General features: G+C 50.0%; 5 protein-coding genes across 15 annotated transcripts; 2 read left to right on the top strand and 3 right to left on the bottom strand.

Moving 5' to 3' along the window:
- Positions 1-34169: 34169 nt before the first annotated feature.
- On the top strand, positions 34170-45896 carry LOC107312514 (relaxin receptor 1-like). Its single transcript, XM_015860018.2, has 18 exons — positions 34170-34417; positions 36600-36743; positions 37427-37507; positions 37593-37698; positions 38020-38091; positions 38324-38395; positions 38709-38780; positions 39617-39688; positions 41063-41137; positions 41234-41305; positions 42554-42625; positions 42723-42794; positions 42950-43021; positions 43109-43180; positions 44233-44462; positions 44558-44968; positions 45133-45348; positions 45621-45896. Exons 1-18 carry the CDS (start codon positions 34207-34209, stop codon positions 45788-45790), a joined length of 2292 nt encoding a protein of 763 aa, XP_015715504.2. The 5' UTR covers positions 34170-34206; the 3' UTR covers positions 45791-45896.
- Positions 45897-46014: 118 nt separating this feature from the next.
- On the bottom strand, positions 46015-86553 carry STARD8 (StAR related lipid transfer domain containing 8). Of its 7 annotated transcripts, XM_015860009.2 has the most exons (15): positions 86234-86553; positions 83748-83781; positions 58075-58146; positions 56604-56685; positions 53963-54026; positions 51608-52965; positions 50811-50984; positions 50552-50711; positions 50104-50302; positions 49804-50014; positions 49585-49699; positions 49103-49318; positions 48525-48745; positions 48220-48396; positions 46015-47982 (listed from the first exon to the last, which is right to left on the bottom strand). In XM_015860009.2, the coding sequence occupies exons 1-15, from the start codon at positions 86276-86278 to the stop codon at positions 47865-47867; spliced, it is 3246 nt and encodes a 1081-aa protein (XP_015715495.1). In that variant the 5' UTR covers positions 86279-86553; the 3' UTR covers positions 46015-47864. The 7 variants fall into 7 exon arrangements, with proteins under 7 accessions (XP_015715495.1, XP_015715493.1, XP_015715494.1 ...); XM_015860007.2 differs by lacking the exons at positions 83748-83781; positions 86234-86553 and adding an exon at positions 80195-80448; XM_015860008.2 differs by lacking the exons at positions 83748-83781; positions 86234-86553 and adding an exon at positions 80195-80447 and having other exon boundaries at positions 48525-48742.
- A 5663-nt stretch (positions 86554-92216) lies between these two features.
- Positions 92217-98512, bottom strand: YIPF6 (Yip1 domain family member 6). 2 transcript variants are annotated; one of them, XR_001554510.2, is made up of 8 exons: positions 98096-98512; positions 97388-97516; positions 96452-96530; positions 96039-96081; positions 94956-95081; positions 94705-94862; positions 94492-94596; positions 94005-94118 (listed from the first exon to the last, which is right to left on the bottom strand). XR_001554510.2 is itself a non-coding variant. In XM_015860020.2 (7 exons), the coding sequence occupies exons 1-7, from the start codon at positions 98141-98143 to the stop codon at positions 94000-94002; spliced, it is 702 nt and encodes a 233-aa protein (XP_015715506.1). In that variant the 5' UTR covers positions 98144-98505; the 3' UTR covers positions 92217-93999. The 2 variants fall into 2 exon arrangements, 1 of the variants encoding a protein (XP_015715506.1); XM_015860020.2 differs by lacking the exon at positions 94492-94596 and having other exon boundaries at positions 92217-94118; positions 98096-98505.
- A 94-nt stretch (positions 98513-98606) lies between these two features.
- OPHN1 (oligophrenin 1) lies at positions 98607-144439 on the top strand. Of its 4 annotated transcripts, none has more exons than XM_015860014.2 (24): positions 98608-98850; positions 112565-112660; positions 115834-115895; positions 117434-117505; positions 122453-122554; positions 123283-123393; positions 124281-124385; positions 125366-125495; positions 126482-126582; positions 127718-127809; positions 127932-128010; positions 129249-129282; positions 130193-130255; positions 130469-130543; positions 132026-132110; positions 132421-132479; positions 134054-134159; positions 135836-135995; positions 138176-138323; positions 138609-138884; positions 139966-140131; positions 141363-141413; positions 142090-142140; positions 142510-144439. In XM_015860014.2, the coding sequence occupies exons 1-23, from the start codon at positions 98697-98699 to the stop codon at positions 142130-142132; spliced, it is 2370 nt and encodes a 789-aa protein (XP_015715500.1). In that variant the 5' UTR covers positions 98608-98696; the 3' UTR covers positions 142133-142140; positions 142510-144439. The 4 variants fall into 4 exon arrangements, with proteins under 4 accessions (XP_032300405.1, XP_015715503.1, XP_015715500.1 ...); XM_015860016.2 differs by having other exon boundaries at positions 98697-98850; positions 138612-138884; XM_032444514.1 differs by lacking the exon at positions 112565-112660 and having other exon boundaries at positions 98607-98850.
- A 1025-nt stretch (positions 144440-145464) lies between these two features.
- On the bottom strand, positions 145465-192576 carry AR (androgen receptor). Its single transcript, XM_015860019.1, has 8 exons — positions 191278-192576; positions 171201-171352; positions 161907-162023; positions 156085-156372; positions 152143-152287; positions 151244-151374; positions 150927-151084; positions 145465-150545 (listed from the first exon to the last, which is right to left on the bottom strand). The coding sequence occupies exons 1-8, from the start codon at positions 192240-192242 to the stop codon at positions 150390-150392; spliced, it is 2112 nt and encodes a 703-aa protein (XP_015715505.1). The 5' UTR covers positions 192243-192576; the 3' UTR covers positions 145465-150389.
- Positions 192577-252242: the final 59666 nt, after the last annotated feature.

The raw sequence follows: 252242 nt of genomic DNA, 5'->3' as shown, positions 1-252242 counted from the left end.
AAAAGAAAAGAAAAGAAAAGAAAAGAAAAGAAAAGAAAAGAAAGGAAAAGAAAAGAAAGGAAAAAAAAAGAAAAGAAAGGAAAAAAAAGAAAAGAAAGAAAAGAAAAGAAAAGAAAAGAAAAGAAAAGAAAAGAAAAGAAAAGAAAAGAAAGGAAAAAAAAAAAGAAGAAAGAAAGAAATATTTAAATCCTTTTTCTTTTTGTTTTCCCTTTCAAAACAAAGAAAATATGTGCCGTCTGCTCTGTTTTGTTTTTGCTGCAGAGCTCCAAATGCTGTTTGCCAGGTTTGTGGCCGAAAGTACTTCCATTTGAGCTGTGTCCGTGCTCCACGCATTGATACAGACTCACCCCAACTTCAGCCTTGTGCTGCCTGCAGATGCCCTGGATGCTTTGAGGAGCACCTGGGCCCCCCAAGTGCCATTGCAACACTGTGGTACAGTACAACAGTGGGGCAAAAGCTTCCCTTCCCGTGTGACAGCAGTGCCAGGTGCAGTGCCCCCAGAGCCATGGGAACTCCTCCCATCCTTCACTCACACTCTGAGTTCCCCACATTGATTCTGTCCTATATAGGAACAATTTTTTGTTCACATTTACAGTCTACATTCTCCTGAATGCTCCCCTGACACCTCTCCCTTGTTTTTACATCACAAGAAAAGATAGGGAGCAGCACACCTAATCTAAATATTTATGTTCCCTAAGTCCCCCTGATGCAGTCAATCTGTGTCACATCCCTCCCATTGAGCACACCATGGAGGTCTGCGGGCAGCCACCAAGGGTTGTGCCCTGTGGGGAGAAGCTGGGTTGGGCAGCTCAGCTCTGGGCGCACTGCTGCAGGGTTAGCATTCAGGTTGGATATTAGGAAACATTTATTCTCCAAAAGAGTGGTGATGCACCAACTCAGGCTGCCCAGGGAGTCACTGTCCTCAGAGGTATACCAGAGCCCTGGGGATGTGACACTGAGGGACATGGTGATGGGCATGGAGGGGTGGGCTGGGCTTAGGGATCTGAGAGGGCTTTTCCAGCCTTTATGATGCTGTGATGAGAAGCATTGGCTCAACGCTTGTTGTCTTCCCATAATGGAACTGGTGGTGGCCACTGTGACAGTATGTGAAGACACTGCTGTGTGCGTGGGAAATGCATGAGGAGGAGGAGGTGAGGAACCCCCAGAGGGTCAAGGAGACAAATATTTTGCCAAAAAGCAGAGGAAATTCTCCAGCTGGTTCCAGTGACATGTAGCAAAGCACTGGAGGCCTCAAGTAAATGTGTTCATTAGGGGATTTACTGGGAACACTACCATGCATGCCAGCCCCACATGGCCCACAGCTTGGGGGAGCCCCCAGCAATGCCTGGCTGCAGGATCCCATATTCCCATACATCCACTCAACCCCACATTGGAAGGAGCTGCTCCATGTGGCTCCAGCACCCCCAGCCCTATGGCCACCCCCAGCCACGTGCTGGAGCCCAGCACAGAGAAAGGTCCCAGCTGCTGCTCCTTGCTGTGGGTTGGAGGGGTAACTGGGAGGTGATGGACTCAAGATACAAGATATGGGTGCAGAGCTCTGCAGAGATAAAAACAAAAGCACTGGGATTTGCTGCAGCTGCTCAGTGAAATTTGGAGGGGGCTGCGTGATGCTGAATTTCCTTTTATTGCCATCTCTTCACTTCAAAGTCTGCCTGGCAGCTTTTCAGATCCTTGCAGGCAGTTGTTGTTGCTTCTGCTGCTGCTCATGTTGCCAGGAAGGGTCACAAATAATTTTCCCATTGAGGCTGATTGGGTATCCAAGTTGGGATTGGCACTTCTCAGCAAGAACAGGCAGGAGCTGAAGGCTCTGGAAGTTCACTTTCTTTCACTTTTCTCCCAGTTTGAGTCAATGCAGGGAGTGCAGAGCAGATCTACAACAGTGCTGTGGATCCTGAAGCCCTCAGAAAGGACATGAAATGGGCAGGGTGCACTGCAGCAATTCTGCCAGGCTTTGATCTCCCTCACCTGCATTGCTGTGGGGACATTCTGTGGTGCCCAGAACTGTTCTGTCTGACCAAACCTGTTCAATGAACAGTTCAACTGTACATTACTACACTGGCACCATTTGTGTTGCAATCTGCGTTCCTAAACACCTCCTGCACACTGGCACTGAGACATCACCTGTAGGGCCACATCCCTTCTGTGGGATCTGTGCTCATGGAGATCTGTGGGGATGCCCCCTGTGTGCCCCCACCCCCTTGCACCCAAGGGTGCCCCAGCCATATGTTTAACACAGCAGCCAGACCTGCTTCCTGAGGAGACCTCAAGCCCTTGTTGGGATCTATAGATGAGTGACTGGCACAAATTGTGCAGGGAAAACACAGCTGAAAACCAATGCATGATCAAGGGAAAGGAAACCACTTCCAAGTAGGAAGGGTGTGTGTGTAGAGGGCTGGGGAGATCTGGCACTGACCTCCACCTCAGAGTCTGTAGCTTTGTCACTGTTGCAGTTCCATGGGTGGCCAGCTTCAGGCAGTGAACAGTGCTGGGGCACCGGCACAGGTGGGGAGCAGGGGGACTCTGTGCTTCTGTTCCCTTCCCCACCCCACAGACCATGCACAGCACTGCTTCCAAACCATCCTGATGTCCTTTCTCATGTGCAAAAGGAATTCACAGGGTGATATTCTTTGATTTTTAATAATAATTCCCTTGTTCTCATTTATTATAATCCCCTTGGTCTCCTTTATGTAATAATTCCCTTCATTTCCACTATGTTATGGCTCTCCTAGTCTTCTTTATATTATAATTCTCTTGCTCTCCTTTCTGCCACACAGCCCAGGAGAGCAGCCCTGGGAATGACCCTTCCCACCCAGCACACTGCCACCAGAGCCCCCAACCAGCTGCTGGTCTGCAGCCCAGACCCAACGCAGTGCATGAGGACATGAGCACAGCTTGTATTATTTCCCATCACACACCCCGGGTCTCAGAGCAACAGAGGGACACCCCATACAGCACAGTGCAGCACTATGGGCTGATGGGGGGGAGCAGCGGGATGGGGCCATGTACCATTTCTATCTTTCAGGGTCTGGGACAGTTCTGGGCACTGGGGCTGCTGACCTGGCCCTGCAGGGGGAAGTGGCTGCACAGCAGGCTGACAGCCCCCCGGCATGCAGTGAGATTTCCATTTCCCCACACACATACATTTTTTCCCCCACAGCTTTTGTGTGTTTTCCCATCTCCCTCTCCTTTTTTCCTTCTGTGTTCCCTTCTCTTGTTGGCGAGGCACAGAGTATGGGGAACAGATGGAGGAGGGAAAGGGGAAAGGGGAGGGGGTTTCTATGTGCTGATGAAATTAGTCATGGAAATGCAGACAGCATGCACGTTTGCACGTCAGGATGAAATAAGTGTGCAATTTTATGTTTCCCAAATGAGATTGGGAAGTGGACAAATAATCATTTCAGGGTTTGCACTCCATTAATTGATTTCTTTTCTTCTCTCCTCTCAGATTCTCCCCAAGTACAGCCAGGTGGGATTGAGCTGTGGGCACCGGCACTGGGCTGCAGAGCGGGCCAGCCCTGAGCTCCCAGCACATGGGGTGTGACATGGCCATGTGTCCTGGGAACACCAGGAATGGCAGCCAGCAGTGTGGGAGGAGGAGGGCACCCAGTGGGTGAGAAGAGATCATCGTTCACTGTGATGGATGGGAGGAAAAGAAAGTGGAAAGGCGGACAAGGGAGGGAGCAGGGAGCTGATTTCCAGATAAAGTTTTCAGGGCACTTAAATAAACAGCTGGGCTCTTGGGGAGGCAGAGGGAGCGCTATATGGGCTCCGGGCGGCACGGGGAGCATTTCAGCAGGACATTTTAAATAAACAGTATGTAATAAATATGTGCCAGCCGTGGGGCTCCGACTGCTCCCTGCAGCTCCCCATGCCTGCAGCTGGGGGCCTAGGAAGGTGTGCAGTACTGCAGGGCAGCAGGCAGCAGTGCAGACCAGGCAGCCTCGTCCCACTCCAGCACATCCCTGCTGCCTCCTCTTCTTCCTCTGGAGAAAAAATAAAGAGCAAAATGGGAGAACAGAAAATGCCCGAGCCATTAAAACTGAAGATGGAAGGCCATCAATGAATTAATACAGCATTAAATGTTAATAATAAGGGGACTATAAACATTTATGGGAACAGATTAAAGCCAAGTTCTGCTCCATTAAATTGCTCACACGGCCTCTGCTTCACATCCACCCCAAGTGAGGAGGAAGGAATGTGGAAGAGTTGTTTGTCCAGAGGGGTGCCATGTCCCTCACCCTTGGTAGGGCAGTGCTCCCACACAGTGCTTCTTCATGGGTGCAGCTCTGCAGGTACAGCTCTGCGGGTACAGCTCTGTGGGTGCTGTTCTGTGAGTGCTTTGCTGCACACCAGGCTGAAGAATGGGAAACCCTTCCAGATGCATAAAATCAATCCCCACTCACACAATGCCTTCCCAGCTGCTCTGTTTATATGTGGCTGAGCAGTGTTTTGCCAGCAGCCTGGGAGATTTGCCTGCTGCAGACACTCACACACTGTCAGCACTGTGGGCACCCACAGGCAGAGCAGTGCCCACAGCAGTGTGACCACCAGTCTGCTGCACCTCTCAGTCCCTGGTTAACAAACATCCCCACCTCAGCACAGCCCCACTGCACACACTGGGATGCGCCAATCTCAGGGCACAACTGAAATGCCACACTTCCAGCAGTAATAAGGACACAATCACCCCCACAGCATCCCTTTTATTTATTTATGTTACTTAGGGAGTATTTGAAGCCAGGAGGTCAGGCTGTGTCCACACGTGCCAAGAGCAGCCAGAGCACTTCCTGAATGCCTGAATTGCTTTCTCACCTGTGCCCTCCTCTTGTTGCTGGGTGGGTCAGCTGGGCAGCAGGATGTCATAGGAAACACACAGGAAACACTGTAAAAGGTTGCACTGCAAAGGCAGCATTTTGCACTTCTGCAACAATGTTTACAAGCAGCTCTTTCTTACGTGAATGAAGGCTGCAACAGTACTGGAGTGCTGAAGAAGGTGAAAGAGAAAGCAAAATGTTGGGGGGTTTGTGCACACCATATTCCTCCCCTGTTCTTGTGGTATCATCATCATTATTGTTTTGTCCTTTACACCAGTGCTGTTTGTGCAAACCATCTATTTCTTCATAAGGACTTTTCTTTTTTGTTCCTAAGTAGACCTCTAGTTTTTATTATGCCAAACTATTTCTCCAAATATTGTTTTCAAGCACTTATCTTCATTTACCAGAAAGACAACCTGAAATGTACACAGCAAAAACTAATGATAACAATAACCGTTTCCCATATATTACTTTCTGAACAGAGAAGTGAACTCCTTTGTGAATGGAGGTGTCCTCAGGCCCCTGCCTGGGTGCTGGCAGCCCTACTCTTGATGGCTCACACCTTGTGCTCAGCTCTGTCCTGCTCCCATCACTCACTACGAGCACGACCTGTGCTCAGTGTGGGAAGGAATGCAAGGAACGTGTCAGGAATCCTACACTGCCTTGAGCACACCAGGATGGCCCTCATCAGCATATGCTGCCAGCACCAAGGCAGGGAGCAGAGTGGCAGTGCCAGCACTGTGTCCCACCAGCTAGTGCACTGGTTGCATACACATGGGCACCACACACCTATATCTTCTCCTGTGATGGGAGCAGCATTGGCCTGGTAGGCATTGCCATGGTGCCAGTGTCCTGGGCATCACTGCTACATGACCCTACCTGCTGCAATTCCCTGCTACTGCATCACCCCGCTATTGCATTGCCCTGCCCACTGCAATTCCCTGCTATTGCATCACCCTGCCCACTGCATTGCCCTGCCCACTCTATTTCCTTGCCTACTGCATTTCCCAGCCCATTCCTCCAGCCTGGTTTCAGCTTCCCCCTGCCTACAAACAAAGCTTTTCCCCACTGCTTTAGGACATCTCTATCTCCCTGCCATCCATGCAGCAGGCGCACAGGGCACACCTCTGGCAGCAGATTGGATCTGGCTGGCCAAGCACTGTCTCAGCAGAGCCCCATCTCCCCCTGCCCTGCAGAACAATGTGGCTCTGTGCTTGCAGCCCACAGCCCCGTGTTGTTCTTGGCGGCCCTGCTCGTCTCTCTGTGCTGCAGGTTGGGGCGTGGGGTCCTCGGTGGCGCGGCCCTTTGCAATCGAAAGCTTCCTGCTGAGGACCATTCAAGGGCAGCCCTTGTAGCAGATCTAATTATACAAACAATTTTGTTCTGCTTCTCCAAATAAACACAGCGAGGTCTGCGGGACACAGCACGATGGGAAATTAGAAACGAGAATGCTCGCTAATGGGCTCCTTAGCTGCAGGGGTAAACAGATTATTTGAAAAGGCCCCAGCCGCCCCTCTGACATCTCCACTGCTCCTCTCCCCTCTCTGCTCCCCACCTCCCTTCTCCCCCCCTCCCCCCTCCTCGCACCAAATATTACCAAAGCTTGCAATTTAATCAAATCTCTGAACTGTGAAAGGAGGCTTCTGTAGATTTGATTTCAAGGTTTTTTCCTGTCAAGTTTTGCATTGAGAAAATTAGATTAAAATTCTGAGTGTTAGAGGGAAGGGTCGGAGGGGAACAGGCACAGAAGGAAATGGGAAGAGGCTCCTGGATTACATCCATTGGTGGGATGGGTTGGGTGTGCCCAGCTGGGGAGCTGGAGGGGAATTCCTTGTTCATCCCCTGCAGACAAATGGCCCAGTTGGGGATGGGAATGGGTCCTGTCTGTGCTGGAGACAGGTTCATGATGAGGAAATACAGGTAACATCACACTGTGCAACCCCACACCTGGCCCCACTCCTGCACACACTACGCCCAGCTCTTCTGCCCCATGCACACACTAATGGGGCCCATCAACACCCAGCATGAGAGGAAATCTAATGCAGGGCTGAGTGCCTCGGTGGCAGCTTGTCAGGAACACACTGCTGGCCAGGGCTTTGTTTTCGTTGCTGCCTCATGTGATTTGCAATTGTATCAAAACTGAAGCAGTAACTGCAGCAGCAGTCTCACTGCTCATCCCAGCCCATGTGCAGCAGAAGGATGCACATGGGGTGAGCTGCAGATGGATGGGGAACAGTGGGCTGATCTGGCCTCTCAGCCCTGCTGGGTCAGTGATAGAGACAGGGACGGGGACAGAGATGTGTCATCTTGCTCATCTCAGTACATGTGAAGCTGCATAAAATAAAGACAGACACGATAAGCTCAGTTACCCATGATGGAGCACTCGTGTCCAGGTGTGAAGATCCATCCGCAGCGTGTAACTCACCCTGGGAATTACCTGGCACTGGGAAGTTATTCCGGTTGATTTGAGGTTTTTCTCTAAGCCAACCAAACCAGGTCTCTTCTTTCTGAATTTATTTTCTTCATACTGAGATCTTTAAATTAGGTTTTCCTTTTCCCAGATTAAGAACCCCCCTTTAACATTTCAGCAATGCAATGTGTCGATTTTTCCATCCAAAATCCTTTGCCTTTAAAGCGTCCTTCAATCCTACTTTTTAAAAACTAATGCTCCAGAACAAAACAAATATTGCGCTGCAAGTCAGATGTAACATCTCACTAAACCCAGATCAATTCTTTTCTGCTTTCTGATTCCCTAAGCTGCAGCTCCACTAAGCTCTCTGCAACGTGGGGAAGCTCTGAGGTGCTCTGAGGCTCTGAGTGTTTGGCTCTGTACTGGAAGCCAAACCTCAGATGCTTGGGTTGTGGGACAGGGTGATGAGCGGGAGTGGATCAGGGGGGACCTGGGGCTCACACTCACTTCATAGGCGGTCTGTGTTTAAAGTTTTAAATGTCTTGTCACATTAATTCATTTCCTGCCTTGCTTCTGTGCCTTTATTGAAGCTAATGCATCTTCTCTCATCAATTTTGTAGAGTTCTGGATTGCACCCAACATCACGTCCCACCTTGTCCCCACTGCCCTGGGCACTGTGCAATGCCTCCAAACCCAGATGGCAGCATCTCTGGTTATAGCACTGGGTTTTCTCCTTCACTCCCCACAACACTAAACACACCATTCCCAGCTCCCCATGCTCCTTGTTGCAGCCTCTCTCCAAGCCTTCCTCCTCTCCTTGAAGGAGGTGCCTTGGTTTCCCAGGGCTGTGACACCACTGAGCTTAAGGTGGGGGCTCAGGGACTTACTGCCCATTTGCAAGGTCCCAGTGGGTGGAGGCAGCCCTCAGTGCCTCTTGGTGCCAGCCCTCCATGCCACCAGACCACCTTGTCCTGCTGGGCACATCAGGACAGTGCAGTGCCCCTCCTGGCATCTCCTGGTGCCACAACACCATCCCCATTGGGACTGCAGCCCCTCTGCACAGACGCGTCAGCAAAATCCAGCGGAGGGAGAGGGAAGGGGAAGAAAGAAAAGAAAGAAAAGAAGGAGAGAGAAAAAAAGACTGACAGAGGGAAAGAGCAGCTCTTAAAGGAAATCCAATCCAGTGAGCAGGCCGAGCAAGCAGCCGGGCCGACTGCGTCTGGGGCTATTGAATGGCAGAGCTAAGTGGTTTCCTCTCCACCTCACTGGGGAGCGGCTTTTATGTTCCACTGAAAAGGTATCCTGCTCGAACAAGCAGAGACATAATGGGGAGAGCATCCATTAAACAGAAGGAAATGAGGGCATGTTAAACATGAAATATTCATGGGGGCTCTCTCCGGCTTGTTAATGCATTTGTGTTTGCAAAATACCTCTCACTTGAGGCCAGTGGGGAGGGGGGGTTGATCCTGGCTGCAGTATGGGGACGGAAGGAGGGACAGGAGGAGCACAGGTGATTCCCACCCAGTGTGGGAAAGATTTTCTCACAAGAGAAATATCCTGATGGATATTCCTTCAGCCCCTACATAGTGCTGACCCCCAAGGCTGACTCCAGCACTCAGTGCCCTGCTCCTAGCATTCATGGCCCTGGTGTTCTTGAGGTCTGCTAGTGCTTTTGTACCATTTCACACTATGCATCAGCCCTGGCTCTGGTGCTCTCAGCCCTAAATCCTTGCTGCAAGATCTCGCTTTCCCTGAGAGCACAGGGACTGCAGCAGGGCAGGTGGCTGTCCTAGCACTGTCCTGCTGCAGAAGGGAACAGCCCCTGGGATGCACTGAGCCTTCCCCAGCTGCACACAGTAATACCTGGTGACACTGAAGAACCCAGGTATCAAACATTGGAAACACCAGCATGGTGCTGTGACTGAGAAAGCCACATGGGCCCTCCAGAGGCATCATAGCATCGCACATCCGTGTCCTCCAGCTTCCCACAGTACAGACCTCACTACTCCCACACAACGTTCTGCTGCCTATTTACTGAGACATTACCAGAGAGCATCAATAATTAAAAATAAACTACAATTGTCAAAACAAGCGAACAAAGTGCATCTGGAGATGAATTGCCCTAGCTACGCACGATGGTGTTTGCTCTGTTGCTTGCTAAGCCGTGGATTTCATTAACTCTCAATGGGTCTCCCAGTAATTTTGTGGAAATTAGTGAAGCTCTATTGTATTATTGCTGCTGATATTGTTGGTGGTGGTGGTGCTGTTTTCCAACACGATCTCATGGGTGATTCTCTCTAGCAGGAGCTGCATTCATGCTACACTGAATTCAGAGCTGGCTGAACCCCATTAGGCAATGCCAGATACTGGGGAATTCCCCAGGGCACCAACTGGGGGTTGTTTCTCAGCCCCAAGTGGAGACAGGGTGAAAGCTGCCTCCTGAGTGTCCCCCAGTACAGCCCAGTGCCACTCAGCTCTGCCTGCACAACGGATAATTGGATGGAATGTCATCAGACAAGGACAGGAGGAAGGGAGCAGGTCTTAATGAAGAACAGTTTTTCATTATTGCTATTTTTCATTCCTAATTAACGAAAGCAGGCTTGGTGTAGGCAAACAGGAACAAGGCAGGAAGAAGATATGAGGGGATTTGCAGTGTGCATTGCTGGAATTGGTGGGGTCCAGAAGCAGGTGAGGGGAAGCATCCTGTGAGTAATGAAAGTGTGATGGGGCTGCAATGCCTCTGACTGTGAAAGTGTCACACCAAGGGAAAGAGGCTGGAGGGGATGAGGGTCCCATTGAAAAGTGGGCAGTCCTGCTGGGGGCTGGGATCTGCAGGTGAGAGATGGACATCTGGATATTACAGTAATGATATGAACTTTGAAAGCCACGAGTCCAGAGGAAACATGACCAAAGTGCTAAGGGAAGATTGCTCAGATCGGGTTTATGCTGTGCAAATACCTCCTTACCGTGGCATTTGGGAAATGCACTCACAGCTGTGGCCTGGGAGGAATTAACACCAGGTTCAAAGCAGCTCAGGCTGAGTGCTTCATCAGAAACCATCCACTTCTGCACCACCCATCGCTTTGGGGTCTGTGCAGCCCTCTGCCTTTCTTCTTTTTTCCTTCCACTCATGTTAAATAAGGCACACCTCTGCTGGTAATGTAAAACCAGGTTAACATTGCTCCACAGTGACCAGCATCCAGCTCATTTGCACTGAAATAGATTTATAACATTACATCTTCACCCTTTTCTCCCTCTGTCCCCCCAGCACAGCTGAACGCAGAGGAAGGAAACCTGCAGCATTGCCCTGCAAAGAGGGATGGAGTAGGACTGAGTGGAATGGGGTGGGATGGTGTGGGGCTGGGCTTGGGCACCTAGACTTTGCTAACAGGATGGCCTGTAAGTAGCCAGGTCTTCAGATAAATTGAAGCAAGCAGCAGAGGCCTGAGGGCACGGCTGGGTGGAGGTCTTGAGTGAGGAGATATAAGGGAGGGCTGAAGTCACTCAGGGTAAAGCCCCATGTTATGGGGGCTGGCTGAGGCATTAGAAAAGCCTCACCTGGATATGGAGTAGGAGTTTCCTGGGCAAGCTGGGGAGCCCTGAGCAGAATGCAGCTAACAACTCTTTGTTTGTATCTACATTTCAACTTTGTTTAAAGTAGAGTGGAAAATGCAAAGAAACGTGCAGAAAGCTTGCACCGTTTGAAAGGTGAGAGGGGAACAGAAGGGACTGCCTTGATCTGGGTCACCTGGTAACAAGGAAGAGCCATTAGCACTGTGGAAACCCATAGGGGGCTGCAGGGACAAGCCCTGTCCCTGGGCTGCCCCCAGCCCAATGTGTGCTGCAAGGATGCTCAGGGAGCTGCACTGGGAACTCACGGTGTGCTCTGACCACGGGTCGTTAGAGCAGCGGGATCCTTAATAAATAATGAACTGTCATTGATTGCTTTTGCCAGTAAGCACAGAGTGACCTTTATTAAAAATACACAAACGCACACTCAGGGAAAGTTGCTGCCTTTTTGCTATAGGTCGGTTTATGCAAAAGGTTGAATTGTCCCAAAGCAGCCAGAAATGTGGAATGGAGACTGGTGAGCACCGTGCTTTGAGGCTGCTCCAGCACTTTGGTGTCACTGCACCAGCAGCCTGAGCATGGTACAGCAAATACAGAGCCCTGAGTGGTTGTGGGGTGGGGCAGAGCCCAGTAGAACGTTTCCTCAAAATCTGAGCAGGACTTTCTCAAGGAATGCATGTGGGGAATGCAGCTTTGGGGTCCCCACAGCCCTGAAGAGCAGCAGCGCTCTGCTGGGAAGCTGATAGCATTGACCCCCCCCCCTCCCCCACCTGGCTGTGAGCTCCTGCAGTCTGAGGGACCCAGGCAGGGATGCTGAGATGTGTGGCTGGGGTCAGGGTTGGTTGCATGGAGTTGAAAGCCTGCCTGGGTCACAGCCAAGCAGGCTAGGTGGGATTAATTGGAGTGCATGTGGGTGAGTAGCATTGATCACTGAAGTCAGGGGAAGTACATTAGTTATGGCTTTTCAGCAAGTGCTTGTGGAGCAAACGTCTCTGGTTGCTAAATAGAGTTGGAGGTTGATTTTATTTACTCTTGGAAGTAAGTAAAAGTAAGTAAAACTCTGCAGTTTTGGGTTGGCATGGCAGGGCGCTCTGCTTTGGGTACCTGCCCTGTGCACCTCACAGTGCTTCCCACCAAAGAGCCCAGTTTATGCTGTCAGCCAGCAGCCAGCTGGGCAACAGGGGGTGCTATCAAGGCAGGGAGGTGAGGAGCTCCAGCAGACCAGAATTTGCCCTGAGAAGATGGAGCAGAGACTGAGCAGGGCAGTACAATGGCCGAGAGGACTGCCCACCTACTGACAGTGCTCCCACAGAGCCCTGCACTGCTCCTGTGCTCTGCTTTGGGAAACCCCATCTAGAGAGCAGAGAGGAGATGGGTTTAAGGGCTTGATGTTTGTTTTTCATCTGTAGAAATGCAAAATGAGAAGTAAATAGGCAGAAGGCTTTGATGATCAATAATTCATCCAATTTGCACTTGTTTTTCTACCCAACACCCTAAGGAGAGATGATGTTAATAAATATGTAACAAAATGATTGTTCTGTTCTCAAACAGCTCTGGGAGCACAGGGATACGTGGGGTCACATTTGTCTCTTCACCTCTGTGACCCACATTGCTTTGGTATTTAAAGTGGGGATAATCGAGAGATGTTTCTTGTGTTTTGAGACCTTTTCTCAACTTCCTGCAGAAGCCTCCTGGCTGAATAGCACTGATGGGGAAAATAAGATCCACCTTTTTTTCTAGAGCCCTCAAGATGTTCCATTTTGGAGCAGCCAAAAGCACATTATGAAACAAAACATGCTGCAATCACAGCCCAGGCAGGAAAGCTGGAAACAAACGGATGCGAGTATGAAATGTGATGTGCAATGAGATGAGATAAACTCCCTGTCTTATTTTGGCCCATTACGGCAAATTATTCATCAAAACACTTTGTTGAAATCAGCTAGCTCTGGGTTTTGTTCATTTTCTCTGTTTCAAAATATCAGAGTTGGGGGGAGAAGGAGCCAGAAATATACATGTAAGAGACTGCAGCCAAATGGTCCTCGAGTTCAGCCCACCTCCTCTGTTAATACTCATTGTGTCCCTGTGGCAGTCTGGGGTTGGGGCAGCACAGAGCGCTGCTGCTCCAGCACTGTGAGCACGTCTGGGACAGGAAAGTGGCAACCCCAGGGTTTCCCTGCATGATGGGGCCCACCTGCCCCACATGCAGCCATGGGGGCTGAGCTGGGCACCAACAGCATCACACAGAACCCATCAATGTGCAATTGGGGCAGAGCACTGAGAGATGATTTGAAGGTGCTGTTGATTTTCTAGTATTGGTTGCAGGCTTATTTTGTGTGACTAAGTTGGGTGCTCGCTCCTGTTTCTTAGCAACCCTAATAGGCTAATGCTTCTCATTTCTCCAGGAATTGCACAAGACAAATTAAAGCTTGGTGTTATTGTCATCCTGCCCTGTGCACATCTGTCCAGGCAGGTGAGGAATGGCAGCCCCCTGCTCTGAAGGGGCTGGGAATATCATAAGGGTAATCGGCCAGTATGTCTCCAGCACACTGCCCACCTGCATCCCCCACCTCTCCAACTCCATCTCCTTCAGGGCAGGGCACCGAGCAGGCAGCACTGTGCGGAGGGGATGGGCTTGGTGTTCCACACTGCAGACACATTCAGGTTGGAAAAGCCCTCTCAGATCCTCAACCCACACCACTATGTCCATCACCACATCCCTCAGTGTTACATCTCCTCTGTCCTGGAACACCTTTGGGGATGGTAACCCCACTGCTCCCTGGGCAGCTGTGTCTGTGCATCACTGCTCTGTTGGAGAAGAAATATTTCCCAGCTTGAATGGGTGCACCAGATTTCCTTCCTCACATGTGTGGGGCTGCATGCCTGGTGAGTCACCATTCTGTGATTTCCTATGGAGTCAATGCCCAAAGCCTAGTCAGGGCTGAGTTTGCCACTGCCCACCAGGAGCTGTGAACTGGGCAGTGCACTAGGCTGCATTTAGCCTTTCTCTGTACCTTTAAATTACTGAAGCAATGTGACTTCTCAGGGAAAAAACAAGTCTTTAAAGCCGTAAACAGCTTTTTTCTCTCTTTCTGTATAAGAGCAATTTTTAAGAACACTAAAAAATTTAACAACCTTCCTTTTTTCTGCAGTTCTTTAGTGGAGCAGGGCCATTTCAGGGGTCTGTCAAGCATACTCAGTAACAATGTGACATATCCAGTAACTACATGACCAATAACCATCTTGGCCTTCCTCTCTGCTTGGCTTTATTACAGTCCCTAAACTAGCCCAGTAGGGATTTCTGCTCCGTATTTAAATGAACTTGCAGGCAGTAAAGGAGCGTGTATAAAGGAAGGGGTGAGCATTATGTCAGTTTTGTGTATCATAACCCTTTTACTTACAGTCCCTATATCTTCCGCATTCTGGCAGGGGCAAAGGCACTAACTTATTCACTCCCACTGTCTCCATCCCATAAGTGTGCAGTTAATACCGGAGCTGAGGCTGCAATATCAGCTTTCTGTTCTAACCAGGGCAGAAAAAGAACAGAGCAGGATGGACCAGCTGTGCTTAGCGCCCCATCAGCTGAATTTCAATGGAATCATTTTGATGAATTGTTTAGGAACGGAAAAAAAAGCCCCATTTGCTGTACATTTGCTGTTAATTAATAGTCTGCTTTTTTCCTTCTCTTTGACGCAGCGCTTCCTCACAGTTGTACACTCCTCGAGCCATTCCCACCACTCCTTGAGCAGAACCAATGCCAGGAATGGGGCATCTGTGTGGGTGAGAGCCTTAAAAAGGGGAAGGGATGCAGGGTCAGAGCTGGGAGAGATGGAAGTGTGGAGGAGCAGCTGCCCACTGCACTCCTGACACCAACACAGAGCTGTTCCTGGTCCAGATCCTAATCTTGATCCTGCTCTCCTGGCTGACTGCTCAGTGTCAGCAGGGCTGCCGAGGCATTCCTCAGCTCCCCACTTTTATTATTTTTAATAACTTCTCCTTTCTTCTATTTATTTTCTGTGCACATCTTGCAAATACCTCTGGAATGCTGCTTGGAGCGGGCTGGCCACCGTCCCCAGGGAAGTAAGACCCTGCAGCACTGCCAAACCCCAACCCGGGGGGGCAGCTTTAGGTCAGTCATTCCCAATTGGCACAGTAACGTGCCTCGGGGCCACACCAGGGCTTAGGATGTGGTGCAGATGGAGCTCAGCATCAGCCTGTGACCCACAAGGAGCAGCTATGGGATGTCTGCCCGAGGGAAGATGCCCACTCTGAACAGAGACCCTCTCCGATAGCCGCCAATGAAGGCAGTACATTCAGAATGAGCAGATGGTGCTGCATCCATGCACTCAGCCCTGACCAGCCCCAGCAGCACTATTCAGAACTCCTCACACGATTCTCTGACTTTTGTGCATTTGTAGATCAGCTTTGGGTAATTAATCCAGAAACACTCATTCCAGTTCCACTCAAATTTAGGAAGGCTGTAAACATGGGCTTTTCCAACCCACATGCTTCACCTTAACTCTGCAAGGCTGGGAAATGGAGTGAGAACTTCAGGAATGGGGATTATGATCTATCTGCTTGGCAGAGACCCTACCAGTGGTGCCTGTGTCCCCAACAGTGTTTGCATTCCCATCAGTTGCCATTCGATGCCTGTATCCCCAGCAGTCTCCACCTCCATGAGCTGTTCTTAGTCCACCACTGCATCCTGGCCCCAGTCAGGGCTCACCCCAGCCCAGCACAAGGCCACGGACTGTGTTAGGGACAGGGACAGGTGGGCTCACAGCCAGGGCTCCAAGTCTCTCATCCTCTGCTGCACCAGGAGGAGGGGGTGCATTGGCAGCGGGGGCTGAAGCAGTTTGCTCACCTTCAGCAATACCTTTCCATTCTTCCAAGTGTTTGGGTTTCCTGCAATAAGCTCTGATTTCCTGGGGCTGTTTTATTCTTCTCAAGCTACCGTGGCCTCCAGCTTGTACTGGCAGATCCCTGTGCCTGCACAAAATACCCCTGATGTCAGCCAGATCTCCATGCCTGCACTGGAATCAGTACAGGCATGGGTCTGAAAGCTTCCCTGGGGGACTCTTTGCCCTCAATATGTGATGTACACTCTCAGTTTGTGCTTCTCTTTGGGAAGCCTTTGCCCAGGTACCCCAACCCAGCAGGGCACTGCCTGTCCTGTGCTCCAATACACAGCCCAGGATCGGAGCTCTGTGAGTAGGAGCTCCTGTGCTGTGCCACATGCTTCATTATCCTCACTAGAAAGAGGGACCCTGGTAACATTTGGTCCAAATTAATGATGGTTTATTTTGAAATGCAAATAGGTTTTAATCAGAGGGGGAAAGGTGGAAGTAGACAGCAATAAGTTTCTACATTCCATTTTTTTTTAATGAAGCTGTGCATCTGTGCTTTTTTTTTTTAATATATATTTCTTTTAATATGGAGAATAACTTTTGTGTGGGCCGAATTAGCTCTAAATGAAAGCAAACAAGGCATAATTAGAAACCAGCCTATACTTTTTCTTCTGTTTCTTCTCTCCTGTAAGGCAGCATTCTAATAAGGTGTGCATCTGGGAGGGCAGAGCCTTGGGGGGAGCAGAGCACTGCAGCAGTGAGGCCGGGGGCTGTGGGGCTGCAGCTGGGATGTGCCCTGGGGGTGGGGCATGGTCCCTGTGCACCCACAGCTGATGCTGCAGGCACCAGAGCTGCAAATTGGCCCTGGGAAGGAGAAGAATTTGCAGAAGTGTGAATCCGGGAAGTTCCCAGTTGGAAACTACAGGAGTTTCTCATTTAATATGGTGCCACGCTGCATTCCTTCTCTATAAAGAGACCTCATTTAACTTTAGGCGTGTTTATTCATCTAATTAAAAATTGGTCATATTTAATTGATTGCATATATCACTGCTGCTGCCGCCCTGCATATGCAAGCATGGTGCAATGGCTTTCAGCCCACAGTGGCTTCCTGAGGCCGGGCACAGCAATGCCTCAGCTGCCAGATCACTGCTCTCTGTACTGTCCCCTCTCAACCCACACCACTGGGGAGCATCTGAGCACAGCAGGGAGCTCCATGCAGACAACACTTCCCTGAGCACCCAAGGCTTCAGCACAGAATCGCCCACAGAATTCCACCCTGGGCTAGTAGCTTCCAAATCCCCACGGCCGAGGAGCTGAGACCTCTTCCCCCAGCCCTTCCTTTGTCTGGGGCAACCCTGCAGCCGTGGGGTGCTGCTCCTCCACCTCCCCTTCCTCCCTGTCACACCTCTCCTGGGTAATTGAATCAGATTGTCAGCAAAGAAGGGATGATGATTCAGCTCCCGTGAAAGGCCAGACTATTACCTAGCAGCTTAATAATGAAAACTGTCATCATTCCTGCAATAACGAAAGATAAATAAGTTATTAAATGCAAGAACCTGCCACCCTCCCCAGGCAGGGCACCGCGCCAGAGGAATATTAACTTCTGGCCCCAGCCTTCCTATTAGGGAACAGAGAGGAGGACCCTGAGTGCTAAGAGTGCTCTTTCTCCTCCAGCCAGCTTTTAGAGGTCTGCAGCTCTCTGTGTGCGTGCTCAGCAAAGAGCTGGCCCTTCCCTGTTCATCTCCAGTGGGGAGAGGAAAATATGGCCCCAAGGAGTGCAGTAATCAAAGCTTTGCTGAGCAGCTCCAGTGTGCAGCTCCAGCAGAGAGCAACCTGCATGATGCCACCAACCAATAACCTCTGTGGTGTCACCAGCCAGGGACCTGCGTGGTGTCAACGTGGCACAGAGTGAAAGGCACATCAGGTGCGGAGAGCGAGAGCTGAGAAACAGGAAAGAAAGAAGGCAGGATGAAGTGACCTCTCTTGCCCAGGTGCATTTTGCTGGGAGGAAATCCATGAGTTGTTACACATCCCACCAGGAATTAGATGGAGAGAGTCCTGGTACTGTTTAGGCAGCAGCTGTGCACGATGGAGACCCATAGGTGTGATTATGAACTGCCAGCCATAATAAATGACCTTCATAACACCTTCCCTCTAAAATTCTCCAACTTTCCCACTAATAAGCAATATGGTTGTTGAGGCAGTCCTATCGTTTTATCTAAAAATTGCTCCTTCCTTCCCTGTGGAACAACCACGGTGCCTTCCCATCAGCCCACAACCACAAGTTCTGCCCCAGCCCTCCCCCTGGGGTCAGTTCTGCTCCCATCAACCCCACCTCCTGAGCTGGGACCCCTTCCCACAGCTGTTAGCTCCTCAGGGATTAGAAAGAATATTATCTGCAGACATGGAACCTCTCTCTCTGCACCATCTCAGGGCCATATTTAGCCTCAGCACAGCCCCTGGAACCACCTTTTTTAATCACCATGTTTACATGCGCCTCCTGGAGGCTTCAGAAGTGCCCGGACAAGTCTGAAATCAAAGGCTCGGAGCTGCTCCAGGACAGGGACCAAAGCAGAGCTGTTACCCGCAGCACGGCTGGGCTGCAGGAACATGCTGTGAGGAGGCTGTGCCCAACCCCACTCACCCTGCAGCCCCCACCACCCCTCCCCACCACCCACAGTGCCGCAGGTCCCGGCACGCCGCGCTCCATCACCTGCAGCTCCAGCCCCGAGATGCCATCAGAGACCACAGGCAAGTTTCCATGCGTGGCCATAAAAGAATCCATAAAGTTAGCGAGCATCTTAAAATTAAGCATCTAATGAGCCCCATGCGGGAGCCAAGGGCTTGGCTTCAGCTTGGCACTGGCTCTGTACCATGCCCTGCCCATAACGGTAGGTGCATCTGCTCTGCTCGCGGCAGCGGGGCTGAGAGCACTGAGCACAAGGCATGAGAAACATGGGGACAGGGAGACGGGAGCTGAGTCCTCATGCTCGGGATACTTCTGCTCAGTGAATATCTGCATACCCATTCCAGACCCTGTGGTGGCTGTGTGCTCCTTCCCACACCATCTGCAGGAGGTGGCATCTGGATGAGTTCACCCAGTGCAGGGTGCTCCATGCTGTGCTACCCTTGTGCCATGGATCATTGCTGTTGCAGAACATCAGCAATGAGAGCTGCAGGCAGCAAGGAGGGGACCAGGAGCCATGCTGAGAGCATTGGGTTACAACATGCTGTGTACCCCCACTTTTCTCACGATTAATAACACAGCATTCAATGAGTGAACAAATGGACCTCTGCACTGCTGGGTGCCCCAGAAGGAGGAGATGGCCCCCTCCCCAGCTGTGTATGGCTTCCCTTGGTACACCTCCCTTGCAGCCATCCCTCACGCTCCAGTACCAGAGTCCCAGTGCTCCCCATTGCCTTGTTACCACAGCACTGCCCCAGGTACCCACACATGCTGCCCCACTGCAGGCTCCCAGCCCCACTCCCTGGACAGCCTCTGCTGCTCGCTGCCCTCTGCTTCTCTCCTGCCAGCCATGAAAGTATATAGAATATAGAACATTATTTTATGACATGCTATTAAAAAAATAAATAAAAAGACCCTGGAACTACAAGACGTGCCAAACCTCAGAAGCACATGCAGGAATGCCTTTGTTCCAGTTGTTGCTGAATTGCTGCCTGAGCTCTTCCGGGCAAAGTTTGAAGGTCTGGGGGACAGAAACCTTGTTTTCTTTATTTTACTTCTTCTGGCATGGGGCAGCAGCACGAGTTGTGGCCATGCAAATAATGTCTGTTCTTTACATACAGACCATCCAGCTCTGGGTGTGAGTCTGGCTGGGAGTGCCCACATCAGTTTTACAGGTAGTGTATGTAGAGCGTATATATTCAGTACATGCACTGAGACTGAAATTGTGAGTAGGGATATGTGAAATGGGCAGAGGTCACCGATTTCTCACTGAGGATGCTCTCCACATGCATTTCTCCTGTCCCCCTCCTACAGCAGACCCCTCCTTCCTTGCCCAGCATCCTGAGCAGGCAGCACAAAGCCCGGCAGTACAGTGCAACCTCACAGCTCTTCCTAGGGTGTCATTGCAGCTCTGGTTCCTGTTTGGCTGTTTTGGAGGAACCAGTGCACAGAAAACTGCCTGCATTTCTAATCAGGGCTGAAGAGACCCAAAGGCCACAGGGACAGGACTGCCACTCAGCAGGGCTGAGGGGCTCACTGCCCTACTCGGCCCCAGGTGACCCTGGGAGGAAAACCTTAAGGGAAATGGCACAGATCCTTCCCGGCTCTTTGGCAGAGCTTTCCTGGCCCTCAGGGCACTGCACCTCTGCTTTCTTTCTTCTTCTCCCATGAGCTCCTCAAAACAGACACAAGGTTTCATTTCCACTCTATGTGATGCTTTGAACTGAAATGAATGCCTGCTGGTTCCCACCACCACCCATGGCACAGCCCTTCTACCCTGCAGCAGGGCCCTCTGCCCCAGTCGGTCCCAGCCCCTGGTGCCAGCCCCTGCTCCTCCCTTCCTTTCCCTCCTGGGCCGGTGAAACTTTTGTATAAAACCTGCACACCGAGTTCCATAAAACCCTCAATTCATTCTGCAGATATTTCCTGCACTGGGGCTTTCAGCAGCATCTGCTGGTTTGAAGTATGCATTTTATTCATCCTAGGGGCACCATTACTTTCAGCTTTAGCAGTTTTGCCTGCTCTGTAGTCCCTGCCAGGCTCCATTTGTGGAAGAGAAAATTGGTGAAAGAATAATAATTATGATTGTTATAAGTATTTATTTCAGAGCGGTGGCCGTTTGTGCATGTGTTCATTGCTGATGAGGAAGGAGGGTGGGGAGGGGTGCCGTGCCCCGGTCTTCCTCACCACCCTTCTCCTCCTCTCGGGCACTGCCATAGGGCCCATAGCCCTATCCTGCAGGGACCCGCTGGGTCCTGAGCTAGCAGAGGAGGGAGCTGCTGAGCTCAGGAAATGCAGCGCACAGCGCAGACTCTCTCTGAGTCAAGCAAATATCTTCCTTTCTTCCCCCAGCTGAGGATGAGCACCTTCCCTCTGCACCTGAGTTGTGGGCTGGGGATGCTCCCAGGGACCCCTCAGCCACTCAACACCCTGCTTTCATTTCCTGCTGCAGAAATTGGAGATGTTTTCCTGTATCCACTTCAAATGTCCATGAGGGGTTCCTCATTCCTCCCCTGATGGGACAGCCTGGGAGCTGGGTACATGGATGGGTACATGGGAACACTTTGCATTGCTCAGCCCACTCAGAGCCCACCTCTCCTTACAGCTCAGACCATTATACATTGTCCCTCCTGGCCCTGAAGGTCCACCTATGCAATTCTATCTGTGAGTGAAGTTGTTGCCCTCAGCTCCCCACACCCACTCTCAACTCCTGCCAGGTTATTCTGTGTTGTCACCTCAACACAGAGAAGGAACAGCCCCATAGGTGCACAGCTCACCTCAAGGTACTGCTCTGCAGTAAATCCATCTGACATTTATTTTCCAGAGCGCTCAGAGCTGCTTCCCAGGGTTTGTCTTTGCCACAAAAGCAGAGAAGAGGTGGGAGAAAACTCCCCACACACACTTCACCCTAATGCTGCCCCTGCCCCACCAGAGTACAGCAGCCCAGGCAGCTGCAGCTGCAAATGCACAGAGCAAGAGATGGGGGAGCACCCAGGGAATCTTGAAAGATTGCTACGGGGACATTAACTTCTGCTGGAAATCAGTGCTGTGAGCCAGAAACTGGTTCACACAAAGGCAGAGACCTGGTGCTGGGCCTCTTGCTGACACAGGCTGTCCTGTCAAATCTGGCTGCTGCTCAGCTCTGTGCCCAGCCCCATCCCAGGGGCTCTGCTGCTCCAGCACCTCCGCCCATCTGTTTGTTGGGCCCAGCTCCTTGCCCTGCGTGCCTGGGGCCCGTCAGCTCCTTGCAGCCAGCTGCACTCAGTGCTGTGCTGGCCTAGCAGTCCTTCTGTACACCCTGATACCCATCTCCTAAAGCAAACATGCATTTCCATGGACAACCTGCAGCTTGGCTCAAGCAGCAGTGAGGGTTGTTTGCTAATGCCCAGTGTCTGCACCCAGGGAGGACTGGCACAGCCCAAAGGGGCTCAATTTCATGTTTGTACACAAGGAAGCTGTTTCTTGTGCTAATTTGTGCTTCAATAAATGTGAAACAAAATTCATTATGCCCTTTCCCAGCTGGCGTCACCACCATTCCTTTCTGTTTAGCACATCCCAGCCATCACCTCGGCAACCATGGCATATCCCAGGCAGGATGCGGGCTGCTGGCGGGTGCCACACGTAGGGAACAAAGGTCCCAGTGTCATCAGCTGTCTGTAGTGGTGTAACTGGAAGATAGGGATCCAGACAGAAACATGTGGGCCGGGGCACAGCACTTTTGAAGGGGTGCTCTGACAGGGCTGCTCTGATGGGCTGCTCTGATGGGGGATGATCTGACAGTGCCTGATCCTGATGGCACTTCAGAGCTCCCACCTGCAGCCCCATCCCTTGGAGGTGTATCCCCACAACCTGCAGACAGGGACACCCCCACAGCCTGGCTGCAGCACCGGGAGGGAACCACACAGAAATCCCACCCAGAACACAGCACCTCCCCACTGCCCACTGTCCCACAAGGTCCACAGCTCAGCCCTGTGAAACCGCAGTCAGCCCTTCATCTTCAGCTGTTGGTCTGTCTTCTTTTTTTCCCTTTTTAGCCTCGTATCGATTTGATTTCAGAAGTCACTTTGCAATGAGGTCACCGCTCTACGGTGAGCCCCAGACGCACCCGCTCGGCGGAGCAGCGCAGCGCAGAGCCCCGGGCGGCCCCCGCCTCTCCGCCGCCTCCGCGGTCTGTGTCTGCCCCCGCGCGGCAGCGCCCGGCCCCGCACCGACCCCCCCCCTCCCCCGCCATCCTCCTCCCGGGCCCCGCAGCGGTGGAGACCTGGCGACCACCGCAGCAGCTTGGAACGGGACCTTTTTACCCTTTCCCATCCATTCGTAACGCATCAGCCCATGAGAGCTCCCAGAAGGCTCCCAGATCGCCTGGAGGTGAGGAGTTAAGGAACGGGGGTGTCAGGATCCGTCCCCCCATCCCCCACCAACAGGGCGTGCAGGGGTGCACCAGGCAGCTCGGCTCACAGGGCAGAGAAATACACCCAACAAATTCTAAGAGCAGCTTGTAAGCAGTGGGGAGATAACACAGCAATCAGAACAGTCAACACAGTTTTCTCAAGAACAAATCATGTCAGACCAGCCCGTGTTTCTTTTTATGACAGAGCAGCATCCTTATGGATAGAGAGAAGCTGAAATTGTCCTATATTTTGTCTTTAGTGCCTTTTGATGTTGTCTCTCCTGGCACACTCATAAGCAAACGAGAAGAAATGAAGTGATTGGGAGCAGGGTGCTCCTCTCCTGCATCCCACGTTCCTGGTAAGAGGACTGGTGCTGGCTGTCAGGCTGCAGTGTTTCCAGTGTTACAGGGCTGGCTATGGGCTTCTGCATTCATTAATGGTTCAGTTGACAGCATGAGAGCCTGCCTGTTTATTTTGCATATGAGGGCAAGCAAGGAGGACACAGATATAGGATTAGAATTTGAAACGGTCCTGAGAAATAGAAGAAATGATCTTAGGAGAAAAGCAAAGCAAAGCCCAACAGCAACAGTTGTAATGTTCTGCCCTTTGGAACAGACACGTGCAGAAGAACGGGAGGGGAAGGACGGCATGGAGGGTGTGAGAACTGCAGTGACCTCAGGATGGACCAGTCAAACATTGCCTGGAGGATCTGCAGTGACAGTAGCAGTCCTAGGGTAGATGGAGGACAGGCTGTGAAGCCCTGAGGGCACAACAGAGAAGGCATTTTCAGGCATAGTAATTCAAGAAAGGCCTGTGAAATGGCCAAAGAATAGTGAGACAGGAGAGGGAACACAGCTGATATAGGCTGGTTTTCAGATGACACAGACTTCTTCAGTGGCATAACCCCAGGGCCTGTACCAGCCTGATGTCAGATCAGCTCCATTAACTGCAGCTCCTTGTGGCACTACAGGTGAGATGAGTCCGAATGGGAGCAGGACCCTGGGGAGCCCTCTGCCTGTCCCACACCCTGCAAAGCACTGCAGCTCCCTTCCCCATCTCCAGAATGATGCACACCCCAGCCCAGTAGCCAAGGTGAGGTCTGCATGCCAGAGTGCCCAGGGGACCCTCGTGCAAGGCTCTCGGCTGGCACAGCCTGCTGATGAAGATTAAATAGCAGTGTGAAACTGCCTTGCCTCTTATCAAAGAGCTGCTGCTCTCCCCTCCACAATGACTCATGCTCTGCTCAAGCACTTTCCCCGGACTCATCTGGGATGTATTACCACTTGGACCCCACTCCGTCTCCATACAGTTGTGGAGGCTCCTGGAATGTCTGCCCCCTCCTCCTCCCCCAGTGTTTCTGCTTCCCAAATGTCCCCTCTCCAGTGAACACAGTGAAGTCCCCCACAGCCCCCAGCTCCCCAGCACTGCCTATTTCCCAAAGGCCACACACTGGGCATTGCAGAGCATCCCTTTCCTTCCCTCTGGCCCCCAGCAATCCTGTCTGGGAATTCCCATAGTTTTTGAATCCTTCACCCTCTCCTGGACCCATTTGATTCTGAACTACCAAGGGAAGGGAGGGAGGCATTCAAATTCAGAGCAGTAAGCAAAATTCATTGGATCTTCATTACAGGCTGGCAGCTGGCATTTCAGAAAGGGTGAGCATGCACCCTTCTGTTTAGTGCTGTTTAATTTAACTGTCTCCGAAGCCCATACATCTCTCAGTGCCTGGGACAGCGGTGACTTGAGGAGGCAGCAGGGCTAAATCAGATGCCAAATACTGATTCCTCTGCACATCCCCAGGGACTGACAAGCGGAGTTACTCTCATCATCTGTCTTCCTGCATGCAGCCCCTGGAGAAGATGTGCACTCCTTTGGCTAACCATAAAGACAGCAAAAGGACAAATGCGTTCATTTCCAAGCCTATGGATTTTCTGTTCAGGTATTTCTGGAATGCACTCCATTAAGAGAACATGTTTTGTTGTCTCTGTAATGGGGCAGAGCTGCTGCACTTTGCTGCTGTAACAGGTGTTGCTGTGCCCATGGTTTACTGTGTGTCATGGATGGATGGAGTCTCCTCCATGTTCCCTGCCCACAGCATCTCCAAAGGATGTGTTTGTGCCTTGAGATACTTGGAGGAAAAATGTGCAAAATATTGTAGCTATTGTCCTTTGTGCTCCTGCACTTCTGTTGGACAAGCACAGAGATTAATGGGCCGGTCAGAGACTTGGAATGTATGATTAAAGTATTTCATTTCTGGATAGAGATGCATCTTCATGGGAATGAGTCTGGTATAAACCTGTCCACCACAAGCAAGTCCATGGTGCTAGCTCAAAAACAGTGAGGTCATGAATCACTGCAAATCTGGGACTCAGGGGTAGAAACCAGCTTGCAAAAAATGCTGGGTTAGACCAAAATCTGCAACTGAACCCTTTTTTTAAAGTCTTTATGGTTGAAACTATTTAACAGTTTAAATTCCTCACATTCTCTCTTCATTTCACACTTCCCAGAATGCTGGAGGGAAACCCCAGCACTGCAGAGCCCATCATGGTGCAACAGAGGTTTTATGGTTGTAGGGTGGGCTGATGGACCCAGCAGGGCTGGGGCTGCAGGGCTGTGGGGTTGGCTGAGCCCAGCCTGTGCCACCATCCATCCACTCATTGCTGACACACAAGTCAGAAGGGTTCCCACAGACAGAGCGAGCTGTGGTGGGAAAACAGTTCTCTCCCTCTTTGCATATTCAATGATGATGATGATGATGATGAAGATCCAGTGCCTCTCCCTCCACCTCAGCATCCTCAATACCCATCCACACTGTGCACGGCCTTTCCCCTGCAGTCTGGCTTGCAGACCACCCATAACATCACCTCACCCTCTCTCCTATCCCCTCTCCACACACCTCTCTGCTCCCCACAACCAGTGGGCCAGTGGAGCAGAACCCCTGCTCCAGGATTCCTTGCTGTGCCAGCAAAGGCCTTGATCTCCTCACTGCCCTGTGCGGTTCTGCTCCTGTTCTTCAGATGTTCTTTCCAAGCTCCATCACCCAAGACTTACTTTTCTTGCAAACTGTGAGAGATGGTAAAACCCATTGGATCCAACATTTAAGTGTCCCATTCTGCCAGTCAGTGTTTTATTCAGTGCTAACTTGCAACACTTTGCATTCAAGAAGATATTGAAGCAACTTTAATTTTCAGCAACAGTAAAGCCAAGGTTTGCACAGACCTGGAAGAAGCTCATCTACTTCCTGCCAGCTTGGCTCCCACGGCACTTTGCAAAGAGCAGAGGATAATCACACAAGGATGAGCTGAGAAGGGGCATATTCCTTCCTTTGTTTTCACTTGCATGGGTTGAAATCTCCCTCTTCCCCTGCTCCTGCAGGACTGCCATCACAATTAACTTTGCAGTGATGGGCACTGGGGGCTCCTTGGCAGTGACCTGATGGCCCCACCTGCTCCCTCTCCTGGGCACTGTGCAGCTCCATTCCCCTGCAGTGCAGGTGCTGTTCATTGGGGGGACGCTTCCTGTTGGGTTTTGTTCAATTAAACTTATGATCCCCTATTAGCTGACCCACACTCCATAGCCTCCCAGGCACCACTAAGCACTGCTGTCTCAGCTTTTCATTTACATGTTTATTTACTGCCTTTCAGATCACCGGGTTTGCACTGTGCAGCCTCTGATGAATAAATAACCAGTGCCCTTGTAGGCCAGATTGATTAAATGTATTTAATTAATGAGCTCAGTTCCCCTTGAGGACTCTCCCAACTAAAATACCAAAACCAGCCCTTTGTATATGACGCCGCCAGGACCCGTTGATTTGAAACAATATGAAAGAGGACTAATTTAGGAAGTTCATTGACACTGGAACAAGGACAGCGTGTAGGATGAGAATGGGCTGCAGGCGCTGGGGCACTGTTTGGCCATGCTGGCTCACCCCTGCACAGCTCCTGCATGCAGCAGGGAGTGAGTCCTCCAGGTTAGAAGCAATCTGATGGACTTCAGGAGCTCTTGACCCTTTGCTCAGGACATGGGTGGATAAATACTGGGAATAAGCAACATGAGGATTCTTTCTTCTCTGTCCCACAGGGTAAAGCCCATTCCACAGTGCACTGCTTCCTGAGCCCTCCTTAGAGCTCACAGCTGCACTGGAGCTGAGGGATGCTGGACTCACAGAGAGATCTTCTGAAAGCCACCAGCAATCTTCTGCCTCAGTTCTCTGTTAGCCAGCACCGTGACAGGCAGATGTCAGGAGTTCCCCAGGGCCACTGCTCATCACACATGGAGGTCTCCACAGAGACACCATAAACTGGGGCTCTGAGCAGCTCTCAATGCAGGATTTGTTGCTGTGCAACAGGGCTCACCAAATGGAACTCTCCCCCAAGAGCCCCTACTAAGCTGGGAGGGCCCAAGCAGCCCAGTGCTGAGGACAAGGTGGAGGGGACATCCCATTGCCACCATGCTTAGCAACACCCAAAAAAAAGCCTGCCTCGTGAGTTTGTTCATTAACCCATTTCATTATCACCGGAGCTAACTGAGACCCGCACATTCCCCCCCGGTCCCCTCCATACCGGCAGCCCGCAGGACAAGGGATGGCACTGTGCAGCTCATCAGCTGCTGGGAGCTGCCGTCGCATCGCCGCGTGCCCTGCGCCAGCCCCACACCGGCTGCCAGGCGTCTGGTGACGAGCGGTGGGTTTTAATTAGGCTCAGACACGATTCCTGTCACAAACACTCTGCTGGGGGTTGTTTGTTTTAATCAGGGACAGGCAGACATTGGGGGGGAGGGGGATGGGGGGGAAGGAAGGTAATTAAATTTGACTCAAAACGTCGGAACGCCGTAGATACGGTTGTCCTCTCCTGCACAACCCGGCTGATCGATGCCGGTGTGCCCCGGGGAGCGGAGCAGGAGAGCCCCGCGGCCCGCAGGGGGCGGTGAGCGGCCGGGATGTGCCGGAGCCGCGGGTCGCTGGAATGGACCCGGGGGTGGGGGGCAGCGAATCGAGCCCCCTTCGGCGCTCCGTGAAAGCTGAGTTTCCGAAGGATAGGAGCGGCTCTGGCGATGCCTCAGCAAAGCGTCACTCAAAACAAGCAAAATCCCACTGTCTTGGAGCGGGCTGGGGCTAGGTGAAGGGGATGAAGGAGATTCACCCAGACTGATTTCTCTCCACCTAGCTGGGGCTTGTAGAGAGCAAGTGTGCTAACGGTCTGCTGAGGTTCCTAGCTAGGGGCTGGTGTGGGTGTGGGAGTCCTAGCTGAGAGCCAAGAACGTGGGGAAGCAGCTCCAGTGGCATGGAGCAGCATAAGTACAAGCAGCAGGGCCCTCGAGGTGCTTTGCTGTGCCAGCAAGCCACAGCAGTTGGCTGTGGATCCAATCCCTGGCCTTAGGGAAGGCCAAATCCCCCAGAGCTTGGATCTCAGTCCCCTGCACAAGGAGCAGCAGCTTGGCACAGGGTCAAGCAAGCATGTCAGCCCTCCCTCTGAGGGCCCTCAATGAGCCCCTTTGTCTCCGGATGCTCCTGTTTCCCTGCATGCGTTTCCCTGCTTAGCATGGAGAATATGCTATTCCTAATTTCCCTGCTTGGTTGTCCATAAAGCAATTATCTGATAATTATTTCTGTTCACTGGCAAGTTAGTTCTAATGATGTTTGCTGAACGTTTGATTATTATTGCAAACACTGCATTCAGATTTGGATTGGGGCTATGATTGCTGTGGGCAGTTTCTGGAAGAGGTAATTCTTACAGGCAAGTTTTTATAGAGATATCACAGTGAGAGCTGGAATTTGTGATGCTCTTGGCTCTTTTGGTTCTATAGATAACGTAATGAAGGCGATAAGCTTACACGCAGTGATAAGCACTGGTTTGGTGACTGATAGCATTAGAAAGAAAAACTGCAGAGCAGTTTGGGAAGGATCTCTAGGGGGTGAGGGGTAGCAATGCTGGGAGTGGGTGGGCTGCTTGTGATCCTGGGCTGAGTGCTACCAGCCAGACAAGTGGGAACCAATTGACTCCCTTCCCAACATAAAGCTCTTTTCAAGCCCTGGTTTTGCCTGGAGACCTTTGTGCAGCTCTTGAGGAATTCTATTGCAGGCCTTTCTGGATGATTTTTTTGTGTGTGTGATCAGCGCCTTACACCAAGAGTCACAGGGCAGCAGAGAGGGCTCATCCCTGCACAGTTCTTCCAGCGGGGTTTTGCCTGCTTCCAGCAGCTCCCAGAAGGAATGAAAGCTTTTCTCACATCGCTCCCTTCTATTGTAGCAGCCATGGCAGCAGAAGAGTCCTGGAGGAACAGCGGAGTGGTTGGAGTGCAAAACAAACAAGAAATGGAGCAGAGATGCAGACATGCTGGGAGAGCTGGGGGTGTCAGAGCCCTCTCCTGCTGCACACACAGGATGGAAGGTGGAAGGGGTGCAGGCAGAATAAGAGTTTGAGCTGTCACTGGGGCACTGGAGGGGGAGAAAGTGATGTTGGTGACACGCAGGAGACTTTTGTCAGCAGAGGACTGTATGAATGGAAGGGCAGTGCCTGCATTACATTGTGAGCACTTACAGGACTAGGCAATGGCAAGAGGAAACTGTCTCCAGAAAGCCAGGGGGGTTACCTGGTAAAGGCCAGGTTGCCTAACTTTCATGCAGTGCTGTGGTTTTCAAGGAGAAAATTCTTCTCCTGGAGCAGAAAATCTGCATTTCTACTGCAATGGCTCCCAAACACCCTCCTGCAAGGCTCTGCAAGCTGCATCCATGAGGAAGCGTAAAGAAATAGAGGCTGTGAACCCGAAAAAAGCAGCACAGCTCAGTATTTGTGTCTACAATCCACCACAACACGGTGTGCTGATCAAACCTGTCTGCTTTAAGGCTGGCAATTTCACACCACTTCAGCGTGACAGCTAGAAAGCAAAGACCTCGATGGCCCAAATATTTTCCTGCGATTTATTCTGCAAGGCTCTGCGGAAGAAAGAAGCAGGTAAGTCTACAGACTATGGCAGAAGCTGCAGAGAATGCCAGTTGGAGCAGCTTTAGCAATTAGTTCCCCTCCCCAGCAGGTGCTGGGTTTTCTGTCTGCTGATCTGCTCCCAGACAGTGAGCCAAGAGGGTCCCTTCTTTCTGATCTGTGGGAGCTGAGATGCTGCTCTCCAGGCTGTGAAGAACACAGACCTGAATGCTCCAAGCAAAGCCCCCAGAGTAGAGTTCCAGGCTGGGGCTGCAGGGGGAATGAGGCAGGCAGAGCACCATTCCTGGCTGCAGCTCCCATCAGACCTTACCTCCTTGCTCCTGCAAGATTGGAGTTAACAATGTCCATGAGTCAGCCAGACCCTCAGCCTGAATGTCACTAAGGAGCACAGTATTACCTGCTGGTGTTCCTAGGAAGACTTTGTTTCCTCCTTCCACTCCAGGCCCTGACCAGCAAGGAGATGTGACCTCACTCCCACGAAGTCCTAGGCAGAAATGGTGACATCTCTCTTTCCAGCAAAAGTAATAATGAGTAGGAAGGGTGTGAACCAGCAGGAAGCTCTGTGTGGATTCGCATGTGAAGGGAAAGAGCTTCCTGCTGCCCATCCCCAGGCATGTCTCATGGAGAAATGCAGTGGCTGTGCAGTCTAATCGGGGCTGAAATGCTCACAGTTCTCATCTTTTCTAGCTGCAGATGTCCTTGTCTGACCAACACTGCCACATCTAAGTAGCAGTGCCCTGCTCCTGTGGGCCTTTGGTCCTTCCCAGGTTGCCAGGAATTGGCCTCCTGGCATGATTCTGGCACTGCTGGAAGAGCAACAGTGATGTAAGACAGTGCAGCCACTTCTGCAGAGCTGTGGTCTGGCCCACATGAGTGAGATGAAGGCTTGGGTCAGTATATAAAAGTATAGAGCTGAGGCTGCTCTGCTGAGATATGCATCCACAGCTTCCCAGACTGGGAGCAGGGCAGCAGGCTGTGCTGTTGTTGGATGGAGAAACACATTAATGGCCCCAGACCAACAATTACTTCCAAGCAATCCAGCCCTACTGCAGTCAGGCCAAGTGCTCTGGACAAAGGCAGGCACTGCCCAGCCTAACTCTGGACCTCACCTCATCACAGGGCAGTGAGAGGAGCCTGGCAGTGACCTGTGCCAGGGTGGGCTTCAGCCATGATCCCTGGCACACGCCCTCTGTTCTGATTTTGTGGTCGGGGCTCTTGCCCAGGAACAAGTGATTTATGGCTGTTTTGCATGGAGAAGGAAACTTCCCTCCAAACCAGCAGAGGATTTACCATCAGCCTGAGGAGGGAAGGCTGTCAGGAGCCAGGATGGGGATGCACATCAGTGAGTGCACATCAGGCAGGTGTGTGGGGCCCTGTCTCTGTGCTGCCTTGCTTCTGTGAGCAATCCATGGGTGGTGAGAAGACCGGAAGCCCCGAAGTAGCCTTTTCCATCTCTTTCTCTTCCTTTTACACCACAGCAGTGCACAAAAGGACAGAAAAAGGGGGATAAAATCTGAGAGTGAGGAATCTGTCAAGTGGTGAACCAGCAGCTAAACTCTAAAGAGGGAAAGCATCTCACATAGAGCAGAGGTGTGGGCAGTGGGGGTTTCTGATGTGCTGGGGCTCAGTGCTGTGAGAGCCTGCAAGCTGTGCTGCAAGTCCTCTTTATTACATATCATAAAATGGTATTCCAAGAACAATGCCCCGTAGCAGCACAGATATAAATAATGTGCACTGCAATGCAATTGAACCTTGTCCAGAGCCTCTGACCTGGGTGCTGGGAACTGCCTGTGGATGAGCGGCTGCCGCACAGAGCTGAGCTGCAAACCCCATCCGAGTGCACTGCTGAGAGGTGCTGGTGGGGGTGGGGGAGGAAAGGGCCTGAAAGGGGATGAGGACAGTGGGAGGACATCTGCCTGCTCAATGCCTTTATGCTGCCCCCCAGAGCCTCCCCACACACCCAGCCAGGACCTGATATGCTGCTGGGCTCTGGATGTCACTTCTGAATGTCAGATTCAGTTTGTGAACTAAAGTCCCCAGCTGTGTCCCCTCAAGCTCACATGACCTTTAAGGTCTGTAGGATGCTCCCCTGGCCCTTGGCTGCTTTGGTCCCACATCTGACACCAGGCCATGTTTGCACTGCCACTGTCCATCTCTCGGCACCCAACTGTACAGTGATGCAGTTCCTCAGCAATTTCAAACACTGAAACATCTGCTCCAGCACAGAGTAATTAATGACTTTCTGGTTCATCTGTTGAGCAGAAACACTTGGGCTTGCAGCTCTGGTGCAGACTTATTTAAAAGGTTTCTCATCAGGAGTGTTTAGGTTCCCCTAATTGCTGTGTGGCTGACAGAGAGCTCAGGGCACATTGCAGCACTGGAAACACCGTGCACCACACAGGAGCTGCAGGCAATTTGCTCCAGGAAGCTCAAGGCACAGCATCAACTCCCACGTGTGCTCATTGTGCATGGAGGAGAGTCAGGTCTTAGGCAGCACATCACAGTGTAGTGGCAAAGCAGGACTGCAGACCCCAAAGAGCCTAACCAAAAAACAGCACCCAGCACACTGAGGAGCCATTGTGGGATGAGTTTGGGCTTTCCTTTGCTGTGGCCTCTTTTGGTACCTCTGCTAACAGCATCTTTCTGGGTACCCGGGACGCAGCATCCCCAACTCCCTGCTGCTTATGGGGGCAGGGCAGGCAGCAGCTTGGCACCAGCAATGCTGGTAGTGAGAATGTGGACACAGCAGAGGCACATCTCCAGCAAATGAAGGAAATCAGTGCTGGAGAAGTCAGGCCTGAGCGAGAGGCAATGGATTTGGCTTGGGAGAAAACTCAGTGAAAAACAAAGTGGAAGGAAATCTGGCTCACTTTGCTCAGAAGTAACATTATCTGGGGAGATGACAGGGCTGCTAGCAGGACATGCTCGCTGCAAGGCTGGGCTGGAGCAGGCGCAGTGCTGCGAGGTCAGGCTTCTGACCCCGGCTGTAAATCCACGCCGTGCCATTGCGTAAGACCTCTCTGGGCCGTCTGGGAATCTGTTGTATCGTATTGCTGGGCTTTACAGAGATTTAATGCATGCACCAAAGCCTCCAGCGCCCATACATCACTTGGTGGTTAGTGGGAGGCACAGTCAAGATCTGGACAAAGATTGCTGCCAAAGGGTGTGAGGAGAAATGCTTTGGCCCATTAACAAAGCTCCTGCAAAGGAATGCAGATGTGGTGTGAGGATGCTGACAGCCTGGAGAGCCACAGGAGAGGCAAGCTGAGGGCTGGGGGGAGCGGAGGGACTGTAGGAACACCCAGCAGGATTGGTGAGAGGAGGCACCACTGCCTTTGGTGGGAAGAGGGAATTGGCCACCATCAGTTTGCAAATGCCTTTCTTGCCTTTGCCCAGTTTCTTCAGTTGCTGCTTGCTCACAGGATTTCTGTTTCCCATCCTCTATGGGGATGGCCTCCTGTCACTGGGCAGTCCTTGCTATAACTACAGCCAAGTTAAAGCACAGAAGAATTTTGTCAGACCCTGAAACACGCCTCAATCTATCCGGCTGCTGGCTTCAATGCACCCTTCGATCTTCAACAAATCAGATTTAGAACCACAAATGCTCTATGTGATCTTTCACAGTCTGCTCCCCACATCCTGGCACAGATGTCACCACGGGGCTGCATCCCACCAGACCCTTCCTGGGATTCAGTGACAGCAGTAGGAGCAGGGAGGTTTGGGGCTGTGCAGCCCCCCAGTGCAGCAGCTCAGTGTCTGGGGTCAGAGCCACGTCCTCACAGTGTTGGGCTCTGGAGGTGGAGGCAATGTGCTTTACACTCAACTGCTCAGTGCTGATAGGAACGCTTGTTGGGTTGTTTTAAAAGTGTCAGTGAGGATTTTGACAAGTTTATTGATACGTTTTAAATGTGTTAATAAGAATACTCAGATAAAGAGGGGAATGTGTTCATCATTTAATCTCATACACCTACGTCATGCAGCTGAGGAAAAGTGAGAGAGCTGCTCTAGCATCCTGAGCAGATTTGCCTTCCAGCAGCAATGGTTGTATTTGTTTCGCACTTACAGATTTTCTGGACTCATAATGAGCATTGAGAAATGCTGGGAAAGGAGATTCTGAGGAGGTTCACTACACTGATGGCAGAGGAATTGAGCATGGAGTTCACAGCTATGGTGAGGCCACCAGGCCCCCTCCCAGTAGCACAGCTGTGTCTCCTCAGGGCCCATCCTTCCTCCCAAGAGTGAGCCCAGGCTGGTGATGCAGCTCAGCCTGCTGGTTCCTGGGAGCTGAGTGAGAGCAGCAGTGACCTGAAGGTGCTGGGAGTGGTTCCCTAGCAAACAACCTCCAGTCCCGTCACATGTAGGGTCTGGGGCTGCCCTGCCCCACACTGGGGCATCCATGGAGTGGGCAGGAGCACGGGCTGCAATGCCAACTCCCTGTGCAGAGAAAGCAGCTCTCTGCCTCCTCCTCCTCCTCCTTCTCCTCCTCCTCGCCTTCCTCCTCCTCCTCAGCTCCCAGCCTCCCCGGCCAGGCAATGCACAGTGCAGCACATGGCTTTCAGAGAGCACTGACAACGTACAGCACCCCAGTGCTGGTGTGCACTGCTGGGAACTACTGGCAGGAGAGGACCGGTCGCATCTCCACTCTTCTCCTCTGTCTCCCACAGCAGCACGTTCTCAGCGTCAGGAGCCCCACGATGTGGCTGCTCCTCCTCGTGCTGCCTTCGCTGCTCTACGCTGCCACAGGTACGTGGGTGCGGTGCGGCTGCTGCTCGAAGTGGGGAGGGCCGTGGACCGTCTTCTGGGGGGCGGAGGGGGGTTTCAAGGACAGCTGTGTCCCAGGGTTTGGGTGTAGAGCCCGGCGCACTCACGGTGCTGCCTGCAGAGAGCCGAGCCGCGCGGAGGAGGAATGCTGGGTTCGAGGAGTGCTTTCTGTGCGGCTGCTGATGCTGCTCCGTGTCGTGCTCCTGCCCAGACACCCACATATTATAACCCCATAGATAGGTAACCCCAGAGACAACCACAGATTGTGCCTCTGACCCTTAGCTGGGAGAAAGCAAGCACGGAGCAGAGCAGGGGAGGTGCAGGGCAGTGCTAATGCTGCGGTCTGACTGGGGACGGAGTGGTGCACAAAGCCAAAGCCGTACAAAAACCAGGTGCTTTTGTGGGGAGCTGGGAAGGGGTACGCCAAGCACCCAGGCATACTGTGGTATTTCCGTTGAGGCTCATTTGTTGTGCTTTGCTTTTGTCGATGGCAACGCAAACTGTTCCTTCTCTAAAGGCCTGTGGGAGGGGAGGAGAGGGTCGGCCTCTGCCCGGTGCGCAGTTAATTACCGGGGCGGCTCTGACAGCAGCGCTGGGGGCACGGCTCAGCCAGCAGCAGAGCTGGGTCTCAGCCCCGGTGGGATGCTGTGATGCTCAGCATGGGGTGGCCGCATCCTGTGCAGCACCAGCAGCAATGGGCTCTCCTTGCAGATAGAGGTTATGTAGATGTAAGTCAAGCTGCTTTGCTGCGTGGGTTAGCTCCTAGAGTATTTACCTTCTGGATTTCCAGAATTTCAATACATTTCAGTACATTTCCGAGTGCAAGGAAGGCAGAGCAGGACTTTGGTTTGGTTTTGGAATGAGTGGGCTCCCCAGTGGAAAGTTCTCACCCTGTGCCTCTGGTACTCACGCTGCAGCCTCACAGAGCTGCGTGCAGACCCTGGGATGCAGCTGCACGATGAGGAAGAATGTGGTGTGTGTGGACTGGGGCTGAGCAATTGGCCTCAGCTGTGGGGCTGCCTCTCTTTGGCTTTGCACTCTATTTTGGTCACAGCCGTTTTATGGGGCTGCGTGGGCTGCGTTTACAGGCCTGTGTGGCCCTGCAGGGATGCAGCAAATGCCAAGATCAGCCCCAGCTAAATTTGGCCACTTTCTCTCATGGCTGGCTTTTCCCAGAGTTGGGCAGGGGGTGCACAAATGGTGCCTGTTGTTCTTTGTCCATTTGTTTCACCTCTTGCCCATCTCTCCCCGTTTGCCTGATTTCTCCCTCACACAGTAACTGGTTCCTCCAGCCCCAGGTTGGTTAGTGCAGAACAGAACCCAGGGCTGGGGAGCATCAGTTCCACTGCGACCTTCAGCTTCCTTCAAAAACAGCATCTGCCTCTGTTTATGTGTGTAAATATATATGTGGATAAACTCCTCTCTCTCGGTATTTACATAGCTCCGTATGCAAACACTCTCCGCAGTAGGGACTGTGAGGTCCTTCAGCCATGTCTCTGTCCTGTCAGGTCCTGTTTTGTGCCAGGTCAACACAGGAGCAGCTCCTGCACTTCACCATGGCCAGTGAGGCTGCAACCCGCTGTGGGATACTGCTGTCCCCCTCTTAGGACTTAGGTGGTGAAGGCTCAGTGTTTGCTGATGAGTGTGTGTGCACAAGTGAGACAAAGTGCTTTTAATTATAGCATGCCCCATTAGCCATTAATAGGCTGACAGCTGAAGGAAATGTTGAGTGACAGGCTGGGCCCCGCATGCAGCCCTGCTCCCTCCTGGTGCCTGCCTGCTGCCACTTCCCAGCGCCTGATCAAAGCAGGTGTGGAAACGTTTAGCTGGATCTGAGGCATGCCTCTGCCAGGGATAATTGCAGGATGCTAATGAACGGGGCCCTGGAGCTGGGTACCTCGATGGCTTTTACAGAAGGGGCTAGGCAGAAAGGAAGCCTGAGGCAGCCGTGCACTGTGGTGGGACAGAGGGCTGGGATAAGGCATTGGGAGAATGTCTGTCCATGGAGGGATGTCTGCCTGTGGGAGAGTGTCTGCTGTGGGCATCAGGGAAACCCAGAGGGAGAAGCGCCTTTGCTGAGGGTTGGAAGGCGGCACAGGGACCAGTGGGTGCATGGCAGGATGTAGACCCCCCAAATACTGAGCATCTCCTCTTCCCTCTGCAGACCCTCTTCTGACTCCCTCCAGGGATGTGTACGTGTGTCCCCTGGGGCAGTTTCCCTGTGGCAACCTCTCTGTCTGCCTGCCCCAGGCACTGCACTGCAATGGGGTGGACGACTGCGACAACGGTGCTGATGAGGAGAACTGTGGTAATTAGCAAAACCCTAGGAAGCTGGGAAGTCCTTGGGCTGGAAATGCCAAGAGCTGGGACCATGAGGGCATTAGGGCAGAACTGCAGCCTCTCCTGGGAGCAATAGCAATGGCAAGAATCATGGACAGTGGTGTCCTGATTCTGGCACTGTAATACATGCCAACATAACAGATCCCGTCTGGGACCCTCCTGGTGCAGGAGACCCATTCTGTTGCAGTCCTTGGGGTTGTGTGGGCTGTGTGCAGAGGCAGAGGAATGGGGGGTTCTGTGCCAATTGCTGGAGCACATGGCTGCAGCAGATGTAAGGAAACAAAGTGAATTTCCTTCTTTGCATGATATGCTGTGCCTTTTCTCAGGGTTGCTGGGGAGCAAAGCATAAAAGAGCCAGAGACTGGGCTAACATGCCTGCTGGGAGCTGTGGATGCAGTGCCTGGCTCAGGACAGGCTTGATGGGGTGGGAGAAAGAATGGAAGGAAAAGTTTACTGGGGTTGCATTTGGAGGTACATAGCATGGTAGGATGAAGCTCACTCTGACCCACACAGCCAGCTTGTGGCTGGAGCCAGCTTGCTGTCTTCTTCCTTTCCCACACCCTACCTGGGGCTGTGGGATTCTACTCCCATCATACAGAGCTGCCGGGCACTGTGGGAGGCAACCATGCCTGACAGCCCTCCTGCCCACAGTGGACACCACAGGCTGGCTGGGGGTGCTGGGCGACATGCTGGCTGGGAACAGTGGAACAGAGGACGAGGTGGACACATGCTGTAAGCCACCTTTGGAACTGCCATCCCTTCCCCACCACATGGTCACCCCCATTGCCCTCTCAGCATATCCCCTCTGGTCCTGCAGTGCTGGAGATGTTCCCAAAGCAGTGCCGATGCTGGGGAAGGGCCATGGACTGCACTGCACAGAACCTCAGCTCTGTGCCCTGGATGTCCCCCAATGTGACACAGCTGTGAGTACCACAGGGTTCCCCCCCATCCCAACACCACTGAGCCCCCAGTGCCTCTCACGTATGTGAAGTGAGAGCAGGGAAGGGAGAAGAGTATAGAAATCCTCACCCGGAGAACAATGAGCAGGACTGTGTTAATGAGCAGAAGCTGCCTTGCAACGCACTTGTATTTCAGGGGAAAGAGAGAGTCAGGGCTCCCTTGTCCTCCTGTGACTGAGGCTCTGAATTTGATTTCTTTAGTATTTTTATCACTGGGTCTACTTTTTGTTCTTTTTTGTTGTTGTTGTTGTTGTGGTTTTTCTTTTTCTCTCACTTTCCTGGTAGGGACCTAAAGAGAAATAAAATCCGCGTTCTGCTGGACAACCAGTTCACCAGGTTCTGGAGCCTGAGGAAGCTGTGAGTACTGCCTGCTCTGTCCCATGGGGTTGCACAGAGGAGGGAAGTAGCTTGGCTCTGCTCTGCTCTACTCTTCAGCTCCATCGTTTGCTCCCTCTGCTTTGGAGCTCTGGGTCTCCATCAGACATGGGGCACATCCCTCTTTCCCAGGGACCTGCAGAATCCCTTAAGAAGCAATTCTCTTTCAATCTGCTTTCTGTTCTGTATTATTATTATTATTATTATTTAACAGATTCTTGCAAAACAACAAGATCAGTGTGATCTCACTCAAGGCATTTGCTGGACTTTCTCAGCTTAGGATGCTGTAAGTAAGAGCAGCCTCATGATGAGGCCCGGGGGAGTGGGGTCGTGGGATGTAGAGCTCCTCACGCACAGCACAGCTGCTCCTGCAGGAATTGTACCGAGCTGCTGTAAGCTGGAGTGGAGGGGGGGGGAGAGAAAGATGAACAGAGCTGAGGCACCTCTAGCTCTAACTATGCCCTCCTCAGCCCATTATTCTCTGAGCAGGGCCCTGTGCTGGCAAAGTGACCAGGGATTGTCCCAGGCATAGGCAGTGGGGGGCCCGTGAGCTGCCCCACCAAGACAAGAGGAAAATGCTTCTCCTGCTCTGTCTGCAGGTTCCTCAGCCACAACAGGATCTCCCGGCTGCTGCCCCGCACATTTGAGGACTTGAACCGCCTTGAGTGGCTGTAAGCTCCCCTCTGCTCCAGGCTTCCTCGTGTGCATTGTGACTCCGTTTCCTTGGGGGTGGCACTGACCAGAGCAGGGGCTGCCCAAAGCCCTGAGAGTGATATGGGGTGGAGCAGAGATGCTGAGCTTGTGGCTCTGTAGTGGGAGCCAAGCAGTTCTCTCTTGTAGAGAAGAATCTGCTCCTGCTGGACTGCAGAGGGCAGTGGGTATAGAGCATGCACAGTGCTGGGCATGGTGCAGGGCACCCTCAGCACCAGAGCTCGGTGTGAGACCTTCCCTATGTGCTGTTGGTTCCGTCTCCAACCCCCACAAAGTTCTTAAACAAAAAGGACAGCCCATGTCATTCTGTCCTGTTTGCTTTCTTAGACTGCATTTGGTCAGAGCTGGGTTGCAGAGGCTGCTTTGCAGGGTGCCCCCCACAGCACGCAGTGCTGCTCCCAGCTTCCCTCCCGATGTGTCACAGGACCAGCTCAGCCGTCCCTTAAATCAAAGAGGGAAGCAGAACAACGAGCAGCTCATGCAGGGTGGTCTGTGGAGCACACAAACCAGAGGACTTCAGAGAAGTCAGGCACAGCCCTGAATTCCCTGAAGGGTGTTTAATTTATCATTGTTTCACAGCAGAAGAGAGGAAAAATCCAGCAGAGCCTGACTGTGAGGGAATCCAGGCTCTGCAGCTGGATCTAACTCTTTAGCTGGGCCAAGAGCTAAGAGGAGGGGATGGGATGTGGGGTAGCCCCCAGCCCAGGGATGGGGCCATGGGATAGGCTCCCAGCACCGCACTCTGAGCTGCCAGAGTCCCTTCCCTGCTTTCACCTTTCTTTCCTCCCACCCCCAGGATACTGGACAACAACAGGATTGCCCAGATTGCCCCTGCCACATTCTCAGGGCTGAGGTCGCTGTACTTCCTGTGAGTCCTGGAGAGCCCTTGTGGGTTACCTCAGTACCTCCTGCACCCCTTGACCATGCCCTGGCTCTGGGCTTTCTGGGATGCCCACCTCCTGCACTGCCAGAAGCTGCTGGGGGCAGCGTGGTGCTGCAAGTGGAACCCCAGCCTTGGCCAGCCATTTTCTCTTGTGCTGCGTTGTTTGTACACCAGACAGGCTCAAGCCAAGCACTGCTTATGAGGCCCACTTCCAAGAGGGAAGAACAGGATAACTGTCATGTTGTGGCTGCCATAAAAGTAATCTTGAAGTCACTTAAACATGATTGCAACACCTTCTGCACCTCCGCAGTCCACTGTGCAGATCAGGAACTCTGGCAGCAGCCTGGAGTCAGTGTTAGGGGAGAAGTTTTGGCTGTCAGAGTGGAAAAAAAAGTGCATGAATGAGCACACATGCATGTATGTATGCTCACATATAACTGGCTGCTTTAAACTGTAATCCTTGAACATGCAGCTGCAAGGGAAGAGCCACAGCTACAGCTGCTGCTGTGAGCTTGCACCATCTCTACTGGAGATGTAAGGGCTGGAGGTGGTTGTAAAAGACCAAAAGATGGGATGTGGATGTATGGTGCTGAGGTGGCTGGGAGCCACCAGAGATCCTGGGGGTCTGGTGCAGAGTGACTGGGACAGCAATCACTGCAGATGTGGAGATGGCTGGGCTACAGGGCTGGTGCAGGGTTCTGGGCAGGAGGTTCTGTGCCCCCAGAGCTCTGCAATGCCCAGTTGGCACCTGGTGTCCTGGACCTGTCCCAGATCTGTTCCCAAGGCTGTGTGTTCCCACGTTGCAGGCAGTGGAGCAGCTCAGTGACGCAGCGTGTTTATCCTTCTGCCTTTTTTTAACGAATGAAACAAACTAATAAACTGCGGTCACAAAAAGTGCACTAAGAAACACTGCACGCAGGCATGTGCAAAAGGGCTGAGAAAAATGCCAGAAGGATTCCAAGCTATAAATCCACATTTACTGCCCGTCACACTCGGCTTGTTCACTGCTGGCTTTGGGCACATTTCTCCCTGGGATGCACTAATTCACTCACTGGCTGTGACCCTTACCTTTATCCTTACATCACAAGGAAGGTCAGCAAAGCTCTGCACTGCAATTAAGCTGCATGCACCAGGTGTTTGCCTGAACTGCTTCATGCTGCAGTTCTGGGGTGCAAGGCTCCATCAGTCAGGGAGGTGCTGCCAGCTCATCTGGGTACTGCTGTGAGCAGCCTTGCAGTGTGGCCATGCACAAGCAGAAAGTCTTAATGGAGTCCTATGTGGTCCTGTGTTAGCAGCAGGCTGCATCCTATGTGGGTGGGCTGCACTGCAACTTCACTTGTCCCTGCTGCCTCTCCCCAGGTACATGCTGAACAACTCCCTGGCCAAGATACCTGATGGTTCCCTGTGCACGGAGACACCAAAGCTGAGCTGGCTGTGAGTACCTGGCTGGGGCAGCCAGGGTCTGGGTATTTCTCCTAGGGGCACTGGAATGAGGCTGGGGAAGCAGCAGTGTGATTGCATTCCCTGCAGGGAGCTGGAAGGAAATAGGATCCGGGCGGTGCGTGGGGGCATCTTCCAGCAGTGCCGTGAGCTCACTGTGCTGTGAGTACTTTAGGGATCCCCCTTCCCCCTGGGGGTGCATGGAGGTGGGAGATGGGCAGCAGTCAGCTGGGACCCCCCCTCTGTTCCAGGCTGTGTACCAGGTGAATGGTTCCACTCTGCTTTTGTTAACAGCATTAGTAGTGCAGTCAGCTTTGTGGACTTGGCCAACAGTGCTCCCCAGAGCCTTTTGCAGGGCTGGGTACTCAGTGGGGCAGGGAGCTGCAGGCAGGGGCTGTTGTGATCCATGGGGTCAGAGGCAGGGCACTGCATGGAAAATGTTTCTTGTGGTGCATGAGCAACAGGGCCTGCAGCCCTGAGCCTCCCGCTGGCATCCAAAGCCCCTAAAAATATCCCTGAGGAGCACATAAAGCTCACACACTGGCTCCGTATGTCAGACAGCAACAAGCTCTGTTTAGTCCCCTCCTGCCTGAGGCTGAGCAATGCTCCAGGCTCTCACACAGGTGCCACCCCAGCACTGATGAAGGCAAAGAATTCACCTTTGCCCCAGACCACCCCCTCCTTCTGGGTAGAGCTTTGCACAATGCTCTCGGCTCCCTTTGAGCTCCCACATGCTGCCTGCTTTCTGGTCCTGCTGTCACCATTCTCTGAAGAGGGGAAAAGCAGCTGCCTCACGGGCAAGAGAAGATGTAGGTGCAATTGAAGTCCCCGTGCATTTTGTTCAGTCGTTGGGGACAGGTCTGGGCACTCCCTGAACACCTCTTCCACATCCATGAGGGAGGTGATAGCAATAGGACAAGGGGCAATAGTTTTAATCTCAAGGAGGGAAGGTCTAGATTAGATGTCAGGGGGAAATTCTTCACAGAAGTGATGAGGTGCTGAAACCAGGATGCCCAGGGAGGCTGTGAATGCCCCAGTTCTGGGGGTGTTCAGACCAGGTAAGATGGAGCCCACCCCAAGTAATTCTATGATCCATAACTGTGAGGATGAGCACTTGGAAAGTTCTTCTGTGTCTCCCAAGACAAAGAGATCTGACTGTAATGCAGCCCTCCATAGAGAAGCCCAGACAAGCATTTAATCCCCTAGGTGCACACACCTGAGTTATTTCCCCAGTGAGAGCTTCCAATAGCAAACAGATTCCTGAAAGCCTTCTTTACTCTGACTTTATCTTCACCCATCTCCCCAGGGGGGCCCAGCAGAGCCAGATGCCCCAGAAGCACCTTGAGTGCTCACAGCCAGCCCTGTGCTGGAGTGCGGTACTGCTGCATCTGTTCTCTCTTTCTGGCTCAGGATTCTGCGTAGGAACAGACTCCGATGGATCCAGAGTGGGGCGTTCTCAGGCCTGAGCAGGCTGGTAGAGCTGTGAGTGCATGGCCATTGTGCCCCCGAGCACTGGGCTGGGGCCCTCACTCATGTGGTTGTCCCACTGCCTCCCTCAATACTTCTCTGCACCACATAGTGACCTTTCCCTCAATGGGTTGGATGAGCTCCCACCATCTCTGTTCCACGGCCTGGCTGCCCTGCAGCAGCTGTGAGTATGGAACACTGCTCCCCTGCATCAGGGCTGTGTGCTGCCCTGGGGTGGGGAGCCCTGTGGAAGAGCCAGGAACATGGCCCCTTACCCTCACTTCCAGCTCCTTTGAGCACATCCATGGGGAAGAACAGCAGCACCTTGTTTCCTTCCAGGAACATCTCCTACAATCCCCTGATAGAGGTCTGCCCCAGCCAGTTTGAGAGCCTGCCCCAGCTGCTGTCCCTGTGAGTCCCACAATGCCCCAACCCTGCAGTGCCACTGTGGCCCCGCACTCAGTGGCAGCGCCCAGCCCTGCTGCCTTCATCCCGCAGGAGTCTGGAGGGGCTGGAGATCCCCAACATCCACAACGTGACCTTCCGTGGGCTGGCCAACCTTTCCCATATGTGAGTGTGAAAGGAAGGGGCATCCCACACCAAGAAGCCCCCCTGGAGCAAAGGGGGTGGCACTGCAGAGGAGTGCATGTTGTGTGAGGGTGCTGTGCAGCCCCAGGCACAGGTGTGAAGGGTGGGCTCTGCTGGCTGAGGTGGGCACTGGGAGCCAGGGTTAAGCAATCCCATTCCAGGTCTTTTGCTTAGGCCCAAGATAACGGCCTGAGAACAGCAGAGATATGCAGGCAAGATGGGCATGGTGAAAATGCAGCCGAGGAGGCAGCTGTGAGTGCTTTGCAAGGAGAAAACAAGAAATCATTGATTTTTCTGCAGATGCACATTTTAGAGTACCTGTAATGAAAGACAACTGTACACCTTCCTTCCTGTAATTGGTCAGTTTGGACTGCAGATGTGGTACATTTTCTACCTGACTGGCTAATAAGCAATCATTTCTCTCCTTTTATCTATAATTAAGCAGAAATGAGCCTTGCGTGGCAGTTTTGTAGTCATTTTCTAATGTAGAGTTTTGCTAAGCTTATATGGAATTGCCTTTTATAAGGCTTGAAAAGATTAATCTGAAATAACATGCAGGGGAAAAAATCTGAATCCCTGCTAATGGAGGCTGAGAGACTCAAAAAAGGGATTGATTTTTAGAATGTTGGTGAGAATCACAGGCTGAAGGGAAGCACTCCGTATTTATAGCCAGCAGTGTAGAACAAGCACAGGTTTAAGTGTGTGGCACTTGATCCAGGAAAGCACCGGGGTGCCTCCAGGCTGTTTTGTGAAGGATACAGGCTTCTTTAGCATCCAAAGCAAATTGTGGTGACTGTGCAAACCACAAACCCTCTTGTGCTCTGCAAGTCCCTCTCCTGTCCCAGTTGCAGCTGCAGAAGAGTGTTCCCAGGTGCTGCTGTCCTCCAGTGGAGGTCCTGAGGCTTTTGGCTGCAGTGTGAGGGTCCTGCTGGCTCTTTTCCACCTAGATGGGGAGTAGCATCCCAGCAGGGCAGGGCTGGGAGCAGGATGGCTGTGCAACAGCCATGGCAGCAGCCAGCACCTTCCCCCTGCAGCTACTTCAAGAAGTTCCAGTACTGCAGTTCCGCGCCCCATGTGCGCAGCTGCAAACCCAACACCGACGGCATCTCCTCCTTCGAGCATCTCCTGGCCAACATCATCCTACGTGTCTTCGTCTGGGTCATTGCCTGCATCACCTGCCTGGGCAACATCTGTGTCATCTGCATGCGGTCCTGCGTGGTCACGGAGAGCAGCGCACACACCATGGCCATCAAATCCCTGTGCTGTGAGCTGGGAGGGGCCAGGGGGCGCAGGGACACTGATGCAGTGGGTGGTGCTGAGCATGGTGCCTCCTTCTCACGATGCTTTGCCTCCCTGCAGGTGCAGATGGCCTGATGGGCATCTATCTTTTTGTCATTGGTGCCTTTGACCTGAAGTACTCGGGAGAATACAACAGGCATGCACAGGGCTGGATGGCCAGCATGCCATGCCAGCTGGTGGGCAGCCTGGCCATGCTATCCTCTGAGGTGTCTGTGCTGCTCCTCACCTACATGACCCTGGAGAAATACTTCTCCATTGTGTTCCCCTTCAGCTACCGCAGAGCCGGCAGGAAGCAGACTGCCACGGTGCTGGCTGCCATCTGGCTGCTGGGCCTCTCGCTCAGCATCGTGCCGCTGTGCTGCAGGGAGTCCTTTGGCAACTACTATGGGAGGAATGGGGTGTGCTTCCCTCTGCAGTCTGAGCTGGGTGAGCGGCCCAGTGCCAGGGACTTCTCCACCACCATCTACCTGGGTGAGGCCCTGGGCAGGGATGGGGATGGGGTGTGGAGCACGGGGTCAGGGTAAGTTGAGGCTGCAGTGATGTCTCCACTCTTCTCACTGCTGGAAGTGGGCACAGCTCTGCTTTGCCTTGGCTCCATAGGACATTCTCAGAGCAAGGTTTCTCCCTCTCTCCAGGCTTGAACCTCGCAGCTTTCATCACCATTGTCTTTGCCTACACCGGCATGTTCTACTCTATCCGCATCACCACTTGCAGAACAGCAGAGAGCAGTGTCTGCCCCCGGGATGTGGCCATCGCCAAACGCTTCTTCTTCATTGTCTTCACTGATGCTCTCTGCTGGATCCCCATCTTCCTGCTCAAGCTGCTCTCTCTGCTGCAGGTGGAAATCCCAGGTGATGTCTTGCAGCAAGCCTGCTGCTGCCCACCTCTATCCCCAGCTATGGGCCTCTTGGGGTGGGTGCTGCCAACTCCCCCACCCAAATGTGGGCTGTGAGGGGAAGGGGGGGAGCGTCACTCATCCCTGGGTGGGTCCTGGCAGAGGACAGCAGTCATGAACCCCTGTAGCTGTGCCCCTGCAGGTGGCTTTGCCCCATTTTGCTGCATGCATGGGGTGTTCCCCCCTGGGGGAGGCTGGCTGCCTGATGGCATTTCCTGGTTGGAGCAGGCACCATCACATCCTGGGTGGTCATCTTCATCCTGCCCATCAACAGTGCACTCAACCCCATCCTCTACACCATCACCACGGCTCCTTTCCAGGAGAAGGTGAAGGGCTGCCTGCACACCCGGCGCTCAGAGCTGAGCTCCCGGCAGAGCTTCATGCTGGTGGTGCTATAGGCAGGCAGACTCCACCTGGCACCACCAGCAGGCCCTGGCACACCGGGCACTGCCTGCACAGCTCAGCTCTGGGGGCATCTTCACAGTTGCTCTCAGGTTCATCTGCATTCTGTGACCTAGAGATGCAACCAGATGGCTCCAACCACCGCACCCACAGCACCACATCACCGCACTGCTCAGCTCTGCACAGGGACATCAGCCCACAGCACCCACTCACCACCAGATTTCCTGCATCAGCCAGCAGCTATCGTTAGTACTTTATTAATTAACACGGATAGGAAGAAATCCAAGTCAAACAATCTGTTGCGTTGCATATTTTACAAAACGAGAAACAGCCCCTTAAATACAAAATACACATCTTTTAAGTGAGCATCACCTGGTGCTGAGCTCTACCGCTGCAGTTATATATTAATATTCCAACTGTACAAGTATTTATATAGAAAAAAAAAAAAAGAAATGTTTAAAAAAATAATAGGAGGAAAAAATCACTCCTTCAAGAAGTTACTTTTATATATATATATATATATATATAAAATACATATATAAAAACAGAATACAGGCTGGGTTTGTTTGTTTCTTTGTTTGTTTTTAACCAAAAGAGAGACAGCCATGATTTGTTATGGCAAAACCAGCACTGGGCATTGCTCCTGCCCATGGGTCGTGTTGCCTTCCAGTTGGAACGATGTCAAGTAACTTGGGTCCCTGCTTAAAGGAGAAACCAGGTCAGTTCTGGGCACTGCAGGAAAGGGGAAGGGCTGGCAGGGGGAGCCAAGCTGGTTGCAGGGTGTGCTGTGGCCGCTCCGCACACCTGTGGGGCACAAGCTCTGCTGCCTGCAGTTGCCCAGAGAGATGCAAATCCACCTCCACCATGCTCAGGAGGTGTACTCAGCCTGGCCTTTGCAGTTGGGTTATCACTATTTGCTTGCTTTAGTGGAAGCAGATGCTGTATGTTCAGCACCCCACTGGTGGGAATGCTGTGCCCCTCATCCCTCTTTAGTTGGGGTGCACTGAGACCCTCCAGCTGTCACAAGGAACTATGAGCTGCAGTGCTGGGCACATCCCTCTTCCCTGCTTCCCATCTCCTTGCACCACTGCCCCAGCCCCCTTGTATTGCTGCCCCTTCATTAGCTTCTCTGTGGCTGTTCTGGGTTTCTAGCCTTGTCCACCCCCCTCCAACTGCTTGACACTGGCATGGAAGGATGGCACCTGGCTTGGCAGCATGTCCATCCAGCCCCCACTGAAACACAGTGTAGAGGGGAGCCTTTCAGTTGAATAAAACCAAGGCATTGGATCAGACAGCTTTTTCCTTTGTCTCCTATGAAATTTAGCACCAAAGGTAATAGCAGTAGATTCCTTCCACCACTTGACAATGGCTGTCAGTAATAAATACCTATAGATACCTACATGTAGTCCCCTCCTCCAGTAAGAGCATCTTTCAACAAACATGTTCCCAGCCCAGCTTCCTGCCTGTCCCCACACTGGGTGACACTGCACATGCACACTTCTCCCCTCGCCACCCAGTCCTCACCTCCTCACACAGCACTGTGACCTCTGGCCTTGGCTCCACCCTTCCCCTTCAGCTCTCACACCTCTGCTGCCTCCTTCTTCACTCCATACACTCTCATGGAGCAGCTCCTGGTCCAGCTCACCCTGGACCATTGGGCATCACCCCAAAGCCCCCTCTTTCCTTTCCACAGGCAAGCAAGATGCTGTTTGTCCATCTCTCCTGCAGAGCCCCTGGGGTCACAGCTCCACCACTGCAGGCAGTCAGCCCTGTAGCACACATGGAACAGGACAGATGAGCAGCAGTAGGCATGGGGGATCCAGCTGCCCCTGTTCCTCTAAGGGCTGGTGGCAAATGGTCCTGCAGTGGGAACAGAGAAGGGCTTTGCACAGCTGGGGCAGCCCATGGCTCTCTGTTGGGGGTAGGGGGAGGGGCAGGCCCAGGTTAAAAGGAAGCATATAAATATGTGCCCATCCTAGTGGCTGGTTGGCTTCTCACTCCCCTCTGAGTGTCCCAGCCCCATTGGCTGCAAGTTCATGGTCTGACAGGATGCAGCATCTTCCCAGTTCCTCAAATCTTGGTCTCAGGGCCATTGGGACTCAGTGCTGGGAAAGAATCTCGGATCTTCACCAGCTCCATGGCACAGAGGTGACCAAACACTTTGTTGTACCACTCCGGTGATCGGCCCCTGGGAAAGGGAGCAAGGCAGGGCAATGGGTAAGCAGGCAGGGCAGGCCACGAGCAGCACCTTGTTGCTTGCTAGCCATGATGGCCTAGGATGAACAAGGACTATATGGCAGCAAAAGGAGCGTGTCCTTCCCCCTCATCACTACAGGCACACAGCAACATGCAGGAGCAGCTCCCACACCTCCACCACCACACATGGATGCAGAGGAACTGCAGTGATCCCAAGAGTTTCTCATACCTGAGGTCAGTCCTGCAGATGTGTGTCACTTTGGAGCGTCCCATGCCACTGGGCTCGATGAGATACTGCGAGGTCAGCACCACTGCTTTAACGCCTCCCTCCACCTGCAGCTTGTCATGTTCCACTGAGATGGAGATGAGCAGGCAGGCTCCTCGCGGCAGGTCTGTGCGCCAGCACCTGCATACAGAGCAGCACTCAGCCCTGTGCTGCACCACTCCACACAGCAGAAGGCACCACACAGGGCTGGGAGAGCCCATGCTGCCACAGCCACACCAAGCCCAAGAAAAGCCAGTGTGGGTCCTCACCTGAGCACCACACAGTCCCTGTGCGGGTGGGGTGCCATGCTGTCTGTCACATAGTGATACACCTCCATGTCCTTGTCCAGAGCCTCCAACACTTTGCTCTGAAGCAGGTCCTCGTCCCAGAGGTGACGCTCCCGCAGCACCCGCTGCAGCACAGTGGAGGGAGGAGCCTCAACCTCTGTGGAGACCTTCCACAAGCGCAGGGGGTGCCCGTCCCCAACCTGCTGGGGCCAAAGGAAGAGTCGGGCAGGCTGTCCTGGGAGCCCTTACAGCAGTCCCCAATCAGTTTCACCCACTGGGTCCCACTGCCATGGAGCAACACTGATGATGGGATGGGACAGAAGAGCAGCTTAGGGTGGTGGAGAGGGGTTAATAGTGATGTGCTGGGCTCTGAACATAGAGCACCCTCCACTTCAGAGCTGTCCCCATCCAGCCAGGACAGGGACCAGTGATTCCCACCCTGCAGAAAGGAATGGGCACCAATGGCTCATCAGGTGCCCACAGGACCTGTAGTTCACAGCGGTTACTTTGTACCCAGTTCACCTTGTAACTCCCAGAATCCCACCTGAAATAGCACTCACCTTTTTGCAGGAGAGTTCTGTGTTGAGGGGCCCTGGGCTGCTCAGCCATCCCTTGAATTTCTCTGATGACTCCTTAAGCAGGTTCCGGACACTCTGCTCAAAGTAGGAGTGTAAATCCTTGCCTTCCCCTTGACACACAAATTCAGACAGGGGCTGGGGGTAAGCATCTGCTGCCATGTAAGAGCTGCTCAGTTGGAGCAAGATGTCATGGGAGACCTACAAAGCAAGAGTGCACAGCTCGTCAGGCTGGGAGTGATCCTGGGCAGCCAGAAAACTGCAGCTCCTCATTGAAGGACATGAGAAGGACGGATGCAGCCTCCCTGGGCACACTCCCTGCAGCCTGTGACCAGCTCCATCACGAACAGTGCTCTGTTGGCCCTATGATGCCCCAGCCTGACCCACTGTGTGCCCCCCCCCACCCTGCACTGATCCCACAGACCCCAGGAAGGCAACAACAAGCTGAGAGCACTGCAGCCACCCACCTGGAAGAGCTTCTTGCAGTCGGTGATCATGTGGGAGAGCCCCTGTGTTGCAGCCATGTTCTCATTCAGGTCTTTCTGGTCAGGCTTCCCCATAGTGCCCCTCCTGTGCATCACCCTGTGAGATGGCACTAGCTGAGAATGGGCACCAATTCCCAGCCCCAACTCACACCACCCCCAGCCCTGTGGTACAAAGCAGATCAGCAGGAACAGAGCCCTTACCTTGGTGAGGTGCTTTCCTTCTTGGACACGTTGAGATGGAAGAGCGAGGGTGCCAGGCACACGGCCAGGTTTCCAGCAGTCATCTGGTTCTCCTCAGCAGAGGCAATGTCACTCAGGAAGTAGAGCAGCGTCTGCAACACCTCGCGGTTCTCATCTGGCATCAGGATGATGGCAGCCTGCACCGCCTGCAGCTGCTGCTCCTTTGGCACAACTGAGGGCAGCATTTGCAGTCAGCATCCTGTCCGCACATTAATGGACCACCACCCTCAGCAGTCCCCCAGGGCACGCCCCATGCCTTACACTGATAGATCTGCAGGAAGGTGTCGGTGAGCTTGCTGGTGAAGATGGGCTCCGGAAGGTCACGGAAATACTGCTTCAGCAGGTCTGCCACGTCATAAGCTGACTGCCCCTTGTAGTTAACATTGTCAGGGCTGGTCTCATTCATGTGCCTGAGTGCCTGGATCCGAGACTTCACCCCTGACTTACGGAAAATGCCAACCTACCAAGAAGGAGCAGAGCCATGCTGGGATGCCAGGTGAGCCTCTACGTGGCACCTCACCTCCTCACAGCGCACATAAGGGATGGCTGCAATGACCCCACTGGCATGAATATCCCACAGAGAACCCCGTTCTCCTCATTCCCTACCTCAAAGTACCACTAGCAGTTCACTTTTTCTCCCCAACCATAGCACTGCAGACAGCAGCTGCCCATGCTCAGAGCCCCCCATTGCCCACGGCTGCAGCATCACCTGGTCCAAGCACTGGCTGCGGATGTAACGCATCGCCTGCTGGATGCTCTGTGGCAGTGGCTGCCCCGTCCTCTTCACGTTGATGATGGGTGGCACCCCAAAGACCGCCTTGTCCTTGTAGTCAGGGACTTTCATCCGCTTCATGAACTTGGGCACAGTCCTGCAGGTAGGATTGACATACGGTCAGCACAATCAAACAGCTGCCTCCTCAGCAGCACTATCCCACGTGCTCCAGCCTGTATCCCCCCCAACAGCTCACCATGTCCAGACTTGCTTGTGGGGCACAGAGTACTTCTCCATGATGGCCGTGAGCCGCAGCAGGGAGCACTTCTGAAGCAGGTTGAGCTGAGCAGAGGACTGACGGTTGATCTCCAGAGAGGCAGAGTTCAGGCTGGGCCGGTGGGAGTTCTGGAAGCTGTGCCAGCGCAGCTTTCTGTGGAGAAAGGTGGGCATTCAGAGCCTTCCCTCCAGCACCTGAGGTTGCAAGCACTGCAGCAGCCAGGCTGAGCCCAGCACCAGCCCGAGTGCCACAAGGGCTGCTTCCTACCCCTCACAGAATAATCAGGGCAAGTGCCAGAGTACAGAGACACAAAGAGAGATTTTTTTATCCTCTTAAAGGACCACTCCCACCCCGACACTCGTGCCACAGCAGCATCCTCCCACCTGCATGCTGGCAGAGCTGAAGGAGGGCTGGACAGGGGGCAGGAAAGGCTCCTGCCCAGCTCCTGAGCTGCATTCTTGAGTCCAGCAGGACATAAAGGACGTTCCCAATTCATGAGAAAAGCCATCTCTATACATTCCTCTCTGCCCTGCTCACGCTGCCCTCCCACATCAACGCCACAGGACTGGGAAACACAGAACTCAGCAATGCCGAGAGATTTCTCAGAGAAAGCACGAGGGAGCGCTGCCTTCCGAGAGATGAGAGCCGAGATCAGCCAACACCAACCGCCCCGTTACGGACAGCGCCGCGCACCGGGAGCAGAAGCGCAGTGCGGCCGCCAGGGGGCAGCCGCGAGTCGCGCCCGCAGCCCGGCCCGGCCCCCTCAGCCCTGGTACCTGCACGGCCGGGTGAGCGACGCTCCCACGCCCGAGTCGCGGCGCTCCCGCATCTCCAGCTCTTCGGCCTCGTTCAGGGAGTTGCCCGTGCTGTCAAAGTCACTGGCAGAGGTGCCAACGTCTGACATGGAGCGCTCCTCAAGGTGCAGGTTGGAGGGAAAAGTGGGCTCCCCTCCAGAGTCTGTCTCCTCTTCTTCCTCCTCCTCCTCCTCGCCTCCTTCCTCCCCCACCAACTCGGGGGAGATGGCTTTATACCAGAGCTCCACTTTTTGCTGCAGTCCCCACATGTGCTGCAGGATATCGTCCAGGTTCTCGTAGGTCACCTCCTCACCTCCCTTGCAGAGATCCTCGCTGCTGCCAAACTCGGGCACGTTGTCGTACACACTCACCCGGCTGCCCAGGGAGCTGCAGGAGCCGCGGCGGCGGCAGGCGAAGCCCTGCGGGGAGGATGAGCCCTCCACACTGCTGCTGCTGTCACAGCCCCCCAAGAGCCCCCCAGGCTTGGCTCCCGGCTTCCAGCTGCTCAAGGAGCCGCTGCCCAGAGGGCACAAGCTCTCAATGGAGAGGGATTTGGGGAAGGTGCCCGGCTTGTGGTCCCTGGGAACATAGACCAGGCAGTCCCCACGGCACGCCTGCTGGTGCTGGAACTGCCCTGCAGCCCAGTCATCACTGGGCTCCGTGGCTGTCTGATAGGCCTCCAGGTAGAGCCCACTGCGTTTTGGGTCAGAGCTCACCTTGCCTGAGCCCACCAAGCGGTTAGTCCTGTATGACACTGAGAAGAAGTGTTTTTTGCCATGGAAAGAGGCAGATACTCCTCTTTTAGAGGAGCTGGACTTGGTGGCTGTGAGGTCCCCATTACCTTTTGCACAGTCCCAGCTCGGATTGGCCATGACACCACAGTGTGGGACATCCTTCTCATCTGGGCTGGCTTTTTCTTTGTCCTTCCTTCGGAGCGACTCAATCCTCTTCAGGAAGCTGCGTGACCTCCGCTTCTTTGGCTTCTCCTTGGAACCTTCGCTGTGATTCAAGGGCTGCTCAGCTAAGGAGCAGCTGCTGGGGCTGCAGGCAGGCTGGGTGACAGCAGCACTGCGACCGGGGGACTGGTCAGGTGGCGTGGCTGAGACACCGAGCGTGCTGCCCATGCTGGCACTGCTGTGAAGGGACACAGCCTCTGCGTTGGTGCTGAGGTCAGTGAGGACACTCTCATGGCTGGACGCCTGCTGCATGCTGGAGGTGGGGACCTCGGAGGCCCGGGAGAGGACATCAGCGGAGCCCACCCGGGACCACCTCTTGCTGTCCCGCTGAAATGTCCACCGGTCACTGATGGCACACAAGTCCTCGTCCTCAGAGTCTTCATTCTGTGGGTGGTAGAGCAGAGGGGGCCATCAGACCAGGGACGCTCAGAGTGTCCTTCACCCTGCTCTGTAGGGACAAGCACCTGAACAGTGAGCACAGCGTGCCCCTCATTACACACACAACAAGCCCACTCAGGGCTCAGGGAGCACAAGGAATGGTTGTGCCCAAGCTCAATAGCTAGGCTGCACACTGAAGAAGAGGTAACATTCTTGTGCTACCTCAGAACAGCTCCCTGGCAGAAATTGTACCTCTAACAGCACAACATCAGCCCATGGAAGCTCAGTGGGTATAACCCACCCCAGCAGCCCTTAGCCTCTCCCAGCAGCTGTCCATTTCCCTGCGCCTCTTCCACACTGAGCCCCACCACACCACTGCTTTTGCAACAGCTGCACCACAACCGGCTCCAGCACAGCCCCTTCCCCTTCTGCTTCTTTGTGCTCCAGAGAAGGGGATCCGGATATGGGAACAATGTCCCCACGCGGTGGTCTTCCTGCCATTCTGCAGGGCAGGTGGGGGTCCTGGGCGCAGGGCCATGGTGCCCCAGCTGTGTGTGTGTGGTGATTATGGGGACAGGGGATGGCTGCATCCACTGTGAGGGACAGCCTCTCCTCAGTGAGAGTAGCAATGGTGAAGGAGGTGCAAGGAAGGGCCAAGAAGCTCTATGACCTCAGGTCTGTGCACTGCAGGAGCCCCAGCTCCACACAGCTCCAAGGCTGCTGCCACCACCACAGCGGCAGAGGCCCAGCCCTGTGTCACCCTGCTCAATGAAACACCATTAACAGAAGCACCAGGAGCTGAGGGGCAGAGGCAGCATGGACACACATGAGGGCAGTCAGCAGCTCCCAGGGCTGCACCCATCCTTGCAGCAAGGACAAGGGGAGGGAGCACCATGAGCAGCTGTGTGCACCGACCCAGGGGCAAGCACCAGTGTGACCAAAACCAACCAGGCTTGCTGCTCCACCAGCTTGCACACATTCCCCTTGAGAGTCCTGCACTTACCTGTTTACGCTGAAAGTGGACTTCCAGCTTCATGGAGGCACATGTGTTCAGGGTCATCAGCCTCCTGCAAGAAAACAAGTAGACGCTGTACCCCAGCTGTGGCTTCCTGCACTGCTCACAGTGCTTTTCTTTCTTTTTCCTTTTTCTTCTATTTTTTGTCTCAGAGCTGTTGTTGTGCCTGGTCACCTGTCACCCAGCAGCTGTGGCTCCAGGGATCAGGCGGACGTGTAGAGTTGGAGCAACTCCAAGCACAGCACACAGCCATGGGCAGGCTCCTGAGCTGCACCCTGCCTGCAGGGAAGTCCAGAGACCCTCTGCATCTCCTTCACCCCAGCACAAGAGCCATCACATGAGCCCTTGGCACAGCAGCAGAGAAGTTTAAACCAACCACTCCAGCACGCTGGTGGCACAGGCACTTGGTTGTGGGCCAGCAGGGATTTTGCCAGCGCAGCCATCAAAGCGGCACTCAATGCTCAGCTCAGGCACCAGGACATCCCAGCCGTGCCTCGGTGCCTGCACCTCCCCGCCCCAGTACTGTGTTTGCTCTCACACAGCAGCAGCTCCAGCATCAAAGGGTGCCCAGCTCCCCCAGCTCACAGCACCCTGGGTGTGTTGGGGTGTGAAAGGACAAATGCAGGGACAGGGAGGTCACCAAGCTGAAGCCAGCAGAGCAGCTCAGAGCAAGCTGGGGAGGAATGCTGCTGCACCAGCCTGTCCTGAGCCCACCACCTCTGCCCCTCCGAGTATCTCTCAACTACAGGCTAAGGTTCCCTTTCTTTTCTTTACACAAGTGAAGGAATCTCCAGTTCATTCATTTTATTTAGCACTTTGTAAACGCTTCTTAATTAATGGCCCTTCTGTAATTCTGCTGAAAACTCCCAAACATGAACACAGTTGTGCAGCACAGCCCCCTGGGAGCAGAGGCAGCGTTGACCCTCTCAAGGCTGCTCAGCACACCCACCTGCCTCCAGGAGGGCACTCAGAGCTCTGTGAGTGATTACTCAGGGAAAAAAGTAACTTTGTGAAGCAATTACTACCCATGGGTCAAAAACATGACTTCTGTTCAGAACTCAGCCTGTGCTCAGCTCAGGGTAAAGGTGGCCTGGTGTGTCTGACAGCCACCTGAGGAGGTCTGCTGGGTACAGAAGCACCAAGGCTTTGGAGATAACATCCATCTGCTCAAGAAGAGCAGGAGCCTGAGCTGGCAGTAGAGCACTGGCATTGCCCTGTCCATGCTGTTGTTGGGAACCAACCATGCAGGACAGGGGCAACCTGCTCCCAGCCCTCAAAGCAAAATGCCCTGTGAATGCCTGCGGTCTACCAGGCAAAGACAAAAGGACACAAAAGCTCAGACAGGGATGGCTGCTCACCCCAGCACTTCACAGCCTCCCCAGCCTGCACTGTGCACAGCACCATAGGCACAAGATGAGCGCTGCAGCCAATGCAAGGCAACAAGCAGCCAACAGCCATCCTGCTCCACACCGTGTTGCTCTCCAAAGCATGTCTGGAAGGCAACACTGCTCACGTTCTCAGCGTGGGGGCACAGATGTGGTGACTCGGCCCAAAAGTAAAAACAGGGCTGAGTCACCCCCTCCCCCCCAACCAGCATGACACACAGCCAGACGTGGGTCCCTCCTTGTCGGTGTTTGCCCTTGGTCATTCAGAGCTCATTTCTGAAATGCCACATCGCTTCCTGTGCCAGAAAAAAAACCAACAACAACAAAAAAACACAACCCAGTGGCATCTCTCGGGGCTATTTTCAACCCTGCACTGAGAGAGCAGCATGTCCTTGTGGGAAATGTCCCAGCTCCTATTGCCAGGCGCTGAGTGACCGACACCATTCTGTTAGCAGGGCAGCCCTCAGAGCAACCAGAACAGCATTTACTGCAGGAACGAGCAAAAGTTTACAAGCATGATGCAAACCAGTGTTGCACAGCTGACAGCTCCTAAACACCCACAGCTCCCAGGGACCCACACACAGGGCCAGCACACAGCACCTCTGTCTCATGCAGTGCCTCTCATTGCACAAATGCTCTGCAAATTGCTCTCTGCATGCTTGCTCTCTGTCACAGGTGGCACATACCCAATGACCAAGTACAAATCTGTCTGCAGACAGAATTTCATCCACAGGCACTTTGACCTGGATCAGGCTCACACCACAAACCACATGCAAACCAACACAGAGATGAGATTTCCAAACATCACCCTTGCAAAATCAAGCAACAAGATGCCTCTCTCCTATGGCTCTTCCCCCAGACCATATGTGCGTGCGGCACGTCCCAGAGCAGCCAGGAGGAAGGAGAGGAGCTCAGGCAGCAAGTCCAGGTCTCCTTGCACCACTGCTCAGTGTTACAGCTCACCTCTCACCGATCCATTTTCAGCAGAGCTCCACAGCCTGGAGTTACCCACATGTGAAATTACAACAAGGCTCAAAAGTCAAACAAAGAGAACTCCTGGCTAATATCTGCTCTCCTGCAGCTCTGCATGCTCACAACAAAAAACAGTGCAGTTTCCCTGGCACCACAGTCCACCCAACATGACGGCTGTGTGAAGCATCCGCAGTCACTGCAGGACAGCAGGCAGCACCTGCAGGGCTCAGCTTGGCGTTCTGCAGCCACCAGTTGGTTTGTGGGAACTTTACCTGCAGAGAGATTTGAGAGAATCCTTGTCCAGGAAACTGTGGTCTTTCTTCACAGCACCAATGTCAAGAGGGAACAACGAGTCTGGGGGAGAAAGGCAAGAGACTGTCAGTATGGCTCCAGGCAGCTCTGCCACTGAGAGGTCAGAGTGGGAAGGAGCAAGCAGGGTGAGGCAGAGGGCAGGAGTAGGGAGCATACAGCAGCAGCAAGGTTGGCAAACACCAGCCTAAAGAAGAAAGCAAAACCTGCATATGGCAATGACACCAGGAGCAGCCATTACAATGGCTTCCATTGCTGGAGGAGAACAGCAGCCCAACAAGAAGGACCCATGCCCACGAAGTGAGAGAAGAGGGACCTGGGTGGAGATGTTACTGCTGCATGGAGACCTCAGGCCATGGCAGGTTTTGGAGAGAGGCCACCAAAAGGCTCAAGAGCCATCTCAGTGCCCATAGAACACCACACTGAATGCACAGTTACCCCTCACTGCTGCAGACTCCCTTTGCCCACTATTCCCTCAGGGTAAAGGAAGCCTCTTGGCTCCACTGGGGAGAGCTGAGAGTTGCTAAGATGTCTGCACACCAAGAAATCAGCACCAGTACAGGGCTGCAGCACTTCCAGAACCTTTTTCCATCCCTCAAAGGTTCAAGCAAAGGCACTGTGTGCCTGGACTCCTTGGGCAGAACATTTTTAGCTGATGAGGTTTCCTAGGGCATCCTCCAGCTCCCTTCACCTCTTCAGTGACAGAGCTCTGTGACTGCTGCACAGGGCCTGGGCATGGAGCTGCGAGCCCACCTGGCTGCTAGTGCCACTAGGGAGTGCAATTGCCATGGGGACACTGAGCTCTGACAGCTGTGGGGAACAGAATGAAACTATAGGATGTGGAAAGTTTTGCTCAGAGGCTGGAGAAGGGGTAGGTCTATTCACAGACAGCAGCAGCCTCGGTCAGAGCAGACCCCTGGGGCCGGGCACACCTGCGGGACCTGAGCAGCCCCCGCACATGGGGCCGGCCCTGAAATAGGAACTGGAGCAAACAGCACCTGGTAAGGCCGTGCCCATGCAGTGAGGTCATCACCTGTGTAGGGCTGTAACTGCCCAACACCATCCACACGGGCTGAGCGCGGTGCGGAGCCGGGGGGGGCAGGCAGACAATGGTGGGCGGTGCAACCCCACAGCCGCGCATCCGCCGATTGTTGTGGCCGCCGGGCCGGGCTCCCTGCAGGCTCCCACCGTGTGATGGGGCCGAGCTGCAAAGGAGCTCACCTGCAGCACCCCGCCGGGAGGCAGAACATGCCTAGTCCCTGCGCTGCCCGCTGGCACAGCCTGCTCTCACCCACTGCATGCACCCCGACCTGCCTTGACCCAACCAGGAGCCTTGGGATGTTCCCCCACAGCCCTGCAGCAGGGATGCAACATTCCCTAACCCCTCACACAGACACGGTGTCCCTGCCCCAAACCAGACTGGGCAGCTCTCACCTTCATAAAGCTGGGCATACTGCGGGAATCCTGCCGCTCGCAGCCAGTCGCAAGCCTTCTTGGCTTCAATTTCTGAAACAAAGCAAAGGAAAAGTCTGATCATCCCACTGGCAAAAGCAACACTGCACCGCACAGCAGCTCCCTGCACCAGGAGCAGAGCAGCCGTGTCACCTGAGCCCAGTTTTGCATGATACAAACCAGAAGGAACACCAAGAACACCAGCTGGGAAGCACGTGTGAGCAGTCAGGCTCTGTGGGCTCACTGCCCACAGCCATACAGGACATCACAGCAGAATCTGCTCAGCACTGGGTGCTCTGCTAACATGGGACAAAGGGAACACAGCACAGGAGGGACAGGTACGTGGACATAGTCCTAATTCTAACCTCCTGATGAAACGCTTCGTTTCTAAGCCCACCAAACCAAACAAAGCGCTCTGCCAGCAGAGGGAGAGGAACATCTTTATTTTGAATAATTAATTCAGAGCCCATCAAAGCTCAGGGCTGGTCACTTCATGGGACTTTTGCAAACATCCTCCAGAGAAGTCTGCCAAAGGAATCTTTTCTTTTCCCTCCCATTTCCCCCATCTCTGACCAACCCCTCCTTGCTTTCCAGCTCGCTTTCATCCAGCAGCACACCCTGCTATAAGCACAGGCTTTCCAGAACAGAGGGGAATTGTAGCCAACTCAGACCATGGGATGCAGACAGACAGATCACCCAGCCACCAGAGCCCCAATGGTTTCTACAATCCCTGCCCACCCCATCCCTGCTTCCTCATCCGTGGTTCAGCTGTTCCCAGGCTGAGCCCATCCAAAGGCCAGCACTAAGTTTGGGGAAATTTCTCAGGTTTACAGAACTTAAAGGAACACACAGCCAGAGAAAGCTGCTGTCTGATGTCAGCAGTGCATCTGTTTGCTGAGATTTACAGTTCTTGTCACAACAAACAGTTGACCTCAAACGTAGAAAATGTGACTGCAGCTCCAGATTTCTGCCCATCCCTCCCACAGAGGCTCAACCCAGAAAACACTGGGACCAAGCCTGATTCACCCAGAGTGCATGGCAGTGAAACTCTCCAATTTCATCACCATCTACTGACAGCTGCAGCTGAGAGCTCCGCTTGCATTTACAATCACAAAGATACTGCACAAAAGCATTTCAAAGGACAATCCAAGCAGTTCAATTAAGGACAGAACCAAGGCAAAACCGTTGACCCGAATGCCTGAGGCATTTCAGGGAGGAGGTTTGGAACAAGTATCCAAATGTGGATCCAGACAGCTCAGCTGCCTTAGCTGTGTGCTGAGCCCCAGCAGGACTCGGATCCAGGGGTCTCACTGCAGCCCCCATCTAATACCATGGGGTGGGTAATGTTGTGTCCTCATAGTAAGGAACACTCCTCCTACAAACAGGAGCACTCTCAGACCATTTTGATCACCTGTGTCTCTCCTTCATCCCACACAGCTCCTTGACAGCTGGCTCACCTCAACCTGCATTCCTCCCTGCCCTTCCTACTCTCAGAGCTGAGCCACTGACCACAGCACCCAAAGGTTCAGGTGTCCCCAGTCGAGACAAGGAGCACAACCCTCCCAACCTTCTACTGCCCCATAGGAACCCCCCTGCCCACACAGGAGGGGTTGGGTCCGGCACTTCCACCCCCTGAAGGAGACGACAGAGGAAAGGGAAGCCAGCAGCAGACCGTGTGCCCACCCAGCATGCAGCAGTGCCCAGCTTACCCACACCAGCAGCAGGACGGAGCTGGTAGAAGAGTATGGCCAAGGCACCGGAGGGTCTGTTCAGCTGTGCAGGTGGTGCAGAGATGCCGCAGCCCTTCACACCAACCCTGAGTGCTGGCAGGCAGATCCACAGGCTGCTGAGGGCTCAGCACCCACCCCCACTCCTCAGCCACGTCCCACCTCTGCCTGTCGCCTTCCCAGCGCCTGCACAGAGCCCAGACCCTGTCTCATAGACTGGCACAGAAAAGGTTTCCAAGTATCCCTGTCCGGGACAGAGGCGGCTGCCGGCTTCCTCCTCCCACCGCCCTTTCCACAGAAGTACTTTCCCAAGGAAGTGCAGGAAAGGATCTTTCCAAGCCTTGATAAGAATGGGCAGAAAACCACTCATAAGAATGTCACAGGCTTCTTGTGAATGGCCTGCAGGGGATGTGGCAGCAGTGGGACTATGGCCAGATGCAGTAACAGGGTCACCCACCACAAGCCATGTCTTCAACCCTCCCCACTACCCTCAGCCCTGAGCTTCAGCCTAGACACAGCAGGCTGAGAACCCCCAAGCCAGTAACTGGCAGCCGAGCACCTTCCTGCAGCCCTGCTAGAAATCCCATCCCCACTACTTCAGGGATGCACGCCTGCATGGACAGATATATGCTGGTGGCCAGGAGCCATCGGAGCAGGAATGGGGACAGGTTCCCTACCGAGCTGCGTGCCAGCGTGGGTTCTCTGATGTCTAATACAGCTCATCCCTGCAGCTGTCCATGCAGAGGGTCTCCTTCCCTCCTCTTCTTAGCAGAGGGCCCTCACCAGCTTGTAGCAATTTAGTATCTTTGAGATCTGTCTTTTGAACACTACGGAAATGATCGCATTCAAATTGTATGGCAGGAGGAGCGGGGACACGGACAGCAAACAGCGCATAAACACAGCGCGCTCACTTCCTTCAGGGCAAGGTAAAAAGGAGCTGCATAGAGCTGCTTTCCTATCAGCAGCAAACCCAGCTGGGAGGAGGCACACACGCACCAGCAGTGCTCCTGCACAGAAAGGACACAGCAGATAACATGGAGTAGAGAAAGGCAGCAGCACTTCCATCTTGGATGTCACAGACTTCTGGGGAGGGGGAAAAGGGTTGCCTTGTTCCTGTTATTTTTAGATGGGTTTCCTAAGAAGACTTGTGCAACCTTTCCCTCACCCTGGGAGTGCATTACTCCAGCTGTCAGTACCAGCAGCACTCCAACCTGCTGCCCAGCTTCACACAGATTTGCCAGAGTAAAGACACACAGAGCTGCTGGCGAGCGCCTTGAAAGCAGCTCAGCAGGCAGACAAACAGCCCCATTATGGCTCCCACATCAGAGGCGGCATTTTGTGAGAGAGGAGCCCTCAGCAAACACACAGACATCCCCATAGTGGGAAAGAGCTCCTGGTGTTGCACGACCCTAACAAGACACCAGAGAATCCCCTCCGAGCACTGCATCTGCCCTTCTCCAGCAGCTGCTATGGGGCATTTCCCAAGGAAAAGGCTTATATGCAGGCACCATCCCTACCCCAGTGACCTTGTCCTCAGCAATGGGGACCTGAACGAGTCTCTGGGGACCAGACTGTAGTGACACAGGGGCCGCACTCACAGCTGTGACAAAGCATAGGGGACACAGGACACTGCATGGAAGATCTGGGGTCGAGTTGGCAACTGGGGCCTGGCTGTACTGCCCAGTATTCTGAAGGGAAAACTGAGAAGGAGAAATGAAGAGAGGCTCTCACTCTGCTGGTGAAAGGAGAGCCCGCTCACATCCTCCTCCTGCCCAGCTCCTGCAGTGTGGCATTTCACTGACCGCAAGGACTGTTTGGGAGCAGAAAAGGCTGTTCGGAGCTGGCCTTTCTGCTTCCAGTTCCCCAAGGACACAGGTACCCATAGCAGGTGTGGATGGGAGGGAAGAAGCCCAGAAAAGCAATAACAGGACAGAAGGTCTAAAACAAGTGAGCTGGAACACTGAAGGCAATCAGAACTGATAGCAAAACCACTTCCCAGGACCCCTGCTCAGCACTTTCACTTTACCATAAATGATAAAAAAAAGAAAAAGTAGAATAAGTCAGGATCTGAATTCCCCATAAAAACCCCACGCAGCCCATTATAGTGTGTGAAAAGAGAACCACAACATCAAATTGCCCATATGACATAATGGTGAGCCGTGAAATCCACTGCCAGGCAGACGGAAGCTCAGCACTGCATGGGGAACCTCTTCTGGGTGTGTTTGCATGTTTTCTTTACACCCCAGTTTAAAACAAACTGTTGCCAACAACACTGAATACGCAGAAACTCAGCTCTGTTCTCAGCCCCTAAGCAGAAGTTCCTGCCTACTTTTAAAGAAATAACAGAAAACTCCAACACTCCACCTAAGCTGTGGGTTGTGCTTCAACCACTTACACATGCAATAACCATTTCACATGGGAAACATACACTGCACTGCAGAAGGTGTCGCAGCCACGGGCAGCGCAGTGCCACTGGAGGCAGGGGCATCCATCCTGCCTGCAATACCCAGCTCTGTTCAACAGGACCCAGCCTGGCACTACCCACACCTCACACACTGTGCTCTGCCCATGCCAGTCTGGGGGTATGGAGCTGGGCAGAGGAGCGGAGCTGTGGGCATCCCCCATCCTGCACAGCACAGTACACAGTGCCAATACATAGAAATGATCAGCTGTTCATCCCTCCAGCTCTCCATAGAGCCCAGCAAACCACAGACATTTCAAAGCTGTGAGCACAGGGAGGGTACGGAGACAGGAATATCCCAGATGCAGCGGGTTTCCATTTCTAACCTTCACTCTGCGAGGAGGTCTCAAGTTTTGGGAGCTGCTCCTTGTAACATCGCCTGCGAGGAATTGTTCAGATGCCTCCAGTGGGTGCCAAAATACCCCACGTGCTCCAAGAGGCACTCAGCACTGCATGGGCACTGCTGTGCTGTGTGGCACAGTGTCCCAGCTGCCTTGGAACCCCATCACTGCCCTGGAACACTATGGACAAGCAATGCAGGGTGTCAAATGAGCAGAGGGGATCCTTGGGGAACACTGCTGCAGGAGGCAATATAGAAATCACCAGCCTGCATGCCACACCCACATGTGCTGTGCCCTAAGCCTTGTTCATGCGAACGGCCACCAGGACAAGAGAGCTGCAGCAGGGAAGAACATAGGGGGTATGCAGGCTGCAGGTACAGGATGTGGGCACAGACACAAGCACAGGATGGGACTGTCTGGTGGCTTCTCACTGCGCTTTGGGGCCACAACCCTCACAGCAGACTGGAAAAAGATAGATGTGTGTGAGGTGAAGTGGTCACTGCGGAGGTGATAGGATAGCACACTCAGTTCTCTGCAGGCAACCAAAGATGTGCTCCCCATGAGCATTTCCACCTCTCGCTGTGTTCCAGCCCCAGCCTTGGACCAGCTCTGAACACCAAATTGCTCCGGTACAGCGGAGAGCTGAGGGAAAAGCACGGCACCCAGCTGGGCAGAGCAGAAAGCAGAGCTCTGCACACTGCCTCCATGCCCCTCTCTCACTCAACCTCCCCTGTACCTGGGGAGAAAACCCATCATGGGGCCAACAGATGCCTGTAGGTGTGCTAATGCAACTACTGCATTCATGAGGTCCCAGCACTGCTTTAACAGCTCCCCAAAGGCTGACGATCATATCAGACACTGGTTTCTGCCAAGAAACAGATAAGAGCACATAACCATTTTCTGCAGCCTGTGCACTCTGTTAGGAAGAGAGCAGATCAGTGCCTCCCTCCTGAGCACAGCCCCTGACAACCCAGCCATTAACTCACTGACCGTGTGCTGTCACAAAACTCCGAGTCTCTCCCATCTGAGTCACGCTGGCTGCTGGGTGTTCTCATTCCCGATACTGGAACCCCACAGGAGAAGCAAGAAGCAAACAGCTCTGGAGATGCTCAGCAGCACAAATCCTTCTTGCCCACCCTGTACCCCACCATTTCTACAGTAGCACAGTGCCTTCCTGCTGCTCATCCTGCAGCACTCACACACTGTTTGGACAGGCAGGCGCCGTCCCAAAGCAGAGCCCCATGCAGTGTATGCCTTCACCTTGACAAAAATAGGATTCCACTTTTCCATTGCTCAGAAGCGTTTCAGACCCAGCTCAGCAGAAAGATGCCCTTGCAACCTCCTCCCAGCCCCTGCACACTGTGCAGCTGCACTGCCATCACCAAAGGCTAGCAGTGAAGGCAGCATTGCTCTCACCTCTGCAGGGAGCCCACAGCTCAGTACCATTGCCTCTCCAGCCACTGAAACCTGCAGAAACTCCTCTGCAGCACAGCATGTTCTGGAGCCACCTTCTGCTTTTACATCCCAGCATTAATAAAATATTTACTTGCTTAAGACAGGAGGGAACCTCCTCCTATTTTTGTGCATTTATTGAGAAGAAACACATGGATCTGTTATAAACTGTACAGAGATGCATTCATTCTCGTGGGCTTCCTACTCCTTTCTTTGTGCAGCACAGAACAGGACTGGGCCCCCTCCACAGCCCTGGGGACACCCACTGGAGCATAGCTGGTGTCTGTGTCCAACTGCCACTCCCTGTCCCAGACTGGAGACCTCCCTGCAGCTCTTCCAGAAAAGCAAACTGCAAATTGTGGCATAGAAACCTGCTTCAAAAGTGATGTTGCTCACGCAAACACAGGTCTGCATAACCCACGGCAGGACTTTCACCATGCCCATAGGATGCTTCCCACTGGGAGCACAAGGGGATTAAACCAAAGTCACACATCCCTATTACTGCCCAAAGCACACAGATGCTGTGCTGGGACCCCCTAGCATTGCTATGGCATTGGTCACTGGCACAGCTGCACGGCAGTTCCCAGGGAGGAATTTCCATTTGCTGCAAGCATGCATCCACCCTGCTCAGCAGCACAGCCCTTTCCCTCTCCCAGCCCCCCCACTTCCTGCCCTCCTTTCCTCCATCTGAACATGACATTTCCACAGCAGGCAGTATGGGATGGGTGCATCAGTGCTACTGGCGCTCCCAGCCAAAGCCCGTTCTCATCCCCACTGCCAGGCAGCACTCAGAAAATACTCTGGCACAGGCTCAGGAAACAGTCAGAGGTCCCCAGGAGCTGGCAAACCACAGAGTCACCACACTGCCACCAGCCTGGCCAGCTCAGTGAGAAATGAGCCTGAATGTTAAAGAGGCCGCAGCTCTCCTATGTCTGCAGCATCTTAAGCAGAGAGGTTGAGGAAAAGCCACACACTGTGCACACAGGGCACGCAGCCCACTCTTGGTCACATCCATTTCCCCTCCGCTCCCCTTGTGCACGGCCACACCCTGAGCCTTGGTGCCCTCCTCTCATTGGGGCTAGTGGGAGCAGCCCTTCAACCCATGGGAGCCACAGAGCTATTTGAGGGGAAAAAGAAGAAGGAAAATCCACTCTTCTTTTCAAGAAGGGAAAGCTGAACAACAAAACAAACTGCACCTCCTAATCCTTCCTCCAGCCCACAGCACAAAAGCCAAAGCAAATTGACTGGAAAGGAAACGTGGCTTTCAAGAAATCTCTTGACAAGAAGGTCACCTTGCAGACTTTTCCATTTCCCCCCAAACACACTCCAGGATGGAAAGGCAGAGCCAGGTACAGGCACTCACCACGGCAGCAGCTGTCAGTCCTGGCTTTGTCCATCGGGAACAGAGGCTGAGGCACAGTGAGGAGCAGCAGCATGGCCAGCAGCCACCCCGGGCACCCTCAGGAGGCACTGAGGGGGCAGGCAGGCAGGCAGCTGGAGGTCCAGCTTGTTCCATGCAGGCCTAAGCACCACACTGCTGAAACCAGCCCCTGGCACGGCCAGCACAGACAGCCATCCAAGTTCTCTTTGGGAACAAACAGGGCACCTACAGCTGGGCAAAGCGCTCAGCTTCAAGGAGGTTTGGTGGGAACAGGAGGGGGAGAGCTAAGGAGAGGAAAAGCAGCAGTGCACACACACAGAGACGGATGCTGCTTAACTGTTTCGAGCTCTCCACAGCGCTGCACAGCCCTCCCACGCTGCGACTCACCGGCAGCAGCTCAGGGGCGGTTCTGTCCCTGCATGGAGTGGCTGTGAGATGCTGGCAGCAGTACCACCATCACCACTCCTGGCACAAGCAGACAGCGGCTGCAGCGTGCCACAGCACTGGACAATGAAAGAGCTTTGGATCAAGCAGGGTGAGCTTCTCCCTGCAGTCAGCCAGCAGGAGGAGTGGTGCTGGCAGTGCCACCAGGTTCCCGATGGGCACTGCTCAGCCATATCACCACTGGAGATGCAGCAGCTCTCCTCAGCCACACCTGTGCAGACAGCCTGGAATGAGTGCAGTAGGGTTCAGCTCCTGCTGAGGGAACCACAACCCATGGGAGAGCTGGCAGAACCGAAAGAAAGGGCTGATGCCATTGAGACATCAAAGAGGACCAAAAGTATTGGGAAAAGGGTGGTTCAGGGACAAGAGGAGTGGCAGCTGTCCAAGATATATAGACCTAATTACCAAATATGCTCCAGTTCCCTGGTTGTGCTCACTAAGTCCACAGCACTTGGCTTTGCCCCATGCCTTCCTCCATCCTCACAGGCAGTGCTCACACAGCCCCACAGGCTGCAGCCCAGGGCTCAGCATGCTCGGAGTGAGCAGCTTTGGTTGACATGGGATTAGGGTCTGTAATGAAAAGCACATGCTCTGTCACTGCATTCTCCTCATTCAGTACATTTGGCACAAATAGGGAATGAGATGCAAGACTCCCTCATTTGAGCAGGACCAAAGTACAGTAGGGGACAGTTAAGATCCACATGGAACACATCCCTGGGAGCAGGATGCAGGAACTCATGCATATCACAGCCTGGCACAGATGCCCACAAATCACAGCAGGGAAATGAGGCTGCCATTTGCAAGTGGCTCCATGGACATAGAGGCATCTCCATGGCCATCCAAGCCACCAGCGACCACGTGCAAAATTTCCACCAACACAGGAGGAGCCCGAAACCATTTCAAATGTGATCTCGCGTCCAAACGATGTGAGGAAGCACTGGGATCCAGAAGCAGAAGTGCCACTGCCCCTCTGTGCTCTGAAGGAAGGGGCCAGGGCTGCCCAGGGCTGGCTCACAGCATGCTGCACCAGCACTCCTCAAGGCTCCTGTAAAGCTGTGTCAATGCAGGAGGTCACTGAAATCCCTGAACTGAGAAGTCTCATCTAAATGGTGCTGCTAAAAGCAAGCCAGCAGCACACAGCTAACTGGTGATAAGCAACAGCCCTATTTACAGTGCCAGGGGCCATACGGACTCACCCAGCTGGAGCATGCCATAGGCAAAGGTGGGCGATGAGCTCAGTGAGCTCTGCACTCAGCACAGGGACTTTGCTCCAATTCTCCTCAGGAAAAGCCTCCTCTGTGCCCTTCCCTGCCAGACCTTCCTGTCACTGCTGCTCCCACGGCGCCATGGGAGGAAACCAGACAGCTATTTCCAGGCACAGCAGAAGGGCAGGAGCTGCCTCCTGGATCTGCAGCCAGACAGCAAGTGGAGGTGGGAGATGGGAGCAGGAGCACGGGTCCCAGGGAGGGGGAGTCTGGGCCCTGGGGGTGTGTCTGTGGGTTCATGCTCCTCCTCAGTCTGGTCTTCTCCTGGCCCATTTGAGGTACAGTCAAATCATCACTGATATTTCATCATGTACACCCCAGCTCAGCTGGTAACAAGCAGTTTTGATTCAGGACAAACCCTCCACCTCCTTCCTTTCATATCAGCCCATTTATTCCCCATCTTGCTCCCAGTACCTGGAGGGAAGCACAACAGCTCTCATACCCACTGCATATAGCACTGCAAAGCTATGGCTTTCCTCCTGGTACCCAGTAGTAGGGCAGAGGCCAGTGCTGGGCAGGGCTCCAACCCATGGACTGCAGTGGTGACTTTGCACTCTGCAAAAATCTCCCAAACCAGAACCCCCAGACCACACTTCTGAGATTGGCAATGCAAGCACAGAGTCACCACAAACACATGGAGGTCAGAATTAAATCCCAGAGCAAAGGTGGGACCGAGCAGCACAGAGCTGAGATTCATGGAGCTGCGCAGAGCCCCACAGGTACCCACTGACCCCATCCTCCTTCCCATTATAATGAGATGGCAGAGGCAGAAGCCTGAGCTCAAGGCTTCCATTTCCTTGAGAAGTTCACAGAGAGCGACCAACAGAACTGCTGAGGAGGTTTTAAAGGATGTCACAGTTCTGCAAACAGACAAAGGAATATATTTTTTTAAAAAAAATACAGACATCTTGCCAGGAATGTAGGGAATGTCAGGGAATATCATAAAACAGGATGCAAAAGCTGGCCTCAAGCAATGTTACAGGCTCATATGCTGGCCTGACAGTCAAGATGTTGAATCCCAATGGAAGAATAACCTTGTGTCTGCAGTGGGAATTGCAGACCTGGCTCATCCAGCTGGTCCTATCATTGGGGAAGCCAGTTCAGCCCGGCAAGCCCCACTCCACACTCCTCACACATCCCACCAGCACCAAGGCATGGTCCCACTCCTTTACGCACAATGGGAGCCATGGGGACCACTCCCAGACCCCCACACCTGCTGTAAGCAATGGGAAATAATTCTCAGCAGTGCTGAAACTGATCCGCTCCTGCAGTTCTGGTCATTAACAGCACCCTGTGGCCATCTGAGGGCTTTGGGCAGGCTCACATCTCTACCCAGTGACCCCAGCAGTGCTCTGCCTGTAGCAGCTGCACACAGCATATTGCAGCATACTGTCACTGCCCTACATGCTTCTAAGGAGCCCTGTCCATCAGAGAGCACCTACCTCAGAGCTGCAGGCTGATTTACCTGCAGTAAATCACATAGCTCTAAAAATCATCCACATCTGTTTTTACGAGTCACTGGTTTCTGAATGGTGGATGTCCTCTGAAGGGACTCAGAGCCCAGCACAACACCCACATCCCCGTGCCCATCGCCATGCTGCCAGGAGCCACGCACAGCTCCTGCATGGCCAGGATGGGGGCACAGTGAGGCAGGTGAGGAGCAGCCAATGCAGCCCAACAGGATTGTGAGGATGGCGGAGCTCAGAACCCTCAACCCAGTGTGGGGCTGGGATCGCAGCTCTCCTGCTCTTGTGCCAAGGCAAGTTTTCTCAGTTCCCTGTATTTCCTTCTCTACAATCAGAGGATGAAACGTCCACGAACCTCATAAAACACTAACCGTTCCACCTTCTGACACCGCTCCCCTCCACCCTTTTGACGGGCTGTGACCAGAGCACAGAGATGAAGTTGAGGACTCCTCCGTAGCCCCGCTGTACACCTCAGCACGTCCCAAACAAGCAGGGCCCCACAGCACGTCTCGGAGCGGCGGGAGGAGGCAGCGTGGGGCCAGGCGGCCGCGGCAGTGGAGGAAGGAAAAGCGTCAACGTGCAGATCTCTGCCAGCGATTGGCGCTGCTTCCGGCAGCAGCTTCGCAGGGCTTAGTTAATGAGCAAACATCTGTGGCTTCACATCCCGTAAAGGACATTCACAAAAAGCCCCTCCATTCATGAGCAGAAAGAATTAAAAAATAAAAAGGGCAAATGAGCGCTCCCACAGATGAGAGCAACACAGAGTAAGCAGAGGGACAGCAGCAATGGCACAGCCCCGCCTGCACTGTGGGCAGCCCTCAGCCACCAACTCCAGTGGCTGTGCTGGGGGTTGGCTGCTCCCATCACCAACATGGGATTTCCATCTCCTTGCCACCACAGCACACATCACCCATCATTTGTTCTAGTGGGGAGCAGACCGGCCTCCCGTCTCACTAATGCACACAGCTGTCATCTTTGCGGCAGCTGTTTGAGGAGCATATCACTATTTTCCTTATTTCCTATCTAACCGTCCTGCTGGAAAACCCTTGAGTCAGATACAACAGTCAGATGGTGGTTTGGCAGTTACCCGTCAGGGACAGCTGCAGTGTGAGCACCCATGAGGCACAAAGGGGAGAGGAGTGGGCAGCAGGAGCCCAACCCCAGCCCTAAATCCAACCCCAGCCCTGGCACTAGCGGGCACTCATCCCCAACCTACAACAGACCTGCCTGAGAAGGACACAGTTGCTGTGGGGCCGGGAACAATCCCTGTCACCCCAGACAGCATCACCTGGCCACATTCACCGCCTCCCCTGGTTCCTTTATCTTTCACAGCTCAACAGCAAACCTCATACCAGCAGCTGTCTTTGCACACAACCCTGGTGTGCAGCCAGAATGTGAACAAATGGAGTGGGTGACAATGTGGTGCTTGTGAGCGCTTTGCACAGCTTCCTGTCTCCATTTCAGCAGCTGGCACTAATCATGGGCCCTAGGGTCTGATCCCACTCAGACATATGGAATCCTGCAGGCACGTGCACAGCTGAGAAATGGCACCAAATCCCATCTTCTAGATGGAAGAATGAGACATACAGGAAAAGCTGACCACCTCCTACCAAAGGCACAGCCCACCCAAGCTGGTACCCACCCCAAAGCAGCTCATGCCTTCCCAACTCACACACAGGGGCAGCCCACAGTGAGCCCCCCAACATCCCAGTGCTGCCCCCCAGCAGCAGTGCTCACAGCTCAGCTCCATCACAGTGCCTCATTGCCACAACACCCTGCTGGGGGCTGCCCGCCCCACGGCATCACCATGGCCCCAACAGCCATAGGCCAGCAGCCAAGGAGAAACAATGAAAACCATTTACAGGGCAGGAAGCTGCATCTGCTGGATGAAACGCTATCTTCAAACAAGACGTGTTTGGATAACTCCAGTTTCATAACTCACCTCTTCCGATGTTAGGAAATCACAGTAATAAAAAGAAAACAAAATGGGGGAGAAGAAACTTGGCATGGGGAACAATGGGAGAATTGCTCGACCCCAACCTGCTGCATCTTACCAAGGGCAGCTGCAGCTCCTGCAATAAGCTCTGGTGACTTTGCACAAGAAGAAACGTCTGATCAAATATCAGTGGAAAAAGAGTTCAATCTGTTCCGCAAACACTGCAAGCACAACACGCTTTGATGATCCGACCTATTACTTGCCTGCTTTACGTTTGTTTTTAAAAAGAACCGAAGTGACCATGAGGGCAGCAGGAACACAATTAGACAGAGGTTGCCAACAGCAAGGCCTGGAATCTGTGCTCTGTCAGGGATGTGTCCATCACCTGAGGGGTGGCAGCAGGGATGGCAAGTCCTCTGCTCGGCATGGACCTTCATTGGGCAGGGCAGGACAGCTCTGCAGTGTTGGCAAGGGCAAACTGTGGTGAAGATAAACCCCTCTGCCTCATAACTGCCTAATGCTAACCAGAAACCTTCACAGGTACCAGAGAGAATAGTACTTAATTGCAGTGGGTCCCTGCTGCTCTGCAGCAGAGACATCCATAGGGCAGGTCAGCAAAAGCAAGAAGGGAATTCCAAAGGGCCTACAAAAGGCACCGTGTGCTGAGGGGATGCAGCACCTACCTGGACCACAGAGGGTCCAACACAGATCAGATTCTGTTCTGTCCCACTCAGTCTGACCCAGCTGTGCAACGTGCCCTGGGCACCCCCAGTGAGCAGGGCAGTTACTGCAGGGTCCAGCAGGACGGGGACTTGCAAGTCCCCCTCCTTCCCCTACCTCAAACAATTGGGAGAAGCAGCCAAAAGCTGAGGTCACCCCACTGGGTTCTGGCTCCCTCCCCATGCGCCTCCTCTCCGCCCCCTCCTCAGTCCAAATATAAACTTGCTTACAGGAAATGCCTTAAAGAAAAGGCACCTCCCCAAGTCCTGAAGAATGCCCAGAAAATAAACTGTCTCTGGACATTAAGGAAATGGCTTTTTTTTTTTTTTCTTTTTTCTTTTTTTTTTTTTAAATAACACTGCAAAGCAGAGTTAACCCTTTCAGAACCTGCAGGAGCTCAGCCATCACTGCCCCAGGCCGCCAACAGGCCTCAGGAGCTGTGCTCTGGATGGCAGCACCAGTGCATCCTTTGCAGAGATGTCTGTGCACCACCAGCACCAACACCAGCAGGGCTTGAGCAAAACCAGTCCTAAATCCACAACCCAGGTGCAAACCCCTCCATCCCCTGAGCACCCACTGAGCCCTGTCCCGGTGTCCTCCCATTAGAGCCTCCCCAAGATTTGAGCTGTGCCACCTCATCGCCAGCAGAGCTGTTCCTGCAAGGTGGGATTCCCACATGGATCCTGGGCTGAGAGCACAGCAACACGAAGGGCAAAGCAGTGTGAGCAGAGTTGGGCCATGTGCAGTGCCCAGATGGCTGCACGGTGCTGTGTTTGATCTGGTGAGGAGCACAGCACCATGCAGGGGCTCCAGAGGCACAAACACAGCTTTCACAACAGCATCCCTGCACAGAATACGAGACAGAGATGTGGAAACCACACTGCCAGAGGCTGCTGCCTCAGAACAGCCATCCCAGCCCTCCCAACAAGCAAAACAGGGGAACATGGGCACACAGCTGCAGTGGAGCAGCAGCAATGCTGGGGATGCCCCAACATGTGTGCAGGCAGTGGGTGTGGAAAAGGAGAGCAGCAGCTCAGCTTCACTTGGCTGCAAAGCACCACGTATGTCTGGAGCACAAGGCAGAGCATCAGCAGCAGATCCAGCCCACAGGCACAGATGATACATACACCACAGGAACCAATGGGGCCACATAACCACGGAGCAAGAAGTGCTCCTTGCTCCAAATTAGCAGCAGAAGTTCAAAATTAGAATAGTTGTAACTAAAGGTATAAAGATTCAGAGATTTATGTGTGAATGCCGAATGCAACAAGCAGGATGAAATAAGGGCACGCTGGGCTGAGGGAGGCTCACAGACCTGGGGCTCAGCCTTGTGTCTGCTGGGGAAAGGCTCTCGGGGATGGGTAAGACCAGGAGGAAGCAGAGTTCTGAGCCAGCACTCTCCTATTTTCAGGGATGCTTCAGCTCTTCAGACTTTTTCCAGAAGCCCAGTATTTGCAGCTGAGGGAAGGTGACAGTTTCCACCTTCTCTCTGTGTCTGAGCTGCTGGCATAGCCCTCAGGGCTCCAGGAACACACTCCTACAACAGCTCTCCTACTCCCTCACAGAGCTGTGATGAGGGCTGACACCTCACCAGGGGCCTGGGCATGCACTGCTACACGAGGTAATGGGGCAGGCGGTCATGCAGAGGGCTGATGGGCAGTGATCTGCCTGGGAGAAGGAGGCCAAAACCCCGATGTTCCGCTCTTGCCCAACGATGCTGATGAAATGAGGTCATGAGTTCTGAGTCACCCAGAGCATCACCATTCCTGCAGTCTTGTGACATGGCGGCTGCCACAGCCCCAAGCTGCATTTTCACATAGGAGAACGGAGATGCTGGCCCATAACCCCCCTGTTGCCAGCTCCTCAGCTGGTGCTGAGCAGAGGCTGCAGCACAGACCCTCCGTGCAGACACGTAGCAGTAGCACAGCAGTGCTGAGGAAGCACTTTGATGCCTTTCCTTGAAGGCATGGGGGGAGCTTGCCTCCTCTGTGCTGCATCAGACAAAGGGGCATTCAGAAGCTGAACTTGTGCCCTTGATGGCAGTTAAAATGTTCTTGTGAAACTCATTGGAGGGAAAAAAAAAAAGTGGGAGAGGGAGAACAGAAACCCCTCCATCTTCCTTTGCAAACAGATTGTGTTCAGACAGGAACACACCTACAGGTCGACACATCCTCTCTTGATGCTACTTGCCCAGAAGCACTGCTGGGAGCATTGAGGGTGCACACACTGCTGGGAGCATAGGTGCAGAAGCACTTCATGAGAACTGAACAACGAACATCACAGGCGGCTGCAGCCAAGTCCAGCACAACCACTGTGAACAGCTCGAGCAGAACCCCACCTGCAGTGGTCACACATTGCCCCTCCCGAGATAAAGGCAGGAAGTCAACGTGTGGCCAGGCAGTACTGAACTCTGTGGCCAACCATGAACAGGGTCACAGACAGCAGCCCCCAGCTGCTCTCTGCAGCCTCCTGTCCCTGTGGGTCAACACCTCCAGGCTCTCCTGAGCTGAGCACAGGGACTGTGCAGTCACACTTTCACAGCAGGATTACCTCCAAACCTCCACTTGGCTGCTGGACCCAACATGAAGACACCCCCTGGGCAGCTCAGCTGCTGCATCCCTCACAAAGATGGGGGGACCTGCAAAGCTCTGAGGGAGGGAGGACCCTACAATGCTGTTTGCTCCCCAGGCAGCTGTTAACATTTGCTCAGCCCATGACTGGCACTGGTGATGAGTGCCCTTTTCTGATAAGGATCCCTGCAGGGACTCACAAACAGCCCCATGTGGCATGGGCAGACAATCATTAACCAGGACAGGTAGTTCCTGACAACAGAAATGGGGAGGAAGAGCATGCAGAGACAGGTGCAAAAGGAAACCAGCAATGCAGTGAGGGCAGCATGGGATGCAAGAGCACATGGCTCAGGAGTGCACCCAGCATCACCCTGCTGCCCTCCCCAGGTAGGCCTTGGCCCTGATGCAAACCTGAGCAGTTAAGGGGGTCAGAAGAGGTGGTAGAGCCCTGATCCCACAGGGAAGTGAGCGTGAGGCTCAGAGAGTGCTCACAAGCAGCTCTGTGCTGCCCACACTGCATGGGAGCCCCAGGATGGGCAGCAGCAGGAGGTGAGTGCATCTAAAGCATTTCCTGCTGGAAATAGGAAAAGGGGCCTGGTTCTTTAAATTTCTGTGCCCAGCCCTGACAGCCAGGCAGAGTCAGTACTGTTACTGGAGGTGACTTTCAGAAAGGCTCTCGCGCAGGAGGATTATTGCAGGAGGTTATTGCAGCTCAATCATTAACTGAGAAGCAGACCCCTAGCTCTGCTGGAATGCGGCTGTGCCAGCAGTGCCGTCCAGAGCACAGAGTTAGTGAGCATGGAGCAGCTCTGTCCCCACTGCCAGTGTCATACAGAGCCACATAGAGGCACTATCAGCAGCCTCCTTGTGCCATCCCCTTCCCAAAGGCCCAGGGCTGCCTTCTGCTGCTTGTCCATCAAGGTCCCTCCACCACTCCCATCAGACAAGAGGGAGAAAAACTTCAGGCTGAATTTTGCATTCACCCTTCTTTGATTTCTGGGCAGAGCCCCCAGTTGCTGCTACTGCTGCAGGACCTGCACACACAGCGTGGCATGGCAGGTTCCAAAAGGCATCTCATTACATTGCATCGCATCTCATCTCATTGCATTACATCTCAGCCTTGGCCAAAACATTCTTTTTGCATACAGAACAGCCACCTCCACAATCAGTCCTGGACTCTGGCACTTTGTTTTGCCAGATGCGATGGGCAGAGGGACAGAGCAATGTCTCCTTCCTCAGGACAGACCCCACATTAGCCAGAAGCCCCTAGCCAAGCACAGCCCCTTCAGGGCCACCTCAGGCTCTCAGCAACTACAACAGGAGTAATTCCAGCCCTTCAGCCTCACCACATGCTGCCTAGGTTTGGAGGATTCCACTCCCACATCCATCTGAATGCAAGAGCCCTTCCCAAACCACATACATGGCTTCAGCCCTCTGCTGATGGGCAAACTACCTCGCACCCTTCAAGCAATAAATGGTGTAAAGGAGACTCAGTTCTCCCTGGTGGTGCCTGACCTTGTTCCACAGAAGGCACCACTCGGGCAAATAGCAGCCTGTTTTTCCCTGTTCAACTTAAACAGACTTGGAGAGCTTTCAGATGTTATCGAAATTTGCACAGAACCCAAAGGGAAGCACCACTGCAGTGCCCTCAGTCACCACATTTCACCCTGCTACAAAAGCACGCTGCTGGCAGCCTGTCCTGTGCCCGCACTCAGTAGTGGACATTTGAGGCAGTGCAGACCAGGAATGCTTAACAGAAGCATGACTGCACTTATTCGGTTGGTCTTTTATTAGAAAAGCATTTTTCAAAGGACACGTGAGTACATGAAGGAACACTCACACCTCCTCAGAAGCTGCATTTCACACCTGCACTGCGCTGAGATCGGATGTTTTGTCACATATGGAAGTCATCGATGAGCTGTTGGTAGAATGATCTGATATATGTTTTCCCCCCGATGAGCTGAGGAGGCCAGGGGCTGCGCCGGGCCATCGCTCCTCACACAGCTCACGGGAGAGGGGCCGACCCGGGCACAAAGCCGCAGTGCAGAGCAGCTCCAGAAGCGTTTCAGAACCGCATACAGTTGAAAGGTAAATAGAAAAAAAAGCACGTTCATTGATAAGAGTTCACGTATGCGCACGTAAAAGAATGCGGGTTGCTGCCAACAACACCCCAGAGCACGCTCTGACACCTCTAACCGTATCGGGATCTGCACAAGAAAAGGCTTCTGTCCCGAGCACCAAGGAGCACAAAGCACAAAACCAAACACGAGAAGGCTGATGTTTGAGTTAGCCGCAAACAAACAGCCGGGCAGCTAGCAGCGCTGGTACAGACCGCTGCCAGTCAGCCACACCGCCAGCTCCGCTCCGAGCTGAGCCACCACCGCGCTGCAGGGCAGCCCCGGGCACAGCATCCCCCCCTCCCCCCGGCACAAACCTGAGGGAGTCGCGAGGTTCTGGGTTTCCTTCGGGCTCTGCTGAGCCCTCGTCGGAGCCGCGCTTCCTGCGGGCAGAACTGCCGAGCGGACGGACGGGGGCGACGGGCACAGCCCGGCCCCGCAGGCTGACGTGTGCCGGAGCTGCGGCCCGGCGGTGCGAGCGGGCGGCCGGGGGCCGGGGTCCAGGTGTCGGTTGCGGAGCCGCAGCCCCCTCGGCCCCTCCCGACCGCCGGGCCAATAGCAGCTCAGCACGGCACGGCCCCCCCCCCACGGCCCCGCCCTCTGCTCTCCATGGGGTCGCGCCCCGCAGCGCCGGGCTCGGGTCACCGCTTTGGGTCCCCCTGCGTGCTGTGCACCGAGACGGGTTGAGGGCTGTCTGCGGGAGGCTGGAGGGTAACGCGAGGATACGAAATAAAAAGCTGTATTTACTGTATAACGCTCGAGGGGATAGATTTGTTTGTGGCTAATGGAAGGAAGAAGGGTGGGAGGTCGGGAAGAAGCTGACTGAGAGGAGCAGAGCTAAGATAGGTACGAGGAGAACACGGACTCTGAGAGCGAGGGCTGATGGACGGAAGAGATCAGGTATTTGGTTCCGAGAATGGGGCAGGGGTAGCCCGGGGACGGGGGGACGGGGGGGGGGGGGGGGGGGGGGGAGTTGGCAGCGATGGGGAACGACCGGGTAAGGGGTGGGCTCAGAGTTACGTGGGTCAGAGCCGGGCAGAGGAGCCTGGGCGGCCCCGGGGAAGCGGTGACGGTCAGTGGAAAAAACAGTTTGGCTCCGAGGAGGATTTCAAGCATTTTCCACTCATTTACCCATGCAAACCGGGAAGGAGGGGGCGGCGGAGAAACAGCGAGGCGGGGACTCTCCCAGAGACACCGAGTTCCGAGCGAAGGGGACAGCACACGACACAGAGCCGCTCACACCGGGACAGCCACACCGAGACCAGGGCGATCGCTGGGAGGAGCGGAAGATGCGCGCCGCACCCCCGGAGCGGAGCGATGAATGGGCCGCATTCACAGCCGGCGGTATTTATAGATCCCAGCGCACGGCCGAGGGATGGCGGAAGGCCGCCCGCACAACGAGCCCACTGTGAGCGTGCACGATGTGTGCTCACACACGGCACAGGGTCCGCACTGCGCCCGTGCGAGGAGAGAGGGTGCGCCAGGTAACACCGAGTGGGATGTGAGGAGAGGGACTGCCCGGAGTGGTCCTTGGGCTCACTGGGAATGGATCTGAAGGCATCCAACGAAGGCCCTTATAGGCTGCCCGGGGCCGATCCCTCACCCAGCCCTGAGCAGCAGCGTGTGCAGCTCAAACCACAGAGCTGCCATAAGATATGGCCAGGTAACATCCTCTGCTGCCCACACTGCAACCCAGCTCCTGCTGCCTCCTCAAAGTCCCCCACTCTGGGCTGGAGACAGTGGGACAACCAGCCGCACCATGTGCCAGTCTCATAGTAACATCCATGGTTTGAAAGATGGATCACACTGAGAGACAGCCTAGAATAGACCAACTATTGGCATCCCAAGGGACCTGCTATACTATTCCACAGTACCTGAGCATGTCACAGGCCTGCAGACCTTGCCAGGAACCAGCCCAGCAAGCAAAAAGCAACACATGGGTATGGTGCTGGCAAGCAGCAATTTAAAATTAAGCACCTAAAAGCCCCGAACTGGGATATCCCTTGCAACGGGAAAACAGCACCCCTATGGCCCCAGCGAACAGCACCCCTCCTGGCACTGCACAGCACTGCCCGGCTGGGTGAGAAGGCAGGAGAACAAATGAATGGGGAGGGAGAGAGGGGAAAAAAGCAGTGAGTCCATGGGAAATGCATCCTCACTCCCTCTGACCACCCACCATGAGACGAACACTGTGTGTCCACAACAAACACATCCTGAGCATCCCTGTGCTGCCATTGTCTGCTCCTCTTTTTTTTTCCAGCAACCAAAGTAAACAGTGCAGAGAAAGTAATAATAATAACAATAAAAATTAAAATTCTCCTTCAGGTGTCTAAATAAAAACGGACCACAGAAATGGACAGAGCAGGAGTGGGTGCCCATGCATGGAGCAGCCCCGTTTGTTTCTGACTGACTGCAGAACAGTTTCTTGCTTCTCTTACCCCACTGCTGTAGGAGCTGTCATTGCACCGTTGCCACTGCAGCCTCTCAGATCTCCATGTGTGCCCAGCACAACAGAACTGTCTCTGGGCACAGCACCCCACCCAAGGCCCCACGCTGGGACTTGTGCCAGCACAACAGATGTGTTTGCTCTCCTGGAGAACAGGCAGGTAGGACAGGTGGCCATAAGCACAGGTCACCAGGTGTTACTGTTCAGAGAGGCAGCAGCATGATGGGGAACCAGGCCCTGCACGGTGCTGGGGGACAGATCAGTGCAAATGAAGATGGAGTTGGTGTCACACAGCAGGCAGAGCTTCACCAGAGCCAAATTCCCCAGCTTGCAGGGGAGGAGGGCGAGAGGGAGGAAAAGAGGAACTCAGAGACATGTGCACAACAGCATCATTCATAGGAGCTGATTCTGCGTAACAAGGGTCCTGTGTCTGGCCCGGAGCTCAAGGCAATTAAAACAGCAGCCACAGATCTCAGAGAAACAGCAGGAATTGATCTGAGGAATCCGGATTATGTGACTACTGCTGAACCGGAGCAAAGAGCCTTCAGCTCCCACGAGATAAACAAGCTGGTCAGCAAGGAGCACCCGGCTCCAGCACCCACCCACCCACAGAGCCACCTCCCAGGAAGCAGAGCAGCCTCAGGAGCTGCCCCTGGCTGTGCGCAGATGGGGTTACCAAGAGATGGGGCTGAACGGGGCCCTCTCACCCCACACACTGCCTGCTCTGCCCTCGCAGCCATGTGCAGAAGTAGCAGAGGAGGGTGCAGTGCTTTGTGAGCAGGTGGTCACCGCAGATGCTCCCTGCATCACGTTTGTTCCTATAGGGAGGATGCTGATGGGGAAGAAAGCGAGAATGGTTTATTGTTCTAAAGGTAATGGTGGTGGGTTGCAATACTCAGGAAGTGGTATTCATTGTGGCCCAGCCTCAGGATGTACACATGGGGCTTACCACAATAAGTGAAAACAGACACAATGCCGATTAACCTAAGAAAGCCCTCCTGGTTCCAGGCACAACTGCAGCCCCGGGCAATTTTCAGGCTGCAGGTCCCCAGAGCAGCCTGCAGGGCAGCAGCACCATGCATGGCAGCCTACAATGGGTGCCTGCATACGGCCAGAGTGACACTGATCTTGGCAAGTTCACAGTGTCCTCACCAAGCTGCTCCCATTGCATCCATTTGGGATGCTGGCACAGCTCAGCTGCTCGGGAAGGAGCCGCGGGCGCAGAGAAGCAGTAGGTTTGCTTCCCACGAGATAACGCGCACACAAACACCGCCACGATCATTGTAAACACCCTCAAACTCACCAGCACGGCAGCAGAACCTCTCCACACCCGCACGTCATCTGCCCTCACATCCGCGGACACCGAACAGAGTCACCGAACGGGCACAAATACGCACCAGGAGGAAGGTGGCCCGCAGCCTCTCCGCGCACCGCCTCCCCCATCCCCTCCTCACCCCCTCCCGCAGCCCCGCCCAGCACACAGCGGCCGCTACAACCACGAGCGTTCCGCTGCCCCTCCGGGGGCTGAGCCGCCCCGGGAGCCCCAACCGAGAGCCCGCAGAGCCCGGAGCCGCCCGGTCCCCGCTGCAGCACCGCGGTAGCACCGACGTCGGCCTCCTCCCGTTATCCGCAGGGAAGGAGGGAAGGGGCGCACGGGCGCAGCCGCGCTGCCGTGAGGTTCTCCGCTCCAACCCGAGGTTCTCTCCAGAGGTTCTCCGAGGGGAAGATCTCCGCGTTCCGCGGATCCGCGGCACAGCGGCCCGGTCTCGCACTCACCTGCCCGCCCGCGCCTCCTGCAGCCGCACGGCAGCAGCAGCCCCGCGGAGCGCACGGAGCCCGAGCGCGGCGGCTGCGCCCCGTCCTCGTCCCGACTGCCGCCCATGGGCCGCGCTCGACGGAACGCCGCCCCTCCCCGCCGGGGATGCCCGCGGCCGGGCTGTGAGCCACAACCGCAGCCGCCCTCGCAGCCCCTCCGGGCGGCTCAGGGCCCCTCGTCTTCCCCGGAGGAGATCCGCCGGCAGCGCGCAGCTCACACGTTCGTACCAAACCGCGCCGGCGGCGCTGCAAGGAAAACCCTCGGCCCTCCCCGTCCTCCCCGCCTCCCCCCCGGCAGCCTCCCGTTCCTGCGGCGGCGTTTCCTGCCCCTCTCCGCTTCTGCCGGGAGTGGACACCGGCCCCCGGCTGAATGCGTCCTGGGAACCGGGAGAACCCAGCTGCCTCTGTGCCTCCTCCCCAGGGGATGGGGCGGCACTCGCTGGGGCACCGAGAACATCGCGTCAGGGTTGAGATCCTCGTCATTAGGAGGGGAAGGAATTAACCCGACTGGACCGGTCCGCAAACATCTCACACCTTTCATTTTCCATCTGATTTGTCACACTTTGAAAAGAACCACACAAGCTCTACAGAGCAGCCACACAGGTCTCCGTGTGCACCACGCAGTGCCTTCCCCCGACGGCACAGCTCCCTCCAGCAGTGTTAATGGACTCCCACAGACACTGCAACCATTACCTTCCTTTGCGTTTATAATGCATCTCACACGTAAAAGCTCCTTCCAAAGAAAAAACCCCGCGCAGCCAAACCTTCCTTCCAGCTTTCTACACTGTCATTTTAATTTCAGAGAAGTAACCGTGCTCAGAACTTCCCTCTCGATTCCTTTGGTCTCAGAGAACACAGAAACAAACGGCCTTCCTTGCCTGCAGCTTCCTTCCAGCCTGTCCCAATGGCTGCTTACTGCCGCAGAATTGCTCCTCAGAATGCCAGGCACAGATGTGCAGCCAGCAGCCACCCCAGCACGGAGCCAACCCTGTCTATAGCAGCTCTTCCCTCCGTCCTTCAGAGAAAAACACCCGATCCCTGATAGGATCCTGCTGCTCAGGGGGGGAATCTGCATTCTGTTAGCTACAGGAAACAGAAAACTTCCAGACCCTGAAAGGAGAGCCCCAGAAGGGCTGGGGGGAGGCAATGGGGGATGGGGGGGAGGCTTCCTGCAGCAGCCGCTGGATTTCAGTTACAGAACGTTTTATGGGCAGGAGGGGAACAGGGACCAGGAATGGCTCTGCTTCACGGTGCGTCTCCGACAAATACTTTCCTCAGGATCATATATTGGAAAAAGCCAACTGTGGCCAAATTGCTTTCGATTTTCTTTTAAAGTCCTTTTTCTCATGTTTCCGTGCTGTTCCTCGGGAGTAGCTCCCTGAACACAGCTCACCCCCTGCCTGTAGCCTGGGATGGCAGCAGTTCAGTCAGCACTATCCACATTTCTGCCCTAAGAGCAAAACAGTGACAGGAGAGCAAACAGAAAGGGCTGCGCATTGCTGCAGATTGAGATAATGCCACAGCCCTTCACCCACCCACATCGCTGCCAGACGGCCACTGCTAAGGAACCAAACCCTCGTGGGGGCTACTGGTGTCAGAGGAGAGTGGGCAGTGCAAGGACAGCACTGAAATGTGCCTCCACAGCAGCACAGATGGCATCTGCTGGTGAGCATCCCAGTGCTGGGGGACAAGTGGGACACGAGCAAACCTTGGCTGTGCCCAGAAGCCCCATCACAATGCCTGACCTGCCTCAGGGGGGAAATTAAAGCAATATGGAGAAATACACATCAGAGAGCTCAGCCGTGCAAAAATAACTTCCAGGTTCACAAGGAGGCCAGAGAGGAAATGCTGGAGATTGTCTCGAGCTGGAGCTCCACTCTGAACATGTGATGGAAGCAGCACAAATTGCAGCTTGACTCACAGTGCCCTGGCAGGGGGTTTCTCAGGGTGCATATTGCCATTTAGGAAGTGTCTCTCCTCTTCTCAGAGGCACTGGGATGGGTCAAAGTGGATCTCACCCTGCACACAGCAGAAACCTTTTGAGGGGTGCACAGGAGTGGAGGCTGCAGTGAATGGAGACGAAGAGCAGAGGAGCAGTCCTAAGGTAGCCCTAAGTCTGACCCATGGGCAGGAGAGAGAGAAGGAGAAATGAAGCCTCCCTTCCATCACATGGCACCCAAAAACCAACAGTAATCACATTCGGTTCACTTTTCTACTTCCTCTCACTTCAATCACTGCCACACTGTTCCATTTTCTGCCACACAGTGACTTCCCAGTGCCTCACAAGCTCCCAAAAGGGGCTGGGCAGGGGATGCTGCCCCGTGTTCTGCGTGTGTGGGTGAGCAGCCATGGTCCCGTACTAGGAGCATCAGTCTGCCCAGTCTGCTCAGGGATGGTTCATGAATAGCAAGGGAAGGGGTGGGGGAAGGGGGAGGGAGGGTGGGGGCGGGGGAGGGTAGGGAGGGGGAAAAGAATAGCTCAGCTGTGACAACACATCAACAAGAGCTAAAATTAGCAGGTTATTCCTGGAGATCCAGATGCTGTGCAAATTCATCCGTACTATTTCACATAGGAGCAAAAGTTCAGCAGAATCCTTCATACTTGTTTTCTGTATGATTTCAAGCTGCCTATTAGAAGAAGTGCACTTCTGAAACATCTCAGCATCACCACCACCTGATACAGTTTTTATGGTATTTGGGGATGCTGCCCGCTCACTCCTCACCTCCCAGCAACCAGATTGAGGTCACTGCTTGATGACATTTGCAGAGCATGCTCCAAAACCTGCTTTTCTAGAGGTCTGCTTCTGCTACCAATAAGATTTTATATGGAGGATGGAATTTTGGCGTGCACGGGTTGTGTGCAAGCCTTTCCTTTCTGCTTCGTGCAGAACAATACGTGGGAAGTGTAGCTAATGTCGGAAAGGAAGCAGGGAGCAAAGAAGCCAACGAGGAGCCGGGCTGCGGGGTCGGTCCGCTTGGCGAGTGAGGAGCCGGCGCGGCTCCCGTCGCGTACGTGGATGGGTAATTACAGAACAACCCCACCGCCAGGACATGGGCTTCCCCGGGCACCCACCGCAAAAAGTCCAAAAGCCATCCGTGGAGGCACTGGGGTCTCCTAAGGGCGCAGAATTGCTGCACCTTTAAGAGACCCCCAGGAGCGCTCCTGGGTACGGATGGCAGCGTGCTCAGCAGCCGCCCGCCCCATCGCCGAACCCGGCAGCGGGAGGTAACAGACCACGACTCAGCTCCATCCCCACCGCTCTGTGCTCTGCGTGGCACTGCGCTCCGCGCATCGCGCCGGTAGGCACCGCACCCCGCTGCTGAGCAGGGCTGCTCTCACCGCGGCCCGGCCCGTTGCTGCCCCACGCTGGCGGCCTCTGGCGCTCTGAAAACCAACCGCTGCGGCGAAACGCAGCGCTGGCAGGAGCCGGCAACACACGTGGGTCCCATTTCTTCTCACAGCCCTGCCCAAACCACAGAAAGTTGGTGCCCAGAAGAACGTCGTCTCAGCTTACCTGCATCTTTTTTGTCTTCTAGCCGTGTAAAGCACTGCGAAAAGAAAGAAGAAAGGACGTTCATCACTTTGTTATCTTCTTCATTGTCACATTCATGGATTCCTATGATTTGTGCTACTCGTGCAGTTGGGCTCAGTCTCCACATGCAGTGGTCTCAGGGTCACAAGCGGCAGCACGGGATGGGGCCCCCAGGAGGTGATGTGAGGCTCTGTGTCTAACTTTTGCTACAAAGGGTAACAAATGCATACGAGCTCCAAGCGCTGCAGCCATGAGCTGGGCACGGGGCTCACTGCGGGCACAGCATGGCCATGCCACAGCCATGCAAAGGCAGCAGCAGCAGCCACAGCATAGATGTGTAATGAGACAAGGTTGTAGGCTCAGCCTCTTCCACACACATTGTAGGGTTTGGGTGAAAAGCATCACCACAGTGAGCACAGCACAAGTGCTTCTCTGGGACAGATCCTCAGCCATGTGGGCAGGAGCGCAGCTGCTGCAGCAATCTGCTGTTTTAAGGTCTTCCTCCAGGAGAAGAACAGTGGGAAGGGGCTCTGGTCCCAAGCATTGCCATCCCCTGGGATGCTCTATTGGAGGCACAAGGAACAGCTGGAGCAGAGAGAGAGAGATCCCAGGACATTCAGAGCTGCCTGGGATGAATGATTGCATGGTTCGGGTGGTGTGGGGTCACTAGAACCTCTCTCCTTTAGCCACAGCCTCCAGGAAGCGATGTCCATGGAGGCAGTGAAAGTAGTGGAAGGCTGCTGGAAGGAAAGAAGGGGGCGGGAGGAAGGTCCTGTCCTCAGGAGACTCCATCAAGCCCCCTCCCATCCCCTCTGTGCCACCTTCAGCACCCTCTTCCCCCCAGCAAACCTTCTGCCTGGCCGTAGCTCCACCTCATTTAACCACAAAGCTTTAATCCCACTGACAGCCCTGCACTTTTCTGCCTCTTACAGAAACCCTTCTCCTCATCACAGACGTAGGGAAAGAAAAAGGAAAGAGTAAAAGGAGAAGGCTGGAGCAGAGCCCTCGGCCTGCACGAGGCCATCAGCAATGTTCTTACCACAATGGGAATGAGGAGTGGCCACATCCTCCATCACATCCTCCTAGCTCTGCTGAGTCCAGCACTGCAGGGCAGCACTGCTCTGCTTAACCTTATTTTGGCAGCTTTCCTTTCTCCCCATGGCCAAGAGCTGGGAGGGAACATCAGCCCCATCCCCCAGAGCTCACCCAGGTGGGACAGAGCACAGCCCTCCAGCACAGAGTGCAGCCACCACACACCAGACAGCTCCAGAGCCTCTTTCACCTGTGTGATGCCCATGGTGGGGGTGAAGTAAGGACATGGGGAGATGAGCAGCTGGGGCTGGGCAGTGAGGACAGGCCCTGTGCAGGGAGGGCCCTGCAGGCAGCACCCACTAGCATTGGGAGCGCGGATCTGCTCCTCTCAGCTTGCAGGACAGAGTCTTCAGTGCTGAGCTCACAGGGATGTAGAGGGTTAAGGGCTCTGCTGAGCTCTCTGGAGACAGCAGGGACAAGATAGCTAGTAATGCTATTAATGAATTTCACAAATGTCATTTTTAGACTCAACAGACTCAACTATTTTGAGCTTTGCATTGGGAGCCCCAGGGAAGAGTGCATTCCACAGGCACTCAGCACACAGACCCACGCCTGACAGCCCTGTGTGCAGTGCTGCCTGCAAAGCAACTGCAGTGTTTTTTGCAGGCTGATGCTCCCCAAATCCACCCCACCAACACCTCCAAACCTGCCCAACAGTGCAATGACCCCACCACGACAAACAGGGGGCTTTGAGTGGTGCATTGCTAAACCCAAATGAAAAACAAACAAACAAACAAACAAACAAACAAAAAACTTGATGCCAAGAGAACAACTGCTGCAGCAAATTAAAAACCCCATGGCCTGAACTGCACTGCTTCACTACCACAGCCACCTCCACTGGGTGGTACAGCCAGAGCTGAACCAGAGTTGGTGCTCAGTGTGACCCAGGGATCCGGGTGTCATTGCTGCAGCACGGCCATTCACAGTGTGCATGGGGCCAAGGAAGGTCTCTGGCTGTGGGTGCTCAGGTAGTGAGAAGGGAGAGCTTTGTGCTGTTATCAGAAATAGCCAGCAAGCAGCTGCCTACCAAAAGCAGGGCAATGACTGCCCGGAACAGCAGAGGCACCACTTGTTGCTGCCAATGATTTGCAAGGGACCTACGGGGAAAGCAGCGTGGCTCCCATGCCCTCTGACTGCCACGTCCTGCTCAGAGCAGAGCCGGGATGGGTGTCAGTCATCCCAGCCCCAGCAGAACACAGGTACACACAATCATTCACACACTCATGCACACACACGCAGCACCCATCAGCTCAGCACTTTCCCTGCAGGCGTGAACACTGTGTCCCCCACAGCACACACCAAGCACCGCGTGACCCCAGCCCTGCAGAAAGGAATCCAGCAGGTTGAGGACGAGCTTTAAACACGCAGTTCCTTACCTTGGCTCTCCTGAAGCACGCCCAGAAGAAATCCAGCAGCGGCATCGTGGGCAGCGGGCACAAACGGGCACTACATGGCGGGGCTGCCACCGGGCGCGGGTTGAGCCCGGCTCAGCGCACCCATGGGCGCTGCAGGCAGCGGTGGGAAGCGGCGGCAGAGGGAGGGCCGGCACTGAGCCCTGCCCGCGGGGCGGGACGTGGATTCAAAGGCTGCACCGTTACGCTGTTGGTCGGGAACGGGCTTGGATTGCAGTTGGAATTCCCTGAAGATTGCGCGTTTTAAAAAGCGGCAGGCTTTCCTTCCTGCCTCCTCAGCGCAGCATTCCCATTCCCAGGCAGCTGGAAAGAGAGAAGGAAAAGAGAGACCCGCAGGGCAAAGGGAACAAGAGCTCAGTGTCAAAGGCGCACGGAGGGCCCTGGAAACCCAAGCCCAGATGGTTTGCATTTCCCTCCGGCCCCACTCCAGCTCAGCAGTGCTCACAGAGGGCTCCCGGCGCTCCCAGGTACTGTTCAGAGCTGCCCCAGGTACCCCCCGGACCCACACAGCCATGTGCAGCGATCCCCATAGAGAGAAACGTGAAGGAAAAGGTCACCAATTCCAGCCCAGCACTTACTGTGCCTCTATTCACAGCTCCTTATCTTCCCTCTGCAAACATTTCTACAAACATAGCATTTGTTTGCAATAAAGCCCGTAATAAAAGTGCCACAAACCTCCATGCAGGCGGTGGGTGTCAGATATGCAGCCCCTGGGCTGGAATTAGGCGGCTTCTGTGCACTTCAGAAATAAAAAGCCAACTAGTAATTTAGGAGAGCATTTCAGAACAAGCAGTGACAGCAGGGCTGGGACATGTAGTCGCTCTCTGTGCCCCGGGGGCACTGCACATCCCTCGGCTCTGGCAGCACCACATGCCAGTGGAGGTCCTCCTCCAGCACTGTTTATAGCAGACCCAGCAGGTGCTGCGGGCAGCTGAGCCCCCGCCAAGCGTCAGCTGGGGCTGGCGGGTGCCTGTGGGCTGCTGGTGGGGGGCACTTGCCTGGGTGCTATGACCCCAAGCTGCCCTGGCCTCAGTGCAGACATTCACATGCTTCCACCCCTCACCCTGTGCTGAGCACAAAGCCAGTTGGTGGAGGGACGGTTCCTGGCAAACACTGGGCTCCACTCCATTTGGTTTGTGCTCAGGTTTGTCATTCTGACCTTCCAAAGGAAAAATTAAATGTTCTGTGACAGCCACATAGCTTTACATCACAGCTGGGGTGACCCACCAGAACTGCTCCATCAGGGCTGCATGAGGCACACCTCACCTCGCACAGCGTTCTGCTGCTGGGAAGTCCTTTCCACGCTTCCTCCACACAGAAAAAGCAGCACAAGCAGAATGCTGTCTGCCTCCTTCCTGGGACCTGGCAGACAAATCGCAGGGGCTGCTGCATACTTGTGCTGCTCCTTTCAATCCAGTCATCCCAAAAGCATCCAAGCAATGTCCAGTCTGGGACCCTTCTGCATCGCAGCAAGGCGTCATCCTTGGTCAGCATAGGCTGTGAGCACCAGATCCACTGCACAGTGCCTAAGAATGGCACCCAATGCTTTGCAAAGCAGAGCAGCGAAGGCACACGGGCTGCAGTGGCAATTCAACCTCTTCCCAACATTTCTCACCTACCTGCTCCATAGGTACCCCTCATACACTGGGATAAGTAAATGCCATTTCTATTCCCCTATTTATTCCCCTATGGACCTCTATAACTTTAAGCCATACAGAAGCAGGCCTATGCCAGGGGCTGTTCCCATCCCATCAGCAAGCAGTTATTGTCACTGCTTTGCTCAGGAGCCTCCTGGCAATTCTCTAAACAGGTGCAGGTTGGCAGCTCCCAGCAGTGCTCAATGGCAGCAGGAGCTCCTGTTGCTGCTCAGGAGTATCAGAAGGTGCGAGTGGGATGAGAGTGGGATGAGAGCAGCTAGGAAGTCATTGCCATGCAGTGATTTTCCACTTTCTGCTACGTGCAGGCATTTTTCAGAGATCAGGAGGAGAGCAGCCACTCACAGGGCGGGTGTTTGCCCTGTTAGCATAGTGGGAAGAGCAGTTCTTTTATTTTAATGATGCTGAATTGACATACAGGTGCTGGAGGGCTGCAGAGGCTGCACCAGGCAGGTGACACAGTGCTGAGCGCAGCACGTCTGGCTGCAGAGCAATGCCTGCACCCTCTGGCAGCAGCTTCACCCCCATGCCAGGCCCTGCTGCCCCTGGGGCACAGTGCTGGGGATGGGGCTGCTCCCAACCAAAAGTCCAACTCTGCAACGATGAGCAATACAAAACAATATAGGAGCCATTACACATGGGCACATCCAGTCTGGCTTATAAATGACATCCGACACAACAGCCCTGCCACAGACACACACAAACAAAAGTGTCATTTGGCAATGGTGAGTTTGAAGGCAAGTTATTTTCAGCAGGGTGGCTGCTGCTTCTACTTTAAGGAACGCTGGGTGAGCTATTAATACAGCACAAGGGTGAGTGCTGTGACCAGAATGAAAGGGAATGCCCTTCGCCTTCAGTTCAGGTTGCATGGCTGGCTGAACCCAGCAGATCATGGCTCAGCCTGCAGCATGGTGGGCTATCAGTGAATACAGCCACAGCCAGCAGGACACAAGCACCCAGCCCTGTGCCAGGCTGAGCACTGAGCATGGCACCACTGCACTCAGTATCCCCAAATGCATAGCTAGGGCTATGTGTTTCCAGGAAAGGGAACACTTGTGATTGCTGAATACTTTGGCTGATGCTTACAAACACTCAGTTCAGTATATACACAAAAGCCAAATAAACTTAGAGGGCTGATCATCACAGAACTGCAAAGTTCCCAGTTCTGCTGAATTGAGATGATATTGCTGGAAGACCTCACAGTGGTGTTGGTGTGACAGCACATGACGCGGGCTGTCCTCCTGCCGCATTTCATCAGAAACAGAGCAGCAATTGGCCAGGAACCATTTAGGCCGTAGCAGATCCTGGCAGGAGAAGCACCCACAATACGAATGGGCAGCACTTGTACATGGAAAAAGTATCATCAGCAAAACACTGACCAGCAGGTTCCCCTTCCTTATGGGAATCAGGATGGATTGGGTTGGAAGGGACCTCAAGGATCTTCAAGCTCCAACCTCCTTGCTGCAGGCAGAAATGCCACTGCGCTGCTGCAACATTAACCTTCCTGCAAGCAGAGCAGTGCCTGCCCAGCCCGAGGTGCTGCTAGGGTGGTGATCAGCAGCAGCAGGCTGAGAATGTGCACAGCAAACACAAAGCAATAGCCACAGCCTGCACTGCTCATAGCCAGGCTGCACTGCCTGCACTCTGCTCTGCCTACAGCTGCCAGCACTGAAAGCAACCCAGCAGCTAAATGTGAACGCAGCAGGAACAGGGACACGTTTGTCTTTGGGGCCCTCCTGGCTCCACTCCACGTAGTAAGCGAGCTTTACCTCACCCACATGGAGCACATGGATGCGGCGGCAACTGCTGGCTGAGAGGAGTGCTGCTGGACTTCTGGCCCAGTTTGGGTTTGTGCAGACAGCTGAGAAATGCCTGCCAGGTGCAGCACTGCTCCTAGTATGATGACCTTCCATGTTCAGCCCTTCCCCTTTGGCCCCATGCAATGGGCTCACACCACAGTGACAGTGGGCCCTGAAGGCTCCCATGTGCATCCCCAGCACCTGTGGTCACATGGGGACCATGGTATCCACGGCCATGCCCCACAGTGTGCCAAGGGCTGGGTACTGCACTGAGAGAGAGAATGCTACTGGCTCCACACCCATGGCCTTTTTGAGCCACTGAAGACACAGAGGCAGGGCAGGCGCTGAGTGCACTGGGGAAGGAGCAGCCAGCAAGCAGCCAGCTGTGCCCAGCCGCAGGAGGGGGGTACTTGCAGAGCTGACAGCAGCCAAGCACTGCCACAGCCTTTGGGAATGCCACAAAAACCCAAAGGGAACTTCAGACAAACGCCCACACACAAAACATTGTTATGGAGCAGCACATTCCTTCCCTCCCTCAGCCCCACACAGCTGCAGGAATGCTGCCCTGAGACCCACGCTGCCACTAAGCTGGGCTGGGGCACTGCCCTCTTCTGCTGTAGCACAGAAAGGCCCGGTGGAGAAAAGGGGAAGAAGAGAACATGCAAAGAGCTGCACCACCTTCTCACTGCAGTCCCAGAGCCCTCCCAAGGCAGGTGCCCCATCCCACAGGACACTGCAGCCTCATCCAGAGCGGCCACAACTATGGGGATGCCAGAGTGCTGTTGAAGTGGCAGCAGCCACAGCCCAGCTGCATTCATTGCCCTGAGTGAGGACTGTTACAGGGAAAGGGAGATCATAATTAAGCACGTGGCATAAATTCTGAGACAGCAATCCGACGTGCCTGAATAAGACTTGGAAAGAACCAGAGAGCACTGAGCACGTGAAACTATCAATTCCCATTGAACCCCCCACGTTTACTCTGTCTATCCTAGCAGAGGCCATGCTCACAGTGCGGACCCCTCCTGGTACAATGTGACAGCAGCAGCTGCAGGACAGCGGGAACAGCAGCAGCTCCTCCTACAGGAGGGAAGGGCAGCATAACACCGGGGAAAGAACCCCGCATCTCGGGGGTTGCATTAGAAACGTGATGTACTGCCACCAGCTACGAGCAGCTGTGCAGCCAAAGCACCGGGAGCACAAGGAACAAAGCTCACACCACCCCAAGCAGGCCACGGAGCCGCAGACACAGCCGTGCCCAACAGCAGCAGGCAGCGCAGGGCAGGGCTGCAACAAGGAAGGCACAGAGTTCTCCCCCTGCAGCAGCCTAAGGACTGCCACAACAGTCCCCGTTTCAGGCTGGAGTGACGACAGTCGTCCGTATCCAAAACGCTTCACTTGTGCTGCAGCACCTCTCCACGGTTTGCTCAGGGAACCACCTGCTTGCACAGGGCAGGCGGCTCCCACACAAGCAGTGGCTGAAAAGAATGTTAAAGAACAAATTACAGTTTTGGCTTCTTAGTTTTCTGGTCACACAAGACAGGTAACCACCAATCAATTCTCAGTCCAGCGCTTGCTGCACTGACACTCACTGCTTGCTCTCTGCTATGCTCACAAGGGCCAAGATCTTCAGTAGACTGTCACCCTCAAGAGGAAAGGCCAACCACTCTCAGTAGAGGTTTATCAGATGCGATTACAACATTGCAGTGGGCAAATTATTTATGAGCCCCTCAACAGAAAGCTGAGAAGCAAAGTCAGCTCAGTCTGATGGTGAGCTGCAGCAGGCAGGGCTCCCAGCTGAGAGCACCAGCATCCCCCACTGAACAACTGAAAAAACACCAAACTTGAGCTATGATTTATTCAGCTGGAGACACAGAGCTCAGGGAAATCTAGCTCCCAACCTGCCCCCTGCCAGCTACAACTCTGCAGCAAATCTTAAGCATTATACATCCTGCTTTCACAGCTTTAGGTGATGGTTTCCACACTGAAAACTCAGCGTGTTATGAGGCAAAAAAAGCAACCTCCACCTCATCACCAGTATCTCCCTGCTCATCCTTTCAGATTCACAACACTTCTGAAGTCTGTAGTGATCCAATAAGCCAAAAGACCTGCGTTACAGAACAGGCCACCACCAGACTTTTAAGTCAAAATCAAATAAGGAAAAAGCTGGGATTTGGTTTAATTCCTCCTTAAAAGAACCTCCCTTCTTTTCAAAGAGGTGCCAGATCAAACGCAACTCCTATTATCTTTCTGTTATAACACCACATTAATTCACAAGGCTGGACATTAAATACTACAGAGACAGAACTCTAAGGGTTTCCCCAAACACACAGTAAAATTCTTATGCTGAAATGGGAGTTTTTCCTCCAAGAATCCAACTTGAGCAGTCAATAGCTTTTAATGTCTTCCTCCTCTTGAATAGCTGAAACTTCAGAAAGCTCAACCAGTGAAAGGAAAGCAGCACACTCTAAAGGGGAAAAAAATAAATCACATTCCTTAAAAGTAATAATTTAATGGATGTTTAAAAGAATTCCCACCTTCATTTGACACTTGAGTATATGAAGCACTTAGCTCCTCCAGCAGCACTCACAGCCCCAGCAGGCACACAGCCACCCTCAGCCCCACGTACCTACTGCTGCCTTCCCTGCAATAATCCAGAGCTCCCAGTTACCTGATCTCTTCCCTTCCTCTTCCCCACACTCTCAGTACATATAATAATGCCATCCCAACTACCAAGTATTTGTAGTGTTTATAGGAGAAACAGCACTCTTCTCTATAAATATATATTAGGTGTATTTACACTTTAACAGGACCCACTTACATCAGTTTCAGGTCTCTTTGCATTAGTACAGGAGAAAGAAAATCCAAAGCCCATTTTCAGAAAGAAAAAAAAAACAAACACCAAAAAAGACATTTTAACAGCAGCTTTTCCACCCCCGAAGCATTCCAAAGTTCCCCCCTGGGACTGCTTACTGAGAACAGCAGGCAACATAAAGAACTTCTGTACAATCTTCAGCAAGCAATGCGCCAGCTCTCACTCAATCCCTATGCTGAAATATAAATTAGACACTTACAATGTTTGTGCATGGTTCTCCAGGCAGGAGATATCCTACTGGAGAAGGAAACCTCCCCCTCTCCTTTTATAAAAAGTGTTGGGAAAGAAAATATAGAAAAGTTTCTCACATTTCATTTAAGGTACAAAGGAACAATCAGCAAAATTTGCTTGCATTTCTGTGGAAACACCAACCAGGTAAACAACCAAGTGAATGGATGGTACAAGCAATCAAGATCAGAATTTGTACCCTATTCCATAACAGCTACCAGCAGATTTATTTTCCCTTCCTCCAACCAACTCATTTTAAAACTTTTGGAGCCATGCCCTGGTTTGGTACGTTACCATCTGAATGCTTCACCTATCAAAATCTCAACTTCTCGAGATGCACTCGGTGCTCCCCAGACACTTCTACTTCCATTTCTAGTCGCTACATAAAGTACTAGGTAGGCCCCTCCTGCAAAGCAGCCTTTGCTGTTTCCCCAGGACTTTTTAATCCAGAGGAACACGAAAAGATTCATAACTATCTACTTAATCTCTCATTGGATGTATGGATTAGTCAGTGTAGCCACAGAGTTCAAAACACTTGGCTAAAACACACCTTCTTGACGCTGAAGCGGGTAAAACATAAATACAGAGAACATTAATAGGAGCAAAGGCAGTCCCTTCTGCCCAACTCTAGTTAACAGCAAACTGGACCCAACTTATTTTTTGCTGAGATCTGATTTCAAAGTGAAAGCTTACAGTCCTGTGATGCATTTTATACACATTTCACTATTCTGTCAGTGATTGAAAAAGAACAGGAATCAAACACATTCTTCCTTACCCACCCAACACATAACAGCAATGTAAGGCATGTTCACCCTAGCAAGAATCCAAGCATAAGCAAGAACCCTGCCAGGCAGTGTGATCCTGTTACTTCACCTATCAAGACTCCTGAAGTTCCAAGATCTCTCCCTCTGTTCCTCAGGCAGAGTATTCCCTGTCACAGTGTGCATTTCTCATTCAACACAACTAAAGAGCAGGGTTAATTAAACAAAAGACTCAATAGCTGGACTTCCGTATCTTTCAAGAACACGCAATCAGTCTTGCAGTTCTCTGGCTTTATCCCACAAGCAGCCTTTTTAGACCATCTCCATATTTAAACTAACAAGAGATAAAGCCAATGATCATCTGCAGTGTTGGTGTAAAACTTCAGGCTGTGTCACACAGTCTCCCGATTGGGCATCACTGAGGTGTAAAGGTGAGAATCATCCAGCTGATAACGAAGTAGAAGAGGAAGATGGGGTACACTACGAGTGCTTTGCGGTGCGGAGGCTGGCTGTCTGCCAAGAAGGCTGTAGATGCTGGTGACAGAGAGAAAGAAAAATACTTGAAACAGCATGGAACTAAAACATTAACATCCACCGCAGCTGTTAAACTTGAAGATCTTGACTAGAATTAAGTTGAAGGACAGAAAACAAAGTGAACCACAGCTCAGTAACAATGGTCTCCAACTGCAAATTAAAATGTTATCATGTAGAAACACAGATGCTGATTAGTATTCTAAGATTCAGCCTAACAGATTAAGAACAAGGAAAATAATTCAAACACACCTGTTTGAGATAAGCGTTCTTTAAAGAGTACTTATAACAGAAACGATGAAATGAAATAGCTAGCATTTCACATAAAATTTAATACTAATTACTGTCTTCCCTCCAATGGCAATTTATGCCTTACCATGAAAAAATCAACAGGAGTGCATTCAAAGGCTGAATCTCTGACAACACAAGGGTTGGAAGAACTGTTTCTGCAGTACTGCAACGGCCTAGGAAACACCTGAAACTACAGAAACCCTTTGGCTTCATTCAGCAGAATGCAAGCAGAGCTACTCCTTGAAGCATTGTACTACTCAGCGCACAGAGCACTGTGGTAACGCTCATGGGTACTTACCTAACGTTGACCAAGCAAACATAGCAATCACTACAATCAGGCGTATAATGAAGCTGACAGTGCCGGAACCTGCCAGCAGCACCAGCCTGCACACCAGCATTGCCACCGTCAGGGGCAGGATGCAGTAACCCAGAACACACAGGCTCTGAAAAAAAGATCTAAAAAGGAGGGAGAAAGGTAGTAAGAGCACAGCACCTCCCCAGATTTCATGCACTGAAGCACTGTAACTGTTCCTATAAAACAGCACTCACATAGTTCCTCCAAGAAGCTTTGAGTTTAGTGTGATGACAACTGCACCAAACCAGATGATGACGAAGACCTCGGCAAACTGCGGCCCTCCATCTTCCTTGCTATCCGCTGATCTCCCCTGCAGCATCCTGTTGTAGACAACAGATACAAGGAGTCAATTGCAATTGTTGACTGAGCTTTTGCAAACCTACAACAGAACTCAATAGGAAACTGGAGATGTTGATTCCTAGTAAGACTGTAGACCAATTAGTCTTATTTTTATTTTTGTTATCCTCAGTTTTATACAGGAAAAGAAAATGACTGCTGCCCAACTGAAGGCACTTCAGTCCACTTGTGTACTTGTATTGAGGACTGTGTAAGCACACACTAGAGAAAATCACAGACAAAAGCCAGGAAGATGAACACTAAAAGCTTGGTAGCCTCTCAAAGCAGGCAGAGCACTGCTTGAGAAGAGTTATGCCTTAAGGAAAGCTTGTGGCAAGAACTGCATGCAGGAAATGCAACACAATGCATAGAAAAGCAAGCATGCATAGATTTGAAGATTCAAATTACACGGTATGTTTCTGATCAAGTATTTTACTAGATGTTCTCTGGGCATTGAATTATGCGGGTGCCCTTTACCCAGACAGCAGATGTCAAAGTATCTACCTTACCCGAGGCACATAGGATTTAATAAAGCACCAAAACACTCCTGAGAGCCACAGTCACCTCCCACTGATGAGCTATTACAACAGCCCCTCATTTCCATCAGTTCTCTCCATAGGATACACAATACATACACAATAGATCTTAAACACAAGTTTTGGCATGCAGATTAGGGTCAAAGAAGTTAGCCAGATGCATTAAAGTCAAGAGCATTGTGAATCAGGATATTTTCAGTATGATCTTTCTATGATTGGAAGCACCTAAGGGGCTACAAATGTCCAAAATGTATTTTATAAGTCTAAGCAGGCTGTGTTTGTAGAAGACTAGAGAAGCAAAGAGCATGATCCTGACACAGGTAAAAAGAAATCCCGAGGTTCTGATACTCCCAGTGTAAAGTAATAAAACAAATACAAATAAATCTACCCTCTGAAAGTACTTACAGAGCAAGTGAGACACAAAGCACCAAAGGCCCCCAGAGATCCCCTGGGGGTAAAGAAAAAAACAAAGTCATAAATATTACAAAATGATATTTTTATGTCAATAATTAAGTACCCTTTTCCAACTGCAGTAGCATCATTTTCATTATCCCTCCTCACAACTTTCCTATTAAGCCACACTCTATATGTCATCTATGGAAAGCCTGCTAACTATAGAAGTTAGTACTTCTACATGTCCTGATAAGTGCCACTTTAAATCAGCTTTGCTAACCCTCTGATTTCTCTCTTCTGCCATTCAGCACTCTATGAGAAGAGAGAGAACACAGAAAACACTTCTGAATCCCCATTCCAGAGAATCCCACAAAGCATGCTGGCAAAATGACTCTTCACACATTAGACAACCATCTCATACATACAGTCTCTGAGGAGTGCGCTGCTCTTTTTGGGATACATGACATGGACAAATTTCTTCCCAACAGCCTTCAGATCTCTCAGCTGAAATAGAGAAGGAAAGTTACAGACCTCAACCAAAAGCAGAAAGATAAAAAGTAAAGCAGCATTCATAGTAAATCAGAACAGTACCCAACCAAAATATTCTGGTAGCAGACTTTGCAATAAACAATGCATGTATTGTATGTACACTACTTAAGAGCACAACAGCATTGCACCTAAGAACATCCAATAAAGAAAAATGATTTCTTTGCTCCTTGTAATGCCCTAATAGGATAATAGAATGGTGGCAAAGTCTTTGGCTATAGTAAATGAGAACGAGCCCAAACACATCAGCCACTGATACAGAAGTGAAGAAAAAAAGCTACTTAACTTTGGAAGGGCTCAGGTAGGCAGGGATCTTCAGCAAGAGATGCCCTCACCTCACCTGCCAGCTCTTAAATGAGGGTTGGGAAGGGGTGGATCGTGGACCTATCCCTTCCACCACTCAGGTGCTCTGCATGTTCTTAAGCTCCCCTGGGCTGGCTCAGCCTTCCCACCAGGTGCTTCATCACTGCTTCAGGCCTTGACTGAACATTTCTACTAAATCTCTCTAAGAGTATAAAGTTAACTAAAAATCCTACTGATTGGGATAGTCTCCTCCCAAGTTCCATATGGTTTTATGCTTCCAATGATTTTAAGATGGGAGAAACTTTGAGGCTATAATTCAACTATTTGTGACTAATGTATATTTGCATACATTTTACATAGGTAATTCTATAGGAAAAAAAAAACAACAAAAACTACCCACAACACCCCCCCCCCCCCCCCCGAAAGCTTATTTAGATGTACAGGCTGAGTAAAGGCATACAAAGAATACAGGTTTTGCAGAGCAGTTGGCCAAAGAGCTCACACAGACTCACAATGGTATCCCTGACAGGTTCATCCAGCGTGGAGTAATCTTCCTCTGGGGAGTTGGACCCAACAGGAACAGTGATCTCCCCTTCCACTGGGATATCCTCAGATATCGACACATCTGCCAGCCCTGCAAACTGAATGAGCCGGGAAATCTTTAGAGTGAAGGAAACTCAGAACAGCTCACATTCATTCCTGGTGCTTTATCAGTGGAATTAGGTGAGAACCACTGCTCTGAGCTTTAAGGGAAAGCACTTATACACCACATCCAACGACAGAGTCCAGCCACTGCCTGACATAAGCATGGGCTGACGTGATGCTCCCAGGTGACCAGCTGTATGCAAACAACGCATTTCTGTTCTCTTCAGTAACTCCATTAACTGCTGCTTCTTCCCTACGCAGCCAGCAGTAACTAAAGGAAGCAGAAACCTCGTTTATGCTCGTTCACAGCGTCACACAGACACGTCTCCGAGCACACGGACCCCACAGAACCAGAGAAAAAACCGCAACACTGCGCACAGGGCCGCGCTCCGGCCCGGCAGACACTGAGCCCACAACGGCCCGCACAGCACACAACACACAGCCCCGCCCGCAGCTGCTTCAGAGTGGAAGGGAAGCCCAGTCATCCCATCCCGCCCGGACCCACGGTGCTCTCTCGGCACTGAGCACGCCCGGCGCTCCGCTCCGCTGCGCTCCGCACTCCCCGCCGCGCTCACCAGCGGCTCGGTCGCTGCCGCCGCTCCACTCCCCTCCGCCGCCGCCATCTTGGCTGCAGAGCCGACGTGGCGCCGCGATTACGTCATCACCCCGCGCGGCGCCTCAGCGTCACGTGCCGCGGAGCGTCCGTAGTAACGAAGCGGCGCGTCTCCTGGCCGGCAGGGGGCAGCAGCGCCGCGCACAGCGGGGTCGGGGCTGGGGCGGGGGTCGGCGGCCCCGGGAGCGGCCCCGCAACCCTCGGGCCCTGCGGGGGCCTGCTCCGTGCGGAGGCGTCGGTGGGCGTTAGGAATTACTCCTTACGGCGGAGCGGCCCCGGCTCTGAGCGGTGCCCATCCCCGCGCCCCCGGAACTGCACCCCCAGCGCCGCGCCCGGAAGCGGGGGTCGCGGTGCGGTGCGGGGATCCGGCCCGGAGAGCAGGGAGCGGAACGGGGCGGGGTCGGGCGGGGCCGGGGCCGGGCATGGCCGCGCTGCGGGGCCCCCGCGGCGGGGGGAGGGCGCTGTAGTCCGCCCGCAGCCCGCCCTCCCCGCAGCTCCGCAGCTCCCAGCCCGCCCCTCCCGCAGCGGCATCCCGGCCGTGCCCGGCGCGGCCCCGCGCAGCCATGGGGCACCCACCGCTGGAGTTCAGCGACTGCTACCTGGACAGCCCGGATTTCAGGGAGCGGCTCAAGTGCTACGAGATCGAGCTGGAGAGGACCAACAAGTTCATCAAGGAGCTGATCAAGGACGGCAACGCGCTCATCGCCGCCATCCGCAGTGAGTCCCAGCGGGGCTCTGCCCCCAGCCCTCGTGCTGCCCCACGGCACTGCCGGGCAGCTCCGTGCGGTGCCTGCAGTGCTGCCACTGGGATAGGGAACAATAGAACAACGACTGGTTGTTGTCTTCTATTCCCAACGCACTAAACAAGAATGCTTTTTCTGGAATATAATTGCACACAGCTGCTTCTGCAGCGTGTATTTACTGCTGCTCTGTCCGCACCACCTTTAGGAGTGCTGTGCCTGCTGTGTCCCGGTGCCCACGCAGGGCTCCCAGGCTGCAGGCAGGGCTGAGCTCCCCCGCGCTGCGTTGGTGTAAGGACAGCAAGGCGTGCATGGTGAAGGTGCTCCATGTCCTTTAGAGATGGAGCACAACCAGGTCTCACAGGTGCCTGCATGGAGCCTCACCAGCACAACCAGCTTCTACAGTCACAGCATCAGAGCATTGTAGAAGCAGCAGAACTCAGCCCAGAAACAGCCCGTAGTTCTTCTCTTTGTGTGTGTATTATTTGGTATCCAACCACACATAGACTCCTGTACCAGCTGTGAGAGTCTGACTTGTTCAGAAGCACTGAGGCCCTCTGATCCCCAGAGCAGATCTGCTGTGTCCCAGCCCTACACCTACTGCCCTTTGTCCACGCTTTTCCCCTCTGGGACCAACACATGTACTTTCCCAGTGCTGTCTCTTGCATCCCATCTGTTGTTACAAAGACTTAAAATAGAGCTGAAGACACTGCTGTTAGTGCTGTGTATGCATCAGGTCAAGGGAAGACAAAAGAACCTGCAGCACAGGGTGTGCTTACGTGCTGCTTTTGGTTTGTGTTAGCAGGTTTAGCTGCTGCTCTTTTGTTTAGAGCAGCTCAGGGCTCAGTGTTACTGGGGCTGAGTCTGGCATAGCCCATGTGTGCCCATTTGGAAAACTAAGGCTGGCATGGCCCAAACACCAGCATCATAACTCAGTGGGATGCTGATTTTCTGCAGAGGAAACTAAAAATCTCTGTTTAGACCAGGTCAAAAAAAACCAAAACCACCAGAGAAACAACAATAAATCAAAACCCAGTTTCTCTCATCAGACCTGTCTGCTCTCTGAAGGCTCTGAGCTATTTAGGTTTTGTGTGGGAAGGTTTGTTATCAGTCACCGCAGTCTTACAATTAATATTTACAGTGAGAGGTAACAGGTTTTCTCCTGTCTGTAGTTGGCAGCTAACACTGAAACGTAAAGAAATCAGTGATAAGGGTGGGGCTGAGAGAAAGGTGGGAGGGGACTTGTGAGGAGGAGTGGGATTTGGGGCAGTATCCTGTGCATTACACACATCTGTGACAATCAGAAAGAGTAACACAGTGGAACAGTGACACAGGAGGCATAATGACAACAGAAGTAGTGCAATGGAAAGGTGTTAGAAAGGAAAAAGAGCTCACCAGCCTCTGAAGATCTCAGCTCACAGGGAAGCCAGAGATCCTCCCCCAGTGGCAGTCAGCCCTTAAATGAAGTCTGAGAGGTGCAGCCAGGCTCCACCCCTTCTGGTTTGCACAGCTCAGTTGCCTTCACCTGTGCTCCCAGAGCTGACTAGGTCGTTTCCCCAGGTGATCAGTCAGTGGTTCAGGCTGGGACTCAGCAGTTCCCATACAACATAGTAGCATCCACATGGTGTATGGAGAGAAAGGTACGCTGCCTTGTGTGGGTCTGGTGGGCATGAATGACCTGCTGCCAGCAATCTATATGTAGACCCAAACCCTGAAACTGCCCAGAGCTGTATTTTATTTTCCACTTGCTGAGTCATGGGAAGAACAAATGAGTGTGAGTCTGTGTGGGGTTCTGCAGAACCCTGGTTTATGGGCTGCTGCTTTGGGCTGTCCTTGGTACCTGGTGCACACGTCCTCTCCTTGGTTGTTTTCTTTGCAAAAGTGCCTGGCAAACTGAAGGTGTATCAGCCTGCTTGTTGAGTGAGGAGATCTTAACTGTGTTCTGACAGAACCTGAACATGAGAATCCTGCCTGGTGTGAACTTTAATGTGGGCCTCCAGTATCTGAAAAGTGCTGTTTCAGTGACCTGCATTGGGGGTTTTTGGACTTTTCACAACAGGACTGAACATGCCAGGTTAAATGCCTCCAGCAGGGATGTCCTGGGGGTGGGTGTACAGCTGTAACAGAGCTCCCCACTGCTGGTGCTCACGTCCCAGTCCTGCTGCAGGGCAGATGAGCTTTGACACTGAGGGGGTGGGGGCAGAGATGTGAGCCTGGTGGTCAATGCACTGAGCCCCTCCAGCCTTTCCAGGGTACGGGAGAGCAGAGTGTGTTGATGTTCTCCCTCATCCAATACTGACCTGTTACTGAAGAACAGCATGTGAAGCTCTCCTGAGCACCATGCAGCTGCAGGTCCCACTGTCTGCTCCTGTGCTGGTCCCACCACTGCATTGCTGCTGCTGTGCTTCTTTGTCAAAGGGAAAAAAGAGGGAGTTATCTGTACATAGGACACCCTGAGATGGCAAAGTAGGAGGTGGTGCCAAATATGAAATAGAACTGACTAAAGCAAAGCAAAATATTGGGCAATTGTAATGTAATGAATTTGGACTTCAAAGATAGCAAAAAAGTTACTTTGAGACAAAACAAGAGATATTTTTGTTGCGGAGTTGGCCATATCCTTCCCTATTCATGCCAGAAGTGCTCAGAGCTGCTGGAAGTGCCAAGTGGCTGTTTCAGTCCCATGTGCTGCCCTCACACCGCAGCACACAGTGGGATGCCATGCACTGCTGCAGCCCCGTCCCCGTGTGTGTTGCAGGGCTGCCCTGAGCTGCAGGCAGGAGGAAGGACGAGGAGCTCCGATGCACCACCTGCATTTCTCCTCCCTGGGAGTGCCGTGTTGCTCTTCCCAGCAGGTACAAGGTGCAGTGCTCACCATGCAGGTGTGGAAGGCAAAGAACCGTGTGTGCGGGGTGGCTGCTCTGCCATGCACATTTCTTCCTTGCAGTGCCAGTCCCTGACATGAACTGTGCATCAGGAAGCTCACAGCTAGGCAGCCTTGTTATCGTAGCAACACATCATTTACATCATTTTCTTTCTGTGGCTCGGTAGGCTGCCTTGTTTTACTTTTTGTTGTTGTTTTGGTGGGGCTTGCTGCTTTCTGCTGTGTGTGTGTTTGTTTATGCAGAAGCATCCATCTTCCCTGGTCTTTGATCTTCTTGTGCGATTACATATCAAGTGGAGTTTGATAAATGTCAAGTTGAAGCTGTTTTTCTTAATTGTGAGTGCTACAAAGGTCTAAGCTGGCTTTTGAAGCTGAAGAGCTTTGAGATCTCATGCAGATGTTGCATACATGCTTTTGAACTCCATTTTTGCACAGTGCATAGTTTTGCAAATTACTTCTGAATCTGCATGCCAGCTAAGCAGCTTCTCCAGGCAGTGTGAGTGTTTCATTCTGGAAAGACAGCACTATAAAGGAACACACTGAGGTGTCTGTGCATGCAGAGCACATGGTAATATGTATCAGAAGAGAGCAGGCAGGTGTTTGTCTCCATAAAGTAGCTGTTGACATCCATTGGTTCCATGCAGCAGCCCCAGCAGCACTGCTTGGCGTGGAGCTCTATGTCAACAGAGCTGCAATGCCATCAGAGCTTTCAACAGATCCATGTGCTGCCGTAAGGGACAATGATTGAGGATTCAGTGCTTTGGAGTGCAGAAGTGTCAAGAATTCTAAATACTGTAATGAGATTAAAGCAAACCTGGAATGCCTGTCTGATTCCTTCTGAGCTCCCTGTGCTATTTCATGTGATGTCTGTAGACAAAGGCTCAAACCCCTGTGCTGAGGTTTCTGGAAGTTGCATGGTGTCTTTGATCCTAGCACTGCTTTTTGTCTATGTGTGGACATGGCTGAAGCTCCCATGCAGAAGGGAGGAAGAGGAAGGTGCTCCATGCCTCATGTGCCCCTCAGCTGTCCCTCAGCTGCTGGCACATGGAGTGCTGGAGCTGTGTGGGCAGACATAAGCTCTGTGCTTGGGTGTTGAATTGCTGGTAGGGAGATACTCTGCACAAAGTGTGAGCCAGCATGTGCTGCCTTAATGGGATGTGCATGGAACCCTTGTGTGTGTTCACAGAGCCCCAACATGAGGGTTCACTGAGCCCCACTGTCTCACAGAAAGCCATTCCTTCAGCTGCCCACTGCACTTGGGGGAATCTGGAAGCCAAGCAGGGTTTGTGTAAATAGTTCACTGGTCAGGTAGGTGTGAAGAGCTGCCGTGCATCCAGGATCACTGTACTGATTAAACATGGCTCTGTTCTCCTCTCCTCTGCTTGCATCCTTGCACTTGCCTGTGCTCAGGCAGCACTCAGCACCTGAGCTGTGCACTGAGCTGTGCGGGACCAGACCCGGAGTGATGGGCAGGGCACTGGGAGTGTGAGCTGGCTCTGCTCAACCTGGCCTCTCTGCCTTCCCTGTGTTTGTCATTACAGCAGCACAGGGATGCTTTATCAGCAGTGATAAAAGCAGCTTCCGAGGAATGTGTTTGGGATTCAGAGCACTGCAGGGAGCCTGTCTGGAGCTGCTGACAGAGCAGGCAGCTCCGAGTACTCCCGCATGAACTGCATTCAGTCCCGTGTCCAGAGCCCTGCCTCTTCACTGCCCTCAGGCACATAGCTGCTGTTTGCCCCCAGTGCTTTCTCTTTGGTCTGTTACTGAAGCACAGAGCTTCCTTGGGATGTCCCTGGGGCAGGAATGGCTTGCTGCCGTGGGAACACCTTCCCCCCTTTCCTGGAGTGAGTTACCATAAGAAGTTCATGTCAAGCTTTTCCTGGACTTCAGTAGGGGAAAAATGGCTTGCTGGAAAATTCAGCACTCTCCTCTATAAGTAATATCTACTTCCATTTTCCTGCTCCTTGCTGCTCTTCTTTAGCCAGGGCTGCTCAGATGCCCACTGGCACATACTAAGAATTCCTTCCTTGCTTGGTTATTGCAGCCACCACTTTCCAACACTTGTCCTAACCCTAACAGGAGGGTTTTCAGAATCGCATGGAAATTACTATTGATAACTTTAACTTTTTTCTCCTGATTTCTCAGCTTTTATTGTTTAAAAAGATAGGAATCTAGCTTAAAAACAATAAATTACATATGGGACATACATATGGGACACCTCTTCAATCCAGCAGTTTACACTCTATAAACTAAGGGTGTCGAGGACATACTAATTCAGCCAAGGACCATTCTTTTACCATATATCTCCTCTGCCTTGAAGAACACAGGAGCAGAATGAGAGCCTTCATACAGCTTTGAAGGGAGCTGTGTGCTCCTGAGCACCTCTGTGTAGCAGCACTGGGCAAGGCCACCTTCCCCCTCCTGCTGTGGGGTGGGATGGCAGCAGGGGCAGCATGCACAGCTCAGCACATCTCGGGCTGGCCGGTACCTGTATGTCTGTACAGTGTGCTGCAGTGTTGCTACGAGCAGGGGGCTGAAAGTGCTTTGGCTTTAGGTCATTGATGTGGATGGATGTGTGTAAAGATACCCACCACACCTGGATCCTCTCACTGAGAAATCTCATTATTTTTTTCCTATGGACCTATCTCTGCCTTCCTGAGCACAGTGGAACTCAAGCCCTAGTGCAATGCTAAAGCAGTGCTCAGCATTCAAAGTACTTTGTGCATCCATAGCACAGCACAGCAGCTCACGTGCCACTGCCAGCTCTCCCTGCTAAGCACTTCTGCTCCTGCACAGTGTTCAGACAGGTGGAAGAAGGGGACTCCCCACAGCCCAGCAGGCAGCAAAGGAGCTCATTTTCCTGGGATTTAGGTACCGTGCACAGAATTGGAGGTCACAAGTTGGTGCAAATCTAAAACAGATATGCCTGATCAGGAGCTAACTAACTAAGAAAACAGAGCAAGCCACCCCCAGAACCTAATCTGCAGAAGCAGGCAGGAAGGAAAAGGAGCATGCACAGTATCTGCATACTCCAGGAGTGAGGCAGAACTTTCCCTTGGGCTGGAGTTCCTCGCTGTGCATTTGTTAGATTTCATTCTGTTGCTGAACCCAACGGGTTGAGCTGGGCAGCATCGTTCCCACACAGCAGCTCTGGGCAGGGCTGGTTGCTGCTGGCTGCAGGCACCTCCTGGGGAGGGTTTGGGGTGGGAAGCAGCAGGCAGCTCTTCCTGCCTCTCCCTGTCCCCTGGTGCTGCAGCACAGATGCTGCTGGAGCGTATTGTGGTACAATGTCGTCCTGCTTAAAGCAAGCCTACATGCTGTATTGTGGGGGGCTTTTCCCAGCCTGAGTCTGTACCCCAATCTACTTCCATGCAGGGAAGCAGCACACACTGCACAGGGAGCTCAGCCAGCAGGCTCACAGCCACCTGTTTTCCTGGGAAATGGGGATGATTGTGGTGTGAGAGCCCTGAGATGAGCTGCATGTATCACCACATGAGCAGGATCACAACACTGGGGAGCTTTCGTGTGTTTAAGTGTATTTGCTCTTCTACCACACATCAGACATCCTCACAGCTTTTCTTCCATGTTCCATTGCCTTTCTTGGCCTGTTCCTTGGAAGGATGTGGGTGTTATCCATGTTTTGTAACGTGTCTGAAAATCCACAGCTCGCAGCAGCGCTACTGCTGACTAAAGCGTTTCCTCTTGAGTCACCGTGTAAAGACTCAGCTTTTCTGCCTTCTTCCTTGAGAAATGTTTTGAATACTTTGGTTAATAATTCAGTTGCTAGCATGCTGGTAACTACAGATGTGGCTTCCTCATTTGCCTGCCAGCTTTCTGCGGGTGGCTTCAGCAGCGCTGCGTGTGCAGCAGGGTGCTGTGCTGTGCCGTGCTGCAGGAGAGCAGAGCTCCAAGCTGCTCCCTGGCACATCCCCCAGGCCCAACGTGTGCATCTGGGCCGGTTTCAGCAGGAGCTGCTGCTTGCACAAATGAGATGACCGTGGCCATGGGTGTCCTGTGCCATAGATGTCCCCATACTGTGGGTGTCTGACACACAAAATCTGTGCCCTGTCCCCAGAATGTCTGTGCAGTCTGGAGAGCCCTGATGTTCAAAGGCAAAGAATGGCTAACTTTTTCCTATGAACAACTAGCTCTACTTTACAAATGTTGAACACCCCAAAAAGAGAATGCTGGTGAAATTCAGCAGGCACCAATTACTAAACATGAAATAAGGGTTTTCTTTTATAGGAGTAGCTGATAATTGTGAAGTAAAAGGCTTTGGAAACTTCTTTTGGTGCTATGGAGTTCTGTGTGGTTTCGCCCCGAGCTGCAAACTACTCACTGCTGTCAGGATCCCTCCACTGGGAGATGCCACCCTCAGCTCCTGCTGGGTTTGTGTTTCTGGACATATTCAGAAAGACACTTTGTAGCCGATGTCCTTTTTGTTACTGAGTTCTCCATCCAGGTAATTGCACAGTCACGGTCATGTGCTGCTTAAGTGGTGATAAGAACAGTTGGATAGTCTGAGATAAAGCTTCAACATGGAAAGTAGAGCAGCCTTCATGGCAGCCTCTGAACTGCTCTCTGCAATGTTCCCCTTCCATTTTTGTCTAGTTTCTGTTCCTCCGGCCAGCACTGATTACGAAGTGCTGAGCCTAGATCTTTTTAAAACAAGAATAATTTCATTAATCTTACTGAACGGCGCAGCTGTGAAAACAAGGAACAACAAACAGGACCTGTAGCTGTGCTTTCAGGCTGCCAGGCAGGTCCTGCAGGTCAGCAGCAGTGGCTGCCTAAGCAGGCACCAAACCCGAAGGGGAACCTGCGGCATTACCCAGAGGTGGTGTGTGGCTGTGGGAGGAGGGAGAGACAGTTCTCAGAGGTGCCCCATCTCTGCTGGGACCTCACTGGTTTCCCAGTGTCCCAGGGCAGGATGCTGTTTGTGGCTGGTGCCCGGCTGGGTGACATGGGGTACAGGCTGCAGACCCTGCCGCATTGCAGGCCATGGGCAGAAAGCAGCCGCACATGAGGGCTGCAGCTTGTGCAAGCTCTGGGCCGGGTTCCTGCCTGGCACTGCTGTCAGGGAGCTCTGTGGTCCCATCAAGGTCTGAGCTGTTCTGTGTGATGGGAGGCAATGCTGAGGTGGTTCGTCCCCCTGGTCACAGAGCTTGGGCTGGGACGGCTTCGCCGGCGCTGCTGATCATGAGACCTCCCTGTGGGGACTGCTCGCGTTCTGCCCCGGAAAAGAGCCTCTTGTTTTCATGTTTGTTTCCGCTGTTCTCTCACTGCCTGTACAGCAGGGAGCTGCTCCCTGCAGCTCTCAGTGCACACCCTCCTGCTGCCCGCTGCCTGCAGCTGGTGGCCAGCCCTGTCCTTCATGGCTCTGCCTGGAGCTGCCATCAAAAGTCATACCTGGTATCCGCAGGGCCACCTCCCTTCAGGTTACCCTTGACTCCGCTCTCTGTTGGCTCTGATTGATTCTGCTCTCCCTGGCACACCATGTTCCCTGCAAAGAGACTGCTCGGCACCACGACGCCCTGTCTGCAGTGCTGGGGAGGGCTCAGAGAAGGATGGCAGCAGGAATGCAATGCATGGTTAAATGCCAGGATCAGTAGGTATGAATGTACACCCAGTGGAGCCTGCAGTCAGCTCCCACTGCACCCTGCTCCCACCTGCCCACATGGCCCAGGCCTCATAGTGGCAGCAGGAGCCAGGAGCTGACACAGGCAGCGTTGGCCCCTCCTGACCCACGGTCAGGATTTGCTGTTCTCCTTGTTGCAGAAACAACACCCCACCTTCATCTTGAGCTCTGTGCCTGCAGAGCAGCAGCAGGGCAGCATTCCTCACATGTTCAGGCTCTCAGAAGGCACTCTTTCATTGCTCGAGTTTAATAAACTCCAGAGAGGGGACAAATAATTTCCTTTTCTACTGTTTCTTTGGTTTAGACAGTGTGTAGTCTGAAATTTGTGCAGGGCTGGGGTTAAGACCCCACTGAGAAGGAAACATGGCCACTGCCCCTTGGTGCACTACGAAACATGTTTTCTTTCACATCACTGTGACTCAGGTGAAAGACAAAAGGTATGTGTTGCCTCAGCATCGGGCTGTGCTGACCCAGGGCTTTTGTGCTATGTGGGTTTGGTTGGGATGAAGCTGCAGGCAAAGGGGGCAAACTGCACTGAGCACACAGCAGCAGGACACTCATCATCTGCTCCTGTGATCCTCTGGGGCCATAGGAGCTCATCCTGAATGCAACCCTTGTGTAAACGTGGGGTTGAAGTGAGTGAGGGTTGTTTTGCCTCTGACATACAGGGTGAAGATCTGGACATACAGGATTGAGATCAGCTGCAGTTGTAGCATTTCTTAATGCACATTTCCATGTTTTTGCTGATTTCTATGGCTGCTAACCATCCTTAACCTGCATTTCAGTGAGCCGTGTGTTCAGCCCTGGCTACCTCATGCTTTTTTCCTGTTTTGCTGAAGGAGCTGCTCCAGCTTTGTGGAACAGCTGGGTCAGGTCAAAATGCCATAAAAATGCCAAAGGTGAAACATTGTTCTTTCAGGAGTCAAGCATTCACAGCCAAGTTTTGCCTCTTGCTCGTGGTGAGCAGCATTAGTTTGTGACTGCTGCCAACGCAGCAGAAGTAACTTTGCAGCAGCAGTGATGCTGTGGTGCTGCTCTTTGTGGGGACAGCAGTAGGAACATGTGCCCTGTCAGGCCAGGGAGCAGCCCGTGCTCGTTTGCATTTTTAGGGGGTTTGTTCGTTCTCTTGTTCAATTGCTTGAACTAATCCGTTGCCCATATCAGAGCTGGCAGCTGGGCGAGCTAGGAGGGCTCCTTGGGAGCTGGTTGGGAGCAGCCTTGGGGCTGTGGGAGCTCTGTGCTGGGTTATGCTGGGTTTGGTCTCACACCGTGTGGCTCAGGTTGGCCATTTGTTTCTGGCAAATAGAATAACCAGATCAGCATTTAAAGAGTGGCCTTTGTGAAATGTGAATCCCCACAGATCCAGAAGGCTGCAGGACACCTGCAGAGAACCTGCCAGTGTCAAAGCAGAGCACTGTCTGCTCAGAGATGGGCCGTTTTCATTACCTGCCTATAAGCATCTCTCGCGTACCAAGCTCCGGAGTGCTGTTTCCCTATCAAGGCACTTCTGTGCCTTTGGGACTGCCTACAAGGCCATCCGGAAGAGTTTTCTTTCTTTTTCTCATCTGAAAAAAACTCAACATGTTTTAGTGCTCAGGCAGCTGTAGAGCACTGTTCCTGACTGAGTCAGGGCCGATTACTCACTGCCTTAATGACACATCTGTGCACAGCCAGGGCAGCTCCATTGATTTCAGAGCTGAGGTATGTTGGTGGGACGACATTTGGGGATTTGGTGGACTCACTGCATGCTGTGTGATGGCAGCAGCTCTGCACAGTGCGCCGGCTGGCAAAGCCATGCTGCAGGCAGTGCTCTGGGCAGCAGGCCGGGCACATGTGAAACCTCCGCTCTTGGACCGCAACATGGATGAACTCCTTTATAACTGCAACTCCCTGCAAAATTATTCAGTGGGAGTTACTAACAATGGAGACATTCTCTACCCTGCAGGGCTTACAGCCCTCTCTTTCTCGTGGTAGAGTGCGTATGTCCGTGCAGGGGCTGCACTGGGTGCTCATTCCCTCCCTTTGCCAGATGCTGTTGGTCAGTGCTGTCCTCTGCTGAAGGTTGGACCCCATCTCTCCTAGAAGAACAGGTTACTGTGGCCATGGCTTGTGAAAGCTGGCACCGTGTGCTGAACGCTACAAGGATGGGGAGTCCTAAAGGATTTCTGATTGAAGTCATTTTGCTGTGTTTCCATGGAAACAAACTGTACTGAGCCAGCAGGGCCCTTAATGCTGACATGAAGCCATCAGATGTTCTGGTGTTGTACAGGATGAGCCGTGCCTGCTTTCTGATGTGCTGTCTTGTCTTGCAATTACAGCACCACGCTCCCACATCTCTCTGCTCCCTGCACACTGCTGGGGCCAAGCAGACCCTGGGGCTATCACTTCCAGCTCTGTGCAGTGGGTGTGAAAGGCTGGGAGTGGGCAGGAGCTGCACGCTTGGCAGCCGTGTGTTTGCATCAGAGGGGAGGAAAATGAGGGAAAGTGCAGATGCTGTGCCTGGGGGCCACTGTGCATCATGGGTATGGCCCTCATGCTGCTCCTGCTGCGGCTGGCTGCCAGCAGGCACTTCTGCAGATGGGGCAGGTGCCAGAACCATCCCTGCTTTCATTTGCCAGCGAACTCCCATCAAAGCAATAGTAGTTTTCTTACTATAAGAGTAACCAGTGCTGTCTTTATAGCGTATATGTAGGATTTGTCAGAAACCAGTGTTCAGCCAAGGCTCCATACGTGTGTAAAGACAAGTAATATTGGTCTGTAGGAATCTGGTTTCCATTAAGTGATCTCCAAGAGCCATGCCAAACATTAACAGCACTGCTTCTCCCTCCAGCTGATTCAGTTCCTTCCTAACCCTAGTTCTGGTGTGATTGCTCTCTGTGCAGAATCCATCTACAAGCACTGGGCGCCTCCTGCCTCCCTGTCCCTGTGCTCATGCTCTATCCAGGGCACCATATAGGCCGTTCTCTGTGCACCCCTCACCTTCTTGTATTCAGAAAACATACCCATGCATGGAGCCTTGCCTGGGTAGCAGCTCCATATGATGGCAGTGCATGCTGGCGATGTGGTGACAGCCACCACTGCTCTTCTTCTTGCAATGGCTTTTGCTGTGTGGATTCCAAGTGGATCACAGCAGCAGCCTAGCCTTGATTCATGTTGGGGAGTTTTCTGTGGGGATGGAAAGCCACCAACACTGTTTAAGGGAAGTAAATCCCTATGCTGCAGAAAAAGGAAGAGAACAGGAACTGGTACCGGCGCTGTGGTTGTTCTTGAAGCACTGTGCTGCCTTTGCTCCTCTACTGCAGGAAAGAAATCAGTTGTTGGGAGCAACTGGGAGCCTCTAATGCCGCTGGGAGCTGCTGGAGCCTGCTGGGAGCCGTGGGCTCTGAGGTGTGGCTGGGATGAGGTCCGAGGAGGCGGTGCTGGTGCTGGGGCCAGCGGTGAGATGGGGGCATCCCTCCAAAAGAGAAGAAATTCCTATGCCGAATGAAACCCAACGGTGCCAGATCCATTAAGGGGCTCTGGCCTTTTTTCACTATTAAGCTAACGTGGGATATGGTTTATAGCCTGTCCACCTGGCTTTGCTTCGTCTTGAAGCTTGGCAAGTAAAACTCCAGGCGAGACAGCTTTTTGAAAGGAAAATGTAACTTAAATCAGTTATATGGTTACTTCTTTTTTTCTTGTTTGAAACATATTACGTTTGGCTTTTTCAAAACCTCTACTCCTGCCCTACCCCATTCCAATTAAAAAGGCCAAGGAACATTCTGATAGCAGGGCACAGCACTGTGCTGACCCCATGAGGGAAAAGTGCAGCGAGTCCCTCAGTCCAGGTTAGGGCTGGGGTTGGGGTTGGGGTCAGGGTTAGGTTCAAGGTTAGGGCTGACAGACCCAGCAGATGTGGACAGCAGTGGGAGGTGCTGGGGCAGTCATGGGCTGCCAGCGAGGGAGGCTGTTAGTCATGGGCTGTTAGCAAGGAGGAACAAAGCTCCGCCTGAGTAAGGAGTGAATAGGAGCCTCTGGGCTCGGCCTCAGCGTGTGAATGAACTGAGTGCTGCGGGCACTGAAAGTGAACTATTTGCGGAGGTTTTCCACCAAATTAATGACATCATTCTGTGCCAGAGTTCACCCATTGACGCTCCCAGGCTCTCCTAGCAGCTGGTTGCTAAATAGCCACATTCAGGCTTGAATCTGCCCATTGAAGGGCAAAGTTCTGACCCTTCTGAGCAAAATGCTGCAAGTAGCAGTGAGTAGCTCAGGGCTGTGCTGTGCCTCCAGTTCTGTGTCCTCTTCCTCTCTACAGGGCAGAAATGCAGGTAGTAGCCCGGACTTTAGCAGAGACAGTTCCTCTCTGATTTATGTCACCTCTTGTGCAGAACCCTCATTTTTGGCCATTCTCTGCACACTGACATCTGCTCCTTCAGCTCTTCCATCTTTGTAACTTCCTGAATTTCTCAGAGCTTCAGCCCTGGTGCTCCTCCACCGAGGGGTCCAGTCTGGGACTGCAGTCCAAAGTGAGGGAAAACAGCCGTGTAAACCAAAGTCTAAAATGATTCATTTGCTTTTGTGTTAATGGCTACACCCTGTTGGCTGTACATAAGGTGAGGTCAGCCTGTCTGTGCCTCAGGTGCTTGCTGTTGGAAGGAGACTGCACTGGCAGCACTGATGCACGGCTGCTATCCCTGTACCTGTGGCTGTGTCCCTCTGGTTGCCACCCCGCAGGTTGGGGCTGCCCTGCATTCATGCTGCCCCGTTGGAGTGCTTCTGCCAATGTAATCACAGCGATGTAAACAAAGGAGCCACTCAGAAAGCTGCAGAGCAGCCACACAGGATACAAAGACACAAAAGAAATGTCTCTGTTTGGCTGAAAATGTCTCTGCAGAGTCCAGAAATAATTGGGGCTGAGCTGAAGCACCTCAGGAAGTGTCCCTGCCTGGGGCTGGGAGCTCCCTCAGCAGCTGCTGTGATGTCTGACCCCCGGGGGCTCTTGGTTTGGGTCCTGAATTTTCCTTGAGACAATTTGTGCCTCTACATAAAGCAACCAAAAGCAAATTCATGGTGACACTGAGTTGTTTTTAACCACATCACTATATGATGTATTTTTCCATTCAGAGTAAATTTCCTGAGGGTTCTGTATAACCACCGTAAGAACACAGCCTTCTCTCTGCCCTTTTCCAGGTTACTCCTCGGCAGTACAGAAGTTCTCCCAGACTCTTCAGTCATTTCAGTTTGACTTTATTGGTGACACCCTAACAGATGACGAGATTAATATTGGTGAGTTTTCTTCTTTCTGATGCAAACTATCACCAACTCTCTTTAGGAATATGTCTGTGCTGATGGTTTCTGAGCCGAACCAGGTCTGGGTTCCTCAGCCCAGTGGGCAACTCACATTGACTCTCCATGGTCCCACTGTGCCCAGCCAGCACTGGCATAGTGTGCTGCAGGGAGCACGCTGCTGTCCCCTCCCCTATTGGTCCTGAGACTCCACCCATGTCTCCAGTGCAGAGGGAGCATGAGGTGCTTGGCCCTATGTCCTCAGCCCAGTGGGCACTGCTGCTTTTGCTGCTTGGCTCTGCAGCAGGCATCTTGCAAGCCAAGAGCAGCCCCACGCTGCTCTACAAAAGGCACCAAGCTGCAGACTGCTGGTAACAGCATACTGTTGGATGTGTTGTTGAGTGGGAAATAGTCCCTTTCAGCATGGAAGGGAAGCCTGTGGCACGTGTGTCTCACTGCTCCCCATACATCTGGTTTGGGATTAGCAATCCAGAGTGTTTCCCCCCTGCCAGCCCAGCACACTCTGTGCACATTGCCAGCTGCACCCAGGGGATGCAAGGAGCACCCTACACACAAGGTGTTTCAGAGTGCTCCTACTGCTGTCTGAGCTGTTGTGTTGCTTTAGGGGGGCCGGGGCAGGAGGAAATCTTTCACTGCAGTGGAGGCTGTGGGGCACTTCTTAAATAAAGGCATCTTCTGTCAGGCTGATGGGGGCTGCACATAGGACATGCTGATGTCAGGTCTCAGCTGGCGCTGGAAGGGGAAGGAAGTAGAGCCTGCTCTGCTGGTTGTGTTATTTAAAGCTGCTCAAAGCAAATTATGGCGTGCCCTTCAAAATCTAATTCCCCTTATGGAAAGTTGCTAGGTGAAGCCTACTGGAAGTGAGTCAGCTTCCAAACCTAAAGGAAATAGAGGTGCTGCGTTTCCAAACACATCTGGGTAATGCAGGGAGAGCTGTTGCATTGTAAAGAACCCTGGGGGAGCAGAGGGGTTTAAAGCAAACAGCTTTGTGGGGAGCAGAGAGGAGAGGGGATATAAGACAGTTGAAGGGGCAAAACAAGCATTTTTTCCCTATTTCTGTTTTTGCTGGGAAGTATTTGTTTTACTTTTTTGAGAAGAGGGCCCAGATCACCTGGTATGAAAGATGTCTGTGTTGTGTTCCTGCTCTTACAGCAAGCTTGTAGCATCTGCTCAGGGCTGAGCTGCTCTGCCAGTCTTTCTCATTCCCAAAACATGAGCAGGGTGTTGGCACCTCCATAGCAGCTCCAGAAGCTGTCAGGTTGCTGAAGAACACAGATGCATGTAAACGTAGGAGCTGCTCTGATGCACAGGATATGGGAATGAAGCAAAACATGACTGAGCTCTTATCGCCCTTCAGGGAATGTGTTTGATCTGTAAATACAACTGGTGCTGCGCTTTCTTCTTTTCATGTAGGCAGACACAGCTGACACCCATGCACCCAAGGCAGTAGCTTTGAGTGCTGTAGGTTGGGACTCCAGTGCTGGCACTGCAGCCAGAGCTGTGGCTCTGCAGAGTGGGAATGCATTTGGGGGCTGCTCTAAGGCTGCAGCCTGGCCTTGTATTCCTGGAGGGGAAAAATGCACATCCAGCAAAAAACTCTAGGCACTGACATTTTCCCTATAACTCTGGAGCTGGAGGCTTTTCCGCCCTGTGTAAATTCCTTTGCTCAGGCTCCTTGCACTTGGCTCCTGATGCCTGTGTGCACACCTTGGATTTTATGCAGCTGTGAGTAACCAGGGGAAAGTCCTGCCAGCCCTGCAGTGGGACAGTGCTCTGCAGGGATGCTGCTGCGTGGGGCTCTGAATCCTTCACGATGGAGCAGAACTCAGAAAGCACTGACTCATCAGGAAAGCTGTGCTGTGCGTTGATGGTGCCAGCTGAGTGACTGCATCACGAGGCTGTGGTTTCTCTGCTCTGTGTCTGCCTCAGCAGCTGTAGATTGAGTCCTGTAACTCTGCAATTTCATGCTGGCTCACTGCAGTGCAGTGTTAGGGCTGCTTCCAGCAGGACTGGTGCTTTTCCAAAGGTTTTGCCTGTGGATGTGGAGCCCTCAGCTTGCAGATATGGCAAAAAATGCATCCTGTCCCTTATCTGTGGCACAAGCTATTGCTGCGTGTGCCTTTCTGTGTGTGTGGCTATCCATTCTGAGAGCTCTTGCTGCTTCCCTCCAGAGCTCTGTTGCAAGCTGCTCTGCTGGGCCACCTTTTAGTTAGTTCTCAGATAGTCTTTGTATTACTTTGCATACTTTGGTGTGAGTAGAGTCTGAACTGCAGGCAAGGGGATTCCAGTATATATTGCAGAGAAGACGCTGCTGTATGCTGCTTGCTGATGCTGATGCTGCTCCCAGAGCTGGGGGCTGTGCATGGGAGCATCTCCCAGCAGCACGGCCTTGCACCCGTTCCCTCCCTCCCTCCCACGCAGTTCCCAGGTCTGCTCATGCAGCTGGAGGAGCCCTGGGGCTCTGCACACCGTTGTGCCATGCACAGGTAGATGGCTGCCCAGAGCTGGGGCTTCTGCACTTCTCATTTCAGTGATGTTACTGCTTACATGGTGAGAAGGGTTTCCTGTGACAGCTGGCTTCAGTCTGCCCCGTTACCAGTTCAGCTGCTTGTGATGCTCTGCCCTTTGAAGGAAGGGAGCATGGCTGTATGTTCCATTCCATAATGGCTCCTTTTCCTGGAAGGCACTCTGCTGTTCCCACCTGCTCTGTTTTTTTTCCAGCAGACTCCACAAATGTTGATTTTTCAGTTTGCTGAAGGAAGGGTTTCATACTATTTTTGTTTCAGTTGAACTCCAAGAAAAATGCTGCTGCCTCAGATTCTTTTTGTTTCATTGTTGAACACTGTGCGGAGCGCTGTCAGTACCTATAACCTTTTCAACAGCTGCTGCCCTTCCTTCCTCATCACAACGACTTTGTGCTTTTTGTTGCTGAACATAATCTCTACTGTTGGGGTATTTTTACATCTTGTCCCTGCCCAGCAAAGCCCCCACAGCTCTCCCAGCTGTGCAGTGCTCGTGGCTCCTGGCTGTCCAGCAGCACAGGGCGAGTTCTGCTGATGGCTGCAAGGATGACCCCAGCACAGGAGCTCTTCACACCTTTCAGCAGCCTGTCCAGCACTGCCACACTGACTGTATCTTTGTTCTCCCTGCAGCTGAGTCCTTCAAGGAGTTTGCAGAGCTTCTCCAGGAGGTAGAGCTCGAGAGATCGATGATGGTAAGCTGATCCTAACTGCCTTCTGGTAATTGCTGCCTGGTTGTAACTTGTAAGTGCTGAATTATGACTGAGCTGCATCACACAGCTCCATGTAAAGCTTCTTGTCATGGAGGAGCTGCAGCAGCAGGACACTGTGTTTGCAGCCCATGTCCTGAATATCAGAGGGAAAAGTGCTGGATGGGATGGGGATGGGAGTTCCACAGCAGCACCCGAACCTCTTCTGCGTGCCGTGCAGCTGCTCTGCTGCACAGCCCAGCACTGCCAGGCTCACTCTGGGTGCATTTCTAGCTTCATCCTCCCCAGTGGCAGTTTGTATTGTCCTGCTGTGCCACTGCCCTCCCTGCACGCAGCTACTGCAGGAAGATTTGTTCACTGTTGTCATGTGCCCTCTTTGTCTCCAAAACTCCTCAATACGGAGCTAGTGTTGGCTTTCCATTTCGCTCTTAGTTCCAGGAAAAACACGAAGGTTAGGCTTGGAGGAGAGCTCTTACAGCATGCCAGGAATTAGCTGCTTGGCGCTGTTTGCTCCTGCCTCGTGCAACAGTGGGAGCCCATGCCAGGCAGGCTGGCTGGGCCGACACGTCAGGAGTGGTAGCATCAGAGGGACACTGCTACAATGCCCTGTGTGCCCATGGGTAGGGAGGGCAATGGGAGGAAAGCAGTAAGAGGCTGCAGGAGAGCAATGTTATGTTTCTGTATTGCTTACAGTCCAGGTAATAACTCCTTTTGCCATGGGTAAGTGAATGGAAGGGATAATTTCAGCAATTATAGATGCTTTCACAGAATTTAGGTGACTTTTCCAATTATTCTGGTTTTGCCTTCCACTTGCAGGACCAGTCTGTTTGCAGTAGTTCTCACAGGATGTTTCATACTGCACCAGTGCAGTGACACATTCCCTTCTCTTCCCCTGTCCCTTCTGTAAAGCATGGGAGACCAGGGCAGGCTCTCCTTTTTCACCAGCTTGATGCGCAGCAGCCGTGGTGCTGTCATGGAAGCAGGGCTTGTACAGCAGCATGCTATGCTAGCAGGAGGGAGCACAGCTGTGCTGTCTGAACAGAGGGTTCCCAGCCTGGTTCTGGTGCTGGGCCTGCAAGGGCACCAGGAGCAAAGCCTGCCTTGACTGTGTGCTTGCAGTTGGCACCATGCACATCCCAAAAGGCTCCACCTTCAGCAGGTTGGCCCTAGGGATTTATTGGGAGTAACAAGGAATCTGGGGGAGAGAAATTTGGTTCACCATGTGATGGTGCATGTGCATGTGGCGGGGGAGGGGGAGGGGGGAGCGGGGAGTAACCCTTCTGAAAATTTCCGGAGTTCCACAAAACTTCATGGGCTGTGGTTCATATTTTTTGTGCATTACAAATGGGAACAAGCGGATACAGGAGGTTAAGACACTTCACCTGTGGGCAGAGCACAAGTTTTCAGCCAGAATCATTTAGGAAAGATCGAGGAGTTCTTGGCTTCCAGCCCTGCTCAGCCTCTATTTTGGAGCAAATGAATCTGTGTCCTGTAATGACAGTGTTTCTTTCTCTTCATGTTAGGTACAGAATGCTAGTGATTTGCTGATCAAACCTTTGGAAAACTTCCGGAAGGAGCAAATAGGTTTCACCAAGGTAAGACTTATTTATTGCTCTTCATTTTAAAGTGGTTTGTTCTCTAGTGCTGTGTTTGAATTTCTTTCTCTTCCTGCCTTTCGTTATTTGTGAAAGCAATCGTTGCACCACATGCAGGCTTTGTGCTTTCAGAACCTTCCTTGTCTGATGCTGGCACTCAAATGCTGCAGCGACTTTTACTCTGATTTTTCAATCCTAAGAGGCTCTGAAACCTTTTCCTGAATTCTTGGGTTCTCTTCTGGCATAATTCCAGCCCTGTCTCTGTCCTGTGTGAGAAATGCTTGTTTCGAAGTGGGATTAAAAATGATTCCCTGCTTCTTTCCCTTTTCTCCCTTCTGTTCATTTAATGCTACTGAAAATGAAATGCTTTCCCCTGATAAACTGGAGTGAGAAGGGGAAGAACAAGCAGCAGAGGTCAGCAAGCAAAACTTGAGTGCTTTTGGTATGAAATATTTAAATAAAACTTCTAATGAGTCTTTCAGATGGATGAAGCTTTTAAAGAAATAAACTGAAGAAAAAATCAAATACTGCACATGTTGAGCAGGAAAGATTATTTTTTCCCTTGTCTGCTATCAAGAAGTCCAGGTTCCACGTTACCCAGAGGCAGCTTGAAATGGAGCTGGCTCAGAACCAGCTCAGAAATGGAGATGTTTTGGAGAACACTTGGGGCTTGGATTCAGCCCAGCCCATCTGGAGTCTTTGACTTTGTATAAATACAGGATTTAAGAAATGGTACTCGATCACCATCCTGCCCTTCAGAATCCCCCCATACAACTGCTGCATTTGTGAAACATGCCTTGGAGCAAGCGCAGCAGTGGGAGCATGGCAGGGCAGCAGCATGGCCATTGGAGTGGTTCACAGAGCACCTCTGGGCCTGCAGGCTGTGCATCTGCATTGCAAACACACCGGGCTGAGAGAAGCTTCCCTCTGTCTGCCCTGCCTGCATCAGCAGCGAGCTACAAGTATTTACAGAGACATGGGAAGGGCTGGGGGGGACAAGGTCAAGCTTTTTCTCCCTTCATGTTTATGCAGCACTTAAGTCAAGAGGGCAACAGCCTACAAATGTTAAGATGACAGTGTTAACATGGCCAGCCCTCACCATACTAGTGTCATTTTGTCTATGACCTAGAGCTCTCCTCCAGAGCCATGCCCCCTCCCCACTGCAGGGAAGGCTCAGGGGCACACAGGGCTCAAAGCTCACGGGGCTCAGGGCATGCTGAGCTCAGGGGGCACACAGGGCTCAGGTCACACAGAGCTAAGGCTGCTCATGCTCCCCCACAGCATGGCCAGGGCAGGCGGGGTCCTCCCTCCATCCCCATGCCTGCCAGTGCCATGGCCTCAGCCCTCCCTGGGCCGGGCAGCATGCAGGAAGCCGGGCAGCTGTCGTGCAGGCCGCGGATGTGGCAGGCATGGCTTGTGCCATCTGATTCGTTTCCCACATTTTGGCAGAGGCGCCTGATGTGAGATGTTTTCTGTTCTTTGTGCAAGATGCTGAACCCAGATAGGAAGAGCGCTTGAATTGAGTCTTTGTGATGACTGTGGCTGGAGAGAAGCCAGGCGGTCTGACTGAGACATCTGAGCCTACGTTAACCCATTTTCCTGGGGATGAGCAGCTTCCTCCTGCCATGTGCAGTGCTGGGGGCAGCTCTGAATGCCCAGCAGGACCTTGTGCCCTGCAGGCTGTGGGGCTGTCACTCCAGCTGTGAGTTGCTGGTTGAGTGTTTGTGCATAAGAGCCAAGGGCAGCCTGAGCTCAACCATTTCCTAGCCCTGGCCTGGCACCTCATTCTGTTCAAAATTAAGCAGCAAATAGAGAACAGCACTGGGCAGGACACAGCTGGCATCAGAGGGGTGCAGGCTTTGCGGGGGGGGGGGCAAGCATGGGACTGCCTGTGTTCCATTTCACATCAGGTTGTGGTGTGCCTTTGGGTGGGATCACCTCTGCTACAAGCAGATCAAAGTAGGGTGGCTTCTTGGACTCAAGTGCTGGCAAGTCTCAGTGGGGAGATGCTGCCCTTTGCTGAATATTCATGAGGAATCCATTTGTGCTCATCTCTCTGGATTGTGCTACAGTCTGGCTGGTTCTTTTATTGTGCTCTTTCTTTTTCTTTTTTTTTTTTTTTTCCCCTTTTGTCTTGACTTGCTCTGTTCAGCAGCCAACAAGCTCTTAGAAACCTTGGCTTGGAAATCAGGAGGGATTTGTAGTACATCCTCCTGCTTTTCAGTTATATGTTAATTAGCCAGAGTGCAAGATGACTGGCTGCCCACGTGGCTTCTCCCAAAGGGCTGCTGCTGTAGGAAAAGCTCTGTATGGCCCTCAGGCCTCCTGGGCACCTCCCATCACAGCGTGGGGTCAGTTCACCATCACCAGTGCATCTGTGTCCTGCTGCTGGCATCAGCATCCTCCCACTGCAAGCCTGCCTTGCTGTTCCAGCCATCATGGGTATGGGGTGCAGCTCTGGTTTAATGCACATGCTACAAAACACCATGAGGCTCAGTGACTCCTTGTTACCAAAATGAATGTAATCTTAATTTTGTGGCTTTGTTAGACATGGCACCTAATGGCAGACAGTTCCAAAGTGTGATGATAGAAGTGATATTTTCTGCTTCATGACAGCTTTTGTGTCTGTCTGGCTTTGGATTTGCTTATCGCCAGCATTAGCCATGAGGTGTTGTTTTGTTCTGACTCCTTCCTGGCACTGGCTCCTCAGCTCTGTGCTTCTCCCATTGGGTTTCACTCTCAGTGGACTTTTCTCCGGGTTTCATGGCTGGGTTTCCTTACTGTGTGGCATCCATTAGCTAACACAGAGTTAGGTGCACAGGGGATGATACCAGAAGATACACTCAATCCTGGACAGGGGCCTCATCATCTCCGTGCATCTGCCATGCAGTAGGTGCAATTACAGGCTTTGCTGGTTCCAGCCAACTCTACGCTGAGCTGCTGAATGTAAGCAGGAATACGTAGCCTGGTGCCAGTGCAGGCATTGCTGCGTTTTGCTAATTGTCAAGTAGCAGTGTGCAAGGAATAGAGAAACAGGACTCTTGTGGAGTGAGAATTCCTCTCCTGAGGAAGGCAGCCAGCAGCAGTGCTTGTCCAACCTTTGTCCGAGGTTGTTCGAAGGAACTGGTGCCCACTGCCATGAGTCTGAGTGCTGGAGGCGAGCTGCTCCCCCCACCAGGCTGCAGGGAGGCTGCCAGCCCTGGCCTGGCTGCTGAGTATGAGTGCCTCCGCCCATCCCTAACAGATGCCATCCACAGAGGATGACATGAGGAACTGTGTGCTGCCTCCCAGGGTGTGTAAGCTCCATATGCTCCAGTGAACAACTGAGTGTGTGCTCATGTCTTCCCACCAGAAAATAGCATTTCTTCCAGAGGGAAGACAGCAGTAGCTGCTGTGAGCAAAGGGCCAAGAAAACAGATGGTTAGTCAAGGGCTGACTGCGCAGAGCTGGAGCACCAAGTGGGAGCCCCACATGCCCACTGTGTAGGACATCCCATGTAATAGTTTATGCAGGTGGAAGAGGGAAGCAAAACTTCATGGAAGAACTAACCAAAGGAAGAAAAGGAACTTTATCTGAGAATCACATCCCCAAACTCAAGCACTGCTGAATTCATGAGCAATCTGCCTAATATATAATATTTAATATTTAATGGCCTGTTTCTAGGTGGTATTGGTATGTTTGCTGAAGTGGCACGTGAGAACAGCATTTCAGGGCTTTCAGGAGTTAGCTGTGGGAAGATACCATTAATTCCACAATAGGCTGAGGTGTCCTAACTCTGCTTTCAAAAGTTAGTCAGAGGGTTTGGGTATCCTCTGCATCCCCTGCAGGCAGCAGTCCTCAGCTGCTTGGGCTTGGCACTGGGGCTGCTGTCTGGCTGGACATCCTTGATTTTAGTGGTATGATTGCCTCTCAGCAATCACTGATGGTTCACCTTCTTACATGAGTATTTTTTAATCTGGCTTCTGCTGGTGGTTGATTCTTTCCTGTGGTCTCGCAGTCACTTTAAGACTTCAACAACCCGACAGGTCCTCAGCTCAGCTTGTCCCTGGGTCCTCTCTGGGCTTAATCCTCGGTTTTCTCTTTTTGTCCTTGTTCCAGACATTTACCTCTTAAGATTTGTCCATACAAGCAGATCTTTTTTGTTGTGGTATTTCCTTCTTAGAGTCCTTCTTAGCAAATCAGTTCACACTTCATACTTGCGTGCTTGTGTTTTGTGTGTTTGAGATGTGAAAAAAATCAATAACAACCAGATCATCTGCAGCAGACTTCCAAGCTGTGGAGTCTGATCACTGTTTATTGTACTGTTGAGTGCAGCATTCCCCTGCACTGCACACGCTGAAATTTGTGTGAGTTTTGACTGCCTGGTTGAAGGTCTGTGTTTCCAGCACTGCTAATGAAGAGATGATGACTTCACCCCCACGTGTCACCCATCTCATCTTCTGCTTTTGTTCTCACGCATTTCAGAAACACATGATAAAAGCTTCGGAATGGAAAATTGCCAGGCTCCTAATAAATCTTTTCTTATCCTGGGCATGTCTTTGGGATTAAAGTGCTTACCCAGTTGGTTTTGAATTATGTGAGCAGCACAAGAGCAGATTGTGAATATGTTTTTGATGCGCTAGGGCATCTCAAGTTTACCTGACACTGAAGTGATTGAGAAGGGGAACAGTAACTCTTCTATGGTGCTTTTGCCACAGTGTTGACAGAAGAAAATATTTAGAGTATCTGTGCCATAAAGTGTTGCCAGAGCTTGGTCACAAAGTATAACTGAATCCAATGAAAGCAAATACCTGGGGAAAGCAGCTGGATGAAAAGTGACCTTCTGTTCTGATTCCACCAGAATTTTTCCATGGGAATGCTGAATGGCACTAACAGATCTTGTTATTGTAGCATGTTCTTATGTGAAAGACACAATAACTGGTCCTGTTTCAATTCCTGCATCTACAGGAAAGAAAGAAGAAGTTTGAGAAGGATGGTGAGAAGTTTTATTCCATGCTGGATCGCCATTTGCATCTCTCTTCTAAAAAGAAGGAGTCTCAGTTACAGGAGGTGTGTATGGAGTTTTCTTCAGTCAAGTCTAGTAACAGCATCAGCAAAATATACCTACAGCCTATTCACGTGGATGAGACCAGGGATATGGATGTGGTAGTTCGCATTGTAGTAGCAGTAGCAGCAGTAGTGGCTTCATGCATTGCTGTCACAGGCAGGAGGGCAGTGGCAGAGGAGAGCTGGTGTCCCTTTGAGCTGCCGCTGCCAAATGTTCTGCAGCAAGAAGGGAAAGCCCCAGCCCATGTCAGGGTAGTTGGATCAAATCACTTACGTCTGATCAAGTTACAAACGCCTCTGCATAGCAAAATTTGTATAAAGTGTGGTAACATAGCATGCCACAGTGTCCTACCTTGTGCTGCAGCTCTGGAGTTGCTGGTTTCAGAACCTAGCAGGATTCAGGAGGGGTCAGGCCACTGCTGTCCTCACCAGCAGGGCTGTGGGTGGAGAAGGAGTTTATGTTAGAATAACAAATGTGCTTAGGGAAAGCGTAGTCCTTACGGAGAGGTGTGAAGTTCTGATCTGTTAATGAGAAGGGTAGGTCTGAGAACAACAACCAGTGTTTGAATCTTCTGATTCCTGTGCCAGTGTTCAAAACTGGAGACAAACACACAGGACAGGCATTTCCTGAAGTAAGGGCAGAACTACTTCTGGGCTGACAGACATATGCTAGACAAATCATGGATGGATGTGATTTATTTTTTTCTACCTACTTACCCTTTTTCTTTCAGGCTGATCTCCAGGTTGACAAAGAGAGGCACAATTTCTTTGAGTCCTCCCTTGAGTATGTGTACCAGATCCAGGAAGTACAAGAGAGCAAGAAATTCAGTATTGTTGAACCGGTAGGAGCTCCTTTTACTTTCAGCAGCTGTTGTTGGATGCTCAGGTGTACTGACTCAGTGACAGTCACAGAAAGGGGTGAGCTACCAGACTGAGTGTAGGCGTGGGGATTCTTGTGGTGGAACAGGAGATGGACGCTGGGGCTGCTGCTGCTCCAGTGGTGTTTGATGGATGACTGTGAAGCCACAGACCTGTTTGTCAGGTATGTCTGTCAATCCTGAGCACAGTAGATAGGCTGTAGGTGGGACTTGTTATTAATTGTCTTGGATGCCTTGTGCTTGGTAAGCAGTATCAGTCTTCTGAGGTGTGCTCCTCTGTTAACTCAGGCTGTGTCCAGGACCTTGCTTTGGTGCTGGTCTCACAGACAGGCTCTCTCTGCAGGTTTGCTTCTGCTTCCCGAGCAGTGTCTTTCATTTTGGGTTGTGTTTTACCAGGGCAGTGTATCTGAGGGAGACAAACCTAGGTATTAGAAATACTGTGGTCAGTAAGTCAATTCACATCCCTCCAAAACTGCAAGAAAAAAATAGTAATAGTAATAGTAATAGTAATAGTAATAGTAATAGTAATAGTAATAGTAATAGTAATAGTAATAGTAATAGTAATAGTAATAGTAATAGTCTCGTGAGGGTTGGAAGGGACCTTAGAGATCATCGAGTCCAACTCCTGGGATTCGAGCCTCTGTGCTGCAGAGCGGCATTTCTACCACTTGCACCACAGGGGGATTCGAACCCCGGGCTCTGGTGTTGCAAGGCGGCATTCCTACCACTTGCACCACCGGGACAAAAATGTTTGTTTATCTAATTTCTCAAAGCCTGCATCCTGCCAATCTTTCCTCTGATTAGAAACTTCAGAAGATAAGTTTAGTCTGTACCCTTTCCCTCCTTTGCAGGTGCTGGCTTTTCTCCACAGCCTCTTTACTTACAACAACCTGACGGTTGAGCTCACACAGGATTTCCTCCCTTACAAGCAGCAGCTCCAGCTCAGCCTGCAGAATGTACGTTCCTGCCCAGCTGGAATGGTTTTTGTTCATGTGACTTTTATTCTCATTTGTGTTTTATAACTTTTAGAAAATATTTGCCATGCAGAATACACTTTATGGTTGCATTGTGGGAAGTACAGAGACACTTATTTCCTCCTTACTTCCCATGTATCATCTGCTCTCCTGCAGAGGAGAGTCTGCAAGTGCTGGCACTGTGTTTTTCAGGGACCCCAGGTTGTGTCCAGAGGAGGCTATCAGCATCATATCGCTTAACCTTGTGCATAAACAAGCCTGAGAATTCCTTCCAACTTCATGAGATTGAACTTGTACATTCTAAAAAGGCCTTCGATTTTCATGTTAATGATACCTGCTTACTAAATGCTTTGGTAACCTTCTCTGCTTGACAAAGTATATTCATGGGGTGAAGGATCCGTCTCACAGTCCTTTTATCCTCACGCTTTTATGGCTGGCCCTCCTTCCCATGGAGCAGCAGCCATAGGTCTGTGCCAGGCCAAGTTTGCTGCTGGCTTATTAATTGGTCTGAGCTGTGTTCTGTAAAGATGCCTCCAGTTTGTACCCTGCACTGACACAACTCCTTAGAATTCATGCCATGTAGTGTGATCTTTTGAGGAATCAGCACCCTAAGTTTGTAGGAGAATGCACCTGTTGCCTAAGGAACAGTGCAGAGCATTCAGGTACTTCCTCCTCTTCTACCCAGCCTTAAAAAGTGCCAAGATTCTTGTATTGAAAGAAAAGTGTCCTCCCAGTGATGACTCTTTACTGCTGTTTTAATGTACGATGCATTAAACCTTGTCCCTTTAACTATCTTTGGAAGTTCCGTGTTCTTATCACTTCAACTTTCATGTGAATTTGTGGAGTTGGGGACAGATATATTTCTGCCAGAGTACCTAAAATTTGAGGCTGAAGTTTTAATCAGAAAGACACAATGACTTTTTTCTTGCTCAGACTTACCTCTTTGTGTTTTCCCTTGCCAGACAAGGAACCATTTTTCCAGCACGCGGGAGGAGCTGGAAGACCTGAAGAAAAGGATGAAGGAAGCCCCCCTGACGTGCAAGCTCCCTGGGCAGCCAACCATCGAGGGCTATCTGTACACTCAGGAGAAATGTAATGGCTTTATCTGTGCTAAGTATGTTGCAGGGGCACTTAGCCATGCTGCCGGGGCTGTGCTTGGCACCCAGCCCACGGGGAGTCTGTGGGCTGTGCCTTGTGGTGACTGGGGAGTTGCAGCTGACAGCTTTCCTGGTGGTGGCACAGGCTGTACCAGCCATGTAAACAAGGAGCTGTTCGGATAAAATAACATTAGGATAAAATGAAGTCCTTGATTCCATTCTAACCAGAGACCTGGAGCTCTGGCAGATTGCAGCTTGTCTGCAGTTTATCAGAATAAACATGCTGTCCTGTCCAGCTTCCCCTCTCTGATAAGAATTTCATTTATAGTCCACCTTGGTGTGCAGCTCTGGGATGGTTACAGGGCTGCTGCTTGTAGCTTTTTGTATTGCACCGCTTGCTTCTGTGGAGGTCCCTTCAGGGTGACATTCTGGATGCTGAGTTGTTGGTATTTATTGTCCTGTGTAGCTCACCTCAGGTGAAGCACATGCTCTTGCAGTGAGTCAGCTCTGCTGGTGCAGGTTTCACAGAGCCATGTGCCTTTGGTCCCCACATTCTCTGCAGCCATCCTCCGTCCCTGGTCCAGGCAGAGAGGAGACACTAGAAGAGTGACCCTGTTTGAGTTTGTCTCCATAAGTCAGTCTGGGCATCAGAAAGGTGCCGCTTTCTGCATTGCATGTATATGTAGTGGCTCAGACAGACAGTGACTCTGAGCGCATGTGAGCAGAGCTAAAGCACTGTTCAGTGATGAAAGTTCACTGCTGGCAGCAAGAGTTGTGATTCAGTACTGAATTCAATCAAATTCAGTCTCTTACCAATGGCGACAGAAGCCTGTATGCAGACCTGTGGCCTCTTGAGTCAACAAATAGATGTTATTCTGTGAGCAGCTAACTTTTGTATTACATATACAGATGTACTTATGTGTATATTTTTATGTCCTTGACCTGTAATTGAAGGACTCCTGCTTCCCTGTGTTCCCACAGGGGCACTGGGTATCTCCTGGGTGAAGTATTACTGCCAGTATGAAAAAGAGGCAAAAACCTTAAGAATGACCCCCATGGACCAGAAGCCTGGTGCTAAGCAGGTGAGTGCTTTCCTGGCCCAGTGCTTTGCTTTTATCTTCAGACAGGGTATAGCAGAGCCTTCCAGACAGGGCTGGAGGTTGTGTGTATCTGTATGACTTCTGTATGTCCTATGCAGACAGGCTGTGAGCCTGCAGCCTGGCATGCTCACAGCTGCCTGCAGTTGTTAGCTGAGTGCTTCTGAAAGCACTCTTTCTTTCCCTTTGCATGTTTGCACTGTCACTGATTTGCAATTTTGATTTCTATTTACTGGTAAGGATACAGTTAGGAGAGGAGAAGAGGGCCCAAGTTGTTGCTCTGTGCAGTAGAGTTCAGCAACAGCTGAAGAACCCAATTCTTTCACACTCTACTTTGTTTTTCACCAGCAAGGGATATGTCTGGGAGTTCCTCACAGCTCCTGCAGTGCAGGGGAAGGGGCAGGGCACTTGGATGGGGCTCTGAGCACTCTGAGTACAGCGCAGTCCGCCCACCTGCCTCTACCATGGAGCAGCATCCCGTGGGAGCACCGAGTCATGCGTGCTCTCTGCAGCGTGTGAGCTCATGGGCTGTGTTCTTTGGCAGCCCTCTGTGCAGTGCAGCAGTCAGATGAAATGTGGGTTTTGGAAGCCCTTGGCAGAGGGCAAAGAAATGTCCAAACTATGCACTGGAGGTATCTGTTGTCATGTGTGCTATAAGTGTGTTTGCTGAGGCCTCTTGCTACGGGGAGGCTTACCTTGTATTCCTCACTTCCCAGCTTCTTGCAGTCTGGCACCTCCAGGTCACAGCTGACTTCATCTTCAATTACCACAACAAAGAGAGCTCTTAAAAAACAAACAAAACCCAACAAGGGGACTGTTCAGCACAGCCAATAGATGGACCTGGCCATGCACAAAGCAGGTGTGGTCTGGAGCGGGCTGTCCATTCTGCGGGGCTCCCCTGGCTCTGCTCATCCATGTGGATCAGAGGCTGTGTGCCCTGGCACTGATGGGGGTGGCAGTGCTTCCTGCATTCTGAGTTTCACATACACCGCAGAGTGCTGTATGGCTGTGCCCAGGGCCTTACTGTGAAGCACTGGCTGAACTGTGGACTGAGGGTGCTGAGGAACCTTCCATCCTCTCCCGTGGCTCTCTTAAGCTTGGCTTCAACTTTCTTTTCCAGGGCACGCTGGACCTGACACTGAAATCCTGTGTAAGGAGAAAGACTGACTCAATAGACAAAAGGTTTTGTTTTGACATTGAAACTAATGAAAGGTGAGATGCTTCGTATTTAAGTGGTCTCCAGGAAGGTCAGCGCTATAAAGCTGGAGGAATGCTCTTCATTAAAAACTGATCTTTGCTTAATGTTTTCCTTCTGCCCCTGGGTAACTGCATAGGTCTGGGACCATCACTCTGCAGGCACTCTCCGAAGCCAACCGAAGGCTGTGGATGGAAGCCATGGATGGAAAGGAGCCGGTGAGTGTTCCAAGTTACACACTATGGATGTGCTGTCATGCAGTGTCCTCTGCTGGTGGGAGGAAGATCAGTAAAAATTAGCAAGCTCAGCTTTACAGGTCTCTCTTCAATTGCTGTTGCTTATCTGAAACACAGGCTATCAGTTCAGTACTATACACTTGTAATTGGATTTCATTCTGTCTGATCTCAGCGCGGCTTGCAATAAGAAAGCTGTTTTTTCCCTCTCTTAAGGTTTGGTACGTTTTTGTAGTTAACTGCAATAGCCAGACTTCCTAAGAACTGTGACCTCGTTGTCTGAAACAAACAGCACTTCTATTAAAGCTCACTCCCAAATCTGCATGACAGCGTTTTTATTTATACCTGCTTTTAGCAGTGTTTGCAAAGGGTGAGAGCAGCCGCCCCGCAGACGCTCAGCAGCGTTCCTGTGGCTGCTCTTATTTCCTTCCTTTAATGTGAGCAAAGCACAAATTCCTGCATTTTACTGAACCTCCTGCAGTGTGATGTGCAGTGTGGGAAAACACATTTGCTTGTGGTTTCCCCCTGGCTTTTGCAAGAGCCTTTCCATAGGAGAGGGCTGGCAGAGGCTGCATGCCGCCCTGCTACTGGGGCTGAGTGCTGGCTACTGTGGCTGTGGGACGTGGGAGCAGCTAGGTGGGATGTGGGCACCCCCCGCTGTGCTGTGTGCCTCATGCTTTGGGCAGAAAGCAGCCTGGAATGATAGGGAGGGTTGGTGTGCTCAGAGGGCAGCTGAGCAGGTGTCTGATGCTCACTCATTTTACACGTTACTGGGTACAAAGGAGTTTTTATTTTCTATCAGGAATATAATCTACTGTTTGTTCCTCTTCAAATAAGTACAAAAGGCATTTTTGTATGTGGTGTAGAAGGAATGAATTGACATCTGGAGTAATCTTATTATAAAGCACAAACAAGCAGAAGACCCCTGTGTGCCAGACTGTTCATCCACCATTTTCACAGGGCACCTGCAGGGCAAGTGGGAGTTCTCATTCCCTTCTTTGAGGATTTGGAATTGAAACAAGTGCTTCAGTGAGCTGTAGGAAGTCAGCAAACTCATTTATTCCGTAGATAATAGTATCTTGCTTAATTGTAAACTGACTTCCCTTGGGACATAGTCTTGCTCTTGGCGATGACGTAGGAGGGGCTGCATTTTCTTTTGAAATGATGTATAAAATGGTATTGCATTATGTTTGTTTCTTTCTCCACTCCATTCCCTTTTTCAGATCTACCACAGTCCCATCACGAAACAGGAAGAGAGTGAGTTATTTCCATTTCAATTCCTCTGAAATACTGAAGCTGTCCTTAGGCCAGGCAGTGCCTTTCCCTGCAGACATCTTTGGTTTCTGCAGTGGGCAGTGTAATTCCCAGCATGTGTCATTTCTTTTTTTTCCTGTTGGTGCCTGATACCAAGAGCAGGTAACAAAGAGCTTCCTCAGACAGCAACATGCAGATTTTATATGCCAAAAGCCAGAGGGGTGCAGAGCTCCATGTGTACCCATAGGCCCCGGAACAGCAGCCTAGTGAGGGGTACTGAGGACACCTTCCATGAGAGAGGCTATGGCAGGACCCAGGATGGGATGCAGCTCCTTGGCTGCCCATGGTGTTGTCGCCACAGTGTCCCTCCATTGATGCACAGTGCTTCATGGGCTGAGTGCAGGCAGGCTGTTGGGACTTAGGGCCTGCTGTTATCAGCACCTGATTGGCTTACTTGCATTATCGTAGAGTTAGCATTATCAGTGACATAAGCCCTAAACCAAACATTACCTCAAAGTCAACATTTCAGCCAAAATTTAACTGGAAACCCAGGTAAAATGGGACTGATTTTTGAACCACAGGAGTATGAATGCAGAGTTTTCATCTAGAATTTCATATTCTAGAAAGCTGTCTTCCTAACCAGCTGAGTCATACAAGTAAGAAGTTACAGTTCATCTATAAATGGTCATTCTGCCTCTATCTCAGTGCCTTAAGACAGGCACTGATTAGCTGGAGCGGGGTGGGGGGTGCTGGATCTCAAAAGAATTCAGCAAAAACTGAGTAATTCCTCATCAAGATTTATTCCATAGAGGCACAGCCAGCCATGTGCTGAGGCTGTGGAGTACATAGGGCTCCTGTGGGGACTGCATGTAGGGCTCTGGCAGTTGAGACCTTTTCCTTTGTGCTTTAACAGTGGAGCTGAACGAGGTTGGCTTCAAGTTTGTGCGGAAGTGCATCAATGCTGTGGAGACAAAAGGTAACGAGCCCATGGTAGTATCTGAGTGCAGGTTGGGTGCAGGCTACCATGCAGCACACAGCTGTAGAGGTTGGGTGCAGGCTGCCATGCAGCACACAGCTGTAGAGGTTGGGTGCAGGCTGCCATGCAGCACACAGCTGTGAATCTGGGTGCAGGCTCCAGCAGATGGTGCTTTTGGACAGACTCTGGCTAACACTTCTCTGTTGTTCTCAGGGATTTCTACAGAGGGCGTCTACCGAACTGTTGGCAGCAATATTCAGGTGCAGAAATTGCTGAATGCCTTTTTTGGTAAGAATTGATTATTCCATGTGTGTTGTCATATTTTTGTATTATTTGAGCAGGGTCAAAGAGAATGGGCTTTCACAATGGGATGAATCAATGGAGAGCAGCTACTTGCTCCTCCAGCACCTCTCCTGTTTTTTGGAGCTGTCTCTGCAGCCTGCTCCTGCTCTTTCCCTTCTCACTGCATTGGCTGCAGGTGCTGAAAGCAGCAGGTGATGGCAGCAGTGACCCTTGCATGGTGGGGATGTGCCTTCTCCCCTCCTCTTGCAGAGGCCTCAGCAGATGGGTAGAGTAAAGGCTGTTCTCCAAGTCACTGCTCTCCACTGTGGCAGGGACAGCCCTGGTGCTGCTGCACTGGATGCCCACGTGCCTTACCACTACTGTTGGGATGCACTGTCCAGGTAGATCAGTGCAGGGACCTGCCATGCACTATTGAGTGGCGGCAGGGGGAACAGTTATTTCCATGGACCAGTCAGCATATGAACTTCTGTAGCAAACTTTCTGCGCCTTAAATCTTGCATTTCATCCAGGTGCTTTAATTGCTGGGCGGTTGTCACACTTGGAATCAGTGGTGCTTGGAGCTCAGCAGCACTTCTCCAAGCTGGGCATTCCTGGGGTCTGCCCAGAGCTGTGGCCTCTGTTTGGTGCAGGTGGGCCTGACACCCTGTGCCCCATACACCATGTGCTGGGAGGGCTGCAGCACAGAGCAGGAAGTGTGCTTGTGTTCTATCTGTGTGCCTCGGGCACATCCAGCCTCTGTCAGCTCCCTATGTGGACATCTGATATTAATGTAGCATTCAAAGGCTGGTTTTGCATTTACTATTGTTGTTGTTTATTAAAAGTGCTTTGTGCTGACATGAAGCTGTACTCAGTTCCCATGGAGCCAGCTATTCAGTTACACTTTCCTGATGACTAATTACTTAGCCTCAGATTTTATTGCTCCTGGATTCTCACCCTGCCTGCACACAGCTCTGCATTTTTCCCTTCTGACCCCCAGCTGCGTGTGGCTTTTCATTTTATTTAATATTCACCACTCGGGTTGACCAGTCGCCATCCTGCTGTGTACAAACTCATGATGCAAAACCCAACAACACTGAGCAGAAATAGCTGTTGCAGAGCAACTTCTTCCTGAATTTGAGTGAGGAAGTAGATCTTCTGTCTCTAGTCCTATTCCTTTTTTGTATAAGTCACACAGCCAGCTGCCCGTCTCCACCAATGCCCTTCAGCTCACTGTACCACAGAGCAATGGGGTTGGTCAGTGCGGGTGGATGGAACATGAGGGGTGTGTGCTCAGCTTTGCCTTCTCCCTCTGCCTCCTCCTCCCCATGCAGTGAGGGGGAATGCTCCCAGAGCAGTTGCTGGGGAGTCCTTGGGGTGAGGAGCTGGAGCAGACAGTTGGGTTATTTGGGTACAAAAAGCCTGATATTGGATCCGTGGGAATGCACTGTTTCTGGGTCTTATTTTAAAGCCATTTTGTTCTTCCTCCAGATCCAAAATGCCCAGGGGATGTGGACCTCCAAAGCAGTGAATGGGACATCAAGACCATTACCAGCTCACTGAAGTTTTATCTTAGGTAACGCTGCAGATCCCACTGATCTGGGCAGTCTGGGTGCAAAGAGAACTGCCAGGTCTGAGAATCTGGCCAAAGGAAAGGGGAAAAAGAAGCAGCAGAGGCATTGAAAAGGGGAATAGATCCTTTTTCCTTTTCTCTTTATGAGAAATATGCCTGTTGTGGCAATGCTATATCCTGCAGTGCATCTGGGGGAGGTTGCCACTGGGAACCAGCAGGCTGGTGAGTGAGCAGATTTGCCCCCAGTCCTTGGAGATCAGTCATGAGGTCACGCTGTCCTCCCAGAGCTCAGTTTTCTGTCTGGTCGTTGCAGGAACCTGTCGGAGCCTGTCATGACATACAAGCTGCACAAGGAGTTGGTCCTGGCTGCCAGTAAGTACAGCCCCCAGCCTGAGCCCTCGCCACAGCAGAGGTGGCTGCCTGTGCTGATCCCTGCAGGGTACAGAGGGCTCTGCAGACATCCATGGCTCCTGCACCCCTGGGTGTGTCCTGTTGTGCACTGGGGCTCTGGCTGCTCCCGGGAGGAGCCACACAAGCGTCTGCAGAGGGACTCAGGGCAAACACACCATGACATTAATTACATGGGGTCAGAGCACTGCAGCATGCCTGCCTGGTGTTACTGTGCTCAGAGCCAGGACATGCTTCCTTTCTTTTCCTTGCTATTGCAGTACGTTTCTCTGTGACAGGGCTGCATCCTTTCAGAGAATCTGGAAAGCCAGGACATGCCGACTTACCTGAAAGCAGATGATCACAAGTGCTCCAGAATTGTTTCTCAAAAGTATGGGGATATTTATTTTAAAAGCAGTGAGGCAATGTGATGTGATGCTGTCAAGCAGAGTTAGGTGATCCTCTTAGTTCCTGAAATTTGGTTCACAGTGTTGAATCCAAAGCATCTACTGGTACAAGAAGTGTGTTTTCATTTTGCACCTCTTGGGACTGAGTTGCAGCCAACATTAACAGAGGTTAGCCAAGTAGCATAGGTAAGCCAACAGGACATAGCCTGTGCTAACCCAGCTAGTCCTCAGCTGTCCTGTGATTCCGGCTGTTTCAAATGAGCTATAGTATTCCGAGCTGGCTGCACCTCAGGCTGCTGAGAGCCAGCACAGTGTGGTGGGGAGCAGGGGGATACAGGGAGTTAGTCATGCTCTCAGCATGAAAGTGCTGGCATTTGGAAATTCGTGGCACACTCAGAAACATTTTGTATGAAGGCATCCTTTGCAGCCCCATGTCCCCTTGGAGTCAGTAAGACGCCAGCAGAGATGCCCGCCTCTCCTCACTTTGGACCCCTGGAAAATTACTAACACTTGTTCTTTCTTGTAAAGGAAAATTTTGCACCACCCACTGATTGTGCTCAAGTCCAAGATTTATTAGTTTCAGCGCTGATTAAACCAGTGGTGGCAGAGTATGTGCAAAACCATAATCCCTTTCTTTCCTCCCTCAGAACTTGCACCATTAAGCTTCCTAGCCACTGAGATCCCACACTATTCTTTTCACATTGAGTATTTGATTGTTTCTTGATTATTTATGCTTCTGAAAGTGACCTCTTTGGGTCAAGGACTCCATTTTTTCCACAGTTCATTTTCCCATGTTGTCGTGTTGCAGCTCTCTTGGCCAAGGAGATGCCCAACAAATGGGCCGTGGGGTTCCCCTGGTACAGTGTGAAGGGCAGGACCTGGCCATGCCCAGCCCATCCCATGCTCAGTGGAGAGCTGGCCCTGAGCTCCCTTTCAAGCTTCATTTCTCCCTCTTTCCATTTCACTTTGTTTCTCACGATGATTACCCTGTTACTATGTAATCTTATTTTCCTTCTGCTTCCCATCACTGGTTTTGGCCAGCCAGCCATATGTTGCGTATGGAACGGCTCACACAGATTTGTTTGTGCTTACTTATCTTTTATGTATTTACTTTAAAAATCACAAACTTTTCTCTGTGTTACTTCTCTCCAGAATCTGAGAACCTGGACTACAGGTTGGGAGCCATTCATGCCCTGGTCTATAAACTACCTGACAAGAACAGAGAGATGTTAGAACTCCTCATACGACACCTAGTCAAGTAAGCAGATGTTTTTCTATAAGGCCAAACTAAGAGGAATAGTGGAATCAGCAGAGCAAGCATTTTCTTGTGGCAGGTTTGTAATACTGCATCCACCACTGTCCCCCTAGGAATTTACATTCTGACTGCATGAGTGGTGTGATGATCCCTCCTACCCTCTGCACTAAGTGATATTCCTCTTTCTGCTTGCTGCTTCCATTCCCTTTCTGACAAACATGAAGTAAGGAGCAATTCTAACATGGAAATACCAGCTGGGAGATGGGAGAGCTGTAAACGTGTTGACTCTCAGTCCAGTTAACAAGAACATTAGGTCTGGGGTTCAGAACAGCCATAAGACCTGTGCCTCTGGGCTGCGTGTGAAGCATGCTTTGGTTTTATCTGCAGCTCAATAGCCTGAGCCCTTTGAGCAGCACAAAGACTTCAGCATACAGTTGGCATGAGCTGGCAGTGGGTGCTTGGTGGTGCTGGGCAGCACCGCTTCTGCTTGCTTCTGCCAGTGAGTAACTGAAAGCATCACTTACTTGATGATGATGGCACCAGCACCGTGCTGGGAAAATGGGAATTTTCCTGTGATGTCATCACACAGAATGGGGAGGCTTGGTGCAGGAACTCTGCCTTCTCCACCCCATGGGGAAGGGCTATGCAGCAACTTGTGTGTGGGTCAAGAAAGAGCAGGGCTTGCAGAAGCTGTGGCTGCTGAGTGAAAAGGTTTGCTTTGAGTCCTTGGAGAAGCTCCTTTCAAAGCCAGACTGCTGCAGAAATAAACAGCTTTGGGATTTCCACACCCTCCCACTCAATGCTAAGCTCTTGGTACTGTGCCCTCCGTCAGGTGAGGAGTGCAGGTGATGCAACCCTGCTGCAGTCTGCTTCCAGCCCTTCACATTTGTTTGTTTTTGAAGCCTCTCTGTGCATGTGGCAGAATGAGATCATCTGCCTTGCAGTCTGATGAAGCTAACACTTGAGTGATGGTGTCAAAGTTTATTCTTTAAAGTGCTTATGTTTAAATTCTGTTCCTTACCCCCTTTATGCTCACAGAAACCTCTCTAAGGAGAGCTACAGTGCAAATAATTCATTGAATCTCAGCATCAGAGCCTCTCTCCTTTGGCATTCAGAGCAGAGGCTGGCTGCTTTTGAAAACACGGAGTGTCCATCTGGGTGGTTAATGCTTTGGTCAGTGACCGGTGTGCTCCGCAGGCTCATGTGTTCCTCCCAGACTGAATAGAATTCTGTTATGTGCAAACTGTGCCTCTTTTAGAAGGAAGATGCTGTGGAAGTTTATGAAATCCTCCGATGTCCTCCCTGCGTTCAGAGAGAGAAAAAATTAAAGCCAACAGTCAGTTTGGGATAAATAGGATATTCCAAATGGAATGATTCCTTTCGTGTCTGTGTTGCACAGCTGGCTTTTGTGTGCAGAATTAGGAATCAGACATTGAAAAAGATGGAATAGAGCTGCTGTCAGCACGTTGCTCTCCCACAATGGTCCTGTCTGCAGATGGTTCACATCACAGCTATGGACACATTGCGTCCATTGGGTGGGAAACAAATTCTGATGAAACAAAATGAGGAGGAATGAAGCACTGATTCTTGTCGCGTCTTCTGAATTTCTTAGAATAAAGATCCATTTAGTAAAATGTTAAACAGTTACAGATGATTCCTTCTCTCTCACCTCTCTACAGCGTGTGTGAGCACAGCCGAGAGAACCTGATGTCACCATCCAACATGGGGGTGATATTCGGACCGACACTCATGCGAGCGCAGGAGGACACTGTGGCAGCAATGATGAACATCAAATTCCAGAACATCGTGGTTGAGATTCTCATCGAGCACTTTGGGAAGGTACAGGGCAGTGCTGCCACTCCCCACCTCCATGCCTGGTGTTGCTGTGGCAGCAATTTGGAGTTTGGCTCTGTCTTTTGTGGTCCCCTTAAGGGGTGGCATTTTTCCTTTAAAATATGCTGTTCTGAAATGCTTCATAGGGAAACAAGCAGCAGAGCAGACATTCCTCACTATTCCCTGTAGTTCTGAAGGAAAACTGTGAGTCTGCTGGGTTTTTTGCTTTTCTTTTTAAATAAGATAAGCGTCTGTATTGAAAGTACTGTTCTCTACCTGGAGGTGACAGGACACAATGCTTTCTTGTGCTGAAGCCAGGAGACAGAGTGCAACATAACTGTCAGGGACAGGCATGATGCAAGACATGGCACTGCCTGCCATTACAACGGGAAAAATACCAAAGCAACCAAGTATGGGAAGGTTGATGAAAATAGGGCTGTGCAGACACGGGTGTGGGGTTGGGGATGGACCTGCTGCTGGGGCTGAGCTGTTAGAGGAAGGTTCAGCACCCAGCCTGTGTCCGCTGTGCTGAGGGCAGTGCTCCAGGTTCCTAAGTGTGAATTTGGTCCTTCATAGTACATTAAATTACAGTGTTGGAAGAATCCCTTGTGACTTGAAGGAAGGGGAAGATTGATGGCATCTGTGAGTGAGGGGGTTGCTGGCTGCCCAGTGATGGCAGTGGATGGCAGGAGGGGAATGTCCTGCTGGGGAATGGAAGAGGAGGTCAGAGCTGAAGGAGCAGGGCTGTGCAAATGGAGTCAGAGACCAGAGAGAGACCAAATGGATGGTGTGGGTCCATTGTGGTGCCTAGGTTAGAAGTCAGAAAAGTGGATGAAAGAGCTCAGAGGGACTTAGGAGTGTCCACACACAAAGTTCATGAAGGTCACATACTGCTTCCCTTGTGGGTTACTACAAATGTTTTTAAGCTCTCACAGCAAAGGCTTTGTGTGCTGGAATGCTCGCAGTGCTCACTCTGAGCTCAGCCTGTTGTCACTCTCGTGCCACCTCTGCTCAGATTGAGTCAACACACGGTTCACACTGCTGCCTCCAAGAGATTCAATCTTTAATTAAGCCAGATATCACTCTGCTTGCTTTTCATTTCTTCAGCAATAAGGTGAAGTTAGTAACAGTTATTAGATGGAGCGTGTAAGTTCATTGTTGGAGCTGAAAGCGTCTTCAGCTCACACATATGCAAACACTACAAATGAGCCCGGAGAAAGAGAGATATTACTTAGACGGTGCAATATGAAGTCTAAGGACAAAGTAACTACTCATGAAGTCTTTGAGGATAATTACTCTTTCTGCAGTTTATATATCAGTGCCGCAGCTAAATTAAATCAGTCGATCCCTCTGGAAATGCCTCTTCGCTGTACAAACTTTCTAAACGCGAGGATCTGTCAATATCTTTGTACCTTCCAGTTGTTTAACTTGGGTTTTTATTTGAAAGGCAGGATCAAAGGAGAAGCTGCACTCGCATCTTAAAAAGAGCAGTGTGGTGGGGTTTGAGAGTGGCTTCCCAATGGTGAAAAGCATCTCGTGAAAGCAGAGGTCTGTGGTACTTCTGTAGGCACCAGGGAGCAGCAGGTGGTGCCATCCCCACTGCGGGACACACTGCACAGACCTGGGAAGGGAGAAGGTTGGAGAGCTTAGGGACTTGTGGTTTTCTGGTGTAAATTAACAGCCTCTAAATTAACCCCAACCAAATAGGTGTCATATGAGCAGTGAGAAAAGGAGATAGAATGGCTAAGTAGCATTGTTTTAGTGCCAGTATTTCATCTGAGGTAATTTGAGGGTGCCACACACTTCATTGTAAGCCAAGAGCCAAAGTGGTTTTGCTGTTAAATCTCAAACAATGCAGCAGCTTCTTTGGGTGTTTGCTGCAGATTGTATCGCCCGGTTAGCATGGAGAACTTGACACTTCTCAGAACATATCAGATTCAAAGCTGACTTAATCTGCTCTGAGATAATTTACTGCTGCACATTTTCTCTGTATTGTGATCTCGTTGTGCTAATTAGCTCAGTACTGCTGTGGTGTGTAGCAGGCTGCCTGTTGCAGGAAGGCAGCAGCTGTGCAGGGCTGTAGCACCCAACCCTGAAGCATGGGGCTGCCACAGCACCTTCCTCCAAGCCCTAGGAACACCGCGTGGTCTGGTGAGCACCATCTGAAGATATCTCTGTCCTTACAGATCTACTCAGGCCCCCCAGAAGACAACGCTGCCCCCCCAGTACCTCCCCCCAGGGTGGCTGCCCGGAGGCACAAACCCATCACCATTTCCAAGCGCCCTCTGCGGGAACGACCTGTCTTCTTTGGGGCTTCTGTGGAAGAAAGTGGAGGTCAGTTCTGCTCAATCTCCCTCACTCCTGTTTCTTTTAACTCCTTTCTGGGAGCAACGTAGATAATAACAAAACTGCATTTACAAAGGCAGCAGCATGGCAGACAGTGAGTTCTGCTGTTCAGTGAGAAAGGAAAGTAAGAATGGTTATCAAAGGTTGCATTGCCTCACAATTCAAACTGTCACTGGTAGAACAGCCCTCTGTTGCTGCCTGTCTGTATGTCCACATTCAATCCTAACCCATCTGTCTGTCTCTAACCTGTCCGTCCGTCCCTCGGCTCCACAGCAGACCAGCTCAGCCAGACCCCCAATGGCAGCGTCACCACGGAAGCCCCCAGACCACTGCTCCGCAGCCGCCTGCCTGCACCCCGGCTGGGGGGGGAGGAGCTGGGACGGCCTCCAGCCGAGCTGGAAGTGGGCAAGCTGGTGGCCAGGCTACAGGACGGAGGTGTGAAGCTGTCCGGCAAGGCTGCCAATGGTGTGATGAACAGCCCTGCCCTGCAGACGTCTACGCTCCATGCCAGGAGACCTGCGCCCCGGCCGGGTGGCTGCAGCAGAGATGGTGAGCAGTACACCTGCATCATGGCCTCAGCAGGGCAGAGCGGGGCCTCTATGTGGTTTATAAGCATTGTATGTATGCATGATAGGTATAAATATTGAGTTTGGGGCCAGATTTGGGTTGGTGCTGTCCATTCCCTGAAGGAAGGTACTGGTATGTCTGTGTGGTTGTTGTCCCCTTGCAGTGCCAGCACACAGCTTACCATGTGGCACATGGGGCTGTAACTGTGTGTGTTTGGAGCTGAGCTGAGGTCCTCAAGATGATGGTTGTAAACAAGAAATACTGCTAGTTCTGCCATTGCCAGGCTTACTTGTGTGCTCTCCAGTGCTTTTTAGATGTTGTCATCCTCCAACAGCTTCACAGCTCTGTATTTAGAAAATAAAAGTGGGTCTGCATGCTTGTCAAATGACTCCCACGTACAATAAAGAGAAAGAATAAAAGGCCTGGCTGGGTAGCACAAACATAAAGTTCATCTGACTAACACTACTGGCTTAATTTAAATTTGTTGCATAAGTGGTAGGTGGAAATCTGCCTCTGGAAGAGTAAGATAGCTTTTGAAATTGGCTTGTACATCAGCTCCATTTAGTACTTACAGATTTGATGTTTTCGCATTATCACACATAGCTTGGTGACAGCATGATCTGAAGATGCAGCGCAACAAAATGGGCTGCTGGTCCTGGGACAAATAAATAGGGGAACACTGAATTAGCAATAAAGTTATATTGCAGCTATACTGACACTTTAAAATCAGGGCTGGAACATTGTATCACACTTCAGTGTGGACAGCTTGGGGGTAATTCTGATAAAACTGGAGAAGCCAGCAGGAAGGGTTAGAAAATAGGCCTTTTGTCAAGATCTTCCAGTTATACAGCTCAGCAAAGAGGAGGTTCAGGATCAGCATTTACGAATGCAGGTGTGAAAGAGATGTGGCTAAAAATTTGTCCTGCTGAGAAAGTCCTAAGGGTCCTGGTAGGTGAAGGGCTTAACACGAGCCAGCAGCGTGCAGCAGCCCAGTAATGCATCTTCACAAACACCTCATCCTCTGCCGAAGCTTCACATGCAGTGTCTGTGATCTGCCTTGCAGGCGAGTACAACGGTATCCCCAAGCCGCGGCCCCATGGCGATAAGCCCGTGATAACACGTCCCCCCATGAGACCTCCAGACCCACCGTGCAGGGCTCCCATCCCACAGAAGCTGGAGCAGAGGCCGGATCTGATAGCAGGGACAGCAGAAGAAATGCCTTCCTCTGTGTAAGCCAGGGGCTGGACAGGCAGCATCATGTGGGGCCACAGCTCAGCTGTCGGCCCCAGGGGTGGGAAGAGCATAAGGGGGCATGGGGCCACTTGGCAGCAGGAGCTGCTGCCATCTACCAGGAGTGCTGGAAGAGCAGAAGGAAAAACACCACACTGGTTTCCAGCACTGTTGGTGTAGGATGGCTGGAGCTCATGCACGTCCCATTCAATGGGCAAGGGTCTGAGTCACTTTGGGAAAGCTGTGTGAGAGCTGGGTCAGGCTCTGCCCTTAGGGCACAGCTGGGGAGGAGTGTGGCCATAGCAAAAAGCAAACACACTGCAGGAAAAGACAAAGCTCTGAGCCTTGTTGGGTGTAGCTCTGGGGCTGACTTTCCATCATCTTCTCAGTTACTTCTCCCTGCAGCTTGAGCTCTATCCCTGCCTGCTCTCAAAAAGAGTCTCAAATGAGATGTTTCCCAAGAAAGAAGAGATCCTGCTTGGATCTCCATTAAGGAATTGGATGCAGTTCAGCTTCATTATCAGATTTCTTCAAGTTTTAAAGAGAGAGAAACACTGCTGTCCCTCACTGAGATGTGCTTCTCCTTCCCCTGTTATCCTGTGGATTCTCAGGCCATCCTCCCTGTATGCTCACCTGATGCTCTGCCAACAGACTTAAGCTCCAGGATTTGAGGTAGCTGCCTACACAGTGCCTGTGGTGACAGGAGATGGCAAAAATGTTTGTCATCCTGGAAGTCTGCCTTGCTGCAGCCCCTGCATTCTGCTTGAGAGCCCCTTGTTTGGCTGTGTGATGTCCTCTGTCTTCACTCCTTACCCAGAAAGGTGCTGTCAGTTTCAGCTCCATGCTCGCAGGGCAGGAATGGGCTTTGCCTTTTCTTCTCCTGAATTACTTATAATTTTTCCTTTCATGAGGGCAGTTGGAAACTTAATATGAAGCACATCATGAGTGGAGAGGCCATAAAAAGTGACAAGTTCACATTTACACCAGCACATAAATTTTTGAGCAAGAGCATTTAAATAAACCGTAATTAAAAGTGATGAAGGGCTGCCTGATCACAGCAGCGTGTGGGAAACATGAAGTGCATCCAAGAGGAACACAGAAAGGCATCACTAAGAAGTGACTGTCTTCAGTGTCTGCTAATGCTCCTGCTCCTTTCCGTGGCACAAATGCTGATTAGTGAATGGCCTTATCGAATAATTGGAGTGACCTCTTCTCGTGTTCTGTTTGCAGAGTGGCCTCCAGGACCAAGTTCTTTGAGACAGCATCCCGAAGAACCAGCAGGTGAGCCTGCACTCACAGGGCTGCTGTGCTGCAGCAGTGATCCCACTTGGGGGCACAGAGCCATCCCCTGGGGACACCGCACAGTCAGCAGGAGTTGCTCTCAGCTGAAACACCAGCCTACACAAACAGCCCAGAGTGCAAATCCATTCCAAGCAGAGGCTGCATGAAAAATTAATCATAAACCCACTAAGCAGTAAACATGTCAATGTGTGTGGATTTAGATTAGCGTTGTCCATATTGTTCTTACATCTCAGTCTTTGTGGAGGGCACAGTGGGGCAGATCATGGGAGAGATGAGAAGGGCTGGGAGATGGCAGCAGGAGGCAGCGGTGGGACCCACATGTGATGTCTGTGCAGGGTTTAGATCCACATGCCCAGATGGATTCAGTGGGATGGTGGGGTTACAGGCACCATGGTTTTGGGCAGTGTATTTTGTTTAGAAAATATCTGCTCAAATAATCCCCAGTTTTTTGCTCTTAACAATAACTGAGCTCTGCCAAAAGTGCTGGTAGATTTGCTTGTCAGAATTAGAAAACCTGATAGGAGTCGATTGTCTCCAATATCAGCAGTGATTTCTTCACTTGGAAGATAAATCATTGGCCTGACTGCTACACATCACTCTGTTTATTTGCATTCATTCTTTTTTATTCTGTTTTCTTTCACTTTGTTGTACTCAGTTCTTCGTCACCACAAGGCAGGATCCCAGGTGATGAGAGCTGAGACTAAAGGTATGTGTTGGTAACAGTTATCAGCCACAGTCACATGGTGGTCCCTCAGTTCAGCAGATGGGGTCGTGAGAGTCCGGGAGGGGGGAAATGGGATCTCAGGGAAGAGGTTGGGAGAAATGTCCTTTCTGCTGGAGACTTTTGACAAGGGAAAAATCAAGACTCGGCGTGCTGCCTGCTGTCCATTGATGGGCATCACTCTTCAGACCATCCTGCTCTGCTATTCCTGAGCTCCTCCTTGCTGCAGTCAGGGAAAACACAAGCACTGTGGAAACAGTGGTGCCAAGACCCAGGGTTTATTCTGGTTCTGGGTTTGCCGTCACTGATGAACGTACAATGCTGCATGTTTCCATGCTTGTTTTCTTCTTTCAGACAGTGCAACCATCTCAGCCCAGCTAGACCAAGGAGATGTTCTGTGCTTGTGAAATGGATGCGTCACAGCTAAGACTTTCCCAGTTCAAACGACCTGGAGAGCAGCTATCAAACTGGACGATAATTTCCGAGTGTGCTGTCAGAAGTGGCTCAAGAAATTAGGAGATAAAAATGGTCAGAAGACCATTACTACGTTTGTCTTGAACTGTTCCCAGTCCTTTTGCCATTGCTCCCTGCCCAAGTGAGGGATGCTTGCCTGGTGCCTCTGCAGGTGGCAGCAGTGCTGGGTGAGCACCAACAACCAGGCTGTGAAAGGGACAGCAGAGCAGGGAGCTCTGTGCACCTCCACTCTTATTGGGAATTGACCTCAGTGAATGGACAGACATCGCAAAGTTCAATATGCTGATTCCCAGTGCTTGGGTGCTGGGGAAGAACAACTGGAAGTTGTGTCCTTGCCACAAGAGGCTCACCCATATGCTGTATTCTCCTCACTCACGAAGCAGGGGTGTGTTTTTCCACGTGCATTACTGGCAGCACTGCTTGCACTAGGGCTGGCAGGGCAGCAGTGAACTGGAGGGGAGTGGGGGGATGCAGCCCTGCTCCTCCTGCTCCCATCTGCAACTGGAGTTGCTCCCCATAGACCCAGCAGAAGTCTCAGTGCTCGTGATTATTCTGCTGGGCCAGCACAGAGGTGGGGAGGAACTGAAACTCCAAAAATATGGGTCAATGCCTGAAGTTTTTCTATGAGGAACACGGTTTCTTATTTGCTTGTTACTTTAATTTCCAATCCAAGAGATCTCTGGTCTCTTTCCCTCGGCTGCAGTATTGTGTTGATGCCTCTGGTCTGGAAGGGGAGAACATTCCTCCATCCCAGGACCTCTCCCAGTGCCTGTATAGAAGTCTGTAGCTCCGGCCAATGTCAGGGCTCAGTGCTGAGCCGTAGCATTTCCCCGTAGATAGACAATGAGCACTTCCCTGCTTTCTGTCAGCAGTCCAAAGGCAGCTTCTCTCTTTGCAGTAACTTTCCTTGGGTGCTTGGAGCATTCCCAGGGCAGTCACCAAACATTCTTGTTTGTTCCCCAGGTGCTCCATCCCCCCCAAGCATGGCACAGCTGTGCAGGCAGGAGACTGTAGCAGTGCTTTGTAGTGTGCAGGTGCTTTCCTTCTGTGTGCCTCTGCCTGCTTCCTTACTGAATGTGATGCTGGCCTTCGCCAGGCACACAAGTGCTGTGTTGATGGTGCTTCCATCCCCATGGGCTTCATCACTGCCCCCGCTGCTCACTCCTGTGCTCGTACTCTGAGCAGTGGCATGTAATAGTGGCTTTAAAAAAAAGGCATAATGTCACCACCTAGATTACATGCAGCAGCATCTGAGGGCTGCTCCACGCTAAGCTGAGCCCTCTGCTGCACCCTCTCACAAGCAGACAGGGGTGAACAGCATCAAACTGGAGTGCACCGCATTTCTGGCCACATGTCCACCCCCAGAGCTCAACACTGAGTGCCCAGCGTGGGAGTGCCCCTTGGGAACAAGCAGCTCCATCCCCAGAGGTGTCACAGCCGTGGTGTCACCCAGCAGTGTCAGCCCATCACCCCCCTCCCACTGCCAGCAGCCCCTTCTGATTTGAGGACCCATGGGACAGTGGTGGAGTCTGAAAAAACAAAGCCAAGTCTTGTTTTCATCCTCAGCATTGTAAATGGTGAGGAAGCAGTGTAGTAAGAACATGTCTCAGTGTCCTTTTAAATGTGTTTATCACGCATCTGTGCTGGCTTCTTTCTCATTAGCAATGCAGAGCCCTGGGGACTCTGTGCTGCGCTGGGAGGCGCAGCCCCTGCACTGTGCTGTGGGACCGTGGGCCATCAGCCCTGCAGCCATTTGGTCACATAGCAGTGTAGAGTACTTCAATGTTTATAAAGTTTCCATGAAGTTAAATGAAGTCCGTGTGTGGTTTTTATCCTTCTACAAACAACGCCCGAACGTTGCACGAACTGCCAGCCCTGTTGTGCTGCACAGATGGGGCTGCAGTGCCTGGGAAGGCAGCAGGACAAAGAGCCCTATGCCCAGCACTGCTCCTGCACTGCCTTGAGCCACTCACTGTGCCTGGTGGCCATATGGCCCTGTCCCCCTGCAGGTCCCTGCCAGTGCTATGGCTGTGCTCACCATGTGCAGCTCCCCCGGGGCTGTGGTTTGTCCATGGCTGTCCCAGTGTGGGTGCACTGAGCATCACAGCTGCCTGCAAGCGCAGGGCACAGTGACCAGGAGTCCCTGTGTTCCTGCTATTACCCCATGTCAGCCTGTGCGGTGGTTAATGGGACAGCAGACCTGTGGGCTGGCTCGCCTCAGCCCAAATTGCTTCCAACTGCAGCCCTGCAGGGCGGATTTTTTTCTCCTTGTTAGATTTTCATTCCAACAAGCACCAAAAGCATTTGTGAATGTCATTACTGCACTGAAGGGCGCTGGCCAAGTCCAGTGGGAACATTCTGAAGCCACAGTCTTTGCTGTGCTGCAGGGGATGTGGGGGGTGAGCAGCCCCCATTGCAGCTCCTCAGAGAGGCATGGGCTGTGCTGCACACTTTATTGTGTTTTCTTACCTTTAACCTCAGGACACTGTTCAGCTTCCTCTGCCAGCAAACACCTTTCCACGCAGGATGGCTACAAGCTCAGCAGGCTGCTCAATCCTGCTGCATTACTAAAGGGCCCATCCGCAGCTGCCACTGCAGCAGCAGCAGCAGCAGCAGCAGCAGCAGTGTATGTTTCAGGTGTGGGCAGAGCAGAGCATGGAGGGCTCTGGAAGCACCACCTCAGGGTAAGAGGCAGTTTCCTTTCTGTCAGTTCTGGGGTTGGATGGCCAGCAGTGTGGTGCTGTGTGGGATGGGAAGCACAGGTCCATTTTATCACAAAGTTACAGAGGAACGGAGTTACAATTGCTTATAAAGATACTGAAAACAACAACAAAGGAGGAGGACATGGGGCTTTATTAGCGCCTCGTTTCAAGAAATAACATTAATCAAAATTTACTTTTAAAAGGCCCTAAGAGACGTATATGAAGAGATCAGTCAGCTTATGGGTAGAACAAATAACAGCTCAGATAATTAATAGCAAAAATCTGACTGTGAAAAACAGCCTCTGTGAGTTACCCAACACAAAGCCTCATCCATTTAGAAATTACCCAATTATTCTTGGCATCTTCAACACCTACTATTTGTCACACCAAGCAGCATTTCTCATGCACATAACTGAAATGAAAGCCGAATGCAGCATACAGCAGAGCTCCCACAAGCAAAATTCTGCCTTTATTGTACTTTGAACAATGACAGATCTGAAGTTACAAAAGAGCTGAGTGTGGAGCAGGGAGGGCTGCCCAGGGCACAGCATGGGCTGAGGGTTCATGGGGGTCCAGACGTGGGCTTGGGTGTTTCATTGCCCCCAGTGTAGCATAACAGGTTCTGTCTTTGTCCCGAGCCTGGATGGGCTCCTCTGGTTGGTTCTGACACAGACGTTGTCACTCAGCCCAGTGCGGTGATGTCTGTATTGGGGTCACATCCTGCACTGCATCTCCCAGCAGTGCAGTGTCAGCGCTGCCCGGTCCCAATGGCAGTGTGCTGTGGGTCTCTCTTCAATGTGTTTGGGGCAGATCATAGTTCCAATCAAGAAAAACAACAAAGAAGGTGAAAATGGTGGCAACAGTCCAACTGATGTCTTCTTCTAGAGGCAGAATTTGACCTCAAAGACCATTAATTTGGGCTAAGTGATAGAAAAGGCAGCAGTGGTGCAGTGAAGTTACACCCCTCGCAGAACGAAATGTGTGCTCCAACGGAGCTGCAGGCATTGCGGTGGGCGGAGGTTGGCACTCTGCAGCAGTCACAGTGGGATGGGATGGATGGAGGTACTGCAGTGCCGTGCAGGAGCCCCAAGCTCAGCTCTGCCTCAGCATCCAGCAGGTAGTGAACCAGCAGTGGAACTGAGACGTGTCTGTGAGTCCCCACTCCTTTTGGTTATCCCATGGAGTTTACTCCAGGACTTTACTCAGCAATGGTGAAGCAAGCAATTGCAAAGACATTGTGTTCAGTTACTGCTGCTGCGAGCACAGCTGTGGGCTGGGAGTCCTCCCCAGGAGAAAGGCACCAGCAATGGGCTTTTTGGCTTGTTGCAAAGGAAATAAAGTGTATCAATATAGAGAACTCTTTTTATTACAGAGACAAGTTAACAAATAAACCAGCATTAAATTGCCACAGAGCACAAAATACCCAGCACAGAGAGCAGCTTATTATAAATTTACTGTGGTTTTATGTTTGGTGCAGATATGTACTTTGTGAATCGAAAAATGCAGGTTTTCCTGTTGTTTTCAATAGGAATGAACAGAAGTCCTCCTTGCTTCCTCAAAGCAGCGGCCACAATGCCAAAACACAGCTGTGGGCAGGTCAGAGCCCGAGCTGTTGTTCTGGAGGCCCACACCTTCCCCACATGTGGCACTGGAACAGCATTTCTGCAGCCTTGTGCTGAGGATGGATGGCCCCATAGCACTGTTCCCAGCACCCAGGGACAGATGGCATCAGCACCTCAGCTGTGGCTGCTCCCATCCGGCAGCAGGAATCAGAGCCATTCCAGCAGTCATGACATTGTAAAAACATATTTCTACTTCAGAGTGGTGAGAAAATAGACACAGTCCCAGGATCCTGCCCTGAAGTGCACAGATGTTTTGTGCAGCTGAAGAGAGCAGAGATAAAGGGTGTTCTGCTGTCCCTTGGATGCCACCCTATTGGCCAGAGTAGTGGAAGGAGAGCTGCATGCTGACACTGGGACCCCCAGTGTGCTGCATCCATGCTACACAAGGATGGGCTTTAGAAACCTGGGCAGTGCAGAGCCCCCCCAAAATAAATCAAGAGCTTCTGTTGCTATTGGCACATGCTGCCTCACCACCAGATGAATACCCAAGCGCACCCAGTGTGCAGTCAGAAAGAAAGCTCATTACAGAAAACAGGTACCTTCAGCAGTGTAAATGGGGCCATGCCTATATATATGTACACATATGTTTAACATATAGTTTGTTACCAAAACATCTCAGGAGAGATCCTCACGGCAGTGGCAGCTGTGTGGCTGTGGCAAACAGCACTGCTCCAGCTGGAGGGTGCAAAGCCATTCTGTGCTCTGACAGAGCTCAGCTCCTCAGGACTGACCCGCTGCTGTTCACCTGCCCATGCATGGGGCAGGATGTTCACTGCCTGGGCTTAGCTCCATTCCTCCCAGAGCTGAGCAGAAGGCTCCTCCCAGTGTGCAAGCAGTGATGTCACACCAGTGCTGGGCTGTGCTACTCCTTAGCTGCACTGTGCCTTCCCAGGGAGCCCAGGGTCTGAGCTGGACCTGCACTGGGATGGAAGCTCAGCTGGGACCCTCAGGTCAACTGTAACAGGATGAGGATGATAGTGAGATTCTCTTCCCTTTATTAAAGCAAAAATAGACAAGAAAATGCAGAAGAAAACACAAAGTACAGAGATAAATGGCAGGACCTGGACTTTGGTATTTCTTAAACTGTTTTTGTGGGTTTTTGTTTGTTTCCAGTTCCTGCAGCAGCCAATGGAAATAAACCAAGAGACCGTGTTAATCTCCCCCTGGCAAATGCATGCTTGGGTGCCACTGCCCCCAGCTTTCCCTCCTCCAGCATCACAAACAGCCAGTGTGGGGACAAAGCACTGCAGAAATTCACTTTGAAACAGCTGCAGGGCACAGCCCAGGCCCTGCACACACACTGGGGTTCATGTTGGCAGAGTCCTCATAGCACAGAGCAGCAGGGAGCACAGAGCAGAACACAGCCGGGGTCACAGCCTGCTGCACAGCCCCACTTCCTTCGCAGCAGCAAGTGGGTGTATGCAAGTCCCTATTTAGTCTGGTTTCTTCCCCATGTCACAGCAGAAAAATACCCAGCAGGATGCATTTACACTCATTAACTAATGAAACAGTGCTGACACGAGCTTATGCAAAACATAAAGCTATATGAAGAGGCTATTTAGAACAATCATAAACATCCTCCTGTTGATGACAGAGATCAAGGCATTACCAAGCCCATTATTCATCATTCTCTTCTGCTAACAGACAGAAAGCATTCGAGAACAGAACGGTACACCAGCAGGGCCTTCCATTGACTCATCTCAGTGTATGAACAGATCATACCGACACTGAAGGTGCAGCAATAGAGGACTGCTGAGCACACCGGGACCTGCAGGTTGTGCCCACCTACATGGGGGGATATCAGGAGAAAGAGCACAAACAGAGCCACACAAACCAGGAGAGGAGATCTCATTACAAACGTCTGTACAGAGAGAGCATTGGTTCAATAGTTTTGAGTTGGTTTTCTCCACCTCCTCCCTCAGTGAAAACCCTATAGCACGACTGAAGAGTATCTGTAACATTAAATGCTTGTTCCTGCTGAGAGCTTGCAAGGAACCAGGCTGTACCCATGGGCTTTGCCTGCAGAGCTGGAGGTTATGCTCAGCTCTGGACAGGTCCCAGAAGCAGGAGAACCCGCACAGTAGATGGGAGGCTGTGTATGTGGCAACCAACAGGCTGAACCCAGATGCCTTTGTTTTTAAAGACATCTGGCGCACAGCTGCTTGAGGTTATGAGGGGGCACAGAGCACAGTACACCTGTCCCTGCCCCACTCCCTCTCACATGGAGAGCTCTGCAGCAGCAGGAGCAAAGCAGTGTCTGTGTCATGTGAGCACAGTCTGCCAGACAGATCTTGGTGCAAGCTGAGGTCTGTCCCACATCCCATATCAGCAGAAGACATCAGAATCAAACTGATGTTTCTCACTCCCAATGATGCACCCACATTGGCTGTCTCATCACTCCATGTCCTGACAGTTCTGCGTGAGCACAAGATGATGCCACCACCGCCACAGGTTATCATTGCAGCCATCTCCCAAGGTCAGGGCTAACAACCACAGTCACAGATCCCACAGGGCCAGACCTGGCTGCTTTGCTCCTGAGGAGCCCATCTGCTGCCACGGAGAGCAGCTCAGGCAGATGGCAGACAGGTGAGAGAGCTGAGATGCCAGCTGTGCTGACACCTGGCATGTGCAGAGCAGAGGAGGAGTGCAGGCAGGGGTTCAGCTGCTGGGAGGTCTGAGGTCCAAGAGGTGTCAGGCACTTGTGGAGGTGGCACAGCTGTGTCCGAGCAGTTTGGGATGGGGATGGGTGTGCTGAGAGTGCACTGCTGAATGGGCAATATCCAGCTCACCTCAGGAGAGGTGCCCAGGGGGAAAGCAGCAGCCATCACCAATGGAGCCTTCCAAAGCCCATCCTCCTTCCAGTAGCCATGCATGGAGCCAAGCAGCATGGGGCTGAGCAGCCCTGCACAGTGACTGCCAGGAGTCTTCCAGCTGTGGAGGGGTTCTCTCATTCATCAGGTTGCAATTCATCTCTTCCCCTCAGTTGCTCTACTGCAGTATTCAACACATCTGCTTCCCAGCACCATAATACACATAATAAGTCCCAGAGGAGGCCTGTAAAAGTTCCCACACCCAACCTTAGAGGGTCAGCCTGTGCCTCACCTTGTTTTGGTTTACAGAAATACAAGAGCTGGTGGCACATCTCCCATTCTCCCATGGCCCCGGGGCACTAAAAGTCACTGCAGAAAACAAAGGAGCAACCACCCCCAGGTGCTGCAGGCAGGACGTCCTGACCCTGGCCGGCATTCAGTCAGAGGTACCACAGGAAAAAGAGAAATTGAAGGAACCCCAGCAGGGAGGAGTTTGCTACTGTCTGCCTGGCGGCACATCATCTCTTTGGAGGGGATTCCCCAAGGCACTGCAGTACAGTAGTGCAGAAACGATAGGCAGAAGTGGCTGAGATGGAGGCGATGCAACGGGGAGTCCCTCCAGAAGATCACTCAGCATGGAAGTAAATGGGTTTCACTTTTCCAGACAGGATCTTGGGGACCTGCACAGAGATGATCTCAGCCATCATTTCCGGATAGTCCACGCTCACCATATGGGCCTTAATTAAAAGATCAAATGTAAACTGATGCAGATCCTTGGCAATCTAGGAAAGAAAGAAAGTTTGTTAGGGAAAAATTCCCCACTGGGTAATTTCTGTGGGAAATTAGGATGTCAGCAGGAGAAACACAGCAGGGCTGTGCCAGGGCTGCCCCCTGCACATCCAGGAGCACATGGATCCAGCCAGGGCAGTGTGTTGGATTGCTTCTGGAGAAAAGCAGCACACAAGTGCCAATAAAGGAAACTAAAGAAGCAGCTGCGTGTAAGAACATGAACACATTGTCCATGTCTACAAGGGCGGTAACACTGTTTCCCAATGCTCTTACAGGTACAAGATCCCTCCCTGCTGCGTTCCCAAACTTCTGTGCTCCAATTCTATCTGCTGACTGCTAGCTGAGCCCAGGCCGACCCCGCACTGCTCTCTTACAGGATGCACGGAGTCCAGGACCTTGGTGAGCTGGTAAAATCGTCGAGAGCAGGAGGTGGGGTTCTTCCTCTTGCAAGCAATGATCCGGTCGAGTTCCTTAATGTAGTTCATGCGAAGTTCATCAAAGAGCTTCTGGTTCTTCAGGCCATCCACTGGAACTGGAGAAACAAGGAAAGGAAACAGTCAGAGTTGCCCCAGACATGGAAAGAAGAAGAGAGCCATAGCAAAAGTGAAGGAGTGGTCAGTGCAGAGCATGAAGCCCTGCATGTCTGCTCCCTGCAGCCTGGGTCTGATGAGGGGAGGACACAAGCACTCACTAATACTGAAGAAGAGCAGAGCCTTCATGCAGAGAAACTCCTGGGGTGTGATCTGAAGCCACCCAAACTCCTGTGAGAGCTGCCGCATCCTGATGCATTGGCTGTACATTCTGGATTTGTGCATCCGGTACCTGCGAGGAAAAGGGGCACAGGGGTGGAGGGCAGCTCGTGCTGTGCCCAAGGACACTGGCACGTCCCTGGCACCAGGACTGAGCTCCTCCTTGAGGGTGCAGACAGCAATAGGCCTGAAGGCAGGAGAGGAGGGCTTTCCAAAACATGCCTGAGTAACTCTGTGTGTCTGAGAATGGATGGCTACGTGGCATGGCTGGGTTTGGGTGATGCTCTGACTCCCTGGAAGCAGCAATTCACCCCATTTGGTTACACAGAAGGGAAACGAAGCTGACCTTCTCACACAGCAGGTGTGCTCTCACTCACTGCTGTACTTTGTTACTGTTTGTAAGCTCTTTTGCCTTAGTGCTTATAAAACCTGCTCAACTCAAAGCTGATGGTACACCAGAGGGACATCACCAGGAGCTGGAGGAGCTCACAGCACACGTTTATCTCTGCTTCTGCAACCAATCCAGCCTGCTGGAATCAGATCCCAACCCCACTCAGGATCCAGGCAGCACTCAAGCCCCTCACACCTACACTATGGGCTGGTGCTGCTAAGGGCACTGAGAGGGAATAGAAAGAAGGCACAGGAAGACACTGCAGCTCTCCTCATCACTTCTGGAGACTGCTACCACTCCTCTTGGCTTGGATCAGCTCTCAGCTCCTAACTGCCTGGCTGCACATACCATAACTGGGAAGTACAGCAATGCCCTTGCCTGGTACTTGTTTCTCACCCAACGTGACCCGGGCAAAGGGCAAAATGCAGACTGCTGATGTTTGGCACTTACTCATTGAAGACCAAATCTGGAGCAAAGTAAAGCATCCTGGAGTTGACATTAGTGAAAGATCTCCAACCCATGGCAAAAATCATGAGACCCATCCAAGAATACTGGATTATGGACATCTGGTCATCCACATGCAAATTGCGAAATCCTGTTCAAAAGAGAAGCAAAGCACAGCAGAGGGATGTCACAAATCAGTGCTGAGCTCCAGCAGTTCCTGGAACTGTCCTCATGCAGAGGCAGTCAGATGCAGAACTGAGCCCTCATTAACCAATAACCTCTTCTGGGTGAAATTCTGGCACTCTCAGAAGTCACCATTTTCTCATTTTGAGAAAATCACATGTTATTTCAATCAAACATTAAAACAATTCCAGCACTGTTGGTGTGTAATTATAATCTGTGGTGCATAATTACACTCCACTGAAGAGAGCATCTGTCTCTTGCTCAGAAAGCTGTCAACTGCAAATGAGCACAAGTGGTGTTTCATTGTTGCCTGTGATTGCTTTAGGTCCATACACTCCCATCCCAGCTTTCCTATCACCCGCCCAAACAGAACGGCCTGTGTGTACCAGAGTAGCAGGTACCTCCATCCCCAGGGCTCCCAGCTGCCTGTGGGCAGGACTGCCATCTCCAGGAGCTGCACACAGCACATTTGCAGAGCATGGGTAGAAATGGAGCAGCTCAGAATCAGACATATTCAACCTTAGGACGTATCTATGTTGGAATTCTGTATTTAAGTGTTAACATGCTTCACACACACACACACACAAAAAAAAAAAAAACAAAAAAAAAAAAAAAAAAAAAAAAAAAAACAAAAAAAAAAAAACCCACAAAACCAAAACAAACAACCCCCCACACACACACTCACACACCTTTTGACATCTCCGGTGTATCTGTTCAGAGATGTACTGATGTACATTGCCTACTGATGTATAATACACAGTGGCAGTGTGCTGGAATGTCCTCCTACTCTGCACTCACTACTGTCCTCCATACCACCTGCCCACTCAGAGGGGTTTCAGAGGAGCTGTGCTGCTGCTCTGAGATGGAGCCTGCAGGAAGGAACACTGATGTGCAGCCATGAGGATGGACATTTGGTCAGTGTGCTGTATCCTCACCTTCTGCCAAAATCAACAGGCTTTGTTTTCCTCCCCTTTTAAATTGCTCTTTGAGGAGAAAAGATCTTCTCAGAGAGGATTAATAGACCAAAGATGAGCAGGGAGGGGACATCTCTGGGTGGCTGTGTCCATGTGCAGCACAGTGAACACCAGTGTCCCAAAGAACCCCTTCAGGCTGCAGTTCTTACCCACTCAGACTGGTTTTCTCCTAAGCACTGCACTATCAGCTCCCAGTGTCTCAGTTGGATCCCTGCCCCTCTCTGGAAGCCTGCTGTCTCCAGGCAAGGCAGATGGTGTATGGCCGACATGACTGCTAAAGAAAAACACAAACCTACAGCCATTATGCATTGCTGAGTTTCTTATATGGCATAGCTGAGGAGACACATGTTGATACCTTCTGCAGAGAGCAATCACTGCAGAAGTAATATTAACTTAATGGACGACTGGAAAGAGATGAAAGCATAATCTTTTTCTTGTGAATAACCATAAGGTAGCAAAACTAAGAAGTAAATTCTTTATCTTCTCTCCTGATGTACAGTGCTGTGTCAGAATTACATCTCCCTAAGAGATCAGCACTTGAGCACCTCATATGTTACCCTAACGCAGCATTTCTATAAAAATAAATGCTCATTTGTTACCTTGGAAATGTGATAGTCCAGAGAATGGGAAAAAAAGAACACAACACATTGCACCGTCACAGTTACACAGAGAGTTAAACACAGGGCAAGGCAGCAGATTTGAAGCAGAAAAGCAAGTGATGGATGGGCTGCAATACCTACAAGACCCCAATTGACACAGCAGGCACACCAAATTTTGCAACAGCTGCAACAAACAGCAGCATCTGCAAGGGAAGCTTGGCCCCGGCCAGGAGCACCTTCCTGCTGCTCCCCCACAGAGCAGTTCCTTCTTTACAGGATGCTTTCCTAGTTCCTTTGGGAACAAATTAAGACTTCCTATGTGCAGCCAGTTAAAATGATTTTTAAACCAATGCAATCGAGTGTCAATCTGAATTAACAATGACATCTTAACAACATTTCAGTGAAGGGAAAACAGGGATTCAACCAGAACTTGAATTCTGTATTCCAGTAGCTTTCTTGGCAAGCTGTGCTTAGTTATTTGTTACGGGGAAAGCATGGTTTGATTCTAACTGCCATGGCAAACACAGCTCAGAAACACTCCTGCTCATGGCAGTCCTGTCTCTGACACTCCAAGATACTATTAAAACTTTGCTGAAAGCAGTGCAGCAGCACCACAGAGCTATTAACTGCCCTAGGCATTTGGATTCAGCATGAGATGCAAGGTTAATCCTCAACTTTTAACCAGTAGTAATCCAATGCTGTGACACCAGGCCAACACTGCCCAGAAGGAGGTGCCACTGCCCCCCACCCAAGCACAGCACTCACTACACCGCTACAGGGCACAGGGCTGCTCTGTACAGGCAGCCAGAGCCGCTCTCATCATTGTTGTATCTGGCAGGCAGCAGGGGCAGTGTGGTCCCCCAGCTCCTCTCTGCTAGCCATGCTCATTACGGGCTTGCAACCTCCCAGCAGACCCAGAGCAAATCCTTCTGTTTTGCTAAAAACACTGACGTCCCACTGGTTTAAATTGGCTGAGTTCTGCTTCTATTACTTCTCCATCTGCACTGCTTCCAGCACATCACTGTCCCCTGTGCCCACTCGGCATCAGGATGCCCCACCATCTGAAAGCACATCAGACAACGAACAGCTTCAGAAACTTCTGGCCAGCAGACCATCCTTGGCTACCTGACAGGATGCTGCCAGCTGTGGGGTGGTGGGGAGCTCTGCTGGCTGCCAGCACAGTCACCCACGACCATCAGAGCCACCATCAATGACCACCACCCACCAGAGTCATTCACAGATGACCTCCCCACAGAACAGCCAGAGCATGGCAGGAGCAAAGGAACCATATAACCATAGCCTAGAGCACAGAACAGTAACAATGCCATCATTGTTTACTCCTTCCCTGGAAAATATCAGAAGGGTGACTAAGTGGTAAACTTGCTGTTATTACTGTTCAGCTCTGGTGTTGGCATGTGTCACAGAACCACCAGAAGGCTGCAGATCACAGATGGGCAATGCTTCAGCTTGAGGTAAGTGTAGCTGATAGGGAAGGCAGCAGTGAGATGCCAGGGCTCCGTGTACTGCGGTACCTAGGGGTGCTGTAGGCAGCTTCAGGAGGATGGCTGGTGCCTGGGGGCAAGCAGCGAGAGCATCCACACACACAGCATGACTGTGCAGAGCTCTGATGGAAGCCAAGGGCACCGTGGCCCCACAGTGGTCCCAGTGCCTGCAGATGGGGCCATGGCCACACAAGGACTTCCCAGCACCCACAGAACATAATGTGCAGGTGCTTATCTTCTGTTCAGAGAAGAATTCTGTAGGTTTGGTTCAGACAGCTCTGGAAGTGGAGCAAAACCACTGCAGTGAAAATAGAAAGAAAGCAGGACCCTGAGACTCCAATGAACATCATCCCTTTGCATACACGGGGAAGACGGTGCATGCCTGTGTGATGACGTGCCAGAGCACTGCCAGCATGGACAGAACTCAAAGGCCTGAGTACCTTTGCTTTCTGTCACACCATGGCCACCCTTCCCATGAATCAGCCACTAAAAAAAAACAAACCTGGTGTTGCTGCAGTCTGGTTTATGAGGAAGTTACAGGGACAGACACCTCATAGAGCACTCCCCAGGAAACATGGCTGTGCAGTACAGGTTGCAAACCACCCCCCCTTTGAGCCTTCCATGGAGGCACAGCAAACAGTGGGGTGTTAGGATGGTGGCAGGGCTGGGATCTGATCCATCTGTCCTCACCTGGCAAAGCCTTTGCCCACTTGACGACATAGACCAGCTGCCTCTCTCCGAGCTCGTTCAGGCTGCTCAGCAGGTTGGAGAAAGAGTCTGGCTGGCTGTTGTCATGGCCAGCACACACCACAGCGGGCTCGATGGCTTCCAACACGTTGAGGAAGATGGGCTGGCATTCAAAGCCACCAATGTGTGTCATGGCCATCTTAGGTGCTTGCTCCTCCGTGGGGCTGGACGAGCTGGCTGCCTCAGCTTCGTCTTGTGTCTTCAGGCTGCCCAGCTTCTTCACTTTGCGGGCTGTGGAAAGGACAAACTTTAGCATGACACAAAAGAAAACAAAAAAAAAACAAACCATGAGGTTTCTTGGCTTCCATTTCCATCGGTTTTGTTGGTTTTGCAAAAAGCAGAAGTGAGAGCAATGAGCCATAACAATGCACACAATGCAGGCAGTCCGGGGAGAGCAGAGCACCACAGGCAGCATGTATGGACAAAGGGGGATACACACTGCACAAAGAAAACTGTTCGTTCATTAATCTTACATGGGAAAAACAAGCATCATTTACATCCTCAGCCACAACAAGTCTATTATTAATTCCCAGTTAGAAATGAAGAAGAAGAATGAGGAAAAGAGAAGTGGATTAACTCAAGTGCAGATCCCAACAGTCAGCATCAAAAGGAATTCCATTCAGAGAGCCTGTGGGGTTGGGGCTGCAGGGAGCAGATGGACGTGCCCACAGCCAAGTGCCCCAGTTGTAGTACACCAGCTCTGAACTTCATGTGCTAACTTCATGCTCTGCTATAGCATGTCTTGGGAGCTCCAGACCTCCAGAGTGTTAGCAGCTACCTAACCCAGTGCCTGCAGGACAGTGCTCAGCACAGCACAGGTTGGCAGGCTGCTTGAAAGGAACTGCTTTCATACTTCACTGACTGCAAAAAGCTCTAATTAATTAAAGAAGAAAAAAAAAATAGCTGATCACTTAATTCAAGCGGAGAATTTAACATCAAACTGATTGTTCTTGGGGTTTTGGCTCCCACATTACATGATACTTATCTCAGTTTTCTTTTCAGCTGTAATTAGAAAAATAAGCGGCAAGACATAAAAACGCCAACTGAGAGAGCAGCTCTATAAATCAGCTCTGAACGCTGATCTGTAAGGAATGCCCTTTGGATGATCTGCCATGATTAAGGCAGGCTGCCCTGCAGAAAAAGGAGAGGAAAACTAATAAAATTAAAGGAGGGCAGTGGGAAAGCAAGGCTACAGTGTGGCATGATAGACTTCAGTGCTTGTTTGCGTGGGGCTCTGGGGCACCTGCATCCACTTCAGCAAAGCCATCTGATGGTCACAGTGCCTGCAGCAGTGGGGTGATGGGGAATGCAGGTGTGGGCTTAAGGAAACAAAACCAACCAAACCCCATCTTCCAAAGGTGAACATGAAGTGACAATAAGGGCTTGAGAACCTATAAAGCCAAACCTGTGCTGTGTGGAACACATGCATATCCCAATTTAAATAATGCATTTTTTTTTCCTTTTTTTTTTTTTTTTTAAAAAAACTTTCATCTGAATTGCAGTAAGAAAAGAGCAAACAAAGAATGATGCTGGCTCAGAGACTGCAGTCATAAACCAGAAGAGGAGGGCAGACAGCAGTGAAGTCAGATAATAACTATTCCTATTGGAGGAACCTTATGTTTGTGTTCTGAGGAGCTCTTATTCCACAGGGGCCTGAATTGCTGTTTGCAGATGGAGAAAGGCTCAGAGTTACAATGCAGGCAGACATCTATGGCCTTCAGCAGGATGCTCTGGGTTGGGAACTATGAGTTGTCCTCCAAAACTCAACCCTGCACACAGCAGTCTTCATGTCTGTTTTAAATTTGGAAGTGCTGGGGTGCAGGCAGGTACCTGACCTAACACAGTTTGTACACAGACTGCCTCAGTGCCACCTCCCTGGTGCAGGAGCCATCTCCATGGTGGCTGCTATGCAGCTGCTGCTAGGAACAAGAATTGAAAAGAGAGGAAATGCAAGAACACCAAAAAGAGCCGCTTCTTCCAGTGCATCTCTGAAATACTCCAGAAGCATTACAAACATCTGATGTGAGATTTCTCTCTCCAAGTTTTAGACATGTCTAGTGCTCATTAGCACTGTTACTCACTTGGTAACTGCGCAACAACAGACACCCAGATTTGATTTCCTCTTTAAGGACATCTGTTCTGTTACACCTCTGCCCCAGGACAAGGCAAGGCAGGCAGAAACCTGCGCTGTCCTTTCCCTACACGTGGTGTGAAGCTTTGGGGTTTGTTAGTAGGTACATCCAGCCTGGAAGATTCAGCACACCGTTATCAGCTCAGTGAGTCACACACAGTGCAGCTGAGATTCTCCTTTATTTTTTCATTTATAAAGCATTTTGTGAATTTGAGAAGGTGGGAAAAAAAGCAACCCTTGGATGACTATAATTATATAGTATCATGATAGAGCATTAGTCATTGCAAAATTACAAGGGAGTCCCTTATATAGCAATTAAGGAAGTTAGACACCTTTGAATGAAGAGAACTCGGCCAGCTTTCAGCCAGCACTCACTGGAGAACAGTCTGAGGAGTGCAAAATGTGTGCTGGTAACACTGAAAAAGTGCCTTTCCCCAGGCAGGACCTGGAGGTCTCAGCAGTTCCAGGCACTGTTATCCAGCCTCAGCTTTGGGCAGAACAGCAGCAACCAACAGAGATCTCATCAGAACCCGATTCTGTCAATCCTACCATTGTTCTTTCTTGCACATCGTTCTAAGTTTGGATAATTCTAGTTGATAATTACAATAGCATTGGCATAGTAGACCCATAAGAGATCTAACTCAGCCTGACCCACATTAATTTAAGAAAAATAAAACCCACTAAAATGATATGAAGTCAATACATTACTGCTGACATGACTTTTAATCACCCAAGTGATACATCTCAAAAGTAATTACGAATGTTGAAATGACACCAAACAGGTCTGCCCTTCTGAGGGTTGCCCTTGGCCCCATGTAGTGCACATGTACATTCATTCCAAAAAGCAAGTTAAACATATCCGCTAGTTATAGGGCAATGCAAGGATGGGAAAACAGCAACGAGCTGTAAGGACTGATCACTGAGCAGGTCTGCTGACAAGCTCTGCCTGCTTCCCAGAGAGCAGGTACCCAAGGCACCAGAGAAGCAGGCTGTACTTTGAGCACGTTTGGCAGCATTCTGCAGTCCTCCAAAAGCTGATGGAGAAACAGAAACCTGAGCAGCAATACAGCTCAGTGGCTACAGGACTAACAAGGTCCCCATTCACATGAAGGAGAAAATACTGACCTGGGGAGCACCTTACCACTGCTCTTACCACTGATGCTGCTGATACTGGGAAAGTGCTGTTTGCAGTACAACAAGGTGATGGCAAACTTCAAAAGGCACAGAAACAATAAAAATTAGGCAGCATGCTCTGGCATAAGAACATAATGAATGTTATCTGGGTAGCTGTAAATAAGGCTAAGGGGTTATTAAGTCACAGCCAACGAAACCCACTGCAGGGGGAATAAAAGGTGGTTTTTCAGTCAGACGAGCAAGTCTGTAATAAAAGAATCTGGTTGCTGGAAACGCAGGATAATGGAGATGAAAAACCAGAAACGTCTGTCACAGAAGTGAGTGTAACCAACCACCACAACAGCCTGCAAAACATGCTAGCATCTGCATTACTGGTAATGCTTGCAGTAAGATTGAATGTTTGTAAGGCAGGAGTTCCATTTTGACTGCAGTAACTGGAACTGAATTAGGACTAAGTACAGGTCTGACTCACACTCGGGCTTCCACAGGGCGTCAGCACGTCTCACAGCAGCCTCCAGCCAGTGTCTCATAGTGTTGTGGAAGCTCTGCACAGCACAGGAGCAGTGCAGAGCCCAGTGCTGGGGCCACAAGTAGAGCCGTGCAGCAGAAGTGCTGGGAGCAGGAGCAGTCCAGGACCTCAAACGCCATGGCTGATATGTGCTGGCAGCCCATGGGCAGGGGGCCCTTACAACCGAGCCCTGCTGTCCCTACAGCTGCATGGGCTGAATGCACGTTGTGCAGGAAACAGGCATTCATGTGCCTTCATGTGCAGCACATCTGTGCAGGTACCTGAAACTGCAGCACAGAGAGGTGCAGGGGAGAGAGCGAGCTATGCACTAGGAGGACTGGGCTAACAAGGCCAGCACCAGTACTGCTTTGGTGGCTTTTTGTTTTTTAACTTCTCTCTCATTGGCTTTACAGTGTTGATTGAGAGAGAAGATTCTGTTTAATGGATTTCAGCTTTCAGGTCAGAGTGATCTCAATCAATAATGAAATGCTTCAAAATATTGCCATTCTGTGCCAAACAGACAGCCCTAAATAAGGCATTCAGCACAAGCTCCTCCCACCATTAAAATACTCCATGCTGCAGCTCTGCTGGCCATGCCCAGCTCTATTATATCCTACAAGCGCCTACTAATTAACAAGCAGTTAAACCCAACTGGTGGGAGCTTGGAAGCATTTCCAAATGCTGCGGTTCTACTGTGGGAGAAATAACTGCGGGCAAACTCAGAGCAGGCATGTTTGCAACAATTGCCTTTAAACAGACATTCAAACCAAATGTAAAACAGGCCGAGCAGAACAGGTCAGGGTGACCCAAAAAGCTCAGGAAAAAAAACTGAGGGGAAAAAAAAAAAAAAAGAAGAGAAGGGGGGCTCAGTGTTCACATTGCTTCTGCAGCACCGAGAGGAAAGCAGCAACACTGCCTGCCCTGCCTACCAGGAGCTGCACTTCCATCACTGCTTCAGATTTGTTTCTCACTGCTGCCAGCACAGACGGAGCAGGTGGGTTCCTGTCTGCTGGATGTGAGCATGCAGAGCTGCTAGAACTGTCCTGGGGGAGAAATGACATTAGACCGGTGCTCCTTCCTGAGTTGTAAACCAGAACCTTTCCAGCAGTAAATTCTTTACAATGACGCTGCATCCTCACAGTTCTGTGTGGTACTGCACAACCCAGCAGCATTGGCCCAACACCGATACCCCTGGTGGAGGAGGGCTGCCTTCTGTGCTGAGCCTTTCATTCTCTGCTTTTCTTGTGTGAGCTGTGCTTCCCCTGCACTCAGCTGCCTGGGGTGTCTCCATCACAGGTCAGCCCCCCCAGCACATTTCTTGGGGCATTTTTATTTCCATCCTCATAGCAAACAAATCCAAAGCTGAGCCGCACAGAGGTGCTGGAAATAGCACAATTAAGTTCTGCATGTTTTTGAGGCAGAAAGAAAGAGAAGTGGGCCCAGGATATATTGAAGCTTCTATTTTGAAATGCTGATATTTCAGGCAAATAAAATGGGCCTATTTGCAGGAACATGAGACTCACTGGCACAATTGTTTGACATTCTAGGTTTTGGACAGAAAATATTGGATTTTGAGTCAGTTTTGGTGGAGCTGCATATTTGGGGACGCAGATAAGCTACAACAATGCTCATTCAAATGCTGGGGTTGTATTTCTATAAAGAAAATTGTCCCTTTCCCCAGATCTACCTGTGAAAAATCATATTAAAACAGGAGTCTGCTGTTCAAGAAGGCTTTGGTCTGGCTAGAACCCAGTCACCTGGCTGCTGAGGCATCAGTTCAGATCATGATGTTTTAAATTAAGGAAAAATAATGCTTCCTGAAACTGAAACACAGATGTAATAAGTTAACTTCTGGGTATTAGAAGTGTGCAGCTGTTTCCAGAAGTTCCCAATGCTCTGTCAGCCTCACTCCCACATTCCCTGACTGCTGCAGAAGGAGCTTAGCACATCACTCTGCCCCACACAACAGGAACCAACAGACATCATCCATACCTCCAAGAGTCATCCCTGCCTCGTAGCACTTCCGCAGTCGGCAGGAGGGGCAGTTTTTCCTCCTGAACTTGTCGATGGTGCAGTCGTTCCGGCTAGCACACAGGTACTTCTGCTTACCTAGAAACACCAGAAGGAATGGTATGTGGGTGGTGGGCACCAATCAGACCAGACGCAAAAAGAGAAATGGGCTCGCATTGCTTCAGTATCACTCAGCATCCACTGGGCTCTCACTACAATCAACAGCACTGCTGCATTTCCACCAGTGCTGTGATGCTTTACTCAGAACTGCCTCTCCTTTCTCACAGCTCTGCAGCCCAGAAGTTGGTAGCAGCACACGATGCTCAGAAGTGCTCTCCTGGGCTGCAGGGATGGCTCCTAACCAGCACAGTGAGCACAGCACAGCGAGCACAGCCTATTCCCACAGGGCTGGCTGCCCACATGCAGAGTGCTGCCACCAGTGAGCTTCGAGCAGCTGGCACTGCCTTCTAGTCAGAGGAAGAAACAGAGAAAGGCAAGAAAGTGACCGTGTCAGTGCCAACTTCTTGGGTCACTCCAGAAAACTTCTGATGGAAGTAGGGGGAAAAAAAGCAACACATTTCTTCAGCTGCTGCTACTAAAGGGGCTCACTGTCAGATATATCTGCTTGGTATAGAGATGCTACCATGCATCTTTATGTGGGGTTTACAGAGATTACCTTTTAGAAGAGGAGAATCGCTTTTGCACTGTCCAGCACTGTAGAAATATGTAGTTCTATAATGTGATGGAAAGCACAGCAATAATGACAAGGTGGTAAAGCCTCTGACTGCAGTAAATGAGGACAAGCTCAAATACAGCAATCGTGGACACAGAAATGAAGGGGAAAAGCTGCTTACCTTTGGAAGGCCTCAGGTAGGCAGAGATCTCCAGAGAAATACCCTCACCTCCACTGCCAGCCCTTAAGTGAGGGCTGGGAAGGGATGGATCCTGGTTCCATTCCTTCCATCACTTAGGTACACTGCATGCACTTGAGCTCCCCTGGGCTAGCCCTGTCCTCCCGCCAGGTGCTCCATTACTGTTTGAGGCCACAACTTAGCATTTCTGCTACAAACTAATTAGCAACTAACAACTGAAACCTAATGAAGCATAACTAAGATAAGGATGCTTTGCGCATCTTTCATAAGTTATTCATCTCTTGCTTGGCTCTTTGCTTTAATGACAGCAGCTTTCCCTCCAATGAGTCTCCAGAATGCTGCAGGTGACCATGGAGCTGCTCAGGTGCTGCTGCTGCACATCTCTGCAGTTTGCAGAATTGAGTGCCTGGAGAGCAGCTGTCCCTCTTCTATTCACGATTCCCTTCGCAGTGCTGTTTGGAGATTAGTTACTTTTGATGCCGCCCATTCCTTCTAATAGGACTTGCTGCCTGAAGCTTACAGGCTGGTGCTGGGGAGCTCATAGCTTAAGGAGCTGCTGTCCCAAAATTCTGCTGCTGTGGGCCTCACTTTACTGGGTGCCAGGGTGCTAAAGAGAATCAGAGGAAGCTACTTCATGCAGGTATCTTAGCTTCATCTTCCCACTTGCCACCAGAAATCCAGATTTCATCTCATTTTCTTCACTGCTCCATTTGCTACATGTACCAGGAAAGAACTTCCCTATCTGACTCATAATTTGTTTTTGTATCAAGTCTGAACACATTTACTGGATCGAGATTTGTCTGATATACTTCATGCCATACCAAACCCAGCTCAGCTCAGTGTATAATAGAGCTGTATGCCTTACAGCTTCTGTAGGAGCAGATTAACTGGGAAATCAGGCTATATTGAGTTTTAATGCTATTTATTGTTCTGCAAGCGTTTGCTTTTTTTTTTTTTTTTTTTTTTTTTCCACTTAAAATACTATTTCATCAGAGATTCATTGAAAGGATGAGGCTGAATAATGCAACCACTCTGAAAATGCACTGATTTTGGTTCACTTATTTAATGATTCCCCACCTCCCACACACACCTCCACAATGTCTTAACATGAGAGAAAGAAAAGAAGTGGCCAATTTCCAGCTACACAGTACTCGTAAACCTTATTGGCATCAATTATTGCTTCACCATTGTTCTCCAGGTTCCAAGAAATCATTTGCTTTCTGCAATCATGGCAATGGTGGTGCCCACAGAAATTTCCATGCCTCCTACACTGCCCATGACTCTGAAATTGCATATCTGTATCTTCTGGTTGGCACCATCCATCTCCACCTGCAAAATGGTACCTGTAACCAGTAATCATCACAGCATCACATGAAAATAATGATAAGGCTCGATGTCACAACAGACTCTGTATGCTAACATGGCTGTGCCCAAGAGCTGAAACAACAGCGTACATGTGAACTTCTAAGAATTGTTCCCATTAAAAACTGATGATGCCATCCTCAGTGCCTTAGCTGTTAAGGTTGCAGAAATAATGGAGCAAGAGTGCTTTACCAACAGCATGTGATAGCTTGCTAACCGCTCTCAATACTGTTCTCATCAGCTCCTCTTCTTATTCCCCCTCCCTTTTGCTCATTATCAGTGCTAAGGGCACTCAGAGAGGCCTCGGAAGCAGCTTGCACAAAATCCCACAGAACACAAGCACCATCCTCCCTTTCAGCAGTTCATCGAGGACAATGAGTAATATACAACTTCAGCTGAAACTGGGTTACTTTGAGTTATTTTTATGCTGTAGGTACTGGGTGCTGAGGCCATCCTCTCTCCACTTGACCTCTTTACGTGCTTGCATCAAACAAGAATGGATGCTCTACTTTTGCAGGCGTTGGCATGGAGAGCCTGAAGCTGATTTTGCTCTCTTTCCCCTTTAGTTTCCCTACAGGATTCCTGTCTCACAATGGTATCTGATACTGGGAGGCTCTATTGGCCATCAGAACTCCCACAGGTGTCTAAAAGCTGGGGCTGGGACCTCCGGGCAGAGCATGGCTGCCTCACAGCTCAGCCAAGGGCATGGGGCAGTGCCAGGAGCCACTTGGCCATCCTTCCTGGCTCCTACCCCTGTCCTGCCTTGCTTCCCTAGTCTAAACTACAGCATCGCTGCCATGATAACAGCTCAAAATCTTCAAGAGGTCAGGCTCCCTGTGATGGGCTGCACTTGGGAAGAACAGCAGCTGCTTGCACCCCACAAGGACACGGCAAAGCCAGGCCTCACACTATCCCAGGCGCCAGGCAGGACAGCAGGCCACCAGCCCAAGGGCATTCCTAGATGAGGTGACCGAGAACCCCCAGCTGCCCCTCAGTGTATTGGCCCTGCTTGCTGGCATGGCAAGGATGTGGGGTCACATCAGGTGCCCACAGCCCCACAGGCAGCGAGCCTCAGCACTCAGAGCACAAAGCACAACAAGGTGCACACTGCAGGATCTCTACCCCAGTTCTGCTTCCCTGCCAGTGGGTTCAGGGAATGCAAGACTGAAGCCCCAGTCAATATGTCGCCCAATAATCATAGCACAGTGTTTGTGGTGAAACTATGAGAGCTGGCTGACTGGTTCACAGAATCAGCTCTTTGGGACAGATACAGTTTTCTGCTATTTGTACACATAGAGTCTTGCACTGTTTATTTTAAGCTGTTAGCCATTAACAAATGGGGAAACAAATGGTAATGGAAAGACTGCTCATGTGTCTGCTTCTGCTTTATGTGAGAATCAGCTGCTTGCTCACCTTGTCCTAATGCCTGGGGACTTAAAGGGGTCCTTTTCCCCAACTGTAAAACCTGGGAGCCTGGATAACTCCTATTCCAGCCATGGATAGAGTGGACAAGGTTTGAAACATGAACCCATGACCTGGTAGGGTCCACATTATGTCACTGTCCCAATTAAGGCAGTGTCCTGAGCCAACCCTGAGCTTCTGCCTCGCTTCCCACCACGGGCAGCCCAGGGCTGCTGCTGCAGCACCTATGGCAGCTTCTTTTCTAGCCAGGACTGAGCAGTGTTTGCCACAGACATGAGCTGCTGAGCGATCCAAGCACAGCACAGACATCTGAATGAGAAGGCGCCATCAAACACAAACCAGTGAATACCGACTGGTTTCAGTAATCTTAAGTTGCCTTTTATATACAAAGACTTTTTTTTTTTTTTTTTAATAATTTCAGAATCTTATTCTCATGTTGTAAGAACAAGCTGAAACATTTGCAGTCAACAATTCTTTGTTTAAGATAAGTGTGCTATCTTTCTGTTTTACTGAGGTTAGTACTGGAATGAATTTTTTCTCCTTCTCCTTCTGGCCAGTGACAGAGATGCTCTCTTAAATTACTGCATATCTGAGGCTCTCACTTTGCAGATCTGTAAGCACAGGTCTAAACTTCAAGCAAGCCCTCCCATCACAACCAGAGGCCCTGCTCTTAGCAAAACCAACCAGCCACACTGTCTGTGCAAAGAGGCTGTTGGCAGCTCATCAGCATCAGTTGTACTTGTCACCTGATGCCGCCTCAGGTGTGTATTCCCAGAGAAGAGCCCTCCTCTCCCCTGCTGATCCAGATATTTGCTCTCAGGCAGGTGAGAGATGAAGCTACAAAGGTAACAGAGGCCAGTGCCAGCTGCAGCAGTTCCCTACTTTGCAGCACAACTCTGCAGTACTTGTTGGCAATGCCCTTCCTCATGGCTCTGGCTCACTCCTTTTCCAGGCAGAAAGATGATTCTACTGAGCTCTTTGATGCCCATCCCTTGAGACTGCAGTTAAGTCAGAAGTGGAGGGAGGGAAAGGAGAGCAGTTCTCCATTCTCAACTGAAAATCAAGATTTATAGAGAAAGATGTGTACAACTGTGTGGTGATTTAACTAAAAGCCCATCGCTGCAGAAATTGCTGGTCCTGGTGCTCTTCCAGAAAGCAAAGTAACCTATGTAGACATCTGGAGTAAGATTTACAATTGTGAATGTGAAAACCCATTAAATACCTCTTGGATGAGAGAGATCCTCATGTTTCAGGGCATAAACCAAACTGTAACAGCTGGCAGTAAGGCCAGGCTTTCTGAGAAAGCAGATCTCGCAGCATCTCACAGAACTACAGGATCTCTTTCGCAGTGCTTCCCCATGAGAGCTCTGGCATCAATCACTGCCACAAACTGGGACATAGCAGGAGCTGAGCTGGTAGGCTGGGTACCAGAGCCACTTCTAGTTTATGTTCCCATTGGAAATGACTAAACAGGGCACAGGTATAAAATTCCTAGTAATTAATAACAAGCCACTATTAGTAGACTACCTTTGCAAAGTAGTTTTCTAAATATTCACCCATATTTACCACAATACTGAGGAATACCAAAGTGTCCATCATGATGCAGCACAACCCCTCCCAGCTTCCCCGTCTTGGGGCTGTGATCCCAGCAGTCTGAGGGAGCCAGGAAGGCATGCTGGCTCTGCATAGGGCTGCCTTCTGGCAGAGCTAGAGGGAAGCCCTCCAGGGAACCAAAACCAATGGTGTACCAGAGAGAACAATCACCAGTCAGATAGACAAGCATGGAAGCTGCAGGCACTGGCAAACTATCAGCATGTGCAGGTAACAGCTGAGCTTAGGAGGCAATCCAGTGAGAAGAGGGCTGCAAGATGGGGCTAAATGACAAGCCTTAAAATCAAACAGCTCTAGGACTATGCACAGTTAAGAAGGTATATTTGAGAATTCTTAAATCCAACAGGAGATGCTGGATTGTTGCTGTATGATGTGCAGTTGTTTGACTCCCTGGCAACAAGACAAATCTGTGATTCTTTAACTCAGCTGACCTGAAGTCAGCCTGCCTCAAGCTCCACATATTACCACGTCCGACTGCTCCTAGACCAGAGCAGAGCTGTCAGTTTGCTTGAGTGAAGTCTGCAACAGTGAGCAGCTGCTGGCTAGCAGACTCATGCAGAGTATTCACCCAGTGGCACTGGTACCAGACACCCCTGGGAAGCCCTGCACTGGGCTGCTTGGATGGCAAGGGGAGAGGAGAGCAGCAGAAGTGTCAGCAGTACCTGTGATTTCACCTTCCACCTTCTTCTCTTTCCATTGACTTCTAAGGGTAAGAATACCCAAAGGGTCATGAGAAACCAAACATTGAGGCAGTAACATCATGGTTTTGTAGTCTACTGCAGACCCAAATCCTTTACGCAATGTCAGATTAGCAATGAGAAGAAGTAATTGTAAAACAAAGTGATGGTCTTTGAAAGCAGCTCATTTCAACTCACAGCCACCTCAAAAACTGGCAAAGAAACAGTTGTTAGCTCTGATATATTTCTCTGGTGAAAGGCCAGTCCTTGCCAGGTCAACACATGCACAGTGCACAAAAGGCAGTGACAGCAGAATGCAGAGCAGCCTGGCTCTTAGTTGTCTGGGAAATTTGCCAAATCTGCTTTGGGTTTGTTTGTTTGTTAATTTAGCTCCCTGTCCCATCAAGAATGCAGCCTGTGGAGTCACAGTCCTTGCAGCTGAGGCAGCTACTTAGCTGGCCAAGATGGCCATGAGCCCTCCTGCAGTCCTGGAGAGAGGAGGAAGGTTCTCATTTCCCAGGGATGAGAGCAGAGTATGGAAAAGTAACTCCTTTCCTGGATGGGATAGCACAGCAGGAACTCCCAGAGGGAAATCTCTCGAGGAAAACTCAGTTCTGCTCTCTCTGATGGTGATTGATTTTGAAGTGCGATGTGTTCGGAGCACTTGCCTGTTTCAGGACCAAAGCTTAACTCACAGAGCCATCCAAACTGTGCAGGGCGATACCCTTCCTATTTGTGTTAGGATAAATGAAATCTGCACAACATTGTGTTAGGACAAATGAAATCTGGCTGTGCCTCTTGTTCACCAAATCTTCAGTTTTGTAGGAGAAGGAATAAGGAGGAGGAGCCCTCTGTGGGCTGTGGCTGTGCTTTGCAGCAGTGGTTTGACAGAACTTGGTGGGACACTGAGCCCCCAGTCAAAGTGGGGTGATGGACAGGTAGAGGTGAAGGCCATTTCTGACTACAGAACATGAGGCGGTCAGGGCTGCAAGTGGGGAAAGTCCACATCAGAGCTGGAGAATCTGCAGCAGCAGTTTAAGAGCTTGCCTATATTTAACCTGCAAAGCTTAAGAGAGTCTGTGAATCAAAGCAGCTGACAGAAAGAGATCAGGAAAATACTCTTCTCTACTTACTCTCCCAGAATCTTTCTCAAAGAGTTGGATGGACTCAGTGTGTTTCAGGATGGAAGTCAAATTCATCTCTTAAAAATCTTCTTCCTTTTCTAATCCCTAAGCCAGTGCATGCCCATAAAGTCTTATTAAAAACCCTTAAACTATTGCAAAATAAGTCCAGTACTGTACTGGGCAAAGACTGCGATGAAACTAAAACCTATGCATCCAGTTATTCCCTGTTCTCTCCAAGGTGATCTCTCTGTGCTGATCTTCACTTGGATCACGCTGCTTCTCTGACCTTTCCTAAGCTAACGACACCAGAATTGGGAAGGAAACAAAAGCACTGGCAAAGCTTTCCAATTTGCCATTGTAAAATATCTCCAAAAGTGCCTTAAGGTTTTCAGAGATTCACTTTATGGGCTGCAAAACATAGGAGCACAACAAAGTATTAGCTTTCAAAGGTACTCAGCTTTAACTAGGAAACGTCTGGCTGGAGAGTCACCAGCAACATACAATATTTATAAACAAGTCTGATTTACTGTCTATTCCCCAAAATAAAGATGCTATCCACGTACCCCAGAGCAAAATAAAGCCCCTCTCTCCTTAGATCTAATTACTCAGTAAGCAAAATTCATTTACATTGATTGCATGCTTTGCTGAAGACCACTGGGCTGCACCTGCCCCATGACTAGGTAGATAAACTGCCACCCATTATGCCTGTAAAACACCTCCCATGTCACTTCTGAAGTTGAAAACAACCACAGAAGCAGGGAAGACGGACAAATATGAGCAAAGCTGCAAGAAGCTGCGTGGGAAGTTGCAGCCCCAGGACTGAGCCCTGCTATCCACAGGAGCTGGGTGCCACAGCCTCCCTGCTTGTCAAGCCGTGGCTCCCTTCTCTTGTTCAGCTCCCTCATCTTCTGCTGTCATTTATCCAGGCTGTCACTGTGCTTCTCTCTGCCACTTGAAGCCCGAGCCCAGAAGCATGGTGCTGCCCCACAGCTGCCACCCCTCTGCTTCCTCAGTGCTGTGCCACATTTGCAAATAGGGCACTCAGCGCTTGCCATCCTTAAGAAGAAAGTATCCCCAGCACAGGGATTTATTCCATGTAGAGATATCTGCCACATATAAAGACAACACAAAAATCCACTCTGAAGGAACTGAAGCCTGCCCATGAAACAAAAGCAGAATGATTTCACTTCCACTTTACGTGCTGCAAAGAGCAGACAGGTGCTGCTGCTGTGAGTGCAGGGGGCAGGACCCCACCTGACACAACCACTGCTGTACCCCAGAGCAACCACATACCTTAACCCTCCGCAACACCTCGAGAAAGCAGAAAGGGGTGCAAACGCTGTTAAAATTCACAATCCAAGACCATCAAGAAAGGGAACAATGACACAGTGCATGGTTTAAGAACAGTGCAAACAGGGCAGGCTGTAGCATGCCTTCCCTCCACATCCTCCTTTGTGCAGTGCTGTGCTGTGCAGGGTAGAGCTCAGTGTAGGAGGAGCAGTGCTGCTGCATCGCACCAACAGGGATTGTTTCTTCAGCAATGTATCTGACAGACAGCCAAGGCTCCACTTACTATAAATCAACAATTACTTGCTGACTTAAACAAGCATCTGTTATTTACTCTGGATGCACAGCCAATCCATTTGGCCTTACACAAAGTTGGTGTAGAGACAAGCTTGTAAATGATTTACATGGGAAAAGATGACAACCATTATCTATTATTGCTATTGGATGGCCGTACTGTGGCAATAGGATGCTGTCCTCTGCAGCACAGCCTTGATTCGTCCCTCAACCAGTGCTGGCAAGTTCCAAGGAGCCACTCCCAGCATGAGTGATGGAGGAAGGGAAATGGGGCTCCGTGCAAAGTGCAAAACAGTTTGGACATGTAACAAGGACAATTTGTACTCAAAGGCTCTCCCTTACATTTAAGGTACTCCAAGTTTAAGAGACCTTGGAAATCCACCACACTTCACCCCCACCACTCTTGTATCTGTCCCCTTGGCTTGGAAGATTCATAAATTAAGTAAGGTTGCTGACTTTTTTCCAACAGAATGAAAACCAAACAATGTGGCAAATGCTTCAGCACACATCATTAAATGATCTCCCTGCAGGTGGGAGAGCTCGGCAGCCTTCGAGTCAGGCTGCTTTGCTGGAGAAACCCAGCACTGGGAGGTGGGAGTGACCAACCCTCCTCTCCATGTGTGTTACCTTCAGCCGCCCGCTTGAAGAACACTTTGCAGCTCCCGCAGGTGAGGGCTCCATAATGGCACCCAGATGCCTCATCGCCACAGATCAGACACGTCTTCTGAGGTGGAAAGTAATAGTCAATGGGCAGGATGTGCTCCCGGCCAGCCTCCAGCCTGCAGAGAGAAGAAAGCAAGGATAAGGGAAGGGTCAGCTAAGGAGGTCAGGATGAGCACAGCTGATGGCACTTGGAAGAATGGCAAAACCCCACGTTTCTGTGTTGTGATAAGCCAAGGGCTGATCGGGAAGAAGGCATGAGATTAGAAAGCCCTGCCTAGCTCCTAACACACAGAACAGCACACAGGGTTGTGCTTCTTGCCTTCACCCCAGGAACACATGTGACAACACATGGCAAAGTGCAGGTACTCCAACAGCACATCCTGGGAAGGGGAGATGGCCAGCACTGGTGGCTGCTCCATTGGTGTGACTTTGGCTTCTGTAAAAAGGCTTATCCATGCTCATTAAGCTACTTTGTGTGCTCACTAAGCTAGTTGATCCAACATTGTGTCATTGTTGTCACACCGCTACAGATGAATTTATCCTTTTGATTCCTAATTGGAACAGATTAGTTTTTACAAAGCCATCAAACTCAAAACCTTTTCTTTTCTCCTTTCTTAGTTCCTACTCATTCCCTCTCTGAATCCCCAGCAATAGCTGGCTTGAAATCACTTCCAGGATGCCTTCCTCATTCATCTTACTACTAAGCCAGTCAGAATTCTCTGCTGAAAATGTCAAGCACTGCTCTGAACATGTCCCAGCAGGCTCCTGTTTATACCCATCCCAGGACTAAAGGCACTGTACCTCTCCTCCTCCCTGTCACAGCAGTGCACTGGGAGTATCATCTGCTCCTTGTGCTGCAATGGCCCCCATGGCCAGAGGGATGTCCAGCTGGTGAGCAGATGCTGGAAACAAACATCAGAACCCGAAGTAAAACACATAGTGTTTACCAGCTCTGATTGTATACTAGAAATTAGTGACTGGATTGCTGAGCTTCCTATTTTCCACTCACCTGCTCAGCAGCCTGAATGACCTACTTGGGGTTTTCAGTCTGGGTGGTTGGAAACGAGGATGGAGACAGAAGGCAGCCCTTAGCAGGTACACAGCCCAAGGAAGCTCAGGGTCTTCTGTGCCTGCTGCCACTTTCCCTATCTCCCACATTCAACAAAACCTCTTCCAAGTTCTGCTGGGAAAGCACAAGGAGCCTCTGCAGCCCTTGCACAACCCAGGCATATCCCAACAGAACTCCAGCCCTGTCACATCTCCTTATTCACCTGCATGCCCAAAGTCTTTCCCTGGCAGCTGCTGCCAGTCTGCCCCCTCCCTTCTGGCACACGGTGTGATGTGCCGCACTGCTGCCCTATCAGATAATGATGGGAAGCTGCTACACAGAAGGCAAAGGATAGGAGAGGTGATTTCAGAACTGCAAGCTGATGCATGTCCAGGCAGCATGACAAGTAGTAATATTTTAAGTTATTTACTAAAATTGAGTTTCTGTAAAAACACTGGGCTTGCTGGCTGGCTTCTTATTTCCAATAGGTCACTGCCATTGTCTGGTTGAAAATATGTGTGCTTGTAGTTTCTGGAGTTTGAATACTTGCAGACAGGAGTGAATGTTATGTTAAGAGTGAATGTCTCAGTGCCAGAGCTTTTTTTGTGTAAAGATCTTTGTAATTGGAAAGGCCCTGCTTGGCCCACGGGGTGAAGCATCAACACAGATCCCAGGGAAAGAGACCGCAGTGCTGGCAGGCAGCCCCTGTCCCAGGCTAACCTGTGTGCTGTCCCCAGGGCATGCAGGCAGCTCTGCCCTTCTACACGCAGCTCAGGCCAGAAGACCAGATCTGGTTGGCCAGATCAAGGTTTAATTAAGGAAAGATATGTGTGTTATTTGTCTGTCCCAATCACCAAATTTTCCACTTGAGTTTGCATTTCCTCGGGCATTTCTAGCTGCCGGCACTGCCGACCTGCGCTCACACAGCCCTGAGGCAATGCTGGAAGGCACAGTGCCCCACACCTTCCCTGGGGCAGCCTCACAGGTCACAGCGATCCCAAAAACAGGGAATCTGTGCAATCTGTGCTCACACACAGCGCTTCCTGACAGTACTAATGCTGCTTCCACTGGGAGAGCTCAAGGACCAACATCTCCAGAAGGGAACTGCAGCAAGGCCAGCACTTCGCTCACCAGAGCAGCTGCCTGGCCATAATCTTTTGTTTAGATATTTCAACTCTGGCAATAGGAGCAGCTTCTTCGGTTCAGAATACCCATTCTCTTCTGTTCAGCTTCCAAAGAGATACAAACTGGGCTGAGGTGAGAGAGGCTGCAAATGAGAAAAAGCACATCCTTAGGAACAGATGTAGAGATTTGATTCACTTAAACCATATCACAATCTGGAAAATACTTGGCCACACAGACAGCTCTTGAAGGGCTGATGCTATTGTTCCATGTATAACTAATAGGGATGTTTAATTTCAAGCAAAGGCCAGCTCTGCTCACAACACACCGGAGCAGTGTGCTCTTCACATACATGACAGCTGTGCCTACTAGAGCGCATCCGAATGTAATAAAATCCTTAGAAGTGAAGTATGAAATGGCACAATTATTTGGCGAGATCAGAACGCGGGCTCTTCTCTGTCCTCTAATCTTGTTGTCATTTCTGTCCTTCAAAAATGATGCTATTTTATATTCCACCTTAGAGAGCTACACAGATCCTACCTACATGTTGTTAATAACTGGAACAGACATTTTATCCCTAATTCTTAAGGCATGAAACAAAACTTTTGAGTCATTTGTCATCTTTTTACCAGTAGTAATCAGCATCTGTGACTCATCTGTCCTTTCCAAACAAGCTCAATTTCCAGGGCTTTGAATTACTGATCAAATGGAGGAGATCAGTCAATATCCAGCATTGGGAGGGACCCACAGGGATCACAGATCAAACCCCCAGCCTTACACAGCACTACCCAAATCCCCTGTCAGAGCTGTGTCCCATCACTCCCTGTGCTCAGGGCTGTGCCTGAGAGCTGCACCGTACCCACCTCCCTTTGGGTCAGAGCCTTTCCTCACCACTCCTCACCCTCAGAGCTCCCTTCCAGCTCCCTCTCTGTGCTGGCTACAACTCTCCTGCCTGGTTTAGGCAGATGCAGCAAACACCTCCTGTCTTATCCCCCCCCCCAGCACTCTGCCTTACCCCTAAACACCAGCACTCTCCCAGCCCAGCACGGCCAGGCTGCATCACCACTTCCTCCTGGGCCCTGGCAGCACCACAGCCCAACCAGCATCACCATGGGGCTCAGCTCTGGCTGCTGCCATAATGAAATGCTGCTAAGAAATAAACAACAGGATGATACAAAAGCTTTGCTAAAAATGTCTCTTTCATCCTGCATTTCTTGGGATTCCAGCAATGCTGGACCTCTCCTTCAGTATCTGTTACCCTCATTCTCCTCTACATGCAATTAGAAATCTAAAAAGAATTAATTTCTCTCCCTCTGTAAGGCTTTTCTGTTATTTTTGCTGTGTATCTCAGGCAGGAAATAAGCAAAAGGGACTCACAGGAACAGCTGTTGTGGTGACAGGAGGAATCAAAAAGACCTTGGAATATTTTTGAGGCTTAATTATTTAAAGCTGCAAAGTGAGTTAGCAATTGGGGCTTGAGTGGCATGAGACAACATAACATATTTTTTAAGAGTTCCTCCTGAGAAAAGTCATATGAGTACCACCGTAGCTCCATACACCTGTGTTTGGTACTCGTATGTGTGCCCACAGGCAGATAGGGCTCTCTGATAGCCTCACACTGTACAGGTCTGCACAGAGATGGGGATAGGAGGGAACAGGCACACACTGAAAGTTAACCCTGCAGTAACTCTGCTGCCATCGGGGGTCTGCACTCGGGAAAGCTCTGACTTCCAGTTCCCATCATGTATGAAGACTGATGTTACAACAGCTGCTCCTTGGAGGGCACAACAGAGCTGAGATGTGAGATGGAGTGGCACAGCCTGCAGAGTGCTCCTATGCCTGAGTTGCCTTCACTGCCCACTGAGCTGAAAGCATCTGCCAGGAATGCCCACAGTAATAAAAAGATGCCAATTTGCCCTTTTTTTCCTCTTTATAGAGGAAAAAAAATGCAAGAAAAATGTAACATAAAAGGCAGGTATTGGAGTAGGAACTGCAATGATGGTACCTTTAATGATCTATTTTCCAACTGGTTTCTAAGAGACCTTTTAAGAGGACTCTCAGAACACACTGGCGGTGACACAGTGATGAGCCAGCAGTGGAGGACTGATGGGAAGAGTGCCTACAACCACCCCCAGCAGGAGGCAGCCCTTTGTGGGGCAGAGGGGCTGCAGGCAGTGTGAGGTCTGCTGCTCACAGTGTGCAATGCTGCACACCCAGGCTCTGCTGCTCCTCCTACACTGCAGGGCTCCAGAAAATAAGTACTGAGTATTGCAGGAGGCTTAAAACACACTAAGGCAGTTTGCACAATATATGGCAAGAGTCAGACTGCCTCAGAAACCCAAAGAAGGGAGATAGCAGAGTGCACACAGACACAACTTGTGGAGCAGTGACGTCAGGATGAGATTCCAGCCCCACCCACAACACAAGGCCAAGGTCAAGAGCTGCTCACACCGCACTCAGCCACTTCCACAGCGGAATCCAAACAGCCTCACTATCTCTTACTGCTACAGGGAGGGATTTACTGCCATTTCAGAAAGGTTCTTGGAAGGAAAATGAGCAGAGTCTACTGAGTTCATAACACATGCAAATATTTCTATAGAGTGGGAACTGTAACTCTGTAAAGTAATCATTTGCTTGTCAATGGTTACCTTCACCAAACAGCATCGGTTTCACAACACTCCCAGAAGACCAAAGACAGTCATGGGTAGGACAGAAGCCAACCAACCACTCCTTGTATCCTCCAAAGTCTCCATCTCAGCCATAAAGCTGCATCCAACCCAGCAAGAGCTGAGGCTCAGCTGCCCATCTCTCCCCATGCCCAGGTACTGTCATCATAAAGGAATACACTTGCTCTGGCACCAGCACGGCTTCTGCAGTCCATTCCCACCTGCTGTAATTAGTCCAATTAGTTAAGCATTCCACCGTGTTAACACAACACCACAAGCACTGGTTGCACTCCCTCTGTTTTTCTTCAGTTTAGCATAACAGAGCAAACACGATTTCCATCCACTTCAATTTTACATTTCTCATGCTAAAATTACTCCCACAGCTGCAACAGGACTACCCACCAGTCTGAAACGAAGACTTACAGCACTGTTCTGTGAATGGCTGTGCTTTTATGCTTGGCAAAATCTCATTGTTGCATCACCTCACTCCTTGATCAGTGCACTGTTACTGTTTGCACCCACTCGGATATAGCTGTGCTGTGCTGAACACATCACAACGTGCTGGCAGCTTTGCATCCTGCAGTGCTACATGGAAAGGTCCATCAGGCAAAAGTGCCCGTGGGGACATCAAGACCCAAACTGAGGACACACACAGAGACCTGGATGATGCAGGACCTTTCCCAGCCATTTCAACTAATGTCACATCTGAGCTACGGCGATGGTATTTGCATTAACTGCTGCCTTTACAATGGTATCTTCTGTATGTGGCATTTTCAAGAAAGACATTAAAAATAGCAGCCTCCTGTCAGTGGAACTGCATAGCTCTGCCTGGACAAGGGCTTATGAGTCACATCACAGCACCAGCACTGCTAAGAGCACAAGGGTACATTTCAGGAATGAGCCTTACCTTGCTGTACACATTCCCCTCTTGCTGCTGCTCTGGTTATAGCAGTGAGGGGCCTCAAAGCATCGCCACACTGCGCTGCCTCAGATAGCAAAGCTGCCTGGAAACTTTAATGCGTCCTATCTGTTAAAATACTTCAAAAACATGCAGCCTTGTACACTGAAATTATTTCCCTTTTTCTAAGTAGCCTTGACTGTGTTTCTGAACTGCCTGTGCTTTGTTTTCGTGTGTAATTGCTGAAGGCAGAGAACCAAGATAGCATCTCCGAGGCAGCAGAGGATGGTGCAGTGTGGACAAGAGACATGTCCAGGTGAACACATGTGGGAATTTGATCTTCCTGGCACCGCTGCGGGTGCGTGGTGCCCCTTGTGGGGGGAGAGGGACGAGCACACCCCCAGAACAGGGTCCATTGGGTGAGCACGCCCGCAGCATGGCACTGCTACTGCAGGTGGAAGCACGGTGGGGACCAGGGGAAGGCTCTCTGCAAAGCCCAGCTGCATGACTCTGCTCACAAATCTCATAAATTACTCTTTTTAAAATACTTTTTCAAAAGCCCAACCAAACTGTCCTGTGCCTATTGGTGGACACAGGAAAGTAGAGTTCATTCCCTCACAGTATCACAGTATCACAGTCTCGTGTAGGTTGGAAGGGACCTTAGAGATCATCGAGTCCAACCCCCAGGATTCGAGCCTCTGTGTAGCAGAGCAGCACTTCTACCACTTGCGTCACAGGGGGGATTCGAACCCGGGCCGCCGGTGTTGCAAGCAGTACTTCTACCACTGCACCACCAGGGCACACCTGGGAAGCCTGATCTTACCCCAACAATTCGCAGAATCACAGAATGACCTGGGTTGGAAGGGACCTCAAGGATAATGAAGCTCCAACCCCCCTGCCTGGCAGGGCCACCAGACTTCCACAATTACTAGATCAGGTTGCCCAGTGCCCCATCCAACCTGGCCTTGAACACCTCCAAAGATGGGGCATCCACAACCTCCCTGGGCAGCCTGTTCCAGGACCTCACCACTCTCCTAGTAAAGAACTTACCCCTAACATCCAACCAATTAGCTCAAACCTTCCAGACATGCCTCGAAATGAAGCAGAAAATGGAATTTGAGGTTACTAAAGGCTCCATAAAGCCTGAGCAGAGCCCCTCTCTAGTCCCAGCATTGCACGGGTGCCTCTGCAGGCAGCAGATGGCTGTTTGGGCATAAGGCTGAAATTGCTGCTGCTCCAAAGCCTAAGCTCTATCCCATGAGCTTGAGGAGCAGCATCAACATATCAGCACAGAAAAGGAGAAGATAAAACATTTGATTTCACCAAATGGAGGAAGCACCTGTACACCTCCTGAACGAGGCAGGCATAAAACAATCACAAAGTTAAAGGAGACTCACCTGATTACTGAGCACCAAGAAGACAAATAGTGAAAAAGGAGCAGTGTGAAGAAACACCAGCCCTGAGCAGCAGCTGTGCAGCATCACCCTGGTGACTGAAGTCACCTGGAATCCACAAGGACAGGACCTTGGTGTCTGTGGTTGCACAGAACCCTGCTTATTTCCCAAGGAAACAGCCCATCCTGTACAGTGCTTTTGAGTTACTTTAACACACACCACAATCTTCAGTCCTCAATTGTCTGCTGGCAAAATGTGACTACAGGGAAAATCACAAATAATGAAGTACATCTCATGCTCAGAGGCACCACCCCCTGGTCAGAGGGCTGCAGGCACACCAACACTTGGCTTTGCTCTGGGGACGCTCAGCCATCTGCCTCCAGCACAGAGATACTCATTAAGCACTGCAGTAGCAGTAAGGGGATGGGGCTGCTGGCCTCAGGAATACCTGACAAACACAGTGTGGGATGCAGCAAAGGCCAGGGGACCCATGCTGCCCTTCCACACATCCTTCACAAGCAGATTCCTCTTTGTTTCTGTACTACATGGATCTTAATGCCAGCACATTTATAACCCCAACAGGGAATCTCTGCTCACAGCACCCACAGAGTAATACTTGCGAGTCACGTCTGCTCATACAGCCACAAACAAACCAGCACCCCTCTCCAGCACTAACACAAATTGTCAACAGCGCTGTCAGCAGCAGAATACACACTCTGTGGGTGTGAGAACACATTTGCTCCCACCAAACCCGCTGCTCACAGCCAGACCCTCCCTGCCTGATTCTCAGGCAGGATTGAGGAATCCTCCCCTTCAGATTAATACAGGCACAGGAAAACCGCAGGCACATGGCTGCCATGGGGGCAAACCATGCATATGTGGGGTGTGGTCAGGACCATTTGCACATCTTCAGCATGGCCATAAGGACAGAAGCACACCGCTCTGGCAGCAGAGGGACAGGTGGAGCAGGGAGCAGTGCCTGCAAGATGGGGATGGCACAGCACAGGAAGTGCTGGGGGCTGGAAGCTGCATCCCAGCAGCATGCTCAGCCCTGTAGCACACCCAGCGGGGTATCCAGTGCAGCAGTGAACATCAGTTCACATTTTCATTTTGCTTTGAATGTTTTCCTTTTCAATTGGGCCATACTGATATCTTCCCAGAGGCTGATGCTGCTGTTTTTGTTAACAAGAGCTTTCTCCTGTTCAGCAAACATGTATCTGTTTTTGAGGCAATGACTTGACTTTAGATCTTCCAGAAAGTGTTGTACAGCTCATTTTTTATTTATCAGATGCTGGAAGAATGCTTAAATTGTGATGAAATGGGTCCTTAAAATCAAAAGAAATGTGAACATTCTTCTGTTAAGACAGGACTAAATTCACCAAAACAGACTGTTTCTCACATTAATTGTCTGCTGAAGCCAAGAAACATCACTTGTAAGCTGTAAACTACACTGCCTTATCTTTGCCTGAGGTTCTGTGCCACTGCTTCATGTCTCATCTTTCAGCCAGGCAGGAAGAAATTCTTCTGCATTTGCAGCCTGCTCAGCCCCAAGCGGGTCTTGCTCTGGACGACCACCCTGAACTGCCCTGTCTGAATACACTGGTTTCTCTCTGGATATGTGACCACTTCAGAGCTGGCTTAGCAATGCAGCAAACAACTGGCACTGACTTCTCCTGGGAATCTGGCCTCTTGCAGGCTTTAGCAACAGCTGCGCACCACCTACCATTATATTTGAGTCCAATAGATCCTAATAAACATCAGTTTCCCCATTCTTTCGCAATGAGAAAGTAGGAATCAGGCTCCACACCTTGTCCTGCTTACAACACAGGCATAGCAGCACTTCTCTTACTGCTCACTTAATGGAAGACAAACTGCCCTATCAGCTCTGCAGCCAGAGACAACGTCTGGTGGAATTTTGTCTTTATAATCCCAACCCCTGGTTATTGCCCCATGGAAGGGGTTGGTGTGCACAGGGCTGAGTCCCCAACAACTCAAATCCCAAATGCGGCTCCTGCAGCAGAATGGAAGAGCTCTGTGCCTGCCTGCTGAGGATTAGCTTCCAGGCCTGGATATTTGAAACTATAATATTTTTTCCCAGTTTTTTTTGGCTGTGAAATTATTGCTACAGAAACCAGCATCGCTAATTCTGTATTTTTACTATTGGATGAAGCTTCAGTTGAAAACGGGCAGATAATAGCAAAATCTTGCATGGAATATCCAGAAGACGAACAGCGATGAGAGCAGAAGCAGTCAACCCAGGAGGCACAGCGCTGCCCACAGGCAGCCCCACAGAGAGACGGGATGTGGGGAGGGAGTCCTGGGCACACCACTTCCCCCAGAGCACCACAGTGCTTGGGGCAGCCCCAACCCTGGTAACATCAGCACTCAGTGCAGTTGCACTCCTGTTATTTTTAGGTGTGTTTATAGCATGACCAAGCCCCTGCATAGATACAATTGCTGGGGCAGAGAGGAGGTTTGGGATATTTTGTCTGGAGGGCGGTATAGGCTGTATCTGCACAAATTCACACCACTGTCAAACCACTTGTTTTCTGGAGAAGACCTCACAACTTACACAATGGCACAATCTTTCCATGTCCTCAAAGCAGATCATGCTCTGAGTCATCTCAAAGAGAAACCATGCAAGTTATAAGGAAGGCTTCATGTTTTTGCAGCCTTCCTGGCACCCTCAGTCTCACCAGCACAGCACCCAGAGTCACATCCCTCTGCACCAGCACCAGCAGCTTGTCACCAGCTGTGCTTTGTGGCCCCACACCACACTGCAACACACATTGCTGCCTGAGAGCCCCTGCCACTACCCTGCACCTTGGAGCACTCAGGCCTGTGTTGAACATGTGCAGTGTGCTAGAAAGGACCCTGCAGGTGTGCTCAGCAGTGACCCTTGGGTGCAGTTGCCTCATAAGAATGAATGCTGGTAGCACACTGTATCCAGGGATGCACACCATGCAGTGCAGTGTCTGTCACATCTGGGAAACACAGCTCCCAGCACAGTCCCAGCAGAACATGGCTCCAGACAGAGCCTCTCCTGGCACCACGGGAGCAGCACCAACCCACATGGCCACAGTGGATGCTGAAGCACTGCGAGGCCACAGCTCTCCTGGCCCAGCTGCACTGAACAGTGCTGTGTCTGCTTTGCTCCTGTCTTGCCCCTGCCTCATGCTCCCCCAGCAGTTAAGCAGCCAGGAACCATTTTTCTTCCAAGCCTGTCTGTAAACCAAAACACAGATGTCAGATCTAATTTTAGGCACCCAGCCTTGAGAGCACTCACTCAGCTCTCTCCTCAGCTAGCAGCAAGACAAATCCACCATGGGTATAGAGTGAGGGATGGGGCCAATCTGCCCCTCTCCCTTTGACTGTCTCATGTTTCTGGAAGAGCAGGAGCACACAGACACACAAGCCATGGCCACAAATGCATGCACGCATCCGTAGAAAATCCAGAAAGAAATCCAGATCATCTGAAAAGCATTTTCATGTGGGATCACTCCAGTTAATGCACCTCACTGCCACCCGGATTAAAGCAATAACTGTCTGGCAGACAAATTTCTTTTCTCCTTTTCTTTCCTTCTAATAGGAGAACAGCACTGCATAGAGCCCACTGAAGCCCTCCCAGCAGCACCCACACCGTGCAGTCCCGACACGTGGTGGGGGGAGGAAGGAACCTTCACTGGGAATGTCTGATACTAGGACTCATTCTCGTTCTGTTCTCAGCACGCTAGCCAAGGTCAGAGAGCTTTTCCTGCTTTTTCTAACCAGCAAAGAAGCTAATGCAGCTGAAATATGTAGCAGGAATCAAACTGCTAAGGAGACAGGGAGAAACACCAGAAAAGTACCATCTTGGAAAGGCAACAGTAGGACAGCAAAGCACCATACATTCCTGCCCTATCCGAGGGGCTGAACATGTCCTGGTGCACTTGGAAAATGCTTTTGGGAAAGCTGCCATCTGCCTACCTACACCTCTGGGCATTGTGAGAGCTTCCTCCAGGAATGCGGCAGCCGTGGGCAGGTGGGACAGTGGAGGTGCCATTGAATTTATCCACAGACTCCCATGTGCCACTGGTATCCTCCAGTGCCCCCAAGCATGCCCAAGCTGAGCACAGGAGTGCCAGGAGGAATGCATCCCCTCTGGCTCCAGGACTGTACAGCATGTGTTGCATTCTGCCTTTGATGCCCAGAAAATCAGTGGGCACTGCACAGAACTGCTGCAGGGACACCTGGGATGCCTGAAGGAGACTGGAGGCCACCTCAGTAGGTGCCCTTTCTGCGCCAGCACAGACCCACTGTACGAAAACACCTGCGGAGCTGGGGCTGAGCTTCAAGATGGTTTCCATTACTGCAAAACCACACCATGTTCTGTTTGCTTCCTGACAAACAGTTTGTACTACTTCTCAGGAGTGTCAGCATCTGGCTGTGTTCTCATTCTGTAGACAGGCTCTCCCATTTACAGAGCCTGGCATTTCCAAGCCCCAGCAGAGCACAGATGACCTTGCTCCTCCTGGCTCCTGCTCAAATCACGTTAAAAGTAAAAAAGCAGAGGGTGGAGCACTCTCCTGTGGTGCTGTGCCCTGCAAATGCAGTCCTGGTGGCAGGCTGCACAGGACCAGGCTCTGCCAGGGTGAATGACACTACTAATGGTGGTTGCAGTGCATCCCTGCCCTTCTGGCCTCCAGAACTGCCCCAGTCCTTCAGCTCAGGAGCCCAATGCAGGCAGTGCTGGGGCAGGCAGGGGTCACATTCATAACCAGAGGGATTTGTGCCAAAGCACCCACTCACAAAAACTCTGCTCTCCCGCCCTATTTATTGAGAAGGAATCATAATCTATTTTGCCCAGTTGCCTGGACGCTAAATGAGCTGCTGCTCAGCAGTGCTTCTGGAATTGCCACAGAATTACCATAAACTCCTTGTAGCATTTTTGTCACTATTAGAAGATATATTGAACTTCATTTACAATCACTCCTGAGGAGGAGCCAGGGCTGTAATCATTGTTGTTAAAGCAGAATGGAGCATACGTGGGCAGTACTGTGCTAACGCCCAGGGCTGCAGGAGAGAAGCGCCACACTGGGTAAGCACACAGCCTGTCCAGCAGGGTGTTTGCCATGACAACAGGGCCACTATATTTTATTCCAACAAGCCTTCTCATAGCACCATTATTGTTACAAAATAAAAGCAATTCTGGTGCACGCAGCGTGCCATGACTGCCAATCCCAAGGCCAGCAGCACTGAGTTAAAATCCCAGTGCACCCAAGCTAGGTTCTGCCACCACATCGGCCCAGTGAGCACTGCAGCACCGCCTGACCATAATCTGCTCTGCTCTTCTGGGCTATGAGTGACCAGCTGCAGTCTCTATCCCAGCACATGTTGCCGTGTCTGCCCGTCCTGCAGGTGGTGTGGTGACGTGGGCTGGTTGCACTGCGCTCCCATCGCAGCCAGAGGAGAATGAAGGGATAACACCAAAGTGTGCACTCAGTTATTTCCATGCAGCGCAGTTCCTGAACCTTCCTGGCAGCTGCCCTGGCTCCCCCACAGGCACAAGGCATAGGGTTCCTCTCACCTCATGCTGTCACCATGCTGCCAGAGCAGATTTCTCATGGTCCTGCTATCACAGCCAGCATCACAGAGTACTGAGCACTGCCTGAGTGATGGGCAATCATAGAATCACAGAATCACTGAGCTTGGAAAAGCCCTCTCAGACCTCCAACCCCACAACCCTCAGTGCCACATTTCCAAAATTATGGAACATCTCCTAGAAAAGTGACTCTACCAACTCCCTGGGCAGCTGTGACAATGCATCACTGCTCTTTGGAGAAGAAATTGTTCCTAATACCCAACCTCAGCCTCCCCTGGCACATGAGGCCATCACCTCTCATCCTAACACTGTTACCTGGGAGCAGAGACCAAACCCACCTCACTACAGCCTCCTTTCTGGGAGCTGGAGAGAGCAATGAGGTCTTGCCTGAGCCTCCTCTGCCCCAGAACGAATCACCCCTGTTTTCTCAGTTGCTGCTCATAAGACACAGATCAGTGTGCAGCACCATCACCAAAATCCTGCCCCAAAGCATGCCGTGTCCAGGGATGCTCAGGGTGAACCGGCTGTGGGCTCACACCACTGCTCATGAGATCTGCACTCTCTGACCACCCTGGTTCCCTGGCTACAGGTTCAGGCTGAGTGGGAGCTGGTCTTTCCCTCCATACACATTTGGCTCTCAGTTACACAACCACTTGCACACACTGCAAGGATCTGCTTGAGCAGCTCGCAGCAGCAAAGGTTTCTTCCTAGAGAGTTTCCCACAGCACAGCTGCCTTTCAGTGAATGCTCATCTGATAAACTCAAAACACTATCAATCCTGGGATGATAAAATGGGAAGGTTTTTGCTCTCATCTTTATCTCTGCAGTGCTGGCTTACAGTCACAGCAGGAAAGGATCCATCTGCAAGAGAGCAGCCAGGCCCGAAGCAGCAGAGCACCCCATGCCCCAACAGCAGATCACAGCAGCACGCAACACAGAAATCAGCACCCACACCTTAAAACCAATGATTTGTACAGTCAGAATTTGAAGAAATGGTGAGACAACAAGGATGGCAAAAACTACAGGCCGGAGAGCTATTTTTCTCTATTACAAATTATTTTTAACTCTGCAAAAAGAAACTGCTTTCATCACACCGGGACAAAGTGTTCCCTCACAACCACAAAAATCTGCAATATATTTTAGGAAATTTTTGGTTTCCTTGATGCAAGAAATGGCACCGCCTCCCGCTCTCAGGGTGGTTGGAGATGCGCTGGGATTTGCACCCATCCCAGCACCCACAGCGAGCTCCCATCAGCCGTTTCACTGCGGGTTTACCCTGAGCCCGAGGCTCTGCCTGCTCCGCTGCAGCTCCGCGGTGCCGTCCTGGCACGGGCACAGAGTAGCGCCCCCCACCAGGAGCAGGCGCGGCTAAAAGGGCCGTAGGGAGCGGGGAAACGCCGCCCTTCCCCGAAGGGGTATCTGGAGCGCAGATGGCATTCAGTGCCGTGATACAATGTTTTGTTTTAACTGCTTCACGGACCGTCCCACGCCCCTCGGCCCCGAGCCAGGCCCGGGGGCAGAGACTTCCAGGAACCGCCAGCCTCGTGCAACATCCCAGGGCCGTCCGATGCCACGACGCCCGTGGACGGTGCGCGGGGATGCGATCATGCCGCGCCTCCGGGGGCTGCCGGCCAGGACCCCCCACCCAAGCTGCACATAGTGCCTAATCCCCGTCCGCAGTCGCTAAAATACACAAGGCCCTTTTAGCCTCGGCAGGAAGCACCGAAGCACCTCCGATGTTTCACCCGAGTTCTCCGGCTGGAGCGGACTTCCTTCGCCGAACTGCGCTCTGGCGCTGCGGACTGAATGCAGAGCGAAGGAGGAACAGCGGCATCTGCGTAACAAAGTAATACTGTCGAATATTGTAACCAAAGGAAAGGCCGCAGGAGCTGCCGGGGCCGGGGGAGGAGAGGAGGGGAGAAGAGCTGTCTCCGGCAAATGTTCGCTTTCCCTGAGCTGCTGCAGTGGTTTGCCATGACAGAAAGAGAACGCAAACGCCCCTGTAACAAAGCTCCACCTGTGCTCTCACACCTTTCAATGTATTATTCCTTTGATAAATTTTTCTAAGTCCTCGGACAAGTGCCCCGCAGAGCTCACCCTTTCATTGCATCAAATGCTTAAGGGAAATTGGGAAAGAAAAATCAGTGAACACACCAAGAATGAGGCTTTGGAACCAATTTCCAGGGAGTGAGAACTCAGCAATGCAAAAGCTGGAGAGCAGAGCTAGGGAAAGCATCGAGGAGGATGGATGCTGTGGGGGGGAGTGTGCCCTGGAATATTTTTGCAGTGAATGAATGAGAAAGCACAGAGCTGCACAGCACCCATGGGGCACAGACCCTGCAGTGTGAGGGGACAAAGCTGGGCAGGGGCATAGACATGGTGGCAGACAGGAGAGCTTATCATGGGACTTGGTGCCAGTGGTATAAACAGGGGAAGAAATCTGGAGCCAAAGCAATGAGAGCACGAGAAGCAAACTGGCTAATAAGGGACAATGGAAAGTGGTGTTTTTCCTTCATTCGCTCCTCAAAGCAATTTGGGAGGGTCCCGTGCACCAGCAAGTGGCTGCACAGCCAGCCCTGGGAAGGGCACAGTCCTACAGGGTGAGCACACCTAACACTAGGAAAGACAATCTCATTGTGATAAATGAGAATTAACTGATGGAAAAGCACCAAAATACAATGAGAATGGTTTGTACAGCTAAGCATGAATAAAGCAAACAAGGCCTCACCTAAAGCACAGCATCCAGATGTGGAGTCCTCAGTGCAGGATAAACATAGGCCTTTTGGAGTGCATCCAGAGGAAGGCCACAAAAACAGTCAACAGAATGGAACACCTCTCATGTGAGGACAGGCTGAGAGCCTGGAGAAGGCTGGAGGGTGACCTGATAGCAGCCTGTCAGTATCTAAAGGTGGGCTACAGGAAAGGAGACCGACTCTTTAGCAGGGTCTGCAGTGATGGAACAAGGGGAAATGGCTTCAAGCTTAAAGAAGGAAAAAATAGGTTAGATATATGGAAGAAGTCTTTCCTGGTGAGCGCAGTGAGGCACTGGAACAGATTGCACAGAGATGTGGTGGATGCCCCATCCCTGGAGACTTTCAAGGTGAGGCTGGATCAGGCCCTGGGCAACCTGACTGAGGTGCGGATGTCCCTGTTCATTGCAGGGGAGTTTGACTAGATGGCCACTAAAGGTCCCTTCCAACTCTAAAAATTCTATGAAATGAGATTGGCCTTATAAGCTGCCATTTTGCAAACAGTTCTTGGAAGTGCGGTAGAACCTCACGTGATTTTCTACCAACACTGGGTGACCCACAGGTGCTGTTTTGTGAGGACACTGTACAGGCAGAGCCCACTCTGCAGCTGCTGCCCCTTCCTGCTGCCCGCAGCCCAGCCCAGGCACAACAGAGGAGCAGCTCTGCATACCTGCTGAGGAGGCAGCTCCCATGGGAGTCTCTGTTCCTCAAAACAACAGTGCTATTTAGGAACCATCTCTGTATACCATTCTGTGCTCAGAGCAGCCTCCTCAGTCCATCAGTGGGGAACCTCTGGAAGCAGCCTCTGAGTGCTGTGTTCCAGTGGAACTTCACCCCAGCCCTATCTGCATGGCTCTGGTTGTGCATGGAAGTAAAGCACTACCAGAAGCAAGCAACAGTGACTACAAGCAGGTGTGCCCCAGGGATGGTACCTCACACTACAAGTTTGCAGTGATCTCTGCTGCAGCCTGTAGGACTCAGCACTGGTGCAATTCATGGCCTACTGAGTGAGATGGAGTGTGCGGCAGACACGGCTGCTGTGCTCTGCACTGTGCCTCATGCAACAGTGTCAGAATGCAGTGCCCAAACTCTCCTTGAGAGGGGCAAATACTTCCCTATGTGGTGTGGGAAAAATCCAAACCCAGCTGAGGGAACTGACCATAGCAGTGCCAACGTCTGCATTTACAGAAGTTAAACAAACAAACAAACAAGAACTGAATGGCGATGAGGAAGAATTTTTTCTTATGCTTTTCCCCCTCCTTTTATCAGGAGCCATCAGAGAGCGCCTTAGCACATCAGTGACTTTCCCAGCTGCTTGCAGCGCACTGCCCATGGGATCCGTACCCACAGCCATGTACTATTTGTATACGTTACAGAGCTGGCCCCAGGGATGGGCTTCAGAAACAGCATTCCTCCACACACTGCTCCTCTTCAAAAGAAATATTTGCATAATATTGCCATTCCTGAGCAGAAAGGTCAGGTTGGCAACAGTGGGAGGGAGAATCACACTTCTGCAAAAGCCTTTGAGTGCTTCCAGCACAAAGCTGGGGGATCTGCAGTGCAAAGTCCAGCACAGACGAGCATGGTGTGGGCTGCTGGCACAGAGCTGAGCATGGCACAGCCAGGGGGAACAGGGCAGTGCAGGGGCAAAGCTGAGAAGCATGGCATGGCTGGGGAGCCCAGCACTGCAGAAATACAGCCTTCCACATGGCCTCATCTTCTAGGGAAGAAGCTGCCCTTGATGTCATTGCCAGAACCTTATCTTCTCCTCCAAAAGGCAGAAATTGTTACAGGTGTTATCTGTGAGTGTTATCATGATTGTGGGACTGGCCACAAAGTAGAGTGTGTGGCCGTTGTGCCAAGTGATGTGTAACCCCAGAGCATGCACCCACACGAACTGCAACAGGACCAGAGAATGGAATCTGCAGAGAGGTTCAACCAACACACATGGGGTCACAAAGCAGACAGCAACAATAGGAAATGCCCTGTGGGCACTACAGGGTGAGCCAGGTTTCTCTGAGCCAAATGTCCCCTGAATTCTTTTATCACCTTAGTGCCCATTATGGCAACAACAGCTCCCTCTTTGCATTTATTTTAATTTAAAACAGCCTAAACCTTTTACATGTTTCTACGTTCTAATCTTAAAGTCACTTTGACCCTGTGAGCTTCAATTTATTCTGTCGAGTCAGTGTCCACTCTGTTACATGGTCACCTTACAGACCGCAGGCAACAGTCACTCAACTGATAGAGCAGAGACCAGTAGCCCCAACCCCGCAGTGGAACAAAAGCTTGGATTAAGTCGCTAATCACACACAAGCACTGCTGCCATATTCACATACATTGTATCAAAAGCTTAACGTTCCGTCAAGTTGTGTTAATGCCCGCTTTGTTTCCTATGTAACATAGCAGCGTCTCTAAACCCAGGCAAACCTCTGCACAAGCACAGGGGCAGGCAGTAATGCTGCAAACATCGCAGCTCTGACACCACTACTGCTAAAGTCCCATCCCACACCGTACCCAGATAGCTTCCCACAGCAAGCAGCAGCAGTGGGACCCCAGGGACAGCATCTGAGCGGGGCTAATGCTGCGCCTGGCTGCTGCTGTCAGTGTCACATCATAGCCGTGTGCCACCAGAACAATCATGGCACCTCAGCCCCACCAGGCAGCCACATTTTCTCAGGGCTCTGGAAGGGAAACTCCAAAACTAAACCCACAGTGCTCTATGTAAAAGTTAATTATAAACAGCCCTCTACAAGCATGTTAAGAAACAGATGTTGTGTTCAGGACTTGATGTTGCATACAGGGTAAGGCATCTAACTGCTAAAGTACCTTTACCTAACTCAGACTTTGCAAGCACTCAGAGAATCGTAGGCTGTACTGCAGCTGCCAGTTACAAAGGCATAGGAACCTGAAGTGCAACAGGACAGTGCCACTGCTAAGAGCCCTGCAGCTGGCATCCCATGTCATTTGGGGTAGGATTGCCACCAACCACCTTTGGAAACTAGCAGGGTTACATGAGGGCCAAGCAGACTGCCCTTCAACACAAGCACCTCACTGAAATGTTCCAACTTCCTCATCCCTCCTTCCTTAGCACCGCTCTGCCGGAGCTAGGCAGGACACGCTGCTTCCAGCTCCGGCCTGACTTGCTGCTGCTGCAAAGCCAGGAGAAAACAAACCCTGAAGAGAAGCAGCAGAGGGACTACATGTGGTGCAGTGAGATCTCACCCAGACATACACAAACCTGAGGGAGCAACCCAGACAGCTTCAGCATGAGCACAGACTGGTGTTCCTCCCAGCATTGTACCAAACACACAGTGGGGTAAAGCACTGCCACTTGCTCACTGTGACCACACAGCAGTGCAGAAGCACTGGGACCAAAGCAAGGTGTTCTAAAGAATGCAGGGTCCCCCCAAGCTCTACTGCAGATGTGGCTAGGCACGGGACAGCAGGGGATGGGAAGAGAGAACCACACACACACACACAACTTTGCCACACTTCACCCAATGATCCATACCTATAAGCAGTTATATTGCATGGGCTCACAGGCAGACAGCACAGCCCTGAGCTTTGCCCACTGCTCCCAGGTACCTCCATCTTCAGGTGTCAGTAATTGAGAAGCAAAACTCCTTCAGCTGCACCCATCCCAACCGACTTCACACAGCTCTCAGCAGCTTTATATGCCTCAGAAGCAGCACACTGTGCAATGCAGGTCCTGCTGTGGGCATTCTGTTCACAGCTGCACTCAGTGTGACCCTTCCTCACTTTTGTCCCATTTTTTCCCCCCAAACTGCTTCTAAGTAGAACACACAAATATATTATTGCATAGATGACAATTACTACGCTAACCCCCACAAATGTGAGCACTTCAAAGCAGCATTTTTGCAGCACAGCAAACATTTTGCAGCGTTTTGAGCACAGCAGCTCAGGTGGGATGTGTTTGCTAGGAGCTTATTTACAGGGAAAATCCCATTGTGTTCCCATCTCTGATCGCAGCGCCCAGCGAGGTGTAGCGCTGTGGCTCACCCGGGGCTGCCTCTGTGCCTACTGACGCTTTTCGGTTTCCAAAACTCAAGGAAAAACCCCTAATCGGCGTTTTCTCACTCCCGGTTCTATCGGCTCCAGCAATTCTCCGTCGGTAACGCTCTTGGCTATGAGGAGGGGATCGCTCAGAGCCGCACAGAAGTGTAACGTTTGACCGCTGCTTTGCACTCTGTGTGCTTACTGTGCAGAGACAGACACCTTTTGTGTGTGCGCGTGTGTGATTAATTCACCAAGAAAACTACTACTACTACCAAGCGCATCTTCCCAAACACATCAGTGTTTTCTTCTTTTCCGTGAATACCGCTTTATCTCTACCCAAAAAGCATCAACTCGTACTCAAACCGGAGCCGCAAAGCCCGCTAGGTGTTTGCACGCCCACACTCAGCGCCGCTCGGTGCAGAACGATGCTGCTGAGGATGGCTATCACACACCGGCGGTGCTCGGGACGCAGCGGAGCTTCACCCGCACGCAGCACTGAGAGGAGCTGCGGGAAGAACGGGGCGGCGGAACCGCGAGCGGCAGTGAGACGGGCGGTACTTACCGGACGTCGCCGTAGGCTCCGGCGTAGCCCTCTGCCCAGGGTCCCAGCTCGCTCTTGATGCAGGAGCCGGGGGCGGAGTAGGGCGCCCGAGCCATCGGGTACCACGCATCGGCGGCAAAGTCGGCGTTTTCCGCGCGGACGCAGCCGAAGGCTCCGGGGGGCGGCTCGGCGCAGGGTCCGTACAGCTGACCCTCGTCGGCGAAGAAGGAGGGCCACGGCGGTGCGGGGACCGGCGAGCCCCAGGAGCCGATGGCCGCGGGCTCGGGGGGGCTCTCCAGCTTGATACGGGCGGGCGGCGGGAGGACGAAGCAGTCGCGGCCGGGAGGCTCCTCGGGCGGAGGGGAGACACGGTACAGCGGCAGCCCCGCTGGCACTTCGACGGCCAGGGCTGCCTCGGCGCCGCTGCTCTTGAAGGCGGCCGGTGCGGGCTGCTCCGGAGGTTCGGCGGCGTCGGGACGCGGGGCGCGGGGCGGCCCTCCGGGTAGCGCGAACATGCAGTCCTCGCGGGGCGGCGGCTCTCTGGGCGCTTCCAGCCCCTCCACCGCCAGTCCCATGGAGACTGACACGGCTTTGCAGAGCTCCTTGGCGCTGTCGCCCAGAAAGTCTTCCTTGGGCGCCGGTTCGGCTCGCCCGGCCCCCGGCTCGGCCTCGGGAGGCAGAAGAGGCAGGGCTCCCGGCTCGCCCAGCAGCTCCTTCAGGTCCCCGGTGCACGGGAAAGGCGAGCCCATGGCCGGGCGGGCGGCGGCGCAGGGCTCGGGCAGCGGCAGGAACGAGGGTGAGGAGACGGGCGGCGGGCGGGGGCTCTGCGGGCACGGGGCTCCCGGTGCGGGCAGGCCGGGGCCCGGCTCGTCCCGCGGCGCCTGGAAAGCTTCGCACACGCTCTGGAAGAACGTCTGGAAGGCGCCGCGGAAGGTCCGTCCCGGCGGCCGCGGGTACATGCGCCCGATCCCCAGCTGCACCTCCATGCCCGCGGAGCGAGATTCGAGCTGCGCTCCTCGGCCGCTGCCCCTTTAGCGGCTGCTCAGCCCCGCGGTTCCCATCGCGGCGCGGGGCTCCGCGCAACAAGCAGGGAAAGTTGGGCCAGGAGGTGCTCGGGCCGGGCCTCCTCCGGCGTCTGCCGCGCGCGGCTCCTTGCAGCGCTTTTGATCGGCGGCCGGGAGAGAGGCGGCGGGAGGCAGGATCGCGCCGAGAGGAGGCGCGGAGACGAAGACCGCCCCGCGCCGTAAATTCGGTCCCGAGTCTCCGCAATGATTAATCCGGTAACTCGCGGGCGGCTGCGGGGGCCGCGCTGGGGGCGGTGAGAGCGAACCCCGGGGGCGGCCCCGCACGGCGAGGAACAGCAGCGCCGCCGCCCGCTCCACCGCCCCCGGCGCGGCCCTCCCAGGCGGATTGGGGCTGTGGCGAGCTCTGGGAGGGGGCCGGGACCGCTCCGCTCCGCTCTCCTCTTCCTATGCCTGGGTGCCGCGGAGCTCGATTTCCCCCATCCCCGTTCCCGCCCGTCCCCGGCACGCGGTGGGTGCCTCTCGTCGTTCCTCAGCCCCGCTTTGGTTGCGAATGGCGGACCCGATCATCTCTGAGGTGTCCCCGACCCGCACTATTCTGCCCTCCGGCTGCTCCAATCTGTGCGGCAGGCCAGAATTCAGGGAAAAGCGTTCCCCTCGCTGGACGCTGGCACTGCCGTCGGGCCTTAGCTCAGCCGCGCTGCCCTAACGTGCTCCTTTACCCTTCAGTATCTGCATACTGTTCTCTTTGCACCTAAAGAAGCCCGACGCCTTTTGTTGGCCAGCAGCGAGGAGGCTGCGCCCTCCGTTCTCTGCTCCGCATCAGCCATGGGAGCAGCAGTGGGTGCCCCTGTCCCGCAGGCAGTGCAGTGCTGCTCCCACGCAGTTCTGGCCAAGCAGCCAACAGAGCGCATCGGTGTAGGACCTACTGTAAACAAGACTTGAGCTCCCCTTACTGGCCCCGTCAAAACAGTCCTAAGGCCACTTTCTGCGGTAGGCGCCGTTCCCAGGTAACCCGATAGCAGAGTTGCGTGCGTCTGACATGCAGTGGAATAAACCCATTAATTCCAACTCATTTGGAAGCGAGGGGAAAAGAAAAGCAATGATTTGTTGCAAAAGGGTGGGAAACGGAGCCAGCTGGGAAAACGACAGATCATTTTCCATCTTTTAAAAGCATTTTTACAAGCCGATGAAGATGGAAAGAAGCGAAGTGAAATGCAGCCCCGCGGGGTTTGGCTGTGTCCCCGCACTGAGGGCGGCACTGGACTGCAGCCCTTGGTGTGAGGGTTGTGCGTGGGCTCCGGGCACACATGGGATACCAGATGGGTTTAACGACGAGTGACACAGTCCTTCAAGGGGAAAAGCACAGCTGAAACGCCAGTGTGCAAAAATAGAGGGAGATACCATAACACATGTGGGTAGTGTCCATGCAGACCCCCCCGGAGCTCAGCGGTCCCCCCCCAGCTGCATGTGGCTGCATCCCGGGGCACTGAGGGACTCTGTAGGGCGGGGGGGCTGGGCGGGCTGTGAGAGGAGCTGCCTGTGGGCAGGTTCACATGGAAAGGGATTTCATAGAGAAATACATTGATGTGTGTTCTTTCAAAGAACAGATACAAAGCTTTACTTGGGTTTTCTGAAACGTTAGCAGCAATATTGAAAAGAACTTTTTTTTCACCCATTTTTGCATGGGTGAATTCCTGTTACAGCCGTGTGGTGATCATGGCCTGGCCCTGCTGAAAGTTGCTCTGTGCTCCAGTAATGGTGGCACAAAACCGAAATCTGCAACTGAACCTTGCAGTGTTATCCCCTGAGAAAGATGGAGAAAAGAAATCGCGCCCAGAACAATCTACTGCTGCTCCAAAGGCAAACAGACACCTGCCAAGTGCTACAGATTCCTTCTTCCTTCTTTATCTCTTTTTCTTTCTCTTCATTTATTTCCTTCCTTTCTCTTTCTCTCTTTCCTTCTTTCTCCTGGGAAGCACTTAATTTTCTCCACATTCAAAGATTTCTTTTTACATTCTATTAATGGATTTTCTGGTGTGTAAGCATATGACTGCGAGTGCTACTTTTTAAAGGCTTTGTGTATGTTAATCTTTATAATTACCTGAAGGAGAAAATTGTGCACTGCCGTGGCACTCAGTACTTCAGCAGTGCTTTATTTGTAATTGTTATCCTATTAAATGTTGCTTTCTGCAGCATTTCAGGGTTGTTTTTCTGCTTTTATCAATGTTTTCCATAGAACTGCCCTTAATAGTGCAGCAATTGGATGCAGCATATGTTTGCATCCACCCCCCCCCTCTGCAATGGGTTGTTTTTCTGTAGGTAAGCCAGGCTATGGGTTTAATTATCAATTAGAAATGAGCAGCAGTACGATCCTGCGTTGGTAAAAATACCTTCCCTATGTGAGTCCATGCTTTGCATCCCAGGACTCTGCAGTTTCAGCTGGATAAATGCACACAGTGAGAGCACAGCAACAGTGAGACTGAGCTGTGCTTGTGTTCACAGGGATGCATGGGCATTCCAAGCTGTTGGGTGTCTGCATGCGGGATGTGGGGAAAGAGGGGGGGGACTCAAAAAGTGATACATTTCAACATGGGGCATGAGACACACATGGCTGCACTATAAGAGAAACAGCTTCTTCTCCTCTGCATTTCAGGAGTGTTTTCTCAACATAAACAAAATGTTGATTGATTAAACACATTTTAAAATTGAAAATACATTCTCCATCCTCAACTTAATACATGCTATAAAAATATACAAGACAGCACAACGTGGCTCCACACTGACTGTTGGTGACAGTCACTACTAGAGCACCTGAAATTACAACTCACTGTAAAGACAAACGGCTTCATTAAGTGGGGCACCCCTCATTACAAGACAGCAATGAATGAAATATTCCTTTCGTAACCGCACTGAATCAAACTGCATTTCAAAATCAATTAAATGTGAAGAATTTTAAGACCATTTTAATATAGAGGCGTTCTCATGTAATTAATGTTGAAAAACCTGGAGGAAAAAGAAAGTCAGAGGTGTACTTTGATATTTGCAGTATTCTTCCCTTTAGATAAGTAGAGAAGCGGAGCCCTTGGCAGTGATCCACCTTCCATCAGCACGGCTCACACAGGAGGCTATTTGAGCAGCCATTCAGCTGTGTGTGCTGAACATGAACTGCAGAAACAGACATGGGGCTGTGTGTGTTTGGGTGGGGGGAGGAACCTCAGTGCTTTGTGATGTGCAACACAAGATAGGTATCTTAATATAGGAACCCAATCTTAAAATATTAAAGATGCTTTCTCCTATCTTCTTGTAGAAAACCAGCTTGTATGTGCTTTATTACTCCAGTTACACATCTTAGAAGCAGTTTCTCCATTACTGGAAAAGAACACACTCTTCTTGCCTTGAATTCAGACATTTCTTAAGCATACCCCAGAAATGGAAGGAATTATTCCCTTTATTTCTTGTTAGGAATGCTGGAGGTTGCTATGCCTCTCTTTTTCAATGGCTGCATCACTGCAAACTTGTACCCTCAGCAGCTGCTGCTCACAGCTCTGTTACATTTCCCTCAGCTCTCACCTGGTTGGTACCTCTGTCTTTCCTTTCACTATGATCTCTGCTGGGCTCACAGTGACACACTGGACTTCCAACCTCCATCAGCATAGACCATTTGGAAACTCTACAAGGATGCTCCTGAAATCCTGACCTTTGTGGCACTGCTTACAGTGCTGTGATGGTTCTCACATGCTTGGTGGGGCCACACAGTCACAGTCCAGGGGGCCACAGATCAGGGCTGTGGGCAGGGGCTGGAACCAAACCTCCCACTTCTGCTCACTGCAGTGTGGCAATGGCTGTGCAGAGACCTAACAGCAACTCACACAGAGCACACACTTTCTCCTGACATCCAGAGAAGGTTTCTTATCAAGAGGCCTCCCTGATAAGCAGCTGAGTTAGATCTGTGGTAGCAATGGTATTGGGAGGATGATTGGACTAGATGATGTTGTAGGTCCCTTGTGAGGAAGGGATGCCATTCAGAGGGACCTTGACAGGCTTGAAAGGTGGGCCTGGGTGAACCTAATGAGGTTCAACATGGCAAAGTGCAAGGTTTTGTACCTGAGGCAGAAGAACCCCAAGCACCTGTACAGACTGGGAGGAGTGGTCCTTGAGAGCAGCTCAGCAGAGAAGGACATGGGGGTCCTGGTGGATGAAAACCTTAACATGAGCCAGCAGTGTGCTTTGGCAGCTCGGAAGGCAAATGGGATCCTAGGCCCCATCAGGAAAGGGGTGGCCAGCAGGGATAGAGAGGTGATTATCCCTCCCTACTCTGCTCTTGTGAGGCCCCATCTGGAGTACTGTGTCCAGGTGTGGAGCCCTCAGTACAAGAAAGACATAGAGCTGTTGGAAAAGGGTCCAGAGGAGAGCGACGAAGATGATCAGGGGACTGGAGCACCTCCCCTATGAGAACAGGCTGAGGGAGCTGGGCTTGTTCAGCCTGCAGAAAAGAAGGCTGCAGGGTGACCTCATTGCAGCTTTTCAGTACCTGAAGGGAACCTATAATTAGGAGGGAAGTAAACTCTTTGAAAAGGCTGATAATAGCAGGACAAGGGGAAATGGTTTTAAGTCGAAATAGGGAAGATTTAGGTTGGATGTTAGGGGGAACATCTTCACTATGAGAGTGGTGAGGCCCTGGAACAGGCTGCCCAGGGAGGTTGTGGATGCCCCATCCTGGGAGGTGTTCAGGGCCAGGTTGGATGGGGCCATGGGTAACCTGATCTAGTAAACATGGAAGTTTGGTGGCCCTGCCAGGCAGGGGGGTTGGAGCTTCATGATCTTTGATGCCCCTTCCAACCTGGGTCATTCTGTGGTTCTGTAGGTCCTCTCCAACCTTGTGATTCTATCATCAGGAGCTCTGCATCAGGTAAACACATGCTCTGGAGACATTATACAACTGTTCATCCTTAGAAAGATCAAGGAGGCACTGACTTTTCAGAATGGAAGGAAGCACAGAGCACTCACCTCAACCTGCACACCTGTCAGGAGCTGCACTGTAGGCATGTGGGTAAACAAACACTGCCCAGTGCAAAGAATAACAAATACAAAAATGGGGATGGATTTATACCTTTGCATTCAAATGCCACAAGAAATTCAGCAGTTTCCTCTGACACTGAACATGACAGCACTGGAACAGGTTGCCCAAGGAGGTTGTGGATGCCCCATCCCTGGAGACACTCAAGGCCAGGCTGGATGTGGTTCTGGGCAGCCTGGTCTGGTGGTTGGCAGGGAGTTGAAACCAGATGAGCATTGTGGTCCTTTTCAATCCAGCCCATTCTATGATTCTATTTTCCTGTATGTTATTCTCTGTTTCTTTCCTCCACCAAGTTACTCATTCACACAAGACTCCCTTCAGACAGCTGTCTGGGCCTGCCCGCAGTGTACAGCTTTACAAACTTCTGCTTTAAAATAACAGCAGGAAAAACTGTTCCAAATAGTGATTAAAGTTTGTTTCAGCTTAACCAGTGATATCATCATTCTATCCTTAACACTTTAGCTTTTGTCATTGAGATGTCAGGAACCAGAAACCATAATTTCCATCTCACTTCATATTGTTCAGGCTCTGGTACAGCAAATAGTATATATGTGGTATTATCTTTAGACTTAAACATGACAACTTTTCTGTCTATGAGGTTTCTATACTTCAAATTCAGTATGCATCAACTGTACTTAGAATCATATCTTTCAGGGGATCCAGGACTTGGAGAATGATGGGAGATGTATTTCTCTTCAGGAGAAGACCACTTTCAGTGCTGTGCAGCAGGGCTGCCAAAGCAGGAAACAGTGCAAAGAGAGTAGCAGAGATGGTTGCTCTTTGGGGTTTAAGTAACACAAGCAGCAACCAGTGCTGATTTTAAATTGAGCCCTCCTGCCTAGGAGAAGAGCCCCAGTCCCATGGATGGACTCACTGAGATTCACCTCCCGACCAGAACCTTCCACCAAAGCCAATTGTGCTGTGGAGACGCATGGAGCTGTTTGGGTGATAAGAACTACTGGGCAACGATTCAGGATTGCAACTACTTAAAAACATACTTCCGCATTTCTATTGTGGAAAAATAGATTTTTCAGTTGAGGCGGGCTGAAGACATCCTGGCAAACAGCCCACCTTCCTCTGTGTCCTCCTCCCTCTGCCCCTTTCCTGCAGCTTAACAAACTAGATCTACCTTACCTGCTTTTGCCTTGTGCCATTGGCTCCTTCATGCTGTGAGTTGCCAGGCTGCATGCAGATTTGCAGGGAGAGTAAGAGTGTATAATGCCACAATGCAATGGAAAGCACAGCAATAATAGCAGGGTAGCAGCTTTTGCCTACATCAAACAAGGATATGTTCAAATGCAGCAATCATGAATGCAGAAACAAGAGGAAGGAAGCCAGTTACTCTTAGGAGGCCTCAGGTAGGCAGGAGCAGCAAGAGGTGCCCTCACCTCTACTACAAACCCTTATATGAGGTCTGGGAAGGAGTGGATTCTAGCTTAATCCCTTCCATCACTCAGGCACTTTGCATGCACCTGAGCTCCCCTGGGTTGGCCCTGCCTTTCCACCAGGTGCTCTATCACTGCTTCAGGTCATGACTTTGCATTTCTGCTGCAGAGCATGTCACAATGCAGTGCAGGAGGCGGGAGAACAACTTCCCTGCCATTGGAGTTTCCAGAGGTCTTTCTACACACTGCTCAGGGATCTACCTGCCCAACAAGCAGCACATTCCTTCCTGTGCCGTATTCAGAGCTTTGCCTCTCACTGACACTGTCAGTTGAAGCTGCTGGGAAAGCACTGTTTAAAAAAGATATAGCTTCGACAACCAGGAGAGTTCCGATGAACACTCACAACTTAACAATATTCTAAAACGCTGAAGTGCCAGGAAGAAATTCAGACTCAAGCAGCACACTCAGGTTCTTCCAGCCCAGGCAGAGGAGCGAGCAGTGTTGTCTGTGCTGCTGTTGTTTTCTGCAATGAGGGCTCAGTTCAGTCAACAGCATACAGAGAATCTTTGGATTTCAGGCTTACCCACAAATAAAGTATTTTGAGTCCTTTCCTAAGATTTTGAGAAATCAGTGGGGACACAGAGGGATTAACCTCTGTCCCAGAAGGCTGACAGAGCAGCCCTTGGAAATTTCATCACTTTGATCAAATGGGAAGACCACAGTCAGTGGTCAGTTCTGCTTTTCCCTCCCTGCAGCTTCCTTATTTGTGAGCAGCAGAATGCTTTACAACCTTTTTTCAGTGTAAACCACACTAAAGATCTGGACAGAGGTAAGCAGTGATACCATGATTTATTTTGGTTTTCTAATGGTAGAGACTGGCAGTGAGTCAGCAGCAGGGCTGGGAGCTGTGCTCCCCTTCTTCCTCTCTCATACTTAGACTCTGAGCTGTTTTCATGCACTTCTTATTGCAGATAAGTCCTGGTAAGAAAATAAATCCATTTGGATATTTCAGATTTCTTCTCTCTCGGTTGGACCCAGAGGCTGCTTGTCCAATAATCACGTAGGATTCTTCTGCCAGACAGTACAGCTGGGTCAGACGTGTGCCTGGCATCACCCATCCCTCACCCCATCCCTCCTTGCCCTCCCAGCAGTGGGGCACACAGAGCCCAGCAGGCTGCCTCCCCCGACACTGCTCAGGGCAGGGGATACAGCTATGCTGCCCAGCTGAGGCAAACTGAGTGCTCTGAGCTCAGCTGTTCTCTGGCACTCCTGCTTCCCACACCATGCTGTATTTCAGAGATGTCCTATGCTCAGTTTGATATATTTTTACATTCTGTTTTCCCCTTCTCTCAATAGCACATACTGGGGTCACTTACATCTGTGAATCTTTGTTAAAAGGTGAAGTTTAAGATATTTATTAAGGACAGTCACCATAGAGATAGCTTTGGTCTGTCAACCAAACCCTACTGAGGGTTTTGCCTTTCATTTCAGAGAGTCAAATTCAATGCATGAGGACAAGAGAAATAAATGACAATGGATGTGATTCTGTGCTATAGAAACCAACACACTCTTGGCCTGACTGCAGCAAGAGCAGATCTGGCCAGGGGTGGGCTGGGTGCTGGGGAGACCTGACCCAGCAAAACACTTCTCATTTTCAAATATATGAATAATCCCAGTGAAATCTAGGAAATACTTATATACTTCACATCTTTACTTAAGTGCTTTGCTGGACCAATACCAGCGTGATTATTTATGAAGTGCCATGAAATGTGTCATACCCCAAGAAAATACTTTTTTCTGATAACATCCTTTGGCTCGGAACTGTAACTACTCAGAAAAGCAGCAAATAACATTCTTCAGAAAGGCAGGGGACATTCCATTAAGCATCATCTCTCTAGATATAAGATTTACAGTTGTTCCTTTGTTTTGTTCCATGAACAAGAACCAGGTGATCATCAGGAGCACAAACCCACAGCTGCTGAGAGCTCAAGTGATATCGCAGTGCAGAGGAGATGCCAGGAGCAGAATCAATCTCTTTTCTTACCATTACTCTCAAGTGAAGTCAGGCAGACAGCACACAGTTCAGCAGTTCTCTTCCAATTCCTCCCTCTTACCTGAGGTGAGCTGTAGGCATAACCCAGCAGCCAGCTCCTTACAGCACTGCTGCTCTGTGCCTTGCTGCCAGGTGAGTGCCCGCTGTGTGCTGCAGTGCAGGATGCCTCACCGGTGTGCCACAGATGCTGAAATAATGAAGCCCTCTCCAACCACAGCAGCCTGCACAGGAAAACTAAAAACTGTTTTTAATTCAAAATGATACATTCAAAGAGCGCCTACGGCATAAACTGCATATCCCTCTCCACAGTTCAGGACTGGGTGATCTTTAAGGTCCCTTCCAATGCAGCCATCCTGTGATACCTTGGTTCCATGGTACTCTGCCTGGTGCAGATGCTGCTGTATTTGCCCAAGGCTGTTTGGGGTGAGAGCTTCTGTTTGTCTGTACTTGAACTTGTTGATGTTTTCAGTCAGTTGTGACTGGGAGCAGAGGATTCAGCAGTAATGAGAGCCTTGCAATCTGAGGGGAAAGAAATGTGCAGTCAGGTGAAAGACCTTCCACGTGCCCCTGCATGCTGTTGCTGAGGGAACTGCAGTGCACGTGGAGGGCTGAGGGGATGCAGAGAGCTGTGGAAGTAGTGGGGTCACAGCCCTCTCTGGCAGACAGCATGGAGGAGCAGCCTGCAGGGCTCTGTGCCATCCCCCACAGCTTCCTCTTCAATTTTGGGTGCTTCTGCTACCCTCAGATTGCTCAGTGATACACAGAACTCTCACATTTCTTAACATTTTAATAATGAAGCTATTTGTGGACTGCAAGCTCTGCCCTGGCTCCTCAGATGGATAAGAGCTCACGTGGGTGCATTAAAGGGCCTTAAAAATCATTGTTGCAGATGGGTGCAGGAAGTGATTTCATTTCCATTCGTTTTACTTCTGAAAGGTAACAATGCCTTGCAGCTATTTTTTGTTCAATATGTTCCATCCTTCCAACTTAGGGCCATAGGCTGCTCAACTGCCCCCACACCCCTCCTTGCCATCCCACCCTCACACTGTTTGCACTCAGGAAAGCTCACTCACACCTTCTGGAATGGCTCTTTCCTGAAGTGAAGGGCTGAGGAGGCAGCAAAGAGGAATAGCTGCAGCCATCTGAAATGTTCTTCTTTTCCTTGCCCACATTCATCCTCATCACCTCCAAAGAACTGTCAGCATATTTTCCTTCTCTTACAAATTGGAGACAGATTTCCAGAAGAGCCTGTGTGTACTGCAATGAAATGGCTGAAGTGCTCGGTCCATTTAATCAAAGGCAATGTCGGTGGCACTGAGAACTCTGAGAAACTTCATCCCTAGTGACACACACGTTTGTAACTTATATTGCGCTTTACACGGTTGTGTTTTTGGCAGTTTCAATTTACTCAGGAGGTAATATATGAAGTTCTGACTTCTAAGTTACCGTATGAAATGTGGTCCATGTCAGCAATGCTGACAGATCAGGTTTCCCAGCCTTGGGTAAGGCTGCTTCCATTGCTGGATATGGATTGAAACCCATGGTGAGATACTAAGGCTGATAGAGACCTACTGGTCCCACTGCAGCCCACAGGGGCAGGGCAGCTGCTTGCAGCAGCCCACATTTGTTTCATCCAGGCTTCATTACATAGCAGACATTCTGTTGCAGTTGCTTATTCGCATACCCTGAAGATCCCAAGGAAGCACCAGGCCGTCATCTTTTATCCAAAGTTTCAGGTGTTGTCAGTCTTTGCCCCATCCCAACGGGCACAGTTCTTCCTCAGCATGTCCCAGAGGCTGTTTGATGTTCTTATTCCCAGCACTGCTATTTAGAGACCCTGTAACATACCTAAATATTAGAGAGGAAAAACATGTTATGGTTCAGCTGAGAGTGCGGCTGAGGAACTTAAATTGTATTGATTGCAGTCTGAGCTGTTGTAGGAAGGTAACCGCCCATTAGAAACTGCAATAAAACCACATGTCTGTATCACGTTGTTACAATACATGTTACAGCAGTGATTGCACTGATGTAGTGCAATGTTTTACCCTTTACATGGATGAGAATAATTTAAGGAAGACTCTCAGAGGCTGAATGGGTTTGTGCTCACTGTGTGTTATCCTGCGGGACAAAAGCTGAAACTGTACTGTCAAAGCCACCCATTTTGGAGCTGATTACTGTTCATCATATGATGTTCTGGTTACTTTCATAAACTGTCATTGCAGGTTCATTTGAAGAGTCTTTTGGTGCTTGTAAACCATTAGCAGATGTCCCATCTTTATGAAACACTGAGGAATTGGCAGCTTTGCTAATAAAAAGAAGAAAGAGGGAACACAGTTGTTGTTACTGTAGCTCCTATTAAAGAAGAAAAGCCCTCAGTGCTAACATGTATTTGTAATCTGTTGTTTCTCAGCCCTTGCCACTCCCCCCCCCCCCCATCCCTCTCTCCTCCTGAGGAATTTGGTTTTTTGGCCATCCAAGCCCTGCTCTGAGAGCAGAGGATAGGAATGCTATCTCTGTCCACTTGGGTCCTATTCCCATCACAAAGAGCTCTTTCCTCCCGCAGCCTTTGTGTCCACCCCTTCTGAGAGCCTTCCTCGCTGTCAACCTTACCCTACAGTCACCATATTTCTGGCCCCAGCCTCTGGTTGGCAGTTGCATCCCTTGTAGATTCAACATGTTTCTGCTTTTTTCTCACTGAACTGAGACCTTTTCCTGCTCCTTTGCACCTGGAAGCCAAGCACCAGGTACTACTTTTGGTGCCTGCTCTCCCCTCCCTCCCATCGTGGAGTCCCCCGCAGTCCCTGCCATGGTGGGCTGAATGGGGAGGGGGGGTGGGGGGGTTGCTGAGCCACAGCTGTGCAGTTCTTCCAGCTCCTGAAGGGCTAAGCTTTGTTTATATGAAAGAATTCTGTTTGGTATTTTTATTCTGTCTAGATACAGTTGTAACCTTTCAGCAATAAGTTGATGCAGCCTCATGTTCCAAGTTGCGGAGAGCCAGCCTGAAACGATCTCTGCTCTTGTTTGTGCCAAACAGGCAACTATCACTGAGCTCAGAGCCACAAAACGGCTGCTGGATGCTTTTCCTTGCAGGTCAGCCCAGGCACACAATGAGGCGTATCAGCACACACTCGACATCTCTTTCAAGCTGGTACATTCTGTGATGCCCTGCAGCACACACTCCTCAGTGTCCATCAGCGCTGCTGCAGGGGCTGCTGGCTGTGTTATGGATGTGGTGTTAGTTATGTGCATTCAGAAAAGAATGAATGCTGTTTGTAAATCTGCAGCAGAAGTGAAACCCAACGACTACGTGGGACAAAACAAAGCCGAAAAGGAAGGTGGATTTCCCTCATGTCAGGATCTCTGTCAGCTGTCTGACAAACCCGTTAGTACCGTGCTCAGGGAAGTCAAGAGATTCAGCCAACAATTTTGTGCATCCCTCTCTTTACTAGCGCTGATCATACTCTCATCAAGGGTATTTGCTTTCCTGCTCCATTAGACAGAGTCCTAAACTTGATTAGCAAAGCAAAATAAAGTAGAAACAAACCAATTGAGCAGTCCATTTCAAATTGATTACCGCTGTTCATGCTCTGCCTCACAGCTGATCTCTGCATACCTCCAGTCTGTGCTGTGTGCTGAATGTGATTTCAGCTGAATTGTTCTTCACCTGGTACTCAAAGAAAAAAGTTTTCAGCTTTTTCAGGTGGGGAGGAGCAAGTTTAGAACAACTGCAGTAAGTGTACGCCCAGGGACCACAGTAAAGCAATTGCAGCTGATTTTTCCCTGATTTCCATGGCTACCACAGGAAAAGGCAAATGGCTCTACATTTTTGGCAGCTGAAAAACAGATAAATGAGCAGGCTGCTCCTCCTTCCTTTCTTTCCTTCTTTCTGTGGTTAGTCCTTCCTTTGCATTCTGATCTCCCCACAGCACTGCAGTAGGACTGTAAGCCCTGCACAGCCCCAACATCTTCAGGACACTGCACTTCCCTTAGGACAGATGGCCCCGTGTGGCTGCCCCATCACTGCCCCATACCTGCACAGTTCCCACTCAGATGCTTTTGTCTCATGGGCACAGATGTGGGACCATCCCCATGGGTACTCAGTGGAGCTCGTAATATTCCCCAGCCCAGACATGTAGCTGTCATGAGTCAGAACTCCAGATTTATCTGAATGAGGAAATTCATCTGAACAAAGAAGGATGAGGCTGATTTAAATACAAGCAACCCTGTTAGGCCTGAAAACATAAACACATCTTGGAGATAATGAGCCATGAGCCAATAAAGAATGAAACTTGAATTAGCTGTTCCCAGTCTCTGGTGTGACCGGTGTGCAAACAAAGGGCAAAGAACAGGAAGGGAACTCTGGGCAAGGTACTGCTGTTCCATTAGCCTCTGAGCTTTGAGATCAGTCTCAGCCCTCCAAACTTTCTGGCAGAATTCACCCAGTCCTGAAGAATCTGAGACAGAGTCAGGGTCTGTAGCTGCCCAGGTAAGGAAGATTCCAAAGCAAAACAAAATAGCCTCTGCTTCCTCCCCATGACTATGTGCTACGTGTAGTATTTCGACATCATTGCAAACCGCCTGTGAGAAAACTGGGGCCGAACATCAGCACCAGCCCCAGTAGTGCTGGCCAGCGTGTGTGCTCAGGCCTGGACTAGGTAAGTGGTATGAAGCAGCTTTATTGCTGAGGAAATTAAGTCTTGAGGATGAGGTCGGTAGGAAAGGGAAAAGAATAGAACTTACTTACTTCCTCTGTCATCTGATCTCAGTAGAGATTAAACCACACAGCTTATGCTAAACAGGATCTGAGCTACTTCTTGTTCCATAGAAATTCCAGGAAGAGTTTGCATAAACCATCTGAGCAGTTCCTTGCTCTATGGGATGCACAACTTCTGGAGTGAGACCAAACAGCCTCAGAGGGCTGTCAGCTTGCTGATGTTAATTCAGAAGAAACCATCCTATATAATGCAACAAGGCCAACTGTCTAACATTTTTAAAATCAGCAATGGTCAGAACTGATATATCTTTAGGTTAGATTTAACATTTTTTCTTCTTTTTTTACTTATCTATTGCAAAAATTATCCCTCATCATGATCATAGATAGGGGTGTTTGTTCTATTAGAGCTCCTCCACCTTCTTTGCATCACAAGTGTGCAACTTAACAAAGCTCAGGGGTCACGGAGAGCTTTTCCTGTGCATTTCAATCTCCCAGTGGGCTGGGAAGTTGTGTAACCTCCTGTAGGGCTCTCTCTCACTGATTTCTAACCTGAAATGCTTTTCTTCTGAAGCTGAGGATCACCTGCCCTGCAATGTGCTCTATTTAGTGGGCACAGACAGGTGGCACAGTGTAGCAGAAGGAATCTCAGCAATAAACAGAGAAGGTAGGCAAGCTAGGCAGTGCATTGCCCTGCACCAGTGCTGCTTTGTAGCTTCCAGTCCATGAGCAGTGAGAACTTGCCTTGGAGTCATGCACTGCTATGTGTGTGCAATGAAAGGACTCTCCACAGCCAGGTAGCGAGCACTGCCTGTGCAGTACCCTGTAGTGTGCTACTTCTGGCTCCATGATCCCAATGTATTTTGTATTCCTTGCACTTGGAACACTTCTAGAGGAAAAAACAGAAAGATCAAATAGTTAGTTCATTTCACTCATAGTTTTGTTTCAACTTCCTATGTATTTTTGCACTGAGTGCTGTCAGTAGGCAGCTCCTGCTGTCTGCTGAAAGGGCTTGGTGGCTATCCTTCGCCTGCCAAAGGAAATAGCCTGGCAGCATCTTTCTGTGCTTCTTTCTAAGTAAACAGTTTTCATTTATTTTTATATTTATCTCGAAGTTTTCTGCAGATGCTTGTTGGCCCTTGGGAAGGCATGTTTCTTGCTCTCCTGCAGACTTTCTCTCCTAATTGATTTTAAAGGTGCCGGACTTGGCTGCTGAAGAGCACAGAGCAAAGTCTTCCCAGAGTGCGACTCTCCCTCTGAGTTACACAGTGTATCGCTTCATAGGGTTAGTTTTGAACTGTGCTGACTTTCAACACAAGAGAAATATTCCCCTTGCTTGCTGGAGTACTCCTTTTTTTTCCACAAGGTGAAGGAACCACACGGCTCAAAAATATGAAGATGCTGTGAGAAGCAAGAGTTGGGTTACAGGCTGCAAGCTGGCTGAGGCTGAATTTGGCCCTATGAGCAGCTCCTTTCTGAGCATTTGCACACAAAAATTAACTGATACCAAATTTCCTGGTGATTCTTAGCTAACACTGGGATCTGCAGACCTGCAGCAGGTTTCAGCAGTTGGGGAAGTGGAAAGCAATCCTGTGTCATTCCCCTCCCTTCCTTGTATCTCAGCCACTCCTATTTTTCGCATTTGCAACACATTTTATATCTTTCCAGCTGTGTCTCCTCGCACCTTTTAATTGCAGAGAACTATGAAAACAAGCTCCAGTTAGCCTGAAAAGCTCCTTGTAAGGTCATTGAGTGTTATGGTCCTTCGTCCATCTGTAGTGAAGTTCTCTGCTTTCTCAGTGCTCACGTAAATGTCAGTGTCAGAGCCAAGGCTGAAGCTCAGAAATCCTCAGCTCCCAGTCCTGGGATTTGACCTAGCTCCTCTCACAGCAATCTCCCCCTTGCAGCTTGGGACAGACAGACTGCACCACCCATTCCTGCACAAATCAGAAACAAGCAGGGGACTTTAACCCCTCCCTGTCCGCACTGCTTCAAGGAAAATGCTGCAGGTAAGCCATGCCTCAGAGGTGGGGAGCATGAACTATTCTTGTTTAACTTCGCATGTCCTGGAGTGAGCATCCTTATTTGCACTGGGGGAGTGTGTAATTATTCTCCCTATAAACAAAGAATTTAATACACCAGGGGGAATTTACTTAACTTGGGCTATGGCAGATTTATAGTTTTTAAATGGAAAGCTAGAAGGTTGTTGGCACTTGGGGAATCCTGGTTTGTTATTTCATAATCACATATTTATGGTTCCCACAGCACATTGTTTTTGTCTTGCAGTTCATTTATTGCAGGTCTATTAAGCTGTCACCGCTCAGCTTTGAGGCACTGTAATGTGATTCTATTCATTTTGTGATTGTACTTTCATTCTTCCGGGACTGTTTGGATGGAGATCAATATCAGCGCCTTGGGGAATATAGAAGGAGCGCATTCTGCCCTACGAAGCAGGCACAGAAAAAGCAAAGGCTGTGAGTGAGCCATTGACAGAGGTACACACTCCTCAGCAGAGGGCTCAGGTGCTGCCTTCTGGAGTGCACTTGCTGATAAACGGGATCCCATCTGTCAGGAACACTCAAGCAGTCATTCTTGTTGGCAACCAAGATTGAAGTAGGTGGTTGATATCTGCCTCCCTAGGATGAAAAACTAAAAAAGAAACAAAAAAGGGAAACTTTTTTGTACTTCTCTTCCAGGACAGGATTTTGCTGTTTGTTCTTGTCCTGAACTTTTTCTCTTCCTGATGGATGATCACATTCTTCATTTCATAAAAGGATCTGCCTGGTTGTTCCTGAGAAGATGGAAGTGACCCAAAGCCCCAAACTGGGCTGCCTGCAAAAGCATCTGAGAGTAAGGGTGCTTTGCTTCACAGAGTGTTGTGCTTGTGCAATGATGAAACAAAAGCTGGAGTCTGGGAGTTCTTCCAGCATCAGTTCTCCACGTGGGCAGTGAAGGTGCCTTGTGATAGCCGTGTCTCCTGACAAGGGAGAGCAGATGGGGACACAGTGATGCTGGAAAGACCACGTGGTTCCTGTAGTGCTTGTGGGACTCCCTTCACTTCCAGAGGAGCTGCTGGTGAGAAGAAGCTGTTTGTCTCTTGGCTTCTGGATCAGGACCTGAGCCCTCAGTTTCCAACTGAACCCTAGACATGCTGCAGAGCCTTATGAGACCTGAGCAGCCCTCACACCTGCTGACAGCTGGACTGCTGCTCAAGCACCATGGGCTCCCATCTGTGCTGCCAGCACATGTACGGATCCATGCCTCTACCTCCTCCCTCCAACTATTTTTTTGCTCTTTCCTTCCAAACTTGCATGTTTTTTCGTGCTGCTGATTTACCACTCCCTGCCTTTGAGCTCTGTTTTCTCCCTCTCAATTTGCATCGCGGTCTTGGGTGTCTTTGAAGCTTTGCCAGGACATCAGCCCCAGAATGCAGTACTTTCACATCACACCACCAGTCTGTGTTCAAGAAGACATTTTCTTGTCCATTCTTTCCCTGCACACTCTGCCATTCCCAATCACTACATCAAGCCCAGTCCAAGGGCTGAGCACCAGCAGGTCTCTGGCAGTTCCCAACATAATTCTCCCATTATGAGCTCATTGCTCATTAGATCCTACATATCTGCCTGCCATTTGGATGTGAATTTTCCCTCCTCCCCTGCTGCTCAAGTGTCTCTGCTGCCTTCCAGTTCTCTCTGCAAAGGCTCCATCTCCTGCTCACCCTCCAAGTGCTGTCTGGCTGCTGCTGTCCAAACCTCATTCTCATTTCTCCTTTCTCACAACAGGCATGCCCTCAGCTTTACACACTTTGCTTACAAGTTCACCTCCCTCTATCCATTTTCTCTTGCTTGTTTGTAACCCAAATCTCTTCCTCACTCTAGTGATGCATCCTCCCTCAGAACAGATGTATCTACATGTGTACACCAGAGGTACATACATTTGTAAGTAATGATTAAATCCACCTATATTTTTTTCTTAGAATCAGACCCCACAGGCACAGTCTTAAAATGCCCATTCATTAAGGAGGAAAGCCTGGTTATGTGTGTACCCTGTGAGTTAGAAGTTCTTTAACTCATACTGCTGGAGAGAGCATGTCATTCAAATAGCAAATAAAATTTTGCCAGAGCAGCTGCCCTCTTCACACAGCATTGGTTTTTGCTGTAGGTAGAAGGAAGTTCAGACTTCAAGTTCTTTGACTAGTATGAATATATTTCATTATTTGATTTGTGCCTTCTCCAAAGTCAACACAATCCAGTACTGTTCTACATCCAAACAATCATACTCAGTTCAGCCTTAGCATTTGGACAAATTAACGATGGCACTGGCAGACATTTGCCCAGAGGAAGTTTATGGGTTACAAACTGCCACTGAACTATGAAGGCCAACCAGCCACAGCTTGGAAGGCAATTTTCCTTTGTGGCAGCTGTGCTCATAATTGTGCTGACAGAATCAGCTTTGAGGCCAAGAGAAGAATGTGGACAAAGAAGTCTCAAAGAAGAGCAACAAGGAACTGCTGGTGGACAGATGTCATGGTTTAATAATTTTGTAATTTTGCTATCAGTATTCCACATCATAACATCATATAAAGCATGAATAATCTTACCGAATGTGCAACTTACAGAAGAAGACTACATCTCCCAGAGAACATCACGGTCAGAGATAAGTCACGGGACCTGGACACTATATTATCTCTCTTGCAGGCTGGACTGACATCTTTCAAGTTCTGGCGTTCAGGAGAGCCTGTGGGACCCTTCGCCGTCTTGCCTGGAGTTTTACAGTAGGCCTCTCGGTTTTGGGACTCATTCTCTCTCCTATTTTACTTGATTTGTTAGCTTAATTTCAATTATATTGTATTATATTGTGTTATCCTGTATTTCAATATAGTATTTAGTAAATAAGTGTGCCTCCTTAGATCGTTGCCGCTGTTTTCTTTGCTAATTAACTTTTTCCTTCCTTTTGGGCTAGCGGCCCTGTGGGGCCCACGCCCCCCCCTGTCACGGTAGATTTTCAGTTAACCCATGACAACAGAGAAGCCCACGGGATGCTCAGAGACAGGAACAGCGCCTCTCCTAAAGACATGGGCTGATAGCTGCAGGATGGGGGAAAGGTTTTAAGCTAGAAGAGTGGAGTTTTAGGTTGGATGTTAGGAGGAAAATATTTACTCAGGGCAGAAGACCTTGGCACTGCTGCCCAGAGCTGTGGTGCCCCATCCCTGGAGGTGCCTGAGGCTGTGGGTGGACCCTAGGCAGCCTGAGCTTTTGGACATCCATCCCATGAAAGGCTGGGAGGGTCCTTCCAACAAACTATGCTATGATTCTATAATTCTGTGATGGCCATGTTATAGACCAGGTATCTGAACAGTGTCCTGGGTAGAAGAAACATTAGCGTTCTAAAAGCATGACAGAAATTTGGAAGTCTTCTCCTACTTTCTCCTGGCAGAGCAATTCTCTCCATAGTGGTCAGCAGCAGCACTCACAGACAGACCAAATCATGCATGGAGCAGAGAGGTCATGGAGCTGGTTTTGCAGGACCCTGCCAAGGCCCAGCAAACCATCTCCAAGTCACGCATGCACCAGAGTGTTTTCATGTACTTTCCTGCTCAACATTTCTGCTCTTGCTCTCATCTGTCACAGATGAACATGAGTTTACTTGGCTTCTCCTTTCCAAGTCTCAGAGGAGACTCCTCACAGACATAATAAAATAAGCACAAGTTTGTGAAGCCATTATTTGTAATAATAAAACCCCAAGGCAGCTTCATAACCCTTACATAAGGGTTTGCATAAGCTCTCATCAGCTTACCCAAAGACTGATCACCTCAGTTCAGTGTGTCCCGTGCTGACTTACATATCCCAAACAGCTCTGCACTCATAACATGGACACAGACATATACTTTCAGCCAAAAAAGCATTTTGACATTCTCCTTAGAAGAAGAGTCTTGCTCCATATTTTATGAGTACACTCGAAAGCTTTTTTTTTCCTTCTTTCATTTGAGCAGAGATCATTTGCAAAGCAGATGCTCAGTCCAGGCATTTGTTCCTTATGCTTACGGATCTAACATCAGGACATGAATTAAAAGTTCTACTCCAGATGAATGTTTTGTGCAAGTAACTACATCTTTCATTGCAATACTTCTGGAGATCAAGGAGAAAAATCAGTCTGCTTAATCTGGAAGATACAACCACAGCTTTCCATCACACTACCACAGATGAGACACCATAACCTGCTAGAATCCATCCTGAACCAGTTACGCATCACCTAGAAGATACCATCAGGACACCGTGAATGCAAGAAATGCTGTTCTTCTAAGAGAGCTGCCTGAAGTTGGAGACACACAGCACAAGTCTCCATGGTTTGCAAATTAAATATTAGAACCCAACAGCAGTTCAGTTACTGTGCTTTCCCACTGTAAGGCACCAAGGGTATATTTTCTCAAAGTGATGATGAGCAAAACAGAAGACCGAATGGATTTGCAATGACAGAGGCTCATCCCCATCTGTGCAGTTGTGTTGATCTGAAAGGTGCATTTCTGATATCTGTTTGGCTAGGTGACATGCAGGATTTCTCACCACAGGCTAATGCCAGTCCTGAGTTTGTGTCATTATCTCCACCAGATTAAAGAGATTTGGGTTTCAGGTGAAAGAATTCTTTCATCTAAGCAGATAACAGAGCCCACTGAAAGCTGCATCTTTCATAAGTATTTGTATTACTGTGAAACAAGTGTGCTGCAACTCTTGGCGTGTTGCAGCAGATGCTCATAAACACTCACTTGCTTTAAGGTTTGGGTCCAGATAGATGCCACCAGACTTCTAGACATGGAAGTTTCCTAAAACATACTTTTTTCCCCAAATGACCACAAGTTGGCATGCTGATGACTGGTCCTTGAAAGAATGACTAATTCTTTGCATCCATGCTTCCTTTCTTCCTGTCCTCAGCACAGTAATCATTAGAATCTATATGTCCTGTCACCAGTTTGTATGGCACAGGTCAGGTGTGATGCTTGGCCCTCAAAAGGAGGTCTTTGCTCTAAGGGGGTTGAATAGCACAGTAAATGACCTCACATCTAAGTCATTATCTTACATCACGCCAGGAAGAAATTCAAGGCAGCCCAAGATTTTAGAGCACTTACAGTGACTGACCCTCAAGCAGGGTGATGCTCAGCTGTGTTCACAATGGAGCAGTCACAATGTTGCAATAAACCCCTCAGCCACAGAAAGGAGAGCCCTCAGCATCTCTGTCTTGTCTGCTCACTGCTCCCAAAGCCAAGGGCAGCTCTCTGAGCTCAGGCTGAGCTGCATACATTCCTTCTTTGGAAGCAAATTACAAACCTGCTGTGCTGCCCCAAACTCAGAAACCAGGTGAAATAAAATGAGTTTGAAAACAGCTAATATTGTAAAGGGGCCTCAAAGGGGTGATTTTGTCTCAAAAGAAATTCCAGCTTAGACATTATATCAAATTTAGGCAGCCAAGGTGCAACTGCTCTTGAATGAGGACAGCGTTTGAAGGCAGACCTCGAGTGTGAGCTGTATTACTTAGGGATGACCCTGCAGGAGATCCCTCTTCTGGGGATGAACAGATGCTGGGACTGTCTGAGACTGATACTGCAGCACATTTTATCAGCCTTAAATAAATCTAAAGCGCAACTGGGAAAAAAAAAAATAATCTTTCCAACAGTTTTTTTCTTCACATCTTCTGCTCTTTTTTTTCCTGCAATTACAGGAGATTGAGCTAATGTACTGAGACTAAGCTTCAAATGGTTTCAGAAGTGACCTAGGGGCAGAATCCTGTGCTTACATAGCAACTGAAGTCTGGCAGATGACTCATTCCCTCCCAGGGAATCACCTGGGGAGGGCTCTTTTGTTTCTCCCTTTAATACCTCTGTCTGCTCGTTGGGGGGGGGGGAGGGGGATGGAAAGAGAAACAAACCAAACCAAACCGAGAAGCTAACAAACCCAAAACATCCAAGTTAATGGATAAGTTAGAACGCTACACTCTTCAGGAAGGTCAGAAAAGCAAACAAACAAAAGGAAACTCCAAATTCCCGTGTTTTATTTATTTTGTTTGTTTGTTTTGCATCCAATAAAAAAGAAAAAGAGCAAAGTTCTTCATTGGGGTTCTAAATCGGCCCTCAGCTTGCAGATGTACTTCCTCATAAGAACAAACAGCCATTTCTCAGAGCAAATCTAACATTCATTGCTAGGGAAAAAGGAGAGATCACCAGGAAAAGTGGAAGCTGTTCCTCCTCACAAATAGCCAGCTAGGTTGGACTGTAAGCATTGTGGGTAGGGTCCCCCAAACAGGTTTGGATACCCCCAGGTTGGGGAGCATTTACAAGCACAATAATAGCAATAGAGCTAATGATCATGGAACAAAGCAAACAACTGAGGTGCCTTGACTGGAATGGGAAAGTTCAACCAGATGATGTGCTCACCTGCAGAACCAGCACCACCATCAGCACGAGTCTGTGTAGATGCTGCTTGACTTGAGGATTTCAGTGACTGTTTCCTTGGGCTGGGTCAACCTGGCTTGCCCAGCACTAGACTCAAACATGTCCAAAGGGATGCGCAGGTCAGACAAGGTGCCTCATAGTTAGACAGATGCTGAGTGGTGGAGCTTCTTTTCCTATTAGGCTGCAGTATCTCCATCAGGTTTCTTGCATGTGCCAGGTGCTTTTTCCATTGAGATTGAAACAAGTGACCCAGGTCAGAGGCAGAGCCAGGTGAGAGCTCAGCAATGTCCACCTTCCAAATGTGGCACCATGACATGTGCTTCATTCTGACTGTGTGTAATGAGTTGCTTTGGGCTCTCCAGTTGTCATCCAGCAGACAGACTGAAGATTACCCCTTATTATTCCAGCACATTTCTCTGTCTGGGTTATGGTTTCTTTTTAGTGTGAATACAGGAACTGTTCTGCTTGGATGTGCATAAAAGATAACAATCCTTTCTGATATTTACAGAGTTTAAAACTATTTCTTTGTGCTTGAAAAAATGAAGAGATGCTATTGAAATTCTGCTCAAGAATCCAATTAAATAGAGGAAATAGCCAACATTGTGTGAATAACTGGGAGTGCTTAGCAATTACTGAGGTGATTTTTCAGCATTCTGAGGCTTAATTCACTCTAGAAGTTTTTCTGTGAGATCTGGACTTTCTGAAGAGACATTCTTGTGCCTGCAAATCAGCACTGCTGGTGCTGCACACTGTCCTTGGCCTTCATCCCACCCAGACTGGGATTTTCTCTGTGTCTCATCAATGGATGGGCAATTAAGAGGGTCAGCAATCTGCAAACAGAGGATACGCTGAGGTCTTAGAACAGAACTGGTAACACAATGCAGGCAGAGAATCTCTGCAGGAGGCAGGATCTGTAGCTGCCGTTGACACTGTGCCTCATGCTGCACGCTGCCTGATCAGTTAAAGCAGTACCTGTTTTCTGAATGTGTGCTTATCTTTATCAATTACTCAGTCAACCAGGAAACATTTCAGGGCTTTCTAACAAGATGAGTCATTTCTTGCACCTCACAAGCTTAAGTTCTTAAAATTCACCGAGCTTAGATACAATATGCATTTATTTTCTGTGCAGTTACATTAGAAATCAAGATTTAAAAAAGTACCGAAACAGGAAAAACAAAATACCTTGTCACAGCCTTCTGCAAGCCAAATGTTGAGGCTGGCAGCTGGATGGGATGAGCCAGGGCCAGGCTGAACTAGATAAGCCACACTTGCAGCACGTGGATATTGCAGAAAGGCACACTTCCCAGCATGCTCCAACAGCACCGCGGACTCAAGAGGTGAAGAAGCATTCAGGGAAGAACAACTATCAAGCTGCCTGTAAATAGCCATTTTCCTTTAATTAATGGCAAACAAAGACCATTCTTAGTACTGTTAGAGAGTACCTGCTCATTGGCAGCTCACAGGTAGCTGGGCAAATACCAGCAGGAGAAACAGCAGCAGAATCACCCTCTTTTCAGCTTTCTAGAAGAGCAACAGCAGCCATGACCTGCACTTTGTGCTCTAAGAATTGTACCAGCTGAACCTCCATAGCTCATTTCCCAGCTGGTCAGCTTCATGTCCAGCTTCTGCTCCAGGTGTTGTTCTGCCCACTGGGAGCTCTATCTGCTGCTCCCAGTGCTGCTGGAGAGAGGGCTGCCCTTGGAGCCACTGGTTCAGAGTTTTGGGGACCTCCATGCACAGCAGCCAGAATGGCACCCAATATTACCATGGGGTAGCCTGGTGAGGTCACCCCAGCCCTTTCCAGGTGGCATTTTGCCCTTAAAAGCTCTGCTGGAATTTTTTTTGTTTGTTTTTTTACTTGGATGTACTTATTTTTTATGCTTGGATTTCAGCTCCTGCACAGATTTCAGTCTGTTTTCATGCTGAAATCCAAAACAAATTGATTCAGTGTTTATTTCACAAATGACTGACTGGGAAGCCCAAGCAGAATTCCCCCTTCCTCCTCTTCTTTGAGCCTGACTTCTTAACAAATAAAACACATGATGGTTATTGTGTTTGCACACCTGTGTCCGTGCACAGGCAGGTGTGGATATCTTTTCACTGTCTAAGTGTTCTGGTAGAGAATTGCTCCTGGGGGGGGGGGGCATGAAGTTAAATCCTGGAGGTATAGTGAACAAAAAACCACCTGCAGTCATAGTGGTTGGAGAACCTGCAAATGACTTAGCGGAGGTGAGGGCTGCGCAGATGGAGGGAGGATCAGCCTTTCTGCTTTCCATTCCAAGAGAATTACTCCAATGGTTTGATGAAGTGTGGAATTACACTTTTCAGCTGATGTTCCAGCAGAGCCTATAGTAAAGACTTTGGATATTAGAGAACTTTTTTTTCCTGGTTATGAGTATTTTTACTTTTCATCCATACCGAAATGCAGCTGCACAGAGCAGAACTGATTTCAGGCAGAGTAAGAGTTGAGGCAACACAGAGTCATGTTTGTAACCCCAGTTTATTCTTCATTAACATCAAGCATGTCACAAACAGCAATTTAGAGGCATTTAAGAGGGAAGTCATGCACATAATCTATCCAAATACTCAATTTCAGCAAAGATATTGGCAAAAAACAAAAAAAGGCATTTGTACCTCAACTTTATTATGTAGATGGGAATATCACTTATTAAAGGGGTGGCACAGCTTTATGATTTATTATGACCACATGACTGTAACACTGTCCCTCTAAGATGGCTGTACAGCCCCATTCATAGATTGCTCAGTATGAGAGTGTGTGTCTCATGAATTACATCAGTGTGGTAGAAAAGCTGTATTTGCTGGGGGCACTCATGGATGCGACCAACAGGTTGGGTGCAATGCGTGCAGATGGATTTCACTGCAGCGGCTGAAGCTGTAACAAAGCAATTCCATTCTGTTATTCAGATACCTCTCCAGGGCTATGAATTACCTGCCTACTGCACAATTTCTCTCTCTTCAGCGAATAAAAACCTTCAACAGGCAGTGCTATGGGCAAAATTAGCTGCCAGATTTAAACCCTCATCTGACCAAACATCATCTGTTTTGTCTAAGTCCTCCAGTCCCCACCTTATGGAAAGGAAAAAAGACTCAGCGAGAAGTAGAGGGCTGTTTTGCAGCAGAGAAATTAGGAAATATGCCTGCATTTATCTAGCTCATGAAATCTACTTTCTTCTATTTAAAAAGCTGTTAACCTCTTTCAATCTAACCCGTACTTTTTTTTTTTTTTTAACATACATATTCCTCAGGACCTTTCTGAACTTATGAAATATTCATCCCAAATCTTCTGTGTTGGGATATGAAACCAACACCTACGCTCAGATCCTGTTGTTCTGCTCAGACTCATCAGAATTCACAGCCAATCCTAACTGAGATTCAGGCTCACAATCCTGAATTTGGTTTTCCAGTTATAAAAAATACGCATTGCATCATATGCACTTTGTTTCCTAACCCCCAGCTCTTGAGTTTAGGCTTGGTATCTAAACAAAGGGTTACTTACATGTATGGAATTTAATTGCACTAACTCCATGCCAATCTATTACACTCGTTTGGTATAAATCTGGGAAAGGTTGTAAGTTAAGCAGGCAGTAACCTGAGCTCCATTCCTGGTTTTGCCACTGGTCTGACGAAATCTGTATTTTGTTGCTCTTATTATTGGTAGCTTGTAACCTTTCTTGCATCTGAATGTGACCTCAGTACAAACACCATCCGCAGATGCTGTGGCAATGACCAGAGGCTGATCTGTGTCAGACCCTTCAGACTCTCCTGGAATGCTGGCAGTGGTAGTAAACATGCTCAGCACAGATACATTATTTGTTGTGCAATCTGCCATGTTCTTTAATACAGCGAAGGCAGGAAGATGAAGCCATACTTGAGCTCAGACTGCTGCCATGGCTGTCTGTTTGGGATCACTGGTCAGTCTGGCCAGAACTTGGGTTTATACACAAACAAAAACCTCACCTTACTGTCTGTTACATGGGCAGTTTATTCCAAATACCCTGTTTTCCCTCTTAAAACAGGAGAAAAAAAACAACAAAACAAAGGCTCGTTCCTCTGAGTGCTCCATAGTCCTCTGACACAGGAGGTGCAGTGTGGTTACTGCATGACCCCTCTGTTCCCGCAAGCAGTTCAGAAAGCAGCAGCCTTGTCTAAATAAAGACAGCCTTGGCGAAGCACATCGTTCCAGCCGGTGATCACTGTCAAGGCAGTATGCGGTCACAGCAAGGCCACGGGGCAGGAACGGAGAGCAAAGAAGCAGAAAAGGCATTTTTGTTGAAATAAACATGAGAGAAAATGCAGCCCAATGGTGAGAAACACATGTAGCTACCACAGGGAATGACTCGTTACTATGTCTGAAGGAATATTTGTTTCTAGACAGGGTCCTCTCTGGAGCAGGGGTTTTCAGCCCATGGCCTTTGTGCCCTCTCTGAATCTCCAGTCTAGTTCTGAACAGAAATATAAGCAGAAAGATAACAAACACACGTATCCCCTACATTCATAGTGCTGCTGCACACAGGAGCCTGTGGATATTCACTCCCCAGAATTATCTGATTTGCCAAGAAAAATGGTTATGTTAAAGTTGGATTTCTGCTTCACTAAACCCAGAAGTGGCAGAGAGGTGGGCACAGAGGGCCCTCCCTGCCAGCCAGCTGCCAGCCCCACAGGCACAGTGCAGTAGCACAGCAGTCTCTGTCACAGTGAAGGGATGCTTCTGGCCCTGCACACAGTCCTCCTTCTGCACAGTCTCTAAACTCATTTACTTCTCTATGTCAGTACCTTGGAAAGCAGAAACCAGGTGCAACAGTTCCAGCACTGTTAGGCACAACCACTGGGTCAATACAAACTTTAGATCAGATGTAACTCCAGTTCAAGGCACCTACACATTCTGTCTGTGGAACTTATTACAGTTCATTCTGCAAATGGGCTTGCCATGCGGGCTTTCTTCTGAGCCTGTCCCCACAGAGCTGGTAATAAATGACACTTGAGTGCTCCTTCTTCTCCAGAACAAGGCTTCTGCTGCCCTACATAACGTATAGAAAAGTATAAGCAGGGTGATGGGAGATATTTTCATTAAGAAATCAGTTGAATACAGCTTTAAGGACAGGTTTCTTTACTGAGGGTGTAACACATTCTGCTAAATGCTGTTTGCATTGTGGCTTCTCTGAAATTCTCCATTATACAACACCCATGTAAGCAATAATTCTGTTAATCTCAGTCTGTGACATAGCTGTGATTTCTTACAGAAGCTACATATGACAAACGGACAACAGGAGTAATAGGCTGAACAGTGCAGTGCAGATCAAAGAGCCTTTACTCTCGCTCCCTATGCATCATCAAGTTCTTGCAGAGATGCTCAGAAGATGGAACCCTCAAGGGGTTTTGGTTCTCAGATGCCTGACCCAGAGCTGGTGTTAAAATTATCTATAAAAAAGCAAGGTCACATCATTCATGCTGCCCTACCAAGATTCAGAGCACGGTCCCATGGGGCACTGGGGGGTATGTGCAATTAGGGAAGAAAATAGAAGTGTTCCCATCCTTTGGTCAGAGAGGTTTTGTGACTTCTTTTCATAAATGAAAAATACTATGTGATAAAGGAAGTGATGTAAACAAAATCCAGTTTCTAATTTTGTGCTGGATTCCCACTTAGGCTTCTAAAAGGAACAGTAAAAAAACATCCAGCCCAAGTTCAGGAATGAACAAAGTGGAATAAAGAGGCACATACCATAATTAATCTGGGTTGAAGTCCCTGCAAAACAAGTACTAAATTCAACAGGATGAGTAAACCATTACAGTTTGGCATTTCGGAACATTGGCAACAAATACACTGCGAAGAAGTGATTCATCCAAGTAGTTGGAGAAAGGGAGCCATCTAAAGATTCTAAAGCTGCTGACCAACATAAACAGGTTACAAATTCAGTAGGTAATAGTGCAAATTGGAGAAAAACAGGGAGAGGAAGAGAGATAACAAGTCACAGTCTGAAAAGTGAATAAAAGTTTGAATGGGGAAAACATATTTGGTAGTTCGAACTGGGACATGGTCCCTTTTGCTTAATCACATGCAATAAATTGTGCCAAGAGGATAATGCGTGACATGACGGTAGGCAAGCAGCTTGAGAGAGACTCAGATGGAAAACTGAGTTCTGAATAACTCTGAGCATACAGTAATTGTCAGATCTGTGTCCTCACCAGGAGTCATACAGGCATTCGACTTGTGAACTCTGAAGAAACCCAGACAAAAATGCTGCACCCACCCCTCACTAACAGAGCCCATCAGGCTGCTCTTCACTGTGCTCCTAAGCTGATGAAAGGTGACATAACTACATCCAGATGTTCAAACGTTGCAGTCTGAAGCCTGCATGTTCATAAGTTCATGAGCTTAATCAGCATGAAATACATCATGTAGCGCTGCAAAGGCATGAGTAACTTCTTCTTCAGCTACCAAAACAACTGATGCCACATGCAAGCACTTAAAAATTATAAAATGCCTTGTTGAGATGGTAGCAGGTAACAGGAAACTTTGTTTGGTGTGCAATGCCTTTTCTTGAGGGAATTTTGCATCCCAGTATCATTTATTTCTTCTTCTTACAACAACTTCTGTGGTAAGGGAGAGCACTTGCATGAAAACAATCAGATGTGCGTAGCTTTGCAAACACCGGAGCAGGATATTGCTCCCAATGGCAGAACTTATTCACTATTGACTATTAACTGTCTTTGAGACCTGAAGATGAAAACGGTTACCTGGAAGCCTGGAATATTGCCACGAACTACAACACATGTTTTTTGCAGCGTAAAATGGTGTGGTTTCTCCCTTAGGTTCAAAAAATAGCTGTTAGTAAGAAAACTGAAACAGACTGAGGTTGTGAAGCACTGATAAATGCTTGTCAAACTCTGCAAAGCAAGGACACATCCTGAGCACCACCACACCTCCAGTTTGTGTCCTTCCCTTCAGGGCAGCGGTGTGTTGCCACTCTGCACTCCAGAAGAACACACCCAGATCTCAGAGGTCACCATCGTGTGCTGTGGCTGCTACTGGAGCTGCTGTACACGTTATGTTGAAGGACATGTCTTAGTGAGAGCTGTTGGTGATGGACGGCTGGAATGGATAATCTTGTAGGTCTTTTCCAGCTGTGGTGATTCTATGATTCTATGACCAGGTACAGAGGATGTGTGGTGTTCCTTCAAGCATTTACCAGGGAGTCCTGTGCTCTCCAGGCAGCACAATGGAAGCACCCAGGTACACTGCAATAGAAGGAGCTCATCTGGATCAGTTGAGCCAGGTCCCAGCTTGCAATCTGCAAGAAAATATGGGGTTAAATGCCCAGTGGGGACCTACCAACCGCCAGTCAAGTTTCCAGGTAGTCAGAAGGGGAATTTGGAGTCAGCATTTGGGATTACTGATGCTGGCAGAAGAAAGGAAAATATCTTACTAAGGAATTCAGCCTGGGGTAAGATTTTTTTGGGAAGAACTTTCTGTATTTGCACGCCCGGTGCATATTGATTGTGTGCAGCTGTGTACAGCAGCTGAAGCATATATCTACCTCTTGCCTGAACAAAAGTCATGGTTTTGGACAGCAGTTACTCTGGCAAGCAAGTATAGAAAGCTGACGTGACTGTAGCTGGGTGGCATAGACACAAACCAGAATTCATAGCTAATTGCTAGTGTAGATTTACCCTTTGTCCTTATTATTTTGCCGTTAAACAGACATAATAAATGCTGTCCGTTACTTAAATTTATTCTGAAGGAGTCTAAACTTCCCCATTTCGCTCTTTAATCATTTTCTGGCATACGCTTTTGTCCTTCTTTCCAAAGTGCTTGTAATAAATAAAGCTCCTGAAGCAGTTGCAGCAGTGTGGTGTGTTTGTTAGCCTATACGTCTTTTTGTCTCTGCTGTTCGTTTGCTTTTCAAACATACAGCCTTTGTACATCAGTTTAAGAACATCAGTATTTAGCAACTGCATTCTGCATCAGATGTCTTATGAAATGTCTGCTATGAATTCAACTCTGATGTTAGTAGCAGTGTCAGTGGTGCTTGTGCTATAAGGCAAGGAGTCAGGGCAATGCTAACTTATTGTCACCTTATCTTCAATAAGTGAACATGAATAGAAGGCATGTGCTCATATATGATGTAGATTTGGGGCACAAACAAAAATTCATGATATACCATTCAGGCCTAAGTTTTGCTTTTCCCATAAGTACAGTCAAATGCTTTAACAGGTTGTCCTCAGTGGCTGTGGAGTCTTCATCCTTGGAGACGGCCAGCACAGCTGGGTAGCCTGCTGTAGCTGCTCCTGCCTTCATGCAGGGGGTCTGAACTAAGCAATCTCCATGGGCTCCTTCCAGTCTCAACCACTCTGGGCCTCTTCCCTCACTTGAAAAATACTAACAAATGCTGCATGTGCTGTTTTATGTATCATTTTCATCCATTCCTTCCTTTGCTCCAGCAGCAATTAAGAGTCTTTATTTACAACATTCTCTCTTTTCTTTTCTTTTCTTTTCTTTTCTTTTCTTTTCTTTTCTTTTCTTTTCTTTTCTTTTCTTTTCTTTTCTTTTCTTTTCCTTTCCTTTCTTTTCTATTCCCTTCCTTTCCCTTCCTTTATACTTACCTTTGCTTCCTTTCTTTTATACTTTCCCTTCCTTTATACTTTCCTTTTCTTTCCTTTCTTTTATACTTTCCCTTTCCTTTTCTGTATACTTTCCTTTCCTTTCCTTTCATTTCATACTTACCTTTGCTTTCCTTTCTTTTCCTTTTCCTTTTTCTTTCTTTTCTTTTCTTTTCCTTTCCTTTCCTTTCCTTTTCTTTTTTTTTAAAGCATGCTGTGGTTTTTGGTTGGAAAATTAGCAGAAAAGTTCAAAAAACTCAGCTTTCAGCTGCCTGAATCATTAATGAATCTGTCCACCAGATGATGTCACCTGCATGTTCACAGGCAGATGCAAAAGAAATTCAAGGCTTTGGAAGAAATTCTTCACCATGAGGGCAATGAGGCAACTTGGGCCCCCAAAAAAACAAGGGGGGGAATTTTGGGGGGGGGGGGGGGGGGGGGCCCCAAGCAGTGTGGGTGCCTCAATCAGTGGGTTCAGTGGGGCTTTTGCTAACATTGTGAAAGGTGTTGGAGCACAGGTCTCATGAGGAGCAGCTGAGGGTGCTGGGATTGTTCAGTCTGGAAAAGAAGAGGCTTAGGGAAGACTTTAAAGCTTTCTACTGATAGGATGAGAGGGAAAGACATCACTATACATGAGGAGGTTCAGGCTGGATACTGGGGAAAATTTTCTTCTCAGGCCCAGGATTGGGCTCTGGTTTTCTGGAGAAAGATCTCAAAGAGTCTCAGGTTGTGTCTGCTCTAGATATTGCTTAGATGGTGCTGGGAAAATCTTCACATTTTCACAGGAATTGCAAATCACAGTCAAAATTCTGAGGAACTGCAAGGTAATGTCATACTCCCTGATTAGGTTCCAAGCACTCAACACAGCTAAGATTTTCTAATGCAATTCCTCCACATTCTGCCAGAGCCACACTGCTTGGTCCATCTGTAAGCAGGGGAAATACTGCATGACTCTTAAACACATGAAGGAAAATATCATAATTATTCCTTGACTGCTGTTCTTAAAATATGGGGCCTTGAGCTAATTTCCAGTCACCTGCTCCTAGCTGACAGTGTTACCATAAGCTCTCAAAGGTGCACTTGGAGCGTCTTTTGTACAGTCAAGCTAAAAAAGGCTCTGATTTGTGAAAGAAAGCAACCAGCAGCACAAGGAGAGCTCACTGAAATACCTGAGAGGATGTGAAAAACAGCCAGCTAACCTTTGCTGGTTTCTTTGGCATGATGGTGTTAAAAGCATGAGAATGTTAGTCTGGCTGAAAACAAAAGTTGTTTGATGGCTAGAACTGAGTCTTTCCCAGTGTATGCAAAGGATAATAAAACAAAACACCAGGAAAATATTGCATCTCACAATCATGGCTGTAACATCAAACTTTCTAAATAATGCCTGATGATTGTGTTCAATAGATTGAAAAACAAACAGGAGAAAAAAAAACCAACAACTCACGTGAGTATAAATAACACAAAGCTGGAAACAATTAGGAATAATGTCAACAATTAAACAGATTTTACAGCAAGAATGATAAAATAATTCACAAACTTCTACTAGCTAAACATGCTTTATGTGATTTGAGGAAACATCCCTTGGAACAGGACAGAATGGAGACCTGGGAAGCCTTGGTGTGTCAGCAGAGTGGAAGAGTGATACAGTAGCAAAGGTGGGAAAAGGCCCTTTCATCCCCCATTTAGGATATAATTAAGTTGGCATAAAGCAGAAATAAGGTAGCTGTGAATCAGAGTTCTACTCTTCTGCAGGGGTTATCAAGAACTGTGTATTCTGATAAACCATTCCTACTTTCTCCTTGGCAACATGACTTTTTCAGGACAATGTCAATATTTAAGAAGTGAATGTAAACACTGAGGCAAGAAGTTGTAAGCAAAAACTTCAGATGAGTCACTGGTGTGTTTAAGGATGTTGTGAACCTAGAGCGCCAAAAAGGCCAGTGCTGTACCAATGCTCTCCTTGGGTTCTATGGGAATTTTGGGAAACACAGGAGAAAAAGAGACAGAAAAAAGAACGTTTGTACATCCTGTGGGCAGCGAAGGCGTCAAGAATTTCTTCTTCAGTCTTAACAGTGGAAACTGTAGGCATTCATTTATCCCACTTCAAGGCAAAGATACCAGTGTCTGTCTAACTCAGCTATTGTACGGGATAAATAAAACCCTCAGGTGCTCTCCTGACTTCACATCTGCTGAAATGGTCACCAGGTGACATGAGGAACTGCAGCACAGCACCTCAGTGTGAGGGACCTGGACCCGGGGTGCCCCCCTGAGGATGGCAGTGCTGCAGCACGAGGCCGTGCAGGGATGTAGAGGAGTGGCCTTAGGATGCAGCTCCCCCAACTTCTGGAAATGAGAGTACGCCTTTACTTCAGTTGATGGCCATGGAAATCATGCACTTGTGTGGAGAATGTGCTTTACTTGCTCATCTTAACCATTACCAAGGACAAGGAAGCTCTGCTTTACAGATTTGAAGGAAGTCTATGTTGTCACCAACTGCATGGCATCATTCAAGTCAGTTTTGTTATGGTAACACAAAGCAGTGACAGCCTCCTGGTACTTCTCACCCTTCCTTCCTGTATGATCTGCAACTTTCGATTTTCACCAGTTGCCAAAAATGATTTTGTTAATGCTGCTAATTTTACTATCTGTCCCAAGCCACCCAGTTCATACTGCCTTCAAGTGATGGGGCAAGTTCCAAGATCAGTGTGCCCCGGTGGGTAGGAATGCCGCATTGCAACACCGGAGGCCCTGGGTTCGAATCCCCCCTGTGGCACAAGTGGTAGAAGTGCCGCACTGCTACACAGAGGTTCGAATCCCGGGGGGTTGGACTCGATGATCTCTAAGGTCCCTTCCAACCCGCACGAGACTATGATACTATGATCAGAAAGCAAATAGACATTTAAGAATCTCTGTACCTAATTAAAATCTCCCTAATCTTTCTACTTTTATCTGTATTTATTCTGCTAATTTTGCAGCTGGAATGAGCCTAAATACAAACAAAGCTTTCTATGCTGCCCATCCAAATGGACAAGACCAAAGGCTTCAAGGAAATATGCTGAAATGGTTAAAGAAAATATTCAGTTTGAACATCCAGATGCTACTCATCCTTTCCTATGTTGTCTCTCATACAGCAAGGCAGTGGAATCGTAATCTTCTCTTGATGGGAGTGACTGAAATACCCAGCAGCCATTTAGATTACACTGTGAAGCTCACTTCTATGAATAAACAGTGAGATCTTTGCATTCCCAAACTCCCTGCTTCTCCTTTCCTATCTAAGTGCAGTACTAGGTAGCCCACTCTGGACAAAGTGCATCAAGGCAAGAGTTCTTGAAAGACAAATTAATTCTAAAATGAATGAATGACAAATGAATTCTAAAAATGGATGAAAATTACTGCAGTGTTCCAGATAATGAAATACTTGGGGGGAAAAAAACAGTTTACTTATATAATTTTGTTTTGAGAATGACTAATACATCATTTCTATCAGCTCCAATACATGCAGGTACAAATTAAGACACAAGGTAAGAGAAACTTCTGTTCTTCCTGAGGCTCCTAGCTTGAGACAGTGAGGTTTACAATCTTCTGTGTCTCTCTGTGCATTAATGGTCTTTGTCTGTGGTTGGCTGCCCAACCATGCTGGACTCAGAAAGCAGAGTTTTGTTGTGAAGAATTTTCTTATAACACAGCATGAAGTCTGAGTCACCTGGGTCATCACGGCCCTCTGAGTCTCTGTGGGTAGTCACTATAGTCAGTCTTTAGTGAACAGGACAGCACAAGGTAAATTGCATCAAAGTGACTGAACTTTTACCAAAATAAAAACATGTGAAGGAATATTTCAACATCCACTCATCACAGTTTTCTGCGTGTATGTCACTGCAAGATGCTGCTATGCTACTATATAATTATCACGCTCATTAGTGCTCTTTTAAAGTAACCTAAATCTACTTAGTGTGCTAACTGGCCTTTCAGTTCACAGAGCTGTACCACCTACTGTAAGCCCTATAAATGTCCGACCACTGTGGTGCAATCCCGCTTCTAACAAGGGAAAGGCCACTGCTCAAAAAGCTGATTTTTTGCATTTTTGTCTCTTGCATACCCTCCCTGTCTCTGACACAACCAAGAAGAAGGCCACTGTCATCTAATCTGGTCTGAAGCACAAGCACACACAACGCCTCCTATTTTATGATGGTGTTGGCCAACACCATCAGAGGAAGATGGAGGTGGTATGGCATCAGGAGTTGGACACTCCTGCCAGGATTCATTTGGGGCTGTGTGACAGAGGGCAGAATAGGGGCAGTCTGACAGAACAGTGCCTTGTGGGAGTGTGAATGGAGCAAAGGGTGGAACTGAACTCCTCTGTGAGGAAAAATATACATTCATTGATGCTCACTGAATGTTTATGGAGCCCTGAGTGCAGCTGTTGCCACAGTGAGGCAGTGGGTGCTGTGCTTCAATGGTGGTGACAGCAGCATGGAAGACAAGACGTTGTGGATGATCATGCAGATATCTATGAGCACAGCATGCACAATCGTGTTCATTCCTAGTGAAAATGCCCAGATGATGGTGGTGACTACATTGAAAAACTTTTTTTTTTGAGCTGAGAACTTGCTCTATCAAATTGTGTTATTGTGCTTTTTTAATCTGTTCCAGTTTCCATGGGAATAAAAAGGGACCATTACTTAGTATGCCTTGGTGTGCTCATATACTGCCAACAAGCTCAGTAACTGCTCATGGACTTAGACAACATTTTTTATAGAAGCTTCCAGTCCTGATTCCCTTTGTCTGCAGTGCTGAAAAGTTGACTGTTTCTCTTGATAGCCCATTCCAACAGAGAGCACCACACTACTAAAAACCCACATCATGCTCCTGAAGTGCACTTTCCCAGTTTGAGTTTTCAGCCTTTACATTTTGTTATGCCTCTAGCAGGCATAAATAATTGCACAGCATGTTCTTTCCAGGAATGTCTCCAGTGATATATCTCCATGATAACTGTTTCATTTGTTTCAGACAAAATCCATGGAGAAAATTAATGCTTCTTCAGATCCGGTTCTCACTGTGCAATAATCAGCGCCCCACACTGCACTCAGCACAAAGCTGTGAGCCCGAGCTTGCATCAGCTCTGCTTTAACACCTGTCTGTTACATAGAGACACTCTGATTTCCATGTGTCCAGTGATGGTGAACACACTGCTGGCATTGCTGCATTCAGAAAGCTACCCTTTAACAGATGTACTTTTGTCCAGGTCTAACCCATCCAGTTCCACTTCCAACTTGGCTCCCCATGCAACATACCCACCAACTTCTGTTCGTGCTTTTGTGAAAAATAGTAAGGCTGTGTCTGAAAAGTTATCAGACAATTTGACAAAAACCTGTGTATTTGGGGTGAGAGGATGTGGGAGGAAAGAAGGAATAAGCATCTCTTCATTTTCCTCTTAAATGCTTCACATTGCATTTTCATGTTCCTGTATTCTAATCTTTGTAATAAAATCTATAATGTTGGATTTGTGTGTGCAAATAGGACAGGCTTCGTACTCCTAACTTTGCACCTCCGTTGTTTTCTTCTTTCAACTAGACTGCTTGGGCTTTGACCTTCAATCTCACCTGCCAGCTGCTGATCCCTAAACAGCTGTACTGGGGACGGCACTTCAGCTGTCAGCTACGAGACACTCTTTTTCCATCAGGATGAACTCTCTCTCTGCACCCCATGCATAAGCACGTAAGTCATCACACTTACAGAATATGGTCAAAGTAGAAAGCTGGCATGTTAGAGCACTCAGCTTTCTGACACATCCAGAAGACCACATGGTCATCCAGAAGGGAGAACTATTGTTTTCCCCTCCACACTCCACTCCCCATTACTGTTGGATGGGCAGTTATTTTACTTCTTGCAGATGGCACAAGGTAGGGGTTTTCTGCAGTGGTACAGGAGGAGGGGATGATGGTGAGGAGAGATGACTGTTTGGGTTTTTGTTTGTTTCTTTGTTGCTTCTGTGGTACTTTCCATGTTGATACAGCATGAGGGTCACAACTGCATGTTCTTCTTGGGAAAAAAAAAACCAAGGATAAGGATGACTGCCCTTCAAACAGCAGCATCAGGGACAAACATTTGTGTTTCTACAGACAGCCCACCAGTTTACTTAATAGAAGAGAAGCTCTGGGCTGGCTTGTGAAATGGATGAGGCTCAACTATTTTATGCCTTTCAAAAGGGGATAGACTTTGCTCCAGGACTTTCCAGTGTGGAACAGAAGCACAGACCTGTAGAACAAATTCACAGGAACAACAGATAGCAGAGATATATCAAGTCATTATATATACTTTTGGGTGTTTTTTTTTTGTTTGTTTGTTTTTGTTTTTTTTGTCACCCGATCATGAGATCCCACTCAGAAATTCACCAGACCTCACTGTATAAAGTAATAGGGTTGTTTTCTCCTCTTTCTTTTTACTCCTACTGGAGGAGGAACAGGATACATTTATGCACAAGGAGTTTTCTTTCTTTTATTCCTCAGACTATCAAGTTTAAAGGTAAATCAAACGCTTCTAACCCATGTGGCAGTTTTCATTTTGAATGGGATTCTGGCCCCCATTAGGCTCTTCATTTTCCTGCCATCCTAATATTCTTTCTTTGCACCTGCTCCAATCTGATTTTCAATTAGTAAATCTAATTCTAAGATAAACATGTTGGAACAATGGCACAAGAAAGGGTTGTGATACCATTTAATTGCATTTATAATCTGGCTTCTCATGCAAGTTGTTATTTCTCAGCTACCTCTGACAGAAACTCTCACATACAACATAGGAAATACACACCTCAGAAATACAGTGAAACAGCACTTAGGGAAATAATCCCCCAGAGAAGAAACAAAGAAAACAGCAATGCCGAAGTAACAATATCCATCTATTTCCTCCTCCTCAGCTTCTTGTGCCAGAATTATCAGTACCCATCAGACCTCACACAAACAAACCTATCTGGTCTGTAGGCTGTAACATTGCCTTCTGCTGAGGACACAGTGCCAGGTGATAACTTTGATCTGCCAACCACTGCAGACTCCATTCATTTATTAATTTCCTTCCCTCATACTAGGCATAGTTCTGCAACCAAAGGTCATCCAACTAAAACAATCTGGCCAGTGCCCAGCACAGCAGTGCTGACCACAGTTCAGACATACTGATGCTGAAAGTTTATGCCTTAGCACTACCAAAGCTTTTATCACTTGGATTTTTGGCTGTTACTTTTTACATCAGCTTCTTGAACAGAATGGAATATATCTTTGCCTACAAAGTTTGGCAGGTGCCTGTTACATGCTTATTAACTTCATGCTTGTTCCACTGACCAAGATCGTTGTCCATTTGTCATGGGGTTATCCCCAGACATATAAAAATAAGGAAAAAAAAAAAAAAAAAAGGAAGGTTCACCACATGACCTGGGCCACACGCTCCAGGAGAGGTGGAAGGGCAGAGAGCCAGCAGATTGCTTTAATAAAGAGAAAACACAATGGCAATGATCTGAGGAGGAATGAGAATTGACTAAATGTAACCAAATCAAACAAAAAGAAAGAGGGAAGAGTACCCAAAATAGGAATCAAACCACAACAGGGCAAGGGCAGCACATGCTTTTCTCCGCGGCTAGCTGAGATGGCCAGAGGCAGAAAGCGGCTGGGGTCCAGTCCAGCATCCCACTCTGCTTCCTCCTCACACCAAGTCCTCCCAGGATGCTGCCCCTCCTCTCCAGGAACCCAAAATGGCAGTAACATAGAACGAGAACATGAACTCTTTAACTGCCACTGTTCTGCATGATGTGCTGATGTGGAATATCTACAGCAGCAACAACAATCACAAAACCACAACATCACTCTGAGTTGGTGTTGGTTGTTGCTTTTATTAACAGCTAATTACTTAACCTCAGATTAGAAAACCAGTGGCAATGGTTGCTGCTTGACTTAGTAGCATGGCTGTGTCTGGAGACAGGTCCAGCTCAGGTATTTAACCAAAGTCATGCAATAGGACCATAGGAATGTAACTACCTCTGTGGTACAATGCAAGAACAGAGAGAGATTATGTTTTCCTTTTCCTCAGTCCTACTTTCACCTTTAAAGCAGAACTCTTTTACTTATGTAAGTTCTTGCACTACAGATCTACTCCCACTGTGTGATCAGAGTCCCATTGCTTCCTTGAAGGGAGTCTTCTGTCCTAGTCTGCCCAAGTTTCATGTCCCCTACTGATAGACCTCAGTCTTTACTGAACCTTTTCCTCTTTCTTGTACAGTTCTCGCAGAATTAATATCTAGGCACAAAACAAACCTGAAAGTGCAAATTCTTAGACCATCTCTAAGGGAATTTGGAGAATAAATCCTGAATTATTCTTTTTTTCCTTACCTTATATATCCTTTTGGGTAGGAAAAAAGAAAAAGAAAAAGAAAAAAAAGAAAAGAAAAGAAAAGAAGTCCTTCCCTGTTCTGTTGAGATAAGAACAGTTTTACCTGCCATGTAAATCACAGCATCATTTCCCTACCCTGTCCCTTCTTTTGGGTAAAGATATCCATTCTCCAGTATTCACAGTGAGATAAGGGAAATACAGCAAAATACTAATGAAAAAGATGATGTGTTTGTAAGCTGAATGCTTTCCAAAATTTAACAACAAATCAATACGTGTTATTCTTATGGCTACAGAACAGAGAAATGCTCTTTAACCTAATTAAAGCCACGCTGGGTCTACAACAGAGATGTGTGTAGTCCATTACCTATTGCTTAATCAACACACAGCAACTCAACTGTTATCAAAAACAGATTTGTGTACAAGTAACTGTGTCCAAGCAAGTCAGCTGCATCAGAATGAAGCTGGAGGAATGAATTTTGAGGAGATATTCACTGATTACTGATTTCTCCTGAAAGAAGACTTACCTATTTCATACCATCCAGCACCAAAGAGTGGAACAGCCTAATCGCCACTCTGGGAGTATGATGGGAGTTAATGTTTGAATCCAAAACAGAACACTGAATCATTGACATTTTAATTCCATTTGGCTCTGGCAAGCCCTGCATTGCCTTGCATTTAATTTCATTTTGTAATGATTATGTTTTCATGGTTACTCAAGAAGTGAGGCATAGCTTCTTCACCCAGAGAACTAAACTTTGGATGTGGTTCTTTTTGAACAGACACATTACAAGAAAAATCATGCTCTTTCTGTTTGGTATTGCTTTAATTATCTCTTTATCAGCACAATTGTTTTCTTTACTAATAAATCAATGTGTGGACTAATGAAAGAAAAGCAGCACAGGCTGTATGATGAGGGTTCAAGACACTAGGCAGTGACTGAAGAGCAAGGCAAAAGCATACATTGCTTTGGCCAAGGTTTCATAAAAATAACTCATCTGCTGTGTCCGAACATCTTATTCACGAGCCCAAGAGATCCTTGACAGCGTAGCTGGTAACTCATTGGCCTGCATTATCATTCATAGAATTTGTTAATAATGAATTGCATTTGGCAGCACCCACTACACCAGGAGGTTTACATGAATGGGTTTATAGGAATGGGTTCACACTCTTTACAGCATCTCTACAGCACACTAAGCCCCCCAAGGAAGAGTGCCCCAATGATAGAAGATGAATAGCACTGCAGAATACAAGGCAAGAAAGGGCCTTAGCGACCAGATAACTATCTATTTACAGCAGTTAATCACAGCTAACCACTCCTGACAGACACACATCCAACCTGTCTTTAAACACAGACAGTAACAAATAGTCCACCACCTTCCCAAACAATCCATTCTAATGATTTCATTGTCCTTTGCCACTGTTTTACTCACTGTCGCGCTTTTAATCAATCTTATTGCAGTTTGAATACATCATTTCTTGCCCTATCTAGCATGAACACAAAGAACAAAATATTCCCTTCCATACAAGAGCATTTTACATATTTGTGAGGAGTTATCTGTCTTTATAGGTTATGAAGACAGGTACCAGGATCTCTAATCACATAGCAGGTACCTGTGACAAGCTGCTGGACTTTTTGTCATAGTGTGCAGTCTCTCCAGCCACCTTGCAACTTCTTAGGAGAGTAGTCCCAACCAGATGTTTTAACTGAGGATTTACCAAAACTAAATTAAGACACAAGATCACTTCACCTGTTCTGTTGGCAATATTCTTCATTAAACATTGTATGATCAGTATCTTTGCAAACTGTAGGTCTCTATTTTGTACTGGGTTTGTACTCCATTATAACTCTCCATCCATCTCTGGGGACAACCATTCATTCCCCATCTCAGATCTCAGCACTTCATTCCTCCTCCCACACTCTGCTGTTCTATTTTTGCCATCTCTACTACATCCTACAGCTTCCCAATCACGCTTCCTATTTGTCAAGGGTATAAAGAACTCTAATACTGCTTTTTACCATCTGCCATGCTTTCCAGTTTCTTTAGCTGCAATGTTAATACACTTCTCATTTCATCCCACAGCACATTAAGGGAGACGCTGAATGCAGCCAATCCTAGAACAGAGAAACTGAACTCCCATTTGAAACATTTCACCAAAAATTATTGATAAATGCTTCCATGGTACTGGTTCCAAAAGCTCCTGGGCCTGATAAGTTTCCTAGTAACCATGTTCCCCTATCTTGATTATGACCATATAATTTTAAACCACTTTCAGCCATCCTTTCAACCTATCATGTCTATTTAGCACACCTGACAAGAAATACAGAAGCTTCAAAATGACTTATTTTGAGCACCTTTCATGTCAGTGGCTGTTCTCTTCCGTCGTCTTCCAGTACTCCCACTCCAGTCCTGTTGTATTTACATACAGCAAAGTCTTCATTGAATCATGGGTGATACTACAAAATTCAAAAATCAGAACAAAAAATAGAATCAAATGACAGCCAAGAAGATTACAGGGTTGGAGGGAATGTATTTTTTTATCATTGTTGTTGCTGTGCTTGTTTCAAATTAGAAGGAATTGTTTTTAGGAAGAATGGTGGCAGCTGAGCCAACAGCACGGATCTATTCCAGCCAGACATAGGCAGGCAGAAGCACACCACAGAATGTGGAATGGTGGTTTCATTCTGTCTGATCACAGCACACACAAAACTTTGTCATGTCAAAGTCCTACCTTGAGCACATGTTGTACCAACATCAGGAATGTGCTCTGACTGCTGATGAACCCAAGGCTTCATAATGCACAAAGGCTCACCACCAGGCAAGTGTTGTAATCACGGTTCGATTTTGGAGCTCTCATTCTTATTTAACCATGAAACATGATCTGCTTTGAAATGCTGTTTTGTTTCTACAGTATTTGTACATCATCCAAAAACTAAAGAAATATTTGTTTGCAGATGAGGACAGCAACCATTTATAGGCATCCTCTTGACCTCTCTGTGTTAGCTGGAGCTGGCCAGACTCTGCTTTCCAAGTTCAGCACTGGAGCACTGCATAACCCAACATGTCACATTCAGGGGACAGAACTTGTGTGATCCTATCTGCCAACAGAGCTGTGGAACTCCTAGCTTGTGAGTGAGGTTGAGCAGCTGTGATAGTGCTGAGTTCATGCAGCACAGCTGTTTGCAAAATTCATGTGTTTTTGTGGCCTTTCAGGACAGGTCACAGAGGAACACAGCGCCACCACTTACACTAAAATTCACTATATTTCAGCTTGCTGCTCTCCGCAAATGTCTACAAAAATAAGAGATTACAAAAGCTAATTTCATTGCTGTCAGCTGCAGAGGTAATTCTGTCATCAGAAATGAAAAATGAAGCAAAGTGAGACAAAGCCCAGGTCTGAAATCCTACCTAGACCTGAAGGAATGCTGTGCAACGGGGCGGGGGGGGGGGGGGGGGGGGGAAGGGCATCTCTCATCACAGAGAGCTGTGCAGCTCCTTCAACCAGGACAGCACCCCTGTGCTCTGTGGGCCAACCAGCGAACAGAGTGTGGAGGGCAGAAGCTCAGTCCTCAGACAGTCCCTGAAGCACTTCTTATTACCCATCCTTTTTATGCAAATGTGAAAATAAATATGCAGTTAATTCAAGGGGTCTGGCACATTGAATAACTAGGAAGTTTTGATACCAGACAACTGCAGCTGAACACTGACAGAATAGGAAAGGAAAAACAGTTTGGCAAAAAGGAAGCAGAAATGAAGGGAGGATCTCAGACAAATGATGCAGTAGGAGGACTCCTGTCTTGCAGTACTGTGCTTTCATGGAACTCATGGATGGGTTCCAATAGGAAGAGTGTTAAAAAGGCAAGAATATTTGCATATGTTCTGTAAGCAGCTATATGTTATTGAAACAACAGTAGTTCATTACATAGAATCAAACTGAATATTATCAAATTTATTTATCTAACATTTATTTACCTTGCCATCTTAAAACCATCTCACCAGACAGATGTAACTGTCATTCATTTGTATAGGTGTATGCAACAGAGGCATGAATAGGGTGCTGCTCTGGTTGAAGTATCTACACAGACACATACATTTATCTGTATGCATGGAGGAGCACATCATCACAGCAGTCTTTAAAATCAGGTTAAAGTGCCTTTGGGAATCATTTAACCACAGCTGATTCACTCTGGGGAATTGGGATATGTAGAAGATGTCTTATTACAGCATTGTAACAGACCAGAGAATTGTCTGTGGATGGGGGTTACAAGAGAAATTGTGTAATGGGGGAAGGAAAAGGCACAGAGTAAGGCCAGCACTCCAGATCCCACAGCAGAAAACACAGATCACTCTTTTTTTTACCTGCCAAACTACAGCAGATATCTCCGTGCTTCTGATGGAGAGGCAAAAGGGACGGTAACAGCACGGAAAGTAAATCTGAAAAAAAAGAAGAAGAAGGAAAAAAAAAAAAAAAAAGAATAACACTGAAATTCAGACCATTTTCAGATTACACTTCATAATATTCATAGTCCTAGAGAAAAGCTCTACCATTCAGCTGCACCGCACACAACTTGCTGGCAGTTCCCCCATCTCAGCTCTGTGCTGGACCATCCTTCTGGGAATGCCACACTTCATCTGAACCTCTCATGGGTGCCACAATAAGAAGAAAGCCCACACCCAGCAGAGTAATATCAGCAGTGGGCGTCGCTAAAACTGCAGGTCCAAAGTGTTGTAGATGGGCCTTATGGCTACACACTGTCTGTGCTTTTTTTCTTCTGGGAGCAATGAGAAAAGCATTTGTGCAGGTAATGTCACCTTCTTACTTTTGTTCTGAAATGACAACTGAATGCATTTGATGCCTGAAATAAGGAGCACAAATAATACTCCATCAAGGGGAAAACATATTATGGTTGTGGAGAATTCAAAAAAATAAGTGGAGATTAGAGGGCCATTAAGTCTCTTGCATTGGTTTTAATAGCACTAAGTCACAAATATTCCTGCATTCTGATGCACTGTCTTTCACCGCAAATTCTAAGTGCAGACTGTGGGACTGCTCAAGAGTAACAGAGCAGTAGGTCAGCATTCTGAAAGACCCGAGAGAACCATACAGGAGAACTAAAAAAAGTAACATTTTAGGACTATTTGTTCCACTGTTAGCAAATGGAGAAACCTCAGAGGAAGGCATAGGTGCAATTCCAAACTGCAATGGAGGATGTTAGAAATAGGGAGCCTCTTGCAGATGAGGAGCTCTGCATTGTATCTGTGGATGTTCCCACAAAGATCATGAATGATCAATATAAACCCTTTGGTGATGGTCTTAACTTTATCCAGGTTCAATCTGTGCTGTTTATTCTGGCCTCATACATCTATTCATAGCCTCCATGTCCCTATGCTTGCTTGTCCACGTGCTGCACTGTCTCATAGCCGATGCTCAGCATCTGTGACACAAAGGGCTGCACTCAATGACCTCCTGATGAGCACAGATACACCCTAACTTGCAGCCAGGGCTGCCACTGCCCAGAGCACCATGAAGAGGAGCACCTCACCATAAGGTGGGGGGAACAGGGCAAACATCTGCTAGGAGCAGTGCTGCAGCAGGAACAGCCCCCAAACACCTGTGTGAGCTCTGCCATCCCCATCCATGAGAGAGCACAACTGACCTGCATTTCACAGGGCAGGGATCACTTGGTCAGCCGGGCACAGCTGCCAGATATTGCAAACAGAAACCACTCCTTCCTTCCATGCAGAGAAACTTCTGCCTCCCAACGATGGGAATCCATCCATACATCATGGAGCACCAATTGCAACTGTTTCATCAAAACCACCAACAGACACAAAGCTCAGTACAACAGGAGCAGCAAAACTGTAACAGGCTCAGGCTGCTATCCCAGCCCACAGGCGCTGCAAGCCAAACTGCTGCAGAGAGTCCTGAACAGGCTTCATTACTTGCAAAGATGGGCTGCTATATACTGACAAACTTCCGTGTTGTGTTCTCTGGAGTGTAGTAGCACTGAGATGGAGGTTCAACAAAACCTCAGAATGATTTTACTTTCATGAAGGAATAAATCCTGGAAGGTGCTGCTGGACTGCCACCTCCTATAGAAAGCAGCTGAAGAAAATGGATCTGAGCTGCTTTACTGAATGTATCTGTCCAATTAAAGCAGCACGATGTGGGCAAAATGGAACCTCCTGCCTCTAGAGCTCACTTCTGATTTAAAATCAGCCCCACCATTCATCTGTTCACAGTGACAGTGTGATTTCTGTCTCTCAGGAGACCACATGATCTCACTGCCAGCGTCTCATTCCTTCAACACAGTGAGGTGGGAGATGCTGTGCAGCTGCATTCACTGCCCATCATCAGACACATTTAGAGCTCTTCTCCTACCAGGATTTTCATTCCTCCTTCATCTCCCTCCTTTCAATCCTTACTGCTTTGATTCAGCTTCACACCAAACATTTTTCTCCATGAACACTGCTTGGGAACCACCAGACACACCACCAAGGAGTGATGGCCAGGCTGCAGCCCAGGCTGCTCCATGTGCAGGGAGAGCTCCTGCAGCTAGCACCACACTGAGCACAGCACCCTCACCATGCAGGCCCTGCAGGAGGGTGCTGCTGGAGCAGGCACACCCTGCCTCTGCCAAGCTCCTCAGGAGGTCTCACACCCCCCCTTCAGCTCCTTCCTGCACAGATGTCTTCTTTCCAGGATGAAAAGGTGCCATCCTGAGAGGCTAAGATGCCTTGGCCATGATGCTGGTGCCTGGTTTCGTTGTTGCAGTTTCCTGGCTTGCACATATTTCCGAGTTTTCCTTCAGTGTCAATAGAGGTTTCATTCTACCTTCTGGTTTCGCTTTAATTTGATTTCTTTGGTTACTTTCCCACAGGTTTGGGATTCCTGCCCAGCACACAGATCTGTTGCATTTGCCATGGTCAGACAGTAATGCCTTACCATGATAAATACCACAGATGTACAGGACTGTCTTCTTCATGAACTGTATTTCTGCCTCTTTCCTTTGCCTATAGATGTTTAGCACAGCACTGAAGGTACAAGGCAGTTCAGGTTAGGACAAGCAAAGCATGCCAGTGGTATCTCAGCACAAATCTTCCACTTCTCTAAGAAGATCCTCCCCTACCTCAAACAGCATTCAGTGATGACTTTTAGAAGCCAGCGTAGAATTCATGGATCAAGAAGTTGCATACAGATTTCACCTTGAAGTTGCAGAGCATCCTCTGCCTCCCATGGGCCCAAAGCACCTCCAGATGGCTCCAAGGGGTCACTGCAGAACATTGCAGCATTCATTGCCACCCTGCTACACTCCACAAAACTGTCTGCAGCCCTTCTGCTGCTGCTGGAGGTGAGAAGTTGGAGCTCCAGGTTCAAATCCATTGCATCTCTATGTGTGCAGTGCCACTGGAAGAGCTAGCTGAGAAAAATAATTGTTTAATCTTTACAGGTCATGATGTTTAAGATCAATACGAAGGCTTCAGCTATAGGTTAAAAAAAAGGCAGTCGTACATTTCATTTTTTCCTTGATTGCTTATTTATGTGTTGGAATTTGCTTGGAAACCAGAGAACCAAAGCTCCCAGTAAAACTAATGAAAGAGCTAACTGTCTCTCCTCAGCTAAAGGGAAGACATCATTATATGTCTTTATGTAACAGCAGCACAGATAAAAAGCCATTGCTAAAGACAAAATACGGCTTTGCATGTCCTGAACAAGAGTTAACCATGGTGAAATCAGATGCTGTCAGAGGAAGCTGGCTGCTGACACTGTGTGATACTGCAGCATTGGCTTTCTGTTGGAAGCAATTGAAGAGCCCAAGGAGTTCATTGTATACCTGACATGAGGAGAGAACAGAAACAGCTCTTCAGGTCATGGAGCTGGTTGGAAAAATGTGCTTGGAATCTTCTAGTTATTGCTGCCCTTTGCTGTGTTTACAGAAGCAGAACTTTTAGCACCTGTAAGTAGGAAGGAATGAACAGAGGAAAGATTTGACTTCCATAATCATTTTCACCTCTTAACAGAAACAGTTCTGTAAGGCTTCAAGTACTGCCACAGACCAAGAACCAGCACTATCTGAAAGCAAGCTGTCTTCTGAGCAGCACCATCACCCAGTTTCTTTACCAGTGTTCATTCCACACTCCTTTTTATCTCTCCCAAAATCCTGATATGTGCTGGTGCCAAACCCACCCATGTTCTCTAATCACTTTCTCTTTTTCCATTCCATTGAGTCTCCTCCATTCTCCTGATCATTGCCCTGGCAGCTGAGAGCTGACTAGCCAACAAGCCAAGCAGGACAGATGCACCTGAGCTCACACCACATCCTCCCTTTCCTGGTAGTATTATCCTCAGATAATCAGTCTCTCTCACCATCACCACTGATTGCACAGAGCTGAGAGCAGCTCATTGTCTGTAGGAGCTCTGCTGTTCAGCCACGCCTGAGTGAAGGGAGGAGCTGTTGGAAAGGGACAGGGGAGGCTGTTAATAAATAGGAGTGAGCATAGAGAAGCAATATAATTCTACAAAACCCTTTTAGGGAACCAGGTTAAAGAGATGTTGACAGCCAGCAGCTGTTACACTCTAAGCAAAATAATGTTGTCATTTAGCAAATAGAAAACAAACACGGTGCTCTGAAACATCAAGAGACAACAGCTAAAAAACATCCGTTATTCATGTATTTGAGAAGAGCACTGTGGAGTTATGAAGTATTTCTGTTGAGCTGCAGTCACCTGGCATCATGAGCTGAGCAGTGTAATCTGAGCATCATCGGTTAATGACAACCCTTCAGGGGTTGGCAGCACTGCACAAGTGCAGACCCAACTGAAATCTGAGTTTAACATTTACAGTTCCATGTTCCCCTCTCCTTAAAGCAACTATTGCCTCTTCCTGGTGAACATTTTAGCTCATCTTTCTGTACAAAACAACTTGTGATGTTCAGTAAGAATATGCTTTGGGCTTTTTATTAACAATTAATTGCTACCAGAACATGACCTTGCTTGGTTGGCTTTTCTCTTGTTGAATGGGGCTAATTATGTAACTGTAGCCCCATGGACCTTTATCTGTAGGATACCAAGAGAACTGAACTGAAATCTGGGTAATGGTAAGTAAGTGAAAACAAAAAGATAACCGGTGTTTCTGTGTTGTTTGGATGAGTTTTGTTTTTAATTAGATCTGAGGTAAGTCTAATAGCCTACTGAAAGGCCAGAGGAGGATAGAGATTGGTACCTCTTCAGTGCCAATCTGTGCATAGCAAGGAAAAATACAGGTACAATATTTACTGTCTGTAGAGTTTTAATGAGCAAATAGAGATAAGCATATCATCTTTGCCTTCTATGTATGAGAGAGCAATTCTAATGGTTAATAATTATTGGTAGAAATAAATAACTGCTATTACTCAAAATAACTTTGTGAAGTACAAGATGTGCAATTACCATGCAGGCAGACTATTTTGTTTCAAAATGTTACGTGTCTTCATAGTAAGCCATTGATAGGATAAGATTTAATTACCAGACTCAGTTATTTCTTTTTTCAAGACCAAATGACTTCTGGAGAAAGAAGTGAAACAGAAAAGTGCTGTAGAACCAGCCTGTTATGCACTCACCATGAAGCCAAGAGATCCCTGTTTTATCGTTCAAATAAGGAATTATCTCAGTAAGAGGAAAGCTTTTTTTCCCGCTTAGGTATTTAAGTGGTAGAAGCAAAACCAGCTCACTTCTCAGCTCCTCGGTGCCCTTACTGGTGTTAGGTCTCCAAGTTCGTTAAATGCCCCCAAGCATCAACATGAAGGGAGAGAAAGGAGGGTACAGCACCAAAACTGGAAAATGAACCTCACTCACTCAGCTTTCCAGCATGCCCAGACAGGCAGGTCTTACTTTGATGATAATTACAGGTTTATGAAGTATCCCCCTCCTCTGTATTTCTTTTTTTTGTTGTTTTTGTTTTGTTTTTTTTTTTGTTTGTTTGTTTTTCCTTTCCTTTGTTACATAGAGCTTTGATTAGCACTTAAGTCACACAACAATTGTCCTCAAGAGAGAGGAGTTCTCTCAACTAAGATTTCTAGACAAAGAACTTCTGCAGTCAAGTGATGTCCTGCAAAACAAAGCTGTCCGAGGCAGTGAGGGAGAGGGCCTGCAGCCTGCCAGGCACAGACACTGCCCCCAGTTCTGCTTTGCCCTCTCTCTGGGATGACCCCTTCCTTCCACAGTCTGCTCACCACTGCCTTTCAGACCAAGTTGTTTGCTTTATGGCCACTGGAAGCTCTAAGTACTCAGTGCCTCTGAACAGCCAGGGCTGAAATCTTAGCTTCATTGAGGAATCACAGGTCAAAGGTAAAGGTACAGCTCCAGTCCTTTTGATCAGTGAAACAGCCAAACTGGCATGAGCCCCAGCACAGGGCATGACGTGGGATCTGGAGTTCAGACTATTGTAAGCTTCTAATGTGGCATGTGGGCACATACTATTTGCCTCCATGCTTTGATCATCCTTGTTTATTGGAAAACAAGATCATCTGATACTACCCTGCTGAAATTCTTGGAACCACAGATATCGAGCTCTTTAATAAAGGGTCAGCAAGGTTAACGTGAAAGCTTTGGCCAACAGAAGTTATCTTCAGCAGGAAAATCTCACAAGCTCCCAGTCCCTCACTGCACTCATTAGAGATACATGTCTATTTTCTGATAAGTACAAGGGGCACTTCCTCTCACAGTGCTCCTCTGACTTTGTTATGGCATCTTGTAGTGTGATGGAAAGCACAGCGATGTCAGCAGAGCAGCAAAGTCCCAGACTGCAACAAGTGAGGGCTTCCTCAAATGCAACAGCTGTGGACACAGAAGCAAAGAAAGAAAGCAATAATGCTGCCTACCTTCAGAAGGCTTCAGGTAGGGAGATATCTCCAGCAAAATGCCCTCACCTCCACTGCATCCCTTTGTGTCACTCAGCTCTGTTACATGCACCTGAGCTCCCCTGGGCTGGCCCTGCCTTCCCACCTGATGCTCCGTTACTTGTTCAGGCCGTGACTCAGCATTTCTGCAACACATCTGCTCATTGCTGTACCCTACAGTGAGCAGTAAGGCGTGTAATACACCATAGCTGCTTTTTGAGAATGCTCTGGGACAGAAGAACACATTGAATAACATGGAAACTGTTTTGGATATGAGCTGATATATGGCAGGCATAGTGGTGTATTTAACCACATCAGCTGTCAGAACGCATGTCTAATGCAACGCTTTGGAAGTGTTTAGTAATGCAACACTTTGGAAGTGTTTAGTAGTACAATACAGAAGTGACAGGATCAGTGTGCTCCAGGAATACCCCTGGTGATTTTGGAAGCACACTGCAGTAATTAACACCTCAAATGGTGCGGTTTGTAAATGGCATCATGCAGTGAGGACCTTTTGTTCACAGCAGAGGGCTCGGTTGCAGTTTCAGCCTCTTAAACGAATCATTCCAGTACTGAGACAGCTATTCCTGGGATGCTGTGCACAGGAGAAGTTTCATCTCGCAGCACTTGTGCAGTGCTCTCCTAAATATTCCTTCCGACCCTCACAAGCTGATAGCACAAACCCCAACTCAGTGGCTGGGAGGTCTGTGTCCCCTGTTCCACTCTGCTGGAAGCTGAACAGGGGAGAATGTTTTGAGGTACTGCCAGTTCTGCCTTCTTTTAATTGCAGGAAGTATCTCCTTCGTTATGGTTTTTGCTTTGTGGTTTTGTACTGTTCCTGTATTACTGCCTTTATCAGCCACTGCCATCAAAACAACTCATGTAGGTGTTAATTCATCTTGTGGTAAGAGAAGTGAAACGCTTTGCTTCGTGGTACCTCCACCATGTATCTCCCACTGCAATGCTGCCAGGCTCATTGTGGGAGCTCTGGGAATCCCTGTGTGAGCAGAGAAGGTCACAAAGCTGTTCACTGCCAGCAGCATAATCCCCAGCTATCAATGGGCCTCCAGAGCTTCCTCTGAGGGAACTGCATCTCTGGGTGCTGCTTCCTTGCTTTGCCCAGCTTGTGACACTTAGAGACTCAGGACTCAGATCTTAGAGAGCATGAAGTGGGTGGTATTAAGAGAGCAGTACCTATCCTCCTCTTTCATCAGCAAATTTCCAAGAGCTTTCAGCTACTGTCACACTGTTGTCGGGTGCCTGCAAGTTTATCTGCCTGCTGCCAGTCCTGAATTATGGGACACCATATTATACCCAATGGAAATGGCAGAAAAATTTAGTAGTGTCAGACATAATACAGTGTCACAGTTTGGACTATCTAGATGAGCCATGTGTTGTATATGGGGGTGTGGAACATCACACCTGGGGGCTGTGGACAGACAGAGGTCAAATGTGAATCCAAACCCTGATGTCAGGATGAGGGAGTCAGAAACTGGAGGAATCCATGGGTGCTCCTGGCCTGGGGACAAAGCAGAGCCAGCAGCTGGGTATGCAGGGCTGTTGCAGGAGCACTGGAAAAATGGAGAAAGACATGACATACAAGGAGCTGCTGTGGGGTTTCCTTGCGTAGCATTGGTGGGGAAAATCACGGGGGTGGATCATAACCTGATCCGATTACCTTAGACTTTTCTAATACTTATCTGCCTGGTTTGTTGTAATTTTTCACTTTCCCTGCCTCAATAAGCAGATATGCCTCTAACTGAATACTTGGGTCAAGTTCAGTTTGTCAATTTAATTTATTTTGGATACAACCTGTAGATTAAAACCTACAAGCAAAGAGTGGAAAGAAGAAAAACAGTCTGAATATGGAAGTAAGTGATCTGAATACACAGCTGGCAACCTGGACTTGGAGTGTCCCTAGTAAAACCTGCCTCTCATTACCATTTAACCTTCTCTATAACAGGCACACTGCATACCCTCAGCCACACACTCCCCTGTTTTGTGGGCCAGGTCTGACCATAGGAGGCCTTCTTATACCACAAGCAGCTCAGGTCCTCTGTTGTGTTAATTTAACATCCTTTATGTCAGTAATGTCTTGTTGGAAGGGATAAGGAAAAGAAAAAAATGAAGAACAGGAAATGTAAATTCTAGGTGATGTTTTGTATCCATCAGTTACTGCTACACAATAAAGAAAAGAAAAATCCAGCTTGATCTTCTATGGAAGAGAATATTGCTCATACTTAATAGAAATTCTGCTGCCATTAGGAAAGTGAAACTCTGGCCTATTCTTTGTATTGATTTAGGCAGCCAGACACTACACACAGTTTCTTATTTTGAAAACAATTGCTTTTTTTTTTTTCTTCAGAGAAAATAATAGGTGTAAAAAGGAGTTTGAAACACAAATGAAGGCAGAGCTAACAGTGCCACATCAATATGTGTATCATCAGTATATCTACTGAGGAATGGGGAAGGAAAAGAGTTGCAGCTGGAGGCACACAGAAACGTTTGTCTTCAGAGGGATTATCATAAACATGGGTGACCTTTTTTAATTGGCCAAGTGAATGCAGTCAGAAATCGATGTTACTTTTCATGTATAACTGCTGCTGTACTGCAGATGTTGCTATTGCCAGAATAAATAGGCAGAAGGGTTCAAGGGGACATGCCTTCCCTACTGCTTAGCTTCAGAGTTCTGCTTGGCTGACAGTTACCCTTCCAGAGGGCTATGCTCTATTTCAGTTTGTTGTGTTGGGGTAGCACAGTGCCTCTGCTCCCACCCCACTGCTACGCCTGCACAGGGCTGTACTGGCAACACCTCACTGCTGGGTGGGACACACAGTGGGCCCTGGGTGCTGTCTGAGCAATGCCTTCTTGGTGTACAGTGGTTCTTTGCAGAAAGCAGGGAGGTTTTTATTATGCAACAACATATTTGCAACAATGACAAAGTTGTTTTTCCTATGAGAAAATCAGTAATGGGATGGGGAGGTTGAAGAAAGAGTGCCATTTAAAGTGGCATTAGAGAGGCATTCGTTCTTTGTATATTGTGTTGGCAGCTGGAAAATTGCTGTGAAAAATTCTACACAAGGATGGAGATTAGTTACTGGTTGTACAAAGACAGTGATTTGTTTCCTTTTCCATTTAATAAATTTAATTTATTATTTATTTATTATTTATTATTTATTTATTATTATTTACTCTGCTTTCCACACATTTCCTGGTGTGATGGGCAGGACAGAGTGGAAAGGTTGAAAGATAACAACATCTGAGAGCTTCCAGGAAAAATACATATCTATTTCTATTTCATAATTGCATGTATTACTTTACTATTCTGCAATGAGACAGATGATTACTTTAAACATAGAAGTTATTATTTGTTTTTTTTTTTTTAAGACAAAAATCCGATTGTGCAAAGAGGCACATACATCATTTGAGCACACAGTGGGTACCTGCCACTTGGTCCCACAGGTCAAACCTTGCTGGAAAGCCTAGAGCTTAAAACTGAGCTGTGCTCAGAGGACTGCAGCAGCTGCCAGAGATGCCCACTGCCTCTGAGTCTTGCATGCAGTGTGTGGCCCCACTGCCCTTCTGCTTCCAGCAGGCAGAAAATTAGCTGTGTCTCTCAGCCAGGAGGGAGAGTTCCCCGTTGGGATAGCAAAGCTCCTTTCAGCTGTATTTATTGCCTCCCTCCAGGTTCTCTTTGGAGCCAGGAACGTTGCATGTGAGTGAGCAGCTACAAAAGAGAGCTTCAATTAAGAACTGAACTCATAAATCCATGGCAGTTTGTTTTCACCACAGCTGAAATGCCCAAATGGTTTGATTTGATATTTGCCTCTAAAAGATTAACAGAGTCAAGGGCAAAAATGACTGTAAATGAATGGCATGATGGATTCATCCATTGTTTTCTCCTAAGGCCAGAGCTGTGCCAGCTGGCCAGGAAAGGAGGCCTTCTTTGTATGGTCAGCAATGAACGCAGACCTGGGACAAGGGTGCCATCTCAGTGTCTCCTATGTCTACTCTACACTGCACCCAGCTCAGCACTGCAGCATGGCAGCTGTGTCCATCCTGCAGCACCAGGCAACAAGCACCATGGAGACCTTCCTGGCTGTTGTGCTCCTACCTCCACTCTGCATGCTCATACACAGGGCTCCTTCTCTTACCCCTCTGCTCCCCAGGTGTCTCCTGATGCAGCTCCCACCCAACCCCAGGTCCTTCTGCCCTGACTGCAGGGCTCTGCTTTGCTGGATGCTCTTCCCATGCACTGGGGAATCTTTGATACCATGGCTGTGCATGGGTGTATTTCATCCTATGGAGAAAAGACAGCTCATAGGAAAGGTGAAGTCTGCAGTTTAAGTGAGCAAAAAAGGAGTTGTGTCAAAAATGCTCAAATTTAAGCTAGCAGGAGGAGAGACAGGAGGCGAAAGGGGAAGAAGATCACCCAGTTTGCCTCCATCTTCCAAATGAAAGAGAGTGTAGGAAGGAACAAACTGTGCAAAAAAATCACCTAGATTCCTAAGCAATGCTCCTAGGAGCACTGACAGCATGAGGCAAGGAGAATTTCACCTGGTTCACTCAGTTCTTACAGCTGCAGACTTCTCATCGGCACTCCCCCCAGCTCCAAAGCAGAGCTGTGATCTGCATGCTGAGAGGAGACACAGCCCAGGCCCTCCTCAGACAGCATCCTGTCAGCATCCCAGCACTGCAGCTGCAGCCCCACCAGTGGCAGACATCCTGGCAGGCAGTCTGCCCTGTGATCGTGGCCATTGTGCTGTGAAAATGACCTGGAATTCTCTCATGGACCCAACTCCTGGCTTATATTGCAGAAGGAAAGTCATCATTGCTGCCAAAAAAAAAAAAAAAAGACAAAAGGCCATCAAACAATAGCACAGCCATAAATGAGGGTCATAAATGTGCAGATGGGTGGTAGATAGCTGCAGGCTCTCCCTCACGAACACAGTATCCGGCCTGGGAAGCAGGCTGTGTTGTTGCGTGTTGGATGGGATGTGGGAGTTAGGTCCAGACAATGAGAGGGTATCTGTGCCCATAACCATCCATCAACTGCAAGCATCTTGCAAATCTGTATCCCAAGTCTGGGAATCTGTTAGTGGTGCGCTATTCCATAGCAAAGCAAGGTTTGTCCCTTGCTGGTTCTTGAGGCTCTCCATCCACACCACAGCTCCATGTGCTGCGGGGCACATCCCTGAGCTGCCACCACTGCCTACCACTCCAAAAAGGTTGCCAAAGTTCCCAGTGCAGAGCTGAGACTGCTTTAAGTCCTGTGACTTCTCTTTGGAAACGATTCTTTCCAATATTCATCAGTTAAATGCTGAAATGTTACTTGTTTATCAGCCATAGTTATTGCCAGGTAGTTAAGAACAATTGATTCATATTAATGCCTACAAACACACTTTATTCAGCAGGTTGCTACTGGTATTGCTGAGTTTATCCTGGGCTTATTCTCTGACTTATTCTGGGCTGCCAGCTTTGGCATCTGATGTATGCAACAACAAACATGTTTAGGATTGGCTTCTGTTCACCAGTAAATGGATAGAGTGTTCCTGAAGTCAGCAGTTACACACATCCACATGGATGGAGTCAGATGGGCCCTGTGGCAAAGTGAGACCCTTCCCTGCAGAAAGCTTAAGCTCTCCTCTTTGCTGTGAGCAGACTGGAGGTGTTCTTGACTATAGGGGCTGGGTTGAAAAAAGATGTTTGTGGATGGATTTGGGAGCAAATAGAGCATTCAAGGAAGAGAATTCCATCAAAATTAATAGGTCAGCATGCTCTGCTTTAATCTCCTTCCCTTGTCCTCACACCTGGCTGTTACAGAATCAGGATACTGAGTGTGGCCCTGGAATCTCGTTTTGATATTCTCAGGTAATTGCCTTTCTGGAGTCTTTCCTTCCATTATTAAACCAAGTCCTTGTCTTTACCTGCAAAGTGTACATAATTCTGGTCAATTGCATACAGTCTGTTTTGTTACGCTAATGTCACCCTGTCCTCCTGTCCATGCCATTGCTCTCCACCTCACCCTGTGCTGCTCAGGTTTTCACACCAGCAGCTTTATGCAGTTCTTCCCAGTGAAGAACTCCAGTTCTTCCCAGTGACAGCTCCACTGTCTGGCCAAGGCTCCCTGAGTGCCTGTGCTACCTTTGCCTTGCCTGAGAGAGTCTTGAGCAATGATGGTGAGTTGTTAGGAGCAAACGCTGCAGTACCCAGATACCCTTTTCTAACAAGGGAGCAACAACTGGCTTGTAAGCACATAATTCCTACCTTTCTCTAGAACATAATCATTAGGAATTTGTAACAATAATGTGTTTGCTTGTTCCCTGACAGTATCCTGGGACTTCCAGAAAGATTAAAAATGACTTTGGTCCTGCCAAAAAAAGCTCCTGTACAGCCTCATTTCCTCCAAGTGCTGCAAGGAAAGATGTATGACCAAAATGCTGTCTGTTCTGGTTTTACTTTTAATAGTGTTGAAAGAACTGTTGGCCACAAATGGATGCCATGAAAAACATCAGGGGTTATACAGAGCCGTTCTCACTCTGCAAGTGAAGAAAAGAATTTTTCCTGCTGTATGCCCAAGGCTCTGAGTCCCATCAGATCTCCCTTAGAATGCTGGAAGGATGTGAAGCTGAGGAATGAAAAGCTGTGGTGTATTCCCCCAAATGACCAGCAAAGGGCCAGCAGCCATCGAGCTGATAAGCCTTCCACATGGGCAGGGTCATCCGCCCTAGCTGGAACACATCAGCCAGTCGATAGTCAGCTTTGCAGTTATTTCCTTCTGAAAAACACACAAAACATCCAGGCAGAAGTTCCAATCCAGCTGTTGGTTATCATTTTTCCCTCTGAAATCAGAAGGCATCATAGTTTTCATAGCTCCCATTGATCTGGGATCTGTGTCCCAGGGTGCTGACCTGAGCTGCACTGACTAGAGAAGCGCCTTTAAAAGCAAACCAACCCTACCAAAACAACCAAACCCAAACAAAAACAACTGCACAAACAAAGCAAAACAAACAGACACAAAAACTACCCAACCCTGCAGTAGTGATTGCTGGGTGCAGCTGTGGCTCTGACTTTTGCTCTTCCCTTTTCTATCAGTTCTCCGTGCTGCAGCTCTGTGTACAGCCCCACTGATCAGCTTTTCTCTGGCAGTGCCCCTACAACGCAACTGCCCTCTGCTACTGGCCCATCAGTGTGCCTGCAGGTTCTCACAGCTGCTGGGTCTGCCTCTTCTGTTAGGTCAGATCATGGGCAGCGTGAAGGGGGTACCCCAGGAAGCAGCAAAGGCAGATGTCTGTTTCCATACAGCTCTGCCCAAATCAAATGCTTTTAATGAGTGAAAATTCTTTTTGCTTCCCGTGAGCCAAACATCAGTAAAAAGGGTGTATTTGCTTTTCTTCCTCAATGTGAAAACAGAGTAAAATCAATATTCAAACTAAAGTTCATTTCATTACGAGCCAAAACACATGTGGATTTACTTCTGAAAGGGCAGGCAGAAAGTACAAGAACTGGTTGAAAATTGAGGAAATTTTGCCCTGTTATTTCTTTTAAAGACCTCCAGAGTCCTCTGAATGTTGTGCCTATTCCTAATGCCTGGGTACCGCAGGTCCATGTGACGCTCACAATAAGCAGAGCTGTGTGTGGATGGAAGTCCTCCTCACATATGTGCTCTGTTAGGATACTCACAGAATCCTTGAGAGCTCTATTGCCCTGGGAGTCCTGAAGGAACTGAAGGCAGCTTTCAGGAACACCTGGGTGTCTCCAGGACACGGAGCTGTGATCAAACAACACACTTCCTAATGAACACTGGCAGTAGGGAGCAGGAATGCTGTGGACAAACTCTTCCAAGATAGCTTCAGAAACATCTGCCCTGCTTCTCAGCTCTCATTTCCAGTGAAAAAGGGATCTAACTGAATCATTCCTATCTGTTTTTGGGCCATGAACCAATATCAGCAGTGGGACAAGTTCATCGTGCTCAGGTTTCCAGGCGTTCAGACACAGCACAGCACAGCCCTTGCCCTGCAGGGCTGTACCCACAGCCTTCTCACACTGCAGCCAGTCCATGCGCCACACGGCTGCTTGTCTTGTGTTGTCCAGATTTTCAGCTGCTGCAAATGCACAAGTTAGCAAGAAAGGCTGGAGCTGCTGCACAGAGCTACGGCAGGCTATGAGATAAACACAGGCTGTGCAAGAGGAGCCAGTTGTGAATGAGCTGAGAGGGTGGGCTGTTTGGAGATGGTCAACACATTGTACTTTGGAAAGGGGTGAGTAGGGTACCCACGAGAAACAGTCTGAGCTGTGGAAGTGCTGAGGGCCTCTGCATTTAAAACAATGTCGATTTTTTTTGCTGTCTTCTTTGTCCTGTTATTTCATGTTTGTCACCTCCAACTGATACCATTAGGGATTTCTCTGAGCATTTCTCTGAGCATAATAGAAGAGCAAGAATGTTGAGATGTGCAAAGCTGTAGGAAGGCTGCACATATCCATCTCCTATCAAAGTGGAGAAGGGTTCCATATGTAGACCGAGAAAACCTTAAAACAGCAACCAGATTTCCAGTTTCTGGTTTTCAGTGTGCTTTTGTGTAGTGTTTCCTCTCAGACAGATGTCACAACCAGTATTTCACCTTCTGCAGGGCTGCTCATTGGCAGTGTTGCAAATAAAAAAGAGCTCAAAACTTTCTGGCGCAAAAGCTCTCATATTTGTGCTGGGTAGCTGCTTACAAACAGCGCTCCATCAGGAACTCCTCTTTTTCCTTCCACGTTCTGTTGTTAGATACTGTGAAAGCATTTCTAGCCTTTGAGTCTCTCTGCTGACAGCAAATGGGGTCCCAGGGAAGCGCTGCCACCATCTGCAGGTCTGTGTCCCGTTGCCAGTGCTGCCCATCCCCGGCTACTGATTCTGCACACAGGGAGTTTACCCGCACAGCATTCCCCCATTACAGACAGACCGCTCTACTTCATCGTGCAGCCGCACGGACACGCAGCCAGAGAGAAAGAGGTACGCAAAAAAGGGAAAGGGAAAGGAAGGGAAAATATAAGGCAAAGCGAAGTTCCATCTGCGCCCGTGACTGCGCCGCCGCCTCCAGTCAGGCCGGGAAAGGAGCGCGTTTTCCCGGTGCAGCGATGCAGGTCGGGGCACCGACAGAAGGTCGTGAGCTCCCTCTGCTGGCATCGAGGCTCTCCGCAGCCCGCAGCTCCGCTGCTAATTCCTTCTGTAGAAAGTCCCAGCTGCCAAAGCCCTACCGAGAACGGCGGAGATAAAAGCTGGTCCGCCCCCCCGAGGTGCTTGCGGTCATTTCTGTCCTGTCTGTGCCTGCCTGTAAGCTTGCGCCCTCGCACCTTCCAGAGCGCACAGGAAAACCCATGATTCAGCCTCACGGGATGCAATGGAAAAACTCACACGTAGAGGGTTATGGCAGGCTGACAGAAGGAGAGGCCGTGCAGTTCCTCTGAGCGCAGTCCAGATGGGCCTGACGGCTAAGCTCTCTCTTGGGTTGCTTGCAGTATCTCGGGCAGCCTATCTCAGCTACGGTGGAATCCTGCAGGCTGTGCCCCAGCTGTGCCTTGCAGGCGGTGCAGCTCATAGGCAGCCTGCAGCCACCAGAGGCTGGGCAGAAGTCCCTCCTGTCTGGAAGAAGCATTCTCTGCCTCCTGGCCTGAACCTGCAGCAGCGCAGGGCAGCATCTTAGAGACACCAGATGCCTTCTGAACACACTCACAAATGTGTCGGTAGCACATCCGGACAGGTACAGGAGAATCACAGCGTGCAGGAGGTGGCCATGTGGAAAACCCAATTCATTTAATGGCCATGGAGAAAAGAAAGCATTCTCACCAAGCAAGGCAGAGAGATGCGGCAAATGCTGTATGACCAGGCAGGAAAGTCCCTCTCTACTCTGCTCTTGTGAGGTCCCATCTGGAGTACTGTGTCCAGGTGTGGAGCCCTCAGTACAAGAAAGATATGGAGATTTTGGAAAGGGTCCAGAGGAGGGCCACGAAGATGAGCAGGGGGCTGGAGCACCTCCCCTATGAGGACAGGCTGAGGGAGTTGGGTTTGTTCAGCCTGGAGAAGAGAAGGTTGCGGGGTGACCTCATTGCAGCCTTTCAGTGCCTGAAGGGAACTTACTCCCAAGAGGGGAGTAAACTCTTTGAAAGGGCTGATAATAGCAGGACACGGGAAATGGTTTTAAGTTGAAGGAGGGAAGATTTAGGTTGGATGTTAGGGGAAAGTTCTTTTACTAGAAGAGTGGTTAGGTCCTGGAACAGGCTGCCCAGTGAGGTTGTGGATGCCCCGTCCTTGGAGGTGTTCAAGACCAGGCTGGACGGGGCCCTGGGCAACCTGATCTAGTAAAGGTGTATGTTTGGTGGCCCTGCCAGGCAGGGGGGTTGGAACTACATGATCCTTGAGGTCCCTTCCAACCCGGGTAATT

Source organism: Coturnix japonica, chromosome 4 (assembly GCF_001577835.2).
Source record: "Coturnix japonica isolate 7356 chromosome 4, Coturnix japonica 2.1, whole genome shotgun sequence".
NCBI lineage: Eukaryota > Metazoa > Chordata > Aves > Galliformes > Phasianidae > Coturnix > Coturnix japonica.
This window is presented reverse-complemented; position numbering and strand designations above follow the sequence as displayed.

What these genes read in the sequence shown, in the direction of transcription:
- AR (XM_015860019.1), bottom strand. Translation starts at nt 192,242, where the DNA reads ATGGAGGTGCAGCTGGGGATCGGGCGCATGTACCCGCGGCCGCCGGGA. An exon ending in GTGGGCAAAGGCTTTGCCAG is followed by an intron (nt 152,288 to 156,084) that starts GTGAGGACAGAT and finishes TCTTTTGAACAG; the next exon opens with GATTTCGCAATTTGCATGTG. An exon ending in CCAGATTTGGTCTTCAATGA is followed by an intron (nt 151,375 to 152,142) that starts GTAAGTGCCAAA and finishes TTTTCCTCGCAG; the next exon opens with GTACCGGATGCACAAATCCA.
- STARD8 (XM_015860007.2), bottom strand. Translation starts at nt 80,300, where the DNA reads ATGGGCGGCAGTCGGGACGAGGACGGGGCGCAGCCGCCGCGCTCGGGC. An exon ending in TCTCTCAAATCTCTCTGCAG is followed by an intron (nt 54,027 to 56,603) that starts GTAAAGTTCCCA and finishes GTTTTCTTGCAG; the next exon opens with GAGGCTGATGACCCTGAACA. An exon ending in AAGGAAAGCACCTCACCAAG is followed by an intron (nt 49,700 to 49,803) that starts GTAAGGGCTCTG and finishes GCCATCTCACAG; the next exon opens with GGTGATGCACAGGAGGGGCA.
- LOC107312514 (XM_015860018.2), top strand. Translation starts at nt 34,207, where the DNA reads ATGCACAGTGCAGCACATGGCTTTCAGAGAGCACTGACAACGTACAGC. An exon ending in TTCTGGAGCCTGAGGAAGCT is followed by an intron (nt 38,092 to 38,323) that starts GTGAGTACTGCC and finishes ATTATTTAACAG; the next exon opens with ATTCTTGCAAAACAACAAGA. An exon ending in CTGAGGTCGCTGTACTTCCT is followed by an intron (nt 39,689 to 41,062) that starts GTGAGTCCTGGA and finishes GCCTCTCCCCAG; the next exon opens with GTACATGCTGAACAACTCCC.
- OPHN1 (XM_015860014.2), top strand. Translation starts at nt 98,697, where the DNA reads ATGGGGCACCCACCGCTGGAGTTCAGCGACTGCTACCTGGACAGCCCG. An exon ending in AGATGACGAGATTAATATTG is followed by an intron (nt 112,661 to 115,833) that starts GTGAGTTTTCTT and finishes TTCTCCCTGCAG; the next exon opens with CTGAGTCCTTCAAGGAGTTT. An exon ending in TCACTGAAGTTTTATCTTAG is followed by an intron (nt 132,111 to 132,420) that starts GTAACGCTGCAG and finishes TGGTCGTTGCAG; the next exon opens with GAACCTGTCGGAGCCTGTCA.
- YIPF6 (XM_015860020.2), bottom strand. Translation starts at nt 98,143, where the DNA reads ATGGCGGCGGCGGAGGGGAGTGGAGCGGCGGCAGCGACCGAGCCGCTG. An exon ending in AAGCTTCTTGGAGGAACTAT is followed by an intron (nt 94,863 to 94,955) that starts GTGAGTGCTGTT and finishes CCTCCTTTTTAG; the next exon opens with ATCTTTTTTTCAGAGCCTGT. An exon ending in GTTTGCTTGGTCAACGTTAG is followed by an intron (nt 94,119 to 94,704) that starts GTAAGTACCCAT and finishes CTCTGTCACCAG; the next exon opens with CATCTACAGCCTTCTTGGCA.